The sequence below is a fragment of the Adelges cooleyi genome, unplaced genomic scaffold, assembly GCF_023614345.1.
Source record: "Adelges cooleyi isolate 19-005CV unplaced genomic scaffold, UGA_ACOO_1.1 ACOO_flye_CR_arks_rails_tigmint_CR_PRNA_651, whole genome shotgun sequence".
In the NCBI taxonomy this organism is placed as follows: domain Eukaryota; kingdom Metazoa; phylum Arthropoda; class Insecta; order Hemiptera; family Adelgidae; genus Adelges; species Adelges cooleyi.
The window spans coordinates 4535387-4795355 of NW_026096352.1; the positions used below are offsets into that span (position 1 = coordinate 4535387).

Sequence of the window (259969 nt, forward strand, 5' to 3'; positions counted from 1 at the left end):
ATGTGTTGGGAATAAACAATAGTGAAATATTGCAACACCTATTCTAATCTAAGTATGTAACTGTAAGAGTAGTACCTAGACTACTTACGTACTACACTTTAGAATCCAAACATAATATTATAGCGGTGGCGGAATTTGGTAAACTGTTAATTGTAATATTGTATACAACTTGCTGAACTGGGGATGAAGCAGACTTGTAAGGAGGTAATGATCAAAGTGGCAAAGTATTACCCAACAATTATGTGTACTATACATCATTGTTAAACTATGATAAATTACTTAGTATTCTGTATTATTATATATATTTTGACTGTGGCATTTTATTTCTATGGTATCGGGTGAGAAAAAAGTTCTAAATTCACTTATTTCTTTTATAAAAGATTACTCAAAGTTCTAAAACGGAATTAATGATTACCGCAGACTTCACTTAATCGAACTTAGTAATATTCTGTTTATATAATATTGTTGCATTAGCTAAAATCAAAATTCCACAGTTCAAAAATCCTTAATAATTTGTTGTAAGTACACAGAATAGTGTAATGGTGAAAGGGTAATGTAGAATAATCGGATTTAATAGTGTTTTTTTTAAACTCCATTCGCGTAAATACATTTAATACCACTAAAATTACTATAATTAATATAAGAAGTTATACAAGTAAACAACTAAGTTGAATTACTTGAAAATAAGTTGTCATGAATAAAAATTGTTTTTTAATATCTATGCATAGTAATTGATTAACTCAGCCCAATTTCCTTTTTGTTTTGGGTAAATCGAGTCCCACCTTAAAAATGGTACGTGGTGAATTAGGTCTTTACTAAAAAGGGTGTATTTGAATAATTCAGTAGGTTCAGCCGATTAGCGTAATTTAGAAGATACCACGTGGTGGTTAGCTGAATAGTATACAAAAAAATTGGTTTCATAAAGAAAAGTTAGGTTCTTTATGATCTAAGCAACTATTTGAGTATAACCACTTTCATAAAATTATTTTTTTTGCTAGATTTTACTAATTGATATCTCTTCAAATTATTTCACGACTTTGGAATGTCATGATAATTCGTTTTAATTTTCATAATATATAAATTGCTTATTCGTTCCTTCGCATGGGTTATAATATAGTTCACATGCCCCATTCCTTTCATCTATCTATGGTTATAAATTCTATATTATCAATTCCGCATGTTACCTTAAATTATTCAAATGTAACACCTCTCATGTTCTTTTTCATTGCTCAGACCACTAGGTCAAGACAGAAATCCTTCACAATGTTTGCAATTAGCATAATTTAATACCTCATTACTACCTTCATATTTTCCTATCTACAGAATTGTGCCTCGATAATTAATAGACTATAACATTTTTCGTTTCTTAAGCTAAGTTTCATTACTTTTTAAACATTTTTTAAATTTATTTTTTTAATAAAATGTTTATACTGTTAAAATGTCTAGTATTTATTGTACTTTTAATTTATTTAGTTAATTTAGTGTGCTATATGTTATACATATACCTATAACTGGCATGTCTTGTATACATTTAACTGTGAAGATGTATTTTATTTTAAAGAAATTACCAATAAAATATAAATATATAAATATATAATATTATATACATACATGAAGCCACTTGTGCAATCTCATGATAACCTGAGTGTAATTCTTAGGTTTATTTAAAAAGTATATTTTAAATGTACCTTTATTTATTTGTATTTCCTCATTCTATAGAATTGACTATTTTTGGTTAGTTAATACATTTTATTAGTTATATTTAAGTTTTAATAAACCATAATAATATAATTAAGTCACGGTGAGATATTAACGCAATAAGGCTCAAAATTCTACTTGAAATAAATTATAAATGATTATAAAAAATAGTATTTTTAACTGCACAAAAGACGGTACAACGCAAAGAATATTGCTGACATTTAAAACAGAAAAGCATCGAGATGTAATGTTTAGTGTAATATATTTGTTTACACTTTACACACATTTTATAAAATTAAACGGTATCGGCTATAAAGTTCAACTTGTCACCACAAACTATCAAATGTTTAATTATAATCCCGTTGCAGCCTCGCAAATCGCTATCTGATCATTTGCAAAGGGATATAACGTGTTATTCAAGCAAACAATAGCTTAGATTCTCCTTGATCAAAACTTACATAATTCATTAATAAATACCAAAACTTTACTATCGTTTGTTTGGTAAGTACTGATGACTATCAAAAATCAAAGTTAAAGTAGTGAAATGTGTAATATTATAAAACAGATTTGTTCGCAATAAAAAAAAAAAAAAAATAAACATTTGTATTTAAAAAATGTATGTAAAACGCAATTTGAAGAAATTTAATGCATTTATAATATGTACCTTTTAGTTTTGGTTTTGGCCAGGTAAATTAATTAAAAATACAATGGAAACTTATAAAGAACTTGCGGTTGTAGTGAAAAATTAATTATAAACTAAACTTCCGGCCCCAGAAAATAACCCGTACACATAAACGTGTATTTATAATAAAAACGGTTATTGTGGTGTATTTTAAGTGTATTTTTTGTAAGTCTATTATCCTATTGTTTTAATGAACTTAATGATTATTGTAGTAATAAAATATTATTAGTAGATTGTCAGTAATGTGTTGTGTTGGGTTGTTAAAACGAAAATACTATAAAAGAGCGCAAAAAAATACTGTTCGTTATCGCATTTTACTCTTACAAAATTTTCAATCAAATGATAATTGTTACTACCGATTTAATATATAATTACTATTGTTTGCACGATAAATATAATTGAACGACTTAGATTAAGTATATTGCTTTTATAGGGTATATAATGTTATCTTATCAGAATTTCATAGTAATTGATTTTTGTATTATATTCTAATATTATAAAAAAGTTACCTATAAATATTATTTTTGGTTTTTATCAAACAAGTAATTTAAAGTTTTTTTTGAGGGGGGGGGGGTCACTTTTAAAGTCAAATGGAACCATATACATTTAGTCGAGTATTTACTTACCATTGTTTTTAAACATGGTCTGTAAAACAAACTGTTTATTTTAAAAATTAAAACAAATTTCAGGAAATTAATAATTTTATTTGGTAAACAATACATAAAGTATTGTTCATCAATAAATTCAAAATTGACATGCAAATCTAATTACATAAATGGTTTGCCATTTGAGTTTTAAAAGAACTCCTTAAAATCGTGTTACCTAAGAGAAAAAAATACAATCACCATAAAATATTATTGTATGACAAAAACTAAAAACAATTTTTAAGGTGGCCCATAAAATTCTTAAGATAACATGTACATAAACAGTATACTAAATCCACAATATATATATGTTTTTTAAATGTTGTAATTTTGAACATAAAATTACATCTATAAAAGTATCGGTTATAAATAATACCGAACATTATTCTTGGTTTCTTGGCATTCAATTATAACTGGTCTACATCTGTAACTCACATATATATAGAAAGAAGTAGATGCTTGGGAGTTAGTTATTTATCAAATTAACAATTTGAATATAGAAAGCAGTACTAATTACTTTGGTGTAAATTCTAAATTGTGCATAATCTAACATTTATGTGTTCTTTAATATTTCAATAAAAGCCTCTTAGCACCAGCAAGTTCTAATGTTTGTAAGCATAGGAGTTTGCGCTCAAGACCATCGAGTTGTCAAGCAATTTTTCCACCCTTCGCCCTTTCATTGGTGATAGCTTATATAAGGGACGAAATACCGTCGGTTAGACCACACTCAGATAGCGTACGCAAGTCTCGAAATCTAAGTGCGGCCAGCTTCTTAAAAACAGGTAAGACACGTTCTTTTGTTAAATAAAAAGTTTTGCCGAATTGATACCCAACCTATTATACCCATTTTAAATTATCAAATTTATGCTTTATTAAAATTAATAATTCTATATGGTAATGAAATAAAATAATATTTTACATTTCTAATACCTATGTAAAATAATTTCATTTTCAGTTATAGTTTTAGAAAAAAATTTCAGTTCGGGAGCATAAGGCACAATACGCGTGACAATTTAATTTAACATATATTATAATACTGTAGGAACCGTTTTCGGAGTATATAATTATTTCATGTATGAATTAAAATTAATATGTCCACTAAAAGTGTGATTTTTAACCTTTAGCTTCCAATATTTATTCACATTGTATAAAAAGCTTTTAGTTATTTATATATTGTATAGTAATTTATTGTGTCCCACGAATATTTGACCTTATTGCAATATGGCCTAATGAAATTTATATTTTTAAAAAAATCGTTTGACTATAGACAAAAAATGTTTTATTTTTAAAAACAAATAGAAAAAACAATTTTTTTTAAAGTCAAATTCTTGTGGATATCCTGTACATAACTTAATTTCTCAACATAATAAATGTGTGCATTGACATAATTTTAATAAACGCGTGTTAAATACTTTTTCCTGTTGAATTATCACAGTACACATTATTGTGAATATGTCGTGCACGTTTACACTATGTCTTTCTATAGGAGTAAAAGATGACTCACACACCCACATTTAACGTCACTCAACTGAATTCTGTTGATATTCTATAGGGAAAAAAGTTAAGCGTAGTTCGCAGTATTCAAAACTGTATACATTTTGATCACATCATTGCTGTTAGAGCGATCTACTACCATTCATACACTTGCTGCAAACATGCCGCTATTTTAACACATGGCTGTAACCAGCACTAATTTTTTTTTGGGTAGGGGGGTTTATTTTAAGATAAAACTAGTATATAATATTTAGGATATTTATTAAATAGAACCATATCAGTTTTTAGGTGTATATATATATATATATATATATCTATCGCGTAGTCGATAAATGTGAGGTGTAAGAATGTATCTTTACGGACCAATTTCTATCTCGGTTATCAATTCACTATTACGTTTTTTAGGTGCCTTTTTATTCGTTGGAATCTCTACTTTACAATGGTATATTTGTATTTTTGTTTTGACTATTTTAGCAGGTTGAAATAACAGATCTTTCCAGTAAACGATAACGGTGTCCTGTCGTTGTCGCCGACGCTGATAATGACTATTAGTTTATCGACACAACTCATGCTTTTATTTATATACAGGGTTAAATCGATTCTATATATGAATATAAACATTATTGACGTCTTCCAATAAGGTACAACAACGAAATTAGAAAAAAACTAAAATTCATTGGCGTGTCCATAAGCCTAAGCAGGCGATAACGATAATATCACGTATTTATTATTATTTAATTTAATTTTAGGCTTTAAAGTTAAAAGAAAACTTACATCATAATATTTTTCTTATTTTTACATCATTTTCTGGAATACTTAAAAAAAAATGGAACAAAAGACATAAAGGATAGGTAATACAAATATTTTTTGATGAAATTTTTTTGGGGGGGGGGGTTTGAACCCGGACCCCCCTCCCCCCTATCAATACGGCCATGTTTTAACAAGAATACCAATCCTTGTTAAAACAATACAATTTATAGGTGTCTACTATAGTACTATAATTTTTTTTCACTACAACCTCTTTTTATTAATCAATTATGTAAAATCCTAAACTACTGGGTTAAGTTATTTAACCCAGCGTCATATATTCGTAGACATTTTATTTGTATTTATTTACCAATTAAAACTGTTTTACAATACTTACATTTTTCTTATTTAATATTAAAAAATACTAAATAATAAAAAATCAAACAAAAATTATTTTGGTTTATTATCTATGTTTAATACTAAATATATATAGGTGTAACCAAAAAGCCTAATGATATTTCAAACAACCAAACAAGTTTTAACCAATTAAAAATATAAATAAACTCTTAAGAGAAGAAGAGAGTAATGCGCGCAGATAAAAATTACTAAAAGCACTAACCTTTACACTTATTGAGTTTTTCTTACTCAATTCTTTCTACATTTTCTTACTTTTTAACTAATACAGTTATATAGTAAAAAAATATACTGTTTCATGAAATTCTGAAAAACCTGTATCTTATATCGATTTTTTAGCGCAAAGGTGTTTAAAATGCATTTTTAAAATATGTTTTAAAATTTTACTTTGTATTACCTCGTTATTCCATGTTATAAAGGTGGCATTTGACATCTCCTGAAGTAGTAAAGATCTTAATTTTTGCACTCAATGAAAAAATATAACGTTATATTCGATAAAAGTGTAGACTTATTTAATAAATACTTTATTGCTTTTGATGTCATACATATAATCAGTATAATAATGTATTGTTATTGTAACAAAGATTTTATCACGACAATCGAAAAATATATTGTATCAAATATCAATAATAAATGTATCAAAAATAAAACATAAAAATTTAAATAATTACATTTATAATTAATTATCAATTAATACAATTTATATCAAAGTAATAATTTTTATTTTTTTATATGAATAAAATGGTTTTATTATAATATATACCTAATTATTTATTTATATAATAATGTTAATTCAATTTTGTTGTTTTTTTCGTCGTGTGCGTCATAACTCGATTTCTCAAAAAAATTCCCTTGGTATCACCAAATAGTTTAAGTTGTCTGCGCACAGATTGATAAATGTATTTTCTATTTAACTTAAGAGGAATTTAAAAATTACTGTTCATTATGTTTGAACAATACTTAGGTTCGTGAGAAAGTGTATGATTAAATCGAGTTTTATTTGAACTGTGTCGTTCTCATGATAGGTCTATCCATCATTATAATTATTTAAAACCGGTACGTTAAATGTGAGTTTTCACAAAATTATGTCGTTTAACATGTAGATTTATAACACAAGGGATATATATATAAATATATAAGTGAGGGTGTAGGTTCAAAACGTACAACTCCATGTTATTTAACAGTTAAAGTGGGTTCGCACGAACATCATGCTAATTTGTTGTGTGACAACGACAAAACTGCCCTAAATAATAACAAAACAAATGGTAATGTCCCGTTTAATATTCTAAACAAAGCGACGCTGTACACTGTAGTGTGTATAAACTATTAATGAATTTCTTTAGGATGATATTTGGAAGTGCAGTGTACATACATTTTATTTAGGAATTTTTCTAATGTCCACTGAATGGAAAACACAAAAACAGATTCTACAATTATGCCATGTGCTTAAAGCATATCCAGTAGTACGCATGGACAATATTATTTCTATGAGAACTAGTTTTAAAGCACTGATAAACCACCTCAAGCATAACGCTGTCAATTAACATTATTTTTTTTGACTTTCAGATTGATCAAAATACTGGGAAAATGAAACTGTACGTCGCAACGTTTGTGGTGCTCAACACCTTTCTCTTATTGCTAAGCACTTTATCAATGGCATCTCCATTAGACAGCTACTCTGAAGATGAAGTCATTAGTAAGTACATGTAATTCTAAAAATAGTATTATCTCAGTAGTAGCGTTTTGAATTTTCCTAATTAGTAAACATATCTCAAACAAGTATCTTGGAATAAAACAAACTATGATAATCCGGGAGTCGGGACATACAACTTGCGAGTAAAAAATAAATAACTGACCTAACTTACTCTTTTTGACACTTATTTTTAGAAAAATTAAATATTTTTGAGTAGGTAATTAAACACATAATACCGAAAACTTCATTATCGTGATTAATTTTAAACATCGTACTGCGACTTTGACATACAATTTAGATTTTGTCCTTAAAATATTTAAGCAATAAAATCGACGAAGACGTTAAAGCCCCTTTTTATTAAGAGGTTCATTATAGGAAAAATTGTAATTTAAAGCTAAAACCAAAGTATATATATATATCGATTGTAAGGTTGATTCTAGATTTCAAGTATTATGAAATCAAAAATGAACAACATTTTGTAGGCAATGACGTTTTTTAAACAACATACATGGCTTTATATTTAAGTTTTAACATATACAAACAATATTATCTATTTTAAACAGCCATAACTTTTCTAGTAATAAGAAAATATTAAAATTTATGCATTCTTCTAAAAGAACAATAATAGTTTTTTTCTCTTTTGTTTCTATAACTTTTAAATTTCTATTAAAAATTCATAGCATTATAGCAATATACGCTAAAATGAAATCCTTTTTTTTTTATTTTACATCAGAAATATACAATCTGTACAATGAGCACAATAAGCATATATGATAAAAATAGAGATAAATTACATGAATTCATTTTGATGGAAGAAACCACTCATTAGTGATACTTCCAATGATTTTTTTAAATTTTTAAACTTATATTTACATTGGTCTAATTATGTATTAATATTAATTGATATTATTAGATAGAAAATCACGGCACCACTTACGTTTTAGACGTCTGAAATGAAATCCTAAATACTAAATTGATGATAATATTACAACAACTGTACGTAACAGATAAATATAGTTCAAGTTCAAACATAACTGTGTGATATCAAATATGTGAAGCCAAACTCGATACCAGGACATTAAAGATATTATATTATAACGCATAGGTATATAATTTCAGAAAGAGTTGCCAGATTAAGAATAATTTTAAAAGTAAACTGTAGTCTACAAATCGCACAACTAAATAGTGCTCTCGAGTGTCACGAAAGAACTTTATAGATGCTTTGACTGTTATTATAGACATGATAAAATGGATATAATGTTCCTAAAAAACAGTAATATTTTATATTATCATTTTTTCGAGTTTCTATAACCTGTTTTCTTATTTTTTCGTGTGGCCGATAACAGAGGTTTTTATATAAAATAAAAATCGGACTTAGCTATGTACATTTTATCGGTGATGTGTTGCCTAGTAAGTCGATTACTATCTATAAGTATAATGTGATCGTGATCTGATTTTTAGTTACTGACGACGGCGGCACTATGTACGTGGTGGATGATTACGCAGACAAGGAAATGAGAAACGACGTGGAATACATTTATCCTGCATTGCAAAAGAGGTTAGTGCATGTTTTCAAGCGAACTCTTCTCGTTAACCCAACCATCGCCTGCGTAAAAAGATGTCTACAATTTTCCAAATAAAAAAAGTTAAAACAAATGATGAAAGAACCTAGTATCTCTATTTGTAAAAAAAAAATAATGATATCAAGGGCATTCATTATAATATTATTGTTTTATGTAACGTTATGAGTAGGCTTAATACATATTATTGTGATAGTTACTAGTTGAGTTAGAAGAGCTCACTCAATCTCATCGATACATTGAGTACTCAAATACACGCAAAATGGTTAAGGTTTGATTGTACGCAAAAAAATACATTCTACAAGACAATCGAGTTTGTCGCGTCGCTTAGTCTATAGTTTATTTCGAATATCCGACTGTGTCGATCAAATCAGTTTTCACTGTGTTCTACTATATTATTGGTCCTTCGATTCCTATAAAAAACATTTATCCATTTTCATATGTGTACTTAGGAAATCGTCGGTGTACAAATACCGTAAGTCGTGCGTGCCAAGAGGCGGAAACTGTGACCATAGACCCAAAAACTGTTGCGACAACGGTTCGTGTCGGTGCAACTTGTGGGGCGCCAACTGCAAGTGCCAACGGATGGGATTCTTCCAGAAATGGGGAAAGTGAAGTAGAAAATTGGCAAAGAACTTCATCAACAGCTATCATCCAAGAGCCGAGGTGCATCACACCACCCTTTTGATTGAACACAAGTTTCCTTGTTCATTGTTAAAATGTATTAAGTACTTTATTCACCGTACATTTTACGCATATTGTCCGATTTGTGTGAAGTAAAATATAAAAATAAATAAAAGCCCGTTTACCCTCTAATCCTGGTGTTTGTCATTAAATAGAAAAACTATTGAACTAGTGCCATACAAATTATACACGACCTCTCCTCATCTATTGGTGCGGTGGAAAATAGTTAGCAAGATAATATGAAAACAAAAGTAAACTCAGTTAAGAGTACTCACACTTCATGCAGATACATCAATACATGAATATGTCCTGATAATTATATGCTTATTTCCGACAAGGGCGGATACAGAGGTCTTAAACGGGGGGGGGGGGGGGCAATAGAAAATAAATTGATAGGAATTGTCTTATTATTAGTCGACATAAAAATTAGTTGTGTACAGAAATCAGTCATGCTGGTGAATGTGATGGAACTTGTTGTTTTAGAATATACCTACTTTTAATTTTTAAATGAAAAACATAATTAAAATTTAAATCAATTTTAGTCACAATTACTTACAAATGGAATATTTGATACCTTTTTTGTGAACATTGCCCCCCCCCCCTGTATCCGCCCTTGATTTCCAAATTGTAATCTCCTTGCGATATATGACGATAGTATAGTCTTAATTATATGTTCTGACAAACGTTTTTTAGTAGTTCTATAATATCTAGCCTTAATCGATTTAATGGCAACATTTATCAATATTTAACATTTCTTATAAATCAATTTCCGTGGTTCGCCAGTAAGAAGTACCTACTTAACAAATTCATTTGACTATCCTTTTATATATCGTTATATTGTTATATCCTTATATATCCTGCAATTTGATGTATCTGCATAAAGTTTGTATACTCTTAACATTATTTTCATAACATTTTCCTCTTCCATAATCCCTCCATAATCCTCCTCTATAATGACGTCAGCACTGTGATACCAGCCATGTCAATAACACGTGGTAGCATTTGTTGTTTTGCCCGTGAAAATAGTCTGTAAAACGAACGACGAAATCTTTTGTAATGGTTACGAAAAACGCCCTGAACTGATTTAAAGAGTATTGAAAATGAATCAAGTAACTGAACAAATACCAACTGTCATAGTGATACTCGTATATTGTAAAAACGACATTAATCACTTGACTGACACCTGCATTGGCCTGTTTTTATTTTATAGTACGCTGTAGCTGTATACATAATATGCAATAGCAAAAATTGGATAAAAACTATAATATTGAATCAAAAATGATTTCGTACATGTATGTGTTATTCAGATATCAATATATAAACAATGTTCAAACATCATGGGTAGAATTAAGTTTTGTATATAAACACATCTAAATAAACATCAAATCATTTTTTAAATCAAGCACAGTGGGCCTAGGATGCCTAAAGTCTACACTATAATTTATTGAGGCGCATTGAATAGGCAATTTTTCGCTAAAAATTTGGTAAACATATATATTTAACACAGAAAAGACTAAAGAGCTATCTATTTTAATATTTAATTTTTTCAATTTGTCTTTTTGTGAAAAACACAGTATGTTTATTTTCAAACAGTACGTAATTCCTTAGTATAGGGCTCAGATTTGAGTTTTGAAAAAACAATTAAATTTTTTATAATATTTACAATGTATCAATCAAAGCACAATTTTAAAATTATGTTTATTTGAGTTATAATTTCACATATTAATAATATGAACAGTTTTAAAAACGTACTTCAATCGATACATGAAGCAAGTATTGAAAAATCTATACACGTTTTCAAAACTATTGTTGAATTGCGTGTTTCATAGTACAGTTAAAATTAGAAAAAAATTCAACTAAAATAAAAGGTAAGAACACGTGCCTCTCAGCATTCAAAATACCTACCAGATTGCTTTATTAGTCACACACCAAAAAAATAATAATCAAGTATTTTAATAAAAAAGTTATTAGATAACACTTTATATGGACCTAACTAAAACGTAAAAAAATCGCTGATATCAAGGTTTAAACAAATATAATGAGGTGTTTATCAATTCCAAAAATATGTAAAATCTATTTTTATATTATCTTCTATAAATCTATATTCTTTAATTGCGAATAACTCAAACTAATAGTTCTTAACCAGATTAAAATATTGCTATATATAAGGTAGGTATATATTATTAGTGCGGGTTGTTAGCTGTTGAAGCCACACCAGTAAGTATGTTGTATTTTCCTATAAAGTGAATGTCTACAGTCTATCAGTTCTGTACTAACAAATATGTCATGTGGAACGTTTCAGGTCAAAGAGTAGACCATACATAGCGGTTGTACAAAGGAAAGCAAATTTGATCTTCCGCTTTGTGGTCGAGCGAAGGATTTAATGAGTTGAACCGGTTGAATATTAATTCCGCCACGATGACTAACATTAAAATAAAAAAATATATAAAACTTATATATGTATTTCAATAAGGGTCAATTGGATTTGTAAACATCGGTGATAAACAAATAAGAATGTATTTTTATTTTTTTACTCTCTCTCTCTTAGTTTAACGTCAGTTATTCCCATCGATCGGGGCTTGGATGGTTTTAATTTGGCATTTTTGGGCTTATAGCTGGCTACCGACCTAACGCTACTAAACAAGTTGGCTCCAGAGAGAGGTGCAGGTGGCCATTTTCCCCCCAGACAGTTGCCTGCCTGGAACAAACCGCGGTTTTAATGGATTTTCTGTTAATGTTGTTTGTGGTGACTGTAATGCAGGTAAGGGTACAGTTAGCGTAAAGTTAGCAGCGCAATCTTTTAAAAAAGCTCTAGGTCTAGTGGCAAAAATAAGGTCCAACAATTTTCGAAAATACTCCTAAAAGTCAAGTACAATAGCTTTTCGTAGTTTTCAGTAGTTTTTCGTCAACAAAAAACTCGCCAGCAAAAAGTTGTGCTGTTAGCGTAATGTTAGCAGCACAAACTTAAAATAAGCTCTAGTGGCGAAAATAAAGTCCAAAAAAATTTTGTTTTTCTCCAACAATGTCCAGCAAGCTACCAACAAATTTGTTGGATAGGTTTAATTAATGTCTGATAAAGTGCTAAGGCTAACTGTATGAGGGTGTTTTGATGTTTTGATAATATGTCCTTGACTAATATTTTATAATCTTTACATTATATAGTATATCATTTTTTACTTGATACTTTCAAGAAAGTTTTAAGTTTGATTTCGCAATTGCTATTTTGAAGCCGGTAGAACTGATTACAGACTTTTCATAAAATCGATTATAAGTTTTATATCGATTTGATCTTGTCATCGGGCTTATATATTCCGTTCGATAAAATTAGTACTTCGTTAAAGAATTGGTCATCAATATAAGCATTATATATTACCATATTTACTTGATGTATAAAACCTTCATAGTCGCGTCGAAGACTAGTCCACATTGCCGCTATGTCAGTTAATGTTTTTTGTGGCCAAAATTTGCGCGGCAGTGTGATGCGACTATTTTTTGATAGCTAAATTTACCCAGATATAACCGTAAAATTTTGCCTTGGAGACATCCAAAGTTATTTCTTGTGTTTAAAAGTTTCTGCTGTACATTCAAACTTATTGTATTGATTTTTGATGTTTTTAATATCCTTTTCGAGTAATATATCGTATATATTTTTCCATTTAAAGGTAAGGCCGAAGATGTCGTCGAAAGAGCTTTCTGAAAACTCTCACATAGGAATCATCAACAAATCTTCAAAATCCGATGTAAATTGTACCTTGTCCTTAATGAAACGTTTAAATTTGTCGTCATACATATTTAAAAATATATTAATTATTAAAAGTTGATCAGATTCCTCGTTGTAATAATTTAAAGTGTAATCAAACTTTTTTACGAAACGCAAAATGCTATGAATCCTATTTTCTATAACTTTTGAACCGATCTAACCGCAGTTGTTCGACGGGATATTAAATGAACATTTCAAATATTTTTTCTCAATGTTCAGTTATAAATATACATATTATAATGTTGTAAGCTATCAATGTGTTATATGAGTGGCAACGTAATTAAAAAATGTGGTTAGTTGTATACGTATTAATAACATTTGCGTGTATTTGATGACATATTTTATTATATGGTAACTAGTACGATTTGTGGTCAACATCATGCATTTATACATACTATTATTATCAGAGTGCAAAAATATAATAAGAATTTAAAAAATACACATTATCTTATGATGTTACTATGAAATGATGAGTTAAGAAAAATTATTTTCACAAACAAATGAATAACAATAAAATATTTATTAATATTTTTTATTTTATTATACTTGCTAAATTTTCAACAAACATCACCATTGAAGGTATCATTTTTATCTGTATCTATTTAAAATTGTATTATAATTTACAGATTCGCATCCAGGCGTTTAACTGCAATCTGTTTTATCTAATATAATAAATATTTTTGAAAATTAGTATATTAATAATTTTCACGACAATGTATTAATTCTGTTAAATTATAACTAGGAAAAATCGTCTAAGAAATAAACATTATAAACGTTGTAAGGTAGGTAATTATTATTTTCTATACTTATAATTTATTTTTTAAACAATTATCCGACGAGTAAGGTTGCTTTTTGCTAACCAATGTAGGTAATTTGTGTTAGGCTAATTTTAACAACTTATTTATTAATTAGTGTATTTATTATGTATTAAAAAAAAATAACTGTTATCAGACTTTGACAGATTTATATCAGCGCACGGTACAGCCGCTCGTAGCTGACAAGAACAAATCCTTCGAATAAATCTCTTTAGTGCGTTAATGCGTGCGTGTGAAGAAGGGCATTGTATGGATTTGGACACTACAACGCGCTAGGAGGAAAATAGTTTATCCGTGCAAGTGGGACATAATCTGGGCTTAAACGTATGATACCATCCGTTGCCACAATAATGTTTGCTTTGTTTTTTATAATCTTTTCTGAGACAGACGTGTATCGAATTCCAGAGCCGGTATGGAGTTTCACGCGTTTGACCAAAGCACTGCGAAAATATGTTGAAGTATATGATCGGTATATTACTATTGTATGCCTCTCTGTTTGTAATATTCAATTTTTCTTTAGCAGTTTTCTTATAGGTTTGATTGTTAGGTCTATAGAGTAATATATAAGGTTATTCGTTAAAATTTAACATTGGCAAATCAACTTTATAGTGACAATCGTTCAACGACAATACGCCCATCATAAAGTTCGTTCCGCTTTGGCCAACTTATTCAGAGCGAAGAAGTGCACTGCGAAACATCCGGAGAAGAACTTACTCAGAACCTAAGGGCGGATATTGTAGTGGTAGACAGGAGGGGAGGGTGAGGCCTCATCTTAGACACCACAATTCGATGGCACACTAATGACAACATACAAGACGTAAAGTACATGAAGAAAAAAGAGCTATATACATGCCGTGTACTCCCAGACTAAGCTGTTTCTATAACGTAGAAGAGTGGGAAGTCGTCGGACTATGGTTCGGCGCGCTCGAAACCGCGTCTAAATTCCTACAGGACTTCTTCAAAAATCAGGGTCTATTACAAAGAGATCTGAAAAAATTTATCTGTCGGTGTTACAAGACACATTGCATATAATCAACTTTCATTTATACTCATAAATAATTATTACCATTTTCGCAAAACATTTGTTATTTTATTTTAGTTTATTGTATGTTATTTTATCTTAAAAATTAATTTTATGTAGACTGTACGCTGTATTGACAACTGTAAACTGTGTCGTAAAAGCCACTCACCAAGTGAGCAGTCCGCTTATTTTTTTCAAATAAAGTTGTTTATATTTAATTTGATAATTTTCTGATTCATCTATATCTTCAGTTTTATATGATGTTTACTATACTGAAGTATAACTGCAACAGTGGAGCAGTGACTATTGTTCTGAAGATGTACTGTGCAAGTGGAGTAAAATTCCAGCATAAAACTGAAGACATGGATTAATTTTTCAATTAATGCATTTATACCAACTTAATTTTAGACATTTTTATGATACTACACATTTTACCACTTTTTAGTCATTTATGAAACATCTATTGCCTTCTCTAAACAGACATTGTACATGTTGGCTAGACATTACTGATAATAAGTAATTATTGATATTGACTATTTTCGTTAACACAATATATCATATATATGGCTGCGATATTCTACGTGCGATATTTTAAGTTTTTTGTTATGTTTTCAATCACTCATATTAATAACTCATGTTGTCATTTGTATTTATTGATTTTGTTCTGCAAGCAGACTATTTTACAAACCGTGTTAATGACTGATATTTGAACTGTTTTTCTACACAATCAATAAAGTAAGAGTTTTAATGGTTTTAGCGGTGTACTGTACAAGCATACTGTATTATATCACAATAATTATTATAATATGTATACAGAATACAATTGTACTGCGACGGAATTAGAAAAATGTACGGGTAATAATAGATATTAAAGTAAAACGCATTAAACGTTTAACAGTAGTACTTACGTTTTAAATAAACGCGGTTTGCGATTGAAATCGAGTGGAATTAACCATTCGACGAATCGATTTCACTTAGACGTTTCGTTTACGATTTCATAACTATAATAATACATACTTATAATAATGTATTTTATTACATATTAATATTTATAACTATTAAACTATTCCTTGTAATATGCTTATATTTTCTATTAATTGCACATCTAATCTGTAATGGTGATTGTGAGTCTACAGGTCTTCGTGTAAATAAATATACAATTGTTTTCATTAAAGATTAATAAATATTTTGAAAAATGATGCTGATAAGTAACAGCTAACCTTCCATGTGCAATTGGTCTTGGTACCGATAATATTCGACAAAACCTTAAGAGAAAAAAAAATTAAACGAAATCAAAACAAAAGACTACCTATTAATATTAAAATTGATTAGTCAGAGTGACAGTCAAGCGTAGCGTGGCTTATAATAGGAAGGTACCTACATCTTTTTTTATGCAATCATATTAACACACAAAAGGTCACTTTCTTTTAATCGCAAGCGAGGTACATCCTGAAATATTTTATAAGCCTGTAGTTTTTTTAACCTATTTTGTTTGTCAAGATGTAAACAAAAAAAGTAAGAAATAAAACAATGAGTTTAATATATCTTACAAATAAAAAAAAACTATAATAATACCAACTTCTACATTTAAATTTCTTAAGAAGACGCTATCCACTCATTTATCAAAGAGTAAAGTATAGGAACTTTAAATATTTAAAAATTACAATTATTTTCCATAAAATCAGGTTTGCGCAAATGACAAATAAAAACCAAAGTGTCTTGGATTTGTTGTAAATTTTTCAATTTGATTTTTTTTAGTATATGAAAAACAAATTATTAATACATTTTAATGCTTTACAGATATAATTTAAACAACAAACAGCTACTTCTGTTGAGTATGTTTTGTACAAGTATCCATTTATATTTATTTATACTGTATACATTTTATTTATTTCAAATTAAGAAAATATTTTCTCTTTAAAAATCACCAAATCTTAAGCCTTTTATGTGACATGAGATTAGACATCCTAAATGTGACTTGGGATAAATACACTTTTTATGTAGACTTACAGTTTTACATACATTTTGTACATAAATTATAAATATGTCGAATTCTCGTGACCTACGCTTTATATTACATGGTAATGATTGCGTAGGGTGGTATAGTAGCGATTGGAACTCAGTCAATCGAAACGCCATAAATGTAGAATAAGAACAAGTAAGTGCTTGATTTCAAAACTATGAATTGAAAAAGTAGAGATAATTCCTTTCTGATACAGTTCATTGCACTGATCCGTATTTAACGGTTTCGATAGTGTTCTAGTTATATTAATGTTCGTATAATCGGATAAATGAACAAATCCTAGTAGATAATTTGGTGGTATTAACGTTATGTAAAGTCTACAGCTCAGGTAATTTATATTGTTCTTTTTTATTTCGCTAATATTTTAATATTATGTCAGATACTCAGATTGAAAGCTCAATCACTTTAAAATCTATACATTTATAAAATACAAAAATTACTGTAATGCATTTTTCACACTTCAAAATACTTTAACGTCGTTAGGTTCCTATTTAAAAATAGAAAACTTCTTATTTTTCAGCAATTAATAATAATTTAGGTATCAACCAGCAAATATTATTGTATTTAGACCATGCAAATGGGTCTGATGTATAGCTTAATTTACATTGATATGAGAATAAAATGTTGGCATGTTCATAGTCCGATCCAATGATCAGAGTTCAATAACTCTGTTCAGCATCTCGGTGAAAAGTCGTATAACCCTAATGATTTGCTATGATCATCCCATTGGTGACAGTGAGCAGTGAGTGTCTAACTGTTCATATAATCCATATCATATTTTTGAAGCGGTGATAATAATTATATAGTTCCGGGAGCTGGTAATTTTTTCCGTTATTAGATTAGACTAGGTGCCTATAATCTCTTAAGTGCTGTTTGTTGATAATTTTAAAGAAAAAACCCACATAGCCTATAGGGTACAAAAGAAAAAAGTTTTATGGTCAGGTACCTATGTTCAAATGTTATGTTTTTTGAATATCCTTTTTCTTCTATCGCATACATTCAATTGTGCGTACAACCGTATGCTTAAGGTATAACGCCAGACCAGAAGTTACTCGAATTACAATCTTGTGGGTATAGCGGTGCATATTACTTCATCGGATACGCTTATTGTCCACAATGCCTCCAGTGTTCACCCTTGCATGAACTAACTTCCTACTTAAAACGTAATATTGGTTACAAAAATAGTTGTAGCTAAACGGCTGTGAGTTCGGACGTCGAGCCGTACTAAGAAGCAAGATGAGAAAATTCTTAAGTATATTCTGCGGCTTGTGCCAACTCGCCTTTTGTGGTCAAACATATTTAGAATATATTTTATCGTAGAAATTAAGATATACTTTGCCTCACGTGGATTTTGACTTTTGTCTTTGTGCAAAGTTATCCTAGCTATAATTTGGATATTCGGAACCAAAAAAATCAATTGAACCTGACACCTAAATTAAATATTTTGGGTTCATAGCACTGGAGTAATGAATAAATAATGCATTTGTGATAAATAACCGAATAATAAAGCCACGAGAGTTCATGTCTAATAAAAATAAATGACAAGTTGTTTTACTCAAATGTATGAAAACTAAAATTATACACATTTACAAGAGAATAAATTATGTATTTTATTAATATATTTAGTATTTGCTGTATTAATTAATTTAGTTTAGCCTTGTTGGGAATTTAGAAATGATAATGTCTGGTGTTCTAAACTAATAAGTAATTTATTAATAAATGTCTTCATAGAATATTTATACTCCGTCTTAGAAGCTAGTCATTTTAAATTGAAAAAATGCAAGTATAATTTTAAAAAAGTGATAAAATCAGTGGCATATTTTTAAATGCCACAATATATTGAACAATCGCTCAATGGAAACATAGTAATTTGGAATCAGATATGCAAGAGTGGTTTAATGGTCTAATTGATAGTTCATCTTAGAGGAGCGGTGATAAATATATATACATATTAATATATGTCTTATTTTTATCTGCGCGCATTTCCCAAACGCACTTTACCTCCCATCCTAACTTTTAAACTTTATAGCTTCAAAAATAGTTATCCGAAACTGGTTATCGAATATTCAAAATTTGTAATACATTTATTAAAAAAATATTCTCTATTTAAAAAAGTAATAAAATAGTAATGAGGAATCTTTATTGATTTCTACTTTTTTGTCAGACTATCACAGTCATTTCTATAAGATAAATTACAATTGTTTTTCCAATCAAAACTGTTTTGCTCTAGACAAGTATGTGAGGAAAGTATTACCAGTAGATTTATCAAATGTTAGCGTTTTAATTATTTTGATATTTATAATTAATATTTTTTTTACAAACAAATGAAAAAAGGACCAATGAATAATTTTAATCATAAAACTCTAGGAAGATGGGGATTGTCCTTATCGGCCTAATTGAATATGCCACTGTGGTGACTTTGGTCCATAAAGTTTAGTTCGGCGAATGTATGATAGAATGATATGTAATTTAGTGTAAAAAAAAATGTTATAAAACGGCTGTGAAACAGAAAGATGAATGAAAAATGGATGTATGTAGCTAGGTTAGACATAATAAGGAATGACGAATATGGAAGAATGAATGAATGGTGAATACGTAATAGCAAGTTGGTCAGTCGCGTCAAAAGCAGAAAAAATGACAGAGAACAGACTGAGATGGTTTGGGCGTGTTCAGAGAAAGGAGTGAAACGAAACAGTAAATTAAGTTGAAGCGGAAGAAGAATTCAAAAAGGAAGAACCAACTCTGGTCGATATACTACTACAATAATAATATAATAATAAGTAATAACACAGTAGCGGTCATAAGAAAACCAAACGTTATTAGCTTAAAGATAATTATTTTTCTCGGCTATAACCGCTAGAAGGAATTTCGGTTAATTTTTTTTTTTTTGCGCGTGGCCCAAATATTTAGCATCTTTTGAAATAAAAAGCACACATTAAACACCCCAAGGGATAATTATGATTAACTCATCTCGTACGGTCGTCGGTCACAATAACGTTGTGCCGTTGACGGCATTCGTCGCTATTGTCCTTTTCTTCAACCCCGACGTTTTTATCTTAATAACAATAATATTATTATGTAAGGTCATTGTCCGGATGTGGGCGCCCGTTCATCTCCGCAGCCCTTTCGACGCCCTCGGTCTTACCCTTTTGCGCGACGCAGGTACTTGCACCCCAACCTACGTCTGTTCTCGACCCGTCTGGTCTCTGGTAACTCGTTGAATAATTTGTTAACCGCGGTCCTCGCTTATATAAATATACCATATTATTATAGTATTATATATTCTATTTTTTATATCCAACGGATAACGTCGGCCATGGTGTCTTCAATGCCCCGCGGCCGTAGAGTGCGTCAGTGTGTGTGTATGTGTGTGTGTAAGAGTGAGTGAGCCGAGCCAGAGTTGTGTTGTTGGTTACGTGTCCACCGTCCCCACCGCCGGAACGACGACAGGTTTTGTTTTTTTCTCTCTCTCTCTCTCTCGCTTTCTGTTGTTATGTTGTATCGTTGCGTACGGCGGCGTGCATACACTATACATTATACGTGTACAGTATTATTGTATGTACAGGTATAACCTACGTGTACGCACATAACACGATATTTTCCACCGCCGCCTCCGCCGCCGCCGTTATAGAAGAGACGGCGAGTGAGTGAGTTTGAGAAGGGGGAGGAGGGAGCTTGCTGGCCTACTACACTAAAACGACCACAGCACCGCAACAGTGTGCCACCGAGGTTTATAACGAACGGCGGCCGTGGTTGTGTCGATGATTGCGTGCGATTGCCGAACGGACTTTACTGGGTTATCGTTTTTTTTTCTATTGACAATATAATACTTTGAAAAAAAAATTAATTTTATTGTTCGCGGCATCTGAGTTATTATCATAAGTGATCTTCCGAAACATTATCGCGCATCAGCCGAAGACGGACATCCGCGCTCGGCAGTAACCGGTAAGCGCGTACAGCTATTATTGTCTTTCTTTCCCTCGCGGTGGGTCGTTAAAAGAATACACACAATAGCCACCCTGCATCCGAAACATTGTCGAGTAAAAGTCAAGATATCCGCCACCCTTCCATGGGTGGCGCGCAATCCACCCACAACCCTTTTCCTTGTTTTTTACGCTCTCATCCCACTAGACGATTGCGAGAAATTCCGGCTAGTGAGACACAGCGATCAGCTGGGTCCCCGCCGCCCCACACGGTCTTATCGTTTTTTTTTTTATTACTCATTCGATTAAAACCCGAAGGACTAATCACTGGTCACTAGACCCATAACGCACAGGTCGTGTACCTCTTTGACAAACCTCTGGTTGTTGTTTGTTAATATTTTCGGATATGGCCATAAACTTTACTAGACCTTTTCATAGTAGTACTATATCGGTCGAATTTTCGAAACCACCTTAGGACTTGATAATTTCTTAGAACTATGGGCCATATTCAAAATCCGATTAGAGAAAAACGCATACACAATACATTAGTATGCCCGTTTGGTACGAAGCTTTTATTAAAAGACGGCGAAAGCGTCTTCGACTCTCTAGGGAAGTCGTGTCATCACAATTACACTGTACGTAGACCTTAATCCAATAGGCTTAAGGATTCACAATATTTCTAATAGTTGTAGACAGTTCAGGTGTACTCGCGTGTCATCCCACCCACGTGTCGAAGGGCTGGCTATAAAATCTGATCGCGAAAACAAGCTTGTATATATTATTTACTGCGTCAACCTTTAAATCAAAACATAATTAATATAATATGCGTTATTAAATTAATGTATACTATATATATTATCATATAGAGGTACGGTTTGGTTCCGGTCTGCCACGTCTGTGTTGCGGGTCACACACACGCGTTCCGGTGGGTACCGTCGCGCGTAACAAAGAACAAAAAAGGCAAATAACATAATAATAATAAAAAACTTTCTAGTTTTGTGCACCACGTGCGGGCTCCTAACAAATTCACTCTTCCCCGGATACCTTCCATTCTCATCGCAAAAAAAAAAATATGTATATTATACATAGATATTAGTATGTATATACTAGGCATATACTATACCTACAGATTTTTGAACATTCTTTTGGATTGATGACCCGTCACTTGTTCAACTTAGTATACTACATAAGTTACTCAAGACACGTGATGAATTTTCCTTATAATATATAGATAAACTTTATTTTCGTGTAAAATCCATATTCCATAGAGAGTTTAAAGTTTTCGACACTCCGAAAGGAAAGTCTACTAAATCGATTTCTTAGTGATTTATATGTTTTTTTATTCAAGGTCCGAGTATGATATTTTTATAAATAAAACCGTAATGCAATACAACCGTTTTGTTTCTTTCCGGTACATCCTAAACCTTAATACATTTAGTCTATACTCTATAAGTACATAGTGTTGGACATAATAATATAAATTAAATAATTTGGCGCAAATAGTATGGCGTGTATTTCAGTGGCTAATGATTCACCGTTAGCATTTTCTTATGACGATTGACAATATTAATGTTAATGTAGACGGAGCCTAATCCGTTTAAAAGCTATAATAACAGTCAGTTGTCACCTTAAATGGGCGAGAGGCTGTACTTAAACTGTTCAAATTTATATGCAAGACTCGGTAGTAATTAAACTCCAAGGTAACGTCCATCCCAAGTGCCGGACACGCTATTTTCTAGTTAGCCGTTAGTGTAATAGCTGTACATTATACACACACATGTCTATAGGCTTTATACATAGTATTCTCAATACTTTCGCTCGCTTCTTACAAATATTGATGTATTCTTCCCGAAAGTACCGGTACTGTTGTCCGGAAGATCCCTTTAAAGACGGCGACGACTGTGCAAAATTATACATCCATTTAACTTAATTATTAATATTGCATATAAAGGCAACCGGAAAATGGACTTAACAACTTAATTGAATGAAGTACCTGGTACATGTGCGTTGTAGGCAACTGGTGTAGGGGCAACAAATTATTATTGTAATGGATAATATTGCGAACCTGACAAATAGCACGTTAGTTGGCTTAATCGTGTCGTATATGATATTATTTTATTATCCTATTGTCGCCAAGTCAAGCTACTGCCCTTGGATGGCACAATATTTATTAATTATTAATATGATTGTATTACATGCGATACAACTAAATGTTTTTTACTACACATATTATTACCTATTTTAACTCAAGTTTCAAATACTTGATAAATGTAAAAAGTGTAAAAAATAAGAGTGCAAGTTTGTGTTTGAAAATAATTTTAACATAATAAAATGTATACTAATTAAAGGCATTCCTTTTATTGAAAGAATATTTTTTAATCAACAAGCAATTCTCGCTTAAATTTTAATAGACCACATGGAAGCGAAATTTCTTATTAGTATTCATATTTTATTTTATGTTTTTGTTTTTGAAATTGAAACTTATCTGTATAATGATGACGTGTCCTACAAGCAGCAGTTTATATTATTATTTAAATATTAAAACGTTATAGTATAGAACGCTGAATGAAACGATATTAAACGACTTTTAACGTCATAATGTTGTTGTCTGTACTATATTGTTAAATATTTAGTTATAGTTTCAATGAACAGGTGATATGAAAGAAATGGCATCTATGTTGTAAATGTATAGCTAGAAGTAAAAACCTAATACCTGTTTTTTACAGTGTTATATGGTAATGTCGATTTAAATTCTTCTTCGTCTTATTCCTCAACTAATTGTGATTGACCACCCAAGTTCTTATTCTTCAATCAAATCAGTTGTCAAAATAATCTGCTCTCATATAGTCTACATTTGCACGCATTTTCTTCCTGTGATTTTATTTTCAGTAATGTTTATTTTTCTCTTTCAATATTACTCTCACTGAACTCGGTATTGCCGATTTACAAGTAGGTACCAAAACAAGACCAGTGATCTACCGCGATAGTGGTGAAGCAAATATTATGTTTTAGTGAAAAGTGTTAACATAACACTGGCACGTGCCGCTTGTTTGCCAAGAAGAAGGTTGCTCATATATTTCAACGATACTAAAAAACTACACATCGAAAGTGTAAGTTGTTTTTTTTTTATTTACACCTTCTACCTATAAGTACACTAGCTCATGACCATCAGACCAAGTAAATGTTTTTGAAACTGTTACGTTTATCAGGTTGCATTCTGGGTTAGATAACTCTGGATAATTTGGCGCGAATCATTTATACATGGTGGTGGCGGCGGCGGATGACAGTTTATGTAATCGAGTTGGTTCCGACTGTTATTTATGTTTTTTTTTTCAAATAGTAACTATGATTATTTAGCGTGGACAGGGAAGGGTTTATACGGTAACTAATTGTCAATTGAGCGTAACGCGATCAAGACACGATACCGTTTTTACTTTTTAGGCGAAGTAGACGTGTAAAATCAGTTTCGTTTGCATATTCATTGATCATGTATATTTTGTTGCGTAGGTATGTATAATGTATGTCCTATATGACGATCGACTGAAATTTAAGAAATTAAAATTTTATTCCTCAAAATAATATTATTAAAATCAAGACATTTTGTATAGGGTGAAGGAAGGTATTTTTGTGGCATAAGCAATTTCGTGATATAGTTTGTTGATCGAATCGCGTAATTCCCTATTAAATCACACTGATTGTTAAAATAACAGTTATTTTAACAATCAGTGTGATTTTCAAGACAATTTTCTAATAGGTAAATAATCTTAATCTAGTACTAGAAAATATTAAAGTTTTTATATTTTCTGCTACTATTTCATGGTTGATTTATCATTTATTTCATTGTTATTCAATAATAATGGTTTTGTTTGATGTCAGTTACCTATTATTTATTTAATAGCACTAATAGATCGGTTACTCAAAAAAAAACTAAGGGGATTCAATATTTAAGAACAAGCGGTTTTAATAAATTTCGACCATGACAATTTATTTACAGATTAATTTATATAAGCTTCATGGTAGTATTTATAACTTATACAATTTTTTTAACGAGTAAACTATTTTTCAATAAAAAAAAAATCAGTTTATTGTTATTATATAAATTCAATTTAAATATTTGTCAATACTAAAAAACAGTTTTTATACATAAAAAGAGTAAAAATCCGTTTTCTACATAACCTAATAATGTAGCCAAAGAACTTGTACATCTTTTCAGAATTTAAAGCAGGCCATCTTAAAAAATATGAATTTTTTGGGTGTTTTTTACGATTTTAAAGGGGAAAGGGTGAATTTTGACCCAATCAAAATACGATTTCTGACATATGCAGTTGTTTCACGAAGAACTCGTTTCAGCGGTTTAAACGATATCATGGGCCCAGACACAGAAATTAAAACACATCATTGTAAAAACAATACCTTCTCAGCTTCGCATCGATGCTAAAAAGAAACTTATTCAAAAGTTGCTAGCGTGAATTTTGCTTTTTACTAAACCATATCACAATGACAACATATTAACCGTCAAGTCGCCAACAGACAACGGATGTTTACCGTTTACAAATTTATTTTTATAACCTTGGTGTTAAAAAATATGTCCAACATACAATACAGCGACGATATTGAGGCATTTTATTATGTTACAAACACGGGCACATTATATTATTCACTGCGCGATTCGCCACTAACCCATCGTGATGGTCTACGGACAACAACATAATAGTTTTCTCTGAACTAAACGACATCTCGTCCGTTTTAAACGCTCAATCGTACCTATAGCTGCTGCGATTAGGTATCTCGACAATGTAAATGTCTTTGAATCGCTAATTCTGTAGAAATATGTATTTATCAACAGTTCCAGAAGCATGTAAATTGTAAAATATATTCTGACGTTAAGTTTTAGTATCTTAGAAGTTGTAACAAGTGTATTTAAAAATTATAAAGTAAATACAGATAGAAAAGATATTGTTGGTACTTACTTTATGACCGAAACTTCATATATTCATGATTCATCACTTTTTTATCAACATTTTTTCTAGTTGTAGGATTATACTTTTACTATTCGACTAACAGTAGGTGTTGTCACATTAATATGTTTATAATTTAAACTTATATTTACAATTCCTTACTCTATTAAATAATATTAAATTACTTATAAACAATTTTGTTAATACTATGACTGCCTTTATTTAAAAAACATTAAAATGTCTTGCACGCCTGTATACTTCTATCTCATCAGTCTACACTTATTCCAACTATTTTTAGTCAGCCTCAACATTCATTCGCATCAGTTTTTAACCTTTTTGCACAATTACCACACCCGTTGTCATAAAATCATTTCAGCTTCCGTACAATAAGCTTATTAGGTATTGTTTTTAATTCTTTTGATTTTTTCTTGTATAATTAAAAGGGATAACTACTATTTACAATCGATTTTTATTTTTAAATAATAACTTCACTACAAATTTTTTTTTGTAAACCTCTGTTTTCGGTCATCGCATATTATTTAAACACGCATAAAAAAAATACCAATGGGTTTGACGTGCCTCTTCGCTCACAAACGAACCGTTAATCTTAACGAGCACTTTGAGTCACACACCTTAATAGCGCAATAACAATAAAATCAAATTTACATAATTTGTAAGCCCATATTCTAATTTGTAACAAAACATCTCGTAACAACCTGAAAAAATGCATAGGTATGTATAATACATATGCATTTTTTCAATAGCTTTGCCGTTGATTTATTTTTTTAAATTACTTTAAAAGTAATTCTCCGAATACTAACGCGTCGAGCCGTGTTTTTTAACGTTTAGAAATTACTGTAATAATTTCCAAAATACATCTTTGTATGGATAACTCGTGTTGAAAATTGAAGTACATTTTTTCGTTTAAGTTTTTTAGTGAAATTCAAATGAATAACATGAATCTATAATACAAAATTGTTTAACAAAAATGACCGAAATTTTTGGTCTCTTACATTAAGGAACAATAAGAAACGATGCACCGTACTGTACTCGACACAAATCATTAACTAATTGGTTCTACTTATTACAAATATATTACCTGCGTAAACATGCAAAGCCAGTCAGTACATACACAGTGCAATGTCTTTTTCAGCCATTGTTGTACTTATTTCAACTACCAACCTACCCCTTCAAAGTAACGACTTATTATTGTTTTAAATTACAAACAATTTCTAGAAGGATAAAAAAAAATGCTTATTTTAATTTGTAATAATCTGTACTGAGCTAAATAAATGACTATCATTAGTTTACCAATGTATCTCCATAAAAAAAAATTCTAATGTAAAAAATTAATTTTAATAACAATATATAGTTAAGTTGTGATGTGTATTCCAACGCAAATCGACGACTGCGTTTTACGTGGAAGCAATTCCGACATAGTCAACCTTGAAGGTAACCGTGCAACTATATTATAGGAGGACACGCCCTATATTTTCGGCTTTCGCTTCATCAGTCAGTCCGTTTTGTTACTTAGTCACTGACGATATCACATATGAATACTGTATACGATATCAGCTGTTCAATACAGTGTTTCAGATTACATTTTATTATAATTTTATTCTCTGGGTTTTTTTAAACTGTCCTTTGACGGATATATTCAATAAGGTTTAAACAAAATTATATTAAAAACATGTTTTGTTGGCAATTATAGTAAAGATATTATTTTTTTCAATTCCAGCCCGCAGACAATGTCTTAGAAGTCACTAATATAGCTTGGATTTGAACTATGATTGTAGCAAAAGGCGCGGGCTACAATATAATATCTCTACTGATGTGTGTGTATGCAAATTTTCGACGTGTATTATTTTAAACCTGTAACGTTTAATACATGTGTAATTAGAATGGTCCCATGCGCACTAAAGGATCGTGAGAACTTAACGCTGTATTGTAATACATATTTGGTGAACTGGTTAACTTCCGCTTTGTAGATATACTCGTAGTATGCAATATGCACTGTACAGGATGTTCTCAGATAAAATTTAATTAGGAAATTTAAAACAATAAAAAATAATTCAAATATGCAATAACAATTATATTATTTTAAGAAGGGTGTAAAAAATAGGACAAATTGTGGATAGATGAAGTGGAGGGAAGTGTCAGGTGTTTTGTGTGGCAGGAGGATGCCTATAAGATTGAAAGGTAGATTTTATAAGACGGTAGTGAGGCCAGCAATGCTATATAGGGCAAAATATTGGGCAGTAGGCATAAAATCTAAACGGAGGATGAGTGTATAGAGGAGACTAGAATGCTAAGGAGGCGTAATGAATTAGAAATCAATTGTAATATTTATAAGTTTACTAACTTGTAAATTTTGAAGTAGAATTAGAAATTAATATATAAATTATGACTTAGTTTCATTTTGTGCAAATTATTTCAAATTAGTAAATGGATTAATAATCTAGGAAAATAAATACAATTATACTCATACTATAGTCATAAATAGCTATTTTGTTTAAATAAATAATAAATATTTCATAAGCCTATGAGTATATCATATAACCTAAGTGCTGTGTTTTTAAATCATATAAATATTTTTAATAAAAAAACTCAAGGGATTTTTTAAACGATTGCCGAAACTAGTTTCTGTTTTGAACAACGTGTCAATCGAAGAACGAGTTTAGAAAACAAGTTATATGCGATTATTTGAAGTCAAACTCGAGTCTCGTAGGTTCACACGACGCGGTATCTTAATAATAAATAACCATTATATTTTATATCATTCGAAACCGTCCGTGTATCTACTGGCCATCGAACTCCCATTCACTTAGGTCTTAGAATATTCGGTCTAACAAATGTAATTAACGCTTTGAAACGGTTGTTGGTACACAATGTTGACCAAGTGTATGAGCACAAGCGTGGGCTATACAAATAGTTATTGCATAAACAACGTGTGGCGTGTTTTCTTAAGGAATACGCCTATGAGGAAAGCCCATCGCTCAAGGGAAGTTACGTTTTAATTCTCAGTTTTAAATTTGAATTTCCGAGGACGTTTATAAAAAAATAAACTCCATTTCCTTAAACAAGATCTAAAATAATATCATTCTAGTTTTGCACCATGACGACAAAATATCTTTTTAATATTTCAAGACACCCTTTTTTCGTCAAATTACTAATTTAAAAATAACATCTACGCTAAAATTCGTTTTAATGAACCATCTGCAACATCTGCAAAAAAAAAAAATCGTACGAAATTAAAAACTTCTGCCGACTTAACTGTACGTGAATTTTTTTTATACATACATTTTTTGTTAAACTATAAGTTCAATCAGTAGCAAGCTATACTACCATGAATCCGAATTTGGATTCACCACGTATATCTTTTTTAAGGGACACGGCCTGTTTCACGCGTTATTATAATATTCTTTGTTACATGTAAGGTATTAAACTTCAGTTTGCATAGTTTTTGTACTGAAACTTTTTTTTGGTATCGGCGTTGGTTTAAAAAAAAATGTTTTTGTTATTTTATTTATATTAACAGCGCCAACTTCCAAACTACCTTTTAAACCTAATTGATTCTATCAATTTACACAGAAAAAAAATTATGTTGTACCAAAAAATTGATTTGCCCCTCTCCAATCATTGTTGAGAAAATTGTAATCTGATTGATGATTAATGATTATTATTATTAATAATTGTAATCAGTAATTATAATATGGTAGATAACAATTACACATAAATCAGAAAGGTTAAACGTAGTCATGATTACTTTTATGATTTTAACAACTAGCGACAACTCTTATTATTACTAATTAAAATAGTTAATTATGCATAAATCGACTATTTATAGTTAACAGTTTAACGTTAATATTTTTCTAGGTAATATTACAAAGATCCGTCAAACTGTTGTTGGGAATCATGTATATTTATATAAAATATGTAATAAAGGTTGTCTTAGAGCAGTTAAACAATTTTTATCAGATCATGATTATAATTTTATGATTAATGGTTAATTTGTTCTAATCGATTATGTAATTTAATCCAGTCAACCATACTATTTATTCAGTTTTGTCAACTAAACATTTTCTTAACTTTTTTTTTCAGTGTAACCTAATTACTCTACACAGCAATTTCAATGTTTTTATTGCATCTCTTCTACACAATGCCCAAAACTTACTTCTATATATATTGTTGCTGGCTTCACTACAGTTTTATGCAATTTTCTATTCGATGCTAATGACACCTTCCTGTGACACAACGCCAAAATGCAGTTGTTATTGCTGTTGCATGTTGGTTATAATATGGAGAAATAAACCGTTTAATTGTCTTCGACGAAGGTCTTTGGCGGCGAATTATTTTAAACAGCGACGACACACTAGTTACCATTATCATTATAATTATCGCGTATAGATAACTGGGCCAGGGAACTATTATTATTGACCGTTGTGTGGGCCGAGGTTAACAATTAATAAATAACCACGTCCGTCTCCTGGGCCAAACAGTCCTGTACTCGGTTGGTTATTATCTATATTTTATAGTTAAGAAAATGGCGTGTTTTGTTTATTTAAATAGACTATAATATCATGTTGTCAATTCGCAGAAACCTCAACGTGCGGGGCGATTAAACAGCCGTAGTTTGAGTCACCCTAAAATACATTAAACACAATACAAAATAAATTTCTTTACTTGGGCAGAATCTCTCCAAAATGCACTCAACCTGCGCGCCACACAACGATAAGATTGGACTTTTTTTTTCTAAACAGTTCTTCTTATAGTATACTATATAATAATATTATGTGAACTAGTTTTTCCAACCACCCCGCCGAGATAACATTATATAAAGCAACATTTACCTCAGTACAAAAATTGCATTCAAACAAAAATGAAAAAAACCTGTACATTAGACTGTCCTTACCTAAACATTGCACTATGCTTAATGAACATTTGTAACCCTTGAATTTCCTGTTCACTCTTAATTACTCCGCAGCGAGTTTATGAGAATCTAGTTATTTGTTCATTAGTAGATATTATTTGCAATTCTACTAAACGTATTGTTAGGTACCAAACTCAATCATTATAGTCTCTAAAATTAATATTTAATGACTCTTACCAACTTAATAAATAATATATTGTTTTTTGTTGCCGTGGAAATTATTAATTCCGAAAAGCTACTATTTTCTAAGTAATAAAAAATAAAAAAATTTACTTATTTTTAAAACGTCTTTGTTGGCATTTTTCTTAATTAAGTATTTTTATTGTGTTCGAATCTCTGTTTTGCTACCTATCGCTATGTTCGGCAAACTATACATTATATTATACAACTTATATTACAGCGCTTACAAAAACGAATAACATTTATCTTTATACATTTCAAAACAATAACAATTACGATTTACGTTTTAATTACAAAACGTCACGGACTGGCTGATATAAAGCACATGCAATTAACAGCAAACGAACGCAAGAACACATTAAAACCATTTGCAAACCACCATTGTAATGGGTACGTAGCACCTGTCGCACAAACCAAATAATAAAATATTTAGTATTTATTCACAATGTGGTAAACCGACTTGCGTGTAATAATATTTTAAAACTCATCTATTTTTATTTTTTTTTTGATAATATTCGATTGCAAATACTAAATGATAATTTAACAGCAAATATGTATAATATATTATAAAAATATAGATCAAATCGTATAGTAGATATAAATGTTTTATGAGATACAAATATTTAATATGGGTAGGTATGTTTGCTTCAGCCTGAGAGTCAATCCAAAAATTTCGTGGACTTTTTCAAGTAATTGTCATCGTCACGTAGTCTGTTACGTGTATTATGTAACTTAAGTTATTATTATTATATATACTGGATTAGTTTTCAAAATTTTTTTTTTTTAATTATGTATAGTTTTTAAGTTTTAACTTTACCACGTTACAACGTTGCCTTTAATTATGTTCGAATGACAATTTGTTAAAAGGAACATGTGTAACTTCTTAACAACTTTTCATGAGAAACAAAAAGCTATTTTGCTTTTTATACTTATGCTTATTCAGATCAACCATCACAATTTTTATTAAATAATAATGTATTAAAAATAATTAGTGAAGAAAATATTTCTAAACACGTGTTTCTATAAATAGCCAAAAATTGTCTGTGACATAGGTCCTTTTTAACAAATTCTAATAATTTTTAATTTAAAAATAATGTACAATTGTCTTTGAAAAGAATATAGTACATTTTCATTTATTCTATCTTATCAAGTCTATAACAATGAAAATAAATAGCAAACTTTGAATACTAAACATGTACATGTACAACATATTATAAAAATGGAATCATATAAAATCACATAAAACATGGAATAAAATTTCTCGGTGATATAGGAGGGTCGTATTAATCGAAAATGAAATAAAAAATTAGTTAATAAAACAAGAAATCTAAATTATTTTTATTTAACTACCAATAACAACGAATTTTTCTTTTAAAAAAAATGTATAGAATATTAAAATGATCAAAGAACTAATGATTAAATGGATCGAAGCCCCCATCGTGTAAGACCGTCTTAAATGTATTATGGACTTATTATGTAAACATGTATATTAAGTACAAACATGACATTTAATTAGAAGATAAAATTGATAATTGTAAGACTAATTAATAAAGAAGCAATGAATGTTTATATAATATCACGATAATCGATTTTGAATTGTCTGTATAACCTACCCATCAACACGGTGTTACTTTTCTTTAACCTCCACAATAGCGTTTTTACGAATACCGATTTCTTAGGCCAGCTGAGACAGTATACTCGTGTATGACTATAGTCTATAGAATTAATATACCAAGAGTAACATAGGAATAAGAATTTTTATCGATTAATGATATTTATGTATTTTGAGTTTGTTAGTATGTTGTTGCTATGGTTGCATGTACTTCAAATTTAATTTGACTCCTATGTTTTGTTTTTGTTGTATTTTGTATATCTGGTATCTATATTTGATCTAAGTATGAACATTATAATTATTAATTTCTAATTAGCAAATACCGTTGATCGGTTATTGGTTAATAAATTAGCAAATACTGAAATACTATTAGTATTAGTAGAGTACTAATTGAAATTATAAAGGTTATCTAACAACACTTTTAGGTTACATTATTGAATTTTTACAATGTATGATGCAATATTTTCCTTTTTTTTATTAAAACATTAAACATAAAGTGTTTGTATAGTTTAACACAAAATAAACGTCTGTGCAAACTGTGCCTATTGACATAATGAAAACAAAATATTTTTCTTTTTAACGCGCGCTGTCTTTTAGCCAAAAAACAAATCTCTAAGGCAGTACGGGGTTATGGTATTTCGAAAGAACAACAACACGTTGTAAAATGATTAGTGATTAAGGAATACCCATTCAAATGGGGAAGAGTAGAGCAGCATAGTTTAAGGAGGTTTGCCCTACTTGAGTGGGATGACAAAATGAAGACACATGTATGTCCTTAGATACATTTTTTTATTTTACAATACGTCCTTATAATACAATTACACATTATATATTATGTTCGATTGACTCTCGAAATGTGTGTATTTTTTTTAATCTTGAGAAAGCTTTTACTCCGGATTAAGTAGATGTCATGGCATGATATCTATAAAAACAATTACCCGTCCGCCAGTGACTTTTTTTAGTAGTAATTAGTATCGACATCGCCGGTTTATTATTAAGACATAGAAGTAGCGAGGTAGGACAACTATAATATAACTCTTAGTAATTCCGTTTTCAGGTTTTGACGAATACAAAAGTATTAGGTCGAATGCCGAAGCGAATATGATATTACATTTTTGTTTGAAATAATCATGTCGATATTAATGATTATATTATGGGAAAATAATTATTTTCCTTACAGTAATAATGTATTGCAGTGATCACCGTACGTCGCTAACACCTGTTTAAACATCGTCGCGTCGTTGTGTACCTGTAAAAACTAAAACCTAGTACCGACTGTGTTTTTTTTTTATTGAGTGGCCCCTCTACGCACTTTCACCGGGATAGCCTCTGCGGATTACGGCCGTGTCTTAATAAATCTAACCGTTAATACGGTAACTATATGAATGAGTTTACATAATTTGATTATTGTTATAAATGGCGGTTTTATCGTCGTAATATAATATATTTTAATAATAATAGTTGCCCTTTTGTTTGTTTTTTGGAAATAACGAAGGAAGATTTAATGTATTTATGTCGCGTTCGCTTCGTTACGCGTTTTTAGAATATTTTTTTGGTATGATTTTGTTTAATAGACAACGGTCGGTAAATTTAATAGGAAAGGTATACAAAGGGAATAGGTAAATTAAAATATGATATATGAAGAGGAATAACAAGAAAACCGGCACGAGGATACTATAAAGTCCTTTAATGTTGTATATAGATGTAACAAGGGAGATGATATCATGTAAAAATGTAAAAAATAAAATGGGAAAAATATGTGTGTAAGATGACTGAAGAGTGAAAACCAGTTCGGTCGTGATTGCGTGATCGAGTAAAAGAGGCACATGACCGACCGTCGTTGTACCTATATTTGGCCGTAGGATTTTGGAAAAAAGTAGGGGAAACGCCTAAAATGTAATACCGCGCCTTTTGTATAATATATTTTGTAATATTTGCCTTTTTTATTTTATCATTATGATTGTCTTTTGATGTGAAAACCAAGTTCTCACGACCTGTCTGGTATTTTGAATGAAGAGTATAAAACGATTTATTTTCATGGTGATGATCCAATTAACAAACGCGTTTTAATTCTAGCCCGTTCGATTTATCATTCGATCAACCGTGCCCGGTCAATAGGACGTGGCGAATATTTGAATGTCAGGTTGTTTTTTATAATATTAAAATAACGTAACCTAAAACTCAGTTACCGAACTTTTTAATTATTTTGACAAGTAGGACAATGACGCCCGAGTAGCGGACAGTTGCTACTAATACTTTTAGTACGTTTTAAAAATGTATTATCACATAACAGTTTATATCGTTACAAAAGCTGATATCAGTAAATTTGGTAAAAACAAAATTAATATTTAAGTGCAAATGTATAATCAAATATAATTATTAGTTAAACACAAGTTATGTTAAATTAACTAATAAAAAATTAAAGTATAATAATAAACACAACTTTCTGTACCTAACCTGTAAAGAAATGACGGCTAGAAAATATGCATGTCATATTCACACTTCCGGCCCTCTTTAGATTTGCTTATTAATAAAATCTTATCAGTTATCCAGAGTTATCGATTTCCAATTATCATAGCATACCATTTTCATCTCACACATATCTTATAGTAATTTTTTCTTTTTCTTCTCATAACTCGCGAACGAACCAGACATTTTTTTGTTTTCTAATTTTTATGATACTCAATGTACGTTGATTTCATTTGTCTGTCTTGTTTACAGACAAATATAGCAGACTTCAAAAAGGACACAGTTGATATGGTGACTCGTCAACGGGACCTGATGGTAGTGACAACTACCGGTGGACATATCGGAAAGCCGCCGGTCGGCCGATTACAAGTGGTCTGATGCAATTTGTCAAGTTGTATATCGCTGCGGATATACGTCTTAAGACTACTATTTCGAGGCCGCCGGTTCGAGACATATGACTCGGCTGCAGCAACAGAGCGCGGCCAAGGGTCGTAAACCGGAAACAACACCATGTGGCTTGGCGTAAAATGGCCGATCCAAACAAGAGTAAAGCGCTTTACTCATCCGGCGTGGCTTTCCTGGGGTTTGCGTGCTTCGCGCTGGCCGCCACTGCCATCGGATTGCCGCTATGGGGCTACTTTGAAAATCCAACAGGTCAGTGCTTTAGTAAATCATACAAATGTTATATGTGTGTGTGTGTGTGTGTGTGTGTGTGTGTGTGTGACGAGTAAATTTCGAAAATATTCACGTAATGCAATGAAATGCAAAATGAAGTAATTACTTGAACTCACTACTAGAGACGTGACTCTTAGCGCTGAGTTACCTTCAAACAACTTTTCACCACTAGGCCGTTTTATAAGTGTTATTGATCCAAAAGAATTACCGTCCACTGTCCAGTTATACTTTAATTTCCAATGATAATAATAATAATACATAAATCTCGTGATTTTCGGGGATGGTTTTTAGAGCCATTTCTTCCAAACCTTTGATTCAGGCGTGGAAGAATTCCGTACTTAAAAAAAAGATTAAAATCTCATATTATAAAAGTTTTTTCGAAGATGCAAATTGTGACATTCCAGTCAGTTTTCTTTAGAACGAATAACTCGGGTAGAATATTAGCAGTGACATTTAAAAAATGTAATATATTTTTCTTACATTTTGTCGTTTATTTATTTGTTTATTTCGTTATATCTGGTAATTTTGTCTAACGCCCTACTCTCAATACTCTTTATAATGTGTAGTTTTTTTAGTATATATATATATATATTATATACTTTCGATCATACTTTTGTCGCTAGTCGTAAAGCTTAATGTACTACCGTCGCAAAAATTATCTGGACAGAGGTTTAAAAAAACACCATGTATTATTATTATGTTTTCACGAGTATAAAATATAAAAACGATGGGCGTTTTTGACAAGAAAAAATATCCCACTCTGGTTGCACAAATTTTCAACAATTGTTACATCACGGCCGACGGTATTTGTGCCGTGCGTATCGATTCAAGGACATTTGCATGTCGAGGGGGATACACACAATAATATTATTTATTATTCATTATATTACACACCACATATATATATATATATATATATATATATATATATATATATATACACATTTTTTGTATTTATATGTATATATAATATTCCTATTATTATATTGGTTTTTTATCTAGGTCATGATACTGTTTTGATTTTATATTATATCACACAATTTTTTTTTTGAAAATAATTTCAGTTACCTACTCTGTTATTAAGACGCAAAAATAATCAACCTTCGTCGTGTCGTATAATATTATACAATTTTAATATTATCTTGATCACAGTTATCGATCACCCAATCGGCGTTTCCGATCTGATCGGTCAGGAGAAATAATCGTATTACATTTAAAATAGTCGAAAGTCCATACTTAAACGCGGATACAGCAAAGGACAAACGACCAGAAACAGTATAATAATATGTATTATAATATACGGTAAAAACGGTTTTGTGTTTATTTTCCGTGACCATGAATCGTCCGGCGTGCTCGTTCAATAAGGAAAAGTCAATTGATTGCTTTACGCCACAATGGGAGCGTTTATCGCTGTAAACACATACACACACACACACACGGGAACCTATATACATTAATAATAATAATAATACTATACGTGTGCGTTTACAGGTCCGGTTATACATCATAACAATATTATACATTTAATAATTATTATTGGTAATCGCTATCGTCTGCTGCGCAACTTTACCTTTACTACTACTTCATTATGAACGCGACAGTCGATCCGTCGGCAGTCGTTAAATTACTATATTGTATACACAATGTTATTACTTATTAGTAGATGTTATTATTATTATTGTTGTTGTTGTTTGCCGGATCGAAAGCTGCAGTAAATAAGTGTGCGCCTAACCCCTCCTAGTCGTTAGCAGTCGGATAATAGTAACACCGTCTGCAAGTAGTTTGCGCGGTATGCGCGCGTTTATCGATATCGCAGACTTCACGGTTTAAGACGCAAGATCGTGATATTTTTAATGTTAATACTATTTTTTTAATAGGTGCTATATTTTGTTATCTCGCACACAAATCCGGTCTTGGCGTATGACACGTTATGCACTCTGGAACGCCCCGGCCGGATCAAGATAACGTAAATAATAATTATTATTGTTGGTACTTTTTAGAGTTGAACGTCGAAATAATAAAAAAAAAAAATACAAAATACATATTTTATTGCCCTAGAAACCGGAAACTTTGCCGAATACCGCGTTGACCGCTTTTAGTTTTCACTATAGCTTGTTTTTAGCTGAACTCGGTAGAGACAGAACGACTAAAGTCATTTTCACCTATTTTTTTTTTTGCCATCTCGAAAACCTAATGTTATTACGCGATAACGTACCCGACTCGGTACAAACGTATAGAAAATTATTGTTCCTAATTTGCAGGTTAAATGTGCCCAATTAAAGTACGAATTTTATACAATAGTATATTCCAATAAAAAGACCGATCAAATTTCATTTAAATAAAATATATGTTTCTAGATAAGAATAGACGCGTTTCTCAAGACGGTTAAACTTAAATTTAACTAGATTTTATTTTTTAATTCCTTTGTCTATAAAACGTACACCTACATTGTAGATTTAAAAATTATTTATGTAGGTAAGATATTTTACATGAGGTAAGAAAAGAGTTCTCTAAAAATTAACTTTCTCTAAAAATCCAAATGCATATAAACAAATGTTAAGTTGTTATTTTAATCTAACACGTCATTAAACATTATTGATTATAGCCTTTTAAGCACTACAATGTATGTTTAATGTTAATAAATAATAATTATCATAATAAAGGTTAATTATTGACATTTACGTCCTGTCGTACAACCGTTTTAACTTTTCCAGTCGTCTTATGTGCTGTCGTTATAGGCAAATTAAAATCCCCAAACACTATCGTACAAGTTATAAAATTTTAATTACCTTTATTGTCGTGGGCGCGCCCCATTATAGAATGCTCGATTAGAAGACGTTATCCACCCATTTATTATGAAGTAAAACGTAGGAAATTTTCGTAAACTTTTAATTTAGTGCTGAATTAGTTTAATTTAGAACTATAGAGTATACTTATTGGTATAGTAATGAAGATTCTTTATTGAATAGTTGGTTTTACAGACTATTATAGTCAATACATAATAAAATTTATAATTATTTCTTATAAATTCAGTTTTGTGCGTATCAATACGAAATTGACTTGGAATAGTTGTATAATCACAACATTTTCACAGTAAATAGAGAGAACTTTATTTGTGCTAAGTGTTTTGAAATGTTCTATAAGTTATAACTCGTCCATCATAATCCATTATTTATTAAAAAATACTAAAACCGTAGCATTAAAAATTGATAGAAAAAAAATTATTTGATTTATCAAAAAGTTGTCACGTTTAAGCATCAATTAAGCATAGATCAAATTTAGTAAATTTTGTTCTATTACAGAATCAATAGTATTTGTTCACGCATACCCTATTTTATTACAAAATACGCGTAACTTCCTCTTTAAAGGGGGGGGGGAGTCATGTAAAAATCCTTTTTTCCCAGGATTTTTTTTTTTAAGAAATGGTAAGATTTATTAAAATGAAATAAATTACATCATGCAATTGACCTTTCAAATTATGTTACAATACAAAATTATGTTCAATATTCCTGTTAATATAAAGGTTATTAATTCGATTTCAACAGCCATAGTTTGTATGAAAATATATAAGACAAATTTGAAGTGTATTAAAAGTAACACAGGTCTGAGATTTCTTTTTTTTTTATGTATTTATTACATAAAAATATATATATATATTTATTAAGCCAATTCAAACCGACTGGGATTTATTGTAAGTTGGTTTATTTAGTTCATGCGTATTGTGTCTGCATAATATATCTTTTGGATAGTGCTTAACATCTTGAATTATTTAAGTTTGACTAGCAGTAACTCTTAAAACAAATGCACTGATATCATGTTCTGCGATTGGCATAACTTATTCGATAGGAGTTCGTTAAAGCATTTTTTAATTGAAATGTTAATTTTCGGATATATTCATGTCTACTTCAGTTTAATGCTGGCGTTTTGGACATATTGTAGAGTCCATTTTCGGAGTGATAGACAACGTTCCGCTGTCGTGACTATACTGAATGTTTCGCTTCGTTCTTACCGCTATTTATGCATCATTGAAAGCACAGTGTTAGCTCGATTAGGAGATGTCTTGCGGGTTCTACCGAGGTAGAATGTTAAGAGTTACTATTTCCGATAACTTTGAATTTATTGGGTTACTTTTTACTACAAAATTAAGTTAAATATCTAGTTATTATTCAAAGTATCTATTTACTTTGAGAAATTCCTTCAAAATGTTGTGGGGAGTAAATTTGTTTTTTCTCACAAAAAGTATTTTTCCTCGTTGGCGGATTACATAATTTCTGTATAGTACTCTTAGGTGATTAACTTGTCTGAGAACGTGTTAAGAACTATATTATGTATAGTTGGAATTAATCAATTTTCGCTTGAAATACGAATTATCATAAAATAATTTTATTTTTTGGATTAACTGACAAAAGAAATCATACATAGGATATTAAGATATCGTCAAAAGCGTAGGCGGCAAATGACGGTGATTTCCTTAGTCCGACAGCGGTGATTTCGCTAACGATCTACTATATGAGAACTATTATATCGGGCATTACTGTCGCATATTCTTGTACCGAAATAATATTATTATATGTGTATATTATTATTATTGCTACAGGTGGACGAGTACCAGAGAGAGGTCACTCGTGTGTTGCTGGGTCGGCCAAATAACCAACGCAGTTTTTACACGTAAAATAAAAAATAATACAAACACGCACTGCCATCAGGTTGTTGAACTCGACCGGGTCCGCAACCGAAAACAAAAATTAAATTAAATATACTAACAAAACCTATGTATGCAGATGTTTGTTTGGCTTTAGTTTTTTTGTCGGCCACCGGTCATTTCGGTAGTTTTTTAGTACGCGTTTTGTCTTGGATGTCACACATGTGTGGCGCCTATTATCTACACAAAGTATTATATAGGCACATCCGCACATACCACCAAATATTAAAATATACCTATTACCGTTGAGGATACTCAACGCTATGTGTGTGTGTGCATAAATACCTTAGCGATGTATAGATAATGATAATGGTGATTATGGTACTATTATTATTATATACACTGGTTTGGATGGATCCATGAAAACCATTGTCAACATTACAACGTGCCTGTATGCATTCGGTCGTCCCATTATAGTATCGTCTCAATAATATTATTATTAGTATTATAATAGATCCTTTGAGACTCATTGGCGATGTTATTCGGTTCACGCGCGACACTGACGACTAAAAGCACAAGCGGTCCTTGGCGTCAAAAAATATTAACGAACTCTCATTGTTTTGCTCAGCGTTTTGTCTAAAATAATATAGATATAATATATTATACCTATGTCATACACACACACACACACACACACATAGCAACTTCGGTGAATACCGTTACTCCATTATGATAACAATGACTGTCTAATAGTAATATAACCTCGAAAATTTTATAAAACGAGCAACGGTAGTACAACGCGTGTAACCAAAAAACGACTAACGAAGAAAAAGACGAAATACGTACCTATATGATGTTCAATCCCTTTAAACTGTTCATTTTCTAAAATATTCTCTATTAGGTGTGTTCTCCATATGGTGTGTATATATATATATATATTATCACACGATGAACACATATCATACATGAACACGATGGTGCTAATCACTGACAAATCATTCTTTCTGCCGTTTTGTATCTGTCTACCCGTTAATACGTTCCAGCTAGGATTTTTCATTTTGTAGTCATGTGGTGTATTTTTTATTTTGGTTTTATAAGCACCACCTCCAACTGTCTGTATTTATGTTTTCTTTTATTATGTATTTTCTGGTTACTACTATATTAGCTTTATACACTGCCAGTAGAAACCCTTCGGTTCTGGGAAAATGTATTCAACTTTTTGACTGATAATAACACGAGTATATAAATTATAACGATGAATCAAACATTACTTATGATACGGCGAGAGTCAGGACTAGTTTATCAAAATAATAAGATTGAAACACACGCCCGACTTAGCCCTGTCTCTCTCACACATACCGTGGTAACATAATTTGGTTTTAATTGTCCATTTAATACAATGTTTTTGCTTTTATCCATTCATGGTTGATTTTCTTTCTATGCTCCTGTACGGTGTTACGGTGTATTTCATAAAGTATTTTTCTTGACTATTCAACATTTTATTCTTCAATGTGATATCTTGTGAGTTTTCCGTGTTGTTGAGTGACGTTTACTGACCGTCCGCGTTAAAAATTTGTTTTGATTATGGAAGTAATGTTTCAAGTTTTTTTTCTATGTATCATGTAATGTTCTAATGTCGGTTAACCCTCCGCCCTCCTTCCGTTTTGTTTATTGTTATTTTTCCAGTACATGGATTAGGATTTAATTTACGATATTCAGTGAGTTTGGTTCTGTTTAGTCTGTGTAGATCATTTTGATAGATATTGCACCATTTTATAATTCCGAAAGAGTATAATAAAACGAGCACTGCACATGCATTAATAACTAGGTTTTCCGAGTTAAGCGTTGTCTTTAGTACGTTTATAGTTCTATTTCCGTATTGTTTCTTGAGTTGTGTTTTTATGTAAATGAAAATTTATTCGAATCCCAGTTATTTGTATTATTTTTGTGGTTCCATGTTATTAAGCAGTTCGTTACCTGTCATTTCATATGTTTGTTCCTCACAATATTTTCTGCATATCTTAAACATTTTATTCTTACCGATTTTAAATTCCACTCTTTTATTATTTGTGAATTTTTAGGAGTACCTACATCTGTTTTCTTGGAAGAAAATTTGATCGTCCAAGTAAAACAGGTGATTTATTGTGTATGGCGAAACGTGGCGTCGTTGTAGTTTATTTTGTTTCCGTATTTTATAGTGTTGAGTTTACTTGACAGTGGTTTTAGACATAGAGTAAGGGTACTAGATAAATTTCCCATGAAGTTGCTGATTTGGGCGCAATACGATTGCGCGCGGTCCTTATCGGCGGTACCTTTTTAGGCGTACGATTGCGCGCGCTATATTATTTGTACTTCTATGCAACGTTGTCAAATACATAGGTCCATACGAATTGTGGCGATCTGTACGCATATAAGCATACCATACATTATTAGAGGACCTGTAGAAAATCACGAGTTCTGACTGGCTCTCTGACACATGTGATAACAAATTGGCCACAACAGCTGATATAGTCTACGGCAGGTCACCAAATGTTTTGGCACTCGCTCGCTTCGCTCGCTCGGCACCGTCGCTTCGCTCCGCTAACTAAAAATATCCTAGGTTTGCAGGCTACAGTCTAGGAGGAGGTCACAGGTTCAGTCAAATTTAAATTAAACAACTTTTTTAACGATATTTTTTTAATTATTTATCTATGTAACCATTAGCGGCAACGTCGCATCCAATTTCACGCGCAATCGTACGCCTTTGAAGGGTCAAAACCGTGTTCTTTGTTATTCCGGCACCGCGCGCAATCGTACTCCGCCGGCTGATTTGGCTCATTTCTATAATGTACTTTGTGTTTTCATAAGTGTATTTTTTTACTCCGCGTCTTCTTTAAAGTTAGGAATTCTTGTATATGTGTCGATCTTATATATACCAAGCACCTACCTTGAGCAAATTGAGTCAAACGCCTTTTTGTAATCTGTATAGCAAGTGGTGAAGTTCCGTTGCTTGTCCCCTCATGATTACACTGTCTATTATTATTATTTACCGTTTTTCCAACCTCTACTTTTCTTACTACATTTTAATTGTTCTTCTGCCTGTGTGTGTTGTTATGTGAGATTTTTTTGTGTTACTATTCCTGTAAAAAAGTTACACGTTATATCAAAAGGTAGGTAGGCTTGTGATCGGTCTGTAGTTTGTAGAGTTTTGTGGTCCGTTACTTTTACGTTTTATGCACGTTATTCCTGGGTCACAAAGTCAGGCTGGTTGTATAAATATTTTAATTTTCAGTAAATAGATTTTATATAGTGATGTAAATTCTACTAATGAACATTACAGACATCGATTATGTTTTATACTGTATTGTTTTTTATTTTATTTACCTATGTGGCTGCTAGGACCAAATACTTTTCCAAAAGGTTTCGATTTCATTGTTGTTAGGTAATAAAATATCCATGTATTTTTCTTTTCTAGTTTTTTTTGTAGAACTGCTATTATTATTCAATATTGTTTTGTTAATTTTCAATGCTTTTAAATGTTTGTTTAACCCATTTACTCGTTTATAATTATTGGTCATCTTAAGTATTTTAACGATTTTATAGTATGTTTTTACTGTGGAGTAAAGATCGTGTTTCTTATGACATCATCGGAACTGATATGTTTTCTAAATACTCGTTTGTTTCTACTTGCCACGAAACGCTGTTGTAGTAGCTTCACCGATGACAGATATGCTATAAACATTATACAGACACAGTATTCGTTTATACAATATTTAACACAATACAGCTAATTACTGTTAAAATGATAAATCTAGTACAAATGCAGAAGAGTTATTAAATAATTTGACTATTTCCTATTAAAAATCGTTTAGAGCTCTACTATAATATATAAGTATAAACATTAAATAATTGAGGTAAAAATGTTTTGTATTTTATAAATTATCGGTTGCATAATAAAAATTAATTTTTCTTATGTCTTCTTTTAGAGTTACTTAATAAAACTGTCAAGATGTATAAGCTGTAATCTCAATAAAAACAGAATTATAGTTAAATCGCGATCCACGAACTAAGTATAAACGATAAATGTAATAAACATTTTAAAGATTATATAAAAAAGAAAAATATAACTAGAAAGTATTTGCATCGCGTTAACTATAGTGTCCTCAGTATATAAGCAACTGAGTATTTAATTATGGTTTAAATAATCGAGTGTGACAAATAATTATACAAATTGTATTTAAAAATGTATTTTAACTATTTCTTTTAAGTATTTGTATAAACTTTAAAAGACGTATAAAGATATATAATTTCTGTAGACCTGTGATCTGTGACCTGTGACCCTCCCTCCAAAAGCAATGTACTTCAATCCCATTGTACTGGTCTTTTTTTCCACAACACAAATTTTATTTCCAATACATTATGTTTAATAAATTAATTATCTTACATGATAAAAATCATTTGTTTTAAGAAATAGTTACCCAAGGAGACGGTTTAAAAAATGAAATCTTTATATGGTAGAATAGTAATCCAAAGATAAAAAATAGTAAATAGTTAATGTGTGAATACAAAATCAAAATTATCTCTAAATTTATTTGTTAGTTGAGTAAATAAATTGTCAGTAAAACTGGGGAAATCAATGACGAGTGACGACGCCACGTATAAATAAATTTGTATTAGTATATAATGAATACTCATTAAAATGTTTAAAAAAATAAATAAATAAATAACTGTTACAATTCCTGTATTTAATCTGACTTGTGATTTATGGATAGAAAGTTTCAAATCTTCATCTAGAAAATCTATACCAAGCAAAAAGAATTAGTTAATGAATATTCGACTATGAAAGTAAGACCCTCGAAGCCAACTAAAAAACAATATAACTTCTCAGTGACGCATACAAGAAGAAATTTTTTACGGAGGAGTGAAGTATTGTTTTTTTAGAAACCAAAATAAATTCTAAAATGGTATCTATTAAGTAGGACGACTGATAATGTTTCAACGTCAAACTTAAAACGTTAGACTATTATTACTTTTAAGTATCTGTCGTTAGGCTTAGGGATACAGTTACTGAGAAAACCATTAAGTGTTATCCGTTTACCTTTGGAATTTTTAACGACAACACTTTAAGCTGCGTACATCCTACGCAATTTAATAACACACAAAAGAGAACCCAGTGAGAAAATGTTCTCTTCGAACGTACCCGTCGTAAGAGATGTTAAATCTAGTTGACTCGTGAATCTTAATCAAGTAATATTAATGTATATAGATGCAAATATATATTAATAATACATATTTTTAGCATAAACACAATGTTAAGCATGTATTGCTTTTGTAATGATGGATTATAATGTACTGTATTTATATTTTTGAATATTATAATTTACAATAAACTTTATAATTAACATTTTAACATTTATACGCTACATAATTATAACCAAATTTAATATTTTTAGAGGCTTATTTTTAGTACAAACAAATTAGCTTAATTTTTACTACCTAAAATATCGTTTTAATAATAGCAAGAAAAATTCATTTTGCATTATTATGTTTGTTGATTTATATTAGGTACCCATGTATAAAATACAATTTTTACCTTTTAAAAGTTAAGAACTGAACAAAAATCTCAGACATGGGTCTATTTTGTCTATTAAAAAATATAAATTAATAACATGTAAGTTTCGTGAAAAATAGATTTAATCATTATAATGTTGTTTAATAACTATTCCATTAACTTTTATAGATGCTTTAACATTTCGTGTTTTGTCGTGTGCAGGTACAACAAAATGAAATTGATACATTATTGTAAAATGTAAAAATACCGAATTCGACAAAACTCAATGAATTGTAATGTAAAATATTTTGTACTGTTTAGTCATAATTGATAATTTATAAAAATGTTAACCAACTATTAATATTGAAATAATAACCGTTTAAAATTAAAAAGGTTTTACGAAATTCCATTTAGTTGAACTAGATCAAAATGGTATTTTTATCCACTATTTTTATGTTTTTTGTTGTATGAAACACATTTTTGATTTTACGGAATTGTTTATATTTGACCATATTTTTTATATGTTTGTATTTAAATACATCCAAATAATAATTTAAAACAAGAAAGATTCTACTTTTTTTATTAAATTTATATTTTCGTAAAAACAAAGTCAAGTGCGATATCAATAATATGAGAAATTCCCATTATTAGTTTTGATGCGAATCATAAATTGTATTTATTATTCAAGTTGTAGTTCAACTATTACCAAATACTATTAAAATATACCGACAGTTATATTGATTTTTTTAAAAAATTTGTAGGTATAAGGCGGGATGGCAATGGATTGAAAGTTTTAAAACGTTATTTAATTTTAGTAAATAGCAGTCCAATTAACACAGGCTCTCATAAATACATACTAAGAAATGCCATTATGCCAAATAGAACTTTAATATATTTTCTTAACTTACACTTGATAGTAAATATAAGTCTCACGAAACTCAAAAATATTGATTATGCTACATAAAAATAGGGGGTTTTAAACTATTGGGCACGCGAAAGTGGTTGCTACTATAGGTTGTGTTTATATCGTTTTGGCACGCAAAAGTGTTGTAAATAAGGCTTTTAAAGTTTTAGAACTCGCAACGGACCGCCGTACAAACTTATTTCAACTTAAAAAAGAATATGAGTAACTGTATTATTTCTTTAATTGCATTATTGACTATAGTGTGTACTTTTTGGGGCAATGCATAGTTATTAATTTATAATTTATTTTATCTTTTCTCTAGTTGTTCTTCTATTAAGTTTGTCTAATATACCCACCTGTATTTTGTTTCTATTTATATGTTCAAGATTTTTTTGGAATAAAATTCCGCCAATCGCGTGAAAGCAAATATTGACTAATTCGCCTACGATTACTGTCTTAAAACCTGTTATAAACTATCTTGCGTTAACACCTCGCCACAAAAAAAAACCAAATGATTTAAAAAAAAAAATGATTATTTCCTTTTCGGCTGTCTTATTTTATTCAGTTGACGTTTTACCACCGCGTTAACGCGGATCCCGCAAGTCAAGTCCGGCAAACTGAAATGATTGTGCCATCATCATTATTTCTGATGAGTCCGCCGTACCGACTTTGGATAGTGCACAATGCACATACTACGGTCGTCCTTGATTGTACAACAAACCCCCTTTGTACTTGCCAGTGTCTTCTTTTGTAGCAGCAACGCTCCTCCGGCACATCTACCGCAGAATATATCTTTAATATAGGTATGTTGGGTACAAGATGAATTTACACGTGCATACTTACTTAGCCACAGTAGCATAGCATACCGCTTATATATAGAAACATATGATGTGCGTTGTATTCGACGAAGATGATGATGACGATGGCGATGATAGTATTAATAATAGTAATAATAATAATGTGGTCATTTCACGTTCTCTCCTGTTGAAAAAAAAATCAAGAGTAATAATAATAAAGAGTATATTAATATTACGGTTTGATTGATTCTGACGTGAACCTTCATGACTTGGACGGTGCCATTATTCATACAGTGTCTATTGTCCCCACCTATTCTCTCCCGATAGTCTTCCCTCTTGGCAAAGCCAGTATATGAGTAGACGGATAAAGAGAAGAAACCAAAAAGGCAATCGCTGAACTGCAAATACATAACAATAATGACGACTATGTTGATAATAACAGTAATAAAAAGCAATTGGCTTTTATTTTTTACAATGAACAGTGAGAATACCTTGTATGAGGACAAACACCCCAGGTGCGATTCTTCTATATTACCTATGGGAGATGCGTGCGACCGTTTCGACACTATGCTATTGTACTTCGCGGTTGGTAAGCATGTTAAAGTAGTTCGAAATTATGTAACTCAGTCGCACATTTTCTGTCATTAAATGCAACTGAGCATTTGTTCACAGACAACAATTTCCAGCTACATCGATTGTGTATTGAATTCCAATTATAATTAATTTTATTTGAGTGAAGCCTCCGGAAGCTCAAACATGCCTTACAAAAATAGGGATGAGGAATAGTTGACTTCGAAATCTTTGAATTTGACCAACTTCATCAACTCCTAACAAGAGTTGATGGTAAAGAAAGCATGATGGTTAGAATATGGTTAGCAGATAACAATCCTGTTAGGAATTGATAGTAAAGTTGCTTCTAAATTAACGCAATTTTAGGTTTTTAGATATTACTGAATTTTTATATACCCATTCATTGATTTAGTTTTAAAAAAATCCAGATTTACCCAAAATCAAATATAAACAATGGTGAGTTGTAAAACAATAAAATATTGAGAAGTATAACCAGATAAATGCAATGTCTTACATTAGTTTAACTATTTTATTATAATAAACCTGTAGGTTGTATAAACATATTTCATATGTTAGTTTGTGTGTGTGTTTCTATATGTATATTTATTGACTTATATTCGCTTTATACATCCATTGATCCATGATACAAAAGTTTGTTAATATTTGGCTTGTCACGTAAATTATATGTACAATATATAAAAAGTTTACTTTATAAAAGCTAGTTTTTTGTATCACAAATGATTATACCTACACCGCGGTTATTTAAGTTTAAAAATAGTGTGACGAATGTATTAGGTGTTTTTAATATAATGCGACTGACGGTAAAATAGTTCGTATTCTGAAGAAAGCTTAATATTTGTTTTAAGTAAGAAAAGTATAATATCTATATATATTTTTTTAATTATATTGTACAATACATTTCTGTTAGTACTAACTTTTTTTTAATCATATTTTTACCTTAGTATAACAGCTGTCAACTGCTCTTCTAGTGGAATAGAAAATCTTTTTTCTTCAACTTATTTCCAACAAATTTCGACTAACCAAAAAAAAATGTATCGTATTAGAGACAATGTTTGTATAAGGGAACTGTAATAAAGTATACAACTTACCAGTTCCTCAAATAAAGTTATAAACATGCAGTATTATTTAAAACTAAATCAATATTTTTAAATTAGCACTTAACAAAATATTGAAAAAAGCAAATCAGAAAGAAAAGTTGGTATTGACGAAGTACAAAATGAAAATGAAATGTGAAACGTGATCGCTATGTACGATACTATTTGTCCGCGTGCGTCGAAAAAAATTAGTGTGAAACCAGCTTGAATCTAGTACAAATTAATATAAATAGGTATATGTCAGCATGATACAAATTGATAAACCACGTTTTTCGTCGAATATTACTTATATTTTCTTAAAAATAGCCTAAATATCCGCTTTCATGTTCGAACGACATCAGTGTTTTTACTCAGGTCATCACTGAAGAACTTGAAATTTATAATCGAATTTCATAAATCTGGTTGATATCCTAATGCACTAGACTACACAAGGCGGTTATTAAGCTTAATTTACGGGAAAAGAAGTATAAATGAAAAATATTATTTTCCTTTTGCCAAGTACTTTGTGGTCTTTGTAATTAAAACAAATTTGAATTTGAGTTAAATTACGCCTCATCCCTTTATATTTATGAAATACACCCGTTCATCTTGTATAATATCTGAATTTGCTACCAGGTTCGTCCAGCGACTGATCCGATATCTTCTACAGCTAGGAATCGTATAGTGTAGCAAAATCGTCGAATCGCTTAAGAAAAAGTGTATGTTATTTTCGGTTTTGGGTGGCATGTTGTTTGATAACAATACATAGTGAGACGTCAGCAAGGTGAAACGGCATTAAACGGTCGTACAGACAACGAACACGATTCAGAATAACAATTGCTGTATATTATAATAATTTTATTACACGGTTAGAATAGACGAAATCGTGATCGAACAATGACGATTAGGAAAATAATCTTACCACCACCCCCCACTCATATCTCCAGAATCATCAGCCACGACTATGGGAATGGCTGATGCGATGACAGACGGTAAAGACTTAACCCAAATGCCTATCACTGTGGGAAAAATCGTGTTCAAGTTGACGACAATGGAATATACCTACCAAACAGTCTAATACGGTTCTCATGGTAATTTGTTAAATCGGCGTCTTTATTCAAAACAGCAACAACTCAAAAAATGTTTTCTGAACTTAGGGTATTTAAAATCGTTGTTCTCAAACGGTTTGTACCCTCGACAAAATATTTACTTGAGAGTTAAAAAAATAGTTTGATTTTAGCCATAAAATGATGTATTGTATATTTGTATATACAAATGGTGTAATCGGGCTTGAATTAATTTATTTATTTTACTACAGTCGTGTATTTCAATAAACGACTGATAGCCGAATGTAAGCAATAAGTTAATAATTATATCGGTTTCTCTAGCTTATAATCGGTAATTTATAGTTAGCACTGAAACCTAAAAAGAATATGCTGTGCTGCTTTTTACATAGCAAACTTTACTTCCGTGGAGATCCTGAATCGACAAAGCTCTATGTTTATAACTATAAATCCGTGTCCCGTACAAAAAATGCTACGATTTGCTTTCGGTCAATTTCAGGTATAACGCCTGCATTTAGTATATGTACAACGCAATTGCTCATTATATATAGATACCTATTAATTAAGCGGGGATATTCGCAGTTTATATAAATGCGTTTTTATTTTTTTGTTGGAAAGAGAATACTTGTTCACAGTAAGCAATGGATTTCGATTTTTAATCACGTTACAAAAAAATTGTATAAAATTTGTAAAAAATAATATATTGTTAAAAACCGAAGGCTAATGCGACCTGTAGGACTTAACTGAACTCTTTCCGACAAAAAAAAAATTATTTTAATTGAACTTCTTTGACTTGAGATTTTTTCCCGTCTTGCCCATTAAAACGGGTCGCGCGCTGGCCCCTTAATAATATTAGTAAAATGTCATCGTCAGTGGACTATAGCGGGTACTTCGCATTTACCGGCCTGGTGTGTAATGTAATAATAATTATTGCATCATCGTCGACGAATGCCGTGGACAATAATGTTTCAAACGCGGTTTATCGAGTCGTAATTAATCACATGTACGCGCACAAAAATGCGTTGACTGTTAAATTCTAAGCAATAATTGCCATAATAATGTATAACATTATCGTGTTTCACCCAAGTCGAACGTGTCACCGTACTTTTTCCGCATAAACGTTTAATTGTTTGTACAGCATATGTTTCTTTGGAATTTCCGGCTTGCCATAAGATTGGTCATGCAAGAGCTAATGTATCCTGATCTAACCTCATACTAAACATGTATTGCCTCCGTGTTGGTATCAGGCCCTGATTTTTAATTTTGATACTTTAAACCATAAAGCAAAATATATATGGGGGCCCCTCATAAAATAATAATTAAAATACTTTCCCAAAATTGTTTTCGCGGTTTACTATTATATTACTACTATCACTAGGAATATGAATTCACTTGATTTAGTAATAGTACTGATTTTTTTTTTTGAATGATAGTTATCACAAAAACAATGTTTAATTTTTACCATTTTAGCTGACCCATAAAAGTACTCATCACACTACAAATTTCAACCACAATTTTTTTTTAAAAGCAAGTAGCAACTCCAGAAAGTTTATTAAAAAAACATTAATACTCTTTTTATATTTCGCCTAAGTATTATAACTGTTCTTTCCTATAAATTAGAACTCGAACCTAACCCCATAAATAAGATATGAGCCTTATGTAATAATATCAATAATGATTATATTTTTAACTCAACTTGCATTATTATTAGAGATAGACTTCCTAACTGACTAACATTTAAATTTATTTTATGATTTGTACATCATTTTAAATGTTTAATTCCGGACTCAGGTGTTCACAATTAGTTTGTGTGCTGGTAGTTTTATTTTATTATTGTTTACATCTGCGTGTAGCAAACGCTACCTATACCTTCGGGTATTCATTAAATAAATGATATAATTATTATTTATTTATTTATAAATGGAAATTTTACAATTGAAATTGTCATTATTACTACAGGTAATGTAGTATTGTACCTTTGTTTCAACTATCAAAGACACACATTTTATTTAAAGCCATACAAAATGAATTTGTATTGTATTACTATAGGTATAGAATAAGGAAAACTACAACTTGAATATTTTCTTAAAAATATGTTCTTTAGTTTATTTCGTGAGTACATTTTTTCCTAAAAATATTTTTTATAAAGAGTGTATAATTAAAGTGAGGTCGTTTTATTTAAAATCCATAGGCACGTGCCTATCTTGCCATATGGGAAATATGACTCTGGTTGGTATAGATAATACACGTATATTTACGATTTTATTTAAATTTGTTCTTCCGTTGTCCGACGATAGAAACCATAGGCATCCACCCAAAACGTGTTTTTAGTATTTACCAGGAATGCCTTATTAGCGTATTGCTCATAAAAGTTTATCGACCGCAATGGTTGTTTCACGACAACCTCGATTTTAACAAAGTTTAACAGTACGTCACAAGCACTCTCTTCCAAAGTCAATTACAATGGGCTGTCGACGGTTGCATACACCATCGTTGTGTTATTACTTAAGTCACTAAGTCACTCACACGTCAGACAGCGTTAACAAATTACAAAGGGCAGCAACTAGAGCATTTCAAAAATATAATATTTTGCACATTTCTATCGGCATCGGTTGGACCTTTTATTACCAAACAATCTAACCAATGATAACACATACTATATTAGTACACCTACATAACATCGAGTTGGTTTAAAACCCTGAATTGGCATTTAAGATGAGTAGTCGCCAATCAATATAACATTTTTCATATGCCAAATAGCTCATTTTTTTTGTCTATTTGGACATTTTTGAAAACCTAGCAATCGAACTCGTTTCATTTAACCAATAGCAATAAAATGAAATACATATAAAATAACATATACGGCACAGTTGTACCTACTTATGGGTCACATAGAAAAAAAAACACTTTTAAGTTATAATATTTTTAAATTATTGTTCCAGTTATTTTTTATTATGTAAAAATATTTTTCAAGGAAATAAAATTCATTATCAGTATCAAATTATTTTCCAAAATTTATATGATTGAAAGTTAAACTGTTGCGTTATTATCCCCGTCCGTTTGTAAACAAGTAGATATACAGACTGAGTATAGCGTAAATAAACTGTTTACAGTTTCAAATACAATACCTACTAACGAGTTGTTAATTATAACTATAAGACTAATTATTATTATACAATCTGTGTGTGCATAACGGGATCACGCACATCGCACTCGATCCGAAAGTACAAAATACGTGTGAACTTTAATTAGAGACAGCGCGACGAGGAGAGGTAATTTGCTTAGATCTCAATTGATCCACCCAAACACTTAAGTTTTCAGTTTGACTCCACCGAGGTTAAGGTTAACCGTTACCATTCTAACTATTATAGCGAGCGTTTATCGCGACCTACTAATGAAGCGACAACATGTGGTCAATAATAATAATAATAATTAGTGTTATTATTATTACTGTTGTATTTTTTTATTATTCACGTTATACTACCAGCCAGAGATCTCGGTGTGGGCTCATTCCTATAGCGATATAGTGTCGTAAAAGTATTTTAATGCATATTACCATATACCGTCTGTATAATAGCTGTTTTATTAGATATGATATTGTAATATTACATGCAACCAATAATTTCATTTATTTTCGGTTTCATTACACGTTTGTTATATTATGATAGACCACTGTTTGTACCTAACGGAAAGCGATCTACTGAAAATTCATAAAACAAAGTTTTATTTTGACAGTTTTATAAGGCCTTTTTAATAAAAACTCTAATTACAAATATTTTTTTTTAAGAGTTCTAAAATAATATGTTCTAATAAAAGTAATAACAGATAAAATACAATTTTCCAAATACAAATTCTACCAAATACTTTACCACCAATTTACTTTAGTAGCACATACGTGTAACACATATCTGAAGGTTCCCTTGAAGTAAAAATATGTTAGTTATAAGTTTGCTCCTGCATTCTAAATACCGGGAAAATCGGAAATACTATTTTAACGAAATTCTTAAAGATTATACGTGCTATGGCTTCCCAAAAATGGCCAGTATATTTTTTTATGAAACCCAACCCCTCACTAAAAATCTCCCAGAAGATCAATTTTCTTATAATATTATAGTGGTCAAATCCTCTAAGGAATTTGATTTTTGGGTACACACTTGATCTCTCAAATGTCCAAATAAATAAAAGTTTTTTACAGAAACTTTTATTACCAATATAAAATAAATAATAAAAAATAACATTAATTTGTTTGGAATAAAAGTAGACGGTGAAATTTGATTTCTTAATTAAATGAACTAAGAATAAGGTAAGCCTGTTTGTTAATGTGTTCTACGTGGTGTTTTTAGTTGTACAAAAATGTTTTCACTCACTAATCTTACCATCTTTACGAAATAAAAATGTAATAATATTGCCGAAAGAAAAATGAATTTCACTGTGTATCATGTTTTATTTTTACAAGCCCTTATGTTTTTATGTTAATGGTACTTACCCAGCAAAATTGATTGCTAACATATGCTTTTCGCCATTCATTCTTGCGAGTTCAGTAATATCGAAGTGAATGCGTCCTGAAAGTTGCATACTTTTTAAGAGAATAAAAACATTAAGGGAGAGTACGTTTTATTATTCCCCGCTGGCCTCTAATTTCGATTTCATAAGTATAATAGTTATTATAATTGCAAAGGAAAAGAAGATGTTAAAAAAAAAATTCATGTTTTCGTTTTGGTTTTTATACAACAATTTAAACAGCTCATAGTTTAACACCCCTGAGAGTACAGTGTTTGGCAAACAACAAACTTAATATAAACTTACATTTGACTGCAGTGTGTAAGGTATAGGTGATTGTTAATTATTATTTTGTTTTTTCACGCTAACCGTTAATTATTGTCACTCTGACGTTTTGCTAACCAACGTTGGTCAAAGAGATTCGGAAATTAACGAAAAAATAATTAATTTAAATAAATAATTTGAAAAAACAAATTATTTTCGTGTGGGTGTTACAAAATAATTACTGTCGTTGAAAAATTACAAAAACTAACCGTTTTTTTCTTGCGGTTAAACATCCGACATCAGTCATCTGACATTAGTCAGACAAATGGAAAACAAAAACAATAAAGACAAAGAAAATATATTAACTCATTATTCAAACCCGATCTCATCAGTACACTTTGTTTGCGGTGAACTTTGACCCAAATTAATTTCTAACTGCTTCACTGCTGTACCGTTAAACCGCATTAAGAGATAAACATAAACCTATAACGATGAGAAGAAACCCGTTCAATTTGTCGTGTAATTCATACTATAATAAATTACAGAGTACCTATACATTATTTAAAAACAAAAATCAAAACAATAATGTTTCGGAATAATATGTGTGTTTTAGCTGAAATCGGAGCTTCTGGCATCGACCGCGGCTATTTCGGACCATGGCAAATGTGCAAACAGTCGTACTACGGCCGGACAAAGTGTGGCGACTCTATATCCAGGTTTCATCCAGAAGGTATGTAACTCAGGTGCCGGCAATCTAATTCGGTATTATTCTTAGTAGTCAAATATGGTAACCCTGTTGCCTGGAACACAATATTATAGTTCCGATTTGCAACCGGCTGAAATCAAAGCTTACAAGTTGACTGACTTGAGTATGATATTCAACTATCAAAAGCCCAAAGCTTCATATACCTTACCATAGCTTGCCAGTTAACTTGTTAAAATTGTATAATAACTATTGTTTCAGATACCGTAAGGATAGCCGGCTTCTTTGCCCTTGCCGGTACCCTCAGCTTGGCTGTGTTTTGCGTGCTCAGCATAGTACAATTGGCCATGGTCGTGTCACGTGAGAAGGTAGTAATCCCCTACAGTAAGACGGTGGTTACCAAGTTGGTGTTTGCGTTCGCTGCCAGTAAGTCCTCAAAAATTATTATTTTGTATAAACTAACTTGATATTTCTTTTTAATAGAAATTACAAAATTTATTTTCTCACTATGATTTATGTATAATATTGTTTTTTTTTCTAATTTATCACGTTTATCATATGTAGCTTTGCTGGCAATCATCGCCGCTGGTTTGTTCGCATTGCAGACTGACGACAGGGACAACAGCTATCAAGTGACTCGAGGAGAATCATTTTACATGCAGGTAAACCCTGAAATGCTTAAGTGTGGTAATCGGTCCTATATGAATAAAATAAATGGGAAAAGTTATTCTTTAAAATTTAAACGGCCATATTTGTTCGTGGGCGTGCTGCGACTTTCGACTTAATTATAAGTCTATTGTCATTATGATATTTAATGATGCGCATATCTTTCAAGGTGTATTGTTGCCACCCTGCATGCTTGTATCGAATTTGTTTAAAAAATAAGATCAATAGAGCCTCTTTTAAAGTTTAAAAAAAAAGCTATTTAAAAACTATTTTCCTTTTTTGTAAAAATCTACGCGTGTGACGTAAAACAATAGAGTTTTTTAAATGCACATTATGTCTAGTCTCTTTTTCCATTGTTTAGTGTTTAGTGTTTACCATACTAATTTAAGCAAAATTAACTAATGCAAGTAATACATAAACATCCTTTCGAATTTGTTTTTTTTTATTAAATCAAATAGTTACATTTAACAAAATTACATATTAAATACATTTTATGGTTTATCTATCTACTATAAGCAATTGCTTGGGCCGGAGATAGAGAATTATACAATTAGGTATAGAAATTAAAAAAAACAAATTAAATTAACAAAATTTATCCTATGACAATCAACAAAATACCTTATAATTATAAACAATTTAAAAAAATGCTACTATTTTTTTATCTTTCTCAAAATGTCGATACTTTTAATTCTTGGTAATTTTGTATTGTTGACCAATCTAAACTTTGTTTACCCTGACAGACTTATATAATTTTATTTTGTTGTAGTTGAAGTGGTTTGATCGCATTTTTAGTTGCGCCATCGAAAATCCCAATACCATATTGAAATACTGCTTGATAAAAAGACATATACAGTTCGAATGTTGTCTTTTGGAAAAATCTAATGTAGATATTAAATACGTATTCGTGCTATTTCTAGAGAAAATCATATATAAAGTGTTTCTAATTTTTATGTGAAAAATTCCTATATGTTAGTAGACGTACAACTTTTTTCAACTCAATCGCTACTTAAGTATGAACGGATTCCCATGTTTTATCAGAAAAAGACAATTTGTCCGTCAATTTTCGTGTCGCAGACACTATTTATAAGCAAAATGAAAAAAATTGAACCTAGCATACCTCCTTGTCGCACACCACAGATAATACTTCATTCCCTGCCTAGTATGTAATTAACATTAACAGATTGTTTTCTATTCTCTAGATACTAGTTAGCCATTTTAAGCTGTTATTCGTAATTACCAAACTATATAGATAGAATTTTTATAAGTTTCGTATGATTAAAAATTTAATGAAACCTTATTTTAAACAAAATACCTGCTTTAAGGTATTTTTTTTTAGTGTCTTGTGAGAATCATTTAAGTAAAAAAAATTAATAAATTATTTTTAAATAATAACGATAAATACAAAAAAAAAGTGGGATTGGGTAGTGGGGTATACATGGGCATGTAGGATTTGGGCAGGTGGTATCTTCAAAATTATTTTAACTGAAACTGATAAAATCACTTAAATATAAACGCTTTGATGCATATCTGCAGGTAGTAGAAATATTAAACATCTATAAAAGCATTGTGAATACAATGAATACACTATTAGCGTTGATCGTCTGTCTAGTTCACTCCTTCCTCTTAAAATTCGAGAAAAACACCTATTATAACCTATTAAAACCCCTATTAATGTCCACAACTAATTTTCTAGAGCACTTAACTGCATTTATTTTTATTTAACAGATACTAAAAAGAAATGATCATTTATTTGGAAACGCAGTCAGTAGTTCTATTTCCATTTATATAAAATAATAAAACACTTAATTAATGTAATCCATCCTTTCTTCTTTCAGTGTCTTCAGTTAAGTTTGCTAAACGCATTGCATGATGTTCTAGAAATTCGGAATTTGTATTTTCGCATTTTTCTTCTGTGAATGCATTATCAATTTTGCTACTTTATACTTATAATTTGGCTCAGTAACCTTACTGATAATACGGTTTACTTCGTCTGCTATTATATTTATAATTTTATTTATCTTCTCGTCTGTCGTCAATCCCATAGTCCCATCGAGTTTATATATCTCACTCATTAAAGTTAGTAGGTACGCCGTTAAATATTTGGTCAATTAATATAAGCAAAATAAAGTACTCTTTTTAATGAATTTATAAAAAAACATCAGGTTCTAGTCGAACAATATTTTCTGTTTTTTGATAAACAACTAAATGAATTCAAATATAACTATACAATTTTAAATTTATGACGTCCAAAAGTATTGCATGTCATTTTATGTATTTGAATGGTTGTGTTGTCCATTCCATTCTGTAACATGGATTCTTGGTGTTTTCAACTTCCTTTGTAAACGCCTTATTTGTACTCTCCCAATCAACAACAATGCCAGGTAATGGATCAAACAAATATCTCACTAACATGTACATCAAGTTTCAACTATAAATTATTAACATCAATGGGTAATTTATTATAAGTCTTGTCCCCGACAAATTGCTGATATTTTTGGTCATACATTTCCAAAAATGTACTCAACAATTTTGGACTCTTAGGTGCATTATTGTACAATTTTAATGCGTAGTCAAACTTGTATATTAGGTATTTATTTCCTTCTCACGCCGTTACCAATTTCTGTAGGGTTTCGTTAATCTCCTATAAGTGTTCATCTAGAGTTTTTTGGGCTCTTATCATGTAGTGTTGTAGTCCTAATAGTTTTATATGCAATTTCCAATGCCGACCGCTCATTCAAAATTCCCCTTTGTATAACATGTCTATCATACAGTTTACGTAATCGGCAATAACGTCCAACTAATCTACGATATGCAGTAGCATAACCGTCACAAGTACATAGTTTGTGCACTGTATGTCTTGTATTTTGCTGTAAAATTTAAATTTTGTAAGTATTCTGTTATTTAGTGATTCGTTGTCCGTTGTGGTAATTTGAAGTCAATGTTTTTATATCGTCGCAACTAAATTCAATAGGATTGTAACTCAATGTATTGTACAAGTTCAACACTGAAATCAAATTGACTGAATACTGTCCAATAAAAAAAACTGTTGCAATTTTCAACCTAAAAACACACAATAGTTTTTGTTTTCATAGTTTTTAAAGTTTTTAAATACGTTAAAATAACGATTTTTGAATTCGATATCGCATTAGTTATTTCAAAGCTACTCGGTCTAAATACAACTGTTTTATATTATTGATCATGATCAATGTCATTCTGACAAACTCTAATATTAAATAAATTAATATTAATGGAAGTTCATTAATAATAAATACCAGCTCTCGCATTTTTACCGTATTTTTAAGTTTTAACATTTTAACACTTCAATGTGAAGTCATCGTCTAAAAAAAATGTTTCCTTTTTCAGTTTTTATATATATATATGATCGTTAAGATTTATGAGCATGTATATTTGTACAAATTTCTTGTAAGTAAAAAATAACAATAATTTTAGACACCTACAGTGTGTAATACTATATTGTTTGATAGACGTGGCAATATGGTTGGCGCAACACTCGTGTGTCAGCTGGAGAATAAATAAATTCGCAACACGCGTATTACGGTTGAATAAATAAAATGTTTGTTTTTGACAAGTTCAATTTTTTTATTAATATACCGAAGTAACTCACCGTACTATGCTATATTATACTATAGACAGCTCCAAATTGTTCCCATCACATCCAAATGTTACCCATGTATATATTATATACATAGATCGACTTAAGTTTATTTTCAACTAGCTTCAGTTTTGGGTGATATTTGCCTGTATATCATATTTATACATATTATTTATATAGTACATACATAGTGTACACCTATATATTTCATCACACAATTTGTTTTTAAACAAAAAAAAAAGGTGTAAATACAATTTACAAAAAAAATTGTTATACCCCGTTTTAAATTATAACTTTTGACTGTTCTTCTTGTGTTTCAGATCTGTTTGATCATCCTCAACTTTTTGTTGTTTGTGGCCGCCATTTACGATTTGATATTCTCTCGTAGGATGGGTGGTGACCCTACTATTAGCCACCGAGATCCAACTGGTGTCGAAGCCACCACGTTCAATAATCCTGCGTTCAAGGAGAAGAGATCCATGAATCCCAGTAAGTAAATAATGTTATTATGATCAACAGCAAATGAAAAATTGTATACAATGGGGATATAAAAAAACACAAGTACTTACGAAATTCTATTGTTTATATAAAGAAATTAAAACTCTTTTGCCATTTTTATCATAAGGAGTAAATAACCTTGTAATACTCCTCCTCGACATGTTTAATTATCTCTGTAACATGTTCTAGACTACATCCGACGCATCTATTTAAAAACGATTAAACCTCCTTTGTTGAACACAATTTATTAAAAAGTAATTGGAAAAGTCCCACAGATAGCATACTTAGATTTCATATAGGATACAGTTTTAAAACACAGTGTATTTTTAGTTTTAATTTTATTTCAAATATCATATTTCGGGGCCAGAGATGTAGGTTAAAGTTAAGCTATTGTTAATAAACGGACGACCGGGTGGTCAACTGGTGGTAATGAATACTAAAGGTATTGTGTTTGGCATTCTTTAAAGAAGCTTGTGATCCCAGTATAATAATGAAACAATAACGGTGATGTTGCAACTAATACAAGTACCGCAATATCTTATATCCGCTAAGGTTTTCGATTGCTTTTTGTACGTGTGAACAGTCTTAGATAATAAGGGCGTGGAACAAACCATCTGTTCCCATACATTCGAAACGGTCGCCTAGAGAGGACATTTATATTCAATTTTTTTTTATAAATATTATCCGCTGTTATAATGAGTTTAGTATACTTCTCTTAACTATTTAATATGTATTATCAATATTTTTAAATCGACAAATACTAAAAGTCGCGTGAGCGCGTAAAACTTTTATTTTTCGGTGAAAAATTTTGTAAAAACGCTGTATCAATTATCATATTTTAAAGTTAAAAAAATGTCCCTCATTATTTTAATTTATTTGTGTTACACAATACATTTAATGATCAGTTCGCTATTTTATTTAATATTATAATTTTGGCTATTTTTCCACGCTCTTTTTATGCCACAATTTTGCCTAATCCAGTAACCGACAAAAGACAATTGCAACTAACTCTTTATCGCAAGTTTTATTGAAAATAATTACTGGTTTCAGTAGTTATGTTATGTAGTCAATGACATTTTTAAAGCCTCGGTAAAGTGTAGGGAGAGTGGCGTTTCCAGAGGGGTTAGAACTTTAAAATCCTGCTGTAATTCAATTGTATTACTTTACTATTATCGTTGACTTTATACATTAAAAACGACTTTATAATCATTTAAAGATAGTTAACCATAAAACGTGTTTTATTATTATCTTGGTAACCCTCGCCGAAAAAAATATCTGGGTACCGATACTATTGTCTATTACTGCTAATATTATGTTAAGTAGGTAGGTACCGGAAAATGGAAAATAGTTCATAACATAGTTATATGTTTAATGTTACTTTGTACCATTTCGTTAGCTTTATTACATTAACTACTAGCGTCGTTTTTTTGTTTCTGCTCAGGAGGGACAATATCGGTGACGGACGCCAGCGGCAAGCCGTACCTGAGCGGCGGAGTGACCAACGGCGGTAGTACCATGTCGATGACGACCACGTTGAGCTCCAACGGTTCTTCGGTGATGTCGCCAGCCGTCCGAAGTCCCCTGCGGTCGTCGCTAAAGAAACCCAGGCAACCCACTAACGGCAACGGGTTCGGCATACAGAACCCCGGGTTCAGCGGCACGTCGCCTACCCTGTCCAGAAACGGAAGCGTCAAGAAAGTTCGCATACAGACTCAAAGCACGGCCGTGTGACCACCCTATATATAATATAATAATAATATGATAACAACACAGTGTTAACGATATATATATATATATTATATAATATTATGTCAATACACTGAGTTGGTACATATGCACATAACAAAAAACGTTAAGCACTGGCAACTGATATTATTATTAAATATTAGTATTTAAAACGTTTCAACTATTTAGTTCTCGCAGTACACCGAGTTGCCTGATCAAAAAATACAAACTTATATTTATTCGACGATAAAAACATGTAATATTATAAATAATTGGAAACCGCTATAGCAATTTGTAAATGTTCACAAACACGTGTCGGGAGAGTTACATTACCCGGTCATTACCACAACAGTTTATCATACAAACAAAAACAAAGTTGACGAAATTCCAATTACGAATTACAATTAGCCTTCTAAAAATCATTCAAGTACGTTGATGGCTAATCGTTGTTGGCTACATTGTTTGTAATTTGATTAGTTTATGTAAAATTTACTGGCGTGTACAATATCGAGACAAAATATTTATTGTTAATGTTATTATTTCGGATTTAGTTAAATATTTTATATGTATTTATAATATATTACATTATAGATATCGATTACTTTAACGTTTTTATAGAAAACGCAAGACCCGCGCAATATTAAATTAGTATTATATGTATAATATTATTACTATGTAATTTTAATTTTCATACAAATCGTCCACATCACGGTAGTATATCAATATGTTTTCACGTTTTTGAATTCTCATAAAATCGACAAAAAGAGTACACAATATAATATATTTTATATTCTTTTTAAGAAATAAATAAAATATTAACCACAATTTGTAGGTACAGCTATCATCAACGCGATGATTGACAAGTAATAACTGGAAATTACTGAAGTAACTTACCTATAAAATCTCTCCATTGGATTCGTAGAATATCTTACTAACTGGCTGGAAGATATCTTCGGTCGGCGGTCATAACCAGTTAGGTTTGATTTATACGAAATTAAATTGGATCTGTTTCGGATTCTGAAAAAAAACTAAATCTTATATTTCTTGCTTAATTTGGACTTAACTGGTTATGATAGATACATTTATAATTTTTAAAAAACTTGTTTCGTAAAACAGTTAATTAGCTTATTATTGTCATACGGTCGGGATAGATTAGACTATAATCTAATTGTAAATGTAGAAAGTGTTCGACTGTTTAAACTAACTAGCTACCTACAATCATATTGTTATACTAGAGAGGCTTATTAAGATGTATGTACATGGCGATACACTCATAAACGGTAACCTAAATATTGATAATTATTAATTAATATAAACTATTTATTTTCGAAAATAATGAAGGACATGTGACATGAAGGAATAATTTTGTAAATGCTATTATAACTTTTTACATGCAAAATATTGGTAAGTTATAATAATTTATATCCAGTCTGGTGACCCTTCATTGATTTACATTGTTTAAAAAATAAAACAATTTATACGCACACATTTCACGCGTTCAAATGTATCAGTAATGCAATTGTTAGTTACTTTTAATATACCTACTTGCTGAAAATGTATTTATCTACTCATGTGTAAGTATATAATAAATTATATAGCCACTAGGTATAACGTTGAATATTATTTAACGCTAATATTAATATTGTTCTTTTGTAATTAATTGTTAAGGTATATTCTTATCGTGCCATTGCTCGATTCAAAATTATTCATCCTTTAGGAACTCATCGCTATCATTTATTTTGCACCACTGTTCATACTATTTGTTTTTTTTTGTTCGTTATAGTAAAATGTAAAAAAAAAACAAAGCAAAACATTTGTTTTAGACGTAGGTACAATAAAACGTAAAAAAAACCCATACACACAAAATGTATAATAATAATAATAATAATTTTCATGTAATTATTAAGCGATAAAACATAATATGTGTTATTATAGTAAGCGAGAAAAAAATAAAACAAACGCTAGACCTTGACACCGAAATCTAACAGCAAAAACAACTATCATAGTTATTTTTGCTAGATTTTTAGTTTTTACACGCCTACTATATACACATTATACTTCGAAGCTAAAATAATCGACATTTCAAAATAATACTTTCACTCGTGGAAAAATGTTTTCGTTAAAAAGTTCATTATTTCATCAACTTATAAAAACCTAAAAGTAAAATAACGTTAGCAATACACTTTCCCTGTCTGTATATTAACTCTCTGTATTTTATCCCTTTACTTAGGTCCTTGTATTATAAACTATAAACATCACTGAACATATTGAACATATCAACTTTATTTTAATTAATTAATTTAAATTGTGATATAATTTCATCTTTGTTTGAAAAAATAATACGTATCTTATGCGGACAAGACTCTCGTCCTTAGATCTTTTCACTGCTTTCTATCGTCCATTTTGAACCGACTTAACATATTCTCCTTTAGCATCACAAATTATAACAAATCATTAAGGACTTTCGGTTTTTTTTTTTTTGTAAAAAAACCTTTGTGATCACATTCGAATATTCATACCGCATAGCCTATTCTCATCATTGTGTCTAAGTGGCAATTTAGCTTAGCCAAAAATAAAAAATAAATGTTTTATTATTAATTTGTTTTTCCTATCATAAGTATTATACACTGTACAGTAAAATTATTACTATTATTATACATAGTATATAGTGAATATATTATAATAACTGTTATTATAGGATACTATAATGAATTGTCGACATTATATTTAAAACGTTTACCGTCCAACCATTTTAGTGCGAGCAATATTTTTCATTTAAATCGAAAAAAGTCAGGTACTCACCCAAAAAGTATTATGTGATCTTCTGTTGTATTAACCGTGTGATTAATGAGTGTGCAATAACAAGTATGATTGAATATTAAATGTGTTAATTATTGAAATTATTTTACAGTATTGTGTTGTTGTTGTCAAATTAATTTTATTTAAGTTTTGCCCTTTTTGTTAAATTATCTTTTTAAAAATATATTTAAAGTTGTATTTTAATATTTATCTAATATACCGCAATATTACTGTATTATTATCATAATACTTATACTTCTTTTTTTTTTACCTTTTAGGTTGAATGCATCATAAACCATAATATTATGTTAGTTTTATGTGTAATAATATTTGTGTATTATATTTATAGACCTATGTATGCATAGCTACCAACTGTACATCTGTATTGTGTACAGTACCATTTACAAAAATTATGATTGTTGAAATAATAATTTTAAAAAAACTGTTTATATATATATATATATATATATAATTAATATAATTATACCACCTTGTTGAATACTGTGTTTCAATATATTTATACGGCTTTAATTTATTTTTGTTTCTATATTTTAGTATTGTCGTGTCTAGAAGCTACTTCTTGGTGATTGATTATGGAAGTACAATTTAAAAAACGGTCATAAATAAATAATTATTTGTAATTTGTATATTGAAATATAATTATTATTCAAATTGTTAACAACAATAATAATAATATACATTTGAATCATCTTTAAAATAATTTATTAACAACTATGAAACAAAGAAACTTTAAAAAAATATACATATATAGTTAACTCAAAAACAATACCTAGTTAGTAAATTCTAATATACGGAAAATTGCTTAAGTTTGAATAGTGAAATACTTTAAGTGACGTAACATAGAAATGGAAATGATTTCCAACACTAATTAAGGGGACTTCTGATACTAATAATTGGAGTGTATAATGCATCTAATATTCTAAAATATTTAGAACAATTTTGTTTTAGTGCAATGATAACATAAGAGGCGCAAGTTATTCTTAAAATATGATTTAAGGTATAGACTTTTTATTTCGATGAGAAAAGTTGAAAATGCCTAACTTACATATTTTATACATCAAACAAAATTAGTCAACATAAAGTATGATATTGAACAGTTTGTGCGTCTAAATATTAACTTAGAAGAAAATATTATTACGGAAAAAAAAACCGAATATTTTAAATTATACACAAGATTGAATGGTTTTATTTATAATGGTTTTAGTGTTAATATTTATAAAATAAAAACAATTGTTGGTTATGAACTAAAAATACAATGTAGTTTGTTTATTCCTAGTAAATGCCTTTAATAAACTAGAGCGCAACATTTAACACATTATTTTATTAAACAATAATAATATATTATATAAATTGTAAAATTGTTGATAGTTTTAATAAATTTAATAATAATAATAATTGTAATACTTAAGTTTAAGACACACAGTGTGAAGTTAAAAAGCCTAATATTATCTACAATAGTATTGTAAGAAATAATTAGTATGGTAACGTTGACTTAGTGGTTTGATTAATTGTACATAATCGAGTTCAAAAATATTCAAAATGACCAAATTGTTTCATAAAGAATGTTTAAATAGCCACTAAATGGATAGTAATAATATAATCTATAAATTACTTTGAACTAATGGCTTGAAATGTAGCTTCATAGTTTTAAAAATAAATAATGCAGAAGCTTTGCTTGACTGTAATAAATTAAGAATATTTGCTTAGTGCGGATTAAATAAAGTGTTCAATTTCTATGGCACTACATAACATTGTCTAGGAACTTATTCTAAACAATTTTCCTCGGTAACACAAGTCTCTAACCTCATTAGTTTTTTTTAAAAGATAACTTAATAAAAATAATAATTATCTAACAACCTTTATACAATTTAGGTTAATACCATCAATAACATAAAAATGATTACAAATGCAATTTGTTTTTGTAATTAACAAAGCAACACACCGCAATAACACTATGTTGGAATGGTTGGTTAGTTGCAATCTCAACTAAAAATTAATCGGTTAAGGCATCATAAATTTTCTGTGCACGTAACCGGATTTCATCATTCTTATGCTGTTTCATAAGCACTAAGCTTTTTGTTCGTATTTTCTCTACTACGTTGACTCCATAAATATTGGCATACCTGCTAAACATAATAGTATATATAGTATCATTTCATAATTGAAGCAAATACAAAAATAAGTCTATAAATTCGGTAGCATGTAAAAAAAATTTAAGCGTTACCACAACACTTTTTTCGTGTATTGGATTTAACACAGTGCAAATTATCACGGACGATATTGTAACAAACGTTGTAGTGTCATTCGATAGATTGGTTTAAGGTCTGAAATGCACTTAACCAGAATTGCAATATACGGGACTCAGGCAATGGTATGAAGGATGTTTTTAAAATTGTATGGAATATATGGTCTTAAGTATAGCATAAAAATGGGTATGCTATACCTACTTAATCTCTAAAACTATAAAATCTACATTCTTAACCCCTGATCATTTTTCAGCAAACTAATATTGTACTTTCAATGATCACAGCAAGATGTATTCAAGTAAAATATATCAATAATATAATATATTATTATTAATACTATTTTTAGAAATTATTTCTTTTAAACATTTTGAGACCGAGGTCAATATAATAAATTAATAACTACCTAATTATTCTAGATAATTAAAAATAAACAACAATCGAGTATAAAAAATTGTTATACTAAAACTCTCATACCGACGTTAAGAATTTGAATTTTTTTAATTAAAGCCCTAAGAGGTACAAAGTTCTACTTTTTCAAAAAAATTAATTAAAAGTTGAAAAATTCAATAAATATGAAAGGTCATCACTTTTTTGTAAGGTATGTTTATTAGCAAAAATATGGAACTCCGTCTAAATAATATTTATTTATTCTATACATTTTTCTATTAGTACTTTTTGTATAAATGCTTAGATTGAACTTGATTGTTTATTAGAAGTTAATACATTAGTTATAGTTAAAAGACTTACATGGTATCTGGTGCAGCAGCTTTATCCTCTACAGGTAAATCTAAAACGGGATCCAGTTCCATTGCTTTTACAGCGTCAGTAAAATTACTAAACAGTGTCACTACTCTGAGGAGAATTTCTTCATTTTCATTCAAGTTCAACATGGATAACAATTTCCTTGGAGCCTAAAACAATCATAAAAGTGTATTAACCATTTTTTAAGCTGTGAGGAAATTGGAAAAAATGAAAATTACATTTTTTTTTTTTAAATTTATAAAATTATATTCAATGACAAGAAGACAAATATCATTAAATAATTATCGTACCTGTCCACCTAATAAATAGGGTATCATATCATCATTACATGACAAATTTATCAAAAGTTTCAAACACTGAAGGATAACTTTAGAGTTCTGACTTTCTAACAGTCCATATAATGTGTGTATGGCTGGTTGCAATTCACTATGCCACATATGAAATACAGCTATGTTGGTCAAAGTAGACAGGCAGTTATAAATAATATCTTCGGATTCCATCATTTTCATTAGTGCTAAAATAATTGGTATTGTTTCCTGTTGAATAAATAAACATAAATTATTCAACTCATAAATATTGTCTAATGATGTACCTTCATCTCCTTAGAGTTATTTTTGTTCAAGGCCAAGTTTCCTAAAGCTACTAGAGCAGTAATTTGAACAGATTCTTCTGGGTGGTATATCAACTGTTGTAGTTGGCTTAAATATCCAGCTTCTCTCATAACTTCCTTTTTACACAAAAGGGAAAAATGAGAATCACATGTAATATTTTATGGTGAAATATAATTTTAACTATACATTCAAAGCATTAAAGAATATTATTTATACAAACATACTTGATTTTGTGTAAGCGTAGCTAAATTACTAACAGTAACCAGAACTTTTTCTAGAACTTGCACATTCCTTGAACCCATTAATTTTAGTAAATTTTTAGCTTCATTAGGTTCCATTGGCCTAGAATAATGAGAAATAAAATGGTACAAAAAGGGAAAATATTAAAACTAAGAATAGTCTTAATTATTTGTTGCATACCTGTTCAACAAAGACGGATGATAGATGTTTTCAAACTCTTCCATATCTTGATTAGGCTGGCTAAGAGAGAATCGATGTTCACCAGGTTGAGGGGATTTTTTCCTTAATGATCTATTAGAATTTTTTTTTCGAACCGGAGTACCCAAGTTAGAATCTAGAGCATAATTGTCATAAAGACGAAGATTTTCCGTTGAACGACTTCCAAGTATGTGTCTAGCATCCACGGGACTCATGAGTCTAGGTGAATTCCACGGTGAGGCCTAAAATATAAAAAAATATTAAGGTGTCTAATAAGATTTTGTTGAATTTAATTCTTAAGGTGTATTTATTAGCATAGTTGGTCTTTAGAAGAGATACTGAGGAACTTGAATCAATTCTTAACTCTTTATTGCATCACTAAATTTATTAACTGAAGCAAAGCGTGAGCGAGACAATTTTAAAAAATATTTTATTTTAAATTTGCTTAAAAAAATTGTTAATTAAATAAAATAAAATTGGAGGTATATAAACTTATTGTTTAATATGATGCTTTGTCACTGTCTATCCGGATGTTGGAAAAAAAATAAATTAGTAATTAATGGAAAGACAAGTACAATTATTTATTTTTAATAATGATACTGATGTAAAAAATCAGAATGGTGTTTAGTTTTAAAAAAGTTTAAAGAAGTTGTAAATAAATAACATATTAGGCGTTAAGTTGAATGTAAAGCATAAATCAATATATTTAAAAACCCTTAATTACATATACTGATAACAAATTTTTTGGGCGCAATTTGAGGGAAGCTCAGGTGAGCTTTCCAAACACCCATAAAATTGTTTGTGTTCCTTACCATAAGTGAAGGGCTTTTAAATTTTGTTAGTTTTTTGTACGTTATTAATGTTTATTTTTGAAAAAATATGACAATGTACCTGTAAACTTCTTGGTCCATGCAATGAATGTTTAGACGATGGAGTTTGGATTGCCATCATAGTGTCAGCAAACATTCTAGCCCTCAAGTTAAGCTCTTTGATTCTTTCTTGAACAGTCATTGGTCTTAAGAACACACGGTTGGTATCCGAGTTATCTAGGTTACCGAGTAGTACGTCTGTTTGGGTCGTTTGTGAGAGACGCCGAAAATACAAACGATGGTCTTCATGATACCCTAAAACAGATACATTTTAAGTACCCTGTAATAATAATATGACTTTTTCATTTAGATCATAACGTATTTCATATAATATATATTACCATCTTCGCTTCTCCTTCCTAATCGTCGGCCAAACGCATTTTTGGCTACCGAGTAGCCAACGTACGCAAATCCAGCAAATATCGCAGAACATACAGCCACTTTATTGACCGTGTGGTCATTAGCGGACGACGGATTTAAGGACATTGCCGTGCAATTTACATGAGACTTACGAGGAGAAATCGAATTGCTAGTCTACTTAGCTGCCATATATGCGCTCAACACAGTCGTCTAAATATTGATATTCCACAAGCAAGTAGGTAGGCTACTACTATAGCCGTCGCCCGTCCGTCTTCTCCTGATAGCTGATAGCAAGTTGCGAAAAGTGAAAACAATATAATAACCTAAGGGCCGTGGGAAAAAAATCATTAACGTTATCAGTAAAGCCCGTTCGTCGATTCGTCCAACTAACGTATTCGGCGATGTATCACGTTGAGTCTTGTCGCTTTCGCCGAATAATACAATTTGTTTATCGCATTGCCAATTGATAAATTGTAAATTTATTTGTTCAACAGAGCTCATGCCTCAGCCCTCATACATGATAGTACATGCTACAAAATATGTACACACTACTAAACTACTACTTTTGTAGTTGCTACATTATAATATAACTATATAAGACAGTTATATCATGTGCTACATTATGGGATCGGAATATAGGATACCGTAGTTGAACAATACAATTATCGATGATCGATTTAATATGTATACTATAGTAAATAGTCTATAGAACATGTACTAAATTATAACAAAAATAAAATATTGCATTTGAAGACTTATTATTATAGTATATAGTGTAATATATAATATAGTCATTATTATAGTATACACAAAGCGCCATCGAGGGGGAACTATAATTGATCATGACTTCCCCTATCAACTATCAAGGCACTTTAACCATGGGGCATATTATCTTGATTACAATTTAAATGTACATATAATATCGTCCACGGTCGTAACATGAAATACGGTTGGGAGCGGACGCAACAAATACATTGTTAACATAGTTTTGCGTCCATACTTGGTCTAGACTTCGTGGTTGTGTAACTACGTTTAATCTTATAAGTGCATGGAGTTAAGTCTTATTATAAAAAAAAAAATATAGTTCTTTCTACGCACTATGTAAACAATATAGTGTAATATATTGAACTATAGTCTATATTGACTAATAGGTTGTGTCCGTCGTCATTCGTCAACCTCATGACAAAACCTATGTAACAACCAACAGACACCTGGGGACGGCGGAAACTATGTTTTTATACATAATTACCTATAAATAATTTCTAAAACTCGATTTACATGCGGTACAGCCTGACGTGTTCACGTAATTATCTACGGTTCTAGCATAAAATAGACTAAAATCAGAATCTTTTCTGTGGTTTTAGGTCAAACTGCAATCTAACCGGATATTTTGTTTTAACATGGACATGTTTGGGTGGTTTAGCGCGACTGGTTCACGGTTCAATCAAGAGCTGTGAATCCAAACTTTTTACATTTTTATACTATATTATAAACTAAAATGATCTGTTATCGTGCTGATATTGAATGTGGATTGCGAGTCAATTATTACATGTTTATTTAGGCAATCAAGGAAATAATCGAAAACATATTTATAATTCAATGTTTTCCGCGTACGAAAATGTATAATCCGGCGTTAAATGTAATGACAGTTGAAAATAATATATGCATTTCGTGTTGCGAAATAAAAAAAATGTTACTACAGTTCTAGTTTCTACAAGAACCACATTAAAATGTATAGGTAATGATTGGTAATTATTGATTACCATTTACCATACTATTATAATTTATAAGCTATTCTTTCAACAAAAACGGAATAAAAAGTTATATGAAGATAGCTGGGACGATTGAACGAGATTGAGCTCTATGGAGGTGTAGGAATTAGGTCTATGGGTCTATGGTCTGACCCCATGTAGTTGGTAGTGTATGGTGAAGATGATAAAGATTCTCACAACAAAACGTAATTAGAGGTTTAGGCTTGAGCCAAAAAATAAAAATTAATTATTAGTTTGCTTGTAAGTTATACAATTAAAAAAAAATTGTAATAATGTTATTCTTGTAACCTGAATATATATTAAAAGACAATAGTAGGACATACGCCGAAATTAATGTTCAGCTCTACAATTGCTTGAAGTCACCTAGAAGTTTTTTAAAACAGTGATTAAGATATAAGAAATAACAATAAAAATGCAAAGTTAAGAGAAGTAGGAAAGAATAGCAATGTAAATAGAAAATATAAAAGTATAAATTTAATGATTCACTACAATTATTTTCTGTATATATGTAGACTTGTTATGTTGTACACAATTGAAACTGATTAACTTGACTAAAGAATGTCAATAGGTAAATTAAAATTTAATCCAACAAAGATTTTTTTATCTCAAAAACTCATTATTTACAAAAAATATAAATACAAATTTACTTAAAATAAGAAGAAATAGCCGATTGTAGTTCCACAATTACACGATAATCCATCCTTATTATAATGAAATAGGTAATTGTACAAAGAAAATCATAAAAAAAACAACATAGCATTAATTGTAATGTTTGTGTCGTATAAAAAGTAGTAACAATAGTAAAATAACAATGATTATAAATTAATATACCTACACACAGTAATTTCAAATAACAATAAATAAAAAATAAAAAATTGTATTTAAACAAGTCAACAAGTCATAGGTACAGATTTTCTCTGAATTAATAATTATGCAATTAGCAAGTAGGCGCTTAAGTAGTACTAGTAGCTTAAGTCATTACATTATATTAATATTATATTATAAATGAAAAACAAATTATCATCAACATATCTGGCAATTAGAGTTGGTAGATAGTAAAAGCCAAAAATCTTAAGCTACTACATAAAGATGTCATAACCTTTTAAATTGTCTTTTGCTAGTTTTAAAAAAACCTATATAAAGGGCGAGGCAAATGCCCTCCCCGCCAATAAAATATTTGTTTACTTTAATTTTGGTAGTCTCTAAAAATTGCTTGGTTTTTATTGCTTCCATAATAAGTTATTAACAGCATTAACTGGAAGTAAACTAAGGGGTTATTTAGCATTAAGTTATTAATTTAATAATTTTTTAATGGTCTGTACTTAAAAAAAATAATTTTTATTACAATTCAGCTTATAGGTTTTAAGAATTTTTTTTTTAAATGAAAAAAAAATGTCATATTAATTAAATGCAAAAAAAAATCACGATAAAGTACTTCCACAGAAATAGAATAAATCTATTATTTGGTACTTCCTTGGTTTCTTATTTGAATAGGCTTCTATCAATTGGGAGGGTAAGTAAAAATAATTTTTTTTTAGATACAGTCTAATAAATTATAATTTATATAAATATAAATCAATTATAAAAAACATATTATCTCTTAGTATATTTCTTAATATATTAACTAACAATACACTAACAAGTGAAAATTATTACAACACTTAGTAGTACAATTTCATTATAACATACATTGAATTTTTAGCTAAATTAAGACATCAATTGTTTAAGAAAATTCTTGATACAAGAAAAATGTACAATTACGAAAACTTTAAAAGTATTTTGAGCCAATCAAAGTTTATAATTCAACAATTTATATAGCCTAGCCTTGTGTAAGAATCTATCAATTCGGTAATAAAGAATACAATTTTTTTTGTAATTTTTGCCTAAAAAAATAGTAGCCATCAGATCAGTTCAAAGCATCAGGTTGTAATTAAAACCCGATAACATTGATATTCCATTTATACAATTTAACAATTATTAGTATAGAGTCAAGTCTATGTTTCTCATTTTAATGTAATACTAGTATACAATTTGAACATGAATACCCAATTTAACCTATCACACAGTTCCTTATTGTGTAAATATAAGGTACTTATATAAGATAACTTATTTTAAACTAAAAAAAGGAAATATTAATTGTTTTTCACTCAAGTCATTTGTTGTTATTTTATTTGAACGTATTAATTGTGTGGGTAAAATTGATGAATTTTTAGAACTGAATCATTAAGTTATAATAATATTGATTACATTTTTAGAATATGATATATTAATGTTACATTGCATAACACTTAATTTACATATCTTAAGATTTTACCTTAATATAGATAGAACAAAAAATGTATAGGTAATGATTATCATCATGTTAACTCGAACAGGCTCAACGTTGCATTATAAAATGGTTTCTTGACAAATTTGCTATTAGAAATGGGTCATAAGTCCATCACCAAACAAGGGGACGGCAGCTCTTAGTCACTAAGTGCTTACACGGCCAGCAAATAGAACTTATTATTATCTTACTCTTTTAAACATAAAAATGGAGTTTTTTTTATGAAAGCATGGAAAATAAAACCTATCATGAGGTTAGGTTAGGTTCTATTAACTGATTGATTTGTAAATAGTTTTAAAACCTAAGGGCTAAGGGGGGAGTTCATTAGCGCATTCCGTTCAAAAGTTTAAAGCAACCACAGACGGAAATTGCTATTTTAATTTTTTTTAAGCTTAACTTAACTAGGTTTATAATAATAAATAAAAGCGTAATAATAATAAATAATTATATTACAATTTCTTTTTCACTCATTATTAGATATAATAGTATACATATAATTATTATAGATAAGGTAAATAAATTTATACTTTTTTTTGTACCTGTGATAAATTTACAAGAGAAAACATATTACCAGTTGAAATTACATTCTTCTTTTTTTGTTGTAAGTCAGTGGACATTTACAACGGAAAGTTAATCCAAGTGAACTAAGAAATTTTACTTCTTTACTGATGTCATCAAGGCGAACAGCAAACTTTTTAAATGTATTATTTGGAAACTTGTCAAACATTATTTTATCTAATTGTTTCCTTTCTTCTGATTTTTGTTTTATACTTTTTCCACGTGTTATTCGTTTGTCAACTTGTTCATCTTTTTGTTTTACTATTTTTATTTTATTAATACTGTTGACTATTGTAGGAGTTGGAATTTGTAGTTCTTGATTTTTTGCTACATTTAACTGAGACTTAAAATTCATTTTTATTCCCAAATTATCGTATATTTGAATTTCGTTAGAGCTGATAAAATTTTCTAATTTTTTGTATCCATTTCTATAATTATTATTATTATTACTTTTATTATTATTATTATTAGTAGTATTATTAGTATTTTTTTTATTGTTCTTATTGAAGTTTGGATGGTTTGGGAGTAATTGTGTTTGACTTATTGATGGTAATTTGGTAAGCACTATGAACAGTTTGCGACCATTTAAAACATGATCATATTTATTTAACAATTTGTCATAAATATCAGTGTCATTCGTGTTGTTATAACCAATATAATTGGCTTTAATACAATTGTTATGTGACATCTGACTATTACTATTTGTATTTTTTTTTTTTAATTTTTTCTTAGTTGGTATTAATATTTTACCATTTCTTAATATCCTGTGTTTTTTTATTGTTTGTGAGGTCTCCGATCGTCGCATTGATAAAATATTATCGAATATCCTCTTACGAACAAGTCAGTACACAGTAGATGGTTTTAATATACTGGCAGTCATCACAGGCATTTTCTTTAATCTAAAAAAAAAAATAAACGGCATTAATATTGATTAGTAAGTATTAATTAACTATGTAAAATTGTAAACAAGTTTGTTATTTTGCTAAGTAACATACTGCTGGAAACATGAGAAAAAGTCACTTAAGTTTTGAAATTTAAATAAATATCAAATATACAAGTTATTAATGTGTAGATTGGATATATCGAGCAAATAAAATACATATTTTTTAATTGATTTAAATAATTTATTAGATCTGTTACGATCGCTTGTCTATAGTAATTTTAAACTCTTAATCATTTCTAATCAAAAGTATTTATTCAATACCTTTTGTCGAACAGTCAACATTTTTAGAAAAACTTAAGTATTAATTAAAATGGCCATTTTGATTTTTTATAATATCACTTAACCCGTGACATGATTTGTAACACATGTGTGGTCTGTGGTAAGTTATACCTATAAATATTAAACTCTTGGCAGTTACTGAAAATTTGTCATTAAAACCATTATTTTGAAATTCGGAACAAACTATGAGAAGTATTTAAAAGAATGTCGAATAAAATAAATACACCTAACTGTGATATAGTACAACATTAGTTAAAGTTAAAACTACATAAAAAGTTAACTTTATATTTAGTTTAGTGATATTAAACATAGATTTGAAAAAAATATGTATAATTTATTTTCACCTAAATAACATTTATTTTAAACAAATCCGGGTAAACTCAGGTTTTAAATAATTATAAAAAAAGTGGTATAAATTAAATTAAAAATATAATTATTTTAATGATATATTTAAAATATTTAGTCCAATGTCTAAAAAAATAATTTAGAAATACTTTACAGCACACCACTTTATATAACAGTGGAAAAAAAGTCGATGTTTAGGTCAAAACTGCTTTTTAACTATAAAAAAAAATATGACCGATGGCTCCATGACACTTAAAGTTTACTTTTTTAGGCTATATTGTGTTTTAAAAAAGTATATTTAAAAAACCAATACATATATTTTGGGATTATTAAATAAACTTTCAAAACTTTAAAGCCTAGCCTAGCCTAGACTACTGATTTCTATCTAACAATAAACAAGGTGTACAGACATTTAGCTTACCCCTACATTTTAAAATTGTATTCTCTTAGTATTTACCTGTAATTTAAAATTCGATGATTCTTATGGCTGGTAATTTCAATGTTGGTATATCAAACAACGACATCACACAATTAACGCCGAGGACGTAACAGACGCGTACTACGGATTGCACATAATCCAATAAACCAATCTAGCAACACAATTGACATATTATATGATAAAATTTATTCTAACGACATTATTAATAACTAAATACAATTAGTGGTCATATTATTTTGTATTTTGTTAAGTTGTCAAATGTGTTAGATATAGTATGTTCGTGATCGTGGCGTTGTATTCTTATCAGATTACCCAACGTTATCAGTTATACTGGCACCATAGATTGATATTATACCAAGAATGAGGCAACTGAGGGTCGCGGTCAAGATCTACAGCAAGGTAATTGGTGAATATAAATCCACCTTGGCTTATAGATTATAATCTATAAATTAGTTTTATCCGAGAGAGAGACAGATTATGAGAAGTCTTTTTTTTAATTTTTAAGGTTATTGGTACAAAATTATACCCTCCACAAAATTAAATTATATTTTTCCCCTTTTAATTTTCTTAAATGTAGATCAGAAATACTTTAGTTTGTATGGAATATTCTTTAGACATAGTAGTGTGACTAAAGGCAATTTTTTTTAGCGAGGTCTGTGAGTATGTAATATTTTAATACTTAGTAATACCATATGTAACGCACGCTATTTTTTCATCCGGAAGATCTTTTCTTTTTAGTAAACTACTATGTTATTTTTCATAAAATTCATACGCAAATTCACAAAAAAAATTGGTTTTACTGTCCCTGTAAATAGTTGCGCAAATAGGAGAGGCTTGGAGGGGCTTAACTCTCCTCCCCACAAAAAAATGTGTTCAAGCCTCTCCTAAGCAAATATAAGTACTGACACACTTTACTGCTAATGCCTGATTTTTTATACGTATAAAATATTATTTAGTGACTTTTCTGCATTGGAATTACCAATAAGTGCCTAAGCCATGAGTAAATAACTTAACTAAAAGTAAGGTAAAGTAGGTAGGTATATATCATTAATCTCCATGATGGAATACCTAGATGTGTAGTATAATAATATTAGTGGATAATTTAACGTTAAAAACATGTATAGATAAATATAAATTACAATTCATTTTTTTAAATTTAAATGTTTTTGAAACAGTTGTTTGTTTTTTTCTGTATAATTGCTATTTTTAACTTAATTGCTTTCCCACAGGAACTCCTGAATGATGTTTTGGTGAAATGAAAGAAATTGTCGAAACTCAACAAAATTAATTTTACATTAATATTACATATTACTAATACCCCTAGTCATATAATTCACATAACAAAATTCACATACAAGAACTTTAAATTCAAATTCGTTGTTGTAGCTTAAATGCACATTTAAATTTTTATTATACCACCACTTTTTAGCGCCAATGACGATAATGGATTTCGATCATAGATTTTTAGGCATACATTTTCGTGTAAAAATAAACAAGTGTCTCTTTGAAGCCAGTCTTTTGTTGTAATCAATATTTTGTTGTAAATCATCGGATCCAATCACATTAATGTGTCCGTCTGTGAACGTTTATCTTGAGAATTCTTCTTTGATTGCGTTGAGTCGGGCGCAGAAACTGTCAGCCACTTGACGACGCGCTCGTACACACAAGGCCGTCGTAATTTGCAATGGAACACGTTAGTGCTTGTTTCGACGCTTTCTTCGGTATCTTGTTTATTATCGGTTTGCTGCGCTTTGGCTAGAAAGTCCATTGCGATATCCAAATAAACGGAACAATTGATGTCTCGGCACTGACACTTTTGTAACGACAACGGGTCAGCGGGCGACGAACCGGTACCGCGTATAACGACAGCGTTGGAGACGGCGGTGGCGGTGGCGGCCGAAGTGTTGGATCCACGGTTGTGCCGGAGCAGTGAGTTTCGTTTGCGTCGTGCGTGACAACTCTGGCGGCGGTTGTCTGGACACTGGTCCAACATATGCGTCTTCACCACTGACTCTTCTTTGCCGCACATTGACCGAAATCCACCAACGCAGGCGCAACGGTTTTGAATTACATCCGATTCGCTAGCGTACACCGGAATGTCCATGTTGCAGATCTCTAAGAAAATGTCTTTGCTGTGTAACGACTGGTCTTGTTGTACGGCCGATGTGGACGCCGTCTCACCGGCAACAGAGCTTCGCTGACAACTAACGACAGGTTCAGTTGACATCTTTAATCCGTTGATACTCAGCCAATCTTTAATCGGTTTCATTTAAAAAAATCGACTACGCTTAGCAATCCGTCGGTCGATTACGTTAAAAGTAACACTGTTTTTGACAAGTGTGTTTGTCGTTAAAAACGCTATTTTGAATAATTCATTATTGAGTAAATGTTGTTTACTATAACATATTTGTTGTGTTGTGTTATTCTATCGCGTCTCATCAGCCAGCCACGCATAGGAAATAATAATATTTCACGAGACATTATACATATCCCTATTGTCAGCTCAAGCGTTCCGCACACGATTCACGTATTTCCTTAAGAGGACGCCACACCGCCCATTTTTAAGGAGTTAAGTATAGGCAATTTTTTACAAAATTGTAACTTAAAGGTTAAACTGTGATGTGTAACTATGAGTACAGTAGTTAGGACTCATTTTTAGTAGTTAAATTACTTTTCGGACTATCACAGCATCCTTGACAGCGATTTAAAAAAAAAAAATTCTGTTGAGTTGAGTCTTACACGGATTAATTTTTTTCAGGCTTTATACATAGTTAAGGAAAGAAATTCATACATATTATTTATGACAAAATTATCTGTGTTCCATCATCCGTATTTTTTCGATATACCTAATACAACCAACGCTGTATCATTTTTAAAAAAGTCCTTTCATAATTAATTAATTATTCATTAACTGGTTGAAATATTAAAAAAAGAGCGATGACCACAGACAATGTTGTTGTTTATATTATGTAAAAATTTGGTTTCTTAGTTTTGATTACAGCATTTGTAAAATTAATCCGCGCAATGCGGGTTTTTTAAAGAAAATAACGGGTTGGTTAATGGGAAGGAGAGACTTCGATAGTCGGACAGTATAATCTTAACTGTCGACGGGGTTTCTCTACGCTTTTGGGAGGATAATCGAGGGTATGGATTAAATAAGGAGTGAGTACGGCGGGGTCTTACTGCATGGCCGGTTGATCGTAGGTGGTCCTGGACTGCGTAGCCTGTTGACAAGTACGGGTGGATCGATTGCGTGGCCTGTTGACGGATTATTGCGATAAGTGGCTTGTTCGGCTGGAATACTCTGTTGGGAGCGAGAGGGAAAGATAAGAAGGACTTAAGGCCGGGGGACTCTGGTCGGCAGTATTATAAATTATAAATAGATTATACTATTGGTCTGACTGAAGGTAAGCAATCGGTATGATTCACCGGTATTTATGAACCGCCAGTGAGCACAAACAACGTAGCACAGTCATAAAGGAAAAATTAACTTTTAAATCATACACGATTGCTCAGCGAATCCAGGAATGGGAAACATCAGGCAAAATGTTGATAGTTTGGTTTCTTACCGGGTTTTTAGGGGTAATACGACGGAATCTATGGGTACGTTCGGCCACATCGGGATGTTGCGCCTGCCCGGTAAAGTGTATAAGTAGGTAGGTTAGTAGGTTCTAGTAAATATTCTTCCTCCAAGCCAAACCAGAATTTTTTTAATCATCTCTATTTCTATAGCTAGTATCTACTCGTAAACAATAAACTAGGGAGTAGAAATCAACCGATAATAATCTATTCTAGTAGGTATCCGAGCCGAAATAAAAACGTAGTACCCAACCTGGTAAGTGAACAAGAATTCATACATTTTAAAAAAAAAACCCTCCATTGTAACATGATTTATGATAAAATTGAGTTTATAGTTTATAATATACCTAGGTATAGCGATTATTTTTCATCCCCATTCGTATTTAAATGTTGGTTTTGAACGGCGACGATTCCCGCCATTACGCCACAAAGCTTTGACAATAGAGTTGGCCGGTGTTATCACTTGTGATAATAGACACAGATGACAGAACTCAATATTGTTTAAATTTTAACAATTTTTGTAACAAAAAACAATATGCTAGTCTTGAATAGTATAACTAAAATATTATGATAAAACAAATTGTATAAAAAGATGCAATTAACAGGCAAATACGCAAATACTTTATATCATGCTTACAAGACAATATAGTTGGCTACTACACACTATTTATTGAACAATAAATCGTAAGTACTCACTTCTATAATTCTACTTGACTACTATACGATTACAGAACTAGCAACGAGTTTACCTATTATGTATAGTTGCAAATTATATTCGTATCCATTATATGTTGTTATGTTTCGGAATGTGACATAAGTTTTAGCTGATTTACATGTCCATACCAAATAGGGTGGGTAGGCGGTTGTTAAACCACAGAATAAATTACGTATTTTTAAAAATAGTTTCGACATATTCTGTGGTTAAACCCTTAAAACCTTCCTTAGCGTACACTATGATATAGCTATTGACATGCACATAATTTTTCAACTGTGTTCTAAGATTTTTATTTATCTACCTACCTGTAAAATACTTATTTCACATTGTGTTTCTAGAAAATATTTTGTTTACTATTTTGTTACTGTAGTCATCGATTAAATGTATTATAGATTGGCTATGCCTGTATGCTGGAATAGTGCATGTGTATTGAATTGATGCTGATATTTTTGAATTTCTTAATATATTTACCGCTGAGAAATTCAAAAATGCAAGCATAATAGTGGAGCTGTAACCTATTGTTACATTAGTATTGCTTAATTTTAGTATATTTCTGTACCTTGGGTTTTAAGAGGTCATTGCTAATTTTTGAGGGAAAATGCATGTAAATTTAATCATTCAATATATTGTGCAAAAATTGATATTTATGATAAATACAAATTGTATCCTCATTTACCAAAAATGTCAAGAGTAATATATTGGCTCTTTTAGATGTAAAGTGCGGATTGAATATTTGCTGTTGATTCTCTGTGTTCCTATAAAACTAACCATTCTTCAACGTGCGTAATGTTAAATATAAATTATTAAATATAAGTTGCAAAATTAGTTAGGTTTTTAATTAATATATTAGTAAAATTGAGCCCAGCTTCACTTATTCGTCGAAGAAATTATATACAGTCATCTTTATTTTCTGTTGGGAAGGCTTGTGATTAAGTTTTGTATGTCATACTTTAAAAAAGATAACTGAAATAATGTTTTAATATTATTGTGTGTACAAAACTTTTATTTAATTTTTTTTAGAAAGGTTTAAAGTTTTATTAGTTTATTTATTTATTTTAACTAGGCAACTGTGGTCCGGTGCAATCGATTGCAAAATTAGTGCAAAAGAGTACAGTTTTATTTTAACTGCCTGAAGTTACTTAGCCGAAATGAGCACATTCCCTAGTTAATAGCAAATTACTTTTTATATTTGTTTATTAATTTTTGTCTCTTCCTAGGAAATTATTTATAATATGTGTAATGTGTATATATGGCCATATTTGTCCCACTGTGCGACTCACTTTAAACTTGTTAGGTCTATGATATCAAAGTCAGGGAGCTAGTCTTGGTTTATGGGTATTACAATGCATGAAACTTGTTTGTTAAGGACACTTATTATTTATTTAACCGTTTTAATAGAACCACTACAGTAATCACTATGCTCATTTGGGTTGTACCAAAAGAAGTGTGCGGTTTTTGGCTCTTTTGAACTAATGTTTGGATAAAGTATGCCCTTTCGGTAAAACTCCCCTAATCATTTGTATTGTGTTTATTTTTTGTTATCATTTCAATAGAAATAATAGTATAAATTAAACAGTTATGATGTATATTAGTTAATTAACTTTTGTTTATAAGTAATTTGTGTAAGTAAAATATTAATTCATTTATAAGTATTTATTTTTTTGTTTAAACAAAATAAAACTAAAATTTTTGTGTAGATTATCTAGTCATTTTGAACATCAACGAGTTAATGTAAAGAAATCCTCATGTCTGTAAAAAATATATCTGATGATGATCTTCGGGCTCGCCTTTCTTACTTTGGAATCACAAGCCCAATTACAAATTCAACTAAAAATGTGCTGATAAAGAAATTGGCTAAATTAGAAATGGCATCGTTGAATAATGGAGCACAATCAAACGATGATGAATTGATGGTAAAAATATTAATCAATTTAAATAATTAATGATATTCATTAATTATAGTATGGGAAATATTCAGAGGTGGACTGGGTTAAAATTTTGGATTATACAATTATGCCTATTATAATTACATACAAATCTGGCGTCCTTGTTATTAAATTATCTAGAAATAATAAATCTAACGAGCCCTAGATGCCCCAAATCTTTGAGAGCTAAAGTGCGGACTAACCCAGTCCACCACTGGTAACATTAAGCATAAATTAAACAAAAAAAAGAAGTCATAGCTAGACACTTTTTTTTTGTGCAATAATGATTTATAACAATACATTTCAGAGATACTAAACAATTTTTCAGGATACATCATCAAGTGACATGAACGAATATGAAATTAAAGACAATTTATCAAAACTTGGACGTGGCGATGTTCCTATAACAGATACTACAAGAGTAACATTAAGTAACTTCATCAGGAAAAATAAAAAAAATTGACTGTATTGATAAATAATTAAACATTTTTAATTGTATTTTCTATGTGATATATTTATTCAATGTATGTTGTTTAAATTAATAATATTAAAATAAATCCACTTCTTACACTTGATTGTTTTTTTTTTGGTAGTTTCATGAAAAATCATTTTAAGGTTTCTATTATAATTTTGGTATTTTAATAGTCAATAAAAAAACTTTATTCATAACAATTGGTCTAGTGGTTTTACTTAAAAAAGTTTATTTAGTTTATATAACCCCCCCCCCCCCCCCAAAAAAAAAAACAGTACGTACTGTAGTGTATTTCTTTACTAATTAGTAATTTGTATAATTAACATGACCAGTCTGCTGATAAAATGTGTATAGCGTTTACAATAATGTGATAAAATAATAAGAGAATACTGTAAAATAACATGTTATTTTACCTTTTTGTTTTATTACTCCACTTTTATGCATTGAACGTCAAAGTGTATAATAGAAAATATATTTTGTAAATTATGTCAACTAGTAGCATAAGTTATGAGTGTATATGTATTTATATATTTTTAGTTTGTCTTAGATTAAACATTGAGTATGTGGCTTGTTATTAGGCAATTTAAATTTAAATAAATAATAATGATATCTTAATAACATAATAAGAAGTAAAATAAGCATTATTTTTTTTTAGGTTAAGGTATTATTAATAATATATTGTAATTTTTAATGTTTAAAAATTGGCTCACTTTTATAATCTCAGGAACTTTTAACTGTGTATAAAATCAAATATTAAAAGTAGAATAATAAACAATTTATCGTAATAAAATATAATAAAGAACCTCTTCTGAAAGTGTATTATTCCATTTACATTAATAAATATATGTATGTCTTACTCTTAGGGGATATGAATACATTTTATGAACTAAGGGAAAACATATAAGAATTACAATTTATTCTATGATAAATTAAAATGTTTTAACATATTAAATCAATTTTTTAATTAGCTCATCAAAGATTTATTGAAATTTTTAATATTAATAATATTGAGATTTTTTAATATTTTAAAAAAGAAATTAATTATTTTGCAGGTGCAAAAACATTTGACAATGACAGACAAGTATGACGATTTTTTATCAAATGATGATGATATATTAGCTTCTGTTTTGGAAGAAAGTCTAAGGTATATTTAATACTTTGTTTAAGTACATTTAAAATACTATATTTATTTTAAAAATTGTATTTTATTTTATTCATATTATGAGTTTAATTTAAAATAAATTGTTAGTTAATAATAAATGATTAAAATAAAATATATATATAAAAGGGCTTTAAAATATATTGTATTAATTATTTATTATATGAATGTGGTTTCTTTTTTAAAATAATATTTTAAAGTATTTATTTATAAAAAAAGTTGTTTTTTGATTTATTATAAGTTTTATTTCACTAATAAGTTGTAATTTATATATTTTTTTAGACATTACAATGAAGTGGAGCAACCATTACGTACTATAAACAATCAGCCAGTGGCAGGGCCTAGTAATTTGACTAAACCACTTGAAAAGTCTGTTATAATTGACTTATGTGAATCTCCAAAAAAGTATTCCACTGTGCAGAGTAGGCTGTCGAATTTCTTTACCAAACACAAAACTGACAATACGAGTATTAATATAACAAACAGTGAATTAGTAAATAATTATAGATTTACTGATCCAACAATTAATGTAGACCATGAATTTGAAAATGAAAAAGGTTGTGAGGTTGCAAGTACATCAGATGCTTGTAATTTTAGTCTTAGCAGCACGTCAGTATTTCATTTAAGTTCATATTTCTTAAATACAATCATCTTATCATTCAATTTCTTTTAGGCCAGTTATTTTTTATCGGGGACCCGAGGCTGAAGGATTTCACCTTTCTTCTGGAACACATTATGTCTATCCATCTAATTTTCCAGTTCGACAATATCAAATGGCTATTATTAAAACAGCTTTGTTTCACAACACTCTTGTCAGTTTACCAACAGGTAATATATATTATAATTACCTACATTAGTTATTACATATTTTTTTATAATTTTTTTTGTGCTTAAGGAATGGGGAAAACCTTTATTGCTGCTGTAGTGATGTATAACTTTTACCGTTGGTATCCAACTGGTAAAGTTGTGTTTATGGCTCCAACCAGACCATTAGTTGCTCAGCAAATTGAAGCATGTCACTCAATAATGGGCATTCCTAAAGATATGACTTTTGAAATGACTGGTGTGTGAGTTTGTTAAGAAATATCGATGTCTATAACTATTGTCAACTAACACAATGTCGATAACTATTTTAAAGTTAATAATATTTATTAATATTTCCAGGAAATATACCACCTGAACAGAGGTATTTAGCATGGAAAAAGTATAGAGTCTTTTTTCTTACTCCTCAAGTTATGGCTAACGATATGGCAATCAATAAGTGTCCAACAGAAATGTTGAAGTGTATAGTTATTGATGAAGCTCATCGAGCTACTAAAGACTATGCTTATGTTCAAGTAAGTTTTATTAAGACAATTTAAAAAAAATAACTTATTAACAGTCTGTGGGTGTACTTAACAACAATAAATGAACTGATTTCAATCATTAGGTACTAAGGCGTTTGAAAGAAGAAAATAGATTGATTAGAATAATTGGCTTATCAGCTACACCAGGAACAACTGTAGACGCTGTAATAGAAGTTATACAAAATTTAAATGTTTCAAGACTGGAATTTAGAACAGAAGAATCATCAGATGTAGTAAAGTACCTTAACAAAAAAGATGTTGAGTGTATACCTGTAAAGCTCAGCGATGCAATTCTCAACATACGCTCTTCATTTTTAGATGTAAGCTCGGGGCATAATTTGAATAAAATTAATTTCAAAATAAATAATAGGAATTTTTGCTTCTTAAAAAAGAAGCTTGGTTTTCTGGAAAGTTTTTTTTTTCATGAATGGATAACAGTTTGGTGGCGGTTGAGTTTTATTTTGACAGGAATTTTTTTCTCGCAATATATTGAACATGGTTATTTGAAATTAGCATAGTTTCTTATAATAGTTGACTGAACTCAACAAACCGGGTGATGTTTTAACGCCTTACTCCTGTTTACTCTTAAAATAACTGCAATTTTGTAGTGTTTCTTTTTGAAAACAGTTTTATTTATGTTATAGTACAATATTAGACAATATTCAAAATTTTCATCTTTTTTAATATTTGCTAGAGCTCTATCAACTTACTAAATCAAAACGGCAATGTATATATTTATATCGATTTTTAAGTTATTTAAACTGTAAATTTTGTTAATTATTTTGGAATAGACAGTGCAAATGCTATTAGTAAAATTATAATTTTTTTGTCAGGTAAAACACTAAAAATTGTAGAATTTAATTAAAAAAATATTTAACTTATAGCATAAACAAAAAATTTTTAAAAAAGAAACATTACAAAATTGCAATTATTTAAATAGTAAACTAGTGTAGGGCGTTAAAAGAATCAACTAGTATATTAAAAATGTTGGCTCTAGTTTATAATTGTAAAATTATGGACTATTTTTACTGTTATCAGTCGATCTTACCTTAAACTTTTAGACCTTGATAATTTTTTTTTTTGGTTATATTAGTATGGCAACCAAAAATTTTAAGTAATATTGAAACTTTAAAAAACATAATTAATAAAGAAGTCATGTGTCAAATATTTGACAGTGTTCTTATCATCGTTTTTATTTCGTTACCACTACTACAAAATATAATGTTTCATTTGATTTACAAAAAGTAGAAAGTTCCGTTTAGCTCCAAAAACTACATATATTTCAACTTTAATATGGAAAAACTAATTTGTTTAGCCAAAACTAATGACAAAAAGTAACATGTTTCACTTGTTGCCACAAAGTATAATACGTTTGGCTCCATATGGGGTTTTAATGGGCAAAAAGTATTACTTTGCGTATCGAAAATAAAACTTATCATTTTTCGTCATTTAGATGCAAATATAATACATTTTTATGGCAAAAAAAAAACAAAACTTACTACTCTTTGTAGCGATAGAACAAATAATACCTACAACTTATCGTAAGGCAAATAAAATATATTAGTTTGTGCAATGAACTTAAATATAATATAACAAATTTCATTAATGTTATTAATAATTGATTTTGAACAAAATGTTTTAATTTTTAACAGTTATTATTAAGTTATTAACATGACTGAATGTTTTTGCTATAGATTTATGATAAATATTCAAGGCGTTTAAAACAGTACCATGCTCTTAATGGTAATGTGACAAATTTAAGCAAATTTCAAGTAAGTTAAAGTAATAAACATTTTTTAAATATGTTATTTACAGTTTTTTGGTTTAATATTATTTACATATTAGATATATTGTTTTAATTTTAGATTTTAGGTGCCAAACAAAAGTTTCAGACCAGCAATAATGCTAGACAAATGCCAAAATCATTAGTTGGCTGTTTGATAAACGATTTTACTGTGTGTATGTCATTAGCTTATGCATTGGAGCTCTTGACTATTTACGGAATTAAAGTGTTTTATTTGCAATTAACTGGTGAATATGGTTTTGGCTCCAGTGAGCCAGTTTGGTTGTTAGATATTATACATGCATTTAATTTGAGTAAAAAATAATTAAAAGTACTAATTAAAACATAATTATATTTCAGAACTTTCAGAAAATCATAAATGTTTGACAAACGATCCCGAGTTAAGTAAACTCATGCATGACATCAATCAAGAGTTAAATAAACAGGTATAAATATTGAAACCTAAGTAAAATTATTATGATATATTTAACATTTATTTTCTATTACAGGACTTAACATGGAGTCATCCGAAACTTTTTGAATTAAAGAACATTGTTCTTAATTATTTTGGAATGGACAATGCAGATGCTAATAGTAAAATTATAATTTTTTGTCAGGTAAAATATTTAAAAATTAAATATTGTAAAATTTTAGTATAGAAGAGGTGAAGTTTTTAAACTTTTTCCCTTCTATATTGTCTTTAGTAAAATATTTCTGATTTATGGATGAGAAATATGACTACAACACATTTGCACTAGATTTCTAAAGTTTTTTGTACTCATCACGTTTTTGTAACTTGTATTATAAACAGTATCGATTGGTTGTGGTAGAAATTTTCGAACTACTGAAAAGTTTTGGCGAACCCTTAAAACCAGTAATGTTTGTCGGGCAATCTTTGAAAGAAAAAGGAGGACTACCTCAAAAGAAACAACTTGAAGTAAATTTATACATTACAAGATGATATTATATAGTACAATATTGATTATATATAATATAGTATTAAATTGTTTTTTTATTATTATTAGGTGATGGTTCGATTTAAAAGTGGCGATTTTAATGTATTAATTGCTACAAGTGTGGCTGAAGAAGGTTTGGATATTGGTGAAGTTGATTTAATCATTTGTTTAGAAGCCAACCGGTCCCCTATCAAGTTTGTGCAAAGACTTGGGCGTACTGGGCGTAAGAGATCAGGAAAGTGTATAACTTTGTTGACTGAAGGAAAAGAACATTTGGTAAATTATTTTCAAAACATTTATTGAGGTTTTATGAGTTTTAAAAAAAGCTCGGACATAATATGAGTCATTAATTGCAGAAAACGGGGGTATATCCATAAAACCAAATTTTACAGGAGGCATAAAAAATTGTTAAGGAAAATCTAGGAAAAAGCTAATTGTAAAAATAAATAAATACTTTATTATCCACATTAAAAAAAAAATACATCCTCATAATATTTTCGAAAAATGGATGTGACATTTCCCCTTTTGGCAAAAAAACACTAACTTCAGTGTATGATATTTCTATTATGGTTCAATGGACTAGTATTGTTTTTCTACACAGCACGTATTTAAGGTAGTGAAATAAAAATCTGGTAATAAGTCAATTTCGTCAAAAATTAGACATGACACGTGCTCTTGTAACTTTACTGCTACATGATTCGTTGTATATTTTATTGTTTCCTATATGTTTCTAAAATTTTAAAACTTATGTAAGCAATCATCAAAAAAGAACGGTTTAAGAAATGGCTAATTTTATACTTAAAATTGGCATCCCCTTAATTCTAGGAACTATATAATTAAAAATTTGTTTTATCAAATAATTTTTAATGATGTTTTATAGAAGTACAAGAGTAGTGTATCAAGTAGTAAAACACTTGTTACAAAGTTATTGAAAAACAAAATGGTGCTTTCAAAGATAGGCCAAGGAGGACCTAGATTGGTGCCAAAGCGTAAGCAGATTAAATAATTTCTTCTTTGTATTGTTAATAACTTACTGATCGATTTAAGATATTGATCCAAAACTACTAATGATACACATAAAGAAACCAGAAGAACAATTACCTGAAGAAAAAAGAAAGAAAGGGAAAAGGAAAGGTACTGATGACATAATGCAGTTCCTGGATAATAAAGATGAAAAGAGCCTAGATGGATTTCAAATTAGAGGTAAAATAATACTTGTATATTATAATATTTGTCATTGCCACTGAAATATTTCAACGACAAAGGTACCTATTAGTTTAAAATTATGTGTTGTTATATTTGCTACTTTTGTTTCTGGGACTTAAGTAACTATTTAATTGAACCATCTACTTCATGTAACAAATGTTCAGATCAAAATGTGCTCACAAGATACACTTTAGAATACTTTTTACCATTTATCAATTCACACAAAAGCATTTTTTGAGAGTAATTTTAATTGTCGAGTCATGAGTTATGATAGTTTCTGGAAACCTGTTTTCACCCCTATCTTCTGGTGTTTTTTCTTACTATCAATGTTTAAAATTCACGACAATATTATATTCTAATAGCTGCATTATTTGGTTTTGCCTGGGACTCTTAAGTGATAGATTACGGTGGTATTTTGTAGATAACCGAATCTCTCGGAAACCCCATAAGCAGCGTATGTAGGCCATGTCTGCTTCTTACTATGGTGGAAGTTTCCTGACGACTTCCTTATTAGGTCGTCAGTCGATCACCAGAGAGGGGTATGGCAGATCTTTGCCACTAAAAAGTCTGGTTTGAAAGGGTTAACTGAGAAATATCAAACTTTCAATAGTAGTATGGCGTAAAAATGTTTAACTAAGAAAAAATGTTAACTTATGTTTATAATCTAGAAAAAACTTAAGCAGCACTTGTGGTTACAAATAATAAAATAAAAAAATATATAAATAAACCCTTATCTACAAAAATAATACCCTACAGCGCTATAGAGTATTATTTTTGTGGTTAAGGGTTTATTTAAACATTTAATTATTTTATGTTTATAATTTTCTTATTCTTTAAAATATAAAAATTAGTTTCGAAAATAAAACCGAAAATGAAATGTAGATTGAGTTATACTAATTGATTGATTTTTAAACATTTTCAATACCCTCATTCCCCTTAGTAATAGTAAAATTGAAGTCTGTTAGTCCATTCCATTAAAAAGTTCTAAGCAAACACAGACAGATATTGGTTTTTTTTTTTTATAGTAGATTGAGTCAATATAGTTCTGGTACAGGGTCATTCATAAATCCTGTTACAATATTTTGTTTTCATAAAATACTTGTCTTAGCTAAATAAGTTTAAAATCAAATCTTTATTTTACTGAATAATCGAACATAGTTAATAATGTTCAAATTCAAAATATTATTTTAAGGGTAATTTAGAGGATCTAAGAATGAATTGTGTAGATAAGTAGTTATTCTTATCTGTGCATATCACTCTCTAACCCCACCTTTACATTCAGCCCACTTTTGTGGCAGTGAGCAGGGAAGTGAGTGAGAAATTGGGCAGCGCGTGTATGTAAACACATCACTCGCGCTGACAATGTTTCTCGCTTTGTCTCTGCCAACGCTCCCTCCAAGGACGGATTTTTGGACAGCGCGAGCAGCAGCTTAACCGGTTAGTTTAAACAGTTGGCAATGTAAACACTCACTGCCTTTCGACACTGCCACTGAAGTATTTTGGGAAGTAAATACAGCAGCACAAGAAGCAATGGCAATGGTTGAATGTAAAGGTGGCATTACTTATCACTCCTCGTCAGTATGTTTAAATTTTAATAACTTAAGAAGTATTTATTAAAAGCTAGTTAAATTACTGTAATAGAATTTATGAGTGACCCTGTTTATAATTCTGTTTTTTGTTTTAGATTTACCTAAAAAAAAAAATAAGAAACGGAAAATAACTGACGTTGAATTAAATGACAAAATAAGTGTCTTAAATGAAAACTCCAACCATATAGATGTTGAAGATAATGTATTTCAAAACAACATCGCTGTTTCACCTTCATCCAACGATGCAATGTTTGATTATGTACCATCTCTTAAGTTTCCTACTGAAAATGTTGATGATAATTTTTCTGAAGAATTGAAATTATTTAACGAGTGGCAACAATCGTGTGAAGATGCTAACTCCGTAATAGTAAATGATTTATTTTTTAAAATGCTAAACTTATTTATAGAACCTTGTGACGACTTTCAAGAGGAAGAAAAAACATTGGTGTATACTGAAAAATCCTCAACAGTACAGACAAATGTTGTCAGTTGCACAGATGACACATTAACAAAAACTAATTTTAATTCTATGTTAAATAGTCAACGTTTTATTAAAGATAACATAAATGATGAGAATATGTTATATGATAAAGACAATGAACTAGATGATCAAAAAAATATGGATAATTTAAATTGTAGCTTAGACTTAAAAGAAACTCATGAATACTCTGAGAAATTTAACTTCAATGATTTGTTTAAAAGCCAAAAGACTAGTGAACAGTTTGTTGATTACTTAGATAGGCCAACTGAGCAATCGTCTAGTAGCCCTAAAAGTAACTCTGTTATCTTTGATCAAAGTACAGACAATGAAGGTGAAAGCAAAATTAACTTTGAGAATTTGTTCAAGAGTCAAAGAGTTAACAAGTACATTAATGATTACATGCACAAGATAACTGAACCTGAGCACTCCAATGATGGTAACACCATTGATTTACAAATCAATTTACAACGCAGTCCAGTGATTAGTAGTGGTAGGAATAGTATCGACATAGACTTCCATTCTGATAGTGATTTAGAAGAGAAACTTGTAGAGAAAATAGATTTTGATGAAATGTTTAAAAGTCAAAGAGCGAACAGGTACATTGAAGACTACATGGATAGAATAACCCAACCAAATAAACATTCAAATAATATGCAGGAGAATTCCAAGCACAGTTGTGATTTCTTAGTTAGTGAAGTCAGCAAAGCAGCTGTGACATATGAAACAAATGAAAATGAATGTAAAGGAAATATTAATTTTATTGATTTGTCCACAAGTCAAGAATCTGAAACTAAGAAGACAGCAAAGAAATCTAACAAAATCATAGATTTTGATGAGTTGTTTAGTGATACACCAAACAAGTTTATTGACTGTTACTTAGACAGATTGAACAAACCAGTAAAACAGTCAACAAAGAGTGATAATAAAATTTTGGCTCATTTGGACAATGCCGCTGATGACATAATAACGATACAAGATTCTCCTGTATTTAAAAACGGCCAGATTAAAAAACAAGCCATTCCATCAAATTGTTCTAGTCCTGAATTTATTGATATAACTACACCAGAATATACGGAAGAGATTTTTAGTCCTAAAGTTCAAACGCTCTCCCCTCAAGTGAAGTACCGTAGTTCTGAACAAAAAACTGAAGAAATACCGGATGATTTTTGGGATGATTCAAATCAAATGAGTCAACCCGAAGTGTTAGATAAGAAAGAAATAAAAAAAAAAGACAAAATTATTAGCCACATAAAACCCTTTGAAGACAACAATAGTGTAGATAGTGATGATATGGATTTTCTGTTTATAAATTATCAATCTAAAAATGATGAAAAACATGCTGTACCACAGGTTTCGCCTGATACTCTGGGGGCACAAAATTCTAGGTGTTTGACCAATGAAGTAAAACAGCTTACTGTAAATGATTCGGCCAAAGTGGATGTAACCCATTCATCAGTTAGAAAACTCTCTTCAATATCATCACCATTAATGTGTATGCATTCTGGATTTCCAATTACTACCAAGAAGAGTATAGATTCAAAAACAGCCGTGGTGTCTTATGAAAACAATCCTGAACAAAACTCAAAAAAATCTCAAACTGGAAAACCAATTGAATCTGAAATGATGTCTTTAGACAATCAAAACAGATTAATTGTAAAGAGCCCTATCATTAAATCAAACACTCAACCATTTAGAAACCAAATGACGCAGCCATATAATATTGGTTTGCCGTTTGACACCAATCTAGGTTTGTTAAAAGCTTGCAATCTGTTAAAACCGGGATTTAGTTTGAAGAGAAATCTGCTAAAAACTACTAAAGAACAGTCTACCAAAGCAAGTTATGTTGTAGCACAACATTCAGAAGACTTCTCTCCAATTCAACCTAAGCGTTCACTCACTCGCACAGAGTCTACTCCAAAGGTTCCATTTATTAAAAATAAAAATTTTTCTTCCAAAGCAAATATGTTGCAACATAATCCCATAACTGCTAAAGCTTCATCTCAATTAATAGCTAATAATCCTGGACATTTGTTACCATCTTCAAGTGATGAAGATTCTGATGTATTTATAGACAGTAAAAGGAAATCAATCATTCCAACAAAACAGTCAACATTTAGACCAAAAACTAAACATAAAAAGGTTGTTAAAAAAGTTGATAAATAATCAATTTATTTTTATTCTATTATTTGAGTTTTAATTTTTTTGTTGTGTTTTTGCATTTAGAAACTATTGTTTGTTGATGATGAGGCTGAAGAAAGTTTTGACTGTAGTGTATCCAAATCATCTAATGATGAGAGTCGGGAAGACGATGGAGAATTTGATTCCAGTTTCATAGATGACTTGGACAAGACAGACGTGGCATCAATAAGTATGACAAAGCAGTACTTACAATCCGTTAAGTAAGTTTATTGAAGTAGTTTATTTTATTTATTTACTATTATTTATTTTGTTTTCTCATTATTGTAATTTTCTCCAGGAGTCCAGCAGTAGGTCGAGGGGTTTTCAAAATACCAAAATTAACGACACAACATTATAATATAGATGTTTACTCTCAAGCAATTGCCCATAACAACGATAGCAGTTATATGGAGGTGAGATGTTATTTTTTAAATATTGTACAATGTTCTTTCTGTTACTCAATAAAACAATTCATTTATTTTATAAAATAATTTTTGAATATGAAATATTATGAATTTTATACCATCTGAAGCTAACTGGCGTTTTTTTATTTTGATTAAAACAATTATACTTGAACTACATAACAGTGGCATATTTACGGGGGGGGGGGAGGGATATGGAGGTTATATCCCTCCCAGGGGCCCTATCAGTACACAAAAATATAACAGTCACACCTGATGAAGTACTCAATATTCTTTCACTGTCCTCAAGAAAATTAAACTTTGTTTTGTAGTTAAGAATCCAAATTTTTGTTTACATGCAACATGTATACAACAATATGAATATATGTTTATATTAAATAGGTATGGCTGTTAAAATCTGTATATCCCCCCCCCCCATGGAAAAATCCTAGATACACTACTGCTACATAACATTTTTTATTGACAACCAACATTATTGTTTCATTTTCATTTCAGGATTCATTTTGTGTACAAGATGCTTCCGACTTACATACATCGTCTAGCACAAGCGCTCATCATACCACTGATGAATGTTTATCTCCACCGCCAACAGTGAAGTGTAAACCAGCAAAAAGGAAACGTATATTATCACCTCACAACAGTGATAGTGATGATAGTCCAGATCAGTTTCATACAAATACTCTACATAAGAGAGTTAAGATTGGCAATTTGTTGGATTCCAGTTAAACAGTTTTTTTAGTTTCTTAATATTTGATTTCAAGGGTAGGTAGACATATCATAGAGTGTCCTTCAAATTCCTTTAACATTATTTTATGTAATCTTTAAAAGTTTAAAAATATAAATATATTAACTGTTGTTTTATTAGTGTGATATAAGTATTAAACTATTATATTGTACATTACAAAGAAATTACATAGAATTTATGTGTTATAAACGTTTTCCATTGATAACAATACATATAAAAATCATTGCATAAACTTCAAACTTTGTATTGGTTAATTTGTAAAAAATAAGCTTGTATAATTTTCATAATGGCCATTTTAATAACAGTGAGTGGACTCCATTTCCCAATTCTAGCTCACTAAGGAACACAAAAGTCTAAAGTGTTTAATAGTAAATTAGGTATATGAAATCGATTTTTCGAACTGATATATTCTAATAACAGTGATCAACATTATTACATAACAGTAATTTTTTTCTGTATAATTTTAGTTAATTGAGTCAAATAAAATCTTGATTAGATGAAATTATAAAAAAATAAGTTCTAATGTTAGAATTACAAGTATAATATAGTAAAGGGCAGTTTTAAAAGTCAAATAGTATTTCTTGTATACATATAATTGACTAATTTCTAAATAGTAATGATAAAATTAAGTTAACGACTAATTGATAACTAGTTTCAACCAATTTTTTAGTTGTAAGCGTGTAAAATTATAGGCGAGTTAGGAAAGTGTGTTTTAAACTAACATTTTACAGTCTTCCTGCAACCTACCTATACCTTTTACCTTTTACATTATTGTGCTTTTAATAGGTAAATAAAATGGAATTTGAAAATGACTACCTACTTGACTATTAAAAGGTACATTCTTTAAATTAATTAAACTTGAACATTAAAAAGTATTTTGATAATTTAATAAAATAAGCATTTTATTTGAAACTTGTTAAGCAGAACCAATTATTAGTATAAAAATGTTGTTGAATAAAATAAATTTACATAAACCAATTATATTATACCAATGTTAAAAGATTAAAACATGAAATACAATAAATTTTACCCATAAAAGAATATAATTAAACAATTATATAGATTATAAATTAATATCTAGTTCGTGTACTTAAACAATTATACACTATTGGTAAGCGTAAAAGTTTTTTTATTTTTAAGCTTGAAACAATAAACAACGCGATAGTAGAAAAAATTATAAAAAAAATATGCGGTGTTGGTCACAAGGGTTTCACACAGTATTTTTCTACTTAGTTTTTTTTCCGTAAATATATCATCCAATATTTTATTATAGGCTGCAAATTTATATTTATTTAAAAAAATTCCAAGTAAGACTTCAAAAATTAAAAAGTACGGTTTTCTGAAAATATTGACTTGTCGTTAAACTTGTTTAGATAAATACTTTTGAGTTATCAACGTTTAAAAGTTTAAATGGAAAAAAGGTGCAGCGAACTATTTTTTTTATCTGTTATATCTACTCACTACTCCACCGTAATATAATTTCCATTCTACACATTTAAATGCTATTAACACCGTAAGTATTTCATTAAAGCTTGTTAGCAATTTGTCAAAAATAAAATAACCTCTTTAAAAAGGTATCTTTTAATTTATATACATTTTTTTTTATTATTTAAAAAAAACATACAATTTTTACTAATTAAAACTCTATATTTAAAAGTAGTACCTATATTTATATTCTATAATGCATAATTGAATGAACGTTGAACTCTGTGTTATAAGGGATGGTTTGTAGAGACTGGGTATACTTCGGACGGAAATCGGATCAAGAAAAGATATTAAGACTGGATGTAGTTAACTGAAGACAATAATTATAAAATGCGGCTTTCTTCTACGTAGGTACGTTTTATAATGAGTTCTACCTATCTAATTTCAAATCGCTATAATCCTATTTTACAGGAATATGAAGACATTAAGAATGAGTTTCAAACGATCTTGTATATAAAAATTATTTTTTTTACAAATAACAATAATTTTTTAATTATTTTTTTTGTAAATGAAGGTAGGTATCTAATGTTTAGCTCCGTAATTAATTAAATAATCTAAAATTTGACTATACGCTATAGTAATTAAGATAATGATTAACATAATATAGGTATAATTTAATGTTTTTTTTTTAGTGGACGTAGAATGCGATCGGCTAGTTTAATAACTGTCATATCTCGGAGACGGATTGGGCACTTGCGTTTCAAACCGCTAACTCTTTTTTATCGTTTTTGGCATTGCGGTTTTTCTTTATCGGTTTTATCTGTATAAATTTGACTTTCTTCGAACCCCGGGTAAACCAGCACTTGGTATTTTTCAACGACGTGTTTGCCTTTGGTTCCGCACCATCCACTGTCATCGACCTGTCTTCGGTGTAATGTTTATTCCTGTGGAGACAAAAACGTTCGCTTAACGACGGCATGGTCCACGTGTCTTCCATTTTACTTGGGGTGAAATCATCATAAAATTTGTCAACGACGTCCCCTGTATTTTTATCAAATATATTGCCAATCTCGTCCGCGTTTGAGTCGCACTCGTAAATATTCAGCTGGATACAACGGTCTTTGCTCCGGTAGGACGTTTGCTATTAAAACATATCTGTCATTGAAATAAGTACCAATAGACATAAAAATATGGATAATTAAACCGTGTTGTGTAGGCTGATTTAGAGTAAAGGTGTTTGACTCTGGATCTGCCCAAGTATTTTATTATTTTAAAATAACGGACACGTATATATATTATGATTATCGTCAATGTTTGGTTAAAAAAGACAAAACAAATAGAGGTGAATGGAGATTATAGAAAACGGATATGCCGAGTGATGGTTTGGAATTTAAGGAGAAAAAGTGGTAAAAAAAATGGGTATCGGTAAACCTTAGAAAGTAGTTGGAGAGCCTGTTTAAAGTTTAAAAACCTGTTATTTTATTATAAAATGTTAAAATGTATAACACATTTTTTTAGCTTTGATGCGTAGCTCAAGAAAGTATGTGTTTTTTATTTTTGTGGCTAGACCCACGCGATATCTTCTAAACCGCTGAACCCAGGGGCGTAGCTAAGAATTTTTTTTTGGGTAGGCCCACTATAAACCATTGATAAACGAAGTTATTAATGATTACTCTTATTAATAATTAATTTTTTTTCTATATATATGTATATATATAGACAATTTTGGCCTACCAGGCCTACTTACTGGCTACGCCCCTGGCTGAACCGATTTCTTCGCGTAGCAACTCTATAGATCAGAAATCGTACCTAAAAGGTATTTTATAGGTCTAAACATTTAAATAGTTCACCCCTTCCCATTAAAAATTAAGAACAACAACCAACAAATTTCCATATTTTTAAACTTAAAATTACGGCGCTTTATAACTTTTTTAAGAAAAGTCAATAAGTTCCAAATCTGTAAGGAATATTCTTTAAACATAATACGATCGATAAATGTTGACAAACCAAAAACATATCATAAACCCCTTAGACAGACGGAAACTTTTTCTTTATTTTGCTTTTTTAGGTGAAGTTTTAGAGTTTAAGGTCTAAAAATTAGATCAAAGGTAGATATTTAAATGGGCATATTACACAAAATTTTCTCAAAAATCTGTAGTCAAAATTGTACTTTTATTAAAGAAAAAACTCCCGAAAAAGGGGAAAATTACACATTGACCATAGTAAATTTTTAGGTTTCTGTGTTTGAGTGACCCAAGAGTCAACAGGTATTTGCAAATACTTTCATTAATTGTTGGTCACGATACATGGGTAACATCGGCAATAAATTATTATAGATTGACGGTCAACCCTAATCGTATCCAACCTAATATCAAAAATACATTTTAAGCTTATTATAATTGATGCTTTTGTCGATATTTGTATCTTATTTGCATCTAAGCGTTTATTTGAAAGTTATTTTATTATTTTCAGTTGTAACAATTTATACAGACCTATTATGACCTCCCCCGACCCATTGTCGGGGGAGCTCACTGTCCCCGCTGTTCTAGCTTTTTTATACAAAGTCCCCACTAAATTTATATCGCATAGAACTGGGTGTTTTGTTTTGATTTTTGAAAAAAATTGTAAGACCATGCATTATTTGAGCTGTAGGTATCTACTAATTCCGGTTGCGTATTTTTAAACAATCTTAAGTATTTGGTAAAATAAAAGCCAAACCATATTTTTATTTTTTTAGTAGCATTTAATAATTTATTTAAAACAAAATCAAAAATAACAAGTTGTAGACTTTGAAACTTAAACCCTACATCATGACGTGGTGTTGCAGTAGATACCTACCTAAATTCTACAATGATCTCTGAGCCGTTTGGTTACCTTGGAAAACGATTGTGCAATTTGCGTCACAGCCATGTTGTTTTTGGTTTCTTCGATCATGGCCACCTCTTTTGTTAAGTGTTTTAAAGTTCGTAAATTATTATCCCTCTGAAGAAAAATAAAACAGTTTGAATTGGATTGGAATTGTAACGTCGCTACTTGACTAGCTTACCAAACTAGTCTAAGTGCTCGTCGATAAGGCTAAAATAGACGGCCCCTGTCGGGAAACGGTTGGCTAGTGCGCTTTACGCCTAAGTAACCCTAAAGTCTCTTTTATAAATTTAGTATATCGCCCGAGGAGCTTAACGGGCGGTCACACTAAAATAACGGTAGTCGACACTCAGGTTATGCAGGCTACAAAGTATTTATTAATAACTAAAGAAGCAGTGGTGAATCAATATACAAAATATGCAATATATATATATATATACAGTCTGACCTGAATACTGGCTGGTGATGTTTAGATCAGACCGGAGTCGAGCGGTGCGCACACAAAGATGACCGGTGATAACCGTAGGCGAATTAAGGTGCACAAATAATGATAAAGAAGGCCGTATGGTATGCGTAGGCGCGTGATGGTAAATCTCGACTCCAGAGCATAACAATAGTATGCAACGCGAATGTCATCTCAGTGTGTCAGCGCTCCCTACCTAATTAGGTAATTAGTGATGTGTCAATAGGTTCGGGGCGCGAAGTAACGGTCGGGTGAAATGTGACCGTTACAGAACCTTTAGATTAATTAGGTTCCGAAGAGATATAATGACTGGTGCTATAACGTCAGTTATAGCAACCACAACTGACGTTATAGTACCTATTGTTTTTTTAATAAATATAAATTATAATATTAACATTTAGCTATGGTTTTTATACAACTTTATTTTATTTATATTGTATACATATATTAGTCAAGGGCAGTCAATATATTAAATACCTATATAACAAACTAGATTGCAAATAATAACCAATCAACTATCAAACATTTAAATGGTTTAAATTCAAAACTAGTTATCGACCAGTCAAGTTTGTCAGCAAATTAATATTAATTTAAAAAGTTAACCAAACATACACTTTACCATTTAAGTTTTTAAGTTGATAAAGAAAAACAAAATCTCTAGAAAAAAAAAATGAAAAAGATCAAAATTTTAGTATTATCTATTATTGTAAAAAAATATAAAGTAAAATGTCCCCAAAAAGAATTGTTACGTAATTGCAATTAGTTTAAGATAAATGCATCCTTGATCAATTTCTGCTTGGGTACTTGGGTTTATCCATGTAGGTATTCAATCAATGTAAAACATTTAAAAGTAACACGGCCTAACCTGAGTGTTCGGTAAATTAAATGAAATTATTATTAAAAGTTTAGATTATATAAACTAAATAAAATGTTTACTTAAGTCTTAACTTTAAACTTTCGGTTTCATTTGGTAGGTACCAACAATTTTTTTTAAAAATCGTTCACATTCCAACTCATTATTAGAGCGTTTGGAAATCGAACTTTGAATTCGAATTCCAATGCGCTTTCTAGGAAGACTTGTTCTAAAAAAGCAGTGATCGAAATCGTACCGCGAATACTTTACCTTTAGGTCATGTTTTTATGTAAAAACCGCGCGTAGCTCGTTTAAAATTGGCCATCTAGTTTATTATCAGGGCCGGCGTGAAGGTACTCAGGTGGTCGCCTAGGGCGCCATTCTTAGGGGGGCGCCGAAATTGCTTTTTAAAATTTTACACATTTTTTCTGTTGTATGAAAAAGGCACCAGTTGGCATTTTAGCCTGAGGCGTCATTTAGTCTTGCGCCGGCCCTGTTTATTATACAAGAGAGCTTCGACTACTTTTTACGTTTTGATTGGAAATTATGTAGGTTAAATGAAAACAATGTTGCTTAATAGATAATTTGTTTTGTGGTCATGGATAATACTTAAAATTCCAAAATAATTTGGATGGTGTGATAATAAGTTGTGTACCTCGAGTTCAGCTAGCTTCTCTCCGGGGAAAATGGGATCATCGTCTTCCTCATCGGTGGTGGCCTCGGCCGCGGACGCCGTCAGCCATTTGACGATGCGCTCGTACACGCAGGGACGGCGGCGTAACTTGGAGCGACCGGTATTGCTGACGGCCGTTTCACCGCTGCCTTGGGTGTCAGGCCGTTTGTTCTGGCGCGCTTTGGCCAGGAAGTCCATGGCGATGTCCAAATAAACGGTACAGTTGACGTTCCGGCATCGGCACCTCTGCAATGACGTCGGGTCATCGGACGACGAGCCAGTACCATCGAGGACGGCCGTGGCAGTTGCGTCAGCGTACCCGTGACGCGGTCGCACGTTGCGTTTTCGTCGTCCGCGTACGTCCCCGCCGGTACGACGGTCCAACACGTGCGTCTCGACAACCGTCTCCTCGTCGGTGTAGTACGGACGGAACCCGTCATCCCGGTAGAACATCCGTCCGACAGTCGACGCCGAATCGATTGCCGACAACGTGGTCGTCACAATAGCCGCCGGTTGCCGTTGGCTGGCAATCACGGTGGACACCTGCTCGGCAGTCAGACACCCGTGGTCGACCATGTAAAACTCGCCGCCGCCCGCGTCCTGCGTTTCGTCCGAATCGCTAGTGTACACCGGCATGGACATGTTGTGTAGCTCCATGAATATGTCCTTACTGTACACCGACGACGACTGTCGCTGTACCGCGGCCGTCGTCTCGACCGCCACGGACCGTAGGCGACCGCGGTCGTCCGGTTCGGCGGACGCCATTTGTCTACCGGTGCATTCTTTTCGTCTATCTTTGGTCGGTTTCATTAAATTCAGAATTTAAAGACAGCCGCGACGGTAACTTTTCGGTTGCAAAACAAATAAGAATCAGCCTCTGACAGTGCAGTTATTCGTTCGAGAACAACCCGGTTATTAAATGGTATACGTGTAAATAAGATATTATTATGTCGTTTATTTGAAATATTTGTCTGCTCTCGTGTTGTTCTTGTGCCACTCGCGTGTGTCCCTTCAGCCAGTCATGCACACGGCAATTTCCATTGTGGTACTCGAAAAAACAAATAACAATACATTATACTGATGCGCGTAACTAGGGCAAATTTAGTGTTTATAGTGTCTTTAATGGCATCGTATGTAATCTATCAGATGATAAGATGCATGTATAATATTAGTGTACAACTATGGAATAGAATAGTAGTTGCATAAAATATAGTTTTTATCGATACAGTATTAAGAGGGCGTCGCACCGGTGGTTTGATTTTCAGTGGTAAAAACATGTTTTCGCTAACTGAAAATAGCTCGCTTAATTTTGGTTTTAGAGTAAAAGCACCTATTATAAAATTAAAAGAGAACAATATTCCGGAGGGCAAGACGGTGCGTTTTAAAAAAAAAAAAATCATTTTTTGAAAAGTTACAGTAATTTTAAAATAGTCGTTATTTCTAAACTATGTATTGAGCATTATACTTGGAATAATGGAAAAAACACACCGTCTTGCTCTCCGGAATATTGTTCTCTTTTAATTTTATGATGGGTGCTTTTACTCTAAAACCGAACTTAACCGAGTTATTTTCTTAAAGATGTAGAGATGAAAAAACATTTTTAAATCGCTTTCAAGTATGCTGTGATAGTCCAAAAAATAAATTAACTACCAATTAGAGTCCTAGTTATTGAACTAATAATTACACATCACAGTTTAACCTCCAAGATTTTGTAAAAATTGCCCATACTTAACTCCTTAAAAATGGGCGGCGCGACGCCCTCTTAAGAAAAATAAGTTATTTTAACTCCCCCCCCCCCCAGTCATACATTAAGAAACTGAATTTTTATTCGTGGATAACCGTCATAATAAATTCGAAAATTATTTGTATTTTTAGAAGTACTTTTTTTTTTTTTTTATCTTTCTATTATAAAATCTCTATATTGTTTTACTATACGTTGTCATGCTCGATACATTATAATATATTATACCGGGTGATTTTTTTAACACCCTACACTAGTTTACTTTTAAAATAATTTCAATTTTGTAGTGTTTCTTTTTTGAAACATTTTTATTTATGCTATAGTATAATATTAGACAATATTTAAATTTTTATCTTTTTTAGTACTTGCTAGAGCTTTATCAACTTATAAAACTTAAATAGCAACATATATATTTAATTAGCTTTTTAAATTAAGAATAATTTACTAAAAAGTAAATTTGGCTGGTCGATAACCAGTTTTGAATAATTATTTTTTTAAAGTTATTTAAGTTTAAAATTTAGGAGGGGAGGTCGAGTGCGGTTGAGAAATGCATACAGACAAGAATAACTTTACTCTCCACCTTTATATATATTTTACACTGTACAAAACAATTTGTTTTTAATAACAGGCATAAAACATTGATTTCATTTGAATGTTGAATCAAATTTCGGTCTTAGATTTTGTGCAATTCAAGTTTATTGTGAAATCACAATTATGACTTTAGTGCTATCAAAATTTGTTTTAAGTAAAGATTTTCTGAAATCGTTTAAGCAATTACAATATACTATAGTACTCACAATATTCAAAAATGTTTACTTGATTTTTATACATTTTCCCCCTCAACCTTCACGACACATACGATATAAATTTTGAAAATTTAGATAGCAGTTTTTATTGCATATTACTGGAAAATTAGGTAACAATAAATAGCAAGAATATACAAATATTTGTTTTAATGTTTATAACTGTTAATTATATTTGAGCTAGTTTTGGTTTAAATTTAGGATTAAAACTGTGTTTTAAACAATATATGTAATAATAGACATCTTTTTAAGAACAGAACATCTTATGGATTATATTTTGTAATCGTATATAATAGGATTACTCGTAATTCGGGGTTAATTTAAAATGGGATTACAATTATTTTAGTAATCCAAAATATGGGATTACTGTTTTTTTTTGTATTCCAATAATCGAAAACGTTGTATTTAAATAAAAACATATTTTGGACTTAGAACTGAAAATCCCGAGTTGTAAAGGCAACCGGATCCCAATTGACTTCAAATCAGGTTATTAGTATCCGATTCTGGTTAAATCACGACTGCAATTTCTACTCGAGATATACTTAAATAATTTTTTTATTTCATACGAATCAGTCCAAATAAAAATGTATTTGCAATTATTAGTTGGATACACAAAAATGTAATTTAAGATAAAGTGTCTAGATAGTTTGTTCCATTATTGAATTATTTATACAAAAGAAAACATTGTAAAATCTCCTTTGATTAAGTAAGTTAAAGTCGTGTGTTGTATACCATTATTTTTAAGTTTGTGTTTTAAAACTTAAACTGCTCCAAATGGAATTTATTTATATAGTTTGGTAAGGATTTTATGAAACAGATCCTAATTTTAGTATAGAACGTATTAGAGTAGGTACAATTAGGTATACATATAACATTTTTAGGTATTTTGAGTTTAAAAATGTAGTACAACTTTAGAAAATTCTAATAATTTTAAACATAAGTTTTATTAAGTAATTTATTGTACTGCTAATGTTTTTACATTTACTTTATGAACCTACTGAATAGTATTATTTTTTATTTGCGGGGGTTTTCCGGCCTTTAAAACCATCCCGTACAACAAATTTCCCTCCATCTCTCTCTGTCTTCTGCTATATTCCCTCCAGTTTGCTCTTGGATCTATTGCTTTAACATCTCTCTTCACACTATCTACCCATCTCAAGCGAGGCCTGCCTAGCGGTCTTTTTATCGGATCTTCCTCAATTACTGCTTTTATCATTGCATTCTTTTTTTCTCTAGGCATGACCGGCTGAATATTATAATGACTTAAACTGTTTTATAAGAAAATAATGTTTAAAACTATGTTGTATTATTATTTATTATTGTATACATATATATTATTTTTATAAACATCTTATATTTTAATCAATATTTGATAATGAACTACTCTACTATAAAGAAATAAGTTTGAGAACAAGTCAAGTAGTAAACCAGGGACATGGAGAAATAGATTTAATTTTATTCCAAGAAGGTCAACGATGGAGTTTAACTTTGTGTGAACCTATTAAAAGAAAATATAAAGAAAGCAAAAAAAATTAACCGTTAAATTTTTTTTTTTATAGACTAGGAAAAACATATAGCATGATGCTAAAAAAGAGTAAAGACATTATAGGTAGTTCTGAGAAAAAACTCTTAATCATGTATGTAAATATATAGATGATACCTACATAAAGTGAAAACTAATGTTACCATAAATGCATATTAGTGCATTTAAAAAGACATTTTTAAAAAAAAATTACTCGTTTAAGGACACCAAAAAGTAATCAAAAAAAAATTAAATTTGTAATGAGAGTAGAATTTTATCTATAATGCTATACTGGATTTCTTTTATAATGGATGATCATAATGTAAAGAGCGGTGCACCTTGGTCTTTATTTATTTGGTGAAAAATAAAGTTAGTGTAAAAATGTAAATTAAAGTATTGGATAAAAATAATTTGGAAATAAGCAATAAACAGATATACTTGTTTTATGAGCCTTTAAAGTTTAAATTACCAATTATGGTTTTATGTTATAATAAAAAAAATTGTATAGACAATATTCACACATTTGTATCCAATCTCAGGTATCGTCTACCACTATATTAGTATTAAAGTGCACATTTTAAAACAAACCAACCCTTCGAATGGAACCTGTTACTTGTAAGAATTTATATTATGATCACGTTTATTAGCTACACAAAATGCTGTTTAACAATAATCATATAAGGTGAATATTTTTAATATTATTATTAATATGCTGTTTTATATAATTTAAAAACTAACACAAGTTTTATTTAATTCACATATGTATCAATAGTGTACCTATAAAAGGTTATAGACTTATCTTTTCTAATATAGTTACAATAAAATTATATTATAGGTAATTACCAACTACAATTTTTTAACACTCAATTTGATTATATGTTATAAATATCATCATCTGAAGTTGTCGAATTTGCGTTTAACATGAAAGATACAATAGAATAAAAATCTTTCGTGTATCTAAAAAAATTGTATTGTTTGTTAGGTAAAATCTAGTTAAAAATATAAACAAACTTTATATTTAACTGAAAAAAAAATTTTAATCTGAATATAATGCTTACAAATGCAGGGTTTGAAGATCAGGTACTATGATTTTTAAATCACCATACATTTTAATTTCTGAAAATACCAAAAACAAACGAAATAAAACAATTATTTTATTTAAATATTAAGGTTTAAGAAACATTAGAAAATAAACAATTACTAAGGATATTTTGTTTAATAGTTTAGATGGCATTAAGCCCAAATCAACTCACTACCTATACCCGATGGCGAAATCTCAAATATTTAAGCCTTTAAAAACCCAGTATCAGTATGAATCAATTTATAATCAATGATTAAAAAGTTCACTCAAACTTTAGGTCCATTCCCCCCTCCAACAGTTGACGATTTGCGAACATTTAATTTTGACTTGCTATAACTTCGACAAAAATGATAGGGCCGACTCGAAATTATCATAGAAAATGTATTAGATATCCGACAGTATAGCCTCAAACACAAACTTTGTTAAACCTTTACAACGCATTTTAATTGTTATAGACCAAGATGAAATAAAAATTAACCTATTTTTCAACTTAAAATTACGATGCTCTATAAATTAAATTCATTTTCAAGCACATAAATTGTATTAGGTACAATGCTTTTATCGATATTTTTATTTTTTTTTGGACACTGGACCTCCATTACTTATTCACTGGTTTAAACTGTTCTTGGTTTCGACTGTGGTGGTTTAAACTTACTATTCACGGATCCACATATTTATTTAAAAGTGATTTTATCACTTACAGAATAATTAAAAAATCACATCACATCATTGTAAATATAATACCTAATCATCTCTGCATCGAAGCTGAAATTTTTTTTAGATTTGTCCTACACCATTTTTTAAATAATATTACCTGAAAACTATGTTTGTACCATACAATTTTTTAAAACATTTAACAAGCATCCAATTGTTATCAAACGTGCATATCGGATAATTTTTCAGAGCCTTGTATCGATAGTATTCAAGAGTACAAATTAAAATAAAAAGCCAGGTTACAATTGGGAAAAAAATTTAGAATATCAAATGTAGTTTTTGTATAATTGGGAAATCAAACATGTTGTACTTAAAGGGCTTAGTCGAAAAATTAAAATGCAGGGAACCTTTCATTAATAACGAGGATGCTATAAAACGTTTTTAACAGGAAGCCAAAATTATAGTTTACCTATTTACTGTTTGGAAATGTTAGCACGGACAATTAGCTTTGGGGATATTTTTTGAAAATAATTGCCATCAGTAAGTACGATGACAATAAAACTTTCATCCTTAAAAGCCCGTGCGAAGACAACTAACTGCAAACCGGCGATTTCAGATTTCATCGAAAAATGTTTGGCTGAAAAATACCTACCTCCTACTGTAATAGAATCTGACTTGATTTCGAAAAATTAATCCCTGGAACCAGCCATTTTATATAAACTCTATTTCCTATTTCCCTTTTGTAAATACGAGTATAAACTACTTCTTTTCTATAACGTCTGCGTCGTTCCCGTGTTGTTATCGTCCAACTTTCCTACCGCTGTGCCATTTGATCAGTTAACCATGATAGTGTGCAAAGAAGCTATTTGGTATCCAACCACACTTTTATAAAAACTTTCATCACCGGCATTCAGTGTTGTTGCCTTATTATAATTAGGGCCAATTAATACCCGAGTTAGCAGCATGTTTTTCAACCCACTAAACAGGTATGTGCATTTTAAATCATCAGAGAGGCTATAGTTTTTAATATGATCATTGCTGGAATATTGGTATCCGGTTTCCAATAACCGTACTGATTGGCAAATGAACAGCACAGAAAAATAAACAATTTTGTTGAGGAGTGCTTCATATTTCTGTGTAAAATTCCATTACTCGGACAAAAAAAAATATTCTTTGCTTGATACTTTTTGAAGTAAAGAAATATTGCTACTGAAGAAACATGAATTTAATCGTATAATAATGTATTTGTTTTTCGATAATTTAGCGATTAGACTCTTTACAACAAACATTCATGTTGTTGTTGCGTTACTTTAAAGAAACCATTGTTTATTTTATATTTGTTCACACCCCATAATAAACGTTTAAAACCTGCTCCATGATATGCTCTATAAGTCGAAAAACTCAGCATGACGAAAATTTAAGTGATTCCTGAGCCAACCCTTTATAAACGTTCTGTAATCACACTTATGTAATATATATATATATATATATTTTTTTCACTTTTCTGTGTAAATTAAATTTTCTAACAACTAATAATATGTCGTGTCCGATTAGTGTTATTTAAACTTTACTTATTTTTTTCATACAAACCATACTCGTATCCACCCACCTAACTACTTAACTACCTACGAAACAGATGATTTCCTATCAACGCACTATCTGCGTGGTTTATTATCTTATTTAAATGACGTGGACATGATTCCTCAAAATAAAGACGCTACTGCTTTTGCTTATTTTATATTTGTTCAGAGACTTAGCACTATTATTTTTTTAACGTTTAATGTGTGGTGACGGATAAATAGAGTTTGATATTTTATTTAATTTTTTTTTATTTTTGAACTGATTATTACAAGGGGGCCATAATTTAATTTTAACAAAAACGAGTATATTATTGTTTTTTTTGTTGGTATTTTCTTTAAATTAAAAGAGACTCAGTCACGTCAAGAATAGTCTAAAACGATAATAAATAATAGAATAATATTAATATTTTAATGTGATTATTTATTGTAGTTCAATTAGCAGTTAGGCTGTCTACCCAAATATAATTAAGGCGTAAAATATTTACTATCGGCTTCGGTTATCTTTCGTGCTAAAAGATTAGGAAAAATAAATATAATATAAACAAAAAACATCTACAATAACAAATAAAAAAATAAACATGGGATAATATGATCTAATAGGTTAATTAGTTTAAAAATTATAGTTGCATAGTGGAATGTAGAAAGGAACGGAATAACGAGAAGTTCGTTTAATGACCTTGAAGTTAAATAAACTTAAGCGGAACGGTGACTTATGTTATTTGTATGCTTAGTTTTATTACCTTGTTAAATACCTCAATTTACATAATTATTATAATATTGGCTCTCAGGAAAAAAAATTTAATAACAGATAATAGTATAGTTACTACATTATATCAACGTTTATTTTATTTTCTAGGCAATGAAATAAATTATATAGTTTTAAATATTCAATTGTATAGTTCTAGTAACATACATTTTTTTTTTTAATTTATGATTTTGATTTTCCATAATACTAATTATAAATCAACGTAAACATTCAGATAAAACGCTATATGATCTTACACAATTTTAATACACATTTTTTTAATTTCCGTGTTTATAATAAATAAATTAATAATTATTTATATTTTTAAATTGTAACAATATTAATAATGAGATTATATAATTTTTACAGTAAAAATAAAAGAGACTACCAGATCACTAAGGAAGGTTCTTATAAAAAGCAAAAGACAGTTAAAGATTTATCTAGGTAGTTATAAATTATTTAGTTTGACTAAATTAAAACAAGACATTCTTAAAGATTATCTTAAAATGTTATATGATTATACATATTTAATAAACTAATATAATATAACTTTATCTATATCTTAAAATGTATGTTTAAAAGTTTAATTTATAATATTGCACCGGAAATTCTTTTTTTAAAATTATTAATCGGTAGGACTTTTCAAGCTCATTACTAGTTGCAAATCATTTGCTTTGATTGCACTTATTTGTAAGTTATAGACATTTAAAGTGCTCGCTCTAAATTATGACGTTTACTATGGACGTCCCACATCGCTCTTCGTAGTTAACAATAATAATAATGACCATTATTAATCTCATCTCATCATTTATGATGAGATATACCAAAAAAGTTATTTTTATGTAACTGCGGTTTGAGAGTTAACTTAAGTTATATACCTAATCCGAATTTTTTTTTACATTAAGAATTATATTCATTTATTTTATTCGTAAGGCCGTCATCAGCAGAAAAAGTAATAAAGATAAAAAAAAAAATGACTTGTTAAGTATATTTTGTTTCCAACCAAATGCAAATAAACAAAAAAATCCTCCCGATATTTCTTCGCAAAATGTCGACATTAACGGGTGTCTCATAGCCCTTCCATTTAAAAACACAAGCTATTACACGTTTCAGTAATTCTAAAGCTGGCTTGAAAAAAATACATATTTTAACTGTAAATAAAGGCATTCAGCCAGTGTGTGACATTGCACCCGAAGAGCGAAACTTGGTTCCTTCACTTAAGCTGGAATAGTATCGAGAAACAGTTGCGCCATCACCGACATCTCATTATAATCTGCACTAAGGTAGGTTGGATTTTCTTTTAAAACTTCTCACACCATATAATTATTTTTAATACTTTTTCATGCGTCAAATATGCCCTAAACTTTTCACCTACAAACTACGAAAAGTCGTTTAAATAATCTCAGACCATAAGACGTTAAATTGTAAGATTATATACATCATGTAAAGTTGGTGTAGTTGTGGAAATCATAATTTTATATTTTTTATAGTATTGTAAAATTAAATTCACATTTCACAGTATTTTCAAAAATATAATGTCGGTAGGATGTAAATATTATTTGCTCTGATATAAAGTTGCGCATTTGGCTAAACCTAAATATTTAAACTCATAACGAGGCAAACCATCATTATCGCTGATTAAATGGCAACAATTTACTATTATTTAACTTTCAAAATATTGTTTAATTATTTTAAGTATAATGAGAATTTAATTTTTTTAGTTTCTCTGTCTTGGTTTAGAAATTGTGGAAGTCACCCCATTGGAAAACTTTCTAACGAAACCCTAAAATTGTATTATACATTTTTATCACTAGATGCTTTATAACATTTTTGCAAAATTAAAAAAAATGTTTGTATAATTTTTATTTATTAAGCTTTAAAGCTTCAAAAATATTGAAATAATATTTATAGGAAAAATACTTGCAGGCCATCGCGTCACCCCAGGGCGAAATTTACAAATTTTATTAATCCTCTTCTTCAGAAATGTTCTCTCTCAGTTTAAACAGGTTTTTTTGACATTTTATGTCTTTACTTTGGCACACAACCGGAAAAATCGACAGTTACAAACAAACCTAACGGTCTTTATATATACTAATATCCTTATATCTTTATACATCCTTATATCCTCCCGTGGATATAAAATTGGTTGCAAGTTGTTGTAAAGGGATGGGGATGTTTTATTGTAATTTTTTACTCAGAGGTTTGACGAATGCTCTTACTTTTAAAAGCACTAGTTTGCAACCGCTCGTGGTTCTTTTAGTTTTAAAGTTTTATTTAAACAGTGAAAAAAGAGCCCAAAACGAGTAATTATCTGTGTTAATTAAACGAGAAAAATTAAGTGCTTTAAGGCACGGGTTTATGTCAAAACTTAATTGAAAAATGTTGGGAGGATTTTTTTAATAGATTTGCTATCGGTTAAAATGCTGAGACCTTTAAAATTATTTTTTAAGAACAGGGTGATTTTATTAATAATATATGTATATACACACATATATATATATATATATATATATATATGTAATGTAATAATATGTTGTGTGTGTTATAATATAGTTTCATATACTATATACGCTCTCAGAACCGAAGATATTTTAAATTTATAGTTTATCCGGCCTAATAATAGGCGAATAGTAATTTATATAATTCTAATATTATACAATCAAAAACAATATTTAATATTACATTAAAATGATTTTGGATTTCTTAATGGTCGTTTTAATGTGCTCCTATAAATTTAAGTATACATGTTAAAGAAATTATAATAATAATAATGATTTTACATTATGAGTATGTATATGTGTGTGTAAATAACATGAAAATTTAAATATCATAATATATTAGTTATAAGAGGTCAAGGACCTCAAATTTTACAAATCTTATTTATAGTTATTTAACACAAAGTCTCACTCGGTATCAACCACATGATGATGATAATTTTTAACCTAATCAACAAGGATCACTATATGCATGGTATGTATATTATTCACAACAACATAAAAGTCTAGTACTAATAATATACTGTACATAAATAAGCCTACTACTATAGAAAATGTATTTTCCAAGTGTTAAGAGAATAAGTGAAAAATATTTTTTTAAATAAATATTTAAAGAGGTTCATCATTACAATGATAAGTATAGGTAGAAGTAATATTTACAATTTAAATAGGCTGTAATAATAATAATAATAATTGTACTAATAATAATAATAATAATAATAATAATAATAATAATAATAATAATAATAATAGTAATAGTAGTAATAATAGTATTAATAGTAATAATAATAATAGTAATTATAATAATATTTTGTAATAGTAATGGTGAATAATGTAACTTTATACATTTAAAAATAGAAACGGCGAAATCCTTTTGAGTACATCAATAGTTAACATTAAATAACTATGAACTATGGTATTATTATTTAATATTACACCGATCACAGGTAAACTCTTCGTAGGTTAGACGGAAGCGTTATGACATAACACTGAGGACACAGTTTCTTGGAACCCTAAAATATAAACATAATAATAAGAACTCCTTAATTTTAGCAGTTTATTAAATAAGAACAATACAAAAATCAATAAAAATTATGATATTATGAAAATAACGAAATTCAGAATAAAACAAATTTTCAATACATAAGAGATAATACATATTGTACGCCATAACTCTTATTTTCAATAATTATTAGTTACCAATAACTATTTTCATTCACCCCTCCCCCTTAATTTTTTTTTAATTCCAATGAAGGGACCAGGAAGTAGTCTTTTTTCTATTCCTCTATTGATGTTTATAAAATTACATAAATATGTAATTAAATTTGGGTGAAACTATTTCAAGGCGAAAACACATTTTGGTATAATTGAAAAGTGGCGGACTTCGTTTTCGACTTCCCCTAGTTAGTGCTATGCTGTATTTTCATTATGAAATAGACTGTATTTTTGTAATTAAGAAAATATTTATCTACGTCATGGTATTTTAGACGTCATTATTTGTATTACATTTTTAATAATTATTGCTATCCAGTAGCTTGACAAAACTAATAGGATTAATACGCAAGTTTTGCGCTTTCGTTGATTTTCCACTTGCAGTGTTATCATCTACGCCATGCAAAATTATTAAAAATATAATATTTACTTATGGGGCATGAAGTCTAATATTTTAATTTCCCTTTTTTTTAGTTTTATAAGCCGTAATCAACATTTGTATTTTCTGTCAAGATTGAATATCTAAAAATAATCTTCATACTTATCCGTAAATTCACGTTTAAGTTTTTTCAGATAAAAAAACTTGAGGAAGCTACGGGACTATCTTAGGGAGCTAAGTATCAATTGTCGACTATATTTATAACAAAAAAAAACCCACGGCTTGTAACCGTTAACGTTGTAGACTTACCAAAATTTGTAGCCAACATACTTCGCAGTACACGTGCCAACACGAAGTTGAAACTACCGGGTCTTTAAAGTTACCCTGCAAAGCAAATGTCAACAAACTTAAATCATGGTCTTTAGTATCGAACATTTAGTAGAGTGCAATCATATAATTTTAGTCTACTCACCTTGCACAGTAAACAGGTAAACTTGTCACTGTTCTTGGATACCAATTCCAGCTCTCTGATTCTAGCTTTAAGCGCTTCGACTATTTGATTGTTGTTGTTGAACTGATATTTTTCCACGTCCATTTTAGGTTTGGTCTGTTGACTACCGTCTTCGGGTGACAGCTCTTTTTTGATCGATACGTCAAGCGGCCCAGATGTATTTTCACAAAATTCTGCCGTCATTTCCATTGCGTTGGAATCGTTTTGTCTGGAATAAGTCGATTTCATAATCAATAATACGGGGACAATTAATAAACATACAATTAGCAAAGTTATAATAGGTAGTATAACGTTGTTTCGATTCGATAACATGTACAAATAAACTATATCAGGTATTATATCAAGATATGTTAGCTTAGAACTGTGCCTGATATATAAATATAATTGAATATTATAAAATATAATTTAATAAATTTTAAATTAAAATTTAAAATGGTTATTTATAAAAAAAATGTTTTGAAGAAAATCGCCGATTATATTCATCAAACATTTATACTCATTTAAAAATATTTCCTTGTGGCTAGTGTCTATTAGTGCAGGATAAACTTTCAGAATAATTTTTAACGGAATCGAACTTGTAACTTTAATGACTGCTGTACTTTTTGGATTTTATATTATTCAAGAAGAAATATTTGGTATAGGTCAATATTATTATGTGAGTTATAATAACATAAAAATCAAATTTCGAGCTCGGCTTACTCGGGTGTAAGTTGGCTCTCCGAAGTAGGAGGTGGAATTATATCTTGTTCAGCGTACTGGTTTGGGCCATACTTGTATATTTCGTCTTCACCGTTGTCGTCAACCACAAGCACAGCGTCCTCGTCATCTGCGGTTGATTGTCTCGGATTACAATTGACAATGGGCACGCCTGCTTATGTGAAATACTTAAATTAGTTAAGTACAATAAAAAATATAGCTGCATAAATATTTTCGTTCAATTTTAATGAACGGTAAAAACCAGTCAAGTTAGATCAGATTTTTAGCTGCTTTAAACTTCAATATGATAGTTGAATTTGGATTTCATCGTACAGTGTTTCGTAAATTCATACCACATATTAAATAACTTCTTATTTTATTAATCGGGTATTTATAGATAAATTTAAATTTGTTTAATTTTTCACCTTTATAAACCATAGCGGAATTAAAAGAAGTTGTACATGGAAAATATAATATAATTGAGTGACGACTCATAAGTATAAGTCATAAATTTGTGTTATAAGGTGAGGTTAGGTTAAGATTGTCTAAGGAAGAAATACCAAGATAATTGTGTTAGTCCTTCCTTTGACGGAGAAAACAATATAATAAATAATTAAAAATGTTTCCATTCTTAGAATAAAATATTACAAACATAGCACATTGCATGTAAATGTTTGTACATTCAAAATAGTACCAATAAACATAATATTTCCGGATCTATTTAATCATACCCGTTAAGCTACACATAATGGATTTATATATATATATATATATATATATATATATATATATATATATGTAAATATATAGTCTTAAATTGTATTATATATAATTTAATCATGATGTTTGCGATCACTGATAGCAGCCATACCTCTGTTGTATCCATGTACCAGCATGGAAGGCTGCCGCATTCTGTTTGTCCAGCCATACACGTCGTACATTTCACTGTCTCCTTCCACGTCCACATTCTCATCTTCGTTGGACGCCGGATGGCCCTGTAGTAAAAAAAAAAGACTAAAATATTACAATGATAATAATATACAAATTACAATACGATAATATACGGAGATTAAACATTAGCTCTAGTCGTCCTTAGTCTAGCATGCGATTGTCATAAAGATAATGGTAATTTCGGAATTCCATCTATTATTCAAAAACAAACATAAACTTCGTCCGAGAATTAATAAGGTTGATTACAGGTAGTCGTTAATTTTACCTAATCAAAATAATTAGTGTATTTTATTTTCATACAGCACATTAAAATATTTAAAACATTATGAGCATAGTGTTAATCAGTGCTAAAAAAATGCCAGTAAAAATTTAATTATTTCCAGATTAGTATGAGCAGATTTGTGATTAACTAAATTAGCTACTGAAAATATTATTACCTTGCATTTCAGGCAAATTACTCAATTTTCGCAAAATATTAAATTCATTTTAAAGCAATAAGAGCTGATATTAATATTAAGAACTTTTACTGTGCTAATTGCATATAAGTTTTATTACTATAAAAAACAATTGTTAACAAATATGTATAGTGTAGGTACTAAGTATACCTTGTTCCTCAGGCACATTTCCACGTGCAGGTTTATCTGCTCTTGTGTACCAGGCATAGGATCGTTACACACGGGACAACATACGTCATCCGGCTTCCGCTTGCGGTTCTTTATTCTCAATCTGTTGTGACGGTTAGCTTTTACCTTTTGGTAAGTCTAGATAAAATAAGATACATAATATTAGTCCGTTAAGAAAGTTCGTTTTTCTGGATAACACATCAATATATTGAGACATTTGGACATAACTGTTTGAACAGTCGTAGAATTATAAAAGAAAATGAAAAAAGTGCATAATGTTTATTCTTCGGGTTTTTAACTTATTCAAACCGCAAAAATACTTTGAATTCTATATTAATCTTTATCCATTCCAATTTGTCTCTTCAACATTGTCGTTATAACATAATCAGATTCCAGTACCATGATATCAAATCATTATTGTTACCCATATTTCCTTAAAAATGTATTATCACACTTCTTTTCGATTTCTTAATACAATTATAAACTTATTCGCTTTGACCTAGTATACTATTATTGTTTAATAGTTTGAATTGCTTACTTGTAAAACTACGTAAGTCTTACACGTTTATTATTAATGTTAATTAGTTTTTGAACTATAAAAATTTGTTGAACTAAGCGAAAGCTAATAAATAAACTAACAAATAGGGTTAATTTATTTTATTAGTGCGTGTAACATAGTTGAAAGATTTGCTTAAAAACTAATCGGGCTTTCGAGGAAAATAACTCAACGAGACCTCGACAAGCTTTATTATGTTCAAAGTCGTGTATATCAAAGTCCACAGCGGCTGGGCTTCAAAAATGTTAGTGATTAATAGAAAAATAAGAATGATTTTCAATATCTCACTCTTAAACAGAGACCAGTTGAGTAGAGTAAATTTAACTCCTCGGCCGGCATAATGTTATGGGTCTGTGCCAACAAAATATTGAAATGTTGGTGGTAGTAAAAATTAATCGAATCCTTCGTTCGGGTGATGACAATAATATTTATGTGCATGTACTATATTATTAATATTAACAATAATTTATGCTGCCTGTTAGACCTAGTAAGGTAGCCATATGAAGTGACACAATGATGTTTATGGACGCGAAACAATAGAAACCAATTAGACGAATATTGTAACTTTTTGTTTTTTGGACGGTCGAAAAATCATTTGAAAATCACCGCCTCGCAATATTGTTTTGCAAGTGATTTTTTAACCTTTTTCCAGAACGCATAAAATTGAACGCGTTATTCTGTCTGTAGATCATCTATGCACGACAACCGACTGACCTCGTCCATGCTCGTTTTAACTACAATAATAACAACTGGACCCATCCGCTACCGTAGCAGATCACGATCACGCTTACAGTATCGTCATCGTTGACACAACCGTTGGAGTCCTCCAAAACCAAAACTCATAATGCTCCCCCCCCCATTGGTAAAGAACAAAACCCATTTACAAGAAATGTGCATAAAAAGTATTTTAAAATTGGTTAAACGACGTGTGATGTTATCTATTTTTGACGCATAATTATTGTGTACTAATATGTTGGTGATCAAAAATAAATTATGTGTAAAACATCAACAACTATATTATAATATGTATTCCTCTAATGCTCTACAATGATGTTTACGGTACACATTTGCTAAATCAAAATTATTTTTCTCATATTATTATAGTGACTGAGAGCAGTGATTTTTTCCTAAATATTATATTTTATATTACTATTATTATCGAGTTCGGTAATGTACTCACTTCCCATCGACCGTGCAACGAAGCTTCTCGGCCAGGCGACAACGACGTCCCTCCTCCGCCACCTTCCCTGGTCTGATCCTTAAAGTCCTTGTCGCTGCCGGTTCTTCTGTGTCTGCGGTTGGTCGAAGCCTTATACAACCGTTCTAGCTCGTAGAGGAAATGTGATTCCAGGTCTTGGGGTCTCAGCGAGACGCTGCACACCGGACAGCAAGGTTGTTGCTGCTGCTGCTGTTGTTGCTGCAAAGAGGACTGTTGAGCTTGCTGCTGCTGCGATTGGTGCTGGAGTTGTTGGGGTTTTACCGTCACGGTTGGTGGCACGGTGGCTTTTTTCCCTGCGGAACCGAAAATATCGTTAAAATCGAAAAACGGACCGACCATGGGCGGCAAAGAGCGCGACGACGGTTGCGGTAGGCCCGCCGCTGCAGCCGCCACCGTTGACGGGGTCGACAAGAATTGTTGTCGGTTATGGAAGTCGGTCATAGTCGTCGGATACGGAATCGGGTATACTTAGGTGTTAATATAATATGAGTATTAGGATAGGTGATACGAGACACGACGGACGACCACGGTGGATCAGGGACGGCGACCGTGGGCTGACTGACTGACGGACTACAACACAAACACACTAGCACGCGGGGTCACCCTCCGGTATAAATGCAAACCGCTTCTCTATACACGGGGTGAAGTCACCCGGGCGGATATCGTCCTCCTAAATGCCTTGTATACGGGGTGAACGTGACGACGGCCGCTTAATGCTACAACTATACAATGAACGGCAATCGTCAGACACCACAAAACAACACTTTCGAAGGGTCGACAAGTCTGTGTAGAGCCCGTGGCCAAATTAGGGGAGGCTAAGGTAATTTCACCACTGGTCAGATCATCATCTTATGAAGTTCAACTTATTGTCTATTTGTTTAAAATAAAAATCATATAACAAACATGTTATACAACCTCTGCGTGTTCTGTGTAAAATTTAACCTTAATACTACTCAATACCTCGTTTTCTTAAATCAATGATGTATTGGAAGCGAACGTCACACATCTTTCCTTTGACGAAATTACGCTCGTGTCAATAATATTTATCTATTTATAGACAACGTATAAGTATCGATATTATATTTTCCCTGTGCGACGCGGCGTTGTCGAGCGACATTTTCACAAATCTAAAACTGAATTATTGTTGGTATGAAGGCGAGTTTGCGCATCACCCTGTATAGAGATCAGTCTTCGCTGCTCGACAATGGACATACTAACAAAACGCGCGTACGATCCCTACACAATATCATAATAATATACACACAGACACATATACACCCCGTTATATATAGGTGTATAACGTGTGCCCATAATACTAGGTCGGGATCGGATTCCGGAATGACAATAACGTTTTTTGTGCGAGTAAGTCACCGGGCGGAATTTGATTATTTCCTTCTACTTCTTTTTTTGCCAGCCTATTATTGTAACAACACAGTGCTGTTTTGTTGGAACCGTAGTGCGAATACCATATTGTATACACGCATAGCTCACAAGAATGACAATGGGTAGGTGCGGGATGAGAACGAAAGAATGAGAGAAAAAATATAGGTGTCATACTACCCTGTATTGTACACACAAATATGTGCAATACATACAGAATGATATAACGGGTAATACAGTCACCTAAATTCCTACGATTTAACTAGTCGTTATGAAATCGAAGATATAATTGTTAGTCGATCGAGTCAACTGGAAATTGGAATGTAATTTCTGTTAAAGTAGACGATTATTTTTTTAATCTCTTAGGTGTACATTATTACGTGTTTGAATAACTTTTTATTCGCATGACTAAGTCCTGGCTGTTTTAATGTTATATAAATATGTATACTATAAAACGGATATTTTTCGGGTATTAAGAATTACAATAGTTGATAGGTCAAAGTATTTAGTAGACGACAGATTTTACGATAAAACAATGTAATACTAGACAGACTTTAGTCTGTTTAAGAGGTTTCACGGTTGAGTTCAGAAGTTAATACTGCAAAATTTGTCTAGATCTAAATGAGTGGTAAAATACTCTGTATACCTGTAGTCTACAGGTATACAGAGCTGTAGACACTTGGGAGGCCAGGCCGGATATTTCGACGTAGCCAGTGTGACGCCATTGGCTGCGACCGCCAGGTGCAGGTTATGGGTCAGGTTATGCGGGTGGCCGCTAGACATTGACCCGCAGCGGGAGACCCACGCGACTCGGATCGACCTTGTCTAAATTGTCGTTAAAGTCGTTGGAGCGCGGACTGACTTCACAGGTTCTGGACCGATGTATAATAAAATAACTTCATTTTGTTGAAGCTAGAACCTACATAAGTCCATTATATACTAAAATACATTTAAAAAAATCACAAGCCAGGCTAGACGTCCGCTTGACAACCACAAACCTATTATCTTATGACAGCCACAACATGCAGGATCATTATGCATTTTAATTGTATGGTAAAAAGAGCACCGAAATTATTTTGACTTAGTTATTATAAGACTAAAAAGAGTGGAAATCTTAAAAATTAGTGTGACTTCTCATACGAGACGTTTCTGAGGTGACCAGGTTGGTCCGACGGGGTTAGTTTTGCGACTAAGTTAAAATTAAACGAGACACTACCCATAAAAGTTTCAGGAAATAATCAATAAGTTTTTAATTGAAACTCTTCCCCTAAAAACGTGTAGAGGAAGGTCTAAGGAAATATGACCCAAAAAACAAATTAAGAAATGTATACGCTCGTATTACTTACAATCAGTTATAAGTATAACCCGCCCAGTTCGTCTTGAGCTCGAGCGACCATTAAGTGTTAAAATTATTGGGGAGTAAGTAAACCCATCAGCACAGAAATGTTGCCAACCTTATTTTCTTTTAAAAGTAAATTTTTTATTTATTATTTAAGTTTATAAAATACTACAAATATGAACACAACCCCTATTTTGGTTAACCTACAAATTTGCTTATTTTACGAATAAGATTTATATCATGAGATCAACAATTATGTATTATATATTATTATGTATAACTGTTAGCATATCGACAACACTGTTATCCAATACAGTGATTTTTAAACCCTGACTTGTTATACCGTGTTAGACCGGGCTCAACATGAATTGGACGGGTTGTTATAGTATGAGACGGGTTTTTAAACATGTCTGATGACCATTAGTGTGGTCGACCATAAATAATTGAAAAGTTGACAAGTTAGGTTAGATAATATACCTGTTGGCTTGGATACTACAAATTATTTGGACAGTAAAATTTAGTTATGGTGTTAAACACTGAAAATAATAACACGACATGGAAAATGGAAATTTCAATTACAGCCGGTAAACCAAAAACTTTCCTAATGGAATAGTGCGAATATCTATTTATTTGTATGTGCTCGCTTCTATTAGATTATATTATTAAAGAGGATATACATACCGTGTATGAACATAGTATAACAATGTAAATCAAAATTTATTAGTGCCAATAGTTTTAACATATTATTCACTCCAAAGCAATTTTTATCTGAAATTCAAATTAGCTTAAAAATAATTTTGTTGTTTTTACATTTTGCATTTTCCCAGTTATTGCGGAAAATACTTGTTAAAAAATGTCACGTTATATTGCCTTACTCGAAGGAATTTGTTAATATGAATAACTGACGTATTTGTGTTGCTGAAAATTCTCACCCTTTTCACGGGTCGCTATATGAAAGCCGTATCATACCTACATAATAATATTAATATATATCGTTTACATTGTCTGTATACCATATAAACCGAGATACGTACACAAATGAAAAGGTGTTTTGGTAGTGACGGTCTGACGAAGGGTCGCCGCCGTCAGTTTGCCAATAACAACGTGCGTTGGAACCTTTTTGTCAATTTTGTCGGCCGGTAGGGTGTTATTTTTTTCTGCCATGTTCACCAATTCTTGACTTTGCACAATTTGATTATTGTGTTCGACAAAGCGCTATTTATCACTGATTTAAAAAAGGCATCGTTTCTATGTATGTATTTTTGTTACCCCCTGAATCGTTTTATTTGTCAAAAAGAAGAAATGTTTAAAATTTCTGCCTTCTAGGACAACTCTAAGTTGTTCCTATAGACTATAGAGGCATATGGTCCCCACTTGATTAACACATAAAAATAAATTACATACAAATACTATTTAATATTAAATAAAAATAAATTTTCTTATTAAAACCGTCATAACTTAAATAAATATATTATAAATTTAAAAAATAATTTTGATAGCTGACATTTGTACCTTTAAAATAATTAAATACATTTTTAGTTTTTTGTACGTTTTTTAAATGAGGAAAATATGGCTCTATAGGAACCACTTAAGAGTTGTTCTAGAAGGCTAACATTTTCAACATTTTTTTCTTTTCGACAAATAAAATCGATTTAGGGGGTTGTAAAATTGTATTTTTTAATTTGGGGCAAAATACATTTATAGTCGGAAAAACTTAATAGTTACGCTAAAACGAAATGTTTAGTCAAACCAACCTTACATTTTATTGTGTCCCTATTTTACATGTATATTCTTTTCATATGTCCGTTTCAAAAATAGACTTATTCGAATTTTAAACAAAACACAGTTTTGTACATGACATTTCATTTCATTTAACGAAAGAAACTTTAGTAGGTGCTGTTTTACAGCATTACACATGTTCAAATTTGTATTTTTTTGGTAAACTTAATACAACATTATTAATTAAAAAATCTATCAACAAACGTTTTTTTTAGAGCAAAGCTACAAACTTAAAATTATTTTATAGTAACACAAATTAAACGTACATTTTTTGAATTCTACGTTTTTATTAGGCTGGCTTAACAGCTTTTTTTTTTCTAGGATATTTATAGTTTAAGCTGCAGGTGCTGTTATTTAGGTCTGTTAAGTCTGGTGTTTTTTTTTTATCTGTATATAAAGACGCAGTGAAAGTTAAATTATATTCTATTAAATCATATTTGAGTGTCGACGCGATAGCTAAGAAGGTATTGGTTTTACAATTATGGGTTTTTTTTGTGTCTAAAGATACGATAACAGTTTTTCCTGTGGACCGAATTGTTTAAACTAGTCTAAAGATGTATTGATTTTTTTTAAAAATAAGTTCCTAACAATAAATTTTTTTTTTACTTGCTAATAGGAAAAATAGTTGTATTTTCGACAAATACGGTTTCCTATACGAAACCTCTTAATTAATGCATGTTAGACGTCATTTTTTCATTGCATATATATTGAACCCTTTAGCGGTAGACAGCCTTATTGTGTCGCCATTGTGGTAGTAGCAGAAAATCGTCTCATATTCTCTTTCTTTTTATCATTACAGTATAAACAGTATTTGGCATGCATAGCCTTTTTTCCGCAACGATACAAAATCTTGTTTGGATATGTATAATAATAATAACAATAATAATAGTAGTAATAGTATGTAAACTGGTGGCAAATGACAGTGGCTAAACGAGGTTGATTCGGGAGAGGGTGAGTGCAGGGTGGCGAAAATAAAATCCCCGGCGCATTTCAATTTATTCGCCGATGGCGTATCGGCCGTTAAACTTACCGAAACTATTATGTAAGGGATTTGCACGTCACCGCAACAACACCCCTCCCCCCCCCCCCACCAACTCAAAAAACAAATTCGCTCACGTATTGTATGCGCCAGTTTGAGCTTATCCCCGGGGATTTTGGGCTGTCTAGAGAGAAAAAGAAAAGGCCTAAACTCGTGTATGACGGTCCTTCGGAGGGTGTGTGGACGTGTAAACTGCGCCGTCGACTTTTCTAATAATATATTATAACAAAAACTACACGATGGGCTAAGAGTGATGCATAAAGGACGATCTGACCGGTCTACGGTGGAGATGTTCTGGCCGGGCGAGGAGATGAAGTTTGGTTGAGCTCCACCTGTGTACCGGCGCGCGCGGTTCCTAGAAAGAGGGGCAAGTCAAATCCCACCTCTCCTGGCCATCCGTGCCACCAATGTGGCTTTTGTTTTACTCGGCCGTTGACGCCCTACGGCTGGCGCTTGCTCCGACACTAACGGCAACCCCGTTAACACAATGCATGTGCTCTGTACCCGAGCAGAGAACGACACCGGAAGTGAAATAGAATTTTTTACACAAACATCCTTTTTGATTGTTAACAATTCATTTATATGGTTTCAAATTTGTTGTAAAACAAAAATTGGCTACTGTTGTAAAATCAATAGTTGTAGTAACCACTTATATACACAGTTCATTATTTACATTTAAATGTCCCATATAAATCTATACACTAAAACTTGTCGTTCGATTAATTCACAAATGGCAATGTGCAACCTAACATGTTCTTCTAAAAAAAAAATGTAATAGAGAAGTTCAAACTTACACTATTCTCCTTTCCTTCCTACTCGAATACTTTTGATTGTTGAAATTCTCATAAATTAATCTGATCAATGTTATATAAAATATTAAAACAAGTTTATTAAACTCTCAACTTAAAGTCACTTTTGGGGCGCTTTTTTAAGAGATAGTTGTAATGTATGTCCAGTAACTACTATTCAGAGAATGCCAATTTTTTTACAATATAATAAATAATGTATTTGTTCACAAGTAACCTGAAACCTAACATAACTTTATTTGTCGGATAATATTTTATTTGAAACTCTATAGGTAAAATATAATTAGTATTTATTATTTGCAAACAGAATAGGTATTTTTTTAGTTTATGTGAAATTGAATTAAATAAATTCCATAAATAAAATATAAAGGTTTTTGTTTATATTAAATAAAATAATTATCTTAAATCATTTTTTTCTTTATGTATTATAATATTATACACAGATGTAAATTTGTGTATAAAAAATTCTACAAAAGTCCAATAAGTAACGCGTAGTTTTGAATGAAAGTTGAATAAAAAATTAATTTGTGTTGAATAACCGAATAAAAGGTAATTGGTTACCGTTCTCTCTATAAAAAAAAATTGTTCATATAATATGCATACAAGGTATTGTTATAAAATTGTCATAAAATGGTACATAGTGTATATAAAAATACAATTGTTGAATGGCGAGTGCCTAATACTTTTTTTTGTGCGTAAAAATTCAAATTTTTGGTCGATAGGGGTTCGATGGGCTTGAGCTGTCGGGTAAGATGTGAGCAACCGTAACGATAACATATATTATTAATTAGTTGGCCGTTTTGATTGCACTCGAGCCTTTTCTGGCGCTGGAGGGGAGAAATAAAAAAATTGATGTTATCCCGCACGTACCACGAAGTCAAGCATCGTGTTCAAGTTTCGACAGCTGCTTGCGGTTAATGTGGATTTAAACCGACGGCGCTGAGTTTTAATGCGTGTCGTTTTGTGTATACGACATGTTTTCTGCGTGTATGTGTTTGTGTATGTGTATAGCATCCTCTATAAATGGGCCGAGGACTCATATACAGCGCCGTCACAGATGTTGTCTCCTCCGGAAGAACGAGCACATTCGCACGACGAATGACATCATTAAAATGCTGAACGAAAATATTGCAACAGTCGCGGGTGCAATTAGCCCAAAGGGTTTTGTACCAACGGCTCTTCCTCCACCCTCTACACCTCTGTTTGTCAGTAAAAGGGTAACGCGTTCATCCAAAAGACACGCACCCACACTCACAGATCACATATCTACATACATATAGCATTACGTGATCGTTGTTTAAATTTATTGTATAATTATTGTCGTTTTAGAATACGCCATCGGTTCTATAAGGGTATCAGATACGTTGTGCATTTATACCCGGGTTGCGTGCACAAGGTATGAGCAATTTCTCAAAAGTTTCACCTACCCAGTACAAAATATATTATGCAGGAATACGAGAGGATTACGCTCATGCGAATTATAAATAATAATAGAGTTTAACGTGACTTTTGTAAAATGTTATAGTCTAAGTTTACATAATTCTATGTACAAACAAGTTTCCCACCATTATTAGTATTTCCTGATTTCTTTCCATGTATTGTTACACTTTCTCGGTACATTCTTTACTCGGGGAGTTATCATTCATAAACAAAAAAAGGAAATGAACATCATCAAAAATAAATAACTTAAAAAGTATGGCCATATTACAGAAGTATACTGTATATGCTTTATGTTAGTCGTTTTCCAACCATGTTTGGTCTTATTGCCCGCACTAGCCACTTCGGAAGTCTGATACCTAATGACCTATGCGGCGTTCTAACACGACAGCCGGGCACGCTGATATAGTAATTTCAACGTGGACATAAATTTGTTCACGAACACGCTTATATATTATATTGTTATAATAATATCATACTAGTATACCTAACAGACAGATAACATTACACGTTGTACCCGTAAGGCACACACTCCCCGTTGGGTGAGTTATTAACACGTTTGCTGTGTGCACACTTTCTGAACATTGTATACATTATCGTATTAAAATATAATATATTATCGTGACTAAAGTATAATTATTAATCCTATAAAATATCACCAGTCTGTAAGTCGTTTGACAAATGGTCAATTTTCGCGTACAAATCGGCTGATTTTGATAATATGCATTTTGACGGTAACCCACATTGTTTTTTTAAATGATAGCTTTATAATGAAATAAATCACAATACACTAGCACAGTATCAATGATTAAACATACATGGTGCTTTTGTAGTAGTGCTTTTTTGTATACATCATGATTAGCTTAAATGTGACTAGTTTCACGTTATGTTACTCTATGCCATATGGACTATCGGAAAATTTCTATCAAATATGTAATTATTATTACAGCTGAAAATGTATAACCATATTCACAACGGTGAAGGCGTAGACCAGACAATGCTGATTTTTTACCGTGCTTAATATTCTAATACTGCCCTGAAATTAGAATAAGAATAATTTTACTACGAATCAGTTAATTGTGTTTAAATTAATATATTGACTCCGTTACTGCATTAGTTTGTTTTGTGTTTGCTTATTTCTGAATTTATGAATCAGATATTTTTTTTTTATTTGAAAAATATTAATAATTTATGTTTGCTTCGAGTATAATAAGCAAATAGTAACAATATATATATATATATACAAAATAAAACGGTTATATGATATGAGGGGGAGGCCATCCAGGGATAGAATCCAACGTGAAAAAGGTATTTTAAATACGACAAATTTACATAAATCCAATTTATTTCTACTCGATTTATTGTTTCACACATTTCAACAGTATGTTATCATTATAGTAAAATATATTCACGTGCAGACTATTAACCAAATACCGCGTGATAGATGTTATTTTTGTTTTCATAACAACGACAATCACGGTCGTCTAATCCTTTTGTCTGGAATTATTATTATTGATGTCAATGGCTCTAAGGCGATTACGTTTTTAAAAAATACCAGCATTTATATCGGTTATGTAACCAACGGCTAAAAGAAAGGCGGAGGTAGAGAAAATCACTGTAATAACTAGTATAGGTACTGCTGATGTTATTTCATACCACGTTCGATGAAAAACGTACCAGCTCTCCCTTTTTTCCTACAGGCTACATACAAACGTGTCCCATAATAATATTATAAGTTATAATATCCATGTTTATTTGCATTGCGCGGTATTTTTTTCATTCATCTCTCCACCCCCTCCTCTCATCCTACTGTATATTTATGAGTTTTTTTTTTACCCACGCCAGAAATATGTCGTTATTTTATTTCACGTTCCGTATAAATCGTCGCTCATTTGTTTTGCCCGAGCAGCTTGTGTCCCGTCACCGGCTTTCCCAACACAAGACACCCCACGGGCAACGGCCAATTTGCCTCCGTTTTAGCCGCATGCGTGACACCTGACTTCACTTGCACGGCTGTGACAACCAGTTTACAAGACACAAATGCAATATGCAAACAATCAGACTTGAAAGCGTCAACCCTATTCTTGTGTATAAACCACCACACCCCTGGCTCTATCGGGAGAATCATACTTTGACAGCAGTCATTAGCCGTCCATAAAACCCAAGTCGGTAGGAAAAGTACATTTTTTCCGAGATAGCACCACATTAGTCAATACTGAGACTAAGTAAGTTGTAGCTAACTGATAACGTAAGCTTCAGTCTTTGCAAATATGTAACATTATTTGAAATACTTTAACTCTCTTTAAAACCATTTTAAATCCATTATTACCGTAACAACACTTTATTAGTAATAACGTATATCATTAAAATAGATCACGTTAGACTACGATTATTAGATACTACTATTCATAGTTGTTGCTCATCAGCCCCTATCAGTTTGGTTTGATTCAGCAAGGTGTACTTGGTATAATATGATTATAATACAATTATGTTTAGCTTATTTAGCATTTCTTAATGATCAACGATACTGGCAGTTTATGTATTGTTTAAAGTGTCTGTTATCAAAAACTATGACCATTAAATTGTCTTTTTGTTGTTATATTCTTAACGTCGTATAGAGTCATGAAGGTATTATAAACTACTTGCATATAAATGTATCTTTACTAGTAAACAGCAGTTTCGAATAGTGCACGTATATTAATATTATTCATAACAAGTTATTTAGACATGGCCGTCGACAGCTGTGTACTGCGGTTGCATTATCTCCTCAAGGATCTAAGCGAACAGCCGTCTTGGTCAAGTTAGTTGAAGAGAGTGCAAAAAAAAATAAGTAGAAAACAAAAAATATACCGGCAAATGACAATAATGCACGCGTGGAGTGCGAAGTCGTTAAATATTTGAAAAAAATGAAGTCCGAGTGAAACAAGAGCGCTCTTTACGACCATCGCCTGTATCGTTTATCATATTATCATCATCATAATATTAATATTATTATTCATCTGCCTCAGCCCTCAGCACAACCATATTCTGCTACCCACTAATGATTATAGTATTACATTTCACCGGTTGTCTTATACCTAGTCATTGTGTAACGTGTGTGAGTTTTGCCAAGCAAATTAATGAAGACGTCCACTATCCCCAACAGGTTTATGTTTTTAACATTTCTTGTTTTTTCGCTTGGCTCACGTCGAGATATATTATTCTTCTTATTATGTTTTTAACGAGAGTTATCGAATATGATGTTATTCAGATCGCTATCGCATAAGATACATACCATAATAACATACACGGCCGGGAGGTGTTTCTTTTGGATTTATTTGACGTTCATAGTACGTAGGCAGCTGCTTCAAGTGTAATAAGTACCTACAATACTTTTAAGTCTTAAAAATATGATATGATAATATGAATAATTATAATGTATAAACGGATGATATTGTAAAAAAGGCAAATAAGAACAGGTCACACGCCGTCCCATTGATGTTGATAACATGATGGGCCAGCAATTATTGGGATTATATTGATAATTTTCCAAAAATTAATTATGGCTTTCCGTTAAGACATAAAATACGGTTACAATTGCCTATTTTATATGTACCTATTTAAAAAAAAAACATAAAATATATCCGTCAACATGTTCGAGTGAAAATAAAAGAAAACCAGTTTTCAAACTAGATTTTAAGAGCTTTGATGCGCTCTTAAGAGTTGATCTGAAGGATAAGGTTGTAGGTGCCTTAATCAATGTAATGAAATTAATTAGCGGTTGATAATGAATTATAACAATACAGAATAAGTAGGTAACTCTAATATTAAATACGGGTAAAATACATATATTATATAAGTGGTACGATTTATTTTGACAACAATACGATAGCATCTTGAATTTGTATATTGGTGTGTTCTTTTGGCATTTTAAATTCTATACCATCATTTTTAGAAACTGTTATCACGCGACTATCGACGGCCGAATTCGAACCACAAAATATTACTGTCAGATCACACCAATCAAATGACCAGACCCTAATATATAATATAGTACTTATGTATATTGTGTTGTGTTATATCGTGTAATTATCTATAATATGCCCGTATCATACTGTATAGAATAATATCCAACAACAACAAGGTCGACCTATATATTTTTATGACGTTACGGCGGCTGTTTACTAGGGGTCCGGTGGGAGCATAGGCCTAGTTGGCAGAATGAGAACCGACGCGAGGGATGAGGGTGACAATTGGCAATATAATATATGCGTTGACTGCTATACGTATACATATTTGTATGTACACAACGGTATAATATACGGAGGGCGATCCCTTTTAAAATAAATAGATGAAGTGTAAAATTACAATACGAACGGCCGTGGAAAAGCGTCCGCATTGTTTCCCTCACGCTCTTTAACGTTCATACGGGGTAACAAAAACTAATAATAATAAAAAAGACCTATAGTTTCGGTATAGTATCTCCCCGCGTGCGCAGCTATTGTTGTTGTTCTTTGTGACTTGTACTGACCAAATATGACTTTTTTTTTTTTGTTGCTATCCGCTCCTCCGTGGATTTTTTTTTTTGACTTAAGGGTAACAAAACACACATGGTAATGATTTTTTTTTCAGATTCGAGCGTACGTGTGAACAAGCTATACACACACACGTCATTCCGACCGCAGTTATGACCGGGAGAGTACAGGGTGTTTGAAGAGGGCTGATATGGTTCATCGGTAATGCGCCAAATGACAGGCAGAGGAGGTTGAACCTAACGCCGCGCTCTTGTTGAGCCGTGAGACGTTAGTGTCCCCTTGGGATGAGGTAGAATGTTGACTTGTTGCACCTCATATCTCAGATACAAATCGTTTACCGACAGGCGACAGTTAATTGAATCGAATAAATCGTAAAATAAATTATACTACGTACTACTCTATCATGAGCAAAAAATTAATTCTCGAAAATATAACAATTTCCACCAGAAGTCGTAAGTGCATAACTTTAAGTTTATCTGAAATGTATTATGTGATCCGATTTTTCAGAAACTTAAATTGTTCGGTTGTGGCGTGTTAAAATGAAACCAGAAATCTGTTAAGGGAACATTTTCTGCTTTTGACATTATAAAAAAAAAACTTTTAGTTTACGAGAACTGATCAATAGCATGTCTGTAAAGTATTCGGTCTCGTAGTTTTCAAGTATTCGTGGGCTTAGATACACACAAAACATTATTGTTAAATCAAATACACGTGTTTTGCAAATATATTCTAACACTCTCGACAGATTGTCCATAATTTTACATTAAAACTAACGGTAATATCAAAAGAGGTTTGCATAATAATAAAGAGAAGTCGTGTATAGAGGAGGTGTATTTTTTTTAGGGGAGGCATTTAGTAAATTTTTCAAGAGAATTTCATATTTTAATTTGTCAGAATGGTTCGATTCTACCTTTTTGTATCCGCGCCTAAAACAACAGTATACCACGATTGACACACTGAGATCACCTTTACCTACCAAAAGACCTCGATTGGCTGTTATAGGATGAACAATTTTAAAGTGACTTAATATTGTATGATGGTATTCCACAGGTACGTTTGATATGTGCATATTGCGTCGGGGGTTATGCAAGTGGTAAAAGTCCGTAAATCTGAGTAGCGGCGGCAGCATTTGTGTTATGTTGACAAACAACCCTAAAACGGTGGCGGCGGCTAAGTATCAAGTCACTGCTGCTGCTGTTAAAGAGATATATAGGCGGTCGTTAGTCGTTATTATTAGAAAGTTTCGCGGTTAGTTAGGACTGACGGCGGTAAGAAGGGAAGGACCTCCGCCGACAATAGGGGTAATTGCAGACAGCGGCGAAGGATTAAATTATTAAATTAAATACGCCACAAAAGGCTCCACTCGGCCGTTGAGGTCGGGATACGATACACACAGAGAGAGGGTAGTGGAGACGGATCCGAGAACGGCTGTTGAACACAACGGTGGCACATTTCACTTGTGTTGTACACACTTAAAACATCAAAACCCGCCGCCGTTTACTCTAAATAGTATCGTTTGAGCGTGCATTACACTCTTATTATCCCCGTTATTATTATTAGTCTTATTATATGCATTTTCAGGACGAACTTTGGCAGCGGAGCCTTTTAATGAAACGTTATTGTACGTCGTCCCTTTGTGATCGTCTCGGTTCCCTTTTGTGGGAAAATATTACTATACTTATAATACTAATGTTATCAATGAATTCATTTATTGATCTGTATTTAAACAATCTATGTAAGTACAGACGGTAATCATGAAATGTACAATCCCTTCAATTCCAACCTCAATCAAAACAAGAGATTATAAGAAAAATGTGACCATAGCTTTTCTTAATGACAGTATACTATCTTGAATGGGTAATTTTAAAACGAGTTTTACACTTTAGGCGATATGCATTTGTATTAACTCCAAGCGTAGTGGTTTCAATGGGAGTGTTAGGAAGAACTTTGACTTTCCTTTCAATTATAAATAACGCGTTCGTCTTACTTAAGTAGGAAAATTATTGCATTTCTCGTGTTTGGGTCCCACGCCTAGCCTTATAGTTAGACCATTTGAAGTAGATAAAACATATGCATTTGTATTTCGATGAAATGATAAATCATCGGAGTGTAGCTGTACATTTACTATCTCATGGGTGGACTTTGGTCGGGAAATGTGTCGGTTTTGCGAAACTCAGTGGGCGACACTGAAGACAAAATGATATCCATCTCTTCGGCGAGAAGGGTCGCTCTTGTCGCATCACTTCGGTCACAGTATATGGGCAATGTCTGCGATATAACGGGTACAGTACAAAAAAGCACAATAAATCCGTTGACGTGTCACTTCGGGTTAAAGTTATCGCGATTTTCATTCGTGCCACTCACACAACGAAAACGTACTTTCCTAATTGGCTGTGAAGGGTTTTGCGAGAAACGACACATCTCCGGGTTTCTACTACCACCTTCACTTTGCCCGTTGACATATCTCTCTAATACTTTTCTCTAGATAAAAGCTTATCCCAATACAGATACGTTTACGCACTTCTTGTAACATGTTATACGGATTTTAATGCAATACACGCGTATAAATGAGCTTATTTAATAATAACATCATTCGAGGTTTGTTTTTATAGTACTGCAGTTACACGACAATACTATTAAATTATAATCATTTATTTTCCCTTAGTAAAATTTCTATCGTGCATGATAATTTAAAGATTTTACAATTGTATTTATTAGGTCCAATGGACTTACTCTATATTATCGAAATAATAAATATGTAAGACAAATGTATAAGTGCTAGTTGACTTTTAAAAGGAATCCTCTAAAACTACCACTTAAATATGTTTTACTTGAACACAATGACGCTTCATATCAAAGTGCAAGATCATCCTAATAGCCTCTTCGCTTATTTTCATTGGAAGACACTATCGGAAAACCCAGTCAGGTTCACGAAGAGCTTTTGACCTAAAGATTTACACAGTCCTTCACTGTAGTTACTCACAATCGCGGTTTACATGTATAGATATAATTAAAACAATAAAATATGGAATATTTTCCATGTTAAGGTGAGATGCTTTTTCTACCTAGTGGAGGCACAAAAGGAGGCTTTTTCACGCCTAATCACTGTCATTTGTTTTATTCACAAAATGTAATTAACTTATTGTATATGTATGTAGTATAGATTGTAAATTTTCTGAAAACAATATTGTAATAATGCAATTTTGATTGGCTGTGTACTTGCGAAATAAATGTCGAGGAAGCCAATTTAAAAGTGAAACCTTGAGAGCCAATTCATTAGTACCTTTAAGAGTAAAAATATCGACTACCTGGGTTTGGGAGCTAATTCAATTGCACCGATTCGATCAATGTATATTATACGACTGACTACGCTATTTGGGATTAATAATTGGATTTAGCGGTCGGACAAATCGATTAGGCTCAACTGTCGTTGATGAAAAAGAATAAATAAATACAATTACCGAAGACCGGTGTCTTACCTAACCGATCCGGTGTACTCAATATATATATGTTTTATTCTTCCATCGCCGCCGCTATCAAATTAGTATTTATGATTTATTGACGTCCAGCCGTAAAGCGGCTTTCAGCTACCACTTGTACGCACAGTATTTTATAGACGTTGTTTAGGGCCAGTTGTTGCTTTGTCATCGGACGAATGCAATGTAAAAGCCAATTACAAGTTGATTTGTCAGGGTCAAACGGACAATTGCACTCGGCATGCGACTGCGGGAAATTAAAATTAGCACTAAGACGTCATGTCAAAAATTGTCACGTCGTATTTCCTCGACCGCTGATTTTTTATTTTTATAAATAATAACAATATTTCATATTATTACGTTCCCGACGATCGCGTTAGTAATTTCACAATAATAATAATAATAATGCTTCTGAATATACATATGTGATACGCGCATATTTTATTATACATGCAAATGGACCAGAGAAATACTACTTAGCTAGTATATTATAATATTATAATATGATGAGCACGTGGGGCCAAATCGAAAGACGTGCATGTGATCAATAGCAGATAATATCAATAATATGCTGTATCAAAATATTATTTTGATCTGGTGGAGAAACCCGTCATAAGTCGACGACATACGTAGAATGCATTAAATAAGATAAAATACTTTGCGTTAGTTGTTATTTGGCGGCTTATGGTTATATCAGTTTAATAAAGTTGGTGTGGTTACTATTATGTGTTGGTTTAGCTGGCCTCTGTTAACTGTAAATAATTAAACCACCCTAAGGTTACAACTTTGAAGTGAGAAATGCTTCAATCAATAAATACCAAAATATCAACACATTTTCAACTACGCTCGGAAACGGTTGCGCATTCTTAAACCTAGAAGTTTAAAATTTACACAGTTTATGCGATTGGCTTAACTCAATATATGATCACCATGTGGGCTCTTTAGCTTAACAATTTTAAGCATTACGACTAATTTTATGTTTGTGATTTTTGCTATCATCAGTCGAACTTACGTTTTATACCTTTTGATCCTAATAAGATTTTCAAAACTGTTTTTGCAATGGTTACCTTCATATCATTTAGTTTTGAGAAAGTTAAGTGCTAATGATTTGGCAGTGTTTTTACATTTTATTTTATATTGTTTTTAGGTAAACCATTCCACGAAGGTAGCGTTGCGCCTCTATCGCCTATTAAGGTGTGACCTTTCTAAATCCTGATAAGCTAGTTTTTTTAAAACTTGGGAGCTGATTTAAACTTATAAAAAATGAGTTTATTGGTCAACAAGTTCAAGTACATGTAGTCGGTACAAACTACAAATATGATAACAAATTATCTGCAAACAAACGGGATTGCTCGTTAGGGTCGGAGAAACTATAAAAGTACTCATTAGCAAGCAGTTTTTTTCCCTTGCGCTATTATACATTAATATAATATTGTAACACGGCAAAAGCTGTTTCTATATAACGTTTACCGCAAAAGGTCATTTACTGGAAAAAATAGTTAGGGAAAAAAAATACAGGAAGAGACGTCTCGAAACGTATAATCGTTAGTCGGTAATTATGAAAAACCCAGAAAACTCGTCGGCCGGTTACCCTTCCCATCATATTTATACCATTTTTTAACGGTCTTTCGGTTTTTTTGTAGGGAAAAAAACAAAAATCAAGAACAGCGCCGATACAATAAAAGCGTTTAATGTTTACAATAATTATTATTCAACGAGTTTGTCCCGTAACTCACACCCGGTTTGGCAATTATTAATTCGTTTACAGCGACACAAACGAGCGCGGAGGGAACAAGTACGGCAAGAGAGAAACGGGAAAAGTTTGGATTTCATTTTCTGTCCCTATTTACAACGGTTTAGAGGGTCGGCGATTGTGTTTTTGTTTATAAGTACCTACAACTGTTTTCACGGATAAACGAGGAAATTACCGGTGGCGCAAACTTTAGTCCCTATAGTTTTATTATAAAAAAAAAACAAATTATAATAATAAGTAATGACATTACAAAGGCATTCTATTTAATGTAATTTTTTTTATGTTGTCTTCCTTTTTTTTTTTTTACACAGCACAAAGGCGACTTATTTTATCGCGATAAAAATAATTAAAATACTCGTTTAAACTTGAAACGACTTTTAGCCTGAAACAAATTGTTAATAAATAATAATATTACTAAACGTTATCAACACGAAAGTCGACCGGAGAAAAACTACACTACCAACGTTTATTTGTTTGCTATTTATTAGTTAAGTACCTACGTACAATATTATTACAAATATTTTTGCAGTTAATATATTTAAGCAATTTATACATATCATATACCCAAGTGTTGTTACGACGAAAGTTGTAGTTTAGGGTGACTCAGAAAGGTTCCTTGCCTAATCTTTTGAACTTAGTGTATTTTGTTTTTTTATTGTTATAAAAAAAAATGATATAAGTGTATTATTTTACTATCAATAATTATATTGTTTTCATTAAAGATTGATAGACAAAAACGTGGTATATTTTATTGTATTTTTATGTTACCAATGACTTATTTATGATATAATATCATTCAATTAAATCGCTAGGTTAACTCCCTCCAAACCTCTATGGTTTTATTCGTATAGATATTACGACATCACGCCAATGGCCTATGCTCTATATATTGGAAAATGGAATGACTTAACAACAACCTAAAAGGCTAATAGTTAAGCATCAAGTATAAATAAGCCGTACTCTCCGTATACGAATTACACTTACACCCATTATTTACGCACTTATGCCTTTTGACTGCATTCGAATTAACGTTAATTAAAATCGTTACGTGTAATGTAAAATAATACATTATACAATTGTTAATTTTGATATACGTATATAGACAACATATAAGTATACTATGTATGTACTTGTTTGCGGTGTAGACTATGAGTGCGCAGCTTGTCAAGAGCACATGGCCAGTGCGATGTCATTTGCACATATTTTGTTATTATTATTTAAAAAACGAGTTGTTTTTTTTTTTGCTATAATAATAAGCACATGAAAGTCCAGAACGGTCAACAGATAAGATGCGATTGAAGATAAAGCCAAAAAAAATTGTTATTAATATATATATATACAAATAAAATGAATAAATTGTTTTGCTTTACACGCCTTGAAGGCGTTTCGCAGCTTCTACTAAGACTCTCCAACGATCCCTGTCATCGGCCTCCTCCATTACTACTGTTTGATCCGTTCTTTTTAGATCATTCTTTACACGGTCCATCCACCGCCGGCGTGGTCTTCCTCGCGGTCTCTTCCCAGATGGATTATTGGTTAAAACTTTATTGATCAGATTCTGCTTCGCCTCCAAACATGCCCAGCCCATTCTAATCTTTTGGATATTAGAAAACTTTGAATGTTTGGTTTGTTGAACCGTCTTTCTATGTCTGTGTTTTTCCTCCGTTCATACTCCCCATTATCCGGGTTTCGTATAGGTCCATATATTCTTCTCAGAATCTCTCTCTCGAACCTCAACACTTTTCCTTCGCCACCCTTTGTTGTTGACCATGTCTCGCATCCATACATGATGACTGGACGGAGATAAGTAGTATAAAGTTTTATCTTTGATTCTTTTGATAAAAGTCTTGATTTAAACATCTTATTCATGGCGAAATAACCTCGATTTGCTGCCGCTAATCTCAAATTTATTTCATTGTGCATTATATTGTTTGCATTTATATTGACTTCCAGGTATTTAAAGTTATCCACCTGCTCAAAAGTGTATTGACCTATATTGAGATTTTGTTTATTGATTAAACGCCTAGTCATTATCATATACTTCGTTTTATCTTCATTAATTTTCAATCCTATTCTTTGGCTAGCTTCTATTAGCTTAAATGTACTTGAGATTATCTGGTCTTAAGATTCTCCCGGGATAACAATATCATCGGCATATGCTAGTAGAGTCCTGTTCCCAACTAGTTCCATGGACCTGTTATCTTTCATATCTCTTATTACTTGTTTTAGTGCCAAATTAAATAATACTGGAGACAGTGCGTCTCCTTGTCTTAAACCTGTTTTAACTAGTTATTTATCTATTTGTTTACTTATCGAATTATTTTGACTATATATTTAAAAAATATATAGTCAAAATAATTCCAACTTTGTTGACGGGTTTCTTTAAAGAACCATTTATGTAAAACATTATTTAAAATCAAGAATAGATTTTTTCTATTTTAAAGGGGGGGGAGGCAAATTAGTATTAGTGGTGTTTTAGTTTTTGTATTATATAAACTTATTTGATAACAATCATTCTGTTGAAGGTTGTTTAAATTTACTTATCCTAGCCACACAGTTTCCTTACAGCCGTTACAAACTCTATTGTATAATCACAGATCAGATAAAACCAGATGGTGCACTTCGTCATTTACTTGAAGAGGTTTGTTTACATTTTCAGCAATCACAATGCTTTAGTAAGGAGTGCACAATCTAATTTTATCTAATCTGTGGCATATTTGTTGTTGGGTACAATGATCACCCAATCAAACAATATGGAGTATGAGATACTAAAAAGGGTTCAAATGGGCAACAAATGTTATTACGCCTTGGAGAACTTGTTTAAGTCAAGAACACTCTCAAAGAAATTAAAAGTCCAGCTATACATTACGCTAATAAGATCTATAGTATTGTATGGAGCGCAATGCTGGACTGTACGGAAAAGCGACGAAGCTAAACTGAGGGTCTTTGAAAGGAAAATATTAAGAAGGATATACGGACCCTGTCTTGACTCGCAAACAGGGGAATGGCGTAAAAGACACAATGATGAGATATATGACTTGTACAACAGACCGGATATAGTAAAGGAGGTAAAAAGGAAAAGATTGGAATGGGCAGGTCACGTGTGGAGGAAGCCTGAAGCTTTGACAAAGACGGCTCTACAAGAGAATCCAAAAGGGAAAAGACCCCTGGGAAGGCCCCGAATGCGATGGGAGGACTGTGTCAGGAAAGATGTAGCAGAGCTCTACCCAGATGAAGAGTGGCATGTGTTGGCGTAAAACCGTGATGAATGGAGGCGTTTATGTTTGGATGTGTGGTCTAAAAGGCCGTAAACAAAAAAAAAAGAAATATTTGTTGTTGTTGTGCGACCAACTTGCGTTGTACCGGTCCAAGTTGTCTACGTTTTACATGGGTTATAACCCTAATCAGGGGCAATCGAAGAGTAAAGGTGACGATACGGTTGTTGCAGATGTGGTTAGTTGTAAAGCAACAGAGTGAAATATAAAGAGCGGACGAACTATTTACAACATGCATCAACATGGTCGTCTTTGGTCTATTCCCATCACCTACTCTTACGCCACGAACGCATGCATGTACCTATACCCATAAATATAATATAATATTATTATTATTATTGTACTGGTCAGTGTATTCCACGATGTCGCACCGTTTAAACGCGCTTCTGTGTATTAATGGCCGTGTGCGAAAAGAACCAACTCCGGTTGCCGGTACGGTACATCATAATAAAGATTCGCCATGGGACTTGTTAGACACGCGGCGGCGGTGTGTGTGTGTGTGTTAGCAATGAAAGCATCGACAGGAGGCACAAGTCTTATGGGTAGTCCGTTTGTAATTGCGATGCGCATGAAACGTCCATAAAATAAAATAAAAAATAATAATAAAAATGCCATGTCGCGTAATAAAATTGCGGTCGCATGCATCGACCCCGCAAGATGTTTCTCTTGTAGGTTCGAATCGACCATGGACGAGCAGGAGGGACACTAACTCCTAACAGTGCGGTTGATACAAACACATATTTTCATCTAATGGATTTTATTTTATTTTTCATCGGAACATAATAAAACATAACCACCCGCACTCGATGGGAAGTAAGTGATTTCGTTTGTTTCACCAGAAAGTACCTGTCATGAAGCACAGCATGTCATACAGACGCGGCACTAAAAATTATGTATCATAAGAATGAGGAAGAAAGCTGTTAATCAGGGACATGATATATTTTATATATATTAGGGACATATATGTTTTATCTTGATATACTATAAAAGTCTTATATAAGCCTATGAATTCCTATGTTGATTGAGCCAAAAGTAACGAAATATAAATATTAAATTCAACATAATTATGAAGAAAATTGACATATATTAATCGCATTATTGTACACGGTAATTGGTAAATAATTGTGGAGACGATTACATCATAAAACATGATAAGAATAGGTCACTAAGCTTAAAAACGCGACAATAGTAAATACAGGCGATGTATGTAATAGTTCTTCTACATCATTATATGCAGAAAAAGTAGAGTTTCACAAATAGTATTAGTTACATTAAAGACGGTCGACTATCACTTATGTTGAAACTCTTTAGAGACGACCCGCGACACATTATTAATATTATTTGATTCATGTAAGCTGTGCGTTAACTCATGGATATGATGATATTATTATCATCTTGAAACCTACTGGATTTTAAGAAATTATTATTTTAGTATTGATTGATAAATGTGCCGGGTTTGGGTTTGTGATCCGACCACAACGTTAGCATCCTATAAAATATGATGGTCTAATTACGCCTATTGATAAGTCAAACAATTATTATTAAGGCGGAAGATCTACCGTATAAAGGTCGGTCGACCGCGGTTGCGGCATGGTTTTCGGGTTTGGACCCATCATCAGGTACATAATATAATAATACGAACGCTTAAAATCCTATGCGTTGCACCTCCCCCGCGGTCGCCGGCACAATAACGCATTTAACGAGCCGGTCGACGCACAAAGCTCGCCTAATCCCCGGGGCTGATTTACAGGGTCAGGCCGATGCTGCCGGTCTTCTTAACGCGGTGGATAGCGGCGCTCGGCAATTAACAAGTTTTTGAGCATAGCGTTACCCTCCTCCTGGCGTTGGCCCGAATAAGCTCAGGTAAAACGACGGTCGTAAATAATAATGGCTCTTCACCGGTAGTCGTTGAGCTTGAAATATCTCGTCGAGTTTGTCACCTTTAATGGGCTCCGCGCAAACTTTCTACCCCCATCGTGCCATAGCCAACGTTTATCTGCGGATTTTTACCAAACACCGTTAAATTACTCCACCGTTGCCCTCCCTGACACGGCGGCGGTGCTCGTTAAGCCCTCGAAAAAATTATAAAAACTATTTTGCCGACGCTGACAAATTTGGATGATTTCGTTTAGCTCTCTATTCGCGCGCTTCTGCGAAACTTTTAACGCCCGTTGTCAAGATTAACCTCGCTCCCCTCAGACAGCACATACTGTTACAGGTGCGTGAAACATCTTGTCCACCCGCGAACAACGAGTTCAGAGGATACAAAATGATATGCAAGTATATGTCAATCACGATGGTTCGAAACAGAAAACAGACCAACACGATCTCGTCAGAGTTGCACTTATGTTTTTATAGCATTCAAAAACTGGAAAATAAATTTCCACATTTTGTAACTTTCATCATTTATTCGCTGTAACTTCAAGATAATTTATCGGATGAAGTATATCGTTTTATGAACGCCTATAAAAGAAGTCCCTATTATGTTAAAGCCATTTTTTTTTTTTTTACTTTGCCCGAAATAATTATAGATTCGATGGGATAACTCTCAAATAAAGGTTAAAATCGTATGGTCCGTATTTGAAGGAATATTATCAGGGTTGGTCGACTGTCTCTATCTTAATAATTTGTTGCGGTTTCACCCATGTAACGTAAGCAACAATGATATGAAAATATCTATTGAGTGTTTATCCAAAATTTGGGTGGTTAAAATTAGTAAGTACTTAGTATATATTTTCAATAAATAATCAGTTTAGTGCATACAGTCACAAAAGGACATTACAAAAGATTTCAGAAAATTCCGTTAGGTTTTGTCGTGTTCCGAGAAATTCATTTTATTAGGTTCCGCTAGTGTATGTGTATCAGTATAATAGAAATATATAGTATACAAATTAGTATAATTTCAATTATAATACTATAACACTTAAAATAAAGACTGTCACTATAATATAAGTAAATACAATTTGATAACAGTGTATTTTGTATGTTAAAACCTTAGTACAAAGCAAATGTGATTTGAGGCACAGAATACAAAATACTGAAAACTATTTCTAATAATATGTTGGTATTACTCGATAATTGAATTTCAAATACTGGCCATCCCTGCATTTATAGATATATGTGAACACAAATGTTTATACTTATTTTTGTAATTGAATCTTGTAAAACAGTAGCAGGTTTCAAAATCTTCCAACGCCATGTCATATTGTCACAAATCTATCAGGTTTCGTTAAACGAGACAAGGGGTATTGAGTGTTAACACCTAGACCGAAGTAATACGGCAAGACGTGGTACTATTCTTTACACTTCCCAGTCGCGGTCTAATTGGTTTTAATCGTTTATTCAAAAACGTTGTGTAGGTACTAAAATAATATTTCGTATTATTCGTGTGTGTGTTTTCTTTAAAAGACAATAGATGGTACCGTCTCCAATTACAAAAAAAAAAAAATTAAACCCTAAAAAATTGTAAAACAGATGATGTATATATTTATAACTTTTTGTTTTTTTATTTATAAAATATATTTTATACACGACCATGGAAGTTCACTATCGGATAATATTAGTATGCGTTAATGCATCTTCCTCGGCGGTCTATGGCGCGCTATCGAGCCGTCGCGTCCACCTAAAACATGATTGTTACGTGACTCGATCATCGACCAAACCCTGTTGTTATTATTATGATTGTTATTATTACTATACATGTACCCGATGATAATATTCTTGCGCAGTTGTTGGCAAACTCTTTTCTACGTGTCCGGGATGAAAAAAATTGTTTCATAAGGCAAAAGCTTAAACGGTTATCATATTGTCGCCGCCACCGTCTATGTGCATGCCTATATGGATGTTTTTTTTTCTGTCCTCCATTTTTTCCCACTTCGACCCTACAAAGGCCGCACGGAAAACTTTCTATATATATATATATATATACACACACACACTTGATTACATGTTTTATATGCCGTGTGCCGCGTGTCTATTCTACACTTGCCCCGTCTAGTTTCATCCTCCCTCGCTTTTATTCTCTCTTACTGTATATCCGCGTCCCAAGTCACTTTTCACTCAATATATTTGATACTGTGATGACCATGCGATAATAATAATTCCGGTCGGCCGGGTAATAGAACAAACTAAAGCGTTTTCGAAAGTGGAGAAGATATTATAATAACATTATATTATTATACACAATATACGATGTAGCCCGAATGGCCGCCGTGATAAAAGCTTTTAGTAGTCCTTTTTAAAGTAGACATTTTCACAAACTTGACTTTCTCGTGCATAATAACTAACATAATAATTGGAAGTTGGTACCGTGACTTGGCTTTTGAGCGCAGTCAAATGAGTGTACATGATTGGTATAGTATTAACCATCTTTTTAAAATGGATAATCTCGGTGATCAATTTTTTTTCTTGAAAGAATACGTTGAAATATCGATCTAGTTCTTTTCACATCTATTGCCGTAAAAGTTCTATCTCATTCCATTAGCTTTAACATGATAACTACACTCCCACGTCTCAACTAATGTCTCCTAAATGTCGTACAGGTTTTATTATATCCTGTCCCCCTTTCATTTTTGCAAACACTCAGCCAATATTATATTAAAATGTTTTTGGATGTTGTCAATATCGTCTGGTCGATGAATATAATTAATAATAGTCGTATTGTATCCGAAATTAATACCAAACTCGTTTGTTCGTGGCTTCGAATAAGGCGCACGAATAACTTTGTATTCTATAGAATTTTCTCTTCAACGCATAACTACAATATTATTATAATTTATAATACATTATTATAATAATACCAACGCTCACCGTCAAAGAAGAGTTCCGATTGTGATAATGTGTAAAATATAAGTTGTTATTGTGATAACAATAGCTCGAGAAACCGTTTTTCTGATGAATAAGATTGTTAACTGTTTGTCGATCTGTTGATAGTAATTAAGAGCACATACCCGTGTTCGAAATCAAAGGCTTACACGTGCTGCAAGAGTTTAGTAGGTTTTGTTGTACTGCAATAGCATTTACCTTTATTGTCTTTATATTATCCCACACATGGGGCCCAACTAAAAATGCGTAACATCTTTATACATATTATAAATAATTATTACACATTATTGTATTCGATAACATAAGCTTTACACTATGTTAAGACCAACTTAATTCTGAAACGGCAAACCAAAGGTGTCCTGTTCTGTTTATTGAAACTTTTGTGTGTTTGTTCGATGAAATTGATTACAACAACACAGCAAAACATGAGTTGTTTTATTAGCTATCCAAGCTATAAGAAATACAAAGATACAGGCTTTTTCGAAGAACAAAAAACCCAAATCCAAAAGCAAAGACCGTCTGGTGGACCGTGGGGACTCTACGGGAATATCCTTTTTATGTTCTGTTAGTGATAGTTTCAACGTGCTATCACCTTCGCGAGTCAGTACTAACATTTATTTCTCCATGTGCGTTATTTACCTAAGCGCCAAAGGATTAGGAACGTTTAATGATTTTGAATCTGTGTATGAACAAAAAGCACCAGGTTACCGGGCCACGTTAAAATATGTCTTCGGGCCGTGTGTTCGACGCATACTAGTATTTATGTTGTATTATTATGTGGCGCGCAAACTGACACTCGAGGCGACAGATTTACGATTCATGGAGTCTTACAAAAAGGTTTCATGAGCGAAATGCGAAGTAACCGTGTTTATGTTTCAATTTGCGTGCAACTAGAATTAAATCCGACAGACCGGAATGACGCGGTGAAGAACAAAATTTAATAATATATAATAGAAACGGGGTAGAACGGAAGACACGGGGGGAGGGGGAGGAGAGAGATAGAGAGAGAGACCGCATTTGTGTTATTGAAAACGGCACTTGGCAGTGACCCACGACAGATAAAAAAGAAAACTCGCTTATCCTACACACCGCCGACGTGTACCGTATTCCTTTTTTATTATGTCTGCTCGAGTATGAAAACGCATTTGGCTCTTTTGCATATTTATATATATACGTACGTGTATTATTATATATACCACTCTGCGTTCTCTATACCGTATCCGGCCGACGCCCCTTCCGGCAAACATCATCTCCGTGTTGTACGCGATTTCATATACCGAGTGTCAGGGTTTTAACCTAAACTTGACGACAATGAAACGCGCAAAAAAAAATATATATCCAAATATGACACGACACCTCATTCGGAAAGACCTTGTGTATAACACACACATCTTATTCTGTCATATCTTAAAGCCCGGTCTCGTCACCGAAACTCTCCTTCCTCTTTGGCCTGCCGTCTCTTTGGTATAACGCAAGCACAATATAATATTTGCCATCACAGTCTGCCGGCCACAATATTCGATCACGCCCTCCGTCTCGATATCGGAGCACAATAGGTACATTTACGGTTATTGCACGACATTGTGCATACTTTTGATCCCGGTTGACAGCCGCTTTTGACGTTTTTACTTAGACCGCCGCCACGGTAATAATACAAATATATGTATATCGTTGTGACTTTAAAGCGATAAAGCGATCGGTGGCGAACCCCAAGACGAATAAACTTTAATAGAACGTCATAGCCATAATATTGCATGAGACATGCAAAAAGAAAATCAATATAGTCCTACGATTCCGACTATAATTTCGTCTCGCTCGTCATAATTACTGTATGGTAATGTTTATTTCTTTTGGGGTTGCCTATACTTAAGTTGAATGTTTTATATACAAGCGAACCACTCATTTAGTTATTTTTTATGTCTAGAACTGGTAATATAATCGAAAACAAAATTCCATATTGCTAGACTCGATGTATCTGTAATAGGTTTTTTTCGTCGACAGGATATGACAAGACACTGGACAGGGTAGGACAGAATGAGTTTCGATGAGATCAAAGTACCACATTTACCAGTTTACTCCCTCCCAAAAATTCTGTTATAGGTTAAAATCAATTACAGACAAGTGAGTACAATGTTATCCGACACCTGCATTTTGCTAGGTAAGTGAGTTTGAACAAACTATGCCGCTAACGGTTTAGTTTTTTCTCTCGACCCGTACAGTTATTGAATGACGTTTCAAAACAGTTTCAGTTTGAAATTGGATACTAGAAAGTTTGTCACCGTGAATTTAGGTACCTATGTCTATGTATACACTATAATGTAGCGATATTAGAAAAGTTTAAATCGTAGTTCGGCTGTTGTGTGTGTTTATGGACAAGGGTGAGGAGGGTTTGTCGAAAAAATGGATCGTCAAAGTAGAAAATAGGGGTCCATGGATAAAGTATCTGAAAACCGTGTTTAGTGTTATATGTGTGTGTGTGTATGTACAGGGGCCGCAGGTTGTCGAGCCGTCGTGATGAGCTATTGATAAGTGGAGTTTTTCGCACGCCAGCTGAACCAATTACAGGACTTATACTTTTCGGCAACCTTAACGCCCCCGATGCTGTCTATGGAAATCCCTTATTCACCCCTACCCTGCATTTTACCGTCCGACGACATTATTTTTATTTATTATTATTATTACACACGCATAATATTATTTTTCGCCTTTATTTAAATTTGGGATTACCGCACCCGGTGATTTACAACCGCGGTTAACACGAGCGGTGCACATTTTTACAAGGGCATTTATTATATTACTATACATGTTATTACATATCGTGGACCAATGACGTTGAACTCGCCGTCTCAAATGTGCTAAAGGGCGAGCGTCCAAAAAGGGTTTACCCCCCTGCGATTGCATTTTGTTATAACCACATGTTTTTATAAAGGTTACAAAAAAATAAAGACTTGTTTTTATCAGTCCCTCATTAATACTGTTCAAGGAAAAAATCTATCCCTGATTCGATTACACAGCGTTCGTTAAGCATAATCAAATTGAAAGCTTTTTACAAACACGGCCGATACATGTGCGATGACTGACTATATTGATTATATTCTCTTCTAATTATGTTGATTCGGATAGTCCAACTTTTTTGAATTCCTTTGAAGGTTTTAATTTAATTTTTTTGTCCTTTTGCTCTTTTACCATTGCTGAGATATTTGATGCGTTAACAAAGCTTAACTTGATCACTAAATATGGACCAGACCTTGTTTTTGATATAGTGAGCCTAATGTAAGGACAAGTTTTCAAATTTCGTTCAGTTGGCTTTAAATAAGGCAATAAATTATTATAATTTGTATTTATTTATGATTTCTTTAGCCAATATAACGAGTGTTCTAAATAACGTGGTTTAATGATTTGTACTACATTTTTCTTTTAGTGGTATTGTAATTATTTTTAACTTAATGATTGTAAGATTATTTGTCCTGTACCCTGTATTATTATTCCGTTACCCTTTAGCGTACACTTAAATAAATATAAAAGTCGGGCAAAATCCGAATTTTCAAGATTTCTGTAAATCCCGATTGTTTATAATAGGAAACTTACTGAAGGTTTAAACTTATTTTTTAGATTCAAATTCTTATTTTAAAACATTGTTGTGCTAGTTTCCAAAAATCTGGTAATCTGGATTTTGACCAACTTTGACAAATATGGTGTCTTTTACGATTCTGTGGAAGTGGGGCAAAATTGTCATGTTGATTATAATTATCTAAATTTATCGCCTATACATTTTTTTACATAAAACCATTATGTATAATGTAGCGAGATATCTAAAACATAAATGGCTCTAATGACATATAGTACTTACTCTAATGTGCTATATTATATCAAACGCGTGATATTACCAAACAGGCTACAAATAGTGAGTTAAACGTTATTGAAAATAAATAGAACGAATACATAAAAAAAAAAAATCGCTTTTCATCTAAATTTTAAATTAATACTTTAGTGGTATCTCTTTATATATATTAGACTTAAATATTATTAAGCACGGGCTTATCTTGATTAATAATACCGTGCTCCAATTGTCAAGCACTCAGCTATTATACTAATATTACTTGGCTGTTTACATGGTCTATTATAATACACATTACAACGTTGTTTTACCTCAGCTTATACAATATACATATTATTACCATTAATGTCGTAAGTATAATTTCTTCAATAAAACTTTAAAAAACATGTCATTTAAAGTAAATATCAAATAATAATTGTAATTCATTTAGATAATCAGTATTTCCGAAAATTAAATATAATATAGTATTTTTTTTAGTTAGTCCGTAGTCTGTACTCTGTATTTATACAGGTAATATCTTTACCTACATAAGAGTTAGGACCTACATGACGTAAATCGTTATCATAACACTATACTTAAGTCAGAACATGTTAACTGTATCGTATATTAAAATACATGTTTTTAATTTTTTAATTCGGTGGGTTATTTTATAGTTAAATATCAGGCAAATTTTTTTCATAAACTTAAATGTTTTGTTTTTGAATAAATTTGCCAATTTTTTTTTAATTTAAAGACAAATGTATACTTTAATAACTCTTAAAGATGATAGACAAATACATAAAAGAAAAAGAAAACTATTTTTTTTTCCTAAATCGATTATGTTAATATCTTATTCATTTTTAACTTGTAACTTAACTAATCATATTTTATTTTTTTGTGTATAAATTAATAATGCTTTAATTAGGTGAAAGTAATAATCGAACGAATATCACTTTTATTTACCTAATTATAAATTATGCATGTTACGTGTCTTATTTTGACCATTTTTACCAATTTGTACAAAAATAATGATAAGTGCCGGTTTCTTTTGGTTGTATTTTTTTACTAGTAAGCACTTCAGAATGCTTATTAAGAAGTAATATATTTTTTGGGTCAATTCATAGTAGCATAAAAGTACCTTACTGAAATCTGGATCCACGTGGCCATTTTATTAGAAGTATTAAATTATATTTGTTTGTCAACTCACCTGGAAAAAAAACAAAAAAAAACAAATTTTAGCAATTTGAATATAGTGTATTAATATTGAAATACATGACTGATCTCATCATAAACTGTAAATAGGCATAAGCATCTAACGCTGAGCTTCATTTGAGACAAACAAAAACAGCAGAAATTCATACAAAGTCATGAGATCTATAACCTATTTTTAAACTATAACAACCGTATTGTCTGGATTCAAATTTACCTAAAGTAAAGATCTACCATATCACCGAAATTAATGTTATAAATGTTATAAATAATGCATTGTTTTATGTGGATTCAGTACAGTCCAATTAGTTTTAATATAGCTAAGGTGGCTGAAAACGATTAAATAGAATTGTTTGATTTTTGCTCACAATGCGTTGTACAAATTACGATACAACAATAAAATCTTATTGGATACGTCTTATATCAAACTTTGCTAAGGGGCAAAAGCTAGGCAATTTAAAGTACATTGGCGTATAACTACAAATGTATTGAGAATAATGTCAAAACCAAATTAGCTAAAGGTAACGAGGAGCACATACAAATTATGTAAAAATGTATTATTTTGAGGACGGAAGGTGAATTTTTTTTATAGATTTGATGGTTTTTTAGCTTCGATGCGGAGCTGAGAAGATATTGTTTTTAAAATGTTTTTTTTATTTTTGTTTCTGTACATATTTTTCAACTTAAAATTATTTAGTAGTCGAATTAGTTCCAAATTTTGTGAGGGATATTCTTTAAACATAATACTACCGATAAACATTGGTAACGAACCAAAAAGATATTGTAAGCCTTTTCCCCTAGAAAGGATAACAATTTGTTCTTTATTTAATTTTTTCAAGCAAAGTTTTAGAGATTTAGAATAAGCCTGTACCATATTGTATAGTTTTCTTAAAAATCTGTTGTTAAACTTTATTTTTATTAAGGAAAAAAAATAGGGATATAATACACTTTGACCATAGTGAGTTTTAGGTTGCTAGGTGTGAGTGAATCAACAATCAACAGATACCCGAAAAATACTTTTATATACACAGATTCGTATTGAAGCATTTATTTGAAACGGATTTGATCACTTTTAGTTATAAAAATTCCTGTGGACCTGTGACCTCTCCGTTCCTACTATCCTTGACACCACTGTACTAGTTGTTTTATTTAATAAAATACCTTTTGTTGCTGGTATCCAATTTGTATATTTTTACTATTAAAATTGAATAACGCTAAAAATGTTTTAGCTAATTTTTACGATGTGGTTTAGAAATCCACACTAAAGAACATACAAGATAAAACAAGTATATTTATATATTCTGCCGTTTGCGCACAACGGTAATCTAAGAATGGCATGGAAACATTTTTTTGGATAATATGTATAATCTGAGCCACGCAGGACTTGGTTCAAAATTATGTTTTTATTTTTATTTCAAAAAATAACTAACTACTAACAAATATAAAAATAACGATGAAATATTTTGTACTTATTGTTCATACTACAACATTTTTATGATTATTTTCTTAACTTTTGATTTGATGTAATATATTTAAACATTGACATATTGAACAAACATTCATATTTCATAATTGTATATGCCCATATGGCATGTTTATTTTATTTACTTAAATATGCCACAAATATCGCTTCAAAAATGTGGATTTATTAAGAACAATACACTCATTTTCTCTTAAATTATATAAATATTTAAAGCTATACTCTTTTAGAGACACTATAGCTTAGGTTTTTAAATTTTTTTGAAATAATTAAATATTTATCTCTCTTAGTATTTTCTAGAGCTTATCGACTCTTGAAACTTGTAACGAACATATTTAATTAATATTTTATCGTCGATATCCAGTTTCAAGTGTAAAATTTAGGATGGGAGGAAGAGTGGAGTGTAATATTATTTTTTTCTGTGCGCATTATTCCACCGCACTCCACCTCCCAAATTGTTAACTTCAGTAACTTTTTAAGTAACTAAAACTAAACTAAACTAAAACTCGTTATTGACCAGTCAAATTTGTCAGTAAATTATTCTTAATTTAAAAAGTTGATTACGTTACAATTTAAGTTTTAAAAGTTGACAGATCTCTGGGAAAAAATATAAAAGATAACAATTTGAATATTGTCTAATATTGTAAAATAACATATACAAAAATGTCTTCAATGATAACAAACTACAAAATTACAATTTATTTTAAGAAAAAAGAAATGTCTTGTCCTTAGTGATTTATCCTACATAAATGGTCTAACGTTCAAAGGTAGCTAATAGACAGGCATGCGGTTATTGGTTTACGCAATGATATATTACGGGCTTTATCTATTATGGCGAACACTTTTACGGTATTTGTTGCTACGCCGACTTAGCACGGAAAATTATTTTTTATTTGAATCAACATAGTGCTGATAAGTAAAAGGCGACGTACAAAGGCTGTCGTCGTTGTAATAATCGTAGTATTATAAAGAGCTCTCTTCGTTTTTCACGGATGAAAAGTCTCCCTGGGACTCAGACAAGGGAGGAGGGTATTTAAATGAAATAATATATACTATCGCACCGTCGCGTCATTGTGGAGTTGGTAAACGACAATCAAGAATTTTTTTTCACCCCGTCCAAGACCTCTTAACAGGGGTGAAGAAAACGTACACATTTCGCCCTCTATATTGCGACTATAATCATAGCCGTCGTTATAAGCACAGGTTGTTCTTTACTTTTCCTACCTTCGAGGCGTATAAAGTGTAAATAATATGTTTTATGCAAAAACCGAAAAACCGTGAGAATACACAACAGCGATTGTCCGCAAACACGGCTATGATGATTTTTTGTTTTTTGATGCGCTCAACCGCGCATCTTATTTACAACTTAAATTGCGGTTCTGTAGGCGCGCTCGTTAAGATAATCATAATACAAAATATTATCCAAGAAAGCGATTTTGTATAATATCTGGGAACCATATTCATGTTCTATAGGCAGCCACTGGTTTTTTCTCCGTCTGGAGCTGTAAACATGCAAACACAAATTTGTGGGAGCGTACTACAATTATTCCGGTCTTACTGTTGCTAATAATGGTTTTGTTTTAATGTTCATACTTAGGCAAGTCGTACTGCCTTTTTGTTCAAATATTCTAGCAATAAGCCTGGTGGATTTGGCATAGGTTGACCTTTAGGGGTTAAATATTAACGTATAAGTTATTAATTCTAAACCTCGCAGAGTAATCGGAGTTTGATTTTTTTTTTTGAAAGGAAAACTTTCTCGCGTCCACCTTCAGTTTTTCATTTAATCATAAAACATAAAGGTTTAAAAACAAACAAGAATATTCAGCCTATTACAAAATATATGCCAGCAAGTAAGCTAGTGAGGATATATTTGTTTTACACTTTTACGACAGCAACACGTTACATAGTACTTATTATTTTAAACTTATTGATCGTTGACGAATGTGAGAAGCACTGCGTAACCATGATAAGGGTCAGTTAAGTATAAGGGTAGTAGAATAAATTTGGTCGCAGGATTTATTTATAGTGGTTTGAACGAAGTCAATCAATAATGGAATATGATCTCCAAAACTGGTGAGGCAGTTTAAAGTTATAAAAATGTGATACGAAACGCTGATGTTTCCGATGTAAGGTACTTATTATTACATTGACATTGCACCAGTTTAAAACTATGGATTTCAAAGTGTAAACTTTATTCAATTGCATAAACAAGACTAAAAATTATTGAACATTTGTTACATCCTGACGGGTAATAGAGAATCACGTATAGTATAACAGCTGTTTAACATCGTGGCTCGGGATATAACCAGTTAAAATGCACGCTATTGTATTATAGAAAATCATTGAGTCAAGAAGGGCCAATGACAAATCATTTGAAGTAATTTTTCATAAAATGAGTTTTTTTAAATTGTCATATGGCCAAAACTCAACATGGAAAATAAGTGACATTTGTGCTTCTCGACCCAAGCCATAGAATTTAATATTAAAACAATAATTATTAACAACTCGCAAACATCCCATAAACGTCCCGTCCGTTTATGTATCATTTTGGACGATTAAAATCTAGAATAGGTGCATCAATATCGGATAATATATTTTTTTTTATTGTAGGGGCTGATACGATGGTGTTATACGTCGGGAGGAAGCTTTAAATTATTTACGGTTAAACGAGCCGGCGCTGGCATTCACGGACACGGTTGTCTGAAAAGGGGAAAATGATTGCCGTTATTATTATTATTATTATTACTACTACTGCTACTTACTACTACTAAAACTGTTGTTGCTACTGCTGCTGCCGCCGAGGACGGGTATAATGTATAATACTATTACACCGTTTTCAGTTTTTGAGTAGCGAGGGAGGGAAACACTGTGTGTGTGTGTGTGCATGTATAACATGTCTGTCTGTTAGGCCGGACTCGAAGGGTAAACCGCATGATGACAGCGTAGGCGAACGGTTCTGAGTGATGACTTTTGTATGTATACGTACATATAGATCCACAAAATATTATCATACATGTGTATTGTGATCGAGGGTAGGTATAAATACCCCGTGACCCAAAGTCTTGTCATCGCCACACAATGTTATTAACTTCGTGTCGTTCGTGCTGACCGCCGACGTTTGATCTCCCTTTGTGGCAAAAGACATCTCGATCACCACATTTTACAAAATTTCCCGTGTTAACGCCAAAGTCAAATTCGAAATGTTCTTAATGTGACATGATAACATACAAATTCGGTTACATACAAAATATTCACCACTATAAACGTGTAATGGATTTAATATCTTTAGGTTCGGTTGACTAGATCCTGAACTTTTGACTTTTACTTTTTGCTACCGAAGTTTGTACTACACGGCACGGTTTGAATTATTATCTAGATACTTTAAAAACAATAAATTTAGATACCTATACTTTCTTTTGACATTGTTGTTAATTCAAATTGCCTCACTAAAATGTAAAAGGTAATTTTTTCTCTCAAAAGTCATTAAACTGTTTTAATATAAGAGTTCACCATCGTCGCCGTGTTAACTTATAATATCTATAGCATAGTTTATATTGTTCGGTAAGTGCATTTATTTGAGAAATTCAACTGACCTGTGTACGAATATTGAAAGTCGATGATCGACATGATTGCTGTTAGATGCTATTAAAAGTTAATTAAATACTTGCGGAATGAAAATATAGTATTAGGCTGTTGACGTGCGTAGATATTGCCTAATGTTCACTCCTAGTCAGAACGCTGACGAAACGCACCAGTATCTTAATTTAATAGTATAAACGGCTGTGGTAATCTGTTGAGCGATTTGAATAAGCGTTGTACTTTTTACAACTGCAGTCGAGCCCCCACTTGGTGGGTATAATTGAAAAAAATAAACTACTCGGTTACATATTATATTATTAGTTTTATTATCATCAGGAAACAAACACAACGGAGTGCACCGTGCGCATAATGTCTATGAGTGTACATGTTCCAAACTCTTAAATCCCACGATTTGCCCAATTGTGTTGATAACAAGCGGTAAACAATCCGAAAGTGCCGGCAGACATCGGCCAGCTGGATTTTTTACATTTGGTCAATGACGGTTCTATTCCTCGCGGTTTTAACGGCATCGCATAGCACGGAGCTAGCGGTTTTGCGAGACCATCACGGTCTGTCGTTTTCCAACCGATAGTAGCTGTATTATACTATCATGTTAACTGTTAAAAATCTCGAATTGTTGACTGAAAACCGTACACCCGTCGCTATCATAAAAGTTAAAATAAGACGCGCTAAATTGGTAATAAAATATTATACAGTGTGATTCATTGTGGACAAGACACTCATTTTTAATTAATAAATTGATGTTATTTTACATTATTAGACAATATTAAAATGTTGATCTTTTTTATTTTTTCCCAGAGATCTGTTAACTTTTAAAACTTAAATTGTAACGTAATCAACTTATTAAATTAAGAATAATTTGCTGACAAATTTAACTGGTGGATAACCAGTTTTAGTTTTGATTAGATTTAGTTACTAAAAATATATACTATAAAATACTATACCTGAACAAAAAAAATGTTAAAAAAGAAGAACTACATAATTTAAACTATTTTAAGAAAAAAATAAGAGTTTTATCTAAATTTCCATTTATAGGTATATAAAAAAAATACATACATATTTATTGAATAAAATGGCAAGCTCGATTGTTTCGGTTATAGTTTTCTGTACGCGCAATATAGTAATTTATTTTCAAACTTCTAACTATACAAACAAACAGAAACCTAAGCAATATAATTTCAATATTTACGTTTGACAGTATAATATTATATAGTTTTTATTTCAACTCTACTGTTACATGTTCGTAAAAGTCCTTAAAAAAAATTACTCAGACCTAGAGAACATGATCGAAAACCGAACTAAAAGACACAGAGAAGTTTCGACTTCGCAGCTGATGATGTATTAATCGGTTAAGTTTCTCCTCTCGTTATTGTGTTTTCTTGTGTGTGTGAGTATGTGTGTGGGCTATTCTCTCTATCCAAGTAGGAATTTAATTTTCCAAAATCAATGTAGCACCACACTAGGCGCATACAAAGTACGTGCTGCGGGCGATGGTGTTGTTTGTTTATGATCAAAATAATATCAATGTGCTCGACTAGTTCACAAAGCGGTGGCGGTACACAATGTAAACAAACTTGCTAAAACATCAAAGTATCGTAAAATCCCGGCGGTAGACGTGCCGTCAGCGTGTGACTCTAAAGGTTCTCTATTTACAGCGCGCACTCGACCGACGTTTTCAACCCTCCCCATTTTTTTTTTTTGAATGGTTTTCGGCAGAGACCGTAAGGAGTGGGTTTATTTAATATTTGTATCGTAAAAAACTAACAATTTTCGAAGTCAACGACGTTAAGAAAATTAAATAACATAAGTACAACAACATTATATAAACAAAGTCGTTGTATCTTTATCTGCATGTAACGTGTACGTGTTTAAGGTTTAACCTCATTACGAAATTTGTCGAACAGTTTAAGTGTCTAAGGTATAGATTGATTTAAAATCTACGGTAGAAAAATGTTCACTAGACATTCAGGATTCGAACGACTCGATTTAAATTGTTTCCAGATAATATCATAGTTTACTGACAGCTCAAAATACATTAACCTTTAGGAACACTATTAAATATATATCAAACACTAGTTGCAGAACCAAAAGCCTCTTAGTAGTTATGAGTGACGCGAAGACAATTTTTAAAATCTTAATATAATATTTACATACCTAATATAAATCATCGACATATTCACCATTAACGATTTTTTCGTACTACATATATTTCCAATATACCGAAGTTCGATCTCAAACGTTCTATTTACTACTATATTATAATGTCTAGCCTTTAAATAGATTTTTGAAATTTCTATATATTTCTAGTAAAAGCTAAAGGAAATTGAGAAACAACTAATCGACTAAAACGTGAAACTAAATCTTATGTAAGTACTATAATTAAGTAATAATTGCGTTATACCTACATTTTTTTTATATAAAAAAAAGTGATCCGGCTATGAATAAGTATTAATTATATTCTCTTACTATGCTATTCTCAACATCGCTTTATGAGCGGATCTATAAATTGGAAATCCTATTAGGTTAACTCGATTAGAGCCTTGGACGAGCATGTTCGTCATTAATAAATAAAGTGAAAACGCCCGAGAGTCCACTGCGAAAAACATAACGAGCGTTTCGTTAACTATGGCCCAGTCAATACCATAATAGATATTAGACTTTTTTTATTTTTATACTTTTATAGTTATTACTTGGGACGAATTTAATATATTTTTAAAAAAATATTACCACATCCCATTTTATGTTTAAACTGTATGAACTTAAGTTGTTTCAATGGTAATGTGTATATTTGATTAACTTTATAGATTAAGAATAATTCGCTGAACATTTTGATTGGTCGATAACCAGTTTTGAATAGTTAGTTTTAAAGTAATTCAAATTTAAAAATTAGGACAGGAGGTAGGATGGAGAGTAGAGATATTTTTATCTGCGCGCATTACTCGACTACACTTCCACTCCTGTCCTAACTAGTACTGTGTACTAAGTATTGTGACCCTCCTTGATTAGTTTTATATCGGTGTTCTAAGTGTAACCGGTTAGGTTAGGGTTTGACTTAACATCTAATATTTTACAAGACCAATATAAGTATAAAAATTGTAAATTAAATGCATCTAATGGGTACACTCGAGCTGTGCTCAGTTTTGATTAGCTAAAAAAAGGTGTACCCAATGTTTATCAACAATGATAGGTCAATATAGTCTGGTAGTTAAATCACAGAATAATTCTGAATAAGAAATATTCTGTGGTTATAAATTACATAAATTATACATAAACTGCGCACGAACTAAATATATGCAGTGGTTATAAAAATATTCAATTTGTCTAAATATATGGTTATTAGTTACATTATAAAATTAATTAATGGCGAATTAAAAAAAAAACATGTATTTAAACTTTTCATGTTTATGCAGTTATTATAAGAAGTATGGCGCGCTGTGTATAATAACTAGAATTCAATATGTAAAATATTGACATCTAAATATAAGCATATTATATAGAGTATAAGGGTTTTTCACTTTTTTAAATTATACCTATGATTATTTTAGTATTTTTTAAAATTATTATAACGTTTTAATTTGTTTTTAAATGGGCACCATACCACGTACCATGGCCGTATCCAGCACTCATTTATGGGTAGGTTTTATTTTAAGATAAAACTAGTAAATAATAATTTTGATTTTAATTAAATAGAACCGTACCAGTTTTTTAGGTATATATTATATATTATATATATCATATATATATATATATATATATATGTCAGATATATGAATGTATCTTAACGGGCCAATTTCTATCTCGGTTATCAAGTCATTATTACGTTTTTTAGGTGCAGTTTTATTCGTTGGAATCTCTACTTTACAATGGTATAATTGGATTTTTGTTTTGACTTCAGCCGGTTGAAATAACAGATCTTTCCAGTAAACGATTACAGTGTCCTGTCGTTATCGCCGACCCTGATAATGACTATTATTTTTGTGTATATATATAAATATACATAAAATTTCGTTATTCTGGGTACAAATCCAAAAATTTAATACAGTTTGAGTACATTATAAATTCTATTCGTATGTATGTATATCAATATACATATAATATTTTTATTATTGACAAGACTCGTGCTTTTATTCATATACAGGGTTGAATCGATTCTATATATGAATGTAAACATTATTACCCAGTCTTTATTGACGTCTTCCAATAAGGTACACCAACGAAATTCGAAAAATACTAAAATTCATTGGCGTGTCCATAAGCCTAAGCAGGCGATAACGATAATATCACGTATTTATTATAATTTAATTCTATTTTAGGCTTATTTTTTTTTTTTACATCATTTTCAGGAATACATACTTTAAAAAAAAAAATGGAAAAAAAGATATAAAGGAAAGGTAGTACAAATATTTTTCATGCCACGTATAATAATTGTAATTTGTAATGCAATAAAACTACATTTTTAAATAATAACTGGTATTTTATTTGAATTATAATAAATATAAATTTTTATTAACCCGATACTGGTCTTATTTTTATATCATATTATATTTACGCCATGATTCCGTGTTACAAAAGTTATATAGATACAAAATAATCTCGCTCGGTACCGCGAATAATAACGATTTTACTCAAGCTTAACCATAAAAAAATTTTTATAAAAATAAGTTTTACTTAGCTAACTGGGCGTTGTCTTAGAACACACGAGATGAGACCACAGTTTAGGAACCTTGTTTTTTTTTAAAAAAACACAAATTTGAGTTCTGGTTAGGTTAAGTTAGTTCAGTTAGGTTAAGTTCGTGTTCACCGCATTTAGTATTTTGCATTGTAATACATAATTTACATTATAACTATATCACGAAATTTGCTTATGCCACGATAATACCTTCCTTCACCCTATACTGTATACTTTACCATATAATATTATATGTAAACTATAATATCCAAAATGTTAAATAATATAATATAAACTATGCAAATATTTAGAATTTGAAACTGCGCAGTTACAAGTCATTTTTTTAACTCTATTGAAAATTGTTAATGCGCTGCTTATGTTTCTCTGGCACTCACAATGGCCCCCAACCTGTGGAAGCATCTGCGGCGGTTTTGGTCGCTTCAATCGTTCTCGTATTATACAATTATCTAGATCTCGGCTACAACAACGGTCATTATTATATATTATCTATATTATAATACAGTAATGATGGCTATTGAGGTCGTTACAGTCGCAGTTTATTGGTAATTAGCGTACGTTGGATGTATTTATTATGTTTCTATGCGACATTAATAGGGTACATCAACAACGCTGTAAACCAGTACATACGTGTGCATAATAATAGTAATGACAATAATAATAATAATATATGCATACTATGGGATATTGTCGCATTCGCGTCATTGGTCGGACCCGGGTAGGAAGAGGTGGAGCCCAAGTGTTTTTACATTTAATTGTATACCTATGCACTTGGTTAAACTATTCACATAACCCGTACGACCGCAATCAGTCAAGGCTACGCTTGTTAAATCACTTGTATGTAAAGTAAAGAAAAACCCGACGTGTACACATAATATTATCACAGTTTACAATATACACACACGTCATGCAAATATTATATGCAGTATATATTATAATCATCAACAACACTATTGTGCAAATAAAACAGAGATTTCGCGATTTTACATGTATTTTCACGCTCTAAAGCACTCCAAAGCAGTTTTTAGAGTCGGCGATTTATAGTTGTGAGATTTCACGAGTAGCGACGGGCTAGCCGACACCATTGTGGAAAAATATGTACAATTGTCAAAGAGACATTCAATTGTACGTTTTTCACATTAAACATAATTAATCTTCTTTAACCCTAAGCGTGCATGCGTTAACAAACACATAACCAGGCCCACAAACCAAAATGTACACGCATTCGGTGACTTTCTACGGTCGCGATTTTTCATATTTTAATATGAGTGTTAAGTGTGTCTAAGTGCGATATTTTCCTTTACAGCGTGTGAATGTGAGTGAGTTAAAATCTGGATAAAAAGAGCCAAGTCGAGAAAAAGTGCATGAGTGTATAAACAAGCAGTGGCAGAGTAGGTGATAAAACCGTTACGTTGAAAGGGCAAAAAAAAAAAAATTGCTGGGAACGGTACTTTCCTTGAAACGTTTCAACAAGCGTTTCGAAAAAAGACCAACCAGGGTAAAAGCGCACGGGGGAGTTAAAAGGTAATAACGACAATAATTATGAGTGTCGTCTGAAGGGTTTTAGCCGGTTTAATTGTAACGAAATTGAACCCCGCGAGAGCTTAACAGTTTTAATTAAATCGAAGGAGGTACAATGCAATAATAGTAAATACCGGCCGGACGAATTGTGCGAGTCAAAAGGAGACGACACGTCCAATTATGTTTAATTTCTATTGAGAACGTGTATAAAATGTGGTAATGAAATTTCCAATCCAGTCGACTTGGCATGGCTTAGGAAATCGACGCCTTTGTATGATATTTGGCAATAAAAGACAGAAACGGGTATTTTTTTCATTTTTCAATTTATTGTTTTTTAGTTGACCAATTTAAAATATTCACTAAGTAAATAAATTAAATAACCATTAGCGATATAGTTGGGAAAATGGTTGACTAAACCAACGTATTGATAAAGAAAAACATATAATCATATTGTATTTAATTACTATTCATACATAGCAATTTGAAAATATAAATACGTTGATTATATTAAACATATTTTGTTTACTTCAACATAATATTTTGTAACGGTTCTTTTTATTGTATCAATATAAAAAATATGGAAAAAATGAATGTCAAACAAACAGAGCATCTTTTTATTTATCGAATAATGAAAAAATAAGTAAACACTCTTTAACTGATTCGTCTGTTACTTCAGCGAAAAATACCGTTAAAATAAATAGATAAAAAGAATGTGATACTTGGCGCTTATCATAATTTTATTATCACATTCAAGGGGTGCCGACATCAAAAGTTTTTTCACTAAAAAATGATTATTTTTTAAATTATTTTAATAATTGAAAAAGTTATTCGATTAAACAACTGAAATAGGTCTTTTCGTCATTTTTTTTCTTTTGCTTATGTTAATTATGAGACCAAAGAAAAAAATAAAAACTGTATTTAAACAATAATGAGCCGTTATAAAAGATTTCTGTTGGCTGCGAAGGGTGTGAAATGGACTGAAGTTTCCGGCTCTTTCCCTCGTACATTATCAAAGCGATTTCATCTTAAAAGCGGTGTTATTGCAATAATATTTTAATCAGACTTCTTTCAGTTTGTAAACTACTCAGAGGGAAAGAAGAAAAAATAGGGAGCAAAGTAATAATATTATCATGGCCAAATAAGATACCCTGAACTGTTATTATTATAATAATATTACTGCAGCTGTAGGAGGTGTTGAAAACGACAGTCATCTTATCGCTACGACGTCAAAAAATATAAATACTATCCTATTATGACTATTGTATACAACATATAAAAAGTAAAAAAACAAACAATTTTAATTAACGAGAAATAATTGCCTGACAGTAGCTTTACGAACCATCTTTACTATAATGCTCGCTTTAATTTTATTCTTATCATTAGTTTTATCAATTAAAAAACCGTATAATCTACAGACTTGCCTCATGAAGAAATCGGTTCGCCGGTTTAGGTATAATGTCGTGGGTCACAAAAAAAAACCTAAATGTAAAACAATAATATCTTCTCCGCATCGACGCTACAAAGAACATATTAATATTTGTAACACCACATACATGGAATTTTCAAATATAATATCATTTTTCTTTTGACTTTTTCTCCACTACGGTGGTTAAGCTGGCGACGCTGTTATTTATCATATTATGATATTTGCGGTAATATCGTGCAAACTCGGCGAGTCCTAAAGCGAAACATACTTTAATAATATATTACTATAAATTATTGTTATTATCAAAAGTAAAAAGATTGCAAAGTGGGTTTTTTTTTTCGTACTTTTTTTTTAGATACGGGTTTCATGCACAATGTAAAAATATATTCATGACGGGGCTGAACGTACACAACAACGGCGAGTGGAGGGGATGAGAATTCTCCGAATTCCGAGATGAAACCCGCCCTTAGGAATTACGTGGTATGTGTCTGTCGGATATTAGTAAAAAGTAACAAGGTTTTTAAGCCAGTCTCCTCACTGGTATATAATATATGTATTGCATAAAATGTTATATTGGCCGACTCGGGGGTATGACTCTGCAGCCCCTTATCACTGTGTATGTATACATATTATAATGTGTTGCCAAAGAACAGTACCTGTATATATATATATATATATATTTATATGTATAACATGAGAAAGAACGGGAAAAAAGTTGAAGCCAAAACGAAATTAAAAGTGTATCGTATGCGTATATGTGCTTTGTATAATACACATTATGCTCTAGCATCTTCGTTCGTGTTCAGTGAACCGCACAAATTCTGCCGGAGTTTTCCTTCCATGTAAACGACTTTGTGTAAAAGTGGTTATATTGTTTTTTTCCACCGGTACATTTTGATTCTATTATTTAGCGGTGGCGAGCAATACAGTATTGCGGTACCTACTCCCCTCGATTGTTATCATGGTAGTTACTTCTCAAACTTCACCACTGTCGTCGTCGGTCGTTTAGATCAACCGCTATTAAAAAGTTACTGCTCGGACTATGCGTAGAGAGCTCATTGTTTTATCAAATTTAACGTAATCTCCCTGAGGTTTATATTCGAATAAAGTGTGGCTGGAGAGTAATTCGCACACGTTTGTCTATCAATAATTAAACGGTATTAAATTCCTCGGTGTGGCGAACCACTAATACACGGCCGGACGCTGTTGGTCTTCGAGACGGACGTAACTTGTACAGGATAATATGTCGTTGTATTTTTTTCTTTTTACAAGACCTCATATGTACCGGTGTTGAATAATTCAAACGGTAGGGCTGTCTTTGGGCGCTGGACTTTATGGTCGTGCGTGTCCTGAAATCTACAGTTCGGACACGGATTTGTTTATAAATAAAAACTCGCGGGTGTCAAAACAAAAAACACACGAGTTGCGTGCCAACGGGCGAGAGAAAAAATGACCTCGGAGACCAACAGTCTAAGACTTGACAACACACGGATCAGCGAATTTAAACCGACCACGGGTCAACGAGCAGAAAGATACATGACCATGTCGCGTGTACCGTGTGGACAAAATATAATTCTACCCTGCTGTACAGTACAGTGCGATATAATAATATATTGTCTCCTTACGGCCTTAAAACAGCTAAGGTGTTAGCAGTTATACCCCGCGTACACCATAATACGATCATGATCTAATACTCGTGTGTTGCTACAACTCTGGAATGCCAAACAGCGGCTAAGAACCATATTATATAGCCACAGCTCAATGCAACGTCCGGTGGTATTATCGTCCCGTACCGATAAGCAATCCCGCCCGCTACCGATAAATCATATTTTTTTGCCCAGAGCAATTTGGTTTTGTTTGTAAAAAAATATATATCTTTATTTATAAGATAAAGCCAACAAAGGGGGTGGGACGTGACAGGCGACTTTCGAAACCATTCCCTAAACCGAGGTCGGAGTAGAGAGAAAAACTAAGACCAACTGAGTTGAACATGACTTACGTCAGGGATTGTTGTAGGTAGACACAGGAAAACAGGAAATGTATAGCTCTACGTGACTGCTATTACATACAATGTAAGTATTTTAACGATAATTTCATAATCTGAATTTAGTTTTATCTATCTACATATTGTTTATTTATATAAGACACATCAGTGCACCCGTTTACTAATAAACGCCCCCTCCCCAAATCAGCAGAGTTTCCGTGAGTTTATATAGTTAGAGTATTAATGTTTTAACTATTAACCTGTGTTATTAAAAAATGCAATAAAACTGTCTTTAAAATAGCAGTTGATTATTGTGCTAAAAATGATAAAAATACCAAGCTACATACAATGTGTAAATAACATGGCGAATCACGAATGTATGGGTCTCGTTTAATACTCTGATGCTGAAATTTCCAATCAATATGTTTACGGGTTCTATAATTTATTGGGTTGATACATATTTTTATCGATTTAATACGAATAGTAATCGAATGATAATACCGTAAAATCTTTATACTTATGTAATTTTAAGTAGTTCTAACCACTTACCAGATTTTTAAAAGCAATAATTATTATAACTTGATTATAACCTTCATAGAGTACTTAAATATTCAAGAGCACTTTACCACTAAGATGTGGTGCATACAATTAATATGACCAATCGATGGCTAACCGGATAACTTTTGTAAATAACATATAGGTACCTTAAACTTTGTTAAGTACACTAGCATGTAGTTTTTACATTTTATAATGGTACCGATATAGTGTAGAACACAGACTACTTAACGACGTTTAAAATTAAGATTATCAAGTTATTTTATTGAACCACATTTATTTGTATACTTTTTTTAAGAAGTCTACTTTAATAGTTCTTGAACAGAACCATCAAATAATATACATAAATAATAGGTGTAAAAATAAATAAATGTATTCCGTTAAAATTATTTCATTGTACTGTTTAAATAAAACAACAAACACACCTTGACCTAAAATTAAGAAGATGAACGATTTAACATGTATTAGACCAATGATAACGTCAATGGCATTTATATAGTCAATAAAATATTGATTTTGTAAAAACCTAATTTTCGTCCACAAGCAGATTTACTCGGCCAATAAGGTGCATAAAGAAGATGGATTACCAATCAAACGTGTGTGTGAAATTATATAAAATAACACCCTACAATAAAATTATATTTTATTTATATTTTTTACTCGTCGGCAAACAAATCAACAGGCAATCATTGAGATAGGGTACGATCTTAAAAACAATCAATAGTATTTAAATATTTTAAGACCTAAGGGTGCGGCGCTAAGTCTCCCCTCATTATCTTGATATTCATTATGTCTGCAAATTCCGACGCCGTATTCACGGTCTGGCGTTTACCGCGAACCCTATGGGTTTTTCGTAATAATGATAATTGTATAAATATTGGCGTAGAGGTCGGTATAATTTGTTCTCCTGCTGTCACCGCGGTCGACTTGTCCACTCCGGAGACGGTCGGTCCGGGAGGGGAAGGCGAACATTGTAACCTACCGGATTCCACGCCGAGGGGGTTAGGTGTAAACTTATAACTCGTCTGCAGCCCGCACGCTAAAAGGCCTGGAAAATGAAAGATGACCTCGGGGCTGTGGTGGTAATTGATGTGTTTTGTTGGCAATAATTTGTCACCACTAGGCCGCCGCCACCATCGGTCAGGCGGAGAAGAACAATTAATCAACCAACGGCTGGGCAGGGTGCGGTAAAGTCCTGGCAACAGGACAGCGTTAACGGAATAATTAAAATCACAACAATAAAACATAGCGGATATGCGGTGGAAAAAGTGCGGATGGGTCCGGTAGTTTTTAACGACCCTTATATAAACACCCTAAACCGATAGTCTTGTTCGGCAGTACCCGTCTGTCCTTTGAAAACGAATCCTCTAACGTCGTTGTCTCTACCGCCGCGGTTAACCAACAATCGTTCAAAAACTCCACTACGCACTACCCCGCAATGTCGAGCAAACTAGCTGAGCCGTCGGATCTCTTGACAGCTGTGTGCAGGAACGGATAAGAAGTTTTTTTTTTACTGGAGTGTATTTTAAAAAGGCCACAAAAATGGAGGAATAACTTTGCTTGTATACTATTTGCATATTTACTTCTTTAATACAAACAAGTTAACTTAAAACTAGAAGCTTATTATGATAAACTTTAACAAATTTTAGTTATACCTACATAGTACATGGTATTTATTTTATTATATTATAAAAAATATAGTGGTACCGTAGATAAACGTAAAAGAAGGAAATTCACTCTTCCCCTAGGGACCTAACTACCCATGGCTGTGTATACACTGTACACGGCTTTACACCCTCGTAATGATTAAAAAACAGTATTATATTGTTTATAATATACCTATTACTTTACATGGGGTGCTCGTGCACACATAATGACCTTAAACAGCGCTCGCGAAACCGTATCACGAGTTTGTTACGTTCCATCTCTTGTTCTTAAACCGCGTCTTTACGCCCCTACAACGTCAGTTTCAATACAACACAGATTCGTTTAACCCCACACAACACTAAGACCTTATAATATTGTGTATGTGACGTTATTATAAGCTCACGGCCACTCGAATCGTTTGATGAATACCTCGTATCAGAGAAGAACAATACTAAAGATGCAAGCACAATCTCTCGGGTTTTACATTGTCTTAAACGAGCATTGTCTTCTACCCTTTCTTGTATGTGTTTTACACGTGTGTTTATATAATAATAATCGAAGTCTCATATAAATATATTATAATAACCGATTGTCATAACCACTCACCATCATCCTTTCTCACTCTTTGATTTACTTCCCCAGCGTAGTATACTCTAATTTCCTTTGGCCAAATTTCAGTTTCGTTATGCTTTGAAATGCAAATACTTACGATTTCCTTAAACACTTATAACCGCATTGCTCTTCACGGGCTTGAAATAATTTTCCCAGCCACAATATAACAACGAATTATATTATACGTTTAATCATATGTTATCATCACAACAGGATTTGATCAAATTATATACTCAGAAAATAATTGTTTCATATTATTACAAAATCATTAAGAGCAATAAATATAATTCGGTTCGAAATTTTATTTGTGATTTGATAAATATAAATACCCTTTTTTTATTTTCGCTAATCTCTACTAAAAAAATAAATACATACAGAGTGGTAAACACTAAATTTAATAAAAATAATAACAATTTTGCATTTTTTCATTTTAAAAACATTGTTTTTATGTTTTTTTACAATATAATAAAATTAACATAAGTATTCCATCCTAACGAGAATGAACTGTGCTCATACACGTGGATAACATGAAGATGGATTATTTAACAAGGGAAAAATGTTCAAGAAACTGTTAGGAGTATTCCAAAAAATTAACTTTAATGACAAATATTTAAATACTAGAAAGCTATATTTTTTAACTTATAAAACTACTTATAAGGATAAAATTTCGCAAATTTGCTTACCAACCGGTTTTATCAAATAACTTTCTCTGCAAATAGCCTTTATATTTATAATTTAGATCAAACTATAACTTAAGTACCGAAAAAAGTTGTAGAATGTAGACATTGGAGACAAGACAAGTTATGTTGGTTTACTAATTATTATTAACATACGTTGTGTTGTCTAGAAAAGCTGAAAGCTAAGGCCCCACTGACAGCGATTTGCGTTTTTGCGATAGCGTGTTGGCGATTTAGCGATTTTATCAACAGTATAGAAATAAATATGTAGTGTCCCCACTGACCGCGTGTAGCGTTTTACGATTTTAGCTACGCGCGCGAGAATCGCTGAAAAACAAAATTGTTTGATTTTCGGCGATTAATCGCTGTTAAAATGGTATCATCGTCGGTTCTGTCAGAACAAATTGCTGCTGCAGTATACCTACAAGAACCCATATGGAATCCGAGACACCCAGACCACAGATAAAACCTTAAAATTGATAAAATTGATGGTAATTAAATTATTTAATGTTATATATTTATGTTTATTAAATTAGTTATTATAAATTATATGTTTTAATACTAGTAATAAAATAAATAAAAATAGAGCTCGGATGTTAATGACCTAAAATGCATTTGAAAATGAATGTGGAAATGAACACGCGCGACATAAAAAAACGCTAAGTGTCCCCACCAAAATCGCTGGTGGACATCTGGCGTGTAAAATCGCGGAATCGCTCGCACGCAAATCGCTTTCAGTGGGGCCTTAGCTTTAGCTTTAGTAATAACGTTTAAAGTGGTTTTATACAATTGAATTTATGTTAAATATGAGAAATATCGATTTTGTTTTTTTGTAATAATACATATAATATATGTTTTACTAAGTTTATCACTATGATGGCATGTTATGAGTTAGTATAACCCCCCCCCCCCATCTCCACCTTGATAGTGCCTATTCAAATAAGTATGTCCAAAAATATCAGGTCTTCAGCTCAACTCTATGTACTCTGCATTTGATTAACACGGGAAATTCAAATTTTGTGTTGAACAACTTCGAAGTCATGACTAATCAAAACTTTTACGTAAAGCCATATAGGAAAAACAGAAACGGTTCTAATGTGTAATTAAATTACAGTATTCGGATTTTGCGACGACCATGGCGTTTTACCGTGCTATTACTGTTACTGAACGCGCCTCCAAATTTAATAACTTTCGATTTTACATATTTATATCGTTATATGAGTAAACGCAATACTTGAGATAATGCGCTGGCATTACACATTAAGTCGCGGCAGTCTATTCGGTCGAATCGGAATTACGACGAGACAGCTCCAGGTTTATATGAGGTTATTATTAAAACGCTTTTTTTTTAATATTGTTTTATGAAGACTACGCGATAATTGATCCAGCCGACGTTACGGGTGCCGCACGATTCTCTTAACCGATTTCTTTGGTTAATGCACGTCATAAAATATTTACCTGTAACAGAATATAGTATGTGCAAATCCGAACGCAACACATAGAGATTTCGGTGAGATACCCGTCGGAGGAGCTGTTTACATCATTGTCAAAAGTTAAATTAGATAATACACTTTGGTACATGTCATTAAATATCCCATCATATTATCAACTCACAAAATGGCAGTGTAAGGGGATATCAATGTTTTTTCATAAATAAATACATAAAATCTTTATAAAATTAATGAATTTGATTGGCTCCCTTTACACTACCGTTTTATTTGTACCTAGTATATTTAAGCAATGCTTTTGTATGTAGTGTGATCTTTGTTCAGAAACGTGTTGGGTAATAAAGTTTACTAAAAGAAACAGATTCAAAAATAAGAACGAGTAACTGCAATGAATTCCTATTTTCCAAGAATAGGGATGAAAATTTGAGTTCTTTTTAAGTTCTTTATGAACCTTGGATAATTATTTTATTTTCCATTTTATCAAATTTCATTATATATATTTAAATACAATATAATGGGAACGTGTATATTATTTATTTGTTAGATACCTACTATTTTAAAACTACAATTTCCAGTTTTATCTTAATATAACAAGTACGTTTTTAGAGGAATTAGGATGTGAACAGCGGGGACGATTATACAATCAGGCCTACTAATTACATAAAATTAGGCCACCTCGTTTAGAATACCTAAAAATGATTAATTGCATAAGCTTCAAAATGTTGGCAGCCCAGCGGGCGATTACCCTTCTGCATCCGGCCTATTCCGCCACTGGATGTAGAGCTGAATATTTTCGAGTAAAGAACAAGAATCGACGAGTTTTTTTTCAAAGAGGAACTTGCCCAATACTGTGTCAACATAATAAAAGACCGTAAGACCGGTGTGCTTTAGTGTATGACATCCTGTTATAACATTATTGTATACTATTATATACATAAAATATATAACTCGGCCTTGTATATATATGTATATATATATTTATTGATGACTCCCGAATGCCGACGCGTGGAAAGTCGTCTTTGTTGGAATGCGGTCCGGGTCCAACATAGTTCGCCAACGGCAATAAAAAGCTCAACATTGTAGGCGATTAGGTGAATACCGACCGAGCCATTGTAGTGGTGATGGGGTGGTAGCAGAAGGGGTGTATGAAAAGTACTCGGCATTAATATAACACTGAGCGGAGCCCAATAATATTAAACGGTAAACAGGCCATAAAAATAGTCAGCAAGTACACGGGGTGCACAATGCTCCCCGCTATTAATACCACCGCCACTACAGACCTACTGTAACTACTACTACTACAACTACTACACTTATAATGTTAAATAATAATATATATATTATTATATATACTATATACGACAACTACCACCACTCGACGGCGGAGAGCACATATTATTATTATTATTATAACCGTTGTTGGTCGTCCTCCCCCAGCCTCGTGTCATCATCCATCAAGTCGAGATTTTAATAACAGCCCGCCGTACCTAATATTTGCCGGCAGACCACATAAATTAACCGAAAATGAGTAACGACGACGACAGAGTACAGGGAAAGTATAGCCGTGTGTACGCCACGCATAGGTCGAGTGCAGTGGAGACGGCGGTGGTGGCAAATCCTTCGGTCCAAGAAAAAGAGGGGGCGGCCATAAATATGCCTCCCCGCGTCCACGCGGAGAAACCAAACAGAAGGGTGGGGGAGACATTTGTAAAAAGGTCTTTTATTTTGTCACTGTGGCGCGTAGGCAATAAGGTCCTCGGCTATTATTTATCATCCGAATACCTTCATAAAAACTAACAAAAGTCTGTAAAAATTTCGAGAATGATAACTCACTGGCAATAACGAATCCGCCGTTGTCGACCCGCCGCTCTAGCTACCCTCGGCTCTTAAATATTATATATAATAATAATAATATATATATATATATATATATATTATATTATAAAGCAGCCTCTTAGTATTTCGCTTAAACTCAACACGCACACATACATATATAGCAACGACGTCGACAACACATAAACTGATTACAGCCGCGCACTTAATCATTTTGGTTTTTATTTCTTCTCTACGCCGCCGCACCCACTATCCGCGACTTAACGATGAAATACTAAAAATGAAGGCACAAAAAGTAAACTCGCAAGTATACGTTCTTATAAGTCGACGGAGACTTTTATACCTCGGGCAATGCATCACCAGATTACTGGAGAGTTAATGTAATATAGCACGGCGAGGCGTTGGTTACACTATTAGTTTAAGAAAAGGCAAATTTCACGCGTCTTTGTTGATACAATTAACATTATGAAAGTAAAGATAAACTAAATATTGGTAAATTACATTACCATAACCATTTGCATTGAAAATATATTTTTTAAGTCAAACTTACTCTTGTTAACGGTTTGGATGCTCCCGGTATGATAATAATGAGCATATTTCACATATCCCGATATTTTCGACAACAATAAAATATGTAATCAATTCTGGCAACTGATGTATTAACAACGCGACAACTCTAAAGTTAATTATTTCTTGTCGAAGTTTAACATGTTTGTCATTTAAAAACAAAAACACTTACGTCGAGTATATATGACAAATAATGTATTATTTAAAAGTTATTAGTTGTTCTGTGAATAAATTCGATTAACCTAAATATTGGAATTTATTACATCGTTGTTTCGCTTCACCACCCCACAACAGAATATAGATAAGTCACTCTAGTCAAATTTGACGATTTAAATACATTGTTTCTATTACTATTAGACATTAGCTTGAAGTTTTTCAAGGACGCACAATTATTTTGTTTCGACAAGTATGTCAAGTCAACAACAGACATGTAGACGCCACATCAGAGGGTAACAAAAAATCGAGGATCTCCTTTTCATTTAATTTGCTATATCTTACTTTTTTCTTTCTTATTATTACTTAGACATCACGCATAAAATATAATCGGTAAAGCATTTCTTTGAAGTTTGATTGGTTCACGAGCATTTTATAAATGACCTTATTTTCCTCGAATTGATTTAACTAAACGCAGTGACATTCTTCAGATTCGTTGATATTGCTTTTCAACAGTACTATCTGTATTAACCAAAAAAAACCAAAACGTCAGTATTCGCTCTTTTCCGCCCAACGGTTATATTAAAAAATAGCAGCATTCGTATGCAAACAAACTGTAATTCCATTTTATCTGAATTTGATTATTGGCGCTTTCGAGTTTAAATACCGCATTTCGAAAATCATGTGGTGCACATTTTTTTAATGCTTTCTTACATAATATTATATTATCAAAATTTGACTAGCATCGATGGAGGAGACGTTTTATAACTACATTTCATTAATACTATAATTAGTTGGGTAATAAAAAGTAATATTTTTAGAGGACAATTATTGTTTTTAGACTAGAAATTTATCTAATTTCCACCTGTTATCCCACAAGTAGTTGTGGATTTGGGAACGTAGATTAATAGTTGAAAATGTGCATACCGGGGTATATATAAAAAAACATAATTTTTAGTTTTTAGGAAGAGTTAAAGTTTTCTTAGCTTTATACCGAATAACCGAATAGATATGTTCAATTTCCGTTACGGTTTTATATTATTAACTTCTACTACTACTACATCAAATGCACAACTATCGTCGACAAACTACGCGGGTTATCATTTTCAAACGGGTCAACAAAAAATCATTCGGGGTGCACTGCTGAACGAAAATAATAATAATAATAATAATAATAATAATAATAAACAAGTAGTATAATGATGGGAGGAGAAGAAGAACGAGTGGCCGATGTCGAGCCAGACGACGCGACGGCACACGAAATTAAAACGATTTTGCTGTTGTGGAGAGCAAAAGAGCAAAGTGAAAAAAAATAAGTGGGAAAAAAAAACAGAGCGGAATAAAACGACAGCGACGACGACAACAAACGAAATAATTGAAAGTACCTTTTGTTACTGTCGGCTTCCAATCCAACGGCGGTCGGCCACTAACAATGGGCTCGTACAATATTTATGTGGTCGTTCGGAGGCAGCTACAAGCGTGTAGGTTAGGTACTACACAGTATAGTAGCGGGTTTTACACATTTTCCACATACACATACACACACACACATACTTACACATCAGCTACATCTTGGAGTTGTACCTACTAACGCTACAACAGAGTTTGTCGAGTTTGTCCACCACCCATTACAATACAGGCGCTTTTTTTAAAAATGTATTTTATTTTATTGTCTTCCCGCGCTCCGACCGCCCCACAACCATTAAGGTGTATACCCCATACATCTCCTGCACACTATAATAATAATAATGTACAGGTGCCCTCCTATTCACGAACACCGGCAGTATCTGCCGCGGTATTTTGCCATGCAAATAACTCGAAACGCGCGGCGTTGATGTTTTTTAGCGTCCGATTGTTTTTTTTTCCTAACGCGTACACGTGGTCTTATACGGCCAATGTCCAATGTTCGTCGGCGAAGACAATGAATACAAATTTTGACTTCCCTACCGATTACTCGATTGCATCCGACCGCGCACGTCGGGCTGAATACAGTGATACAAAGATAACACTTTTGATCAGTATATTACTGCATTTGAAGTTTGAACACAAAATGTACAGCCAAGCACTAGCTATAGTGTTCTATATTTACAAAAAAATTGATTACTAATGCTCGGTTATTGTGTCGTTTTGCAACCCGTCTTACTTGTGTTAGTTATATTGTGTGTGTGTGTTTTGTATTCACTATTAACACTAGAGGACCGAACAATTTGCTTCCGACGCGGTTATGTACATACACCATGGACTGTATCGTGTTCGCCGAATCCTTATAGGAATGAGACGACACGTCGTGTGTTTGTGTTGCAGGTCACTTTCCAGACTGTGGAAAACGTCTCCTGTGTGTTTGGAACCGAAGAGGTGAACGGTTTGGTTTCCCAGGCTGTTCGTGTTTCTTCGTCCACTTCCTGTTTATGGTCGCTAAGAAAACGATGTTTTATATCCACAGAGCAGTATCGGTTACACCGAGCCGGGCTAAATTAAACCGCAACCGCGGTTGTGTGCGGTGTGAGTATATACTCTCAGACAGCAGCTATCTACCAGTCAGCCCGTCTAACTTTAAGGATTACAGCGGCCGCAACTCAAAGCTTTCACCCGGGCGATTACGTTACACTGCTCGCTGTCACCCGATAGCTGTTTACCCTATACCTACACATGATTATATTATATTGTTGTTGTTATGATGGTGACGATTCCTAACCCTGTCTTGTGGTCGCTGCGATCAATCGTATCCGGCCAATCGATTGCTTAACGCGTAAATAAACAATAATAATATGATATATAATACAATATCATTTAATTGTTTATCGTGTACAACAAGCAAAGTTCATGCAACACCAGGAGCAAATGCGGTACGTCAGTTTCGCACGACCGGTAGTTTTATCTCCAACAGAATCATGAAACGTCGTTCGCCGCATTCTCACCTCCCATTGTAACTATAATATTATATATAGACGTTATAATGTTATAGCGAACACGGCTCTTTGTTTCTATGCCATCGACTATGCTCAGCGAAGTTAACGGTAGGCGGTAGTCGAAGATAATCAAAACCATCACTCGTAGTGGTATACAAATTACAATATTGTCATGTTGACATTCTGATTAAAATTCAATCATTCATGTAACTTTTTATTATTTCTTAATATACCTTCTTCTTCTATTCTTTGGCGGACAAACAATTATGTATCCCCTCTCCGTCCTAGAATTTGATATAATCTCTTATTCATCTTGTCACCTGACCCGGTTATAATTTTATTCTCTGTGGTAGTTAAAGGTACTGTAGAACATGGTATTCGACTTAGATCTATTCCACACTTTGCGCTTTTGGTCATTTTGGGTGTCTTTTATTCTGTTTAGCGTGATCCATATTGAAGTGTACATGGTGATTTATTAAAGATAAGACACTCATTTTCTCGGAAAATAATTACAACTTTATAGTTTTCCTTTTTGAAAACATTTTTATTTATAATACTGGTACATAATTATGAAACTACCAAATATTTATCTTTTTTTGTATTTTCTGGAGCACTGTTCACTTTGGTGCACTTTCTGGTGTCCACTTTCAAGAGCACATCATTAACATTTCCCACAGGGTGAAAAACACCCAAAACATCTTCAACACGCAACATCCGCCACCGGTAAAAACTTATAACTTAATGAAACACCCTGTAATTGGCGGCTTACGTCCAATGGAAAAACGTTCTCTTAAGAAAACGTCAAGACGTCTATTACCCATATTTTGTCTGTTCCCTTTTTCGTTATTTTATTTCTATCAGTATAAATAGGTCATGTTGTATACGTGGTGAAACATCAGTCATCACCACTCAAATTTTTATTTTTAATTTTGAGTTAAATTTAAAAAATTTCTTGGCTTGTTTTAAGCTAGTTAACTATATTTTGTTATTATAACTAATCTTTAACATTCTTGTCAACTAAGTAATTGACATTTTTGTTTTTTTATTTATTTGCGTATATGATAAAAAAAACTAGCCAGGCACGGTAGGTATACCATGTCCGCCAACGATATACACGGGAAACAAATGGTCAAAGAACCCACTAAGCAATATCCACACTGTAATACCATGTAATACTATTACAACACTTAAGGCCGAGTGCAAAATAAAAACATTCACTATAAAGGATAAAGTACTAGAAACGTCAAACGACATCACAAAACAGCTTTTGACCAAAAAAAAAAAACTTATGATGTTAAAAGTCGTATAATAATCGTTTATCATTATAATTGGGATCATTACTCAACGGTAGCATTTTATGAGAACACGTATTACGGTTCAATGTTTGGACATGTATTTATTTTTATTATTATTTGATCTCGAGAGAGAGGACAGGGCAGAGGAACCAAACGGCAAAAAAACGCGACGCGTTTGAAATTCCATTATAACAACAACGGCATCTTGCAAAAGAGAACATGTTATTATTGTCGTCAAAAACAAAATATATGTCTATATATAAAAAGAGTACGACGAGTCTTTGGTAAACAACATCGAAAAAAATCTTTAGCGACACTCAGTTTTGCAATAATAACAACTTCATATCAATACTCCAGGCTTTATCGCTATTAAAAGTATGTGCGCCGCAATATAAAAAAGAAAAAAAACATCAACCGTGTACGGTTTTTTAGAGCGTTATAATATGTTCAATGTGTTTCGGTGATCCGTTTGATCAACACCGCTGCTACCAAAGTGACTGTGTCCGTATTATTTCTGTTCTTGCCCGTTGCGGTATTGCGTTGTACCGGGCCAGTTAATTAAATTGTCGTACGAGTATTGAATAACAGTTTATTGCCAGACATCGATTGAATAATAAACGCCTAATTGCCTAAGTACGCGATGATAACACCAACAAACGGGCAAATCGATTCAGTAACCGTATCCCGCGTATGATATAATATTGTAATCGATACACCCGGGGAGGCGATAGCCATACCGGTTTTATATTATTATTATTTTGGTGTCACTATTAGATATTCGACGTTGTTATGGTGGCCGGCCGTTGCGCCTGACAGCTAAACACCGTGCCGGATAGACAAAATAAAATATACCTATGTAATTATTATCACCAGACAAACACTTTGATCAACAAACGACGTTTAAATCAAATCCGATGCGTCGTAGGCCTGGCTCCGACCATAAAAGGTGTGCAACAGACCAGGTTATCGTCAGTAAAGTGCTGTGTTCGAGGGAATTGAGTGTACGAGAGAAGGTGGCCAAGCGAAAAGTAGACACGGCCGCATGTAGTCTTGCCAGCACCATCGCACCACTGGCCATAACCATATCAGTAGTGATAAGTGTGTGAGTGAGATCTGAAGTTGTTGCAGGTGTTGGGGATTTGCAGTTTGAAACGCCGGGAAATTACCGCGATCTCTCTTCGCCGACCCTTCGACCGCATCCCACCGTCATTGTCATAATAAAATATATTATAAAAACCTTTGCCCAGATCGCCTCACCTTGGAACTCACAAATTTCCTCTTGTCTTTTGGGCCGAGGCACAACAAGACGTTTTCACTTTTATGGAGCTTACTTTTACGAGTCATAAACACCCCTCGCCCTATTATTTGTGTGTACGCGGCGGCCCAGTTGTCTTTGCCTGGCCGTTTTTCTTCCCTTTTTATACTCGGTAAAATGCTCCAAACGGTGTATAGAGCTTTATGTACATGTACACATATATAAACGCACGTTTATAAAACCGGCAAACTCCTTTCCTCTCTGTCGGCCAATTGAAAACGGCCGTAACACCGTATCGCCGCTTTGGCCTTTACTCTCTCGTTTTCTTCTCATAATAATACATGTATACGACACGGATATAAGACATACATTTCTATTTAACCCCCGCATAGCTCAACTATCGGTGTTACCGCGTACTTGCCGCCATTTACCCTTTCCCAGTAGAACGGCAGACATAAAGCTTTTAATATTAACGGCCATGATGTATTTTTTTATGTCTCAGCTCGACGTTTTGATAGCTTAAAGGCCATGCAAATTTGGTTTATGTCGAACGCTAAAAACATTGTAACAAGCTGTACACGATGCAACGTAGACGAATATCGACAAAAGTGCTTTAGGAGAAACAACAAAAAAACTGTCTTTCGTAGCTCCGTTTACGATTCGAGATAAAGCTCACTAAAAAGACCGTGTTTGAACACTCGTACTCGCTCTCATATCAGACGAATATTTACTGTGTATCTTCTACGTGCAACTGCAACGATTTATATTGTATACATTTCAGTAGTTCCGTTTGAAACAACCTCTTGTCTTATTGAAACTGTTGAACCATTTAAATCATCATGACATTAATAACATTGTTTTAGCATTCCACCATTAGGGCTCAAAACCCGTCGTAGAATTCAAATATTATATCTTTAAAATGTAGATGTATGTTAGAATGTAAATCAAAACATGAAATTTATTGAATAAAACAAAATGCAAATCCGAAACCTAGTTGTACTTGGAAAAAGTATACTAATGCACTAATGAGTAAATACTGAATACCTATTACAAATATTAGATATGCTTCCAACACTCAGCAAAACGAGTTTTATTGCCAAGAAACTTAAACCTTTCGATCAATAATTGCTTTGCTGTCAAAGCAAAAGGAAAAATCAATGCATTTATCGAATTAAACGCTTCGGGTCTATTTTCTTGTGTTTAGTTAGGCCGACATGATAAATTAATATACAAGCTAATACGGCAGTGTTAATAATTTATATTATGTCTACAGCTATAACGGTGTAATGACATTTTATCAGTCATTTATATTCGTTTTATGACCTCGAAAATTACGCATTATCGTAAAACTAATAAAATAATTGTTGGAGATTAAAAAAAACACTATTTTTCTAAAACTATTTTGACATCACCTAAATTAATACGGAATGTCCCTGATATATTTTTTAAAATATAGGGATTATTAAACTACAAATATGTGTTTGTGACATTTCCATCTTTCTGGCATACCGCGTAGAGAGACACGCGTCATACCAGACATTACATAGCTTGTGAACCCCACTCAAAACGTGTGAAATTAATTAACATTCTTTATTGACGGGGTTTATTATGAAAAAAAGTGTAAATGTTGTTAATCTAGGCTCTGGTGAACGCAAACAATAGACGATAAAATATTACGTTGATTGTGTCCGTAGCCAATCCATTTGTTAATACTTCAATCGGACAGCACACAGAAAGTATTAAAAACTGAAATATAATAGGAATATCAAATTATTCACTTCCTCATAAAACTATTATGAAAAGTATGTTATATTCTAGTAATAACCATAACCTAAATTAACCTTATACTCAATGTAAAATAAAATACCAATATCATAAAGACTTAAAGATTTGTATTCACAACCTTAATAGAATAAAAATGTTAAATTTAACAATGTATAATAAACAATGTAAATTGTTTGTTAAACAACGAGGAACAAGTCGATTTAATCACAAATAAAAATCACACTTCATTCCCCGAGAATTCTCCAATACAACACTCAGTATTATAGTACTTAAAAAAAGGCTTGGGCAATTATTGTCAGACCGTGAGATACTTTTTCATAAATAATTGTTATAATGCGAAACAAAAGAGATGGGTTGTAAAACCATTTACAGGATAGCTTGTTATTGTGGGCTATTTTCATTAGTTTTCTATAATATTATTTTCAATAATTTATGATCATCAAATATGAAATAAACATGGACAGAAATAGATCTTACTGATAATAATTAATAATGTATGATTGATATTTTCAGATACTCGTGCCCTTGGGTTCTCTTCTCATAAATTAATAAATGTTAATTATCATAAATATGGACACTACTTTCTTACACATACACTTTTGTATTATATATATATATGTGTGTGTGTGTGTGTGTGTGTGTGTGTGTGTGTGTGTGTGTGTGTGTGTGTGTGTGTGTGTGTGTGTGTGTGTGTGTGTGTGTGTGTGTGTGTGTGTGTGTGGTAGATACTATTTGCTATCAGCTTAATTGAGGCGCAAAATAATATGTTATGAGGTTTCTTTGCAAAATATATCTACGGCTTAACTATGTTACTTAGTACTCTAGCTACCGTATGTTACACCTTACGGCGATTAATGCGTTCCTCGTAAACGCTTGTCTTTGAAATATTTAAGTGTTAATTGACTACGGTGGCTCTGTGGTATCGTTATTGTGGTCGGCTAATTGGCTCGAGTCACTATTTAATGTTTATAGTAGAGCGTGAGCATCGACTAACGAAAATCAAAAAAGCTTCACAGCCGTTGGATGTGAAAAAATAACACCGGAGGAGGGGCAATTTATGATTCCTATACGGTTTATAAAACGTTTACCGCCGCTGTCTAATCGTCGGTCGTGCGGCAGTAAAATAATGACAACAACTAGAGATTCATTAAAGGGGACGTGGGGAAGGACGAGTTGGCGGAGAAACGAGGCATAAAAAACGCGTTTCACCTTCAAATCAAAACTCCCTTCCTTGTTATTTCACAGGTGACGACTGAATCCTCTCGGGTCCAATTTGAACGTTGTTATGCCCACGAGTTTTTTATATCGCCAACTCACTGTACGCATTGCACATAATATTTATGTCGTCTGCCGGCCGTTGTCGGTCAATCTTGTACATTTTTTTTTATATTATTTTTTTTTTTTACGATGTAATCGTAGTTAAACCAATTCTTAGTGTCATGATCTAATCGGGAATCGTATTGAGCTACTAAGATACCATTTGTAGATAGACTGGACATTTCAGAAGAATATGACATCTGCCTAAAAGCAGTTTTAGTTAGGCACTAGATGTATTTGAACCGTTTGAAAACGATTGTCCTGTGGGCCTACAGCCTACATGGCATTCGAAATCAGAATATCCTAAAAATAAACAAACAATTTACTTAAAATATTAATCAAAACCATTCAAACGGCATATATGGTATAAATATGTATGGTTTAAGTTCAGTTGGTAACATACGTTTTTTTAGTTATATTAGTTCAATACATTAAAAACAAAATTCAAATAAATTATTTTTAAAATTTTAAATAATTTTAAATATTTGTCAACTTTTTTCACTAAATAAGTAAATTAAATAAAGATTTTCATCTTCTTCGTGAAGATATTTACAAGAAAAGTGTTTGTTTTACCGACTACCACAACTTTTAAAGATTTTTAATTTTTATAACATAGGTATGAACAATGTGTTTTTTTAATTTTGTCCATAAAATCTGTTTTTTTACAAAGAATAATGACCAAATTTATTATGTATTAGTATAAATAAAATAAATTTTACACGAAAAAAAATGTACGTAATAATATGTTGAGCATTAATAAAACAAGCATTGGTGTATTTTACATATTATATTTAAAAATGTTGACGCGTTACAAATAAACAGCAATTTAATAATAATTAGCATAGAAGAATTATTTCTACGAGTGTCCTTTTAATTTTAAGAATTGGCGAGTTAATAAATTAAATAAATAAAAGCTTAAATTTGTCCCAAAAAATTAACTCAAAATCACTCAAAACATAAAAAATAAGTTAAAAACTTATTATGTATACCTATATATTGTATATTATGACTTTATTATTATTTTTATACCTTTACATATTTGTCTCCAGGAAAGATATAAACATCAATTTTTGAAAATATCCATTACATAAATAATGAGTATGACAATGATTCGCTCCGGTTAAAACACTTAACTCAATTGTATATAACCGTAATATATATAATTTAATTTAATCAAACTGTATTATTTATAACGATTACAATATATTTTTGGTAATAAAATAATTTGAAATTAATGACAAATTACAAATTCTCGAGGTTTTAAAGCTATTATATTATTAACGTTACTCATTACTGTTACAGTTGATTATTCAACTGAAAAAATGTGTGCAAAACGCAAGAGATTGGTGTTTTGAGACCAATCCAGCTCCGACCAGCGTTTCAGCTAAAATACAGCAATACAATGTAGGTAACAATATAACAAGTAATAAACAATAACGGCAAGAGGAACGAGAGGTTTCCACACAACCGCCGTCGGTAATATTGGTTTTCAATAAATCGTTAGCATGCATTATATACCTACGTATAATGCGCTTATAAATTTCGGTTTTTAATAAGAGCGGTCGTTCGCATTGGAGCGGCGTTTTTACACGATATTAAACTTTACCCCCACCACCACCGGTCGTCAATAAATCTTATCTCTCCCCGATGCGTTTTATGTATATACACTTTCTATTGAAAGTGCTATTGCCATTGCCGTTCGTTGTAACTCGATGTTTATACTTGTTATAATATATTATTATTATTATTGTTTTTTTTTAAACTTTTACCCGTTGCGTTGCATTGGTAGTCCGCTCGCGGTCTGTCCTGTGGATTTATTGCCGTAGTACATCCTATTTAAGTATTTTTTAATCCTAAATAATTGCACAATGAACGCCTACAGAATAATTTCATTCGCTGTGGACGTACTAAAGTTTAAGCTTATCAAAGAAACACACTGACTAGTGCAAGGTCAGAAAAAAATTGTTGCCTTGATATTTCTTAATGGTTAGTCGGATTTTACACTAGTTGAATATTATATTAACAACATGATAAATATAGGCAAACATTATATTGTAGTGAAATATGATTTTACTATCTTATTATTTTAATTACAACATGTACGACGGCAACAGTAATGTAAAAAAAAAAATGTTATACGTCTTGCACAACTAGTTTTATCAGCAAATAATGAAAAAAGTTTAAACACATAGCGTTTAACACATAAAAGTTTGGTGATAAAATTACTTCCAAGAAAAATATTTTAATGTTTTTTTATAAATATGTGGATAGCGTTAAACATAATTTTGAATACACCTATTGCATGTATTGTAACTACAAGTTTTCAAATTTAACATTATAGCTCTGTTTAATGACGAGTAAAAATAAAATATTTAGTGGGTTTAGCATTTTACGTTATGATCATTATGTAACCAGTATAGAAATACTCTTGTCTGTTCTGTACTTGTAAATGGAGACAACAGGAATGCCGAATTTTAAGAGTAGAAAAACAGAAACTTAGTCTACTCTTTAGTCTTTTGTGATTTGACACTAATTTATATAGTTATTCACTTAATAATAAAAATATAAAGATTATGTAACATTTATATTTTTCCTTTTAAGCTCTTGATTTTGGTCTATTTATGTTTACAGACAAAATCTTAACATTAAATGTACCCTTACAAAAAGTATTTATTAAAAATTGTTTATTGTCCAGCGATTTTTTTTCATAAAATTATGTTGCTTATGAAAAGCAAATAAAATATTATGTTGTAATAGCTGCGCTCTAAAAAAACTTGTTTAGCTGATTCTATTATTTCACTGAAAAAAGTTACTGGTCTAAAACAAATTTAAAAGCTCCATGCACATACAGCACTCTTCATAATATGTGTAACAAAATAAACATAATATTTAAATTCAAATATTGAGTAAGCAATGACTATAGTCAATATCGTTAAAGTGATTTTATACTTTGTTTTATTGTATATACATTATACAAAGAACCTATGTTTATTTATCCGTAGTTTTAGAACACATTTCAATAACGCAGTTTAATAAAAATGTCCAGTATAAAATTACGCCCTAGCGACGTTAGCCTTTGCTTATTCAATTTTAATTTAAACATTTTGTTTATTCTGTTGCCATTTTACTTTGTCCGATGACAGTACAAACACGGCGTCAACTGCGTTGCATATTTATCGGTTCTGGAAATGACACCTCACTTCCATCCCAAGAATGAGCCCTTTGTGTTCTCTGATACTTTATTTCAGTCATTTGATTTGTCCCGCTTATTTAAAATAAAACAAATTTAAACTACCTCTACCACATGGCCTATACCTAAATCACTGAATTCAATATATGGAACGCGTATTCAATTTGAAAAGTGTTGCCACCTGGACAGCAGCCGTTTTGTGTACTAATTTCATAGAGAGTAAAAATTCTACGTCATTTTTCCATTACACGTATTAAAATGTTAGATTAGGTTTATATTGATAGCACCATCATATCAACAAATATTTGCATAAAGTCTGTAGTCATATATTTGATAGATCTCAGAAATGTTAGGTTAGGTGATGATAACATAATAATAAATCCGTCATATTTTGATAAATCATAGAAAAAATAATAAATATAATGGACAAATCAATAACGGTACACAAAATGGCCGCCTCCGACCTGGGTACACTTTCAAAAGCAGCCGACTACTTTACTTAGTAGTCAATAAAAGTTCACTTTATACCGAATAATTTCCATTGACTTTTATGTAAATATAAGTGAATTTGCATGAACATTGTCCCATATGAAATACAATACAAAAAATAATTTTATCTATTACTAAACTATTTGTATTTAAAATATTTTCAACCAAAACTATATTTTTATGGGCCTCGGATACTTTTCAACAAAATTATAAATACAGATCTCTTTCTATTAAGCCTAATATATACGTAAATGTATATATATATATATATATATATATATATATCAATTTTATATACACTTCAATTATTTTGGAAAAATAAATTCTAAACTTTTATATTGGTCTCTCGTAAATCGTACAGCCTATAAAATGTTATTGTGAACTGAATTTTTATTATCGCGTTTTATTTTTATTGACTATGTTAAATTTGGTTTGAATGAATGTAATATAATGTGTAAGTTAATTATGTTTTTATTGGAGCAAAGTAGACATTATAATCCGCAGCATAGGTGGTCTATAGTAAAAATACATTTTTAATTGGCGTAATCTGATGAAATTGGTGGTTGTTTTCCAGTAGGTATACTATTAAAAGTTTTTTTATTTTAACCTAATACCTGTACAACAGGGTTATATCACAGTGTTATTGACATGTACATACTACATTATTATGTCGACGATTATATTATTATATTATAATATGCTAGTGATTGTTATTTGGTGTAGTTGTATTGTAAGATAAGTAGTTTTTTACTAAAATAAAAAAATCTTAACCTTTACAGTTTACACAATTCATACTTCAAGGCAATAACCACAGCTCTGCGTTATATTTTTTTATTATGTGTACGAACCGACAAGAGAAATGTACGCTTTAGGTTGGTATAATCATAAAAACGAACACGTCATACGAAACGGTTCTAATGTCCAATAAACTTTAAAGCGAGAACTCAGCATCATGTGCTTCTGTAAAGAATGCGAGTGCTATAATGCGGCTGCCGTACAATTTGTGGATATAATATGGTTGCCAATAAATTACATTGTAGGCCAATAACGTTGATTTTTTTTTTATAGTTACTAATTAATATTGCTGGTCGTTACTGGTAAACAAATGATATTAATAAAGGTCTAACACGTGTGTTGTGAGAGTCGTTTGTTTGAGTCCGACGGTGCATGACATACTCGTGCAAGGGTGGATTTCCGGCAATAATTGTTACAACACTAGTGTTATAATAATTATCACCGTTTTCCCCATAGGATACTTTTGCATCAATAATCAAAGGCGTTTCACCAAAATATTCGTTTGTTGTTCACCGGACCTATAACTGCCGGACGGTGCTCACTGAAAACCAACTATGTTGCCAGCCGTCCTTAATAGAAATTAACAATTATGATTTAACTATTAAGAACTTATTTTTTTTTCACTTTAGCTTAACTAATTTTGCAGCAGAATTCGCTGAGGAAATAACCGAGTTTTCGAAACAATTAAAAGTTTTAAAAGTGTTATTAAAATGTTCCCTTGTACCGTTTTTTTATAGTTTTAAGACAATTTCCTGTAAAATAATAATACAACTTTGTACAAAAAAAATTAAAATAATAAACTTTATAGTTTATTACAACATTTCACCAATTGTATGCCAAAAATATTATAATATTATGTAATAGTATAGCTTTATTTTAATGTTTTTAATTTTCAACTGAGTATATCACATAAAATGTTTATCGTTTCCAATTATCTTTTATATTTCTTCTGGCGCATTATAATAATTAATAAATACAATTTATTTAAACGCAAGAGGAGTCTCTCAATGAGGCTCCTTTGCTTATCCTAGACTTCGTTTTAATTTTAAAGATGCCTACCTTTTCCCAATAAATATTGTCATAAATCGAATTTTTTTTTGTGTATTTGTATAATATAAATATTTTTTAATAAGTTTTTTGGTTTGGATACATATGGAAATTAATCAAAATTACTTTTTAACGCGTTAGCCGGTTAAACACTTTATGCTGAAAACTCAATATTATTTTTTGCAGATTTATTCGCTCGTGTCTAAATGGCGGCAGTGACGTGCAAAAACGTTTACGGGCCTGTTGTGATTTTCAAAATTAAACAACAAAACGCTTTACGTTTACCAGGAAATATGAAAATAATATAGCAAACCTGGTGGAGACGCATTCCCGGCATATTGTTCCAGTTGGACGGCTAACGTTTATGCAGATCTGCACTACCAATAGCCAAACCACCGCTGCCGTCAATATTAATAACGCATTACTGTTATGCATGGGTGTATGATATCACCAAATATGTATACAATTATATATATATATATATGCCAGATTCTACGGTTAACCCTCTAAAAGGTTATACATATGGTTCGAACAAGAATCGAAGGCGGAAAGTAGCTTATAAACATGTATATTTGTTGAGAGGAAAAATGTTTAGCGTTGTTTCGTCAGGTCCAGCAAACATTACACAGATATTGTTTTTAAGTTAGCAATCATTTTATAAATAGTCTACAGTGAGCATGGCTTTCAGGTCAGCAGGCTTTTATATGCCTTATTATTAGGCTATAACCTTATGGATCATTACACACAAACCTCAATAAATCTGTAATAAATTCTGCTTTTAGCATAATACTATACAGTTCGGACGGTAATTTTACTGCTTGGTAGATTCTACATAGTTATAACAAATTTATCCTTCCCGTGAAAATGCGGTGCTCAGGGGTTTCCGTTTAAACTTTAACAGGTTTTGTAATTAGTTACAGGGGATTTTTCTTGACGAGTCACGCCGGCATTAAGACGATAAGCGCCGGGCGCCGTTAACGATAATACTTTGTGACTTGGCTTTAATAGGAATACTGTTGTGGGCTTGAGTGGCCTTGCAACGGCATTGGGATTGAGAGGGTGGACGACCAATTTGTCGGCGATAACGGTGGTGGTCCAGGGAAAAAAAACCCATAGCCACGGGAAGAAGTCGGTGTACATGTAGGCGAAGTGTAAGATAGAACATTTTGGCAGAGGTTTTCTGACGAGGGTCGTTCTGTTAATCCCAAGGTGGTTAATCGTCGGGCATTACCGAGGCTGTTATCGGCAGTGCTGCGGGTCTTCAAAGGCCAAGCGCCAGCACTCTATGGGCTCGCTGTCATCACACCGCTACCATATGCTGCTACGTTATAATAAATCCCTGTTTTATATACTGCCCCGGTCGACAGTGTTAACGCATTGCATAATACATTTGGTTTCGGTCTCTACTCACGTGCAGAAAGCTCCGAGGATTCGGACTAGGATTTGTGTTGTAAACCAGCGCGGGAAACCTAACCGAAGGTCTTGTACACACGACGACGGCGTTAACGTCATGGATTTAATCCTAACCACTAATAAACCGTGAGATGGGTCTTGGAAATATTTTGTCGGGCCAATCAAAATGGACTAAAATGGTTTTAGAACGGTGACAAAACAAAAAAAATACCGGCGTAATCCCACGAGCGGTGTCGGCGGCTTTACAATTTACGCCCCAACAAAACCCTTATCCGCCTTATTAAACGCGTGAATAATTTGGTGTAAAATATTATGCAACTTGACTTGTTAACTACTATGAAAAACCTAGTTTTTCCCGAGAATTGGAGCACGAGAATTCAAACATTAGCATAGACATATACTGAACAAACTGTTAATATACTGAACGGTTACATACAATTGAAATATGTTTCTTTAGAGTCTTTAACGCACATAACAAATAGTTTGTATAATAAATAATAATTATATAGGAATCGATTTAATTGCGTTGTTCGATCTAGTTGTGATCACAGCGATAAAAAATATTTTTTTTTTAAGATTCTTTATTAACCTGGAAAATATTACAATGGGTATAACACGTGATACATCTTTATAGTTACATTAAAATTATAATTAAACAGTATTTTTTTCTTAATTAATACCTTAAGCTATTAATTTGATTATGACGATAGTTCTTGTACACCTTACTTATTGTCAACTATACTTCTAACAGTTATTTGTACTTTTTTATATTACAAGAATGGTCAGTAACAACTAAAAGAGTTTAAAAACTACTTTTTAAATTATCTTTTGCTTAACCAGTTACTGTTAGTATATTTGCTTATAAAGTAATGTCAAAAAAACTAACTTCCTCTGACAAGTTAATTTCTTATATTGTTATAAACTATAATGGGTGATATTGAATTTTATTTTACAGTTTTTTTTCTATAAAAAACTGTTTTAAGTAAGCTACTTTTATTGAACTTTACTTTCGTGTCTTGACTTATGCCGGACACTGTATATACATATTTGAATGTCTAAGTTAAGTAAATTAATCTAAATGGCAGTTTTAAAATGTAACTTCTAAAAATAATGTAGAAAACTATATAGTTAAATTATTTACCTATTAAAAAGCAATTTTTGAATAAACATTTGTTGAGTTTTGAGCATTACAAATTAGCTATAGACGAGCAGTGGTGCGTGGCGGATTAGTTGTCGTTAATAATATTTAAATTAAAGTTTAAAAGGATATCACCTCCTATTTATTAAGAATGTAGTACAAAACTTAAATATACTTTTATATTTGCAGTAATGTGGAACGTTTATGGGTAGTTTTTTTATGAGACTTTCAGCATGTATTTTCAATGTCGTTCGCTATTATTCTTCGTTACTATTGATCAGCTATAATCTCCATCATATTTTGTGTGTAGCAGTTATAGAATCATTCAAAAATAAATTTAAAAAAAATTAAAAGTAAAGTAAAATTTTAACCTCCCTGTACATGGTTGAATAGGTTTTGGTATCGAATAATTGGTTGTGTAGCGACAAAATACATAGCCAGTTGCTGGCGGGGCTGGGAAATGCGTTTAAAGGAAAACGGATTTTTCAGTATTAAAATAAATGGTTAGAAAGAAAGAAAATTTAAAATCCAGATAAGACGGTAGCTATTATACTAACCGTCTATTTTGCTGTCGCCAACATCGTTATCGCCGCTCTTTGTGATTTACATTATGCTATACACGCGCCCAAGTGTTGTATTTCGCCCTCGCCAGTCGCCGTTAACTTTTAACTGCATGCCGCCAGGACGTTTTAAATATTTTAAGGGTTGCCTCGCATCTCGGATAATAGGGTATGAGCCTACCCCGTTTAACTTGTAAACAACATGTTACAACTACCGCAACGTATACAGTTTTAAAGTGGAAAAGGGGAAACTTAGTAGTATTGCAAAAAAAAAAAAATAAAAAAACATATCACTCTGCCGCAAGACGACAAGTTGGCTATGATTTTATCAGCTATATTGGCGTTTGACTTTGGTTATTGGCTTTTGTGTTATTAAACCTACTCTCCCCACATTTTAATTTTATTTCAAAGTTGAGACTACATTTTAATCACGAGTGACCAGTATAATAAAATGATTTCCAAATAGTCTGTTGGTAAAAAAAAATTATGTATTTTTTTTCGTTTTTTAAATAATTAATTATGAGATTGCGTTAATGTTACATTCAAATATTTGGATTTGAAATTATTGTATTAAAAATACTTATACAAATTAATTAAATTTTTATATTCAACATCTTTGCTGTTTGAGGTTTTTTCACTACTTTTTTCTAATTTGATATTATATTCCACAAGACAGCTGCCGTTAAAGTACACATAGAAGTAGAATACGAGTAAACTACTGCTCATGTCGTTTATCAGTTAGATCGAAGTAATAAACAAACCTGCGTTTTAATGATTAAGACATTGAGGTGAACAACTAAACTCGGGAAGACTTAAACGTGTTTGCTTAGTGCATCGCCTAGCGTTGTGCGGCAGTGCTACTCGATTCAATAATCACACACAAACAATAACATAATGTATTACAATAAGGACGCGAACGCACTACTTACCATTCTACCACATTCCACTACAGCACCGCGTTCTCACTTCTATCTCCATCACCCAAGTCATGTTAAATCCCATTGTGTGTAAAAGCAAAGCCGCTAATAACAGAGATGAAAACAAATAGTAAAGGAGATAAATATTTAAGGACAGCGATCCCGATAAAAAAAAAAAAACATTACATATATAAACGCGATACTTTCTCTCCGACGCATAGGGGATTTTTTCGTCCTATTCCCATGTATCGAAGACGACATTTTTTAGTTTGTCCTTTCGGATGAGCCGACACACACACACACACGCACACAATATGCAAATACATTATACATTCGCTTGGAAACAACATAATCAACACAAGCCGCCGCTTGTCAGGTCTTCGAAGCCGTCCATCAATCCGTCCACCTATTCGTTTGTTAACGGTCTCGTCAGGATTCCAAATTTTTAGATTGTTGCCATATGGTTCTCTGTTCACTCATACACTAATAAATTCACTGACGCATGTTGTGACTATTATACAGTTACAATAAGACGGTAATGAAAAAAATCTATCCGTACGAGTATTACAAATTAGGAAGAAATTAAGATGAAAAAACACAACTAACGTTTCCAACTGTCTTGTTTTTAACCTAACCAGTTGTATTAAATCCGATCAAACCGTATGTTACACAACTGTTTAAGCCTGTCTTGAACGGTTTACGTTTTTTTAGGCTTTTAACGTTTATCTAGAAAAAGTCTATTTTATCTACAGTCTGTCGTTAGCGCTGAAGATGGCAACATTGTTACCGAAATACGCGGAAAGTGTATTATTTTATGGTTAAGGGTTTTTAAATTTTCTTTATTTTAACGTTTGTTGAAATGTACGTCTTGTGATTAATAACATTAACGATCGGTCGATAAAACTCGAGTTCGGATGTCGCCGGAATGGAGAGTCGTTTTCTTTTGCGTAATATTATTGAGTTATTATACTTATAAAGGAGGGACGTTTGGGATCCGGTCGAAGTTTGACCGGACTCCGGAGTGTTTTGCGACCGCTTTAGACTAATGTGCGGTACACGGACCCGATATATCGTTACTAGTTTGTCGAGGACAACGGTAACAGCGTTAAAACCTCTGTATAGGTATTATACCTATCACCCGAGTAATATAGTTTGCGGAAGTTGACGCGAATAACACAAAGTTCGGCACATGTGTCGCGTCGCTAAAACATATTGTACACACGATGACCGAAAACGCTTGTTAGTCATCGTACAGTCGTCCATAGACTATATAGGTTGCTGTGTATGTACCTTGGCCTTGCTAACCTTAAACTTTTCCCGAATACCGTCGGGGAATAGCTTTAGCACCAGACCGCACTCGGACACAATAAAGTCGAGGTACCTATTATGTTGCGCGTAGCCGATCCTAAGTCGTAAGTCGTAACCCCAAAGGTCGCCGCCGCTTAATCGGGTTTCATTGTTTGTATATAAATCGACAACAAAAGCTCCAGTAGTGAACCTACCCCTCCCCCATTTATTTCACAAACAAAACAATTGGCGTAAAAACTGAGTTTTCAATAATTAATCTCCTTTTCAATAATAATATATTTAGTTCGTTAAAACTACCGAGACAGCGTGGTAATTTCTTAAATCCAAATAACAAAAATTGTTATCAACCTTTTTATGTCAATGACAAATATCTATATTTTGAGTTCTTGTAAAAAAATCCTGTAATTAGTCTCAAAAAGTATTAAACATATTCTCCCTTTTCGAAGAGAAACGATTAAAATGAAGTTATACTGGTAACTATACAACCTATAATGAGATAATACTACATAAGCGATTTTAATTTCTTCTTCTGTTATTTTAGTTTTACTAAACTAGCTTGCAATTACAACGGCTAGCAACTAATTTAGTATTTCTTACAATTATATTCCGATGACCAATTTATCATAAGAATTAGTCTTAAAAACATTGTCGATGCATGGAAATTAAAAGGAACTCGTTCAAAAGTATTAAATTTCTTAAAATATTTTTTTTTAGATATTTATCAATAAAAATGTTTTGATGTTATATTATTACATTTTTACTTAACTTAAAAAATATAATTTTGCTCAATAATATAATAAAAATATAATGATCATAAAAATTATAAGAACTTTAAGAAATAAAAACTAATAAGAAACCGCTGTTAAAACATTGGCACATTATTTTCTTAAGACCGGATTGATCACATTTAATTGTTTTGATGAACATAATATATCGGAGTAACCTGGAAAAATGTCTGTCAAAATGAAAAAAACCAACCAATAATCTAGACAAATGAACACATCTACACGGACAGTGTTGTTCATGTTGTTTGATTTTGTCGTTGTTGTTTTATTTTCGGTAAGCATAAGTAATATAGTCTGACTCCCATCTCGAAATAAAAAAAAAATTTTCTAGGTTATTAAAATTATTATTCAACAAAATTAGCTAGTAGAATTCTAGGTTATTTTGTTTTAAGTTAGTTTCTGAAATAAAGATTTGCTTGTTATCTTTGGTAAAAAGTGTGACCTAATTATTAATAATTAAACTTATTTACACAATGTTTTAAATTAAAATTGGAGGAACGGAATTCGTTACTTAATGTAGACACTACTAAAAGAGTCAGTTGTTGCCTTCGGCTTAAAACATAAACAGCACTTCGTCTATGTTTTTTAACATAGACTTAAATATGAAAAAGGTCCTTTTTTTAAATTTTGAAGCATTAATATTAACTCACTTCTAATGGTCCTGCCGTCTTCAGATACTGCTCCAGAACTCGGCGTGTCTCTGTCAGAGCACTCTTCCTTCCCGGCAGCTGCGGCGTTCTGCTGTTGCACGGAAGTCGGTGAAGCTGACATACTGGCCGGAGAACAAGGACTCCTCCTTGGGTACGGGAACGTAGATAGCTGTTGGTTTTGCTGATGATGTTGCTGTTGCTGTTGAGTGGCTACCCCATCGGCATGTGTTATTGTAGCTTTGCCGTCGTCAATCTTATAACATTTGGCCGGAGGTGCGAAAGCAGACGCAAAACCCTTAATGGCTGGATGGTGAGCCACTGTCGGATGTTGATGATGGGGATTTGGAGAGCCCAAGGGTTGAAATACGCCGGTGGCTTGCGAAAAGGATATGCGAGGGTCGAGGGCCGGGTGCAAGAATTGTGGCTGCAAGTGGTGAAGGAGATGCGCCGGTAGAGCAGAATAATTTTCCATAAAGCGAAAACCGAAGTTGGAACCTTGAAACGGCAAGTGGAGGTGCTTAAGATCGTGCATCTACGAACACACAAAAAAAATGTATAAAAATAATGTTTTGTCTTACAAAGTTCTAATATGTTATGTATTAAGTGTATACTGTTTCTATTAAAGGGTCTTTTGTATACATATGTCATGTAATGCGCGAACAATTGAGTCGATGAACATTTTTTTGAGTGTTGTACGTAAAAGAAGTATAAACATTGTAATCACAAAATCTTACTCCTGGCCCAGTGCCACTATTGTAATAAGTATCAGCGATTGAAAGGAACGCGTTCCTTTGATTTCGTTCATTTTTCCGAAACTACCAAGAACGAAGTATCTTTTACTTGTAAAAGAATATAACTGGAATTTCATTAATTTTTTGGAAGAATACGAACGATTTTTACGTTTACCAACCCAGAATAGTACAACCCGACATAATATGCTGAATAACTATTAAGAATAAGGTTAAGTCGAATCTCTAGCTTAACTTTAACCATCTCTTCCTTGCTTTTCCTTCCTATAGTCTAAGCTTATCAAACTATCTCTCATAAATTAATTGTATCATTCACAATTTTGATTTTCCGTAAAAATTATAAACATTAGTGTAATCCGATGACCTTCATTTGGTTATACTTATCAAGTAGTGTATCAAGTTCGACCATCATGAGTAGTTAAAAGCACAATATATTATACCTAATCATCATGTCTTTTTTTATAATAATATGAAAAAATCTATTAACTTGTTTCAAAATACTTCTATATATTTTTTACAGCTGATGCAGGTCAAACCCTTGTAATGTGCTGGAAACGAGATCGTCAAAGGCGATAACTGATGGAACGTGGCTACTCGAAAAAGGCGTGTGGTCGGGAACCCTACAAGCTTTCATCAAGCAAAATTATAGATATTGCCTTTGCAATGATGTGTTTTTATTTTTGTGCCAAGACTTACGATATCTTTTTTGTGATAACAACAAAATAGTGAAATTCGGGCTTGGAAAAGAAAGATCACATTTCAGTAGTAGAAGATTACAGTTCTAAGTGATAAATCATCTCTTACTTGTTTTAAGAAAAAAACATTTTTCTTTAAAAATTTAATTTGAGAAACACGGAAAAGAACAGCTAGTCAGTTCTGTTAAACCTTAAGTTGGTTTCTTTTTAAAGTAACTATTCAAGCACTTATGAGTCTCTGAAATGCTTTTATGATATTTGCTATGACATTAATAGTTATGTTTAATCGATTGTGAAAGGTTTTTAGATTTTCACAGGTTCGTTATTACGAATTTCACCAATACAATTTCCTTCACAATATCGCGTTGTGAAAATTATAATCAATTAATAATAACACAGATTTAACGAAGACGGTCGGGCGATAACACCTGTCTAATCCGACTAGTGTTTAAGTTTCAACTGATTTCTTAGCCATGACCCCTTCTCGTGTACATTTTAACACTCGACGTAGGAGATTGTTAATTAGGTATTACTGTTAATAGCCGGACACGTTCGTTATTGCATATGGTTATTAAATTAGCTTGAAACCCTATCGAATCGGTCAAGTTGCATATAATATATAATTAACGTCGGGTCGTACAACTCATCGTTTTTTTCATCCCTCACGGCATATCAACGCTTTGATTACACTTGTTGAATAATAATAATAATTGCACACTTGCATAAGATAAGTTTATAACGTTTACAATCGGATTAACACAACATAACACTTAGTGATGCGCACGCGCAACAGCTTAAAATTGATATGTATACAATTTATTATTAAAATAAAGCTTCAACAACTAGATTTCATCAGCTATTAAATATATACATTTATAGAAGGTGATATAGTTTGACTTTTACGAACAGTATTACTAATTATAAGTAATGATATAAGAATAAGAGGTTCTCGGTCACAGCACTCATGCTGACATAAAAATAAATAATATTTTTTTTTATCTTTTCTATACGGTAATTTTACTTTGAAAGCCGGTAAACTATTAACTATAGGTATACAAGTTTTGAGAAAATAGGCATAGAAAAATTTAATTAACAAAAGTGCTGCCATCTTCTCATTAAATAGTATCATTAACAACACTTTGTTAAAATTAGGTATTACATTTAATAGTTATTGATTCCATCATAATATAAATGACGCTGGTAGTATAATATTTGATATCTATATAATATTTATTTTAAATTTTTTGTCATCTAAGAAATTTCTAAATACACTTTAAAGTACTATCAGTTATTGCCATACGGTGTCAGGGAACTTTTATTGACTGCGAAATTGAAATTAATTGATTTCGGCGAGGTGTAAGTCAAATTAAGTTTCCATAACGATTTAATTATTTTCCATTACCTGTCTTCTGTCGCTATTATTGTTATTACCTTGGTGATTTTATGTTAATACTTAATATACAAAACATAATTCATGTTTGTATTTGCAGTTATTACTTAAAATTAGTTTGCTGACAAATAATACCCTATATGTACCTTTAGTCTATGAGAGAGTATTATAAGAGTTAGGACTAAATATTAAAATCACATTTTATTTATTGAATTAATATTATTAGTACTATGACTTAATGTTTATTTTTAATACTATCCAAATTACTGTTATTTTTACTTTTCTCACCCAAATGATTGCAAGTTATAGTCGAATTAGGACTTAATTATTAAGCAATTTTCCGTTAGGTTCCGTTACATGTTGTCGATGAGGAAAATAAAAAAGGATATAGTATTATAGTTTAGAGTGTCTTACAACAAAACAATTTTCGTCAAATCTTATGTAAATCGAAATCGTTTTGACGCATATTATTATTTGTATCTTCGAGATAATTATTACATTGAAATATGTATTTTAACGTTGAACCTTAAATTATATTAACGTTAATTTATGCCACGCAGGTAAATAACTCTTGTTGAACTCAAAGGTCGTTTATGGTGTAACTAATTTCAAATTAATACTCAGACCTCGTTAATTAAATGTTTTGTTTTTTCATGAGTGCTTCCTTGCTTAATGGTGTGATACGTTCTAGTAAAAAAAATTGTCTAAATAGTTATAACAATTTGTTATAATATCTCATGGAGCAAAAAATACTTGATCGGTTTAATAAACCGTTGTGGAGTAATAATTGGTTCTTATAAGGTTTATGGAATCAATAGAATTTTGTGCGACTCAGCTTTCACATTAGTATGTGTTAAAATATATATAATTTTTTAGGTAAATGTTTTTACTATAAATAACTCTTTATCAGTAGACACTGAACGAAAAATTACGTTATATTCAATAAAAATGTAGACCACTTTGTTAAATAATGTATTGCTATTGACCCCATAAATGTTTAACAGCATAATAATGCATTGTTGTTATAACAAAGATTTTATCGCAACAAATGAAAAATACATTGTATCAATGTAAATTTATCAAAAATTTGTTTATTATATTAAATGTTGACAGTCTTTTTTTCATATGAATAAAAGGTTGATAAATAATATTTATTCAAACTGATTGTTATTTTTGCTAATTTGTTAATATTATTAGTTGAACGTGAATCTAAACCAATGTTAAGGTGAACAAAAAACAAAATAGTCGTCGGCTCGATTGTATCACAAAATAACTACACGGTGCGTACAAGATTATAATTGTAAAATAATAATTATTATCGGGTATAATAATTAATTTGTCCGTGCTGACCGTTAAGTTCCTGAATATTCCGATTTGACGATGATTTTTTGGGATTTCATAATAGATTTACGTTAAATCCGAAAGCGCACGTATATAATAAACATGATGTAGGTTTGGCGCCAATGTTAAAAGTTGCTTCGGAAATTTTCGATTCTTTGACAACCCATGCCGACCGGAAGCTGCGACTATACGTTTGTCAGGTAATATTATGAGTAGGTATATACATTGGTATAAACTCCGGCAAGCGATTCGGCCGGAACAATCGTTTAAAAAGAAATTTAAAAAAACGACATTGGCGAAATGATACCCGTATGAGAATCGCCAGCTACGATGGGCAACGTTGGCGCGTGCGAGTGGACAAGATTGATGGCGCAGGCTGAATAATATTATGGCAGCGGGAAACGGATAAAAGAATAGGAAGATGTCGCGATAATGGCCAAAGTGAGTTTTTGGGAAAAGATTTACGCCGGATTGCCGGGCACGATAAAAACGTCACTCGACAAATGGCCACACGTACGCGTAACCCAACACTATTTGTATGGAAATAACGCCGCCATTCGTAAGTGGAAAACACATGCTCGCCGGTGATGTAGCACTTAAAATATGTGTAACTAGATTTCGATCCTCCCGACCCGGTTAAATCGTCGTACCAAACCAATTTTTTTTTTATTATACACAGGGTGTTCCAGTATGAAAGGTAATTGGCGATTAGAGACATTTGGCGCAACCCCAAAGAAGCCTCCGTTTTTGTTTTTTCGATAAGTAAAAAAATGGAGGTTTTCAATATTTCATTCCAAATATTCAAGAAAAAACAAAAATTATTAAAATAAAAGCAAAATTCTCACCTACAAAGAGAAGTCACATGATTTCCAGCACTTTTGGGAAATGATTAGTTTCAGACTAAGTTGCGTATGTAGTGCTGTTTATTTTTAGTTTTTTAATGATTTTAGTAAGTAAAATTGTCATATAAATGTAAATGTACCGTTCGGTTTTGTTTATTATTGGGTTAAAAATAACTAATATTTCTAACACATCAAGATTGCAAAAATAATATTATTTTCGCACGTTTAAGTTCCATGTGAACTCCCTTCCTTTTAAAAATTAGTTTAAATTATCAAAATTTACTGAAACAAACTTTTTGTCAACATGTTACCCCTTAATAAATAGCCACGACTGTTAAGTGTTAAGGATATCGTATAAGCGATAGTTATATAATAGTTTTAGTTGTTGTATTGCACAACCATCTTTTGTCATAGAGAAATAGGTCTAATACTGTGATACTTTTATGACGCCATTTAATTTTTATTAGTTTTATCATTACATTATTTTATTTATGACTGTTTTGGTTTTTTTTTGTCTTCGCCAGCTATAATATAAGTTTTAAACAATCGTTAATGACTGATAATAACCCATTGATGGTCTATATGTGTATTATGATAAAATATACATCGTCACTTAAGACGAGTGCAATAAAAAAAATTACATAGGTACTTTTGTACTTACAATATTGTGCGATAATATTTACATACTATATATTTTTATTTTCGTAATACCGTTAGTAGATTAAAATACAACGTATCTTATCATACAAAATAGTTTCTTAATATTTACTAGTACAAAATATTTGTTCGTGTAATGTTTTTATTAAACTTATCTCTTACATAGGCTAGTATGGCCTATCCATGTACCTATGTAATTAACAGTAATTGTTATACTCAGCATTTGTTTAAAGACCTCTGATGAACGGTGTATATATAACCTACTTGAATAATTCTTGAATTCCATTGATAAAAAGTACATTTAATTTACGTTATCCCATTATGTTAAACCGGATAGAAATGTACATTATTAAAAAATTAATATTTTAAATCCGACCAAAATTGATTCTGTTAGTTGGTATCGGAGTTAAAAAACCAGACTGTTATTTTGATTTCTTATTTCATCTAGGTATACATAGTTGATATGAGAACAAGTCAATAATAAAATATTATTTAGCTCAACATAGGACATTTTTATTTATTTATTAGTGTACGTTTTTTCCCCTCTGTTGTAACTTGATAAGCAAAACAATTATTTTTAACATTTACTTTAAATGAAACATTGATGGCGTCTTTGCCTCTATCAAGCAATTTTATACTTAACCCAACACAGCGTGATTTTTTTTTTATCGAAAAGATATACAACATATATAAAGTGTTTGATAATAAGTTTTGAAAAGAGCGTAAAAAAATAATTTTTTGATCAGTAAATTTTAACTTGAGACACACTTATACACGACGCATATAATATTATGCACTAGTGTGTCCAGTATGATTAAAACCGGTTTATAAGCAAATTAAAGTGCTATACAACCGCATGTAGTATAGCTACAATAACTATATGATGAGAAATATTATAACTAATAAGTGTTATAGTAATGCGTAATACTAATGCAAATTACTTCAATACAAAATATTATAAAAATAACCAAATATTAAAGTTACTAATTAGTCTTGTCTAATTCTAAATTAAAAATTATTACAAAAAATAGATTTTTATTATTATTGTACAATAACAATATAATGAAAAATTGTCGACAATGTTAAGTACATTGTTAACAAACCCCATCTTTTTAAGTTATTTAATAGAAGTCATTGATTGGCAAAGGTACCTATTTTAAATCCATCAAGTTGTCGAACAAATAATTGCGCGTGTACATAATAAAAAAAAGTGTTATCATATGACAGAAGTTATTAATCGAATAGCTATTGTAAGTACTCTCCAAACACTTAAATATATATGCAACGCAAAACTTCAAGATATTTACAATAATTATCAAACTAGTGATATATTCTAATAAATTTCTATATATTTAAAATTATGATAGTTTATCAATAAATTGACAAATTGTTGTAGTAGTATTGGTACTCAGCCCCAACTATCAGAGGCCAGAAACTAAAAAGCACCATTGTTGTACGTTTAAAAAAATCCATCCCATTTGGTTAGTTTTCCAGTTTAGTAAGTAAACACGTGATATCACTACAATTCGTTTAATCTAATATAGGCATTGCCAACGATGTCATTAACAATTGACCAAATTATCCTAACCGTTCCTTACAATAAGGATGGACATTAACAAGTTAAAAAGTTAAAAGTTACTTCTGCTATAAGACTTTCAACTAGACCAGTTACTTTTGAAACGTTTTTATGTAAAAGTAACAAATGAACTCTGAAAATTACTTATATTGTTATAATCTAAAAGGACCATTCTGAATTTTATTTTATTTTATAAACATGTTTTAATTAAAACATATTTATTATATTCAAAACATTTTTTTTTAATGTCTAGGTTTAATGTGTATTAATCAAATGATAGTCAAAGAGAAACCTACTTATTTGATACTCATTTTAAAATTACAATGCTTTGATAAAAATAATGATTGATCGATAGCCAATTCTGAATTAATACTTAAGTTATTAGCGATTAATGATTATATTTACAGGCGATGATCTAAATAGACTAATGTTATCTTTCCATAATTTTTACCCATTGTTTACTCCTTGTCTATAATTTTGAATACTAAAGTTCCTAAGTAAACCTCGTTTTTATGTTACTTGACTAACATATAAGTGTGTAGCAACCTCGGTTAAAAAAAAGAATGTTATTTTAAAATAAAATAGTGTATTACAATTTTAAATGTAGGTAACTATAATAGTGATGACTTTTTCTTAATATTTTATTACCTATTATGTAATAACATACGGTAATCACTGTGTACTATTATTGTAGGGTAAACGATAAAACACCGGCCATTAGTGTAACTAGTTTATGGCATTGAAATACATATTACAATGTTAAAATAGACCATAATGCAATGTTGTTGTGTACCTGGCTGAAGGGTCTATGCAATCTGATGTCCGGTAGGTTGGCAGGCGAGGGAAAATTGACCAAAGACGGTGACGGGCTTGGACTCTGCGAATACGGCGAGTGTTCCATCTGTAACGCAAACACTTTGCTATTAAAAGTGGAGTACAACTTTTGTATATCAAAACATTAGGTACAGTAATAAAGCGACAGTAAAATTCTCAAATTAAAATTATAATTCTACTCTATTAAATTGCTATCATAGATCTTTGCAGTTAGCAGTATAGCTAACTTCGATAACTGTGACAATGTACTTTAAAGTTTTTATGTGTAATTTAATATGTGTAATGAGCTTACACATATAGTGTTTTTAAAAAAATTTACGTTGGTAAACTAGTCTAAACATCGAGGACAAAATAGAAACAACGTATATAATATTTTGTTAAACGTTTCAGGAATGTCAAAAGGCATCATAAAATAGTTTCATCAGTGAAGTCTTCTTGGCCTTTAAAAATGAGGTGATTTACCTCAACCGTCTCTCTAGTCTCTCCACAATTTTCTATGCGTCACCCGTGCTCGAACTTCATCTACTTCTAGTTCCCCTATACTCTAATCTCTTATATGTATTACTACTATATTTCGTTTCTTTCATTTAGTACAGACAGTGTATATAAAATGTTCATTGATTACTTCAGTGAAAGTTTTGTTTTGATTATTTCATCTTCATTTTAAACATTCTAAACGCTCGACAACAATTTTTAAATAGAAATAAGTCTCCAAGTCTTGGCAAATTTACTTTGATACAACACTTATATATTTTTTAATGATTCATAGTGTACCTAATGTCCTTTAATCACTCCGCTGGTACTAATCTCTAATTTTTGGAGTTGTTACTGCCCAAAGTTACGATCACGGACACTAAAGTAGAATGTTATGCGAAAGAACAAAACGATGACCGTCGGAAGGCAGTAACTATATTTATGAATAATGATCGAAATGCGACAGTACTTGGCGATACTTAGCGTTATCGACGACAATATTATTGTTATTATAACGTCTGCAGTAATGCTGTCGTCCGGCCTCTCTCCGACCAGTTACGGTGTGAGCACGACCGCCGACAGCGGATTTATCGCCGTTACACACGAGCCGTATGTATACATAAATATATTGTATACGCGTAATAATACATAGATTATATTATACTTAAACGTGTACTGTTGGCGAGGGGAAAACAAATATTGTGTGTAATACTATTATAAAGAATCAAGCGTTTGACAAACACGGTATCAACAGCAACCGCCGGCGCACTTATCCGAGACCAGCGTGGTAGTTAAATCTGCATTTATGGTTTCATTAACTCGTAAACGGCGTACACGTGCAATGCTGTTTCAGTTATTATTGTTATTAAATGTATTATATATATATATATATATATATATGCATGTATAGATATATATACATTTTGTTTTTGCAGAGTTCCAAAACAGAAACCTTACCCAGTCGACAGTACTTAACTCTTTGAAGGGCAAGAAATGTCGCCAATAAAATTTCCTTAAAGGGGAAAGCTGAATATGATAAAATCAGGAAAATGACTGCTAGGGGCGGACAGGCCCATAGGGAAAGAGCGATTTTCCCTGTGGCCCCCACCCTGTACTTAATTTTTTTTATAATAAAAGAAATTTATCATGTAGGTATAATAAATAAAGTTATGAGTTAGTACTATTTTCCAACAATATAATAAGTGTTTTTAATATCTTGGTCAAGTATAACTTATCTACCAACGCATATCCTGCCCTTTATAATATGTTACGAAACTAAATATGTTAAATCATACTAGTACCTTGGAGCTTGGAGTACTTAGGAGTACCTTGTATGGTACTGTATAAGGAGTACCCTGTCACAAGACTTATTACTTATTAGACACTTTTATGAATATGTTTATTGAAAAAGGGTCCGTCCCTGACCAAAAATACATTTGTTACAATATCCTATACAACTGTATAGATTACAACTATACAAGTGAGGAATCGAAATAATTAGAAACATGCTCAAATGGTGTGTTAGTTTCTTACACTCTTGCATAAAACAATTAATACTGTTTGTGTCATTAGCACGGCAAGTCATTTATAAAACATATCCTACAATTTTTTAGCATTAAAATTTAAAAATGTGTTGGTCTATTAGAAGAAAATTACTCTTCAGAGACATTAAAAACTAAAATAAAAGAACAAACACGTTTTTACGGTCTGCAGAAAAATGTACAATTTTGACTTGACACCTTTTTTCACAAACAAAGTTCAAATTGAATTTTTTTAATGAATAATTAGCAAATGAGTCTGGAAATTAAAATTTACGGGAAAATTGAATCGTTTTGAAATATTTCACAAACATTAATGACAGTTTAAAACCTAACTAAGTATTATTAAGGAAAGTAACGACCGGTTATTATTGTCGCAGGCGACGAGTAGTATAAATCTTATCACTAATTAGTAAAAATAATTGCGTGTACACCTGCGCTACAGGCTACTCAACGTGTTTTAAGGACTTTGCTAATGGATTTTTTTGTCAAAAGTTGTATTGTTTAACTAGTATTATAAAATAAACCACAAATTTAAAACATTTGCTTCTAATTTGTACTATTAGAACCCTTATTTAATATTATAATTATTATTATTATCTCTTTGTACCTAAATATTAACTTTAAATTTTATTTTTTCTTCTTTAAAATAATATATAATGATAATAATAATATATTCATTTTTCATTATAATATTATAAAAATTGGTAATACTTTTATGCTTTATAGTAGAACGCCGTAGAATTATTCTAACTTTATCTCGATTCTTAGATTTGTATGTTACTATGTTATGTAAAAAGTTTTCGATAAAATACTATGACAAGAAAAACGTATTTTCTCGTTCTACAATAATACATTTAGACAGGTAATACATTTATTATCAAATACATGGGATTAAATGTTTTAAAGTCTATAAATTATCGGTTCAAGATGTATTATCTTACAAAATAGTGTAGTCGTACAATTGTAGTTAGTAGTCAGTAATCAGTCTTAAGTGTTTACCATGTTTGTGTTCTTAAAGTTATATAATATACAAAATTTTAAAAATAAATATTAGATATCTTTACGCGTTACGATAGAAGCTTTAGATATAAGTATCAAACACTTGTAACTATTTATACATGGAAAGAATTAAAACACTGAAATTGATGTAGCTGAACAATTATCAATAAAATCTTAAATAATCCTACTTTCAAAAAAAAAAACTTATTATCTATTTATTTGACAGTTATAAAATAATAACTAATGCCGTACGACTTTCGTACTTGTGAGTTCTAGCGATTACCAGTTTAAATAACAAATATTTATACTCATTATCACTAGATTAACGATTCAATAAAATTCTTAATGGTCTTATACTTTTATCGCAATGGACAATGGTAAGTAGTTAAGGTATATAATTATCAGTATAAAATAGTCTTAACGTTTTGTTTTGTATTGTAAACTCGAAAAACATGTATAAACACAATTACAGTACGCAATATAAATATTGTTTATATGTGAGTGTTTGTTTTTTAATTTATGTTTAGATAATTTTATCATGGCCTAAACCGTTTTTTTTTTGTTTCAATTAAGAATAACATTTGATTACCATATAATAACATTTAGTTGTAAATTGAATACAGTAGATAGTGGGTTTTGTTTGAAATAAGAATAATCAGTTTTGTTGGTCCAACTCGATTACATGAAGACTTGTCAATTTCATTATTTTTTTATCACCGAAAAACTAATGCTTAAATATTGTTTAGGTGTGTATTTATTATCTTCGGGGTGTATAATACCTTATATTTAACGGGCTTTTTAGATTATTTTGTATGCCTTTTATAAATATTTTGGCCTTTACGTTAAATCTACGTATTTTAATTGTACTTCAAATATGGAAGAAACTGTAGCATTGCATAAACAGTGGCCGCAGTAGTGCAAATAAATAATAGTATAGTATTTGCGTTTGAAACCAAACAAAGTATTAACTTGACATTCTATTATTGAAGGCGTAACGCTAGGAAATTGTTCAATATTTTACATTATTTTAAAAACCTGGAGAGAAACAACAAAAATTCACAATATTTGTATAATAGAATGATGGAAGCGTAAAACTTTCCAATTTCACGTTAGATCCTGAAGGCGCGTACCCGGAAAGACGTGTAAACTATACTAACTTGTACTACCTACGTTTAGTTTAAATGAATTTGTACATTGCGCATATAATTAAATTTAAAAAATTACAAAATTTTACACACCTATTAGACATTTTTATGAAGCTAAGCTATTAAACGAATTTAAAATTCAGCGTTACAATGATTATACCGCACCCAAATTGCCTCCCGACTTGGGTAGGTTAATTTTAGGGACCCGAAGATTATTATGATGAAAATTCCTTAGCAACCATCCCAATATGTATAGATATTTTTAACGTCTTAAAATTATTTATTCTGTATGTAAATGTACACTGCTTATTACACTAAAAAAGATAAAGGTAAAAAATCTAAAGACAAATAAGAAAAAACAAATGTATTAAACCTACATATTATTGATTTGCCATTTGTTGTTTTTTGTAATAGATAATTATTGAGACTGTACTACGTTGTACAAGTTAACATTAGTACTTTTATTAGTGTTTACTTGATTTGAATGTAAGTAATGCCATTTATGTCAAAAAATGTTCTATATATTTATATTTTAATTCAATGATGAGCTTTGATAGATGCTTTCTTTTTGTAGACAAGGTCTACGGATTTCCACCCCACTCTTTCCTTTTCTTAATTTTAAGTATGTTGTGTGTAGTTATAACAATTTATCGTCATGTGAAATTTTAGTTAATTTTTCCTACTGCATTGTAACTTGGATTTTGTGCCAGTTAGATAATAATAAATAAGTCGGTAGTCAATTTGGTGCGCCCATTAGAAACACATAATAATTTCCATATTCGATTGAATGTTGATTTTTTATGATTTACCTTTATCAATTAATCGTTATGTATACAGTTGGTACGAATAGTATCGTATGTTATTATAGTCCTGGGATATAATATGTCTTCGGGTCGGCAGAATGAGGTTTAGATAGGCGCGGCTGGCAATGGCGAGAGAAGATGATGATTCGATAACACTTCAGTTGTAATTTTTTTTTTTTTTATCAATGGAATTTGTGTCGGCAAACCCGAAAACCGAAAATTGGCAACGTTAATGCGGTTTGCCAGCGAAACTCACGTGGTCACGTGCGGACGACCCGGGAAGGCTTTGGAGTCGCAACCGGAACGGACGATAACGGGACGCGTACTGAACGTGCCAGGCGGACGTCGGTGTCCGTCCCGGCGCGCGCGCGGCACCGAGGCGGCGGCCGCTACGTTGTACGGCGACGCGGCCGCCGCCAGCACGGCCGCGGTTTGGTGGAAAAAAGTTACGGGGCAGACCGTTCGGGTTCCGGGCCAGTCCCACCGCCGTCGAGTCCGCCACCGCCCACCGGGACGCCGCAAACGCCTTTTCCCTTCCCCGTCTTTCAAGTCAAGTCTTGCGCCCGCCAGGGGTGGAAGTGCGAGCAGAGAAGGGAGGAACGGCATCTGGTCGGTAATTAGCAGAGCACAAATCTGACGCCAATGCAATAGTAAATACATTTAGTACAGCATGAAGTGAGGAAACAAGGATAAAGACAATATTATTATTAAATCCGAAAATGATTTGATCGCAATCAACGCTTCGATGCGAATCCATGGACAGAAAGGAACCAGCACAGTAAAACTAGTTAGAGGAAAAAGTGAAGTAGAAAATTAGACCATACAAACCAAGTACAATAAATATATATACTATCATACTCAAAAACCAAGTCGTTTTTCAGATTTCTATGATTAATAGCCATTGCCTAATGGCCATATTAGTTTTATACATTTGTCAAGAATAGGTTGTCTAAAAATGTTGACTGATCGAAAATTAGTTTTGAATACCTATATCATTTTGAAGTTGTTTGGATTTGAAAGTATAGATGGGGCTCGGGCCTGTTCCCATTTTGTCCAATAGTCAACTAATTTAAATACCACTTTTAGTTGAATAAAATAAGTAATAGAGAGATATCTCTAGCTCGTTATTTTCAAATAATTTAAAAAATACTAATATTTAAAATAGTTCAATAAATCATGTCATCAAAGAAGATAGAATACAGGGTATCCCATAAAGATTTGATGAGTAAAATAAATTTTGTTCTAGTGAATATTTTTAAGATTTATTTTACTTGATTTATACTCATTTGCGCTATAAACATCACTGTTTGGATTGATTTTACTATTTTACTTTTTTAAATCATTTAAATTTTTTAAATTTTATTTAAGATAGCTATTTTATAAAGAATAATTTTCTGAAAATGTTGACTGGTCGACCACCAGTTTTGGATAATTACTTTTTAAATTATTAAAGGTTAACATTTATGATGTGAGGTGGAATGCGGTAGAGTAATACGTGCAGATAAAAATAAATATACAAGCATTACACTACCGCACTCCACCTCCCATCCTAAGCATTACACTTAAATAACATATAAAGTAAATATCCAAAACTGGTGGTCGACCAGTCAACATTTTCAGAAAATTATTCTTAATAAAATGGCTATCTTGAATTTAAATAAAAAATTTTAAAAAGTAAAACACTTAAATGCAATAAATGCGTGTTTTTTATAGCACAAATGAGTATAAAATAATTTAAAAAAAATACCTTAAAAATATTTACAAGAGCAAAAGTTATTTCATTTGTCAAATCTTTGTGGGCCACTCTGTATAACTTTTTAAAAACAACATTAAAATATTCAAATTATACTTCAAATCTACTACTTTCCAATTAATTAACACATTGTGTAATAAGACCGACCATGGGATAGTCATAAGCCCCCTCCCTCCTATGTATGCTAGTGTTTCTAATTAACTAAACCTAACATTTCAGATCTTCTCTATCAGCATGATAAAACCCGAAACGATCCCAAACCTAGTCTGCGTTTTAGGACAAATATTGATGAGCATGGCGGTTTGGTTGACTAAAAGTAGGTGGAGTGGTTCAAGGGGGGGGGAATATAAACGTATAGGATCAAGGTGCCGGTTAACCAACGCTTTTAGAGACTATTTTTTCAATTAATAAACTATAACAAAGTATAACATGTTGTCAACGAAATGTTTTTTATGATTTATATTATTATTAGTTTTATCTATAAGCCAACAGGATTAAAACGAACAATATTTTTATTTTTTATAAACATTTTAACTAAAGACAATAATAATGTTAAATGTCGACAATTACATGTATGTATAGAAAATAAGTATGTTTCATAGGTCTATGCATTTTATGTAGCAAACCAGGTTGATGAATGGAACTAATATTGGTTTAAATTATTCAGATATTGTTAAACATAATAGGCTTTAAAGTTTTCTTTTGTACTATTACTAGACACTATCTTTACTTTTAATGGTTTTAGACTCTCTTGGTCATTAAAACAAACACATTTTTTTTAATGTCAACCCGAATACAATGTTAGCGTTTACCAACCAAATGATGTAAATGCTGCAGTCACATTGGATACTTGTAAACGTATAAAAACGAAATTCACTAATGCTGCTAATAACGGTTGATATTTAAGCCGGGTTCTCGCATAACCTGTATCCTCCAAACGTATAACGAATATTAATAATTAATCGCCCATTGGTGCAAATAGTAAAATGTGTAGTTCCTACAACTAGTAAATAATAAATGGTCGTAAATATTGAGCCTGGTGGTGATAATAATTGTAGTGAATGTTTTGGGTGTACAATTTAATTTCGAATGAATAAACAAACTCAAAATCCGTGCCTTGAAAATTTTATGAATTAATTTGGACAACCTAGATAGCATAAAGGTTGGGTTTGCAAGGCTCTATTAAAGGTTTTCACATAGGGATTACATATTATATTTTAACAGCTTGCGTACGAGTCAGCAACACCACGGGATACATTTTTATGTATCTAAGGTGGCTAGTAAACATATCAAGTTTCTGGCTAATATTTTAGTGTTTTCATAATATCTGGCCCAAAACAATTCATAGAGAATTTGTCCCCCTAAATTATTGAATGTATTATTCATTTCTATTTTGAACGTTGTGAATACAAAATATTTGCCCCCTCCTCCCAAATTATTTATTTTTATATTACCTTAAATTTAAATATTGAAACTTAAATGACAACGTATACATTTGTTTAACCATTGATTATAAGTACAATATAATCAATGGTTTAACTAATGTTGACTTGTCGATAACTATTTTTGGACAATTATTTGGTATAGTTATTTAAAGTTGACAATAGGAAGAAGGGTGGAGTGTAGTATTATTTTTTATCAGCGTGCATTACTTATTTATTTGTTGTACTAACACTGCATTGATAGTAATATTATAGCCAAAAAAACTAGATGAAAAATAAAATAAAAATAAATTCACTAGAATTTGTAGCCAAAAAACTTATATATAGGGGGTCATCGACATGACCTCAACATTTTTTTAAACTTATTTTGGTCTAATATAAGATTAATTTTTATATATTTTTTTGAATGAATCATTTTTTTTCTAAATCTGAAAAAAAAAATGTATAAATTTTGGTTCTATTTTTTAAGCTTCAGCAACTTTAGCCATCTAGCTGTTTGTTAGGTTTTTTTGTATTTAGTTTGGTTTGTGTAGGTGTGGAACATGTGTAGTGGGGACATGGCATGGGTCACCGCTAAAAATCCTGGATGGTCACCCATCCGGAATCAAACAGCAATGAACACAGCTTAACCTCAGATACCGCGTTGAAGCTGTGGTGTCATCTGCACGCATTTTTCACTTTTTACTCCCAACTATGCAAAAAACAAATTTTACCAAAACATTTTTTATCTTAAATAAAAAAACTGAAATTGTATATTTTTTTGTCAGAATTTAAAAAAAAAAATGTTCAATACTAAACAATAAATTAAAATCAATCTCGGCCCACTCCCGTAATTAGATGAAAATAACTGATTTGAGTGTGATTTAATGATAAAAGTTTCAGAAATTTAAAACTGGTTAAAATAGATTTTTCGTAAAAAATCACTTAAAAATTTTCTATTTTAATGGTCAAAATGAGAGACAAAAGTTTTAATATATATATATATATATATGTAATTTATATGTGTATTAATTATTTTTTTACTGTTTCTTAACCTGGCTGACATATCTTTCTGGTAAATCATTTCTTACTCGCTTAATTAGTCGAGTGGATCTAAACATTTTTCTGCGTGTTTTTTACCACTTTTTGTTCTTTAATCACCGAGTAAGCGGCGCTAGACACTCTATTTTAATTATCCACTAAACGATGCCTATTTTGTGTACCCGGACACCTGTTAGATCCTGTGACCTTCTATTTTAAAATCTATTAACTAGCAGGTATACATAAACTCTACAATATTTTCACTTATTACTTTAAATAGAACATCACAATCAATGTATTGTGTCTGCATGTATAAAGATAACAAGTACACTTATTTATTAGTTAAAATATGTTGCATATTAAATATTACCTATAATGTTGTTTATATTTTAATTTTGTCAAGTAAATTTTATGAGAGACTACATTAAGGTTGCAAATAGCTGTTCTCAGATTATTATTTACCTAATACAACTTTAAAAGTGGCTAAAATGAGATCATGACAGGACGACCTAGGTGCTCGGTTGTAAATCTTGATATCACCTATAATGATTAATCATAATAATAATACATAATATTATCATCATCAACCGGGTTTCAACAGCAAGTTTCGCACGTAAAAAATCTAGTTTGGTCCAAGTCCGTGGAGCGGCTCATGTATAATATATTTAATAGGTCTATTTTATCATAATAATATGTAAACGCACAACGACCGGTGAGTTGTCCGAGTTTAGTGTCCGGTTTTTGTTTTTGTTTTTTTAGTCGGTGGGGTCAACAGAAAATCGGTTAAGCAGATAAATATAATACATTGATTATCATAGCAAGGTTCTCGACCACAGACATCGTAAAGCTATTACACACAATCACAGCTGGATCGCACCTACATGGTGTTAATATAATGTTAATTTAATCACTTTGGCCTGGTCATTATTCTTGGTATTCGGCAATTTATATTATATTTAATTAGTAGAATCCTTCACGGGTTGTAGTTGTTATTCCTGGTGGCTAATAAAAAATACATAATCGAGCGCGTTTTTAAAAACAGCCCACACGGTCTATGACCGCTAAATTATACCATACTATAACAGCTATATTATTATTATTATTTTTTTTTATTACTTGTAGCTCAACTATTAATGTATAAGGCGGCGGTCGCGTACTATAACCTGGTCAACATTTTGTTAGTGCCTACCGACCATCACACGCGCTTATTATTTTATTTAGTGAAACTTACCAAATTATGTAATAAGTACCTCACAGTATACGTAAAACATAACCATTATATTATAGTCTTCTCAGTTTATATGTTTTGAGAAATAATCAACTTAAGTGCATGGATAAATTGATAAAATATAATATTATTCTGTTAATTAATACTAATGGTGAAAATTTTCATGCTAACGATTCCAGTAAGTAGGACAACCTAAAATCCTGGGGGAAAGGAGTAAGGTGAAAACAACTGAATAGTATGATCGGCGGCGTTAGGGTCAGAAAAGTAACAAAAGCCCACCTGGTTATTTATTGCTACTATTTGCAAGTATGTTTTAATGGGAAGTTTAAATGTTAATGATGTTAAATAATCATGACCTTCGGAAACCAAGATTGGCCAGAAGAAGAAACAATGTAAAAAACGCGAAACCCTCGAATAATACAACCAGCGCATTAAAGTATCAAGGAAACCAATAAGAATGTACCTACACTAGGAATGTGAAAACAATGTTTCAAACAGGGAAAATTGTAGCTGAAATGAACAGATTGAAAATTGACGTAATGAGTATAATCATTGAGTATATACAGGGTGATCCACTTATCGTGAACCACTCAATATCTCATTGAGTTTAATAAGAAATTAAAATTGTTTTTTTCATTTTGTTTTTATACAATGTGATCTGAATTTTTCACAATTTTTTTCGTTTTTACCCCCTCTCAACTTAGTTTTTTTGATAGCAACTTTTGAAACTTAAACGGTAACGTATATATTTTGTTAACTTTTTAAATTGTTAATAATGTACTAAACATTTTGACTTTTCGATAACCAGTTTTGGATAACTACTTTTAAAGTTATATTAGAGCTTTAAAGTTAGGATGGGAGGGGAAGTGCGGTTGGGAAATGCGCGTAGATAAAAATAATACTACACTCCACCTTTCTTGCTGCCCTAAACTTGAAACTTCAATAACTTCAAAAGTTGAGAGGGGTTAAAAACAAAAAAAATTTAAACAAATTGAGATCACATTGTATAAAAACATTATGAAAAAAAAATTCTAATTTCTTATTAAACCCTATGAGATATTGAGTGACTCACGATAAGTGAGTCCCTCAATAAGTCCCTCACGATAAGTGATCACCCTGTATTAAACAATATATACTCAATGGTATTAGTGATATGAAATGTTCAGTTTAAGTTACTGAAGTTTAAAACTTAGGACCGGGGGTGGAGTGCGTTAAATAAAAAGTATACAAATCTATACCCTTGCTTACGTCTTAAATTATAAACGTTAATAACTTCAGCAAATTATTTTAAACTTAAATAGTTGATTAAATATATACGCTATACCCAGTTTAAGTTTCAAAAGTTGATAAAACTCTGGAAAATACTAAAACGGTAAATATTTAGTAATTTTATAATATTTTAAATATTCCCAAATAGAAAAAATGCAAAACTGGACTTATTTTACAGATGAAATGATAGTCTTACAATAATCTTAAATTGATTACCCTACATTAGTTATCCAGCTAATTAGTAATCCGTTGAATATAAATTTAGTACCAAATGTATGTCCCAATTTTTGATGCTAATGACATTGATATAGAGTAATTTTATAAAAACGTCTCAAATACACTTGATTTTATCGGTGAGCATGGTTAAGAGGTTAGAAGGAACTTGGGTAAAGACCGGTACGGATAGACATTAGTAGAAGATGAAACCCTGTTCGTACTAAACACTCAGTTAATGTACCTATGGATGATTATACACACACATCTTGTCACGGGATCTGAATACTTTGCATAATTATTATTTTCTTTCATGTATATATCTGTTTACATGCTCAATTAATAATAAATTAGTGTCACCCGATTCTACTAATCTATGTCTACTTAAAAATTCATGTATGCAAGGATATAAAACATAAAAATTAAATTAAAATAACAACATTTATGTTTGCATGAAAAATTAACATACTCTAAGATACATTTTTAATAATGCATAATATAAATTAATTTTAGACTAGTGGAGAGGTATATATTGAATATACCTACACATTATTGCTAAATCAGGTTAGAAGTATTAATTCTTGGAGTTACTTCTAATCAGAATTTAAAATGTAAATTAAGTAAACCAAATAAGAGAAAATCGAATTACCTTAAGGTTGTTAAACTAGCGTTCACATTCATTAGTATTATGGAGTAAACTAATTTAGTCTATATACTGTAAAGGTTCAAAATTAGTCTTAATGGTGAATTTCAGTATATTTTTTAATTTTGTTTAATGTTAAACTCAAGATTTTTTTAAACACTATAGTTTAGTGTTTAAACGACGAAACTCCTAGAACAATCTCCTGGAAGAATATTATTAGAATTAAAGAAACGTATCTTCATAATTAGTAATTACTATTTGGTAATAATAACACTAATTACCATAATTAGTAAATTAAATTTTGGATTAAAAATTAAAATATTGTTACTAAGCTAAGAGTATAGTAATTTTCTTTAGAGTTGAAACTAAATGCTAACCCTAACTGATTTTATACAAACGTAAATAAGATTTAAAAAAATGAAATTTGACTCTCCTGAAAAATGTGTATTTGGTTAATACGCTCCTCTAATTCTAAGGCGACGATAACATTTGAGGAAAAGTAATTTAAGATACAGCCCCTTTTGCTAATAAACAGGGGAAAATGATATTTATAAATAACACTCAAGATTTCTACTAGGTTTAAAAAATTATTAATGTCTTATTTAATACTAAAGTTTTATTTTAAAGTCTTATTTTATTACTAAGTTTTTTGGATTCTAACAACCATAAAATTATTATAGATAAGGATAAACAATTTTAAATTTCTAAGTTAAACTTAATTAGACATTTAAGTTGTTTAGTTTATTAAACTTAATATTACTAAAAATATAGGATAAGCTGTACATAAATGCAAAGCCCAACTGGTAAAATTGTGAAAATGGCAATAAAAATTACAACAGACCATACGTCTTATAACTTATAAGTGATAAGCTGAAAGGTCTTTTCTGCCTTTTATTATCAACATAGTATTAAAATATTCCCGTATAAATATAAATATTTTTTTGGAGGTAATACAACAATGATATTAAAGATGACGAAAAACATAGAATGTTACAAACGTAAGAAACGCACATGAAATATCATTAAATATAATACTTCTATTCAAATGTTATAAAAAATTATATAATATGTAAAAAATATATGATATTAAAAACCAAAAAAGTATAAAAAAGTAAAATCACTATAATTTAAGGCAATCAAAAGAAATGCAAAATATTTGCGGGTCTAAGTAAAAAAATTCCGTTGATTGATAAATCCCTAAGTGATAAATATGTATAAATGAGGAACAGTTATGTTATATAAAACTATAATAATAAAAATAATTAAATAATATGTTAATAATGTAAATAGGTTAAAATAGTTTAAAAAGAGTCGTGCAATAGTTTTTGTTAAAACCTCCAGGGCGGACGGTTTGAAATCGTTCTACGAGCATTCTGACTTTGTTGTGGAGCTGGTCTACGGCTTGTAGGGTCATTTTGATTCCTTATCGGTCGGTTTGGCTCATTTACTGAAAAATAAAACAATAAATAACTATTTGACTTAAACTGTATGTTTAGCAGGTTAAATAAGTTAAACAAAAAATTTAAAGTTATATTAATAAGTTATTATGAATAAGAGATAAAAATAATTTTGATGATATTTAATAACAAATTGGTTCAAATAGTTCCTCAAATTATTGGTTGTACAAGAAAAAATTGAATACAGTATAGGTATAGATTTTTTTTTTAAATATATCTTCATAGTAATTCATGTAATGGGTCAAAACACCAAAACCGAACGTTTGGTAGAAAAGTCGAAAAAACGGGAAAAACTACCACAGTAAACAAAATAGTTAGAAAAATTGTGTGTAATATTAATAATAATAAGATAATTTTCCGTTTTTTCGACTTTTCTATGAATTTTTACCAATTTTTTTATTTTTCTAAACTATTTTACGGAGATCCCAGTTTAAAATTTACATAAGAAACTGATTTTTAATAAATTGTTTTAATGGCCAAAAATAATATTTGGAGACATAAGCACAATTTTTGAAAAATCCATGCTATGAATGAAAATAACGACCTGTAATATTTTTAATTTGTTTACGTAGCGCTTATAACTAATACATAATATAATAATAAATCTATGTGCAGAGCTATTGGTTAACTATTCCCAAATCACATTATTTTAAAAGATAGGAGACAATTTTTAAAACGAATATTTTTAGCTTCGAGGCGATAGCAAGAAGCTATTGGTTTTGTCAAGATGTAATTTAATAAGAAATTACATTTTTTTATACAATGTGATCTCAATTTTTCTCATTTTTTTGTGTTTGCCCCCCTCCCATCTTAGTTTTTTTTATAGTAACTTTTGAAACTTAAATGGTAACGTATATATTTTATTAACTTTTTAAATTGATAATAATGTATTTAAAATGTTGACTGGTCGATAACCAGTTTTGGATAACAATTTTTGAAGTTGTTGAAGTTTCAAGTTTTGGCAGGAGGGAGGGAAGGTGGAGTGTAATATTATTTTTATCTGCGCGCACTTTCCAACCGCACTTCCCCTACTATCCTAACTTTTAAACTCTTGTAACTTTAAAAATAGTTGTCCAAAACTGGTTATCAACCAGTTCAAATTTTTAGTAAATTAATCCCAATTAAAAAGTTAATAAAATATATGCGTTACCATTTAAGTTTCAAAAGTTGCTATTAAAAATCTAAGTTAGTAGGGGGGTAAGAACAAAAAAAATGTGAAAAATGGAGATAACTTTACATAAAAACAGTATGAAAAAAAAATGACATTTCTTATTAATCCCTATTAGATATTGAGTAGCCCATGATAAAAGAATCACCACAAGATGCTGTATAGGCCATAGTTATTTCGAAAATAAACTAGCTAGAAATTTGACGTAGCAAAAAAACGAAGTGTAGTCAATAACTGTAGAACAATAGGAATAGGTAATCCACGTTTATTCCTATAGTTAATTTCAACTAATTCTAACTTCAAGAACAAACCTTTTAGACAAATGATATAGAGCTTAAAAAAATGGTTGTCACTATATAACTCAAAGGGATCACAAATACCTAATTAAAATATACATAAAGTAAACCAATAAAATAATATGTATATAAACCACTCGCTTAAAGCAATGTTAGCAAATTATGCCAATTATGTTTTATTATTGAAAAAACCAAAGTACGACTATGCAACGAGAACTAATTGTTAACAATCACATAAATGACCAATACATATGTACTATGGGCCAGATAAATTGACTGTGCATACGGGCATAATGCTCATAATGTTCTATAGGCGAACAATTTTGTGCGCTGTGCATTACAAAAATATAGACATTCTAGTTTCTGGTACCGATTTCACAAGTAGAACATTTTCAATCAATTTTTAAATCCTAAAACTAAACGATTAGAATGTACAACAACCTTAGTAATTTCAATTTTAATTGGGTTTGTCATTACAAACATACAAAATGGAACTAGGGTAAGGGCCAGTTCGCCACCGTCGCGCCGCAGATAGAAGCTCAATGCGACCTATTCTTGGTGTTATTAGTTATACATATGGCCTCTATTATAGTATATAAGTGTGGCGAGATGTGTATGTAAACATTTATTATTGGAAGGTTATGGCCACACTAGATATTGTTGGAACAGACTTAGAGAGGGTCTCCAAGTATGTTCGAACACTATGGTGGCGAACTGACCCTTACTGTCGTTCCATTTTATATGTCCGTACGACAAACGCAATTAAAATTGAAATTATTAGGATGCTGTACATTCTAAATCGTTTAGATTTTAGGGTTAAGAAATTGATTGAAAATGTACTACTGGTGCAATCCGTTCCAAAAACTAGAATGTCTGAATATGTTTTTATAATGCATAACGCACAAAATTGTTTGCCTATAGAACATATGCTAAATGTTTACGTTAGCATAAAATGACACAAAACACGCATGGTAAAACGTGCATACTACTTACAAATGCTATACAAGTTGGCAAGAAGTAACTAAAAAAAAATACCACAGGATGAACTTTTTAAAAGTTGATTATAATCAAAACACAATTATTCTTGGATTGATATTTTATACTGAGGAAATATTACAACTTTTTTATCTGCAAAACAGTATTAACATTATTTCTAACACAATTTAAAATACGAACATGAAATTGGAATTATTTCCGAAAATCATTCTCTTTTGATTCCATTAAATAAGCAGGGAAAATTAATATGCTTTAACAAAATGTATTGAATAATTTGGTCTACATTTTTGATATCATAGACGCTTAAATAAACAGTAAAAATACAAATTGTATTTTTGAACTTTTTTGTTAAGGTGGCAAAAAAATAGTACAGAATTCCATAAAGAAGGTCTTTAAACATCACAATTATTTGCTAAAATTACATTCTAAAATTTTGCATTTAATACAAAGTGGTTGATTGAGAGGATTACATTTTGAAACAAGCTTAAATGTTCAACCTGTATCTTAAATAGCTTTTAAAGTGTTTATGTTTAGTAATTTGCTAGATTTTATTCACGATCGACGATGTTCAATATCTTATTCCACGCATACTTGCATATCTCTATTTTTAACACAATTTTTTTAAAACAAGAATTTTAGAATTATTCAATAAAATTGAATCAAAAGTGGTGTCATTATTAAATACAATTACTTTTATTACATTTACAACTCACATTTTTTTTAAATCAATTTATTTATAAAATTTCCAATTGCCTGCAAATTTGTCTTTTTATAGCTTGTGTATTTATTAGTATAACTTGATATGTTGGACAATTGAAGGTTATAGATTATATAAATATTAAGTCATCGGTTGACAATACGAGTAACCTCGAATCGCTAAAAGCAATATTGATATAAAACTTTAAAGCCGGTATTGATATAGTTGGAAATTCGCGCCCGGCCGCCGTATATTATGTAGAATTCAGTTGACAGCGTTAAATATTGAGTTATCGGGCTAGTACATGGATGACAGATAAAAGATACTAATAATTATTATTACTTGTTTACTTATAATTATTATTAATATGAGTTGTGTCTTTTTAACGTGTGAGTTGAAAATAAAAATGTATTAAGTAATACAAGTTTATTAATAATTATTTAATGAATAAACTTTTTTTATTAATTAATATGAATTCGAGTATGGTGTGTATATGCAAAAAAAAGAAAGGGAAGTTTATAAAAAATGAATTGGTTGTAAGGAAATTAAATTAACAGAAAAAACTGAAAAGATAAAAATTACAATGTTTTTTAAAACTACTAATTAGTAATTAACTAGTCTTATTTCGAAATAGTTAATAATCAAATTTATATATATATATATATATATATTAGGGTGGTCCTTAAAATGGCTTTGGTGGAATTCCAACCGGGACGCCCCCTAAATCGGTTCAAAATACATGTAAAATGAGCCTAAATAAATAACTTACTTACTATTGAAGTTATAAGTAAAAACTATTTTTTAAGAAAAAAAAGGTTATTATGACAAAAAATATATGAAGTTTTCAGTATAATTACAAAATATAGTTCGACCGTTATACTCGTAAGTATCATATATTTAGCATTCACGGCAGTTTTTTTTGTGTTGTAAGATGTCAAGTACTGGAATTAATTATATAAATTTTGACAATTACATTTTACAATTTTAACTCATATAAAGTAACAATATAATATATGTATACAATAAACAAAAATAAAATAAAGTAAATTATATAATATAATAGATACGCTACTTATAACGATCGAACTATCTTTTGTAATTACACAGAAAACTTATTTTTTGTCATAATAACCTTTTTTTTTTTTAATAGCTTTTACTTATAACTTCAAAAGTAAGTAAATTTTTTAATTTTCGTTTTCATAATTATGTTAAACATTTAAAATATAAGTGTTAAAAAAAATGGTAATTTTGAAAAAAATTAAGTTTTTACTTTTAAGTTTGACCGCTAAAATCTGACTTCACCGACGTTTTCAGCGTAAAAAAACTTATATTTTTAAAACAAAATTTGTTTGAAAAACTCAACTGAGACTTAAACTGTCCAGTCCTTCAAAAAGTAAGTGGCTACAGGCACGTGTTAACTTTAAAATTAAAAGCCAACATTTTTGGTGGCTCATTTTTTATGTATTTTGAACCGATTTAAGGGGCGTCCTGGTTGAAATTCCACCAAAGCTATTTTAAGGACCACCCTAATATATATATTTAAATTTTGAAAATTCGTTAGTTGTTATTAAAAGATTAAAGGAAGTGCATGCCAGTAATCAGTACTTATGTATAAAATATTTAAGAAATGTATACGTTATTATGGTAGTATAAATAAATAATATTTGTCCAGTGATGACTGACAAGTAAAAATAAAATCTGTTTAAATTAATATTTTTCCCTAATAGAATGGAAAATCATATGAATACTGATAAAAACGATATTGAAAAAATTCATTTTTGATCGAGTTACAGATGTTTTATAAGAAATGATTTTCAGGCGATTCAGAGATTCAATATAAAATCACATTTTATTAAACTTAGATTTTATTAATAATCATATTTTTTTAATTTACCAATAAGGAAAATTATTTAAAAATATAGGTTTTTATATCTTCTTTATTTATTAATTGATTTATGATTATCGATACAAAACTAAAGTTTCTTAGTTTCGATACGTATTTATTATTTTTTTTTTTTTGTGTGTGTGTCTATGTGAGATCCATCTCTTTTTCTTTTTTATGCTTTTACTACTCTTTACTACGCTAGGTGAAGTTTTAGGGTTAAATGCTTAAAAAATATAGCAAAGATGGATCTTATATGGGCCTATAACATATACTCTAAAATCTCAAAAATCTGTAGTTCAACTTTAGTTTTATTAAGAAAAAAGAAAGAAAAAGGGGAAAATTACACTTCGATGGTAGTCAATTTCTAGATTGCTATGTGTGAGTGAATCATCAAACAACAGGCATATGAAAATATGTTCCTTATATTGTTAAGTGGCAACAAATTATTATAGACGGACGATCAACCGTAACCGTATCCACTCTAATACTAAAAATACAATTTTAAGCACATTATTGACAATGATTTTATATATATCTATAGACGCGCAACGAAGTGTTTATTAGAATGTAAGTCTATATATACATATTTAATGACCCTAATAATTTTAATCAATATTTACTTGTATTTAACTGACATTTTTAATTCTAGTTTATATCTAAAGAGTGAATTTGACAAATGCTCTAAGTGCCATTGTATAAAAATTGAACATAATTTGATTTGTACAATACAGAAATCTGTATTGATCTAAATACAGATATCGATATATTGATGTATTGATATATTAATCTGAACGTCTGAATTTGCTTACATGACAGTACCATATTGTTACAAATATTATAACAAAAACAAATTTTGTATAAAAACTAATTATAATACTTAAAAAAATGTTTTGTCATCTGCATATGTCTTGTATACTGGTTAACAAATTTTTATTATTGTGTTTATAGTTTCTGATCTCTTAATATATTAATTTAATTTGTCAAAGAAAATATTATTATTATATATTTTCTATATAAAAAAATTAAATGTAATATAAAGTAATAATTATAAATGTTTACATTAGAACAATTTAATATAATAATTATTTTAATGATTAATTAGTATTTTAATGTACAAAATAGTAATTCGCTATAATTATTGGAACACCGGGGTTCTATGGACATGCAAGAGAATAGTTTAAACATTTGAATAGGTACCTATACAAACAATAAAACAAAATATGCTAAAAAACACTTGTTTTCAAAATAACAAATTCGTAAAATTTCGTATGGTATTGTTTTAATCGTAAAACAGTTAAACACGTTAAAACATAATATATAATACATACAGGTGTGTAAATAGAATCTTTGTAACGGGTTGGCTCAAGAACTACTTACCCAAATGACATCATGCAGGGTTATTCAACTTAAAGAGCATAATATCATGAAGCAGGTTTTGAGCGTATATTAAAATAACTGAACTTATAAAAAAAGTTGAAAAACTAACTAACTAGCTCAGGTGGGATTTCTGTACAAAAAAAAAATCCTATGGATGCTAAAAGTAATTATTGCTAGAACTAATGTATGCATAGCTATATGGCTATATCGCTTATGAATAGAAAAAAACCTGAATATTTTACTTGAAAACGTGTATACCTTCTAAACTATACGATAATTTAATATGAAAAATACAAAATGTGTTTCATCATTCACAGCAAGAATATATAAAAACTTAAAAAAGATAGGACGATAGATATTTTAAATGTTGTAGATAGAAGGAATAGTATCATATTTATATTTAATGAATAAGAGAGAACATGTATTGCATTTTTAAAACAATGTCAATCATTTTGTATACTCACAACTTATTGTTTTTAAAAATTACATTTGCTTTATAAAATCACTTTTCAATGATTTTGTATTATACGTTTTTAATTTTTAAAAAATGTATATTAAAAAGTATTTATTTCATGTATCCATTAAGTTAATTATTTATTTTAACTCCTAGAAGGAGTTATTTATATATTTTTTTTATGTATTGAACAGGACTAAAGTGTGAAAATAAATACTAAAAAAATATCAGCTGTGACCCTATTACAATAACAAGTTTTTCAAAATGTATAAATAATTTTTTTAACTGCTATGTATCATAAAAAAAATAATATCAAACAAAAAACAATTGAATGTTTTATTTTAAAACGTACATGCCTTCTAACTAAACGATATGCTACATAAGTGCGAGTTTTTATGATTCACACCAAGAATATAAAAAAGCCAGCACAGTGGGGTCAGGGCATTGTGGTGACGGAGCACATTAGTGGCGGAGAGGTCATAAGAAGGGCTTCAAGAATTACTATATTTGAAAATGTATTACTATAACTGAAAGTGATAAAATCACTTTAAAATAAACGTTGCGATGCGAATCTGTGGACACTGCACCTCACTTTAATACTTTCTTACTGTGCTGGTTTTTACAGTACTTGGTTTTTATACTTATTTTCAAGTAATTTTATTCACCCAATTTAGATAAATTGTTCAAAAATATAACTCCAACCCTTATGTACTAAAACCTTATAAATTTTATCTTTAGCAATGTTAATGTATTAAATTATTTTTTTTAATTAAGAATAATTTGTTGAAAAGTTAGATTGGTTAGTTTTTAATAATTATGTTCTTAAATAGTTACTCAACCGCACTAAATTTTCTCACGTCCTAAGTTTAAAACTTCAATCATTTAAATAGTAATTATTCAAAACTGTTTATCGACCAGTCAAAATTTAAGAAAAAAATTGAAAGGTGGAAACCATAAAACTTCGAAAAATTAAAAATAAGGAAAACATATATATATATATATATATATATATTTATTTTCTCCCACCTGTAATCAATTTTATTAAATTGTTAGTGCTGCTAGATTTTACCACTGGAACCCCTGATTTTTGCATGATTTTTGACGTCAGACCGTTAATCATTTCTTCTATATGTTGTGATGTAGTGATGTCGCTTAATCCAAAGGCGTACTTTCGGCAAATAGGACATTGGTAATGCGAGTTTGTAAAACAATTGCCAATGCAATCCTTGCAAAACGTATGACCGCATCTTAATATTGCAGGCTAAAAATAATTTAAACTATCATTTAAAATAAAATATCTAATTGGAACATATTGTATTTTGTTTTAATTAATATTGCTGCCACATCAATTGTAATTCAGTACTCTTTTTGTCGTAATCTGTTTAAATTAAGAATCCGTTTTTTAGTTTATAATTTTATTTGATTTAAACATGCCTTATTATTATTTCATAATTCGTTTTATTGTATAATTTAACTAATTTGACAACTAATTTAACATAATTAAAATTGCTATTTTAATGTAGGGTTTTTCCAAAATAATTTAAGTTAAATCGTTCGACACAAAATATTTATTGATTTAAAAAAAAACAAAATGTTGGAAACCCGATTTATATGGCCACATTGAAAACTTGTTTGCACAATATATTCCGTTTTGTGATACAGACGTTGTTCGCCCTCGACTCGCACAAGCTCTACTTATTATTTATTAAATTTAGTTGTGGGGGGGGGGGGGCGTTGCTACTAAAATTATTAAATGAAATATGTATACATATTGTATCTATGAAGTGGACGCACTCAAATGGGTTTTTTACAATTGTATGTAGATATTAAAAACAAAATAAAAAAAAGTGTTTTAAGCTTATATAATTAATTAATTAATTTTACATTCAATGGATAATTGTTATGCTTTTTAAGGGAAAATTAATGCAATAAATAAACAAAATATTTGTTCTCGCAACCGGACTAGTCTTAATATACTCTAAATAATGGTCATTAGTTATAATAATATCTATACAAATTAAGTTAAATTAAATTATTATAATACAAGCATTTTGAAAAACATGGTTTAAAATCTTAAATTAAAAAAAATTTGCAACCACAACCATAATAATAATGTATTATTCATGACGAAATACGCTACTAACAAATAAAAGTGACAACAATAGGGATATTGGTTGGGTATGCTCTCTAATTAAAAACATAATTTTCTTTAAAATATGTTATTACAAAACTAAAATTATAGCTTTGATGCGAAGCTGAGAAAGCGTTAATTTTACAACGATATCTTTTTATCTTTATAGAACTTTTAGTAATATTCTATCTACTCAAAAACGATTAACTTTAATCTTCTTAATTTGCATTAAAATGTTACAGTTTTAATAAAAGATTATAAAAGTTAATTATTTTTCTTAATGTATTTTAGAGAATTTGTTTATCGTAATAAAACAAAAATATAATATAACTCTACTAAAAATAGTAATCCGCAGAAACTGGGTCTTTTATTAACATTTCAAAACATATTATTCAATTATTATTAATTAAATAATATTGTTGTTTAAATAACAAAACCTATAGTCATAAACCCAATATGTGTTTGTTTAAAAGCCCCTGTTGAATCTAGCACCCTCAATATTGTTTTTTTTTATATTATAAAATAATATTGACTTTATAATATATTCGGTGTTTAGGCCCCTTTCACTTTTTTTAGCAAAATTGGGCTGAAATAGCAAATACTAAACATATGTTAAAGCTTTCTAAGATATATCATATTATTCTAAAAATAAAAATAATTACCTTATGCATTACGCTCAAACAAATGGCACAAGAAAAGTAGTCGTCTAACAATTTTTTGATAAAATTTTTCTCCAATTCTGTCAGTTCTTCCCTTGAAAAACCATGCATGCATGTATGTAAACCTAATAAACATGATAATTGTTATTAATATATTATTAAATCATACATAATAATTATAATGTAATTACTATATTGTTGTTATATTGTACCATATTATTATTATAATATTGTGTCTAAAATTAAATTTTGAATTTTATTACGTATTTTTATCTCGTTTATGTTCATTAATTTTTGTAAAACTGCAAATATACATAGTTGCAGTAAAAATTTTAAAAACGAAATTAAAAAATAAAATTGTACATTATTGTGTTGAATGTAATTTAAAACATACTTTGATAGCGTTGTTACTTGTTATGAATAAATATGATATTTAACCAGAAGAACAACAATATTTGTGAAAACCGTGAAACAAAGATGTTATTTTAAGGATCAGATATCGATTAAAACTTGTTCTGTTTACATTAACTAAATATTTACATACCTGAGCCGTCTGCGGGCAGCGAAGCACGGTTTTCAGTTAAACGATTCATATTAAGATTTGTAAAAAATCGATCGAAACGACTTTCAGAGCAACTGGCGACAACGTGGTTTTATTCGAATGACAAGGAGTGTTGCATTGAGGTATAAGTGTATGACAGCAACGCTTGGTATTATTATTATTATTATCCCGGGTTGTCTGAGATAACGAATACCGCAGGTAAATGTCCACTGGAATTTTCAATTTTCCAATGATAAATTAACCGTAATAATAATAATTATAGCCAATGAAACGATATCCCACACCTGTATTATTATATCTAAACATATTATAATATACTCTATTGATCGTAACTGTATTTTCGCTTCCTATTTGTGAGTTTGCTACTATATGTATATACATGGCACCAAATGACCGCGATATCCGAAATCAATACAAAACTGTGGCGTAGTACTACAGATTAATGTATTTAATGGTTTAAACCAATACACACTGTATATCCTATGACACCATTTTGTTTTATAAAAGTTATGCAAAGTTGTTGATTGGCTTGATATTAATTGAGTTTAATATAAAATTTCTCCATTTACGTTAACTGCCTAGAAGTATGAGTTTCATTTAGAGGGAGATTTGCAATTCTAAAAATAAATAAAACATTTCATTAAGAGGGCTCCATACAGACCATTTTTAAGGAGTTTTGTATAGGCAATATTTAAGAAAAAATTGGCTTAAATAAATTTTGACCATGTCAATAAATTTACCGGTTAATTTGTATTAGCTTCAAGGTATTATTTTTAATTTAAACCACTTTGTCTATGAGTAAAAGCCATTTTAGTCAATATAACATACATTTTTTGTTCCATCGCACAGGCTCAACCAGTATTCCGATAAGTAATTTGAAAACAGATATGAATTCGTCATAAAGTTTACTTGAGATCCTATAAGGCACTTTTTTCAATTTTGAATTTTAACCCTTTACAAATTTGATTTTAAAATTTAAAATTTGATTAAATGCTCAAACGTTTCTTATTCATAGTAAGAAATAGATTAATATTTTTTCACCTTAAAATTAGTCCGGCATATTAAAAACGGCTACTAGATAAATTTTTATCAAATATTGCCTATCCTTTTCCCCTTAATAAATAGCGCTTTCCGTTCCCGTTAAAAAGTGTGAGATTTGTTGTCAAACACAAAATATACCAAAAGAAATTTTGAAATCAAAGTGGCCCTAAACAAATATAATATAATCCTGTTGAATGAGTTTCAATTGATTTTTCTTATTTTGGAAAACTTATTTTTTTGCTTTTAATTGATGCGTATATTAAATTTATTGATATTGAATTAATGAATAAAACCAATGTGGAACAAGTTATTAATAATTTCCAAAGAATATTTGCTCATTTTAGTTTACCAACTGAAATAGTTTATAGTCTCGATTTACCAGTCACTACGCAAGGTTGTTCATTCTTTATCGTTTGTACATGACACAATTTCTCCCAGATATTTATAGCTTACCTTGTTGTTTGTTCGTTCTTGTTTTAGTTAAAACGATATATTATATGCCTTTTGAACTAGCGGTTCTCAACATTTGTTAGCCCTCTGGGCCTAAGATTATGCCAAGGCGAAATTAACCAATTGGTATAAAACAATTTAAACCATCCTAAATCTTTTTTAGCAACACTTCAATCCAGATGAATGACGCCCAGACAGTAAAGTAAATGTATTAAGAAGGGAGGCGGCGATACCGTTTTCTAAGGGTGAAGTTGAAGTGAGGCAGGCATTGGCGACAGAGTCGAAAGTGACTTTTACGCGTTTAGCGCTGATAGAAGAAATGTTTAGAATGCCGCTGAATAATTTCGAAAAAATGTGGCCGGAATTGATTGGATGGAGATTGCCTAAATTCTGTGCCCCAAAGGACAAAATAAGAATTTGAAGGAGGCCTGTGTAGTCCGAGGAATAACACGTAAGAGAATTGAGTTGCCGATGTCTTAAAACGTTAGGGGCAACGGTTATTGTCAAGAATTGAGCTTTCCTCCAGGGATTCATTAAATATAAGACTGTTATTTTCCCACTGTACTGGCTTTTTCTGTAAAACTTTTAGTGAATTTTTATTTTAAAACATACTTGATTCAAACTCAGCTGGTTTTGTCTGTATCAGTTTAATACTTAACCTGTTCTAGATTTTACTTTTTTAATCTAAGCTTATGTTTATACTATTCACATTGCCAGTGACTGTTTTTACATTTTTTTTGACATTTTCATGTCTTAGCTCTGGCACATAACCGAAAAAAGTTTTTCAGCCGAGTCTGCAACCACGAAAGAGCATTTTCATGTCTCGTTGAAATACCGAATAAATTTAAATTAGTTGTGGAATTATAATTAAAAAAAAAAAAAAATTACATGGAGCTTCCAGTTACAGCATAAGGCCAAGGAGATAAAAAAATGATGTACAATCAAGTTTCTGGCTAAAATTGTAGTGTTTATTATCTAGCCAAAAGTAACTTAACATAGAGAATTAAATTATTTTGAATTTATTATTTAGTTCTAATTCGAACGTTGAACGTACAACATATATCTTATCTCCCACCCCTACCCATGTAACGGTTTTGTACCGCTTTTGTAAAGACCGCTTTTGTAACGAACTCTTTTGAAACGAGCGCTTTTGTAACGAACGCTTTTTTCGTTACGCTTTTTTCGGTTATGTGCCAGAGCTAAGACATGAAAATGTCAAAAGCGTAACGAAAAACAGAAAATTTTTAGCCGAGTCTGCAACCACGTAAGAGCATTTTCATGTCTCGTTGAAGTACCGAATAAATATAGATTAGCTGTGGAATTATAATTAAAAAAAAAAAATTATACGGAGCTTCCAGTTACAGCATAAGCCAAGGAGATTAAAAAATTATGTACAATCAAGTTTCTGGCTAAAATTGTAGTGTTTATTATCTGGCTTAAAACAATTCATAGAGAAATTGGGCCCTTAAAGTGGTTTGATTTTATTATTTAGTTCTAATTTGAACGTTGAACGTATAACATATCTCTTATCTACTATATCTTATCTCTATCCCCTACCCACTATCTCCCGTCCCTATCACTCACCCTTATCTCCCACCCTATTCCTACTCCCTAATCTCTCATCCCTATCACTCACCCCCATATCCCTCCCTATCACTCACCCCTATCTCCCACCCCTATCTCCTGTACCCAACCCCAACCCTAATCTCCTACCCCTATTTCCACCTCCAACCCATCTCCGTGTGGTAACGCTTTTTTTCGGTTATGTACCGGATAATTCTCACCCCCAACCCTATTCCCACCCTATTTCTTTTTTGGTAACGCTTTTTGACATTTTCATGTCTTAGCTCTGGCACATAACCGAAAAAAGCGTAATGAAAAGTTTTTCAGCCGAGTCTGCAACCACAAAAGATCATTTTCATGTCTCGTTGAAGTACCGAATAAATTTAGATTAGGTGTTGAATTATAATTAAAAAAAAAAAAATTATATGGAGCTTCCAGTTACAGCATAAGGCCAAGGAGATTAAAAAATTATGTACAATCAAGTTTCTGGCTAAAATTGTAGTGTTTATTTTCTGGCCAAAAGTAACTTAACATAGAGAATGAAACTATTTTGAATTTATTATTTAGTTCTAATTTGAACGTTGAACGTACAACATATCTCTTATCTACTATATCTTACCCCTCTCCCCTACCCACTATCTCCCGTCTCTATCACTCACCCCTATCTCCTACGCTATCACTACTCCCTAATCTCTCACCCCTATATCCCTCCCTATCACTCACCTCTATCTCTCACCCTTATCTCCCACCCCTATCACCCACCCCTATTTCCACCTCCAACCCATCTTCGTGTGGTAACGCTCTTTTAGTAACGCTTCTTTCGGTTATTTGCCATAGCTAATTTCACCCCTTTCCCATACCCACCTCATCTTCAACCCTTTCGCTTTTTTCGTTACGCTCTTTTGGTAACGCTTTTATGGTAACGCTTTTTTCGGTTATGTGCCAGAGCTAAGACATAAAAGTGTCAAAAAGCGTTACCATAAAAGCGTTGTCAAAAAAGCGTTACCAAAAGAGCGTTGCCAAAAAGGCGTAACGAAAAAATAAATGGGGATGGCGATGACGTTGGGGGTGGGAGTCAAGGGGTAGGAGATAAGGGGTGGTGGTGGGATAGGGTTGGGGTTGGGGACAGGAGATAGGGGTGGGAGATAAGGGTGAGTGATAGGGGGAGAGATATGGGTGGGAGATTAGGGAGTAGGGATAGGGTGGGAGATAGGGGTGAGTGATAGGGATGGGAGATAGTGGGTAGGGGATAGGGATAAGATATAGTAGATAAGAGATATGTTGTACGTTCAACGTTCAAATTAGAACTAAATAATAAATTCAAAATAGTTTCATTCTCTATGTTAAGTTACTTTTGGCCAGAAAATAAACACTACAATTTTAGCCAGAAACTTGACGTTTTATTATACTAGCTTGTTACCGCTCGTTAATATACTATATCATTATCTATAATTCCACCACTACTCTAAATTTATTCGGTACTTCAACAAGACATGAAAATGATGTTTTGTGGTTGCAGACTCGGCTTAAAAACTTTTTTTTAAATTATAATTCCACACCTAATCTAAATTTATTCGGTACTTCAACGAGACATGAAATTGCTCTTTCATGGTTGCAGACTCGGCTGAAAAACTTTTTTTTATATTGCTGAGCTTTTTATAATTATTATATTACTGCAGTTTTTAATTGTTTTCTAGTATTAAAAAAATGATATATTTAACATCACAGATTAGATATATACGAGGAATGGAATTACTGTAGAAAACGTTTGACATGGATACGTCTTTTGGCGGGGGTCATTCTGAAAATTTGTTTGTTGTCCGTCACGTTTTGAGCGACTGGGTAAGTGTGACAACTCACAGTGCTGACGTCATTATGAAGAGATTATAGAGGAGAATTATCCACATTTCATGCAGATACATCTAGTTGCAGGATATAAGGATATAATAGGATATATAAGGATATACAATGATATAACGATATACATATGAGGATAGTCAAATGAATTTGTTACATATTATAGCACACATTTTCAGATGTTGAAACACTTCTGTTTCTTTTTTTACTTAAGAGGACGCCACACCGACCATTTCTAAGGAGTAAATTATAGGCAATTTTTCGAAAAATCTTAACTTAGAATTTCAACTGTAATGCATACTTATTAATACAGTAATGAGGATACTTTATTAATTGCTATTTTTTTTTTTGTCAAACTATCACAATCATTTCTATAGAATAAATTACAATTTTTTCCCTTTAAAACTGCTTTGCGCGAATTAATTTTTCTCAGGCTCCTTATATAGTTAAGGAAAGAAATTCACACATATTATTTATGGCAAAATTATCTGTGTTTCATTATCCGAATTTTTTCGATATACCTAATACAATCAATGCTATATCAGTTTTAAAAAAGTCCTTTCTTAATGAATTAATTATTCATTAACTGGTTGAAATATTAAAAAAGGGCAATTGTAGATTGTAGTCTATATTATGTAAAAATTTGGTTTCTTAGTTTTTATAGCATTTGTAAAATTAATCCGCGCAAGGCGGGTTTTTTGAATAAAATAACGGGTGTGTGACGTCCTCTTAACAACCTTTAACGAGTTAACTAAGTTAACGACTGCTGGTTCATGTTTCGGTGAATCGCCTTTCATAAATATATTTATGAGTTGGTAATGGATGTTTTGTGTATAATTATTTGGCCGCTTATGTAACCGTGGCGATCAATACACAACAGTACTATCAGTGTTGATTTTTTTGAAGTTTCGGATGATAATAATATAATATGTAAGTCTAAGACATGTTTAGTACTGCTGTAATTATTATATAGGTATATTCATAAAATTACCAACACTAAAATGAACTGGGACGCATTATCGTTAAAAGTATAACTATTTCGCGAATTGTACGTATGTTTTCGATGAATAATGAGTACTCGTTTTTTTTATACGTCCAGCACGGCATAGCTTCGTGGAGAAGGGTAATGCTTTCTGACTTACCATATTTGGAGTCTATGGTCAATAAAGGATCCCATGAAATTTTCGGTCCGTTCGATATTGCACGCATGATGTGAGTGAAGTTGGCCAGTGTGCCTACAAGTTTTTAAAGTTTTAGTTTTTCAGAGGCATCAATTTCATATCGTTGTGCCAACTGAACTTTAACGATGAGGTGTCCAGTTTTCTATCTCTGTCGAACAGACCGAACATTGGTTGCGTGCCTACCGAACACTGGATTGAGTGGTTCAGACACTACTACGAGTACAATACAACAATAATTATTATTAAAACGACTAGTATTATTATTATTATTATTATCATAGGCGGCGATGGGATGGATGGTAAGAAGGGTCATAGAGCCACCTAATTATCTCAATTATTCTCTCTAAAAATAGTTTGGTAGCCCAAAATTTATTTATCACAGACCTTTCTTGGGGCTTTTTTGATTGTTAAAAAAGGTTAATCCCACGTTTATTATTATTATTGAAGTACATTTGTTGACATAGTATTTACTATCATAAACATACAAACGCAGGCTGAAAGACGTGACTGAAACCAACACGCTGTTCATTCACCTGATACTTTTCAATTGCACGGAGTACTTGGCCTATTTTTCTCTGTTGCTAGAGACGGTTTACGCACAATTACCAGAAATTGCATTTATCATACTGATCAAACCGCCGGGAACCGTCGACATCTGTAAGTTCAACGAGACCCGAACGATGTAGAGTGTAAGTTTTGATTTTGTTTTTAGGTAAAGAACTGTGTTTACCGTTTCTTACTTTAGGAGCCAAAGGTGAACCTTATGATTCCAAAACCGGTAGCCCAGCAATATTGTTTCACGCCAAAGTGTTCATTATCGCAACAGTACATTTGCGCGTTGCCCAGTAAGAGCGCACCGATGTGACATGGTAGTTTGGTCAACTCGTTTCGGTGTGTTAATTGCTCTTGTTTGCTAATTCATTTACAGGGAAGGGGACAACGATGAACTGAGAACCAGTTTGGAAAATAAACTAGATAATTTGGACAAGTTTTACGGAGAATATTGTTTAGCTGAGTTGTTCAAATATCCAGGACAGGATCGTGTTAGTTTAGTACCAACAGTAAGTAATAACCGTTTTGGAAAAACGCTTCCTTTAAGTCTTTACCGTTTCTCTTCTCAAATTCAATATAGACATCATCAAAATATTGAATAACAGACGTATCGTGTAAAACTTCAACTCTGGGGTAAGTAATGGCTCAGATCAGCCTCCCCGTCCATCCACGGGTGCACATGCAGTGTTAAAAAAAATGTTAACTTCAACTCTAGCGATTTTACAAATTTACCCACTAAATACATTAAAATCCTCCTCGAATTTTTTACAATATGAACTATAACTATAAAAACTTCATGTAGAAAAAAAAAGATTTAATAAGAGAATCAAAATGTGATTATTATTAATCGTTAATTAATTTTAATAAAAATGAATTTATTCCATTTTATACCTTAGGTATAGATTTGAACTTGGTAACAATTTTTATTTTTAGTCTTTTTATCTGTTGACTAAATTAACGAAATTTTGGTGTAGAATATTTTTGATCTCACTTCCACGTTAAACTCCTAGAAATTAATACCATGTTATAAATTTGTGTAACTCTTCTCAAGTTTATTTAGTTAGTGCATGAACTATCTCCTAGTTGAGCCAATAATTGGTATGCTTGAATAATCGATAATTTAATATTATTTTATGACAGAACGAAGCGAACGGGTTTGTCACTATCAATACAAACTTGGATTATGGCCTAATGGAAAAGTTGTTCGATTTGTATCATTTTCCTAACTTAGTAATACTAGAAGAGTCGTCAATTATCGATCAAGAGGTGGTAGAACATGAATCAGAGTTGACCGATGATCAGTCGAAACTCTTAGATAACCCTAACGATCAGCTTGACATCATAAACAATCACGAGTAATTATTAAATTCTCATTTTATACTTAACTGATATTTTCAAGGTAGAAATACTGTATTTATAAACATAAGCAGCTTTTATAATAACCTGTGTAACTTAAGTAAATAAAATAGATTGCACATAGATAATAAAGAATGGATGTGCAATGAGACCTGACAGACATTCCAGAATAACTGAATGTCCATTCATAATATAATATCTGTATAGATGTAAGGTCGCCCACCGGTGAAAATTCAGGAGAGGTTATGCCTATGATTTTGTAATAGATTTTCCAAAGTTGGGATAATGGATATACATTTTTTTTTACCTTGCAGAGCAGCAAGAAGGGAGTTGTCCTAGAGCCACTGTCATAATAATAATAATTTTAATTTGTTCATAATATTACTGAATCAAAACTTTAAAAAAAGGTCAACGGACAACGCTCTAATAAAAGTATTTACATTTCTTTTCATCAAACTTTTTCTATCGTTTTAATATTCGTCCTTTACTATAATTTAATTTACAGAAATAACAGAGTCACTAAAACTAAAATAATTGAAAAACATTAATTTAATTGCAATTATTCTCAACCAAAATACGTCAGTTAAAACTACAAACCAATAAAAAATGTTTGTAGATTTCTTCTCCATCTATTTCAGCTTTTGCATTTTTTCATAGACAAAAATTGTTAATTAATAATTACCTAATTAATTTAGGCTATTTTTAAAAATGTATGTTTGTTTATTTAGCCAAAGGCTCAGCCGATACAGCCAAACGCTGAATCGAAATAACACCAATCCTGATATATATCAAAAGGAGAGATCTGTTCATCGTAGCGATACTATTAGACCAAAAAAAAAGATTTATCCCACCGTAAACGTTGACGAGAAACCGAAAATACCACAATGTGAAAAAATCTTCAACAAGAGACTTGAAAGTAAATACAGTAAATAAAAATTCAGTAACCACAAATACCTGATAACCGAAAAGGTTAAATGATAATGAAAGGAAAGGTTAAATTAAAGGAGGAAAATGATATAAATCGATGTGCAGTATGCAGTATTTTTTTTAAAATAAAAACAAAACTCCAGGTATTCTTAAAAGAGGTTGATTTAAAAATGAATTCAAAATTTGATTTAACAATCCCTAAACACTAATAAAATGAACTGTGATGTTTTTCAATCTAAAATTCAGGAGATTTTATTTTCGATCGCTTTTTTTGGACTTTAGACCTATGATTCGACTTGTAGTCGTCAGTAATCAAGAAAGTCGTTAGTGATCGTAACCATACACATCTTCCTAAGCATTTTTCATGTTTTCCTATTGTACTATATGCCTCTACATGCCCTCTTTTTTTTTTTTTTTTGTAACCAAATTTAACTGCGGATCTGTCAACGGCAGGCGCAGCCACAGTCATAACGTATAAAGCATGATAGTTATTAGTGGCGTAAAGGACTTCTTTAGATAATACCTTTTTGGTTTGTTGTCATTTATCAATGCACTATATCAGCTATAGAATTTGCCATCATTTTTTTAAAAATTATGGAGCGTTAAAATTTTAAGTTGTAATATCATTCGCCGGCGTACAGTCGCCATGTGCACGCATTATATATTTGCTCCGTCTTTATATATCCCAGTGTGTGTCACTTTTGTACATTTAGTGAATACATTTTATACCAAAATTTTAATCAAATAACGCTCTTTCCGATTTCGGGTTTTAAACGAAAATTGGTATACTATTCCACTCGGGAATCAGTAAAACACAACTTCCTTAATTGGCTGTAAGTAATAATCTTTGCTATTACGCGCGTTATCAGCGTTACCGGTTACGGCCGTAGTGCCGTTAAATCGTAATGTCACAAATAAACCAAACCGTACCTCCACTAGTCATTTCTAAATCGCGTCTACAGAGTGTGTCAAATACCTCAACCGACTTTTCTCATGTGAACGTCTCGTCTGACGGGTGGTCATCACCAAAACCCCTCAAACGTGTAAATTCGCCTAATCACTCGCCTAATCATCCTTCAAAAGCTTCCAAACAATTTGTCACTCCGAATAGATACTCCCTATTTAGTTCTCAACAAAATGATGAACCGGGAAAAAAAAACGATGAGATGGAATGCACGGATGATTCATCAAATTCCAATACAAAAAAAGCTGAAAATAAACCTCCACCACCAATATTCATCCGCTTTGTAAAAGACTATAAGGCATTCTGTGAAACCGTTAATACCCTAACGAAAGGTGAACCCTTTTTTTGTAAAAGCTCCACAAATGGCATCAAATTATCCACCAGTTCAGCGGCTTCTTACCGCTCCGTCATTAAATATCTACAAACTGAAAAAGCAGATTTCCATACATATCAGCTTAAACAAGATAGAGCTTTTAGGGTGGTAATTAGAAACCTCCACCACTCAACTCCAATAATGGATATTAAAAAAGAACTTGTCTCCCTAGGACATTCGCCTAGAAATATTACAAATGTTCTCCAGCGCAATACCAAAACACCACTTCCTCTATTTTTTGTTGATTTGGACCCTGCAATCAACAATAAAGACGTTTTTGACATAGATCACATTTACTACACTAAAATTAAAATTGAAGAGCCCCGAGCAAATCACCAACCAATCCAATGTCTCCGTTGTCAAGGTTTTGGTCATACTAAATCGTACTGTAACCACCCCCCCAAATGTGTCCGCTGTGGTGAACTTCACATCTCCGACACTTGCCAAAAACCTAAAAACCTACCTCCCAAATGTGCACTTTGTGGTGGAGATCATCCTGCTAACTATAGAGGATGCCCAGCCTACAAAAAGATTCAAGCCGCTCACATCTCAAAAAAGAAAATTCCAGCTCAAGAAAACCCTACTTTTTTCGAAAAAAATATAAAATCTACTAATGTAAGCACTACTCCATTTATGAATTTTTCACACAAAAAATCGTATGTAGAAGCAACTAAAAACGCCCTCCAAAATCAATCTACCCCCCCTACCTCCGCCCCAAATACCGACCCCATAGCCTTCCAACTGGCGTCATTTCTTGATGATTTTAAATCTATTATTAATCCTTTAATATCTCTCCTCACTACTGTTATAGATAAACTTATTCTCTCTAACAATGACAAATAGACAAAGTAATATTCATCATCCGATCGCAATCCTTCTTTGGAATGCAAATGGTCTAATCCATCAAAAAAATGAACTTTCCGCCTTCCTTAAATCTAAATCGATAGACATCCTACTTATTAGCGAATCTCATTTAACACCCAACAGCTCCTTTAAAATACCAGGCTACTCAACTCACCTCTGCAATCACCCCGACGGTACTGCTCACGCTGGATCAGCTATAATTATAAAATCTTTCATCAAACATACAATACTTCCACCTTATCAAAACAACACTATACAAGCTACTAACATTTCCTTAACACTGAACCATATCCCAACTACTATTTCCTCAGCATATTTTCGTCCTGGGCAAGTAATAAATTCAAATGATTTTACCCTCTTCTTCCGCTCCCTTGGCAACCACTTCCTAGTAGGTGGTGACTTTAACTCTAAACACCCTTCGTGGGGATTTAGCTCACCCAACACTAGAGGCCGTGCTCTTAATAATTTTATACAAAACAATAATCTAAAAATAATCTCTCCACCAAACCCCACTTACTGGCCCTCGCACAATAATAGGCGACCTGATGTATTAGAATTCTTTGTAACAAATCTTCCCAGCCATATAAACCATACTATTATCAACACATCAGACCTCTCTTCTGATCACACACCTGTGATCTTAACCTTAAACAATACCCACACTAGTACAACAAATTATCCGACGATCACCCCCGGTAAAACAAATTGGCAAAAATTTTCTAATACACTATCAAACCACATTTCACTTAACACCCCTCTGAAGACACCTTTGGACTTGGATAACGCTGTCTTATCTTTTACATCTGCTATCCAAAATTCAGCAAAAAACTCGTCTAGTCTTTCACCAACTACTCCTTACTCAGCACAAGTTCTACCCCCTCACATATCTCAACTCCTTATCGATAAACGCCGAGCCCGATGCAAATGGCAAAGAACCCATCTGCCTAATGACAAAACAAACTATAACAAACTTGCAAACTCCTTAAGAAATATCCTTCGGAAACATAACTCTGAAAAATATTTATCGTACTTAAAATCGCTCTCAAACTCCGACAACTCACTGTGGAGAGCAACAAAAAACACTCTAAGCGAAAAAATTAAAATACCTCCCCTACGTAACCCTGACAATTCCCTAGCCATATCTAACTTTGACAAAGCAAATCTATTCGCATCAGATCTAGAAAATAGATTTACACCTCACCCGGACATATTAAATATAAATCACTGCCAGCTTGTTGAAACCACTTTACAAAACACCCTGCCAATGTGTCTTCCCACTCATCATACTTCCCCTTCTGAAGTCTTAAACATTATTAAAAAACTTAGAAATAATAAATCTCCTGGTCACGATATGATAACAAACAAAATAGCCAAAAAACTACCAAGAAAGGCAGTTTTATTTCTTACATACATTTATAACAGCATACTCCGCCTCTCCTACATCCCACCTTCGTGGAAACACTCAGTTATCATACTCATTCATAAGACAGGCAAACCCCCTGATTCTCCTGCTTCATACAGACCTATTAGTCTGCTCCCGACTTTCTCCAAAATCCTGGAAAAAATCATTTTAAGAAGACTAAATCCATTAATCAATGAAAAAAAAATCATCCCCAACGCCCAATTTGGCTTTAGAATTAAGCACTCTGCGATACATCAAATACACAGACTAGTTGATAATATATCCACATCCCTTGAACAAAAACAATTTTGTTCAGGAGTGTTCCTTGATGTCGCTCAGGCTTTTGACCGTGTCTGGCACGATGGACTCTTGTTTAAACTTCTCTTTCTTCCATCCCCTCTATTTCTCACTTTGAAATCCTTTCTCACAAATCGAACTTTCGTGGTAAGATGCGTAGATGAACTCTCCAATACCCACCCTATAAGAGCAGGCGTACCCCAAGGCAGTATCTTAGCTCCGACCCTATATAATCTCTATACAGCTGACCTACCACAATCCAACTATACTAACCTAGCCACTTTTGCCGATGACACAGCAATTACCTCTTCTAGCTCTGATATTCTCTCTTCAACTGAAAATCTCCAAGAACACCTGCTAAAACTTCAAGAGTGGTACAACATATGGAGAATAAAAATTAACGAAACTAAATCCACTCACATAACCTTCACTCTTAGACCTAAAAACATCCCCCCTCTCTTCCTAAATAATCAAGCTCTTCCCTTAGATGACTCTGTGAAATACCTAGGTGTTCACCTGGACAAGAGTCTTACTTGGGCAACCCACATTAAGACCAAAAGAAAATCGCTAAACCTCACACTTCACAAGCTTAGACATCTCCTTAAATCAAAAACTTCTCTAAATAACAAAATATTAATTTACAAACAACTCTTACGTCCAGCAATGACCTACGGTATTCAAGTCTGGGGAACTGCTAAAATCTCAAATTTAAACATCCTTCAATCTTTCCAATCAATAAGCCTACGTCTCATCACAAACGCTCCCTGGTATGTAAGTAACCGAACCCTTCACAATGACCTCAACATACCAATGCTAACATCCCTTACTTCCTACCACTATAAAAAATTCCATACAAACGCTCTCAACCACTCTAATCCTCTTATATCTAAGCTAGCTTCTCTCACAATTCCCGACAATCCTCCTCGCCGACTAAAACGGAACTGGCCACGCGATTTACTCAACTCTTAACATACAATTTAAAAAAAATGTAAAAAAGTACTAATCCCTTAAACTGAAAATTTAAATTCCTATTTGGAAGTAGTGTTAATGGACGCTCCCTTCTTTCACGTCGTCTTGTCTAGTGTCTATTTCAGCTCTTTTACCTATTGTTTTATTGTATACAGATTGTAAATATTGTCTTTATTTTAATAAAAAAAAAAAAAAAAAAAAAAAAAAAAAGTTGTATTATATTTAAATTTTGAGGGTGTTTTTCTTGATTTCGAACTGGAACTTTTTAATAAAAATCGCCAAGTCAAAATTTAAATGTTACACCTCGGACATTTTTCCCGTGTACGTCTTAATATCTATTGAAATAGATTTTATTACAACTATGGGCATTTGTTCAACAAAATATGTATATAATATATATAAATATGTTAAATACCAGGTATACCTCATTTCTTTTGGAAATTTCAAGACAAAGAACTTAAAGTTAAAGGTAATGAAATGTACATGCAGAGTAGCGTATTTATGTCATCGTTAATAAACCCAAGCTTTGAAAAAAAATATAAAAAAACTTCGTTTGTCATTGAATTGATGTTAATGAACGATGACGCGGAAAACAAGTATAATTGCATACAAAGACACATTCTTTGAAACAAACGAATAATTATAGTTTTTTAGATCTATTTGGGACTACTTATCGTCTTGTTTTTACCATTTTCGAAAGTTTGACTATTGTGTGGTAGTCATACCGACGATAGCTGCACCTACGCAGTTCAAAAAGTTTTTCGTGGTGAGTACGTGAAAACATGTAAGATATTTTTTTTAGGGGTAGCTGAAGAAAATGCAAGTAACAAAAAAAGAAATGTGTATCATTCTTATTTTTCTATTTCAGAAAGTTCCATTAAAACCAAACTTATATTTTCCCATGGACCTATATTTAATTCATCGATGCTCAATGAACGGGCAAGTCAAAATAAAATACTGTAATCCAATAATTGTTTGTTGAAAACTCAATTTTATATAAACTTCCAGTGTATTTAAATGCGAGGCCGCTACTGAAAAGCATATGAACAATTTAAATAAATTAATCTACAACCATCCCTTCAAGACTATCATATCGAATAACGTTTCCAAATCCATTACACACGATTCCGCTTACAAAACTTTTATTTTTTACTGTAACAACGAGCCTATTGGATATTGCGTTGTTCAGTATGTATAATATTATGTTATTTTACCTAAATTATAGATCCATAGAATTAGTTTTAATAAGTTTATGTTAAGGGAACTAAGATAAATCTAAAGTGAACTGACGACTTATTATTTACTTGAGGAAAAATTCATAAATAAAGTAGAGATCTAGATAACTAACAATTTTAAAAAAATGTAACAGAATTACTGGAAATGGTTTGAATAAGAAACAAGTAGATGCTGTAAAATGAAACGAGTAAAAAACAAATTTTAAGAAAAACCAAGTAGTTGCGCAAATAGAGAATGACTAAGATGTCATGGAAAATATAAAACAATGCTACCTATATTAAAAGACCGATATGTTTGACCAAAAATTTTAGAACTTGATAATTAAAACATTAAAAGAAATATTCGCCCGTTCTTAATACCACAATGCTCCATACATTTGTCCGGAGTATCGCATTTAAGATACATGTAACAATGAGCTTAATTTTGATTTTTCCTTTGATTCCCAACTTAAATTAAAAAATATTATATTGAATATTAATTAAGCTTACATGTGTGTGTTATAAATATTTATTTTTTATTATTTTTTTTTTTATATCTAATATCTAAGTTGCTGTATATTTTTTTGTATCACTTTAATAACTATACTCATTACCCCTTTGGGGTGTTAAGACTTTACATAAAAATAAATTACTGTTCCTGTTTTGAATTCAAATAATTGTCTAACTGTAGTACCAATGGAAACTTATTTAGAGGGTGTAATATATATCTTAAGGGGATTTGGTGAATCATGGGCAATTCAACCGCTTGGTCTCGCCTAATTGTAGGACTAAAACTATTTAATACTGATTAAATTTGTATAGGTCCTATAACGATTGTACAAAAATAAACAAGATTCGTAATTAATAGATTTTGGTTTTTGGTTGAAAGTGCTAAGCAATTTTAGTCATACATTTGAAAGTTCTTTCCGTGAACCATGTTGTTACTTGTGAAAATATATTTTATCCCAAAATCAAAAGCCAAAAACTAAATGCAGCACTAAACTTCTGCGTAAAAGTTTCTGTGTAATACCAACTAAATATTTAATTATATCAATAAGGCCACTAAAGTTAATTGTTTCCCTTATTAATTAAAGCAATTTAATCACGTAATATTAAATTGAAATTTTAGTTAATACCTTTTAAATAGCTATATTTGAATAGTATAATGAAATAATATATTTTGAAAAACCTCGATAATACCGTACAGTACCATTTTCTCCTATACATTATCGATGGTCCTATGAATCTAATATACCAAATGTTTTTCTAAGTATTAATTGTTTATGTTTCTTTGATAGAATTGTTGACGAGATGACATTTTTGAAAGTCAATTTTGACGTTGCAAAATACGTTTATCCAGAACAAGCCAGGAATCATATGGCGCTAATAATGAATATAGGTTTGCAAAGAGTTTTTTTAAAAAAAATAAGATATTTTCTAAAACAAGTAATGGAAATGGTCGATCTGAATTGTCTCTTCTATAAAGTTTATCCAACGAAAGAAATGATGGACCAGGTATGCAGCCAATCTCTTTTCTCTATATCAGCTTGTTTGTTTTGTTGTTCAACCTTCACTGTATATATTATATATATATATATATATTAACTATACTACAAATATTATTAAAGACTCTTTAATTTGTGTATTTCGGTTTTCGATTTCAGCATGAAACAACATACACGTCTTTAATCAGTGAGTTCATACCAGTTAAACCTCGTATTCGTATACAGTGTGACAATTATGTAATACCCAAAGTTGCCGAAAGCTTTGCACTGTACCATATGAACTCTCGTCTGAGCACAGTGGCCAATGTCTGTGTCGATGCAAAAATTGTCGTGATTGGCGCTTCCGACGTGGCCTTGTCGTTTTTGGAAAACTTAATTTTCAAGTAAAAAATGGCGCGTAAGGCTTTATCGTATTTCAGCTGGAGCTACTTATTTCGATTACAAGAGCTCCCGTGAAAAAACTAAATAACGGTTGTGATTGATGAGATTCTATGTAATTTTTATTATAGCGCATCCAATCATTATGTGGTATTCGAAAATATAACACTCGTGTCCGATCGAGGTATTCGTTTCAAATACGAGCTTAATGACTTAGAAAACGGGTTTTTGCCCATAACTTCACATTACAGTTATGAATATATGAAATCAATGTCGTTGAACACTTGGGTGAATGTCGTGACCGGTACCGTGACGGCTATAAATAGGTTTGCCGCATTACGTTACACCTAATTGGAGTAGTATTTATTTAAGTAACCCGGCAATTTTCGTTTTTATCGTACATTATTAGCTATATTTATTAAATACATAAATACATTGTTATTAAAAAACTATAATATCATTGTAAATAAACGTCGAGATTCGAGAAATTACATTGTGAAATTAACCAGGGATTCGATAGCTCTGCATTTTTTTTTTACACAATATTAGTTGTATTTAATTTGTAAGTGTAATTTCACGTTTATCACTATATTTCATGAAATATGAAAAAAACTGGAAATTTCCATAGCGTCAATTTTTCAGGATTGATAAACATATAATTGTTGACGAATCACATTACGTATATTATGATTACTTATTCTTGTTCTGCGGCGAACAGTTTGTGTGCGATTACGTTTGTAAGGATATTGACTTCGCGTCTAGTTCGGTGTCGCACGATGCGGAATCCGAAAAGTAGCAGACAATGTGTACATGTTTTCATTTTTCATTTAATATTATTAAGGCTGTTAATTTCAGCTCGGCAAACATTGTGAGACCTATCAAAAATCTCTTTGTTTTAAACACCGAAGAAGACGTCTTGCACGCTTCCATGTCTTTAGAAAAGCTGAAAGCTCATACTAAAGGTAATGACCGACAATAGAGGAAACCCATTATGTATGTACGTGCAGACCGAATGAGTTATAAGCAATTGTCACGGTTGTTACTGTTATCCACACTCGACAAATACTAATTAGTCGAACAACGAATTTAAACGTTTAATCGCGAATGTTGCATGCATTACAGATGTGGTCGTTTACGGGAAATGTCTCGAATCGTTAACGGTGATCAACACTTTACTCAAGTCGGGTATCAAAGGATCGCGCATTGTATACATAGAGAATAAACTAGATGAAAAAATGTCGTTCATCGAAAGTGAATACGTGAGTTAGTCAGTAGCACAATGTTAAAAGTAAAACAAGTTTTATTGAAATAACGATTTGCATATTTATGTTCAGATTGCAAAAAGAGTTTATGAAGAACTGGTAAAAAACAATGTGAATATTCATAAGAGTTGTAGGTTTGTTGAGTGGAAATTAAGCGAAAACGACACTCAAATAAATAAATTGACGTTTAAAAAAAATAAAAAGTTCATCAAATTTAAATGTTCTGGATTCTTCTGGTTTGGTCAGAAACGAATGAGCAACATTACAGGATACAGTAAGATTCTTTTTTTGTTATTAAAGTCGGTAAATATATATTTTATGTTCAATTCCTAAATCGTAACGTACGGATTTTACAAATATTGTAGTTTTATTTATTATATAATTATAATAAATTATTATAATTTGTTTGGGGGTTAATTACGAAAGACATTATGGTTGGTTTAATTATAACTGAGCTTTAAAGTCGCGATAGTTAAAGTAACAGTACTTTCCAGTTATTCCAACTACCTATTAGATTATTCTTGTTATCGTGACTACTTTGTTTTCCAATTATTATAACTTATAACATGGCTAAAAAACAATGTTTCTTTTTTAAATTTAATACCCTTTTTCTCAGATTTCAGTAAGTTATTATTCATTTTGACACTGTTAATCATACTGTCCTGAGTAACAGGCTTAAATCATTTGGTATCTGTGATCCACTTTTATAGTGGCCTTCTTATGTTAGTAACCGCTCTCAGTCTATCAAGTATAAAAACTATCATTATTTTTCTTTCCAATAATCTAGTGGCGTTCTTCAAAGTTCTCATTTAGCACTTATCATCTTCCTTATCTAATAAAATCCTAAACTTGGCTATCGATTGACTTCTAGTAGGATACATGGGAACTAAATTGAACTTAGTGAGTTATCAGGTATTGCTGGGCGACTTTATACTATCGTGTGACCGTATATTCGTGTAGTGAAAATATTACATAACGATAAGAGAACGCTGAGCCAATATTATTGCATTGGTTTAGTAATGATTCGGGCTTCAATGAAGTTTGACGGACATCTTGTAGTTTCCAACTCGTTTCAAACCAACGACGAGTATGTTTTGGCCGCCGGGCCAGTAGCCAAATTTAACCCCAATAATCGGGAGGATGGCATGTTGAGTCACAGTTACTTCAATAGCGTCGAAGTCGGATCTAATGTTGCCAAGACATTTGGAGCTCTCGTAGGGGTTTTCGAGGAACCCAGCAGCATTGAATTGATCCAACCGATATTTATGTACTGTCATTTGCCCAGAGATTACCAATATCTCTACTGCGCAATTCCGGGATTTAAATATTACGAAGAAATAACCAAAACGATCAAAACTGGAGACAAGAATACAGGATACTTTGAGATGACATTGGATGCGAAGGGCCTTGTGATAGCATTTTCTTGTTATTCAAAAAATGTAAGGTTAAAATACTATTTTCTTTGTATGCTAACTATTTTTTTATCACTTTTCATACCGCTTATCTATTTATTTCTTCACCTCTATTTTAACTTGCCTAAATTCATAAAATTCATCACTCGTTTATTTTATCCTTTCATTTATAACACCACATTTTATGTATTATCACTGTGTAAATTAAACCATATTTAACTCCGTAAAATCACACAAAATTGATTTGCATAATTTTAGAAATTTCATCATTTGAATCTAATCCACCTTTGCGGGAAAAGTATTTCACTATTTGACAGTATGCTTGATCGTTTTGAAAATAACACTTTACCGTGTCTTTTCGAGTACTTTGAAGAACCTTGGGCACAAGCAATTTATTCGGACAAATTCGACTCCCTACTGGAAGTTCTCAATATGCACTGGTCGAACGTTAAATTCAAGGTAAGACAATGGCCGCGTAATGTTGCCCAGTTAGAAATTCATTGTTTTACTAAAAAGCTTTGTCTGGTAATGTTTGTAGCATGTCACAAAGCCGTTATTTGAGAAAATCGGAAGGCTTATGTTGAAACAAAACGCGGACACGGTAAGTGATATTAGCTTTCAAAAATTATAATAAATATTTGAAACTCGGTTCTTCTGTACTTAGATTGCAGAGTTGGCCAAAGTCACAAAAGTTGAGGAGGAATTCAAAGATAAATGTTTAAAATTAATACAAAATGTCATGTTGAAGTTCGTCGAGGACAATTTAGACGAACTTCCCATGTATTCGCATCCCATAACCATTTCCAAATTATTGGATGAAGTGAATTTAGATTATTTTTGGCGTAGAGTTCGAGAGGAACACTCCATTGTATCGTGTCCGGCCAAATGCATGATCTGATGAACATAATACTTATAGTTTGATTTATTAAAAATAATAGTGTCACGTCTAGATTATCAATATTACAAAAACTAAAATTCTCTCTCTCTCTTACGTTTTATGTCCGTTTTTCCGCCGATCGGGGCTTAGACGGTTAAGATTTGGCATATTTGGGTTTTATAGCAGGCTAGCCTACCTAACGCTACCAAACAATTTGGCCCCAGAGAAAGGATCAGGTGTCCATTTTTCCAACAAGACAGTTGCCCGCCCGGAGGAACAAACCGCCAGTGGCCAAGATTCAAACCGGCGACCGTGCGTTGATACACTCTCACCTTATCTCACTCCACCACGCGCCTGCGCCACAAAAACTAAAATTACTATAAAATATAGTCATTTGATATTTATTTTGTATAATAACAAATTATTATAAAAAAAATCATTGTACTAATTATAATCAAACAATTTCAATTATACAGTGTCACTTAAAAACAAAAAAAATTGAAAAATACTCAAAAAAGTAAAGTAGGGTTGGTTGGGTAAGTTTTTTATATTTTAACAGCTTGCGTACGAGTCCGCAACATCACGGGATACATTTTTATGTATCATTCCGCGAACGCCTTGATACCACTTGAAATATTTTTCGTTGCTAACCTTAATCGATTTATTGGCAAAACATTCACTTGGTTATTTTGAATCAATTTAACCATTCATTCAAGTTTGTTCGTTGTGAAAACAACACATAGTTTAAAAATTTTAACATCCCCATCCCCATCCCTACCCCCATGCAATAACTTCCAAATAATACCTACTGATTTCACCCAAGATAATTTATAGTAAACAGTTAATACAGCAGCACCATCAATGTAGATATATATGAGTATATCAGGCGTGTTGTACTTTTTAAATAGAGGTCAGACGTGTATATATTTTATGTACATAGGACCCTATGGTCAATCGATGCATCAAATTTGTTGTGAGATAATCATTTATATGCAATAAATTATGGAAATACAAGAGAAAAAATGTTATTTGCAGTGAACGGAATAAAAAGTCTTCACATTAACAACCTTTAGGTTTATTTAGATGATTATATTATTTATAATGAGGTTTATTTAGAGATTATAATTAAAAAGATAATTAAGTAAGGAGTAAAGTATTGGCAATTTTCACACAATTTAATTTTAGAGCTTGAGCTATACAATGCACACACTGTATACTAGTTACTGATACAAAACTGAGGATTATTTGTTGTTTGTTTTTGTCAGATCTACTGTGATGAACTATAGAAAAAAGTATAAATTTGTCCATCAAAATAGTTTGCGCGAATCAAACCAAAGTGTCTTGAAACTGTTGTGAAATCACCAAATATTCAAGATAAATTGAGGAGAACTTTATTTAAGATTAAGGTTTTTAAAATTTTTAATTACCTAATCCAGAAGTTTTTAATAATTCATTGAAAAATTCTAAAAAAAAACGTAAATTTAAAAAATGCACAGAAAATACATAATTTGATCAAACACAAATTAGTCACACCCACGATGTAGAGAAGATAAGGTGACGCCACTCAACTTCTTATCAGTAAAAATCTGGGGTCGAATGCTTCAGGCATTTTGGTAGTTCAGCTTCGCTGTACAGGCGGCGCCACCATTCGCCCAGAGGCCGATATTTTCTATGCGGCTAATGGCGATAAACGTTATTATTTTTTTTTTTTTATGTTAATTATTCTTTATTTGAAGTTTTTTTTATTTGTTTTGTTTTATTTAGTAATAAGTATTTAATGTGTTAAATTTTAAATTGCGATAACTGCATTTTTTAACGGCATTAAAGTAAATATTAGCACTGGTATATAGCTTTCATAATTAATTTAATTACATTTATTCTGATCTAGTCTTTGTCCAGGACTGAGGACAGTTATTACTTATTTACTTCGTTATTTTAGCTACTCTGCATATATAAAGTAGTATACCAATACTAATTACTCATTAGTATACATAGACTATGTAACATAGTCATAATTTCTAGTTCAGAGTAATAGAATAAAACAAAACATAAAACTATAGTAGAGAAATTGCCAATAAATCCAAAAGATCTAGGTACATTAATCAATGAATGTTATTTGTAAAAATGAATAAGATCAACAGTATTTTATAATTATATATGCCGCGGTATATTATGTAGACACAAAATATAAACAATTATTGGTGATGCAAATATCATCCCTAGGAACACAATGTAGAGAATATATCTCTGCTTCGTCCCAAGCAATTGCTTGTATGGTTGGGCTTGAATTACACGGTAGTCGGGCTGTCGGAGACACTTAATTAGGGCTTATTAAAGTAATTAATATCCACCTTACACAAGCAATGCTTATTTTTCGGTGGAAAATTAAAATAATCGGAAAATATACCTATTGTTATGTACAGTGTCGTAATTACGAGGGGGGGGATGTCGGGTTCAACCCCCCCCCTAAGAGCCAAAACAAAAAAATTGTGAATAAGTAATATGTTATAAGTATTTATTGTATAGTTGTCACTCTCTGAAGTAATTTAGAACTTGAAGTAAATAAATATAATAAATAATAATTTAATAATTATATTTTAATTATTTATAGTTCTTCCACATAGAGCACGCATATTATGTCACCAAAAAAACAAATTTAATTGGTAGATGTAATGTGCTTGGATTTGCTCCCCATCAAAGATGCTATAAAAAATTTTATAATTCCGTTTCTCATATTAACCTTTTTGTGTATCCTCGCAATGTTTCCTACAGCTTAGATTTATAATATTACACATAAATATTCTGTGTAAATCAGTGTGTCAGGACAATTAGTCCTTCCCATATTTTATTTAAAATTTTCCTGTTTGCTTGCTTATTCCGTAAACAAACCGCACAAATTTGGGTTTTAGGAGGATTTTACTTTAAAGGTTCATTTTGAAATATTATCCTAGCTCTTTCAATATATAATATATTTTATTTTCAACGGTATCGAAATTATTTGTTATGTCGTTACTGCTAAATCCTCCGCATAGATAAAATGTTGTCTTTTGTCCCTATTGAGTTTTTTCCCTATGGATGTTTAGCATAATAATTAACTTATTTAGCAATTCATATATATATATATAGCTTTAATTTATATTTTCGGTGATCCCTTGGCCCATAAAGTAGTAAAGCGTCCGGTTTGATCATACAAAATTACCACCAATACACATTTATTATTCACAGCAAACGAATATGAACAAATGCAACCTAATGAAAAATTAGTAGCGATCATTAAGGGCTATCAAACCGTATATTTGTAAGTGTAATGAAATTTAAAATTTAGTTTGTCGCAAATGTGTATGAAATAAGATTAATTACAACTAACAACAGCGTATTAATGTTTAAATCGTATAGTAGTCGTGCACTCGATTAAAGCGTCTTTCACTGTATTTTGTTTTGTACTTAACCGTTCGTTAGATAAAAATATCAGTAAAGTGCCTGTTGAGTGTATTGAAATAATGACTTGATTTCGATGGTTGATAGGTCAATAGATGTAACCCTCAATTTTTTCGATTTTGAGATTATGATTGCAATCGATGATTATATAAATAGAAATACACATTTTGGCCAATTGTTGCAACCCTCACATTTTTTTTTCTGATCAAAATTTGACATTCAATTGTTTTTTTTATGTATCCAAAAATGACAAAATCAGTTTACTAAATGCCAAATGATGTAAGCCACTACATAATATCAATGATTTTAAGGCAAACTAATTTGTTCGTGGTCAGTTAGTGTAAGCCACAGCGTAACCCTACAGTAATTTTAGTAAATAAACAATTTTAGCGGTCAATTAGTTGAAGCCTCTTTACAAAAAATCATAAATTTTCATTGATTTTAATTACAATGTTTGTTCAAACTAAAAAATATATATTTTTTGGAAATTAATATTTAAACTGTAGTTATCAATCTTTTTTTCACTAGTTCGTTATCGTAGATATTTTTATTCAAGATAACAACGTTGTGATTACTTTTCTATCAACAAAATTTACCACTTATTATCCTACATATCAACTATCACAATAAATTAAACAATTTTTTTTTTGTAATAGTTATAGTAGTTAAACATTAAAAACAAATCGAATGTGTTTTCGGTTTTAGTTTATTGAGTTTTAGGATTCTTTCTACCATAATAAACTATTGATTCGTATAATGCCAATTACAGTAACCAACACTAGTTAATAACAATATTATCTCACAATAGTTTTTATTCTGACAAGTCAAGTAGCGTAACCAACGAGTAACTTCACTTTAGAGTAAATTGAAGTGGCTTAGCCTTATATTTACTTTTGCAAGTAGTAGGTACATTAAATTATACTTAAACTATTTTTAAATCTATTAAAAACGAATTTAACTTTTTAGTCCATAAAATCAATATGCACATGCTATTTTAGTGTCTCTTGTAAACTTTCATTTTTGAGGGTACGTCTATTAACTTATCAACTAACCATCGATTTGTTGGTCAAGGACATAATATATGGTTTGTCGTGTTTAGTACTAATTATTTAAATGCACAAATTCTATTTTTAGAAAAATGTCTGAATTCTATTCAATGATACGTCGTTCAGTATTGGTTCAAGTTGCCGATTCTTCGAGTTCGCTTGTTTTCATATCTTATTTGATTATAGTGGTAAGGGAAAGTTATGATAAATATTCTTATGTATTCGTACAGAATAATGGATTTATTTTTAATCACACAATAACATTAATACCAATAAAGTACAATGTTTATAAATTAAACCTTTAATTATAATTTTAATGAAAGTTAACCTTACGAATGATAATATGCTTATAACAATGTCATAATATTCACTGCGTCATTCCACGTAAAATCACCTAATGGGTGTGCGACTGTACTTAAAAAATGTTTGAAATTTTTATCATACACTCTTTATAGGTCTTTAATAACAAAAAAATTAAATTTTTTTTTTAATTTTTCAAAAAAATATTTTGGGGTCAAAAAGTTAAAAAGTTAAAAAAAAATATTTTGTTTATATAAAATTTATGTTATGTTCTTATGATCCATTTCATCTTTGAAGCAACTAAGTTTTTTTTTGCTATTAATTTATGGCATCAAACATGGGTATTTTGCTGAAAACTACCTACTTTAATGACCCACAACACAAATGTGACTAAACGAAAATTTTCGAAATTCATGCAATACTTACTTATAAGTGAATAGAACATCTGGTAAAAGTTTGGTGATGGAGAAATTATTCTAACATCAGTGGTAAGCGTTCAAATTTTACGATTTACACTAATTGGAAATATACACTATTTACATTTACATTTTGAACCTTTACTACTGATGATAGAATAATTTCTCCATCACAAAACTTTTACCAGAGTCATCACTTATAAAAGTATTGCATGAATTTGGAAATTCGTAGCACATTTGTGTGTGGGTCATTAAAGTAGGTAGTTTTCAGCAAAATACCCATGTTTGATGCCGTAAATTAATAGCAAATAAAAACTTAATTGGTTGAAAGATGAAATGGATCATAAGAACATAACATACATTTTATATAAACAAAATATTTTTTTTTAATTTTTAACTTTTTGACCCCAAAACATTTTTTTGAAAAATTAAAAAAAAATTTTTAATTTTTTTGTTATTAAGGACCTATAAAGAATGTATGATAAAAATGTCAAACATTTTTTAAGTATAGTCGCACACCTATTAGGTGATTTCACGTGGAATGACCCCACTAGGTACTTATAACTTTCATTACAAAATTTTAGTATTTAAGCAAAGTAAAAATACAGTTTTTATAATAACGTCATAATTAAAATTATGGACCGCTGCTGTTATTTATTTTTAAAATCCCTACAGCTATTACACAGTTATTATTAAAATAATATTTAATTTTTAATTATGCCCTAAAGAGTAAACATATTTTTTTATAATTATACATAAATACCTACAAAAACAAATAAATAACCAAAAGGACACAATCTTATACAAGTATTATCGACCTAACCAATACGTTTAATTTTTGTTAAAGGACTTGATGTCAGACAAGTCAACTGAAATAGAAGTTGTCAAATATACCAATGCGTTTGTTAGAGTAAGCGTGCAGCTTTTCCTATATTGTTATTTTACAGATTTAATAAATACCAAAGTAAGAAGGAAAGGTTTTAATAGATAAAATATAAAAAATATAATTTATAATATAAAAATATATTATATACATACATAATTTGAAATAATAATAATATTATTTTAGAAAGAAGGTTTCAATTTCGGATTGTACAGCTGCAATTGGACACAGTTTAACATTCATTTTAAGAAACTGGTTTTATTAACAATTTATCAAAATAATGCCAATAATTTAAAAATTCAAGTTTCCCCAATGAAAATCATCAACCTTGAATTGTTTTTAAGCGTATGATATACCTATAATCAAATTATCAAATAATGATTTGTAACTATTAACTACCTCATAAACTTAAAATTTCATTGAATAAATTTAAGTCAAATAAAATGTTTACAAAACTCGGAATTTAAATCACGAATTCTATAGAGCTTTTTAGATAGTTAACATTTTTTGACGAAAGAAAAAATATGTTATATATTGATAAATTGATTAAACTTGATCACGCCGATTATTAAATTATTGTATTTATTTTTAGCACTCACTTTCAAGCATACATCTATGTACTTCGCATAAATTTAAATTATTTACGAAATATACATAATAGTTCAATATTTTGATTTTCAGGTTATACAATCTTCATACTCAGTATTCTCGGTAATGAAAAATTCCAAGTTATCTAACAGCAGTACAACAAATTAATTACTACAAATTTCATTCTTATTGCGCCTAGTTATCTGCTATAGCACTGTGTGATTATGCTATTAATGTGATTTATAATATGCATAGCTGTGTTGGTATTTATTTAACGCTTAAGTTATTTGTTATTAGAAGTACCGTGTGTTGTTAATCCAATACAATTTAATTGTATTCTCTTAAGTTATATAGAAGTGATTTATATGAATCCAATCAATAAAAAAATGATACTTTGCTCTCACATTGAATAAATAAAGTCAGTGTCCTTCTTTTATTATGAGTCACATAGGACCAAAGCAATTGTCATTTATACTATTATTATTTAATTGAGTATTTAAGGCCCATTTTTTAATGTTTTCTGGATGTTAATTTTAGGAAGTGGCGAAATTCTCCATTTTTGGCCTTTTAGAGTACCCTTAGGATAAAGTATAATCATTATATTCATTATTGTAAAATTGACACTTTTTCGGCTCGGTTGAAAAATAATTTTTTTATTTGGACTCAAAAGAGTTGCTAAGGATGCAGAATACGGTATTATCTAAGCCGACAAGCTTTTGAATACGATATCGGTCCTATGTGCCCCTGGTACATTGAGCGTTATACGGACTACAGTTAAATGTACCATTCTCCTTTTTTATGACAAACCGAGGTCAGTGGATTTACCCAATTCGACAGTAGAGCGTAATACCACATCCGTTTTATTGGCGTGAACGTCGCAGCACCGAATATGTCGCTTTAAGGATAACGTAAGTCTTAAATACCAGGAGCACATAAAGCAAAAAAGATCCTAATATTGTTAATGGATTAAAAATTGTCAATGTTACTGCAGAAAGAGCCGTGACTTTGGTACAAGGCTACGTAAATATCTTTTCAAAAGACGAAGAACAAAAGCAGTTTCTAATGCAGGTATTATCAGATTATAGGAAAAAATTCCCGGGTTCCAGAAAACACACAGTAATAAAAAAAGTTGAGTAAAAATATTATTATTTGAAATAAAATAATTTTTTACATACGTTTTTTCTGGGTTTTATTAATTTACTATTACTGAAAAATATCTATAATCTGAATTAACATTAGTAAGAGAACTTTTTACAGACTTAAATCAAAGTTAAATTTTTTTAAAACCTTGGTGAATGATCCACTATTAGGACCTGAAAATATTTGAGTAAAAAGCATCTCTAATACCAAATGTTTTGTTTAATATTGATTTTATTTTAATCGTCACAAAAACCGTCAAAATCAAGGTCAAAAATCATTAAAATCGTAATCTATGAAAAAACAAAAATAGCTTACCGGCACCCCTTAATATTGAGATAGAGCGTTAGAACTTTCAGGATCTTCTTTTTTTTATGTCAACTTTATATTTTTCAAGTGGGAGCAAACTTTTTTTTTTAACGGCCAGTCTAATATATTATATATATATCACCAATTTATACTATTACCAATTTTAAGTCCCTAACTTTAAGATAGTAATATGATAATCATTCAGTTTTATTTTATAATAATTCCCGACAGTCCTGTGGGCTATGATCCCCCGACTCCACTGTGCATGTGTTTTTGTTTTTTGTTTCTGGCACCACGGTGTAGATATTCCGAATCGCTCAACCGATTCATTCAAGTAGCACACCTAGGAATAGATCTGTAACCGTATCAGAAAGTTACTTTATGGGGCAACAAAATTTAAATGTTTCTATTCAGAATTGAAAAAAAAACTCTTCAAAATTTGTGTATATCTTTCAGCTTAAAGCCACCAACAATTTTTTTTTAAATAGAATTTTTCCAAACTTGAGTTTTCTTTAATCTTTAAATATACTTATTACTTGTTGCTTACTTACTTTGGTATTATCAATAATCGTTGAGAAACTAAAAACATATCAAAATCTCTTTTCCCCGGAAGGGGTGGAAACTTCTTTTTTCATTTCTTCGTGCGTAGGTTTAGGAATTATGATATGAAAATTAGACTGGAGTAGTATTAAAACATATTTTCTCAAAAATCTGTTGTCAAACTATTTGTGATTTATCAAAAACCAAAAACAAATTAAACTTGGACAGTATTAAATTTAAAGGGGATGTATATTATGTATGTAAAGAGACATAATATGAAAAGTATTTGCATTATGTTGTTGATTTGCTATTGGTAACGACGCAAAAAATTATTAGGAAAGGCAGAAAATCAACTTTAATCGTATCCACCCCAAAATTAAAAATATAGCTGGGTGCATTATATTAGTAGCATTATAACATTGTACATTTTCTTTTAAAAAAATTCCTATTCGAATTAAAAAATGTATAGTATTTAAAACAAAACAATTAATTTACTAGAGCAATAAACTGCATATAGGTCTGCGACAACCAAAAAAAAACAAAATTAATATTTATTGTAAAAAAAATATATATAATATACAGTGGTGTGTTTTCCAAAAATACCGTGTTTATTGACAGTTTGTTTACTTTATAATTCTCTTTCTATTTTACTCTTTATATTTTTACTTAAATTTGATGATACGGAGTAATATTTTCAGGTGGTTTAGTGTTTGCGTGCAAATATTCGCAGTTCGCACGGATAAACTGGTGTGATAATACAGTTTACTACGTCATCTTGTGGAGGGCGACGATCGCCATAAACGATCACTGTCACCAACATTCGTTTTATTGGGCAACCTTAAACTAAATATTGAATTTAATTAGAAACTTGATGCACCATTTAACTATTTTATATATTTTAATTAAAATGTTTATGTTATAACTAAATATAAATTAAATATAGTTAATTGACCGATAACAAATATAAAGACTTTGGTAAGTTATTAAACGTTATTTTAGCATTAACTTATACATTGTTTTTAATTAATAGATATAATGAATAATCTAGCCAAATCGCTATGTATGACTAAAGCTATAGGTGAACTTGATACACCTGCAAAATAAATCAAAGAAGATATTGGGTCTATCCAATCAACAACAATCGTCAAGGTGACGAGAGTTTTGATATTTTTTTTAAAAATATCGGTAAAAAAAATTTAATTGTTTTTTTAATTTGTGAATTATTATTGTTTAGTTTTTTTCATAAAAAAATTACCCTAACGACTATTAGGCCAGTTATTACGAAATATGTATACCTGGTACATAAGTCTTAAAAGTAACCTAAAATCTTACTAACAAATAAAGACACAGTTTAAATTGAAACAAAAAATACATTTAAGAACACCTTTTTTGAAAATGTTCTACATTTGTTACATGAAACTGACAGTTTGTCATTATACAGTATATTAGCTACAATTAATAATAACAACTGATTAATAAAACAAAATATTTACCTTCTTTTATTAAATAATTGGATTGTACAGCATTAAATATTTATACAAAATATATATTATATTCAACAAATTTACTTTATAAAATATCAAATATTTTATTGTACGTAGGTATATATAATCAAACGAGGTGTAGCTAAAGAAAACAGCTGGCAGCGACAGGAGGAGCTAGAGTATGGGGTACGGTATATAACTAAACGTTAAAACTGAAAAACGCTTTAAAAAAAAGACACTGCCTCAAAAAGTATAGAAAGAATATTGGATTCTGTTTTAACGACATGGCAGTGAGAAATATAATTTTTAATCGGCGCATACAGTAACCAAGTTAACTTTTGGAGTTTAGTGATAATATTATATATTATGGATGAAAAGATTATTATTTTGTACGGTTAGATCACACATCTCTAAGTTTTTGGAAACCATTATGGTTAATAATAAAACATACTCGAGAAATAATCACAAATTTTTAAGGAAACTGTTTACTATATGTGACTATTTAAAAAATCAAACTATTCTATAGAAAAGTTGTCAATTATCTAGATTCAACCAGACAAGTCAAACACACGCTCACACACAAAAACTAATAGTGTACATCAGAAAATGGAACAACACATTTATAATATTTTTCTCGATAAGTTCTGTTCAAGTCCACGTTGCCAGTTTTCCAGTTTTTTATATTTGAACCAAACATTTTCTGTCGACTTACCTGTACGAAAATTTATAACAATACGTTTAAACACTTTGAAATTAAACTTTTAACTAAAAACTGATTAATATAGTCAGGATAATATTGTCGATGCATCTTCATTGTTCCCCGATGATATATGTAAATTAAAGAAATTGCATACTACTCTACATACATTCTCCATTTGAATAGACTATATGTATACTACATCTAGAAATATAGAAAAATAATATCACGATATTATTAACCATCAAACGGTTACAAAAATAATGATTTTACTTGTAGTTATTAATTATTAGTTAAGAATTTAGCTAGTCGTTTCAAAAATGTTGTTTGTATAATATTACATATTGTTTAACCATTTAGAATAAAGCTGTATTGCAATATACGATAATATACTGCTGTTCATAACGCACGCGTATTTTTTTATGTGCCTACGTCGCCTTCAAACTATTACGCCTATAGAAACCTATAGTATGAGACTATTTACTTTAACGTTTTTTGATACAAAGAATAAATCAAACGCTATTTGCTAAGTATGTAATTTGATAATACGGTTTGTAGACTAACCTAACAGTTGTTGTATTAATTTCTCCAATGGTTTTAATGTGTTTCTCGATGTCGTCGAATATACTGAAAAGCAGTACCGAAAGTGCAACTCGCTACACGGCAGAAATCAAACATAGTGTCAAACGAAATTCCAAGTACCTATCATGGTTAAGTGTAGCTCGTTCATGGCAGTTTTATTTATGTGTCTAGTGATAGTTATTCAAGATATAGTATCCCGCGATTGTGCCCGGAGTTTACTTCATACTTCGATGAACCCAACGAAAGCAGAATTGTGCGAATACGCCTTTAACATACAGCGGCACATGAAGTTGACAAGTCAGTTTTACAATGACGATTTGAATGGAGTAAAAATCCATATAATATCGTTGTACTGTGATGTGGCCGTCACATTACTGCACACGTTACACAGTCACGGTTACACTAAACATATCGATGGCGTGTGGATGTTCAATATATACACAAACAGATTAAAGGATTTTTTCGCAAACTTGGTCAACGAGGAAAATCGGCTAACAGACAAGAACATCATCACAAGTATTTACGCTGTCCACAAAATGGTCGATTTGAAGTTTTACGAGTTCACGATGAGCTTGCAGTGCGGTAAGTGGTATCATAATAAAAACGATGACAGCACGAATCCTAAGTTTAAGCGTTGGGCGACGGTAAAAAATCCGACAACCGCCCCCAAGTACCATGTGTACGACGACAGTACTACATTGAAAACCTACACGGAATTACAAAAAGTAAATTATAGTTTTGAAGAAACTAGAAAAATGGTCTATGCAAATTTCATCTCGATCAACGAATTAATAGAAAACAACAAAATCAAAACCAGTGTTCAAAAGCTCAACGAGCAGAATTTTGTAATTTATCGATTGTACTTGAACAAAGTGCCCAATAACGAAATGTTCATCAACGGCTTGTCGAAATTCTTAATGAATAACGAGTTCTGGGAGGTGAATACGAAACGTTTCAATGATCTATTCAAACAAGCGTTCGACGTGACGACTCTAAAACACGGATTAAAAAGCATAAGAAATTTCCAAACGTTCTTCTTCGATTTCGTGCAAACAATAATTGTGCAGATCACGGCGAAGTTTTTACTACATATAAAAACACTGCCCGAGTATATGATGCAAACAGTATGTTCGGCGTGTATGACAAATTATAATATATATTTCAAGAGGCTTGCCATCGTCCTGAACCAGATCGTAACGTATTTTGGTTTGCAACATTCGTTACTCGGCGAATTCTTAAACACCCTAAACCGAGTCAGTACCCCCCCGTCCAAGGAAAGCTGGGACATGAGGATAGAGTATTTACACACAACAATACAAGACATAAATAAACGGCTCGTTAATAAACATCCTTCGTTTTCGGACGGCAGAATGGATTTGGATAGCATAAATGATGATGAAATATTACTGCACATTCAAAAGTTGATTAAGACTTATACAAAAGAAATATACTTGAAGTCGGTTAAAAATCCAGTCGACAAGAGTTTAATGGTCTTAAGTTTTTTTTATGTTTTTATAAAACAAAATGATTTTTTTTTCGGAATCGACTTTCAAGTAATTCGTAAGTTCTTAACGTCAGGAGCCAATTAGTTTATTCATAATTTATATTTTACCTATTATGTATATATTTTTTTATATTAACTAAACAGTTTAGAATTGCACAAAAAGCAATTTTGATTGATGATTTTAAATAAATTTGTATATTATGTTATGTTAGTGTCAATTTGTTTATTATGTTACTTGTTATAATAAATACAGATTATACTTAAGCTAAAGTGATATAGTAATAATTGTTTTGCTCTATTTTTGTTTCTTGATTATAAAAGATTTAGTATAACTATAATTCTACATTCTACTATAGTCCTCATTCGCTTCTCGAGAACGATCATTTTATTGATATTACTTTTTAAGAAAAATATTATTAATAATATTTTTAGAAAAATTAAGAATTTTCGAAAAGTACAATGCCAGTTACCTTCCCGGGAGTGTACTCAACAACTTCCCAAAGTTTCATGGTGATCGGATGAATGCCTTACTCCCGTATCGCGCCATAAGATGTTTCCCATCAAAAACCAAAATCCCTTTGGAAATGTATTCGTTGATCCGCGTGATCTGGCGTACGGGTTATTTAGAAAACAAAAAATCATCCGTTAACTCACCACCGCATATCATGCCTGTCACTGTTCTATTACTTTCCGAATTAGCCAAACAAGACTTATAGTGATTAACTATGCGGTATGTATACTATGTAGTCAGATAAGTCCCGTTGACCATAAATAAATAATGCTATTTTATTTATAACCGTAGGAATACATAAAGGTGAATAATATAAATGATAGATAAATAAATACACCAAGCATTATAAAATCGGTTAAACACACAGCACTTAAGTCAAATTTTATTGTCAATTTGTTATTAGCATTAATATGCTAAATCTTTATGTATACAAAAAAAAAATACACAATATAATACAAACTGAAAACAACTTTAAAATTATTACAATAATAATGAAAATAATAAAATTAGTCATAATGATTATTTATTATAATATATGATATAAAATTTAAATTAATAATAAGTAATAATAATAAAATAAAATAAACTACATCACTAAAATACGCACCTATAGTTAATAGTTTTATTGTCACACAATTCCTCTAACCCAAAAGACATATTGCTTTGTTTTAAACAACTAACACGATATAACGATTGAACGTTACAAATTAAATTAAATTAGTACTTCCTACAATAATTATATATTATATTTAATAATGCGTACTTTGGTTCTAAAACAGCTAATCTCTATTCTTAAATGAAAATACTTTTAAACAAATAAACTGTCAAATGATTCATCTAATAATACTTTTAGACACACTTAATGAAAATTCAAAATTTTCATGTGTACTTGTATACACATTTTTATATACTACTAGACTGACTCTTTCAGACCCCCCAAAGTACTTATACTTAAAGATAAAATACATTTATAAATTTTTTTTTTTAAATTATAATATAGTGAAAATAATTGCAACAAAAAATAATGGCAAACGTCTGAAAAAAATAACAAATAAATAAACACTTCCATCTTCCACAATTACAAAAAAAAAGAAATCGGAGTTGTTCTTTTTTAATATTAAATACAAGCCATTAAAAAACACTTATTTTATGAAAACAAA

General features: G+C 31.3%; 8 protein-coding genes across 13 annotated transcripts; 4 read left to right on the forward strand and 4 right to left on the reverse strand.

Moving 5' to 3' along the window:
- Positions 1-3730: 3730 nt before the first annotated feature.
- Positions 3731-9723, forward strand: LOC126844595 (uncharacterized). Its single transcript, XM_050582893.1, has 4 exons — positions 3731-3806; positions 7246-7375; positions 8834-8930; positions 9405-9723. The coding sequence occupies exons 2-4, from the start codon at positions 7267-7269 to the stop codon at positions 9565-9567; spliced, it is 369 nt and encodes a 122-aa protein (XP_050438850.1). The 5' UTR covers positions 3731-3806; positions 7246-7266; the 3' UTR covers positions 9568-9723.
- Positions 9724-20983: 11260 nt separating this feature from the next.
- Positions 20984-64425, forward strand: LOC126844572 (uncharacterized). Of its 2 annotated transcripts, none has more exons than XM_050582859.1 (7): positions 20984-21200; positions 35580-35981; positions 55981-56097; positions 56332-56496; positions 56635-56732; positions 60670-60838; positions 62289-64425. In XM_050582859.1, the coding sequence occupies exons 2-7, from the start codon at positions 35855-35857 to the stop codon at positions 62576-62578; spliced, it is 966 nt and encodes a 321-aa protein (XP_050438816.1). In that variant the 5' UTR covers positions 20984-21200; positions 35580-35854; the 3' UTR covers positions 62579-64425. The 2 variants fall into 2 exon arrangements, with proteins under 2 accessions (XP_050438816.1, XP_050438817.1); XM_050582860.1 differs by lacking the exon at positions 20984-21200 and adding an exon at positions 24185-24288.
- Positions 64426-66741: 2316 nt separating this feature from the next.
- On the reverse strand, positions 66742-71006 carry LOC126844329 (uncharacterized). The gene is made up of 8 exons (XM_050582453.1): positions 70660-71006; positions 70341-70573; positions 69432-69691; positions 69236-69353; positions 68993-69127; positions 68691-68936; positions 68386-68549; positions 66742-67518 (listed from the first exon to the last, which is right to left on the reverse strand). The coding sequence occupies exons 1-8, from the start codon at positions 70802-70804 to the stop codon at positions 67386-67388; spliced, it is 1434 nt and encodes a 477-aa protein (XP_050438410.1). The 5' UTR covers positions 70805-71006; the 3' UTR covers positions 66742-67385.
- Positions 71007-75207: 4201 nt separating this feature from the next.
- On the reverse strand, positions 75208-77658 carry LOC126844234 (probable WRKY transcription factor protein 1). The gene is made up of 2 exons (XM_050582257.1): positions 77359-77658; positions 75208-76233 (listed from the first exon to the last, which is right to left on the reverse strand). Exon 2 carries the CDS (start codon positions 76137-76139, stop codon positions 75357-75359), a length of 783 nt encoding a protein of 260 aa, XP_050438214.1. The 5' UTR covers positions 76140-76233; positions 77359-77658; the 3' UTR covers positions 75208-75356.
- A 1669-nt stretch (positions 77659-79327) lies between these two features.
- LOC126844233 (Fanconi anemia group M protein) lies at positions 79328-96265 on the forward strand. Of its 2 annotated transcripts, none has more exons than XM_050582256.1 (19): positions 79328-79554; positions 85084-85175; positions 85473-85799; positions 85864-86018; positions 86086-86253; positions 86355-86527; positions 86620-86856; positions 88231-88308; positions 88402-88567; positions 88680-88765; positions 88829-88936; positions 89131-89256; positions 89345-89551; positions 90156-90264; positions 90323-90478; positions 92166-94690; positions 94775-94950; positions 95028-95142; positions 95647-96265. In XM_050582256.1, the coding sequence occupies exons 2-19, from the start codon at positions 85102-85104 to the stop codon at positions 95875-95877; spliced, it is 5217 nt and encodes a 1738-aa protein (XP_050438213.1). In that variant the 5' UTR covers positions 79328-79554; positions 85084-85101; the 3' UTR covers positions 95878-96265. The 2 variants fall into 2 exon arrangements, with proteins under 2 accessions (XP_050438213.1, XP_050438212.1); XM_050582255.1 differs by lacking the exon at positions 79328-79554 and adding an exon at positions 81387-81603.
- A 17298-nt stretch (positions 96266-113563) lies between these two features.
- On the reverse strand, positions 113564-205990 carry LOC126844449 (E3 ubiquitin-protein ligase Rnf220-like). 4 transcript variants are annotated; one of them, XM_050582656.1, is made up of 10 exons: positions 205687-205990; positions 200678-200785; positions 192635-193166; positions 118905-119236; positions 117151-117306; positions 116466-116589; positions 115670-115766; positions 114860-115106; positions 114697-114771; positions 113564-113809 (listed from the first exon to the last, which is right to left on the reverse strand). In XM_050582656.1, exons 2-10 carry the CDS (start codon positions 200783-200785, stop codon positions 113738-113740), a joined length of 1743 nt encoding a protein of 580 aa, XP_050438613.1. In that variant the 5' UTR covers positions 205687-205990; the 3' UTR covers positions 113564-113737. The 4 variants fall into 4 exon arrangements, with proteins under 4 accessions (XP_050438613.1, XP_050438611.1, XP_050438612.1 ...); XM_050582654.1 differs by having other exon boundaries at positions 115598-115766; XM_050582655.1 differs by having other exon boundaries at positions 115670-115769.
- Positions 205991-214262: 8272 nt separating this feature from the next.
- On the reverse strand, positions 214263-225075 carry LOC126844498 (E3 ubiquitin-protein ligase TRIM56-like). Its single transcript, XM_050582746.1, has 4 exons — positions 224913-225075; positions 224372-224493; positions 222605-222839; positions 214263-214695 (listed from the first exon to the last, which is right to left on the reverse strand). Exons 1-4 carry the CDS (start codon positions 224959-224961, stop codon positions 214577-214579), a joined length of 525 nt encoding a protein of 174 aa, XP_050438703.1. The 5' UTR covers positions 224962-225075; the 3' UTR covers positions 214263-214576.
- A 16368-nt stretch (positions 225076-241443) lies between these two features.
- On the forward strand, positions 241444-245695 carry LOC126844755 (cilia- and flagella-associated protein 61-like). The gene is made up of 11 exons (XM_050583156.1): positions 241444-241455; positions 241605-241828; positions 241955-242149; positions 242466-242615; positions 242679-242785; positions 242946-243082; positions 243158-243270; positions 244071-244524; positions 244756-244956; positions 245162-245317; positions 245558-245695. The coding sequence occupies exons 1-11, from the start codon at positions 241444-241446 to the stop codon at positions 245693-245695; spliced, it is 1887 nt and encodes a 628-aa protein (XP_050439113.1).
- The last annotated feature ends 14274 nt before the right edge of the window (positions 245696-259969 follow it).

Bases quoted from the DNA above. Each gene is read 5' to 3' on its own strand.
- LOC126844595 (XM_050582893.1), top strand. From the start codon at position 7,267: ATGAAACTGTACGTCGCAACGTTTGTGGTGCTCAACACCTTTCTCTTA. The intron at 7,376-8,833 runs GTAAGTACATGT...TCTGATTTTTAG, and splicing joins CTCTGAAGATGAAGTCATTA to TTACTGACGACGGCGGCACT. The intron at 8,931-9,404 runs GTTAGTGCATGT...ATGTGTACTTAG, and splicing joins TATCCTGCATTGCAAAAGAG to GAAATCGTCGGTGTACAAAT.
- LOC126844572 (XM_050582859.1), top strand. From the start codon at position 35,855: ATGGCCGATCCAAACAAGAGTAAAGCGCTTTACTCATCCGGCGTGGCT. The intron at 35,982-55,980 runs GTCAGTGCTTTA...TGTGTGTTTTAG, and splicing joins CTACTTTGAAAATCCAACAG to CTGAAATCGGAGCTTCTGGC. The intron at 60,839-62,288 runs GTAAGTAAATAA...GTTTCTGCTCAG, and splicing joins GAAGAGATCCATGAATCCCA to GAGGGACAATATCGGTGACG.
- LOC126844329 (XM_050582453.1), bottom strand. From the start codon at position 70,804: ATGTCCTTAAATCCGTCGTCCGCTAATGACCACACGGTCAATAAAGTG. The intron at 69,692-70,340 runs GTACATTGTCAT...TTTATATTTTAG, and splicing joins ATGGACCAAGAAGTTTACAG to GCCTCACCGTGGAATTCACC. The intron at 68,550-68,690 runs GTACGATAATTA...TGATTGTTTTAG, and splicing joins CCTATTTATTAGGTGGACAG to GCTCCAAGGAAATTGTTATC.
- LOC126844234 (XM_050582257.1), bottom strand. From the start codon at position 76,139: ATGCGACGATCGGAGACCTCACAAACAATAAAAAAACACAGGATATTA.
- LOC126844233 (XM_050582256.1), top strand. From the start codon at position 85,102: ATGACAGACAAGTATGACGATTTTTTATCAAATGATGATGATATATTA. The intron at 85,800-85,863 runs GTCAGTATTTCA...AATTTCTTTTAG, and splicing joins AATTTTAGTCTTAGCAGCAC to GCCAGTTATTTTTTATCGGG. The intron at 86,857-88,230 runs GTAAGCTCGGGG...TTTTTGCTATAG, and splicing joins TACGCTCTTCATTTTTAGAT to ATTTATGATAAATATTCAAG.
- LOC126844449 (XM_050582653.1), bottom strand. From the start codon at position 200,785: ATGGAACACTCGCCGTATTCGCAGAGTCCAAGCCCGTCACCGTCTTTG. The intron at 116,590-117,150 runs GTATACTTAGTA...TTTTTACTACAG, and splicing joins AAATGTGCCTGAGGAACAAG to GGCCATCCGGCGTCCAACGA. The intron at 113,810-114,696 runs GTAAGTCTACAA...TTTATATTTTAG, and splicing joins TATGTTGGCTACAAATTTTG to GGTTCCAAGAAACTGTGTCC.
- LOC126844498 (XM_050582746.1), bottom strand. From the start codon at position 224,961: ATGAATCGTTTAACTGAAAACCGTGCTTCGCTGCCCGCAGACGGCTCA. The intron at 222,840-224,371 runs GTAATTATTTTT...AATTATTTTTAG, and splicing joins GTTTGAGCGTAATGCATAAG to CCTGCAATATTAAGATGCGG. The intron at 214,696-222,604 runs GTGGGAGAAAAT...TTTATTTTTCAG, and splicing joins TTTAATAAAATTGATTACAG to TAAATGAGCCAAACCGACCG.
- LOC126844755 (XM_050583156.1), top strand. The intron at 242,616-242,678 runs GTAGCAGACAAT...TGTTAATTTCAG, and splicing joins CACGATGCGGAATCCGAAAA to CTCGGCAAACATTGTGAGAC. The intron at 245,318-245,557 runs GTGAATTTAGAT...TGGGTTTTATAG, and splicing joins TTTCCAAATTATTGGATGAA to CAGGCTAGCCTACCTAACGC.